The sequence below is a fragment of the Chamaea fasciata genome, unplaced genomic scaffold (genome assembly GCF_029207755.1).
Source record: "Chamaea fasciata isolate MVZ Bird 193981 ecotype frontalis unplaced genomic scaffold, bChaFas1.0.hap1 SCAF_18, whole genome shotgun sequence".
NCBI lineage: Eukaryota > Metazoa > Chordata > Aves > Passeriformes > Sylviidae > Chamaea > Chamaea fasciata.
This window is the reverse complement of record NW_027094103.1, coordinates 3,404,130-3,686,267: the sequence shown is the minus strand read 5'-3', so window position 1 is coordinate 3,686,267 and position 282,138 is coordinate 3,404,130. Positions and strand designations below refer to the sequence as shown.

Below are 282,138 nucleotides of genomic sequence, written 5' to 3'. Positions count from 1 at the left end.
TACTCTAAACAAAAAGGGATGATCCCTTGCAGTGCCTGTTATCTGAGTGCTGCCCTCACAGCTGAGGTGAAGGTATTGATTGAAGCACTTGGACATTTATTGGATTTGCGGCTTTTCTGATGTGTGAAAAATGCTTTGTCCTGCTCAACTCATACAGTCCTACATGCTCCAGCATTTTTTGGTGTAACCACCAAAGGTCCAGACCCTCTGCCACTCTTCCTTTGAACAGACCAGCCAGTGCAACAACCCTGCAAGGCAGAATACAGATTTCAAAGCATCAGATTTAACCATATACTTGACACTGGGCTTGAAGAGCCTGCATAGCTTAGAGTTTACCTCTCCTTGACCTTCTGGGAAGGACAATACCCATTGCTGTAGCCACAGCTTAAGCTGGATTGCCTGTTTCAGTATCTTGCTCTTTTAGGAACCTGTTTAGGAGGGGGAATTTGCACTGGCAGGTTGCCCTGGATGAGGCAAATTCTCCAACCCTCCCCATGGTTTATTTACTGGATTCAGTACTTGTGGGATGGGGAAAAGCAAGAGGGGAAAAATTACTTAGAGGCAAGGTCAGTGCCATCCTTTTGCCCTATAAGAATAGAACCTTTTGCTTTCTAGTTTATACAGACCTGCAATATTTTGATCTGAGCAAGGAAAGAATGATTGACCCTCTTACTAAGACTCTTACACCACTCTCTTATCCCTATGCTTTATTTTCACCCTTATTTGTTAATATCACAAAGAAAGCCTTCATATGTCCTGGACAAGGTGACATTTCTGTGTCCTTTGATGACATCACTGGCATCAGTCACTTGCTCTTGGTTCTCTGTGTGCTTGAGTCAGTCTGGCCTTTTTGCATTTTCAGAAAGGGCCATCCCTGGAGTGATTTCCAGGCTGAAAGATCATTTGTTCTGTACACACAGAAACCTTCTGTGTTGCAAGAGCATCAGCTCTTGAAATGCCTGATCTAAATCTCCACAAGAACTACTCAGTATTGCAATACCTGAGGAGTGAAGTCTCACATCAGGCTTCAGCAGTGCAATTGCAACAAAACCACCTCATGTTTGACTTGTTTCCAATACCTAATTCTTCTGTTTTCTGGGCTGAGATTCTCCAAAGGACATAACCAAGCTGAATCAGGGCAAGAAGAGCAGAAATGGGAGTTGGGTGTCCATTTATGGGCAGCAAGTGTCCCAGCTCTCAGCTGAAATACATTTTAGGATCCTAACAGATAATGCCGCCATTTCACTGTAAAGAAACTCTATTGCTATATTCTTAACAGTTTTTCATAGGTATTTAATTGGGATGACACATACAAAATAAAATACTAATAAAGTAGCATACAAAGGAGTTTTAGAAGCAGTAACATAACATATTTCTAAAAAGCCAAACCAACAATTAAATTCACAGGACAATTGATTTTTTAATTTATTTTCTTTTAAGTGGAAGTCAATAATATGTTGTGCTACAAACAAAGCTTTAATCCAGGGTTACTCCAGATAACACAGATCTGCTTTGCTGTCAATAGTCCCCAAAAGAACATTAAGCTTGTATGGATGCCTGACTAAGATGGTGGCATATTTACAATACATTTCACTGATTTATATGTGCTTTTTCCTCTCCATCCAAGCAATAGCTTTTCTTCATCCCTATCCCAACAGCTGCAGCAATGGGGTTTGTTTCAGGCTTTGTTTGGGAGATTAAAACCATCTCAGTATAATCTCTTTTTGTTTTATACACTGAAGGAAGCATTAGAGATGAAAATTAATGCCACAATGGATTTCATTAATCACACCAGGAGGCTTGGTTTGCTGTAGTAGGCACTTCCAGCAGAAGGTGCTCACAATCAGTTTAAATATTAAACGCCCTCCTGTGTTTAAACAACGATGATCAAATCTGTGCAATCACAGCTCCTGTTGGGACAGGGGTTCTTTTAAAAGGGTCAGTATTGTCCAAACCATCTCACCTTATGGTCAATCCCTCTTTCCAGTAATGTAAGCGTCTGTGGAACTGCAAGGACAAAAGGACTGCAAAAGTCAGTCCCTGGGGGAATTGCTCTGAGATAAAGGAGGTGTCACCTCTGGGTCACCACCGCAAAAGAAATCATAACAGTCATAAGGGCCAATAGTTACTGTGGTGGGACAGGTGCTGGCAGCACAAGGCACCAGTCTCTGCCCAGTCCTTGGAGAGTAGGTGCTCACATTACAGAAAGCAGCACTGCTGTTAACTGATGCTGCCAGGAAAAAGGCCAAGGATCAACAGGTCCCCCAAGCTGGGCTGTTGGGGCGTATCCCCACAAAAGGCCAAGTCCCAGTGGCAGATGGCCAGAGGGAAGTTTGCATTCCCACAATTCATGTTCTAACTGTTACGAATAATCTGCAGCTCTCCAGGGCCCTGGGTCTGACACAAGGCAGGAACCAGCCCTGCTTTGGAAACTGCATCAGCCACCAACTGTCCCAGCCAAAAACATCCTTGGACTGATGTGTTGAGGCTGTTGCATACAGATGAACATGGTCTAAGTGAAGCAGAAGAAAGCAAGCCCCCAAAAAAGCAGCGTACAAAGAAAAAAGCTGTAAAACTCGTAATTCCTTTCTGCAGAATCTAGGAATCAAAAGCACAAGTTTCCTTTAAAGTGTTTTTGTGCAATCACTATTAAAGCCTTGCTTGAAATTAAAGTATAATCAGAAATTGAAGGAAAGGGGTCTTAGCAAATGTGAAAATATACAGGTTTATGCTGCTGTATTCTATCTCAGCCTCCTTCCTGTACTGGGATCTAAGGAGTTAGAAAATCAACAAAACCAAAACTGAAACCCCTACCAGTCCTGCCCCTAATAGAGGGAATAGTGCTAGGAGCTGAACTGACTACAATTCCCAACGTTCACTGAGGGTACCTTTAGGACAAACGTTAGCCGAGAACATCCCAAACAATCTGAAATTGAAAGCAAGCCCCGGTGGCTGTTGGAAGCTGTAGTCAGCTCTCCGGAGTGAACTACTGAGCACAAAGATCCCGAGAGCTGTTCTGGCAGCCAAAAGAGCCCCGCTAGAGCTCTGGGGGAGCGGACGGCGAGCGGGGAGAACGCACTGTGCCCCTCGGGGGAGCCAGGTTCCCTCCTTGGGCTTCCCCGATGTTTTGGGGAGATTTTTGGCCTGGGCCTGCGGCAGAAGGAGCGAGACCTTCCCGCGGCAGCCGGGACCAGCAGGACCCGGTCTCCCCCGCGCCACCCGGTGCCGGTGCCGGCAGCGGCGGTGGCCGTGGCGGTGGCCGTGGCCGTGGCCATGCGCTGCCGGGGCCCGGCGCCGGGGGGCGGGGGCCGGGGGCGGCGGCGCTCCCCGCCCAGCCGCCGCAGCCGCGGGCCGGGCGCGGGGGGCGCAGCGGAGCGGCGGCGGCGCGCAGGGCCATGTCGGCGCCGTGCCTGCGCCTGCCCGCCGCCGGGTCAGCACCGGCGGAGGCGGACAGCGCCGGCGGCATGGAGCCGCCCGGGGCCGCCGCCCTGGAGCTGGCCCTGGAGGAGGAGCTGGCGCTGCTGGCCGCCGCCGGGGAGCCGCCGGAGCCGCCGCCCGCCGCCGCCGCCCGCGACCCCGAGCTGCTCTCGCTGATCCGGCAGAAGGAGAAGGACCTGGTGCTGGCGGCGCGGCTGGGCAAGGCGCTGCTGGAGCGCAACCAGGACATGAGCCGGCAGTACGAGAGGATGCACAAGGAGCTCACCGACAAGCTGGAGGTGAGGCCGCGCCGCGCTCCGCCCGCCCGGCCCCGGCCCTGGCCCCGGCCCGCGGGTTCTCCCCGCGCAACGCGGCCCCTTCCCCGGCGAGCGCCGGGGGCGGGTGGCGGGCGCGGGCCCTGCCGAGCAGCCCACGGGACTCGCTGTGGCCGTGACGGGGAAGAACGGGTCTGAGCAATGCCGCCGAGGCCTGGGGGAGGCAAAGCTGCCGTTCTCCCCCGCTCCCCCCTGCCGAGAGCCGGCGTGTGGGGCCGGGGCCGGGCTGCAGCACCGCGCTCCGGAGGCTCCTGGGGGGCTGTTCTGCCCCAGGACCACCTGGGAGGGATGTGCGCGGCTCATCTCGTCACAGAAATACCTCGGAAGTTAAATTTGCACAGCAGGTACTGGTCTACAGAGCGTATGTGACCCTTATGCTTAAGCTGTTGCAGCTAAGGCTTTAGGCATGGCAGGAGATAAGCCCTAATGATACATCGCTGTTAGCTGTTTGCTCTGGAAAATGCCCACAGGTATCTGGAGAAAGCCGTTTGCCAGGGACTCGGGGGATTGAGCTATTTATTGATTTTTAAAGATAAAATAGAGCTATTACAAAGAAAAAGACTTGTGCAGGCAGCTTTTTTGGGAACAACTCTCTTGCACAATTGTGAGAGAGCCACTATTATTCACTCTTCCTCAGGGGTACTTTTGAAATTGTATTTCTTCCAATAAGTAATACTGCTTAGAAGGCTGAGAAAAGCCTCTCTAACCTTTCTGGAGAGAGTTTGAACAGTGCTGGATTAACATTCACATTTCAAGTCACAGCCCTAGACCAGTCCTTTTTGCACAGTCCTGCATATTCCTGTATTCCTTCCTCACAGACTTAACATTTCTCAAGTTCAAGAGGATTTGTGACATTACTGTATGCCCTTTGTTCTCCTGACAGAAATTCCTCTCTCTTATTAAACTTGCCATTTTACCCCAGCTGATCCCTTCCTCTTTGCAGGGGAATCTCTCTGCCTTTGCTATTCTAACAGAAAAATAGTGAAGGTGACATTTGCTCAAATTGTTGCTTTGTGGCTCTGTTTATCAGATTAGAATTTCCCAGAGTATTAAAATTTGCCAGAGTGAATGTTTCCACGTTGATCTTCAAGCAATAACAGACATATGTGGTGTTGTGCTGACACGGTTTTCCTTAGGAGCTGGAGTAGAACCTTTCCTACCATTAAAGGAAAAATGCACAAGTTTAGGTACCCACCAGGCTGCCTCCTAGGGAGTTCAGGAGCCTCAAATACCACTCACTGTTTGCAAAATGTAGAGGTGAAAAGGAGAGGGGAGAAACTATGACCTTATAGTACTTTAAATAACATCCCACAAATGTTTACCTCTGCTTTCACAGGCCCATTCAGAAGGTAAATGAAAAGATGGTAAACACAGCCGTTTACCTATTTTCATCCCATTACTATCACCCTAACTTCCCAGGGGAATAACAGATTGGTATTTTCCAGGCTACTCATTTGAGAGGAGTTTGTGTTATCTACTTAAGGGTCAGGTTTTTTCCACTGAGTTTGGCAAATTTAACCCAGTGCTGCTTCACACAAAAAAACCCAAATTTCAACATTAATCTTCTAAAACACAAGCTTGATAATCCCAACCTCTGCAGATTAAATCTCGGCCTCCTCCTGTTGCCACTGAAGTGAATAAAATTTCACAATAAGCTTTTCAATTTCAGAGGAGCAGAGAGGAAGGACCCACAGCTGTTCCCTCCTTCCCTAGGCTGAGAACTTTCTGACAGTGACAAGAAGCAAAGTCTCAGATGAGATCCTTGGTGACAACCTGACATAATGATGTTTAAGTAGCACTTAGAAGGAGATATTTTCTCCCAGTTCACAGTTCAGAATTGGTTACAAGAGCTCAGTGAAGTCTCTCCATTTCACAACAGCCAAGGTACTGATCTGCTTGTTAGGTGCTTTGCTTCAAGATTAAATACGTTCTAGTTTTGTGGGTTCATTGCTGAGAGACACCATTCCTGCCCTACACCTACTCTGGCAAACATTTCACTTCACAGCCTGAATTTAAATTAATTTCTAATCATGAAATTGAAGTTCTGTAATAAATTCTGAAATGTGATCCTAGACAGTTTTATCCTCTGTAAGGGATTAAAACAGTTAATACTGCTGTTCCTCTGCCACAGAGGAGCCTGCTGTGTCCAGGCGCTTTACAGTATGAACCATCTTTATCAGCTGGGAAACTCCCCTTTGCTTTCATCTCTTTAGATGAGGACCAGCCCAGCTCAGTTAAGTTGAAGAGAGGCTGTTTTCAGAAGAAAACATCTTCTAGAAATCAGTTCTGTTTAAAAATCAATGAGCAGCTGGTGAATGGAGAGACAAGAAACTCAGGAAACAAGAAACTTCCCTACTGAGGCCAGCAGTTTGCCCTATCAGCACTACGTGCAGAAATCCCCTCTCCACATCTGCAGCCCTGCAGGTGCTGGGGTGAGGGCAGGCCAGGGGAGATGGCTGCTGGCAGAAGCAGGAGGGACCAGTCAACACATCTCATCTGGGCTATCCTCCTCTTGGCAACAGCCTCTCCATGCCCCACTGCTCTGTTCTGGTTTCTCTGTCACAACAGAAAAAACCTCGATATTCTTCACCTCCTTCTAACACCAGCCTTTGTGGATGGCTTTGGACTGGGGCTGTGTGTAGTGGAGATTTTCTTTTGCAGTGAAGGACTAAAGTGCTTTTTAAATGATTGACAAGGCTTATCAGTGGTTTCTAAATCACATTTGGGTGTCTGGGGCACTTCAGCTGCAGTGCTGCTTCTCAGCAGGCTGAAGTTCCACTTTCCATTTAGAGAAGGCCCTGGATCTTTCTAAACGTTGCCTAGCAGTGAAAGAGGCAGAGCTATAAAAGACAGAATTTTCAGTGTGCTGCTGAAAGTGAAATTAGTGGCTACTCCAGCCACACTTGAACTACAAACAAGATTTCTTTGCAATGGTTGTCATGAGCCAGGTGCTGGGATCTCATGCCTACCTATTGCATTAAAATATTTATATTACTGCATAGCTCTCATTTGCAAGGATGCTCACTCTTTAAGTGTCTGAAACATGGGGAAATCCCCTGCTATGGGCCACTTTTTAATCAACTTTCCCTCATATTTAAGGGGTTTTCATGAAAGTCTGGAATTTGCAGAAAGATTTGGAAGGGCACAAGCAACGTGCTGCTACACTGAGCTGGAAGAAGCATAAGAAAGGATTTGGGGATCAGGTGAAGAAAGAGAAAACATGGCATCTGCATGGCAGAGCAAAAAAAGGTGGAAGATTAGCAATACACCGGCCAGAGGGCTGGAGACGAACTGGAGGCTTTTGACATTCAGACCTGCTTGGGATGGTGACAGGGACCCTGCCAGGGAGGCTGTGTGTCATCAGCAATAGGCACTCAGGGGAAACAGCCCCCTCACAGCCTGTGTTTCTAACAAGCGGTAAAAAGCCACTTCACATAAATGCAGTGCAATTTTCTTTTCCGCCTAGCAGGTTTATTTTCCCCTCCTATCAGAAGTGCCATGGGAATTGTTCACCAGGGAACAATTCACCTGGGAGAAATAGGCAAGTGTTACCAGTGTTTGGCCCAGTGGGTTTCTGTTCTTTTCTAAGACACGTTCCTTGAAGACTGTGGAATCTGATAGACAGTAGCAGGAAATTATTCTGGGGATCAGAGGACAACCAACAAGGCGAGGACTCCCATTTTTCAGGTTTCCCTGCTAATCCTGGGACATGCCCATGTCCCCAATCTGTGACTGTTCTGAAAGTAAATGTGTGTCTTCAGTCACCAGGGGAAATTCAAGCTCAGAGTTTTGGAGCAGGGATTCTTTCAAATGGGCACAACATAAATCTGCTTTGACCTGATTTGCAGCTCTGTTTCAGTCAAGCCCTCATTTAACTGAGCCTGTAAAACATGCAAAAGTTTCACCAGATTTGTGCTGTCCCTCATTTTCCAGCCAATCCAAAGCGAAGCAGAGTCTCCAGAACTAAGAGTGGTTTCTAAGAAACCTGAACCCAGAACATGCACGTACATAATGTCTATAGCAACCAGTTCATTGCATCCATTGCCATTCCAGAGCAGACTGCATCAAACAATGGAGTTACTGTGCACTATCAAACTCTCAGACAACTAATTAGGTCAGGAATAGAAGGAGCAAATGGATAGATGATTCAACTGTTGTTCATGAGACCCATATGACAACAAGGATGCCTCATCCACATTCCTCACGAATAGTGAGGGTATACAGTTTGTGTATTTTGACTATAAAGGCAATTTTAAAAGAATTATGCCACTGACCGCTGAAATATTGCTTTAGAGTTAAGCTGGGTTCTGCTAAATCAATTGTTCTGTCTGACCTATATATTCTGCCTATTGACATGCAGCCTACTTTACTCTTTTGGCAGTTATTTCAGTAAAAATTCAATGTGCTGAACTCCAGTGGCCAAGGACAGGCCAATTGCTGGAAATGGAAAATGGCTGTAGTGCCAGTGACCTGCCCTGATGTGGAATTGACATCTCCCAGGCATTGTCACGCTCAAGCACCCTCCTCTTTCCTGCACAAGGTTTTAGCCTAGCACAGATGAAGAGAAGGAGACATTCACCTTTTTTCCTCTCCCTTCCTAACCTCTTCCCCTCATCTTTTAGCACCTGGAACAAGAGAAGCACGAATTGCGGCGGCGATTTGAGAACAAGGAGGGAGAGTGGGAAGGAAGGGTGTCTGAACTGGAGAGCGACGTGAAGCAGCTGCAGGACGAGCTGGAGAAGCAGCAGGTTCACCTGCGCGAAGCCGACCGGGAGAAGACGCGCGCTGTCCAGGAACTCTCCGAGCAGAACCAAAGACTCCTGGACCAGCTCAGCAGGGTGAGTCAGCTGGGGGGCACAGGACAGGGTCACAGCTCTGCTGTCACCCCCTTCTTGGGCAAAGGAGTGGGAAAACTCCCACTTCCATGGAAACAAACCATTCTGCCTCTAGTCATGTTACACAGGTGCCCTGCTAAGACATGCTGCCTTTAAACTGATTTTACACCTCTAAGGAGTGATGCATTTCTTTGGCAAAACAATTGTGTTTCTGGGTTGAGTGCTCATTTACTACATAGTTATCTCTCTCAACTGTTTTTGTATCTAGAACTGATGTGGAAAATCTGTTTCTAATTTACTAATAGGCTGAACAAATGCAGCATGCAAGAAGAAGGCTAATCTGCAACAGTGGGCTGAAAGGCTTTTTGCAGGCCTCCCTTTTTTGAGATACACTGGCTGCAATGTTGTAGAATTGTACATACCATGTCAGTCTCAGATGGTTTGTCACTACAGATAACTTTGCCATGGTTGGATGTGTGAGAACCTACTGAAATTCCTTGGAATGCCATGTTTCATCAAAGAGCTTAACTTGCCTCTGAATGAAAGAGGATTTATAGTGAGGCTGCTACAAATCAGCCTAATTGACTGAATACTTGGAGCATGAGTTTCTTTCTGACAGCAAAAGACTTAACAGTTTCTGCCTCCTTCCCCCAGAAGTTAACCTGTCTTCTGGAATTAAGAACCTTGATTTTTTTCCTCCCCACTGGACGGTTAGTACAAACCATAATTTTAATGCTTGAGAACACAGTTACTCCAGCAGACTAAAGCATTTGCTTGTTATCAGTTGCTTATTCCCAAAATAGCACAGAACAAAATACACACACAGATTCATGCTGAAGAGGCCCATGCCACACTATGAGAACATCTCTCAGACTAGATTCTGCCAGAGCTGATTCTCTGGGGCTGCCACAGGGATTTTGCCTGTGGGAGGGTGGACACCTCAACCACAACACTAGGATCAGAGGACTCGGAAGAGGGCCAGATGTACAAGTCTTCACTCAAGCTGTGTATGCAGTTGTACCTCTGGAGGTGAGAAGAGCAAGTCTAGGGTATGACACTCTACACTGACACTTGAAGAAATTATTCCTCATTCCACTGTAGATTTTCTTGTCAAGGATTAAAAAAGTCACTTAGTCCAGTTTGGTTAACTGGCTTTAAAAAACAACAACAACAACAACCAAACAAACTAAAAAGACCCCATCTTCCTTACCTCAGGAATGTTGCTAAGTTTATCCATGTTTTTAAAGCAATATGTCCCAAGTGAGCTACAGATCTTTCACCTTTTCTCTGGACAGAGCATATTCCACATACACCATAGATTAGAGCTTCCACCCAAGATTGCACAAACCCTGTGTTGACTCAGGTTTCTTATCCAGGGTTAAGAACTTGGCTCCCATCAGATCTGGTGACTCTCAATGATTTTTTGTGCATGTTTGATTTCTGTCACTGTCTGGGGAATGTAAGATTCGTTATGGTCCCAGCATAGATATAAACTGGAAGAACAGACTAGAAGGTAGGAGGGGCAAACCAGGCAGCTTGGTTTGGGCTTTTAAACCACGTGGGATTATTCTCACTTGTGCTACAGGAACCTCTCACAACCAGATGCTCAGAGAGCCACTCCACAAAGCCTTGTCAGAGGAATCACCAAGTTAAGTCTGCTAACATGTGGTGTCCAAGTATGGGTTTTGTACCCTTAACTCCCTATTAGTTCAGGCCAGAAGGGCAGGAATGGTCTTCATTGACCCACTTCAGAACTGCCACATTCAAAAATGCTGAGTGTTGGTGCTGCCCTTCCCATTCCAGCCCAGCCCAGCTCCCAGCCTGGAGGACAGTTTTTCTTCAATGCAGATAAGCACTGATAGAGACAGAGCTGATGTTTGCTGAGGCACGATCCAGTGCTCATTGAGTTTGTCACCCGGCCAAAACTTGCCAGTAACTCAAATACAGCAGTGGGTATAGCAAGGGTGTAAACAGTCTTCCTACAGTCAGGAAAAAAGTGGACAAATTGAAAGAGAGTGGGAACAATCTGTTGTCATTTTCAGGGCTTTAGCTGAGGCTTTTAGAATCCCAGCATTATATTAGCACTTGATTCCTGGCTGCTTAAAATTCCATATTTGCTACTCCATAGTGTATTTGCAGTCTCATGTGTCTGGTCTCTTACTCTGAAGAGGTTACACGTGTAATCCCTGAGGCAGTGGCATTGCCTTAACCCTGCACCCATGTAGTTCTGGCTCCTGTTACCACTTAAGCTGAGGGGATGTGCTTGCCCACAGCCATTCCTGCCACAGGCTGGAGTCTCACCCAGGATCATGAACTGAGCACTGGGAGAGGAAAAGTCCTACAAAGAGGTGGTGTTACAGCTTCTGTGACCTTTAAGGTGTTGCTGGTTATCTTCCTTGTGTTCCTGGTTCTGCATTTGTGTCACCGTGGGCTTTTTGGGAGCAAAGGATTTTGAGAAGTCTGGGATAAGGTGATGAAAGCCTTATTGCGAGCCTCAAGTCTGCCCATCCAACACTCTCTATCCTGCTTCACTCACAGAACACAAAGACAGGCTTCTCTCTGGTAGAGTCATTCTACACTAGTAGGTACTGGCTCCTTAAATTTGAATTTCTACAGTTTTTAGCAATTAACACCTCGTGGCCCCATTTAATAACACTTTATCATCTCTCTCCTGGAGAAGGTACCTCTTGGCACTAGGCTCTGTGTGAATGACAGTCAGCCTCAGGAGCTGCCAGCCCACATGGTCCACTTGTTTCTTCTGGATTCCCTGGGCCTCAGCCTCCTTTACCTCCAAGCAGGGCAGCAGCCACCATCTCCTTCATCCTGCCCCTCCTCCTTCCTGCTGCTGCCATACTTTCACCAACTAATTAGTCTTCAGAACATTTTTTTTAACCCTGCCTTCCCCAGAGACGGAAAGCCAACACAAAATCACTTTGTCTAAACCTGGCACAAATGCCAACCAACCAAGCACACACACCCACACAAGGACAGCAAGGGGACCTGGAAAGCTCTGTCTTGCAATTAATGTCTGGGACTGAAAAAATCCATCCTCAGTTCTAGCCAAGACTGATAAGGAAAACTCAAGGATAGGAATTTTAAGTCTGTTCCAGTATCTAAAAATTAGCCTCTTGCCTCTGTCACCAAGAGGCTAAAATAAGGTCCTTAAAATGGTTTGAGGTCTTCCAATGAGGTGGTGATATAGGAGAACTTTAAATATCTAATAATAGTAAGTAGGCTATAAGGAACTTTGCCTCCTCTTGAAATACAGCCTTTGGTTCTCTGCTTTTAGCAGAACAAAGATACTGCCTGAGGTTAGAACAGCATTAAACCATGGGGAAAATTTGGTTGGCTGGACTGGGAGCACATAGTGAAAGACGTGATTGAAATGCCAAAGAGCAAGTTTAAGACCTCCACAGTATTTTTTAATTTGCTACATGATGATTAAAATCCCTTCTGCTCACTGCTTTGATTTCCCTCCCCCTGCCTCAGCACAGCAAAGGGTGCAGGAGCTCTCAGCAGTGTCCACACCAAGCTAAATGTCGAGTTTACCAAGGAGAACTGTGGAGCTCCTCATGAGCAGTGTGCCAGGGTACAAACCACTCACCAGAACTGCTCAGAGCTGAAGTATAGGAGTCAACAGTTCTGCTGAGAAAGTCGAGGCTTGGGAATTATTACATGTTCTGTTTCCAGCTCCTTCAGTCTCTCCCATCTGTTTCAGTTCCCCACTAGGATAAAAAAAGAAAAAGAAAAAAGAAAGAAACACAAAAAACACAATCCTGTGCTTTCTGTCCTTATATGGGGGAGTGTGTATAGGGAAAGATCTCCTCTTACATGTGCCCACAGCAGGTAACACAGTCCTGTCCCCACCTTTGGGCTTCTGGGAGTTACTAATGCAAATAATAATAACAAGCAGTCATCTTCCTATAATGAGGCAACATATTACTACTTGGTCAGGAAGTGAATGAAAAAAGACTTCCATGCTGTTTCTGAATGCCTTCACCAGATGGCTTTCCCACACATTTCCTGCTCCCCAGCTCTGGCTCCTGGAGCTGTTTCCTTCGTGTAGCTTGGGCGAGGCTCATCCTTCCCTGTTCAGCTGGGCTTCTTTTATGGTACATGGAGCACAGGGGAGCGATTTCACAATGTCAGGCTCAGGTAGTTTTTGCAATGCAAATCTGTTTCCCGGGGCACTGGAAGAGTGTCGTCTTGCACTGCTGAAACAGCTCCTTGTGTTTAGAGAGGAGCGCTGGGCTGCTGTGGCATCTCTCAGAGGGGCCCTCAATCACCACTCCTTAGATTCAATCAGCATCCAGAGCCAGCATGCTGCTACAAAGACTGAGGTGTTTCAGTCAATCCCTCTGCTACAGCAAGAATAGGAGCAGCCAGCCCACAATTCTCCAAAGGAAGTATTATTTACTAACCACAAAACTCTCAGTAATATTTCAGCTGAAGTTTCTCACTTCATGCTCTAACATGCAGCCTGTTAGAGAACTGGCAGGCACTGTCTGGCTTTGTTTCGAAAGAAACAGGTTTGTATTTAAGAACAAGGTGACCATCATGTATTCTCCTTTCTGAATTACTTGTTTTTTAAATACATCCTTTTATGATCAAGAATACACAAGAGTGGCAGGTCTGTTTTCATTTATTTATTGAAGAGATTTTTCTGAATGTTTGGTTGATGGGTCTATCAGCATAGGAGCAATGTTGGTTTTAAGAAATTCAGATTATTCACTGAAAAAGAAAGTTACTGGAAGAAGTGTGCTGGGCAAGATGCACTGCTTTTGCCATGTCAGCCATTTGTAGCAATTACTGTCAGGTTAGGTCTCCTCACCCGAGCTTAAAGATGGTAAAAAGTCCTTTTTTCCCTCTGAAAGCCCTGAGCCAGGTCACAAGAAAGAAGCGGAGTCCTCAAGGTCTTGTTCTCTTGATATTTCATGTTGTTTATTGTTTCATATCTTAAAATGTTCTCCATGCCCAGCCGAGATCTGAACAGCAGCTAGGACACGAGGCAACTCCCCCCACAGTGGGACGTCGCAGTCCCTTCATACAGAAAGTTACCTATCACCTGTTTATACTTATATTCCAATATCTATCACCTATACTAAAATGGTCAACTTTACTCTAATCCAATCTCCTTAAACTACTTCGTGCCACCGTCACCAAAAATGGAGGCCAGGGGAGAAGAAGGAAGAACTAAGGGCAACACCCTAAATCCTCCATCTTGACCCCCATGTACCTATATTCTAAAAACTCAAAACTACATCATTTTTCATCCTATACCAAACTAAACTACTTTTTTCACATCTCTGTGCTTTGTAATTCTTCCCTCAATGTTGGAAGCCGTTCCCATGGACTGAAGTCAAAGGCAGTGTCCACCTGAGCTCCGTGCCAGGGTCTCCAACCCCCCTGTACAGATCCAAAACCCTCCTGTACAGATCTCAAACCCTCTTGCTCAGGTCTGTGGCCTCCCAGGGCATCCAGAGGAATGCCCTGAACTCTGACAATTACACTATGAATTATGTCTTTCATTCCTTATTTTATCTGTACAGGTGCTTAATGCAAGCCTCCGTATGTTTCTTGCTTATTAAGCTGCCTCCAATAGCCCAGCAGGGGCTATTGGAGGCTCCATCCTTAGCACAGAGTAAGTCAGGCTGAATTTAAGTTCTGCTTCAGGGCATTTATTTTTAACCAGACAAAGATCCTGAGTGAACCTGGGCAAAAGAAGAGTTGCCTTGACTATCCCTACATTTCAAGATGCAGATCAGACACTCAAAGTGTTTACTGGACCTATTCAGTGAGTAGCTTGTTGTAAGGAACTCTACGCTGAGCTCCTCAAGCACTGAGTCCTGCATAGCAAATCTTCACCTGCATCACCACTGAGCAGTCTAAATTCAGTGGAAGGGGAGATTGCAGGAGAAAAGGCAGCACTGCTTCCTGTTGAAGGGGTTGAAGTGCCTGCTTGTCATGGCAGCTTTGGGGGGCTGCTTGTTCCCTGGGGAAAGAAAAGCCCTTGAGCACTGTTTTGTGCCTGGCATAAGGCTCATTCGTATCACACATGCTGAGGTGAGAGGAAACAGACGCCAGCACTAGACAGAGCCAAACACTGATTCCAGCAAACCTCCCAGTAACCTCATTCCCCAGCTCCCCACCCCTCTGGAGCATCAGCAGATCCTCACGCCACATAGCCAGATCCCTGATCACCCAGGGAATACTAATGAGAAAGGCTCCTTCTCTCCAGTTGCTTCTCCTCTAGCAGAGAGCACTTGTTAATAATTCAGCTTCATGCCACATCAGGCCTGGAGTGCTGAGGCTTTCCATGCTAAAGCTGTAAATATAGGACGTGACTGCAGCTGCGTGTTCTCACCTGCAGAGTCCTTCAATGAAATGATTCAGTGCCCTAGAAGGTCATGGAGAAACACCTTGAGGTCACTGCTGAGTGCCACTTACCCACCATCCCTCTGGGAGAACAAGGAGAAAGGCTCAACCCTCTGCTGAGAGTCAGTCCAAGCCTGCAGCATCCATTAACCCCATTTTAGGACACACAGAGCTTTGGGACCCAACAGGAGCAGGGGCATCCAGACATCAAGGAATAAATACAGGAGGTGCCAAAGAAGTAATTTCAGCAAACATGACAGGGACCACCCCTACAGAATTTGCCCAAGGATTTCGCACACACTCATTTCATGAAAGATTTTTACCCTTGAGTCCTTTGGTTTTGAGTGCTGATGAGCACTTAGGGAATGGGCAGAAAGAGAATGGGCTGTAATGATAGGACAAGGGGGAATGGGGATAAATTAAAAGAAGGGAAATTTAGGTTAAGTATTAGAAAGAAATTCTCTCCTGTGAGGGTGCTGAGACACTGGAGCAGGTTGCCCAGGGAGGTTGTGGCTGTCCCAACCCTGGCAATGCTCAAAACCAGGTTGGACAGGGTTTGGAACAGGCTCGTCTAGTGGGAGGATTCCCTGCCTGTGGCAGGGGGAGTTGGGACTAGGTGATCGGTGAGGTCCATTCCAATCCCTTAACATTTCATGCTTCTGTGAAATGGAATAAAACAGGGGCTAATTAATATCAAAGCCCTTCCCAGGAAAAGGATTAAACTACTACTAACGTTAGGGAAAAAAAAAATGTGACTTAAGGCAGTGGAACTACACAAATCGCTGCTCCTGAGCAAAAAGATTTTTTGCCGGGCATGCCTGGGTCCCAGGGGCTGGGTGGGACCCTCATCCTCCTCTGGGGCAGCGGAGCATCCCCTCCATCCCCGGGGACCCCTCGCTGGTTGCTGGATGACAGCACAGCGTGTCCCAGCTGGTGATGTTGCTGTGGCAACCGGGTGTGATTTCTCTGCTTGTAATGCCACGCCAGTCAGGGACACGCAGGGAGACGCACTTGTGACGTCCGAGACGGGCGGGCGGTGGCCGCGGCCCGTCTGCCACCCCCGTGGGCTCGGCTCGCTGCCAGGACGTGTTCCCGCGTCGCTCCTGCATCCCCCGCAGGCCCCTTCCCACCTTTCCTCCTCTGCTCACGGCAGTTTCACCCCCAGAATCGTGCTGGAGCTGTACCGGCCCCAGGCAGCCTGTTGTCTGTAGCATCCACAATGAGCTCCCGAGCCTGCTGGGGCACAGGTAAACATTTTATATCTGGGGTGAAAAAAGCCCCTTGTGAACAGATCAGTGAGGCCACGCAGGGTGACCCCACCAGGGCTTGGCACAGAGCATCTCCCGGGAGTCCAGCTCAGGACATGGCACCAGGGAAATGATTGTCTGCCCGAGCCACTGAGGCTCCAGGCTGTGCACGGCTCATCTCCCACCCTGAGAGGCTCGTGGTGCCTGGATGGAGCAGCAGAGGCTGCCCCGGGAGACATCACAGAGCCACACTCCCCGTCCCACCACCAATCCCTTTCACTGGGCAGCACATCTGCAGGAATGAGCGTCCAGAGCACTCCCTTGGACAAATACACATAAGTGTAGAGCCCCTGGTAGTCAGGCATACACTGTTCTTCCTGCACTTCAGCTGAGCCCAGCTCAGAGCCCAGCTTTCTTCTCCCACAAGTGGTCCTAGAAGGGATTTGAAAAGTTCATGCAAGGATTCTGTCTTGACACATCAGCAGCACCACTAATCTGTGAACATCTGAAAGCCAGAATCCAACATAAAACTGAAGCTGAACTTGTCCTGGAGTAAGAAGATAAAATTCTGAATGAGTCCTTTCCTCCCCTCTTGCACTGCACTAAAAATTTCAAGTGGCTATTCTGTTTACGTCCATGTTGTTTATTGGAATTGTTTTATTATGCAGTAGCTCAGAGGTAGGAGCACGTGGGCAGAAGAAAATTTTTCGAAATATTTCTGCTTATTCACACTTGCTGTAAACACTTCCTCCAGGAGATTCTAGAAAGTAGGACACAGAAGGTGTTTGTATCCAGCCACTGCATTACTAGCTAGAACCAGAGACAAACATGATTGAAAACTTTGCAAATAGCTACATGAGAAAAAAGCAATTAAAAGCATTTGATCTTTAAAGACCCATTCTAGGCTATAAAGTTTGCACACCTTATAATGAAAGTCTTTAAATTCCTTCTTTTTTCAAGCAGGCTTGCTTTTTCTAAATGCAAATTAGTAGACAATACCTCAAGAGGGAAGTCTCTTCTACACTGAAGGGATTTTGCCAGCTGTATTGGGTGCTCTGATTACCCATGAAATTAGAGGCCTCTTGCAAAACAGCCTAGAGCTTAACCAACGTTTTGTTTAGAATGGCATTTAGCAGAACCCAGTTTATTTTGAGCAGAGATACAGGATCAGCAAGACACACTTGTTGATTTCTGGTGGCCACAATGCAATACAGAGCTGGCTCGTGCTTGGCAGCACCACCACAGGGGATAGGAAATGCCACCTCAGATAGGGACACCACCGTATCCAGAGGCAAGGGTACAACAGGAAACAACTGACAGATGAGGACCTAAGTCAAGGGATCTGCATGTCAGAGCAACTGGAGTAAAAAGCTGCTCATATGCAGCCCGAGAGAGCAGTTAATTTGGAGGACATACAGGCTGGCCTCACAATCTCAGTAGTTATCCTTCTGCAGAGGATATCTTTTGGAGATACCAAGACCTGCAACAGATTTCCATCATGGATGGGATCCCTGTCAGTGTTTGAGGGGGGACTGCTGAGGTCAGAAGTGTTGGGAACAAGTCCATTAACTGTTCTTGCTCTCTCCTAACTATTCTTCCCTGGAAGGTTCTAATGTTAAAGCGTGGAAAGAACATTTTTAAAAGGAAGGACTGCCTGGATAGTTTCAGCTGGGTTATGACAGTACCAAGATTAGTACAGTAATGCAGATGTGTCATAGATGCAGAGCTTTCACAGAGCAGTTACAAGACCTGCAGATGTTTGGGTAACTAAAACATCCAGCTCATTGGATTTGCCCTTTGCACTTCAGTGCACCAAGATAACGAAATTTAACCTTGTGATTGCTTTGCTCTCTACATCCTTTAAAGTCTGTTCCTGAATCCACTCCCAGACTTGGCACAGTGTTGTAGTGACAGGGGTGCTCTTAGAAAGCTGTTCCATTTGGCAGCTCTTTAGCCTGAGCTGTTTCTGGTTACTTGTTGAACAAAGCACCATTGTACTTGGCTGTCTACAGGCTCAGATCCAGGAAAATGGAAGTCTTCTACAATTCAGGGGTAGACCAGCAGATTTGTCACTCACACCAGGAGCATTAGTCAGGTACAAACCCTAAGGCTTGCTGGAGGGAAAGGTCTGTATTTATAGAAAAGATCCATAGTCCCAATTGCTTTTGCAGGTGTTTCAGGACAAAAACACCCACAAATTTCAAGAGAAGGGCCCCTTTGGAGAAGTACCTAAAGAGTTCTCCATTGTTTCTCTACTTGGTGAGCAAGTAATTGGCATAGATTTTATTGGAACACCAGGAAACTGAGGCACTGACAGACTAGGCAGTAATTGTCAGTGTAAACCAATAAACAAGACCCTAGTGAACAAAAAAATCTCCTCTCCACTCAGGCAGAGTACACAAGAGTTTGGGCTTTTCTCCTGATCTTATAGAATGAGAATGAATTGGGTGTGTGTGGGGGGGGGCTTTTTGTTTGTTTTTAAGGTGTGGAATAGGAATGTAGTGCTCCGTGTCCCACACTGACAGCGTGACAGGGTAAATCTAGTGCTCAGACAATATTCCATGACCGAGTATAAGCTTTATTCTTCATGCCCCTTACATAAACAGCAGTGTGTATAAATTACAGGATAAGAATTAGACTGATATTAAAAAAAAAAAAAAAAAACAACTCGAAGTTTGGCTGAGTAGAGGAGATGGCCCAAAGACTCTACCAGGTCTCCATCATGGGAAACTTTTGGGAAGTGGCCAAGTAGACATCAGTCAGAGAGGACTGGCCAATTCTTGCACTGATATGAGAAGAACTAGGCTAAGTTAGGTCTGAAAGAGACCTTCTGAGGTTTCCCTTTTATGCAGGCAAGAGTTTGACTAACATCAGGTCGTGTCTTCTTGCTATTTATGAATACTAAAGAATGAGGCAGAGAAGCCTGAGGGAATACTCACAAGGAGCGACTGATCTCAAAGGCTTTGGAACTGACTTGCATTTTAATTTTGTGTAGACATAAAGTAATGAAAGGGTGAAAACAAATGTAAACAGGGCATTATTCAAAATGGTTGAATAGACTCAGATTTTGTGGGAGTCATACTTTTCAACAGATTTATGTTTAGAAGCCAAATGAGAAAGCCTGGAATGACCATGTTTGTTCAAAAGAGATCGTTGGTAGAATGTAAGTGTGATATTTGTCTAAATAACATCTATTGATCGGCTATGAAGTTGCACAGGGATTTGCCAACTCAAATTATTCCTGTAGGTTTGCCTCTATTCCAGAGAGATTTATTTCTCTAGGCTTTACTGCATGTTGTACTTCACTTTGTGCACATTTGTGCACAAATTCTCCCTAAATGTTGTGCTACTTAGCCTTTATTTCCCTCTCCACCTTAGCATGAGGGACCAGACTCTTAGAGACATCTCACTCATAAATATTTAAAGCTTTAAGGGCTCCAGGCAAATGCTTATGAAATTGATGATTTCATTAATGCCACCTCTTCTGGGGCCTTCCTGTGCCTGAGGCACTGCTGCCATGGGCACAGGCCCTCACCCTGCAGAGCTGCAGACAAGGAGGGGTCTCCTAGGCTTGGGCTGCTTTATCAGCAGAAACTGCAATAAACCAGTTCAGGCATTATCCAATCCAGCAGCTCAGTTAATCTCTGCTTACCCAGATTAACTCTGGCATCACGAGACACAGCCCATCAGCTGCAGGCTGGCTCTCAGCATCTCACTCTTTTCAAAGGAGTTATTTGCATCAGGCATTCAAAACTTAGGAAATTCCTTCTGTCTTCCCATCCTTCTTAATCCTCCATCAAGAGACAGTATCAGAGAGTAAGAAGGTCAGACTGGGGGAGAGGGGAGGAGACAGGCAGCTTTCTCCCTCATTGCACATCACTGCCTTACCTCGGCACAGGAAAGGAAGGTTTGCCCAGTGTGGGGCTGCTCTAGATCACACAACTTTAGTGCTCCCGGTCCCAGACACAGGCCTCCTCCAACAATCTCTGACCCTTCTCATAGCCAGGGAACACCCTGCCAAGAAAATATTTTGCTGTGTGAAACCAACAGTGCAGAAGCCTTTCCAAGCATGAACTTGTTCAAATGAAGATATTAACTCTCTGGTTTCTTTTAATCTCCCTAAGCAGAGCTATAAGCCACCCCAGGTCAGGGAAAGTGGCATAATTGACCAAAATGCCTGTCTAGACCCACATACCAAGTGGGCTGTGGTGCTAACCCTGCCCACAGCTCAGTGAACGTGATACAAGCACCCAGAGCCAGGTGTCTGTGGTGCAGCTGGGCTCACCTGCAGGGTGAAGGAATGAGCTGGTTGTCTGTAAAGCCATTGACAAAGCACACACACCTCCGTGCCTGTGAGCACCTCTACACCACCACCTCCACTCTTCCCCCCCCCCCACACCACTTGGCGTCCAAGACCTTTGCATGAGGCACCTGTGAGTATTTCAAGGAGGTGAAGTAGACAGTTTTCATTAAGCTTCTGTCAGACTGAAATGGCTTCTTCACACTGTTTATCCTTGTGGATGCTCTGCTCATGCCACAGAGTGCAGGTGGCTGGACAGGGAACTCACAGCGCTGCAAAAGCCTTGTCTGCCCCTCCCCATGATGCCTTGAAGTGGCTCCCTAGAACAGAGGCTGGACAAGATTAAGAAAATAAGAGTACGTATTTATTAAGGGCCTTCAATAGATACACCTTGGGCAGTCAGAAGCCACCCAGAGGCTACACCCAAGATGGACAGTGGTCATGAGTTTTTCAGACAGAAATAAGTTCGGTCCATTTGCATATCAGGGGTTAATGCTCCAATTACAGCTTCAGGTAATAAAGTCATATTCCCCCAGTTTGCTTCCCTCCAATTCACTTTTGTTTATACTTTTTGGTGCCTGAGGCTGTAGGGTGTCCTTGAGTTTTACATCTAAAGGAATTGTTTTGTCTGACCAAGATGTGAAGACAGTAGTTAACACCTTGTATGGAGTTTGGAATTATGCACTAATGCAGTACAGGATTTGAAAAATATAAAGGCTGAAATCTTAAGGCATCACCCATAGCACTGGATGAGGCCACCCCAGGATAAAAGGAAAAAAACAAGGCCAAGCTGTTGCTGCTTTAATTTCACAGGGACATTTTTTGCATGTGTACCAGTCCTCCATATTCATCACAGAAGAGGTAGTACTTCAAAGGCACTCAAATAATCACTTCTTGGTGCATTCCACCAGCATCGTTAGGCAAATGTCCATAAATACCCTTCTCACATATCTTGTTTCACTCAGATTATCCTTGTCTCCTTGGCAACTGTCAGATGATGTATAATGCTAGCAGGGATTAGCCCCAATGAGCCTTTTAACCCTCGTGTAAATTCTGACTCTGTGAAGGGACCTGGCCAAAGCACTCCCTTCCTGGTAATGTTTAATTGTTACCATCAACAATATTAAATCCTAGACCCTTTCAGCAAACCTGAGTAAGGGTGAAAACCAAGAGAGAGATTTTTAACTAGTAGTATTTGTCTTGTCCTCCAAATAAATAAGTTTGAAACGTGATATACTTGGTGTTTCACAGCTTGACATGTAAAGCTGTATTTCGAATCAGTACTTGAGAGAAGGCTTGTGCTGAAAACTTGGCTCTAATATCTTTATCTCCTTTGTCCCTTGTTGTCAGTGGGCTCACACTGGGAAATTCCAAATCCCTGCAAGAGCTTAACAAAATTATGCTACACTTTAACCTATTAATTTCTGAAAATTATCCAGGGTTCAGGTCATCACTTGGTGCGTACACACAGTCTGACATGAGTTGTACTGACTTTCTGCCTCTGAGCAAGCAGCTCTGGGTTGCACCCTCGTGCCCCACTGCTCAGGCACACATGACCAAAGCATCAAGTCAAGGACCTTCAACACATGCTCCTCTTGCATAAAGCTGGTCTCTACTCCACATGATGGGTCTGCTGAGGAAGAAGTTGGTTGTCTCATGTGGAATCCTGGGCACCCAAAGCCAGCTTTTGCCATGTGTGGCACTGACATGAGAGCTGTCTCCACATAGGAGATGCAGAGAGTGCCAGTGCATGGAGCTGAGCAGCTCTGCATTACATACAAGTGTTAAGAGTTGAAGATCTGAGTGATAAAAGCCTACCTGTGATAAAAGCTAAAAGTTAAAAGATAAAAGTTCTTTGTAACTTTCCAAACTGGGGATATTCAACAGAACAACAAAAAATATCTTTAAGCCGAGCCAAGGAAAGGATGCTGAAATCAGCACCAGCCTCAGGAACAAAACCAAATCCGGACATGCTACAGCAGAAATAACAGTATTTCTGTAATTAAGCAAACAAATCTCTGGCACAGTATTATGTCTAAAAATGAATTCAACAATGTGCCATGGCTGATATCTCTTGGACTAATCAACTGTAGAGAGCTGAGAGAGGAGGGGAAAAAACATTCCAGGAGGTAGGTCACCAAACAGCCAAGCCAAGGGGTGATGGGGAAGCCAGTGTGGGCAGGGCAGTGACAGGCAGAAGAATACCCAAGTCCTGGCACAAGCTGGTTAGCAGTGATGCAAGCTGATTTTTTTGCATGCTTGTGCGGACCTGTTTGCACCCCAGCCATCTGCCAGCTCCAGCACACACCTCACCACATGCAAGACTTGCAAGGAGGGGAAATAGAGATCAGTGGCTTAAGGCAGGTGATTTTTAGCACAGATAGGATAAAAGCCCTCCTAACTCACTCACATGTCGATGTACTGGCAGAAGCTCTAAGCAGCACCATTTTAGACACTCCAGCACACAGCAGGCGCTCGGGAGATTTAGTGCTGCTACCACTGGCTTGTGCACATAGAGAAATTCAGCTACAGCAGCAGGAGTAATAAAAACTGCTGAGAGCTGAATACCACAGTCTCTTCTGTCACTGGTCACATTACTCTTGATTTCAGGCAGCAAGAGGAAGAGAAAGTTAATCATTTATGTGCAGCAAAGCTAGGGAAGATCCCAGTTTAAAATCCTACTGTAGTAGCAGAAGAAATGGAATAGATCAGCCCACGATCAAGTGCAGGAGAATCCACACACACTCAGGCAAGGCAGCCCTCTCTGCTGAAGACAAAGTGATAAATGAACATACCTGGAAAGCAACAAAGGTTGCCACAGGTAAAGTGTGAGCATGCTCAAACAGGGCTTTGAAAATGAAGCTCATTCCCAACAGTAGTTGGTCAGGGAGTCTTTGAAGCTGAAGAACAGCCACTGCCACACCACTTTTGTTGTGTCTTTCTTGTTGCACTTTACAGCTGGTCTCCTGTTCCCTTCTTTGGCCCTAGGTAGGGCCAAAAGGCACGTGCAGAGGGTACATGCCATTGCTACTGACTTCTGCTTAAAATCACTGGAGCCAAAAGCAACAATATTTTCCCTGTAGGTTTTTACAAACTCTGCCCCTCCGAGACAAATCACTGAGGGTGAACAGGGAGCTTTGGTGAAGGAGGGAAGTATACTTTTTCCCAGTCAAGGCCTGTGGAACCTTCACAGAGAAAAGAGATTTTTTTTCTCAACATCAAACGCAGGATAGGCTGCTAATGCTGTCTGTGCAGTGTTTCCCAGTCTAAGACCTTGAGCAGTGCTTACAGGTGCTGGTTTGCAGGCAGCCCCACACCAGGCCTGTGGGTCAGTCCTAGACCTGCCTGGCACCTGCTCCAGCTCAGCCCAGGCTTGCTGAGAGCTGGCTGTGTCTGCATGGAGTCAGCTGTCAGAAAGCAACAGCCTCCATGCCAAAAAAAACACAGCTTGAGTGGCTCTTATCCCTCTAAGCAGCATCTTAGACAGTGGGGGAAAGGGCTTCCAGTTGAATGACACCTGACCTGGATTTGCAAAACCTTGGCTACGGGTACAAGCCTGAGCCTAACATGTTTGTGCCAAACTGGCTGCCCACAGCCAAGCACAGCTTTTATAACATTTTCAGTGGATTCTCTCCCAGGCAGTTACTCTCACAGAGCTGCTGGTATGTTGCTACAGCAAGTTTTTCTTCCTCTGATAGCACTGCACTTCTTTTCCATCAGAAAAATCGCTGAATACATGAAGGGTTTGTGACTGAGACATCTTCCCCCATACAGGACCATCCATACTTTACCTTTAGTGATATTCAGATACACTAAAGCCTGAAACTCATAGAGAGGGGCTCTTTCCAGTCCCTGATAATGATTTCCCTGCATGTGTATGATTTGGCAGAGCATAGTACATTTTATATGCCATCCCACAGCATGTGCTGCACCCACCTCATTTTTCAGCTACGTTTCCTCTCCACATCTACTTGCTTTATTTTTTATTTTCCAAGCACAGCTTTTTGTAGGACTTAAAGTACCAAAATGCCAGTAAGTTTGCCAAAAGCTGTTATTTAAGTAAAATTCATGCAAGAGCTTTTTAAAAGCAAGATTGTAGGAGGACAAAGCCACAAGGAGAGATCCGTATTTTCAGACCCTCCTTTCCTCCAGACACTGGCCACAGCTACAGCCGTGCAGTCTCTCCAGGAGCACCTCACCTGCCAGGCTGGCACATGCATAAGATCTGGCCACTTGCAGAGGTACTCAGGAGCTTCCCAAAAGCTGGGTTACAGGTGTTGTTTGAAAAATTTATCTTCAGCTTTGAATCCACCTGCTGTGAATTTAGGCTCGCACTAGAAATTACTATTGCATTTTTGTCCCTACGTACAGCTGGGGAGGTGAGATTGCTTTGAAGGCCAAGCCCTGCCCTGAGGATCTGAGAGCTAAAGACTTAATCCCCTCAGTGTTTACATCTGTGCACTGCACAGAAGGTAAACATGCTGTGTTCCAGCATGTGCTGCACCTGTGTCCACAGGCTCAACCTGGGTGGAAACAGAGCAAAGCTGGGTTAAAAGGAGACAGAATTCCTGTACTTATTATCCATGTTAATGCACTAAGTATAGATTCGGCTTCAGCAGATCAAAGTGCTCAGATGTTATTACTAACACAGTGTAATTATCTTTTGTCAGCAATCACCAAGAGCAAGGTCTGCCTTGTGCTCAAAGTCTGCTCCGAAGACCTTATGCTCTAAACAGATCCTTTCATGCTGCCAAGAGGGAGAACAATTCAGATATAGCTGGAGGCTGCCAAAGTAGAGGAAGAAGCACTGCTAAGTTAAATGGTATCTCTTTAGACATTTTGTCTGCAGGTATTCAGAACAGTTCTTTTGTGTTTAGAAGGACAGATCAAATACTAGCTGACCAAGAAATATTTTCAAGTAAAATGTCACTTAACAGTTCTAGAACAATCCTTTAAGAACATAGATTTGTACCTTTTTATTTAAGTGTTGGAATGTGACATGCTGCCATAGGAGTGTCATGGCTTGGGTTTTTTCCAAAACTTTGTGATGGACTTGCTCATTTTTATGGCATTCACTTTCCATTTATGACCCTATTGCACCTGTCTGTGGTTAAAACATTTAGTAAAAAGGAAACTTTATGGAATAGTTTGAAGCTGTAGCTTTCATCCTGCCAATATTCACCATAGGGTTTGAGTTTCCTTATTTTTCCACAGAAAGCAGCCACAAGTTATACTGTGTTGGCTATGAGAAATCAGCCTTCTGCACAAAACACTTTCACATCTTGCTTTAGTCAAGCCAAGCTCCAAAAACCACTTCTTAGCTCTTCTTCCTCTCACTTTTGCAATAAATTTGTCAAGTTTTATAGGAAATGAGCAAACACACATGAGCACCGTTTTTAAGAAAAAGCCTGATGGAAGTTATTTAAAATTAAACTTTGCAGGGATTTAAAAGCTAATAAAACATCTCCAGGTCAATCTACCATAAAATTTAAACGTACATTTGAGAAAATGTTTTCACTCTTCCTGTCTGAAGGTTTCCTGGGAGAGTTTAATGTATTTTAAACCAGCTCCTTGAATTTTGTCCCGTCTTTTTTGGCAGTCATTCATTTCACATATATGGGAGTGGACACCATTATTTTCACGCACTCAAATGTGTTTGTACCTGCAGGTTTGAGCATCAAGTCTACACATACTGGAAAACTTTTAGCTTGTATTTACAACTAATAAATCCTAAAGCAGTATATTGTGAGCTTAACAGGGTGTAGACACCAAGATTTCAAAAGCAGACAGAGCAGCTAGGTTGCCATCACATATTAGATATCCCCAATGGAACTCAGTTAATTTGCCTTGAAATAAAGGGGAGTGAGTGCTTAAAACCAGAGCAAGAGACTGTAAGAAGCTTAATTATTGTCTCTTTCTTCCAGGCACAACCATTTGAGTTTGAACACCTCCAGGTTTAAGGACTTAAGACTAAAATTATTTCATAAAAAAATAAATTCAAGAATGGAGATTGGCTGTCCTGACTTCAGGCTACCATGGCAAGACAGCAAAGCCTCTCAGAGCAAGTGGAAATGTTACATTTCTTTATCTCCACCATTGTAACCTTAGTTTCTCAAAAGGTTTTAATGACCAGGTTCAATATTCATGTTTCCAGTTCAGTTATTTCCACACTGGTCAGGCATTTTACATTTCATTATCCTCTCATCTGACCCACACTTCTGGCTCACTAGAAAGTTACTGGAAGAAATATTTTTCAGCCTTTAGCTCATGTAGCAAAGACAGACTGAGCTCCAGCAAGTCTGGATTAAAAACACACATCAAAGGTAATGGCTAAAATGGTCTATTAAGATAAAATATGCCTTTTTCAGGGAAAAAACTCCAAACTTACTAGTGGAAATTAAATATTAGAAATGCATTATTTCTAATATTAACAGACTGTTCTGTTATCTAGAACAGACCACAGAGCTTATTGATGCAAAACATGAACAGTCCAGCTTCCAAAGTGTACCATTCCCTTTGCTAGTCCAATACAAAACTTCAGGCACAGGAGGAATGACAAACTTTTTAACCTGAAGGTCCCAGACTGCCTTGCAACAAGGGCCAGGCTGTGCTGCAGTGAATTAACGTGGTGGTTCCTCTCAGCTCCACCAGACTTGATTATTGCAGCCTCTCTGCTTCCATGTGCAAATAGGTAACAAATGCTTCACTACAGGTGACGTGCAGCATCCCCACAGAACCAGACGAGCCTGCTGATGTTACATGTTATTACCCTAATCCTCTCACCATCCAGGAGCCAAACAGCTACCAACAAGCCCATGTTCAGCTCTCTGTGCAGAGCCCCACAACAGACTCAGTGCAGAGCTGTCTCTTCTCCCACACTTCTTCTGCAAAGCAGGATTTGCACTCTGAGAGCAAGAGCCACTTCGTGCGCTACTTAGCATGGCGTGTCCTCCAGGCACACTTTGTCCTCTGAATTATCTCCAGTGCTAATTTATTGCAGCATTCAAAGCATCGTGCCTCCTGCAGTCCCTCCCACAGGAAGCTGGCTGACTCATTTCTCCACACACTCTATTTTCCTCTCCACAAGAGCCAAATGTTTAGGTCAAGAATAAACCACCAAAAAAAAAGGGAGGCTCGTGTTTAAGCACCTCCTAAACCAGCCCACAGGCACTTGTGAAGCTCTTTCTTTCATTCAGACAACCCACCTGGAGGTGTTACACACAGGTAAAGTTACCCCCCCATACGGCACCCAACTGCCCTTGCTTCTGTTCTGAACAGCAGTTCCTAATCCTGTAAATTGATTTAGCCCAAGCTAATGGTTTTTGGCCTCAATCAAACAGTTATCTGAGCACTTACTAATAAGACAAGATGAAGACCACCATTTTGCATTCATCCCCCTAAGCTCTTTCCCAAAGCATTCATATGTTTGCCTTGCACACTGGTTATGATGTATCACCTAACCTTACAGGAAAGGAAAAAAAAGAACAACTACCGTGCCAGGAAAGCCCTTTCTACTTTTTCACACTTTGCTTAGTGATGCAGCAAAAGTCCACTGTCTTTGTTGAAAGGACTTTTCAAGGACACTTGAAAATAAAAAAAAAGCAGCAGTAGCTTTTCTCCATCTCTAGCCACACTTACAGTCCTCCAGTCACAAGAAATATAGGAAGCAACCAGAGTCAGACAGTGCAAACACTTTTCCTTCCAAAAATAGGAAATCCAGCTTCAGCCTGAGAAGAGCTAGGGCTTGTAGATGTTTCTACCAAGAAAGGAAATATCTCCATTCTTAATTCCACCTCAAGAAGCAGGTGCCAGACCACCCCATCCCAAAACACAAAGGCCCAGGTGTTCCGTGCTCTCTTTCCAGCCAGGTGGGCCTCTGCCTCTCAGGTGTGAGGCATCAGAGTTGATTTGCATTAACCCATTGCTACCCACTGCACAACTAGGACTTTTTGAGAGGAAACACATTCTTGGGGTTTTTGATGGTAAAAATCAGGTAAATAGGAGTGAGGTCAAAAGACACACTATGCATTTCCCACTCGTCCTACAGACAGGAAAGGGAACAAATCTGTAGCAAATTTTTGTCACTTTCATGCTGGCAATAAAAGCTCGTATTCTTGTATTTCCAAAATGTCAGAACTGTGGAAGTAGTGCAGAGCTTAGCATAAGCTTCCACTGCTGCCCTTTGTCTCATAGAATCCTCTCAGAACAGGTTTAATGCTGCAGCCATGAGGCTTTTCCCATCACTAATGTATCCCCAGCATCAGGCATATAAAACAGTCATAATAGTGCCTTTCCTCCATTACTCAGTCTCCTTGCTTTGGCAATCCTTTGGATCAAGATCTCTGATTTCCTTTTTTCTTGACAGATCCATTTTGTGCAAAAATAACCTTCTTTTGTTTCCAGTTTTGTCCCCCTGCCCTGTTGCCAGTGTAGGGCCCCCCACCCAGTGGAGCTGGTCTGTGGCAGCCTGTTTCCTGCCAAAGGGAAAGCTCTCCAGCCTTGAAACCCCCATGGCTGGGCAGAAGCAGAGTGAAGGATGAGGCGGGGAGGAGGACTCAGCCCCTCCCCATCATTTGGCAGGGCTGGGGGCAGTGCTGGCTCTCAGCAGCAATTCCCAGCTCTAATGTCCTGTGCTGCACTGGGGAGAAGCGGGAAGAGGTCTCTGGAGAAGGCCTAGCCAAATCTCCTCCTACTCCTCCTTCAACTACGAGGCTGTTTCACACAGTTTTTACCTCAGCTGTCACTGGCAGGTGTTTTGTCCTTTCCTGAGTGCATTTTTCCAGCAGCAGTGAATGACAGGCTCAGCCCTACCCTGCAGAGGGGCTGGGGTGGAACTCACCATGTCCATCCTGGGCCAGCCCCAGCCCCAGCCCAGAGGGTCTCTCAGCCCCCCCAGCAAATAAATTCCACCCCTTGCCTCAGCAGAAGGCTCATTTCATAATGGTCATTAAAATATTCATTCATTACAGAACCTTCAGAGTTCCACTGATGACATCAGCCCCAAAAAGTCCTTATGCCACAAGGGAAGCAGCACCATCACAACCCCACCAGGGTGGGCAATATTCACCCTGAGTACAGTTCCATTCTCTCCCTCACCACAAAAATCCCCATTGCTAATCCAGTGCCAGGCAGTGGCCAGTGTGAGCTTTGCTTTTTACTTTACTGGTCACTGTTTTAACTTCAAATTCCCCTAATAGTGTGTAATCTCCCTGTCTTTGTCTCAACCCACGAGCTTTTAAATTTTATTTTCTCCCCCATTGTTGAGGAGGCAGGGTGAAAGCAGCTGGGTGGGCGTCTGGGCAGCCCACCAGGGTGCCACTGCTCTTCCCCACAGAGAATTCCACAGGGAATCCCTCTGGGCACGTAAATCAGCAAATAAAAGCTGAATGCCTCAAGAGGTGGTGAATGCAAACACCTCTATTATGTAAGAACTTCCCTGCATAGGCTTATGCTTCAAATAACAATTTGAAGTTGACCTGCATTAAAAGCTTTGCTAAAAATCTCTCAAAGATTCCCAAACTTAACAACCTCCAGGTGTGCTAAATACTGATGGCTTATGGTGCCAATGTGCCAAGGTTTGGGAAACAGCCAATTTATTGGCATGGATCAAGTAACCCAGAAAACCGGGCTTCTTCCAGCACCAGGGTGCTGGCTGCAGTGGCAAGACAGCAATCCCAGTCCTCTGGGACTTCCCTCAGAAGCCAGATTAACAAATTTTTTGTAAATTATTAATCTAAAGCCATTTGTTGTTGTTGATGTTTCCTCCTCTGGTTATGTTTTAGTAGCCAAATATGTTTTTCTTCCAGAGAAGAGCTGGGAATCCAGGAACCTGCAGCCAGGGGAGGCAGCAATTAGTGGTTTGAAGTGTTAATGGGACCACAGTGGGAGCAGGAAGTCCCTTGAACTCAACTATTTGCAAATTAATAAAAGGGGTAACGCTCTCCTGAGTGTTACAAATTTAGCACTAATTAGGACTTCTCTTTCTTAGCTATTTTAGGCAAGAAAACCTTCATTATCCTTTGTTAAATCTTAATCATCTTGTTTGCAGAAGTAAATCATATGGAAACATTGGTTTCTTCACCCAGCTACAGTCTATTAAACTTTTTCCATTCTCTTTTTCTTTCTGACATGACTTATAGCTAGATGTTTTGTATACAGTTGGCTTTATGTATCAAATCTTACCCCAGAGGAAGGTTTCCTTTGAATAACACTAACCTACAGGCCATTAATTTGTCACAGTCCATCCCTAACTTATCAAAGATCTCCCCTTCACAGGAACATCAGTGGTCCGATTTATTTATATTTGTTTTATGTTTTACATTGATTGCTCATATATTCCAGATGTTAAACCTCATGGAGTTCTTGTAACTGGCAAGCATCTCTTTCTGCCAAAAATCTACACTGTTTTGTGTATTTTAGCACTTGGGAATTAATCACGAGAGAAACTTAATCAAGTTTGCAATGATGAAAAGCCCTTAATTAGAGCAGGAGCCAAAATGTCCTGCTGCTCTTCCTGTCTTCTTGCACTGCCTAAATCTCATCGAAACCTTGCCTGAAGACCAGAAAACAAATCTCACAGTTGATTGGATATATCTAATTGTGAATTGATGTCTATGCTTTTGCAGATATGTTTCAGATTTTGCCTGGTGGCTGTGTTGGCCAATTTGCCCATACTGAGGAAATTAATTCATTTTTAACTACAGAGCAAAGCTGGGATGTTGGGCAATAGATGTCTGCCTTTCTGCAAAGAATATTACTTGTCTCTAGCAAAATCAGTGTATTGCTAAATGATTGACAGAACCACAAAAGATTTAGCTTTTAATGTGTAGGAAATACTGATGGAGAAGAGAAAGCCCTACAGGCTGGCTGAGGCAGAAGACACTCACTTCCATTCAGCAAAAGTCATACTAAGCATTAAAGAGAAAATGTAGATGGAAGGTTACTTCTTCACTGGTGGCACTAAGTAAAAAGAGCTAGTTAGAAGTAATCAGTGGTGAGCTCATGGTTTAAAACACACATGTACAGGTGCACATCAACAGCAGTGCTGAGAACTGAAGCAGACACTGAACATACACCATAAAGCCTGAGAAATACTGGACACTGTCAAGGTGGCTTTCATAAATTAATGCAAGCTGATGTTAAAATCTCTGCGTTATAATCAATTAGAAAGGGTTTGGCAGCAGGATTAATAACCTCTGAAACAAATGTAGCATGAAAAGGAAGATTCCATGACCAGAGCTCAGCTCAGAAGACTGTTTCATGTCTGGAAAAACTGCATGAAGACTGTTCCTGGTTAGCCTGTGGAGGGAAACACAAAATACAGTCATTTCTGTTTACTTCTGCTAAACAGCTGGTCAGAGAGTATTTTCTGCACTGTTTGAAGCTAAAATAAGTGTTATTTTTACTTTACTGCATGAGGTAGGATGCAAATGGTGTTCACTGAGGTGACACTGTGGCATCCTGTCTGCCTTTAGGGTTCTAAGTACTAACAGTAACTGAGTCCTTTTTCCCTTCCATGTGGGTTGTAACTGTGGGAATAAGATGTGTGAGCCTGTGAGCTGGGCAGCACAGAGATAAATTCCAGATGATGATTTAATGCTGTTGAATACAAGTCTTATAGTCCTGCAAGCAGCCTGGTACTGGAGAGGACCTTTGAGGTCAATTCATTTCCCTTCTGTCACAGGCAGCCCTCTGAAAGAAGCTGCATGATAAAGTGACCCAGCTCCATTACAAAGGTAATTTTTTTTGCCACCATTTCTACTACTGTAATGGTGCAGGAAGAGGAATCCTACAGCAGGTCCTCGGAAATGTAGAAATCTTCCTATTGCCAGCCTTAATATACTCTTATCCGGTTTATTCACATCTTTCTTTTCTGCCAAAATTGTGCTTCTGCTTAAATAGCACTTCTCCCTTCTGTGTGCTCATCCGTGATGTATTTATAGGGAGTCCTCTCTCAGCATTCACTGCATGAGATAAAACCATCCTTTTTTTAGACTCCTTTCGTATAACAGACTTTCCACAATCTGAATCATCCTTGCAGCTCATCCCTTCACCTGCTCCAGTCTGGGCATGGAGAGCAGAACAAGCAAGTGCAGCTCTATATTCTCTTACCAGGGATTTTTACAATGCCATTAATACTGCCTTGTTTCCTTACTGCTCTATTGTACATTTATACTCTCTGTACGTAGAATTCTTCAAGCACATAAATTATGTTACACAGTGAACCATCAAATACTGGTGTGTCATCTCCTCTGGTGCCACTTGTGCTCCTTGGGAGTGTGGTCAGCATCTTGCAGGCAAAATCCTTCAGTGCTTTTCATCTGGTGCTTTTTCATCCTTGATAGCTCCTGCAGTGTTTCAGCATGGAGATGTTTCAGCAATCATTACAAAAGCAAGTGAATCATTCAAAAAATGCACAATCCATCCATCTTCTTTAGTGTCACCAATTAATAGCTGCTCAGGATGCTTTGCAACGTATAGTTGCTTAAGGGAAGAAAAATAACCAGCCCCTTCCTTTAGTGCTGTGCTGTCATTATATTTTGTGTATTCTGCCCAAGCAAGGAAGCTTTATTAAATAAATTAGACAATATGCAAAGGGTTGTGATCTGGGGCTTTAAAGAAGAGTGAAAAAACAGTATAAGAAGGGAACTAAAAAATAATTGGTAGACAGGATTATTTCTTACTATTGGAACTCGTTTCTCTTTTCAGAAGCCAGTAGTCAGAGTCTGATTTGGTGGCCACACTTCTGTCTGCTGCTGCCCCTCCAAGAAAACAGTGATGAGGCCACCAGTTTCCTCCACTTGATGGAGCTGGAACAGCCTTTTACTTCATGCTTCTGATTTGGAATATTTTGCTGCAGACTGTGCAAGATAAGGGACCATTTTTAAAAGGGAGCAGTGTTGCCTTTATGGACATCTCAGGCTGGGTCTATGAGCTCATTGCTCCAGTCACAAGCTGCTAGAGCAGAGTCATTGCACCCTTTGGTGAAGCTCTGCCTTGGGCACTGTCAGAGCACCCAGAGGAAATCCGGACCCACGTTTGCCAGGCCTAAAGAAGCATTCCCCAACTTGCCCACAGCTGCTGACTCCAGTCCCTCCCTCCCATTCTCGCCTCCCTGTCTAAAGCACTGTGGCTTTTGCCACTGGACACACCCCAAGCAGGACAGCAATGCCGCCTCTTGAGGGAAATCAACTCAATTCCAGCCCATGTGGCATAGTTGGAGGTCTGTGCCTAAGTGTAGTGGAACCTGATGGAAGCTAATTAAAAAGAAAATCATCCATTTTGCTGTCTCGTTAGAGTTTCGTCATAAAAACCTTGTTGTCTTACAAGCCTAAACAAGTGTGTTCACATGTAAAAATCTGCCATAAAGCTTCCTGGAGAGTAATTAACATGGCTAAGCTGTCGTTTGTAAGGGCTGCCTCGGGCCTGGATCCTGCAGGTAGGAATGGCCTTTCTGCTGTCCTCAAACCACCCTGCATAAGTGGGGCATCCCTGCTTCAAAATGGGAAAGAGGGACAAGCCCAGGGATCCTGCACTGACAGTCGTGTGGAGTGGATGTTTCTCCATCTGGCCTTGACAGGAGCTGGGAATCAGAGGCAAAGAGTACTTGTTATATGAGAGCTGTGCCAAAGATGTTCAGAGGTTAAGAGAGTAAATCTAACAGGAGTGTTTCCTGGTCTTCTCCTCAACCCCAGCCGGGCTACAATTTTTAAGGCAAAGTGAATTTCCTCTAGGACACAGGAATCATCATGGTTTTTTACAGTGAAAAAAAAAATTATGGGCTGTGTCCCCTTGGCTGCCCCAAGGGAAAAATCAATGTGGTTTAAATGGCAGCTCTCCCCAATACCTGTTCAGGATGCGATTTTCACTCATCCAAACTGTGCAGAATTCAGAGTTTCTGCTGAAACTCGGCTCGTGCAGAAGTTGTATCTGGGCAGGTGTCCCTGGGCAAGAGGAAAAGCTGCTTTGCATCTGTGAGGTAACTCGAGCTGGTGTCTCCTTGCAGGCGTCGGAGGTGGAGCGGCAGCTCTCCCTGCAGGTCCACACCCTCCGGGAGGACTTTCGGGAGAAGAATTCCTCCAGCAGCCAGCACATCGTGCGGCTGGAGAGCCTCCAGGCTGAGGTGAGTCACCTGCCTCCCTCCTGCAGAATGCAGCCAGGGCTGTTGGAGCTTGTGTAATGACCCTCTCTGAGCTGAGCAAACACAGTCAGCCGGTGGAGCCAACAGAGGGATGGCAGCACTGGGGCAAAGGACTGTCCCAGCAAGGATTGCTCCATGGTGTTCTGGCTGGGCTGGCTCAGGGCATCTTTCAGTGCTGCCTCAGCCACAGCATTTCTGCAAAATGAACGGATGAGAAGGTTCTTTCGGGAGCCAAACCATGGCTGTGCTTCCGCAGGGCTGCTGCCCAGTACAGATTAAACTGTGGCAGGCATGGTGGGAAGGCCTGCAAGGGTTTTTTTCCCTCTGTTCCTCATGCTTGCAAAGAAAGCAGCAATGTTCTTCTGCCTCTGAGCCATGCACTTGGGAAAGCAAGAACCCCCTGCCTGTTTTAACTCAGGTCCATTTGCAGGAATGATACAACTTCCTTCCTTTTCCCTTCCCTGAAAGGGTCACTGGGGATCACATAGGCAGGAACTAGATGGGTCGAAGATGTCCAGCTCTACTACCCGATGACTTCTTTTATTTAAAAGCTGTCTGGAAAAGCTTTTCCTAAAATCTCTCAATTTCTTTTCTCCTGCTCCTACCTGCTCCTTGCTGGTCCCTTGCCTTTTCTTCCCCTCCCCTTGGTGTGGAGCAGCAGGTCCTTGAAGTAAGTATGGAGGCATGGAAAGGGTTTGCCTGCACGTATATCGCTGTTACCATGCATGCCTGTCACCATGCATGCCGCTCCTTGTCTCCTCACCTCCTTCCTGTCTCTTGCTTTCCAAACCCTTTCCCCCTGTGCCTTTCCCATGGTCAAGGGCTCATGGCAGAGCGACGTTTTTTCTGTTGTATGGTTATTTACAGCATGTTTGTTACTGGTCTGCCCACCAAATATGAAACCTTGATACAATCTCTCCATTAAACCTCTTAGTTTTCTTTCTCCAGCCCATGCAAATCATGATGGTGGTGGGCAGAGACATCTCAGAAACCATTAGTCACCTCAGAGCGGCTTTCCAATACCTCCAGCAGCCTTTACTCTGCAGAAATAGCAAGTCCACATACTTGGCTGATATTCCTTTGTGCAGCCAAATCTTTCCAGCAGCCTGGAAAGCAGCAGAGACAAGGTCCAAAAAGGCCAAGAAAACAGTGGGAATTTGCTGAATTGGTCTACGCTCCATGAAGTGAAAGGAGGCCATAGGGAATGTTTAGGGGTTATACTGGACTGGTGGATGGCTGGCATAGCAGACCCCAGAGATCCTGGGTGTACTAATGTGGGAAAAAGCTCCTTCTTCTTGGTTAAACAAGAAGTGACCTTGGCTAGTGCTGATTCATGCCTTGCACTGTTCCCAGCTAACTGAGTCATGGAGGGTTTGTTTGGCACACTGTCCCTCGCCTGAAATCACTGCCCTTGACAATTAAAAGAAATGAACCAATTTTAAAGGCAACCGATCACTGGGAGGCTAAAAATAAGCATGGCACAGAAAGGAGTCTTCACAAGTGAAAAGACAGAAAAATCCCTGGTGAGGACCTGATGAACACACAGCAATTAAGATCAGCTATGGGCAGTGCTGTGGCACAGCCCTGCAGGGAGCAGGATCCCACAGGCTCACCCTGGATCCTGCTGGCTCACCCTGTGGTCTCCAGCACCCACACCGGAGAAAGTGCCACCATCAGGACCAGCCAGGAAAAGTAACAAATTTTTCCCAGTCTTTCAAAGGCTAAGGTGCAAGGGGTGGGCAGGGCTGGTCCCCACTTAATACCTTTGAATATTTCTGCCTGGTCCCTGACCTGCCAGCACACACCCAGCCCCTTTGGAGCTGCCCTTGCAGCCTGTGGAAGGAGTTGTTTCCTTTCAGAGCTTTGCTAAGCTTTAAACCACACACAGAGGTAGTTTCTCTCATACAGGTACAGAACATCTGTGTACATCCTTCTGCTTTTTGCTGTTTCATTTCTCTCTTGGGAATGTGGTGTCTCTCCTCTCTGGTCCCTGCAAAGTCTGACAGGGCCTCTCTTTGCCCTGCAGATCAAAATGCTGACGGACAGGAAGAGGGAGCTGGAGCATCGCCTCAGTGCCATGATGGAGGAGAACGACCTGCTCCAGGGAACCGTGGAGGAGCTGCAGGACCGAGTCCTCATCCTGGAGAGACAAAGCCATGACAAGGACCTGCAGGTGAGGAGGCAGCAGTGAGACAGGGAGGGGATGGGGAGATGCAGTAAAAGTCACGATTTGGGGTAAAATTGGCCATGAACTGGGAAACAGAACAACTGGGAGAATGAAATGGCTCATGTGAGGATGGCAGTAAGCAAGGTCCTGGGTGTTCCCCATGAAGACAGGTAACAAGAATATCAACGAGGCATCTTGACAGCATAGAGCAGCTTAGGAGGGAGATCTGAGCAAAGAAGTGGGGCAGGGTGCTGGGGAAATGAAGTAAATGCAAAAAGAATCAGAGGACTCTGATTGCAGTTCATTTTATTTAATTTTTTAATGGTAGAATTTGCTTTAAAAGGGGCTTCTCTAGATGCTTCTATTCCAGAGGGCACTCTCTGGAACTGGCCTCTTAGATCCCAGAGCTCAGGTGGTTTCCCAACAATCTCCCTGGTGTTCACAGCCATGAATCACCAAATGTCACTCCCCAGAAAACCAGCTTGGCATCTCTGGGGCTTAGGGCAGAGCAAGGTTTTTCCATTTCACTTCTGTGGGTTACCAAGCACTGGATCCTCAGGTCTGCAAAACAACCCTGAGTATTTTTTCCTTTTTTTAATATATATTTGTGTATATTTTTAAAAAACATGTAGATAGCACTTTCTTTTTTGATTCACTTCCTGCTGTGTTGTTTTCAACAAATTTCTTTACTTGAGTCCCAACTTCTTCACAATGTTCCTCATTTTAGTGCTGATTAACCTGCTATTTTTATCTTTCTGGATATTCTGGATTCTAAACAGTGTCTAATGACACTTGGAGATTATTAAGCTCCAATAAACAGCAATACCAGCCAAGAGTACTTTCCTCCTGGCTGGGAACCCTGTTTTGTGTCACTCATTCCTCCCTCCCAGCTCCCTCACAAACCAAGAGATTGATCCAGTCCATAACGCCTCCATTAATATTTTTCTCATTCCTTGCCTTTCTTCCCAAGCTGCACCAAAGCCAGCTGGAGCTCCAGGAGGTGAGGCTGTCCTACCGGCAGCTGCAGGGCAAGGTGGAGGAGCTCAGTGAGGAGAAGAGTCTCCAAAACCTCAACACAACCAGCACATCCCTGCTCTCTGAGATAGAGCAGAGCATGGAGGCGGAGGAGCTGGAGCAAGAACGAGAACAGGTATTTGCCCTCCAGCCTCTGGGAAAGCTCATGGGCCTCTGTGACCAGTCCCAGAGCAAAAGGGAGTTTAATGCATTTGATCTGGAGCTGAACCAAAGGCCAGAAAATTGGGATTGGGGCCTGGCATCAACACCCATATGACCATATGAAAGTAAACCTCTGCATCCATTTCCTATGGCAAATATTTGTGAGGGCTGGCAATCACACGCTTCACTTGCCCATGGAAGGAGGATCTCCGTGGCCCTGACAGCCCGGGCTAATCCAGGCTCTCTCGTTCCAGCTGAGGCTGCAGCTGTGGGAGGCGTACTGCCAGGTGCGGTACCTCTGCTCCCACCTGCGGGGCAACGACAGCGCCGACTCAGCCGTGTCCACTGACTCCTCCATGGACGAGTCCTCGGAAACCTCATCAGCCAAAGACGTCCCAGCCGGGAGCCTGCGGGCAGCTCTCAGTGAGCTCAAGAGACTGATACAGAATGTGCTGGACGGGGCAGACTCCACGGTAAGTTGGTGGCACGGAGAGGTCTTGGCTTGTGCACGTCCCCTGGTCCAGAGCTTGCTGCAGGTGCTTCTGGATCCTGAAGGCCCTGATCTCCCAGAAAACCTCTGTGGCTCACAGAGATGGGCAGTCACAAAGCACAGCCTTGTGTCTCAAATGGTCAGCCAAAAGCAAAGCACGTGGGGTTTCAGCCTGCAGTGCTCACATCACCTAAAGTTACAAGCTCATACAACTGTCATAGGCCTAGGAGTTATTCTGGAAAATTAATAAAAGTAGGCTTACTTTGAGATTTTCAGTAAGATAGACTTTCAGCATGGAGATATTGCAGATTGCCTTACACGTCACAGTTCAGTTATTTCATTTGGGATTTTCCTAACCTTGCTTTATTAGCAATAGTATCACAAAATCATCATAACCCCTGTGTCAGGAGGTTCTGTCTCTGTGAATTGTCATTGGTAGAAATGTCTTGGCAGGAGCTGCCAAACTCAAATCTGTGGCAGGTGAAGGATTTTGCTGGCACAAGATGATGTCTGTAGGATGTGGTCCCCAGGCTGCTGAGCAGGAGGGGGTGGCAGAAAGGGACCACTCAGCATCCACATAAGTGCAGAATTACAACAAAACACCTCACTTTTGTTGTGGCTGAAATCAGGCCTGTTCCCATTCCCTATAAGCTGGTTGTATTGCCATTATGACTTATTTGGGGTGCTGTGGTGAGGAAAACAGGGCAGCCCCTGCAGGGGGCTGTGAGGGAGTACTCACCCTCCTCATTTTAGTACTCAATAGGCTGAGTATAGAGATGAAGTTGCATTTGTTAAATAAAACGTAGAGAGTCCACAAACAGAGACTGTAGCCACATGGGCTGCCAAATGGGCAGTAGGTCTCTAAATTTGGTTTATGCCAAGGTCTGCATGCTCTTCACATCATGTGTGGAAGAACACCCTTGGTTGAGTGCCCTTGGTTGTGGAAATGGATGGGAACAAAAAACTGGTACCAAATTAATACAACTGCCTTTTTTAAAGTGACATCTGAGCAAGAGATTTCTCTCCCGCTCTCAGAGTTCCCGGCGAAGCGACGATGACACCTTAGAGGAGCAGATCAGGAGAACAAGTGAGGATTCACGAGCCCTGAGGGAATTAATGGAGGGAGAACGGGGGAAACTGAGGCAGAGTTTGGAGGAGCTGCAGCGACTGCACAGCCAGGTTAGCAACTCCCACACTTTACATGTGGTCTTGTAACAGCAGTGTTCATCCTCCAAGACATGCCTTCTATCAAAGAGACCAACATGATAAATAACCCAGGAGGATTTAGGCCAAAATGGTTGGTTGAGGGAGATTTGTTAAACTTAATGCAGAGGATTTAAGCATTTAGGATGGAAGTTTCTGTCAAATTGTCTGGGGCCCATCCAAGGCATCATCTCAAGCAGCCAAACTTTCTTTAAGCTTTTCTCCCAATCAGCTTTTTAGCCCATCTCTGTTACTTAAATTATTCTCAGCAGAAGACCTCAAAGTACAAAGCTGCTTGATATGGGGTGTTGGAAACCCAAAGGTATCCAGGCTGACCTGGATTGCTGCACTGAGGCCTTGTGAGGGGTGTGTGTGCACCCTTTCCATGGATTTAACAGTGCTGCTCTGCTGTACATGGAGCAGGGCTTGACCTCTTCCACAGCAGCATCACCAAACCCTCAGAAAAGCACTCCCAGAGAATCCTAATTGTGGCCAGGCGTGCACCAGGCAGCACCCCAGGGACCAGCTGAGGCAACCTCAGCAGCAAGGAATGGTCCAGCCCCAACACCAACTGCACGCCCAAAGCACAGACTCCCACTGCATCCACACCCAGCACAGACACATCAGCTGTGTCTGAGGCCCTGTGCCAAGAGCAGGAAATGGACACAGGCCACCAAAGAGGTGCTTGGCAGTCCTTGTCTCTGTGGGGGATCTTGGGGCTGCAGCAGAAGCAGCAGCAACTGCACAGGAGCAGGGAATGGGCTTAATGTCCTTGGCCAGTCTTCCCAGCAGTGCTGTATCACCCTTCGGAGAATAAATAGGAAAAATCATTAAATACCCTGGCAGTGGTGGCTGCACATGTGCAAGGGTGGGAAATGTCCTGCTTCCACAGCAGCTGATCAGGGCAGAGTGTGGGAGGGGAGCAGCCCCGGAGCCCGTCCTTCCCCTAGGTCTGCTCCCCTCAGCAGTGTGGCCACCACAAGGGACACTTTTGAAGGTCCAGACTTCTGCCCCCAGTGAGACACGAGCCCAGACACTGCCCTGGCCATGCTGCTGCAGTCCTGTGCACCACACACGAGCCCCTCTTGCCCTTAAACACACCTGAAAAGGAGGAGACAAGGGCTCGATCTCTGCAACCTGGCAGTGCTGACAGAGACCTTGAGAAACTTACTCACAGATTTTAGGCTTGTCTGATCTCCTCAAACTCTCCAGCCAGGAAGGACCAGAAGACCAGCTCTGTATTGCAAGTCTGGAACCCTGGGTCTGCTTTTTGGGGTCCCCAACTATCAAAGCTCTGAATATTTAGTAAGCAGAGGGAGGACTGCAGTTCTGTTTCCTTCTCACACCTCTGTGTGATGTGGAGAAAGATGGGGCATAGCTACAAAAGCAGCAGCCATTACTCTCAGAGAGGAACTCCAGCCTCCCACAGCAAGTACACATCTCCCACAGCTTTTGCCTGTTATCCAGCCTCACACTTGCTCCAGGTTTAATTATTATTCTCACCTCCGATTGAAGAGGCAGCATCGTCTTCTGTTCAGTGCTACAGAAAATTGATGCATGTGGAAATCTGGTCCACCTGGGGGAAGCAGTGCTCTGCTGCCTCCTCATCTCTCCGTTCTGGCATTGGTATTGATACAATCAAAGGGGAGCTTCTTCTAAATGGTTTTTAGGATCTTGTGGCATCACACACATTCACTGCTCCTTCCCAAAGAGCACGGTGAGCAGGTGGAGACAGGAGGCACCCCCTTCTTTGTCTACACTGAGAAGCTATTTCACACCTCCTGCCTGTTTGTTTCCTGCCTGTTTGTTTCCTCCCATTCTTACCTGAAGCACAGACAGAAACAATTAAAATTCCAAACCTATCCCCAAACACCATGTTTTGGGTCTCTGCATCCTCTGTCCCCTGGGATTTCTGTAAAAGTGCTCAGCACCTTTCACATCACCCCATCACCGCTGCTGTCTGTCTCATCATTGCTCTGAGGCGCTCCCCATGTAGGGCTGAGGGAGGGCACAGCGCCCCAATTCCCTGGCAGCCCTGGCACAGCTCCCCGGTTCCCTGGCAGCCCTAGCACAGCTCCCCAGTCCCGTGGGGAGTTTCTGCACAGACAGGGTGCATTCACACCCTCCTCCCCCCGGCCCAGCCGTGCCTCACTAACGGCAGATCCTCCCACGCCCTGGATGTGATGAGCCCTTTTTGACTGTCTGCCCTCTATTTAAAGATTTCTTTGAAGATTCAAGCACTGCTAAGCTGCATTTAGAGGCAGGAGGTGGGTCAAACGCTGGAAGGATTTCCAGGTGGTGGAGTAGCGTAACGGAGCATGTGTGTGCCCTAGACAAAGAAATTAAATGTGTATGAAATATTATGAAGCTGTGCTAATGCAATCCTTGCATGATTTCACACCCTATTAACTCACTCTGCACAGGACCAAAACGATAGATCATTTCTCAGACTATTTAAGACTCCAGACATATTTCAAAGTCTAATTAAAACTGTAAGATGTGCCAGTAACACCTTCCATGGCATGAAAGAGAATTTTCACATCCTTTGTCTACAGCTTCATATTACTTCAGGAGACTTAATGGTCCCTTCAAAAAATATTATTTGCTTGTAAATTATGTTGGCAGTAATTTAACCCTGTAAAGATCAGAATTATAACCGTCAGACTCAGAGCACGTGTGCAAACTGCAAGACAAAGTGCTCGGAGAGGGGCAACATTTTAGCGCCGATGCCATAGTGTCAGCGAAGTCACAGGTGGGTCCTGCCCTGCACAGCTTTCTGTGCTGTTTTTGCCCGTTACTGAGGCCATCCTGGTGGCACATCTTGCTCGGGTCAGCATCCCAGGGCCGGCCAGCACATTTCATGGTGGGTGACACCAGCACTAACAGCCCCACACGGCAGACACAGCTCTTTTTTACGACCTGGGTATCTCTTCACCTGCAGGTTGGCCCGTGTGGCTTTTTCCCCGCGCACAACGCTTGCGGTGCATTTCCCTGAGCAGCCCTGGGCTTCACAGCCTCCCTCTGCCCACAGGTGACGCTGCTGAGTGTGGAGATGACGACGCTGAAGGAGGAGCGGGACCGGCTGCGCGGCGCCGCCGAGGACAAGGAGGCGAGCGAACGGCTCCTGCAGGCCATCAGGGACCGCGACGAGGCCATCGCCAAGTGAGTGGCACCAACAGCCAGGGCCGGCCTGGGGCGGCACTTGTGGAGTGTCCTGGCAGGAGATGCCTCTGGAGTGGCTTTCTCTTACTCTGCACTGCAGCTGTGACAAAGGGATGTCTTGGCTTTGCTGGCGTTGGGAAATGCTGCCAGGAGCTTGGGAGCAGGGCAGGAGATGCTAAAGGCAGAGCTGCCCCACGGCTGGATTGGGGGCATTTAGGAGCATTCTGTGAACCACGTTTGTGCCGTTCCTGGTGCTGGTGTGAGTCACAGCAAGGAGGAGAGGACTTCAGGGAGCCAAATGGAAACACTAGGTCTGCCCTATTTGTCACATTTTTCTTCCTGTGCTATTCCAGACACACAGCCCTGCTTTCCTGACCATCCCCATTGTGGCCTGCCTGGGCTTCTTCCCTAAACCGTCACTCCCTCTCCTTTCCTGTTCCAAGGTCTTTTTTGCATCTCCAGTCCTGTTGACCTTTTGTGATTCTCTCACTGGTTTGGCTCTTTATTTTGCCCATCCTCCTTAAAGTTCTGTGCAGTTCTGCTCCCCCTTACCCCAAATCACGCTTCCCCAGCTCTGCCCTTGGGCTTGCCAAAACGCCCTGAGCGCTCCTTGCCCAGAGGAGAGGGACAGACACCTTTAACCCCTGTGTGCTCTGCTGTGAAGGATTCATCTGATAATCCCTTCAACAAGCAGGTGGGCCAGGACACCACCAGTCAAATTTCTTAGGGAAAAGCCCTGGACAAGAGGAGGGGCAGGAGAGGGTTGCACCTCTGAGGGTGCAGGAGCTAAATCAGCCCACACCATCCCTTTTCATGAGTGGCTCGATCGCCCGTGCTGCCCTTGCTGGGCTAGCTGGCTACCAAATTCCCGTCGCTGTCCTCTGTAACACCTCCATCTGTTGGCAAGGAGCAGGAGCGTCCCAGCTGTCTGCCGGGCTCAGGGAGGTAGTTCTGACATTCCCGGTGCGTGTGGGTTGCTGGCTCTGCCGTGGCTATGGCAACCCTGCCGCTGCCATCAATCCCCTGGAGACATCCAACCAGCAGCGGGGAAGCCTCGCAACAGAAGGCTGTTTCAGGTGTCCAAACCACAGCCGGGAGTGGGAGGGCACAGCTTCTCCAGTCCCCTGCCACCCTGCTGGACAAAGCACCCGTGTTTGGGGCTGGCTGTCCTGCAGTGCAGGAGCCCTGGGAATGGGGCACGGGCGAGGGGGATCAAGGAGCAGAAAGTGGCAGCAAGTGAAAGCAGTCAAGAGCATCCTGTCACTGAAGTGAAAACATCCCTCCCAGACCCAGTGGGCTGGTTGCTGCCTGGAGAGGCTCGTGATTTTCTTCCCACCTCACACCCCAAGGGTTAAGTTGCTTTTGTTGAACCCATCCCCCCAAAAATCCCTAGCTCTGAACAGAAATAAAATCACTGCCCGAGGCAGACATCTGGTGTGGAAAATTTTTGCTTGAAGCTGAAGTTTGGCAACATGGGAAGCAATAGGAAAACAGGATCCTTTCAGAGGAAGCGTTAAGCAACCAGTACCTGGAATATGAACACAAATTCCTAAATTGCTCTTCTGCAGGGGAGCATAAGGTGCTATTAGGAGACAAGGAATTAGCTACAGTTAATAAGATGCAATTATTTCTCTCAAAAATGTTTGCAAGGAAAGATGGTTCCCAGCAAGTCATGTTACAGTTTCCCATCACGCAGCAGTTAATTGAAAACTTAAGCTTTGTGCTCACCTGTGTGCTCCCAGCATGGTGAGCAGCATTTCCCGGCTTGTGCAGCTTAGGAAATTCCTCCATCCTAAAGTACAACTCCTTTCCACAAGCAAGGAACAGCTGGAACATCTCAGCCACTGAGCACCTGGAGCACTTTGGGTGACCTTGTCCATGGCATGACATGCCCAATGGCCACCAGATGTCTGGAAGAAATGCAGCAGAGGTGTTCCCAAGGGCTGGGACAACTCCGCTGAAACTGGGAGCTTTCCTTAAAGCCTAACATTTAATTCAAACTATTATAACAGTTTGTCATTCTTAAAAAGTATATGCCATGACAAGCTCTCTTCTTTCATTTCTTCCTTCAGTCCAAGTCCCAAGTGAAAGCAGAATTGTACACTTTAAGAGGTTTTTTATTTGTTTGTTATATATTGCAATTTATTGATCAAGCAATCAGACACAGGTCATTTGATTTTTAGCACATGCCATTTGTTCTCTATGCATGTAAACAGAAGAGAAAATGTTTGTATATAGATTCTGCCTAGTTCTAGATCTCCATTTTATTGGCAGATCTTGCACATTATCCAGGCACACTATTATCTTACACAGCAGTGTATCTAATTTTCTTTCAGTATTCCTCACAGTGTGCTTATCAGAAATCTGCTGGTTTTAAAGTAATGATGTCAAAAGTTCTGTCCCACTCTTCAGATTAATAGATTGTCCAGAATACAACAGAGATGAACACCTTAGGATGTGGGGACTTTCCAGTGAAAGGCATAAATTGTAGACTTGTTTAGATATGCTTAACTCTTCATTTAAAAAGTAAAAGGTGCCATGCCCCGATATCTGTCCCTGCAGGAAGAACGCGGTGGAGGTGGAGCTGACCAAGTGCAAGATCGACATGATGTCCCTCAACAGCCAACTCCTGGACGCCATCCAGCAGAAAGTGAACCTCTCGCAGCAGCTGGAGGCCTGGCAGGTGAGCTCCCCGGCAGGGCAGGGGCTGCGGGACACATGACCCCAGGGCCACCCTGCCTGTAGGTGTGTCCTGTTCTCCGCCTGAGCATCCATGGATTGCGCATTTGGGGACGTGGGAGGAGCTGCCCCTCCCTGCTCCGAGCCTTTTGGCTGTGAGCTGTTAGTTCTACAGCTCTAAACACTCATTTAAAGTGGAGAAGCAGACTGTGCCTCCTGGCGCAAAAAGAAATGTGCACGTTGCTCTGTCCTGGGGAGGGGAGGGGTCCGTGCGGGAGATGTCCCTAGGCAGGCACACCTTGGGTCTGCGTGGGCACAGCATGTCTGTGCATTTCCATGATGGAGCAGAAAGGTGGGGGAACGAGGCTGTGCCGATTGTTGCTGCACTGTTTTCATCAACTCTGAAGATCCGTCAAGAAGGAGAAGCTAAAATTCCAGTTCTTCACCAAGGTAAAAAAACAAAGTCATGGCAGCTCCACAGCTGCCCTGGAGATGCTGTGCTTGGGGTCAGTGGGGAAAACTCTTGTGAAGGCAGAGAGCCCTTGAGAGCAGACAAAGCTGCCTCCTCCCAGAACCAGCACCAAGGGAGGGCTACTTCAACAGAAAATAAAGCAGACTCGAGAGAAAAGGTCTGTGCCATTTATACTGATTTGTTGCAGACCTTGCAGGACCCCAGCTCTACTAACAACCAACCTGACCAGTAGAAACCTTTCCCGTACAACCTCGCTCCTGTTTCAACTCCACTGTGTTTTCGTTTCTCTCTCTCTCTCTCTCTTTTTTTTTTTTTCTCCTTTTTCTTTTCTTCTTTCTTTTATTTTTCCTGCTTACAGTTTGCTTCCTCAGGGCTTTTTACTATCTGGCTCCTTTGGTTTCTGATCTAGTGGCCTTTCTCAGTTCCTGTACCAACAGCTTTAGTCGTACACCCCTCCTGCCTTTGAGGTGAGCTCCCCATACCCACCATCCTGTCTCCATCTGCTGCCATCATCACCCACATCCTTCTCTGCCCTCACCATCATCTGGCAGTAGGGGCCAGTGGGGGTCTCCATCACCCACCAATATTCCACCCTCACCCCCATCCCAGCACCAGCCAGGGGCAGCATCCTGCACCCCATGGTGAGGCTTTACCAGGGCACCACGGGGAAAGCCAGGCTGAGGTGCACATGTTATTAACCCTCTGCACATATTTAGTATCTGGAAAGCTTCTTGAAAGACAGACTGGGATTTTACTTCTCAACCTCATTGTCCAGTAAGGGACACATCAGTGCTCTGCATAGGAGCTGTTTGGATCCCAGTTCAGTCTGGATGGGTGGTATAAAGTGAGGCCTACTTAGTGCTAGAATAAACCCAGCTTAGGGGTTAAGAACAGGTCCAGACCTGCTCCCATCAGCTCTCTGAGCTGAGGCCCAGGCCCACTTCATGGCAGTAAGTTGTCTCCAACATACTGACCTGAGGTGTCACTACACAGCAGCAAAATAGTTTCCAACTACCTCATGTGCCCTCAACAGCAGCTCAGCCACAGAGGCACAAAACAAGTCAGGTGATCTATGTATTTTGGGGACTATTTTGCAAAGGGGTTTGCAGAAATTTTCTGATAAAATAGGATAAAAGTCTTTGCTTTAGCTGGGCGTAATTGGATGCTTTAATCTGGTAACATTTTGCTCTTGCACACTTCTAGTCTGCATTTCACCAAGGGCTGTCAACAAGATTACAGTGTTCTCTAAGGACATAATCATACAGGCTATAAAATAGGACTCAAGGAAAAAAATCCCCCCATCCAAGTATTTTGCTCTCTGACTCACTCATCTGACAGACAGGGACTCAATGCAGTGAACTCTCAATAGTGCATACTGTATTTTTTTATATATATGCTATTGTTATCTGTATATATATAAAAATATACATATAAATCATTCTCATCCTTTGTTGTATGGTCAGTCAAGGACACAGATCTGCCATGCAGGAGCCTGGGTACCTACTTCATTTAGCAGAAGAGGTGCCTTCAAAATCCAAGTGCTGTACATTTTCACGTGGCAGCTTCAGTTCTGGAAACCTGTCTCACTGATATTTCATACTGATGTTCACCTCAACCTCTTCAACTCTCCCTCTGCCTTTCCTCTCTCCAGCCCTTCTCTAGAAAGAAGCTTCCCCAGTCTGTGTAGCTCTGCACCCTTCTGCTCCCACAGGTGAAGTCCCCATACTAAATTCAGGTCCAAGTCATGGCTATCAATCCTTTTCCCTGCAGAAAATGCTGCAACAATAGATTATCCATTAAGCTTCCCATCCCAGCTGGCTGATCTGATTCCAATCCAGAGCCGCTAGGGCACCTTCTGGGCAATGGCAGCACCTTCCCTTCAGTCCTGGGGCTGCCCTGATGGGCTACCCCTCACCAGGTACTGAATGAACAGAACTTCCACCACTCCAGCCCACCCTTGCTCTCACCAGAGTATCCTTGCTCTCACCAGGCAGTGTCTTCAGCCCTAATCAGGGACCAGACCTCTGGAGAGCAGTTGATTCCTCCTGTGGGGCTAGTTTGTATACACACATTTTCACTAAGCTGTAGCTTAAGTATTCAATTGGAGGAGAAGCAATGGATCTGAAAGTTTAAAATCTGTAAAATTTATAGCCAGGTTTTCAAGAAACATGTTAGCACAACGTTAATGGCAACCGGTCTGGGTAATTATTTTGTATAAAGCAGCTTCACTGTGGTGCAAACATGGACAGTATCAGAGCATTTCTGGTACATCTGAAAAGCCACAGTTCATGTCGAGCTGTCAGCCAGAGCTCCCACTGTTGTGCTGGCTGTAGGGGAAGGAGAGGGTCTAAGGGACGAGCTCAGTTCTGTTTGGTGAGTCTGGTGCAAAGCCCAGGAGGGATCTGGTGGCCCCACACCTGCCCCAGCCCCCTCAGCACCTTCCCTAAAGAAGCCGCAGTGACAGTGGCCATGCAGCCGCTCTGCCACCCCTGCCTGTGCACTTGGTGTGCACACAGACCTGCTCAGCACAGACCTCCGTCCTTCTGGCCTTTGCTTTCAGCTGCCTATGTCCTTATTTATTTCTCCCCCAAAGAGGACATCTGCAAGCTGCAGCCAGCAGAGAAACACAGCTTAGGGGTGGCACAGAGTCCCAAGCAGGCACAGAGCTCCTGTGTGAGACCACCTGAGCAATTTATCCCTCAGATTTGTGTGATGGATCTTCCTCACTCCCTGAAAAGCCTCACGGCAGCAGGCACAGCTGAGCCTGCTGTCGGGTGGGGACACGGGTCTGTCCCTGCTCCCGTCATCCCTGCTCCATCTCATCACTGCACGTTTCACACCCATTTTAGCCGCCCCGCGCGAGCTCCCCTTGAGCATCAGCTGCCACTAAGGCCTCTGTCCTTTCCCTCTGCTGCAGGATGACATGCACAGGGTCATTGACCAGCAGCTGATGGACAAACACCCGAAGGAATGGAGCCAGCTTGCTTATTCCTTCTCCAGTGGCTCCGGCGCCAAGCGGAGTGCCAGGCCCTCCCCCGCCTTCAGGCCGGAGCAGCAGGGGGATGAGCCCGTCGGGGCCGAAGGAAACCGTCTCTTCTCCTTTTTCAAGAAAAATTAATATGGAAAAGAGAAAACTCTCCAACAATTCCTGCTTCAAGATGGGGAATGGGGCAGCTGCCCAGCTTGCTGATGGACCCAAGTCTGATCCACTGAGTAAAAAAGAAGGGGGCAAAGGAGTTAACCCTTGAGACTCTGCACTATTTACACCGCACCTGGTCTGAACCAAATGTTTACATGAATTGGAGATTTGCAAATTGACAATGTGATTCTAGTAGAAAGAAACTTTTCTTATTCTATAAGTGAAGTGATAAACTTCAGGGTATATTTTAGCGCTTTGACACAGTCCAGTTTCTGCTGTGAAGAATACTCTGATTGTCTTAAAAGCAATCTTATGCTGGAGAAGGAAATAAGCAGCCCCAAGACAGAGCAGTGCAGGGGATTGAGAACTGCTGTCACAGCGAGCACGGGGGGAAGAAGAGGGCTGAATGCAAGAGGACAGAGGGGAGCCATTTGTACCACCCTGGCAGCTGTGACATCCTTCATCCATCCCACTGAGACCGCAGTCACTCTGGCCCCAGCATTACCATGTTTTGACAAATGTAGCTTTCTCCGTGGTGGAAGTTGAGCCCTCGCTGCAGATCCTGCCTGGGCACCATCTCCCCTGGAGCTCTGTGTGGCTGTTCACCCTCGCTGGGATCCAGGCTCCTCGCAGCTCAGAGGACAGATAGGCGGTGTCACTGTCCTCTCCAGCTCCCTCCTGTTACAGAGGTAAGAGTTGTAGGCTGTAGCTACACAGATTTTTCCCCAGGAGACTGACCATCTACAACAGATTACAGACTGGATAAAAGTTGTGCATGTTCAGTCCTGGGGCACCTGCTGTTCTTCCAATGGCCAAAAGTAGTTTGGGAGCTTTAGCAAGTCACACACCTCTCCCCAAAGCCATACACATCTCCCAGAGTAAGAAAACTCTCATTTTAACCAGATAGGCCCCCAAAAGCCTAACTAATAATTCACTGAAAGCCTACTCCCAGTGATGTCAGTCAGTCTTTGACACTGGGTTGGCAGACTCGGTTCTCAGAAAGCACACTGGCATCTGCCTTCACTGAAGCCAAAGGCTATCAGGGTGTCTAACAAAGCTCTGGAAAACCTGCAGGTTACTCTGCCCTATGCAGTAACATTGGTTATGGTCTGACAGAAAGGAGTATTTGTCCCTGCCTGTGGGTCAGTTGCTACTCAGCCCTTTGGTGAGCAGGTAGCCAAAGGTCCTTTTGATCAAAGATGACCAGAGCCTGCTTTGCACGACTTGATCAACAAGAAGGAACGTGGCTTTTTTGGTGTATGCACACAGCAGTGCTGGAAATCCTGCAATACTCAAGTAGGGACCTTCCCTCTGCACTGGATGGGCACTTTACAGCTCTTCTCCTTTATCAGTCTACCATCACAAGCCAGTGAGGAGCACCAGGCTCAGTTCAGAGATGTCCTGCTGCTGTCATGCAATTTTCACACATTCTCCCAGCTCATGATACCCATGGGCCCCAGTGTGTTTCCTGCTGCTATAAAGAGGCCACCACCTACACTGTCCCACAGCAGACAGAGCTGGGTGCACCTTCAGCTCTGCCCTGCTCAGCAACTTCGGTGCTAACACACCATCCCACAGGGAGCTGCTATCTCTGCTCACCACTTACAGGAACAAGCTTTCTGCTAGAATAGGTACCAAACACCTCCTAAGCAGCAGGTAAGAGGCTGGTGGCTTGTGTTTTAGTATTATTCAGCTTACCTGTGGGATAGATCATCCATAATACCTCAGTACAAATATCCTTTCTGCCTATGAAGATATGAGCATTCCTGTATTTCCTTATTAGCATGAAACCACCACACTGGTATGAAATCACCTTGCACTAAGGCAGCTCTGGGCTGCAAGAAGCAGAGTGCTCTGAGATTGGCAATGATAGTAAAGAGCTGAGTGGTAAAACCCATCTACGTGAAAGCAATGAACCCTGGAGTGCAGAGTCTGCTTCAGGAAATACCTGGGCAAAGCCCCACCAATACAGCTTGATGCTTATGGGGAAAGGAATCAAGAGCCTCACGGGCAGGGAAGGAAACCGAACCTTGGCCTCTCCTCTCTAGGCAATGCTCAGCTGTTGAGTATCTGCTTGTAGTCACTTGTGCAAGTGAGGGGAAGGGCTGCAGCGCAGTGCCACGTGCTCTCAGTCCTCATCCTCCCATGTACTGTGACTGTACTGTGACTCTGGATAGGGCAGGGACACGAGGCACATGCTCAGCACCTCCTGCTGTCAGGACTGTCACACCCACACACCCACATGCATTACCCCAACCACTGGTACCTGCAAAACGAGGCGTGGCTGCGTGGATGCCTGTGACACCTGTGACAGTGACACCTGCAAACACTGAAAGCGATGCTCCTTCGCAGGAGAGCCACGTGAACATCTCGGTCCTCAGGGACCTTTCTTCTGCTGTCAGTTGTCATTTCCCAGACCCCACCAACTCTACTCAAGCCACATGCCCAGCAGTTGTGTGAGACTCTACCCCAGTGAGGATGGATGGATGGATGGATGGATGGATGGATGGATGGATGGATGGATGGATGGATGGATGCAATCCTAAGGCAAGGGACTCAAGTTATCCTATGAAGATGCAGTAGTGAGATGAAGAAAGGTGCCTTCTGCTACGTTTGCTGAGAAAGTGACTCCATCAGCTGCAGGGGTAGGCGCAGCGCATCTCTTCATTTAAGAAGAATCCTTAATTCCATTGCAATTTCATTTATTTAACAAGAGTGACAGAAGAGATTGCAAGAGGAAAGTCAGCATGTTCTAAGGTGCCAGTTGGGTATGGTTTCTTCAAACAAGCCCCTTCACCCTAAAGACTTAGTTGCACTACTAAACCCAGAGATACAAGAGAACTGGGTGTAATGAACTGGACAACACACCAAAGGAGACCTCCTTGTGCTGAGCTGCTACTCTACAGGAACAGAAACTGCCTTAAACACAGCAGCTAGGTTTTGTCTTCTGTCTTGAAAAACCTCACTTGTGCAGCCCTTCACCCCTGTTTGTCACATTGTGTTTTAACAAGGTCCCGACTACTTCACCCTGTGCTGTCATTAACACACTCACCTGTATCCTGTCATGGCCAGGAGCCCGGAATCAGCCTTGCAGTGCTGGTTAGAAGACACTTCACTTGTGGTACTTGACTCTTCCAGGGCACACACAGCGGCTCCGGGGGATGAGATGGAGGAAGCACATTAATCCAGCAGGTACTCAGCATCCCAAAGGAGATTTAAGGAGTGGGATCAGCAGCTCTGAACACAACCCTCAGCCTTGCTTTTGAGATAATGGTAAATAAAACAGTAGTGCTGCACAGTCACTGTTCAAATATTGCACAGAGAAGAGATGCCTGCTGAGATTAAGGTTACAAAGGACTTTCCCACAGCTGAGTACCAGGTGACTGGGCAAATGTTTGTTATGCCAGCCTGAGGGAAAAGGGATCAGTCTCCCCTTCCTAAACTCTGCAAGGGAAGCAACTGTAAACAAGGAACAAATGTAAATGAAAGGCAAGTCACTAGCACTTTATCTTCATACAAACTTAGATCAGCAACTTGCCGTGGAGATGAACAGTAAATCAAAAAGTCACTGACAACAGAGTCATTTTGCACAGAGAGCAGGAAGTGAGGCTGCAGACAGGGCCACATGCACTTGTCCTACTTAGAATGGTGAATTCCAGATATGCCTCTCCATCAGGCAAACTCTCTACTCCCCACTCGGCTATAAAAAGCAAGATTGTTTGAACCAAAAAGCCAAGAAAGGAAGTGTCTGGGTGCTGCAGCAATGATTCCCTTGGATTGAGAGGGAAAAAGCACACAGCAGGGACAAGCAGAAAGAATGTACCTATAGATATGTACATATACCACAGTGCTGTAATTTTTGTATGTAGCAGTCATGTAAATAAATGTATGGTTTTTATAAGATACATATTATAAAAATCTATAAAGGCATATTTTTAGTAAAAACAATGCTCTACTTCTTTTGTAAATAGTTCTCTTCAGAATAAAACAGATCATTTATACGATACTGTCTCAGCTCTCACCACTTTACTGTGCCCAGCTGTAAAACAAGCTCATTTTTTGAACTGTCGTTTAACACCCAACAGCATCTTCAGTGCTGCATCATCCCGTCAGCCAGGTAAAGCCCCTGTGTGTGCTTAGGAGAGAAGGGGCCAGGGCAAAAACATTTGAAACATTCGTATCTCTTGGTGCACAGGAAAACAGAAAGGTGGGTAAATCTTCCCACCTTCCAGCCATTTGTGTCCTTTACTGGCCCTGCTGCGGAGGCAGACTCGAGGTGGAAGTAGTTCAGACAACCAGACACAGACAGTGACACACCCACAGCTGGCAGCAGCTGCAGCTCAGACCATCCCCAGGAGTTCCCACCTACTCCTCCCAGAAGGGCACAAACGGAGCAAAAGCACCTTCCCAGAGCAGGTTTTTTCCATCGCACTCCCCAGGAGCAGCCTGGGCAGGGCAAGGGGATGCTGAGGGCACAGCCACGGCTGCAGTTCCTGCACAGATTAATTAAACACACGTTAATTTCCTGGGAAAGTGAGGAGAGACTCCAGATGCTTTTTAGTCACCTCGGGAGGAGGAGCTTTCAAAGCTCACTCAATACCTTTTGTTGAGCAGAAAGACAAAAGATTCCAGCACAATCACAGGCATCTCACTTCACACAGAAATAAGTTACCAGCTCCACCTTGCTCTTTCATTCAAACTAAAACAGCAACTAAACATTTGAAAGCATTAATTATGGTTTTTAATATCACCTCTCAGGAAATAACCCTTTACACTCAGCAGCAGAGCTCACTCCTGGCTTGCCACCCTCCACCTCCAGGTGCTGGACAGCAGAGGAAACAGAGCCTCAAAAAAAAAAAGATTTGGCAGCTTGTAACCTTTATTTTTAGTTTTTTAAAATTATTTAAAAAGCATAATTAGAAACTTTCATTACAGAAATAATCCTAGCAAACCAGTTAGACATTCCATTGCTCAACATTTAGGAAACTTCACATCAGCACCACTAGAGACACGGTCCCCACCCCTTCCAATTGAACAGTGATGGCAAGAGCAGAGGTAACTGCTACCCTGCAGCCAGCTCTGGGAAAGAAAAAAAACAAAAACAAAAACACGTAATTCCCACTTTAAGCCAGGAAGCTGGACCTGGATTGATAGAATTCCAACCAACCACAGCCACAAAAACCTGGACTCAAAGAAGACCAATTTTTCCATATAAGAGAACACTCCAGGCTTGGGTGCACCATTTCCTCATTTTATTGCATCATTTCCAGTAAATTCAGACATGTTCTTTACTTCTCCCTATTTGAAGTTACTCCCTCCTAGATCTGCACACAGCTACCAACAAGATTCCCAAAGTAACACAGCTGGGCCCCCCAGTCTGCAGGGGGAAGCCCCAGCACAGCTCCAGGGGCTGGCCCAGCACACACCACATTCCACACTGGAGAGCAGACAGGATGGACTGGTGTGACCTAAGCCACCACTTCCCACAGCCACTCAAGTCTTACAGTGACCAGAGCTCACTCCAGCAGCATCATCCCAGCTCACTGCAATTCTTGGGTTACCAATGCAAGATATGTGAAGAAAAGAGATGGGTGAAGGCAGCTGGATACGTATCCCCAGCACCTGAACCGATTAAAAACCCACGTGTTACACATTCATTGTTTGCACTTCGGAAAAAAACTCTTGAAAGTGATTGACTGTGATGTGATTGTATCATCAGGGCTCTTACCACAACCTGAAAAATCTAAAAAAATGCAGGTAAAATAAGTGACTAAAATGTAGCCTCTCCTGGGGAAGGGGTGAGGGAGGGAGAGAAGTGGGCTGATTCCAAGCTCATGGACATGAGTGAATCACATCCTACCAAACTAAGGCCAGAAATTCCATAGGGCCACTTCCTGGCACATGGAGTATGTCCACCTTCAAGGCCTTAAAGGAAGTCATACCCTCCACGCCTTTTAAGGTACAATTACTTTTTAATATCAATTAGGCAATAATTCAGGTGCTGAGCATGTCCTTTCAGCCCAGACATTTGATATTTTAGTTACACACACATACACTCTCCAGCTTTAACTACATCTATTCAGGCTGAGGAAGTGAGCCCTTGTTTTCCCAGAAAGGCTGACGAGGGCCAGGAAGATGTTGCTGAGCACAGCAAGCCCAGTTTGTTTCCAAGTGTGATCCTCCACCACCACATAACCCAAGCAAGCAAGCTTTCCATTTCTTTGCATTAAACAGCAGTCCTCCTTCCTAACAGAAGAATCCTGGGAATGATTCTGCAGCTTTCATATTCAGACATCAGTAAGAAGAGCTGGATTTTATCTCATGCCTTTTCTCTCTTAAAAACAAAAGCTTTGCCACCAAAATTCACATTCAAGTTCAGATTGCCTATTTGTGGACAGGGCAACAAGGAGAAGTTTGGGGTTTTTGGCAGAATCACGTGATTTTTGTTCTTCTCAAAAGAAATGGACCCTCACTTAGGACACTGGCAGAACCAGAAGCAGAGGTCAAAGTTGTTAAACTTTGCTTTAAAAAAACAACAACAACAAAAAAGTTTCATCCAAACAAATCCCACTTCTGCAGGTCAGTTTGTTTTCCAGTATCTTGATACAAACTACAGGAGAGCACAGGTACAGCTGGGCTGCAGCGCAAAGAGGTGAAACCCAAGGATCCAGCCACAAATCTGGATGACGGCAAGCTGAAATTCCAGGCCCCAGCAGCAGCTCCAGCTGCCAGCCCAGGGGCCGGTGAAATGAAACCCCAGGCTCCAGCAGCGACACCTGCAATCCTGGTACCTAGAAAAACACAGCCTGAGCCCCAGGAAAAGCCTGGGACTCCAGGAGAAGCCAGGGGCCCCAGGGGCACCAGTTGCCAGCCTGGAGCCCAACAGAAATGCAGCTGGAGGCCCCAGGAAGCAGCCACTGCCAACCTGGGGCCAACTCAAATTTTAAGAACTTTTAAACTTTTTCTTTAAAAAGATGAACTCTGCAGTCCATGATTGGTTGACATTAAGAAGGCAGAAGAAGCCAAAGCGACAACAGGGAGGCGAGGCTGGTTAAAGCAATATACATTATATACAAACTCTTGGGTTAATTAGTCCACTTGGTAGGCAACGTCCTTCTTGTCTACAAGGCGCACTGGAATGAGCAGGGGAGGAGAGGGGGGCAAGATTCCATCCCATACCTTCTTGGCACTGCAGTGGTAAGGTGCCAGCGCCTCTTGATAGAAAACATGGAGAAAAAATAATCTTTAAATAACGGCACAAAACTGAGAAAGTCCTCCCAAAGCCTGCCCCAGTGGAATTGCCCGAGTCTAGCTGGAGGGGCTGATCTGTCTGAGAGCAGAGTCTCTGCAGCAGGGAAGGGGCATTAGCAGCACCTCTTCTTCCTTTTACTGTTCTTCGTTAGCTTCACCACATCGTTCTGTTGCTGCTGTTGCTGCTTTGCTAAGTTTTCTTTCTTTGCTCGCAGGACAAGCTCTGTAATGCAATTAAACATCTGCAAGAGAAACAAGCACACTCAGACCACCCCAGAATTCGGGCCGGCTCCTGTGGGGTGCTGCTCCTTGGAAGCCATTCCCCTTTTCTGTGTGTTTCAATAATGCTTCAGAGACATCCCCCAACCCACTATGGCCTGAGTGGAAATCCAATACCTTTTCCCAACCCACTCCCAAACTAAACAGACCCATTATCCCTTTTTAAAAACTTGGGCAGTTTGTCAACTGAGGCCAGGAGTGAAGCCTGGGCAGTCCTACCTCCTACAAGCATTCTCAAGTCTTTCTTGCCTAATACGTGAGCACTGTAAAGCTACTGAAAATGCAGTGTGGGCTCCTTCATTTTGCTTCCCCAGTTCTTCCAAAAACAGCTGAATGTCTCTTTTTGACATTTTACCTACTACTTGCAACTCATACGAGCTTACTTTTTCTTTCTCAATGGGAAGAATGGAATTTTTATTTCTTCCCACACCATTATCCCCAAATCATTTTATCTCTACTCTTCTGAATATTATATTACCTCTTCCACATTAATATTTTCTTTGGCGCTGGTCTCAAACAATTGGATCTCCATCTGCCCAGCAAATTTATAGGCATCTTCTGTTTCTACCACTTTTCGGTCTGGGTCGTCATTCTTATTGCCCACTAAAAAAGGAAAGAGAATAAAAGTCAGTTTGGTATTTCAGCAGGCCAGCCCACTAAACAAGATGCTGTAACTCCCTGGTTACCTACCTAGTATCCTGCAGACATCATCACAATTTTGATTAATTTCATGCAACCACCGTTTTACATTCACAAAAGATTCTGCGCTCGTTACGTCGTAGACAACGATGACCCCGTGTGTCCCTCTGTAATACCTGTGGGGCACAAAAGGACAGCAAATGTTAACCCAAGGGATCACCTTCTCTTCCACTGAGCTTCTACAGGATTCACAACAAATCCTCAAGCTATGGTAATCAAATGGCCTCATTTTCTTTCCACTGAGACTCACGTCGGTCTTCTGTAACAGCTTGATCCCAAGCTATTCCTCCCAAACTGCAGAGCTCCCTGCTCATTCACACTACACAAATATGTTTCCAAGTCCAAAGACTTCTAAAATCTTCCTTGTCCAGGTTGTCAAGACCTTCAAAGATGAATGTTGCCTTCCAGCCACAGGACCAAAGGCAATGGTACCCACAGCACATCCTCAGAACTGGCTGTGATGTGAACCTTGGGGCTGTATAAACCACAGCAAGTTTTTGCAGTAATTCTGTTATCTGTGAAGGATCATTTACAGACTGAAATTTCAGCAGATCTCCAAATATACTCAACCTTCAACCACAGTTCTCGCAAGCTCTCAAAAATTTCTGTCTTGTTGAGCGACTGTGTTCTGATCACACCTTCCTACTCAACAGATCGACTCCATATGTGCCTTCAATACACTCTGCTACCTTTAGCCATTAAAAATAAGCTTTTTTTCAGTTTATTCCCATTAGTCTTGGGCAACTGGCACCTTTAAAAGATGATGCACAAGTCTGATACGCAAGAAAAATATCTGAATTCAGGTTCCAACATTGTCACCTGCATGAAGCTACCAAAGACAGACAGCATGTGCACCATGAAAATGCTAAATAAAAAACCAGCAGGCTCTACCTTCTCAGTTTTCAGCCACAATCACAAGGCTATCAGGTACATTCCCTATTGCAAATTAAGCAGCTGTGACCCAAAAAATAAAAAGGAATTGAAACAGGAAACAATCAATAGTGAGGTCTTCATCAGGATCCATTTTTTATATTATGTGTAGCTTCATTCTTTCCCTTTCATCCTCTTTCTTTTGATCAATATTAATTTTTTTAATAAAACAAACTCAAGAAACCAGCACACAAAATTGAGGATTTTCCCTTAAATTGTGACACCATTCCTAGACCTTGCTGCCTTATCACAAGCACCTCTTGTAATCCATCCACTGGACTTCAGAAATGCCTGCTGTGACCATTCTGCTCCTCTTTGATTTTTCCAACTCAGCAAACACACCTTTGAACTTCAAAGCCTTTGAACCTAACCCAAACACACCTTTGAGAAGATCTCAAAGTTTCAGCTCACTTTGCTACTGAAGTGCTTAAGCAAGTCACTGTCTCTTCCCACCTCCAGCCTCGCCATCCTTCTACAAGAGAAGCCACCTGCCTTTAAACACCATCACAGAGACTTGCAGAGAGGCACAGATCACCCCCAGAGTCACACACCTTCCTCTGCTGATCCCCCTGCAGCAGGCCCTGGGGCAGCAGTGCTGCTCCATGATGTTCTGCAGCAGGAGAACAGTCTGCTCCTACTGCCCATCTGGGCACTTGCAGAAGACACTCAAATACTTCTCCCATGCCACGTTTTACCAGTGACTTATGTCGTACAGTCACTTCCCTTTGCAAGAACTAACTCCGGCAGGAATGACTTATTCCCAGCCCAGGAGAAATCCTGCACTTTCAAATGTTCTAGTCCATTTGCAGTCAGTTCTTCCAACAGCTTCAAAACTTGCTACAGCACTGCATTTGTGCTTTACTTGATTACAACTCAACTTTATTCATAACTTGGATCCTTTAGAGGGAGAAGTACTCCGTGGCCTGAATCCACATGTTGCAAAAATAAAACCCATCCTCTCCTGACACTAGCATGCCCTGCACACTGGTTTTGATGAATACTGTTTTGTGTGACAACAGCAGAAAGGGAAAGATCCCCAATCCTACCAACACGCTGTATTTCTGCACAGCTGAACAATAAACCAATTACCTTCGAGCTCTCCTGTATCATCACCTAACAGTCTTTTAATTCAGCACCCTCAGGCTGACCTACCACTTCCTCAACAGCACTGAGCATTGCATTTGCCAAGACAACACTGAGCCCTCAGAGAAGCGCAGTGGTTCAGCTGTGCCTACGCGGAGCTGCTTCGTTCTGCTGTGCACACCGAGCCCGGCCTGGCATCCCTGCCAGCCCAGCCAGGGGCCCAACAGAGCATCCTGCTGCTCCTACCTTGCCCACACACCTACGTTTTCTTCTGAGCAAAGCAGCTGATGGTGGGGAGCGGAGAGCCAGCAGGCAGCCTGCATGCACCGATCCCACTCCTGACACATCGTCAGCACCATAGGATTTTGCTCCTGGGATGAGGGCTGTGGGCTGGGCCCTGCAGCAGAGACCACCACGGCAAAATGGGAACCCTGCTTGGAGCTCCTGCCGCTGATGTTGCCAACCACCTGAACAGAAATAGCTTCCTTTGTACAAGACAGCAACCCCTGACTCCTGCTGAGCGCCTACCAGCACATACTGCTTCTATTTTTGGAAGGGAAGATTGTCTGGCACATCGTTCTAGAAAGGTTGCCAACCCCTCATCTACACTCAAATGTCATTTTCTCTATTGGCTGTCATTACCAAGAGAGATAAGCCTGAGAGATAAGACCATGACTACCTGTTATTCTCTAACTCTTAAATCCCACAGCACACATTTTTTTCTCAAAAAGCTGGTCATGCTGTTTTCTATCAGTTGTTAGATATGGCTCTGCATCCTCGGTAACATTTTAGGCTTAACAAGTACAGTGAAGCTTCTCCAACCCCAAATGCAGGACAGTACTAGAAAACAAAATCTGATTTATCGTATCCCATACTTCAACTTCCAGAATGATGCAGTGCAGAATTGCTTTTATAACAGGTTGTGGGCTTTGGCGAGTAGAGAACAGATGGGGCTTTTGGCATTCAAGGAGGAGTAGGTGTAAATTTTGTGCTTTTGGCAACCAAGAGGTAGTTGAGACTTTGACACAAGGGAAAGAATGTCTTATCTCCTTCCCATCCACATTTTTGGAGAAATGGAGACCACAGGAATGAGAGCAGAAGAGACCTGAAGCCCTCAATCTGAGCCTCTCAGTCACAGAGTGATGCTGGCTGTCCTCTGTGTGGTGGGTGTGCTCTGCCATGCACTCTGCAAACACCCAAAGCCAGCATCTGCTGGTGGAAATATCTTCATAACATACAGAAAAAAATGTTCTACATCAGTTATTTACATTAGGAGTATCCATGAAAGTATCCTCCTGAGGTGAAAGACAACCAAACCTGACCTGTGTATGCCCTTGGATGCTTGGTAGCAGCCAACTATCTCCCATATAGCTGGAAGAGTTCCCTAGACCAAGAGGCCTCACATTTAGCTTAGTGTAGAAAAGGCTTTAAGAAGCAAACATTTAAGCTGAAATAAACATCTTATTGTTTGTTCTACCACTAGAATTAAATTGGGGGTTACCCAAACCTTGTCCTTCAGCCACCTGCATTCCCCCTCATGTCCCTTGGGAAACACAAGGGAACATTTGCCACTGATTGGGGCATTCCCTACTGCAAGAAACCAGTAAGAAAGTTCTCACATTTCCTCTAGCAATTGCTTCTCAATATTAACATCTGGAGTTATAACAACCAGTTTCACGGAGCACAGCAGTACCTAAGTCAGATTTAAAAGAGACACTGCGTCAGTCCAGTAGGACCCATATGTTGGTTTTTTTTCAGGAAAACATGTAACTTCCAAATGTGAAAGACAGGTCACTGGTTTAATCCAGCTTCCCTGTTTGTATTTCGCTACTTTGTAGCACACATTTCCTTCATTTTTTTCACTCATCTAGAATTCTAACCATTTCCAGAGACTTCTAATAATCTGGTTTCATACTCGTCTTTCTTTCAAGTTCTTGGAAGCACATCTATTGTCAGTCAGACCAGTCTTTTAACTACTAGCCTTTTAGTCGTATCTGCTTTACAAGACACAGCAATTCTGTCATCTCAAAGATCTTAGCCCTCTCTCAAGCATGTCCTTCCACAGGAAACCATGGCAGAAAGTCCCTCTGCTATCACTATTCATCCTGAGCTGGCATCTGACAACTATTATATAAAGCCTGAATCCTAAACCCACAGTCCTGAATCAGGACAAAGTAGTCCTGTCTACAAGAGGAAATCAAGTACAGGGACTGGCTGTTTGTGCATTTTAAGTATTCCTGCTAATACAGCTGCGTCCTGGCATGCTTAAATCCCTGGTGAATTTAAATCAAATTTAATTTGGATGACATTCCATGGCAACCAAGTTCACACAGATCAGCCTCTCCTCCCAGAAGGCACCAGCTATCCCAGTATTTCCACATTTAACAGACAATAAAACCAGCTGCCTTTAGACTTCCTAGTGTGAAATTCTGATCTAGTTTCATTTTCTTGAGCTTCTGTAAAATACTCCAGACCAACTTGATTTCTGTTCCGTAACAGTTTTATTCTGCTTTTCAGCTTTTGACTGTAGCTACAGTCAAGTGAAATCAAACTAGTACAACCTTTTAATGTTTCCCAATTTTCCACTATTAACTTCCCACCACCTCTACCATTTTGCAGTTCTAAGTCCACACAGCAGCACTACCAACCTATTACTGTAATTACCAGATGGGCTCTAATTTCAGGCTTGCTTGCCAGGCTTGGCTCAACATCAATCTGAACTCTGCCTTTCACTGTAAAGGGACTCCCTGACGTACTGTAATACTGAAGGAACACCTTTTATATTCTTAACTTCAGGCTAAACCTCAATCTAGTCAAAGACTAGGCAGACTACTACATTCTGTTGACAGGGCACTCACACTCCACCCATGATTTGGTAGCCAAGCCTTTTTGTAAGAACAAGCAAGGTTACTTGATTTGTCAGTCAGTTTAGGATAAATAAATCAGTTACAGTGCTACTTTGCCAATAAATGAAAAAAAAAAATAACCAAGCCAGCCAGAACCATTTCTAAAATGTAACTCTTATCACCTGGTTTTATAGGCGATATGATTAGGAACAGTAGACAAGCACAGCCAACCAACCTAGCAAGAGATGCCCTCATCCACTATAACCAGCATTCCCAAAGCGTTTTCCTCAACACTTCAAATACACTTGAACTTCTTGGCAGAGAATTGCAAAAAATGCAGATCTTTGCCCCTGACCACAGCTGAAATGCAGGAGTCTGTAACTACCAGAGCTAAGGCAGAAACCCCAAAATGTTAGCTGCCCCCAAAGTAAAATATGCCTCACTTGGGTAAAAAGCAATGCAAAAGGAAGTAGCAGCAAGCTCCAACAGGCACAAATGCCCCAAACCATTTCAGCTGATCTATTTTAGATGTTAATCAAGAAAAGAATTTCCATAAAACACTGCACAAAGTCCGATCCGCAGCTATTCCCCTTGACAGAAGGAATCCTCCTTTGCTGCTATTCCCTGCTCAGAGCTGGACACACCGTGGCTCTTCTCAGCCAGCTGGTATTCCCTGCTCAGAGCTGGACACACCGTGGCTCTCTCAGCTAGCTGGTATTCCCTGCTCAGAGCTGGACACACCGTGGCTCTCTCAGCCAGCTGGTATTCCCTGCTCAGAGCTGGACACACCGTGGCTCTCTCAGCTAGCTGGTATTCCCTGCTCAGAGCTGGACACACCGTGGCTCACTCAGCTAGCTGGTATTCCCTGCTCAGAGCTGGACACACCGTGGCTCTCTCAGCCAGCTGGTATTCCCTGCCCAGTGCTGGACACACCGTGGCTCTCTCAGCCAGCTGGTATTCCCTGCTCAGAGCTGGACACACCGTGGCTCTCTCAGCCAGCTGGTATTCCCTGCCCAGTGCTGGACACACCGTGGCTCTCTCAGCCAGCTGGTATTCCCTGCTCAGAGCTGGACACACCGTGGCTCTCTCAGCTAGCTGCTATTCCCTGCTCAGAGCTGGACACACCGTGGCTCTCTCAGCCAGCTGGTATTCCCTGCCCGGTGCTGGACACACCGTGGCTCTCTGAGCTAGCTGGCATCAGCCCCACGACCCAAGGCTCATTAGCGAGCCCCGGGCCGTCGGGAATCTGCAAACAGGAAGGCCCTTTGCTGACTCAGCAGTAACCGGGGCTGGCCTGTCACAGCTGACAGGGCCGCAGCACTGCACGGTGCCTCCCCCTCACCACTTCCTTCCCAAAGCTGCCTGCAGCGCTCAAACAAGAAGTGATGTCACACATGCAGGAACCCTACAAGAGGCAACCGAGCTTTTTCAAGCTAAACACTTAAGAAACAATGGGAGCAACCCAGTAATATCCGTATGGGAGTGCGGAGGAAAGGGGCGGTGCACACATCACGTTCAACTTTGGCATTTCTAGTGCTTTAGACATAACACAGATGTAACCAATCTCATTATTTTCAGGTCTGAGTAAATTAATCAGTTCATCAGCTGAAAATGATCCTCCTCTCAAATAAGAGCCAAAGGAGAAGTGAGTCATGAAAGACCAAGTGAAACACATGGATCTTTCAAGAATTATTTTGGTTAAAACCCAAGAAAACAAAAGTTCCATTTCCAAGTGCACTTTCCCCTCTTCCCCCGTGAGGAGTCCACCTTTACTGCAATCAGTTTACAAACACATTTTATTCTTAGCTCCCACCACCGCAGCTCTAGGTGTGGTTTCTTCAGGAACAGGAAAAGCTCTGCACACGCTGTTCAAAAGGACAATGAGTTCGAATCTGAATTCCAACCAAGGAAAAGGTTAATATCATGTGGGCGTCTGCTTCAGCAGAACTCCACACAAAGATAGCTGCTAAAGCATTTGTCCAAAAGGAAAACCAGGGATCAGAAATCCTACTCTTCCATCTCCAAGCTGTTCATTAGTTATATGACACTGACAGAGGGTTTGCACTCCGCTTCTGCAGTGCCTTCAATCACAGGGCGAACTTGTACAGGCACAGAGGCAAGTTGTCTACTATATGCAGTCTAATAACTCCAGTTCTACCATGTGGAAACCAGCAGCACAGGAATAAGACAAAGCCACCACAGAAATGCATAGAAGGGTGAGGAATTCTGAAATCCCAGTTCCAGACCTTGCCAAAACATCCATCACCATGGCTGATTCTGACAGAGCTGAGAGAAGCCTCACTGTACAGACCACACAGCCATCATTAGGTAATCAACTGCAACACTTGAATATTTAAACCCCAACTCTGGACTACGATATCCAGACCCAAAGCTACACAGCACAGAGGCTTTACTCACGTTGATGTAATAGTCCGGAAGCGTTCCTGGCCAGCTGTGTCCCAGATCTGGAGCTTCACCTTCTCCCCATTGATCTCAACTGTCCGGATTTTAAAATCCACTCCAATGGTGGTAATGTAGCTGCCTGGAGGGAAAGTGTGGGTAAGTGAGAACTCAGGTCTTGTTTATTTTGGATGTCCCAAAGCACACTTCTTGAACACTACTTGGCAGCAGCTTTCAGACTGAACAAGAGAACAAAGTTCCCCATATCTGCTTACTGTTTAAAATGGCTTATATCATGCTGATCTGCATATTTTTATCTGTAGCTAACAGCCTTTTTTCCCAGCCATAAAACCATACCACCTTTAAAATTAAAAGCTCAGTGTTACAAAATAAAATTATTCTTTTTCTATCCTATTGATCAAGAGTATGTACCCAAGTATCTCAAGAAATAGTAACTATGAGAGCATTTCACCTGTGAAAATTTTGAGACAACACTTTGCTTTAAATGCTTGTGCAAACACTTATTTTGAATACAGTCTATTCTAAGAGTTTCCTCCCAATAAATTGGTTATATCACAAATGTAAGTGGTTTACCACAATAGTCAATCAATCTAAATCCCAAATGGCTGATAGGAAATCTGCAGAGAGTACAGCATAACCTAAACCACCTAAGCTGTTTCTGGAGCCACCTCAGTATTTCAATACTCAGGGACTTCCAGCTGCAAGTGAAGATCAGACAGGATGGCCTGTACAGGCTCATACCAAGAGATGCCAAGTTAAAAGCATGATGTATTTCCAACACAGTTATCAGTGGACAAACACAGATTCCTTACCAACCAGCAGCACTGGAGCAAACCTAGAGCATTGCACTTACTGAAGGAAATAAACCACTCACCTGAGAAGGTGTTATCTGCAAAACGCAACAGCAAACTGCTCTTGCCCACACCTACAACAAACAAACACAGCAAATCTTTCAACACAGTCGTCCTGGGGGTCAGGGAACATAACCAGTGTTTTACCCATCCACTGCATAGAAATCAGCACATCATTTAGTACCACCCACCTTGACTGCTCATCTCCACACTCTCCTTGGAGATTTGACCAAGCACAGTCACCCCAAGAGTCAGGATGCTTCTGGAAGCAGTGCAGGGAGGGGGGACCTGTGCCCTCCCTCCTCCAGCCCTTACCAAACCCTCCAAGAACAGCTTCTGAACTGTGGTCAGTTCAAGAGGTCAGAGAAGAATAATAACTAAATGTAAATTTACAATCAGTAGGTTTACATCTGCAAGGGAAAGAGCCAAAGCTGAGCATGTCCTGTGAATTAACGAGGGCTCGGAACACTGCTCTGAATTCAGCACTCTATTGATTTCCACTTGCACATCACGTGTGACACCAGGTACACCACTGCCTACCTCGCACTCTGTGTGGAATTTGGACTGCTCTGACAATCACACCAGGGCTCAGTACTACAAAGCTCACATTAGCATGGCCACAGTATAACAGAACCCTAAACCAAACAGGGTTTGGGAATCAGTCCTGTATTGCCATCCCAAACAGCCTTGTTCCACATCTAACAGGAAGGGCACACACCTTTCTGAGGCTGTACCTGTTGCCAAAATGTTCCATGCAACGTCTCTCTAAATGCTTTGAGCAGCATTTCATCCAGGTTTTCCATAACTGATTGTTTGCACCCCGATAACACCGGGTTGCAGGGAAGCATTTTTCACGGTGCTTCAGACAAGAACTGTAAGAAACTCATTCCTGCACACCCACCTAAGGGAATCTGGGTATCCAAATGCCTCCACATTGTTATCTCTACATAACATCTCTGCTGTTAATGACCCTTCCTCCCCAAAATAAATCTGCTATGGCATGAATAGGAAATTCAACTTCACCAGGGTAATTATCTATTAAATCTGTTCAGGTAGAAGTTATTCAAGGTAATTATTTTGATGATGTATAAATTTTAAGTTCTTCTTAACAGAAGACCTATGCAAGGCTATGCAGAACTCCAGCAGATCTCAGCTGCTGGCATGTGACAACAGCTACCAACAAAAAATAAAAACCAACCTAAAAATCTGCATGATTACACTAAGCCAGGTCTCATTTGCAAAGAGTTCAAATCACCAGCCATCTGGAGAAGCCATGCTCGTTTCTCATTGCTACCAAGCTAAGGAAGAAAAGAGGCAAGGAACTAAAAAACACAAAGTTGCAGCATGCATATAATCAATACCTCTGAGCTCAAAAAAGGTAGCAGAACAGTTCCTGTATTTTAACAGAGGACTGGTTATTTAGCAATAGTTAAAGCTCTGCAAACACCGGTCAACAAAGAAAAAAAAAAAAAGAAACTAAGAGAAAACAAGAGTGTTTCATTCAGCAGCAAGTGCTGTGCCTCTTGACCAGGCAGCCTTGGCCTTCAGCTCAGTGAAAGGCAGGAAGGTGCCAGAACCTGCAGACTTGTCAGACTGACCACAGCACCACCGCCGAGCTGGGCCAGCCCTGGGCGATGCTGCAGAGCTGCACATGACACTGCTCTGTCACACTGCCCTCCACTGCACAAGCTGCACTGCTCCCAGCACGCTGGCAGCTTCCAGAGAGAAGAAACCTCCCGAACTCAGGAAGTTCTATGTGCTCCCAGTGACAGTGATCTCACTAAACAAACACTGCCTCTGACCCACACTCTTCACGCGGAGAGAAACCACACTCTTGGTGACCCCACACTTCCCACACAGAGCTGTTTGACAAGATCTGAAGAGAAGGCTCGCAGGGCCCGCAGCTTGTTGAAGACAGCAAAATAAAACAAAACAAAACAAAAAAAAAAGGCCTATTGACTTTGCACAATTTAAGTTAGAAGGAAATTTCAGTGTCAGACGAGATTCCAAGACCCATATCTTACTGAACGGTAGAGTGAATTAAAGAAGCAGATGCAAAGCACAGATCATCTGTATTATTTTTAAATATCTGGCACAGCTGAAATCACCAGCAGCTTTTCAAGATGACCTGTTCTAAAAACACACAAACCTACTACCCTCTTGACAGATTTGCTTACAGGGGAAAGCAGATGAGACAGAACTATCCTATCCAGTAACAGTCCACTTCCGATTGCAGGGAATAAAATGTCAATAAACAAGACAAGCAGTTTCGTGAAAGCAGGGACAAAGCCTTCCTGTTGGGGTGAGCAAAAACAAAACCAAAGAAAAATCAATAGTCAAACTACATGGTGAGATTTAATTACAGCAGAGAACCACAGGCAGCCTGGCAATTCTCACAACACTCCTTTCACTGGATACACCATAGGGATTTTGCTCAAGAAGACCGAGCTGAGAAAATTTATTTAATTGTTTAAAATGAGAAGTCTTCCTCAGAGTTTTCACCATCCTGTTTATCTTGCCTGAACAGTTTTGGAACTCATCAGCAAGCTACAGAGTTACTACTCAATGCAGAATGCAGCATTTGGTTGTAATAATCCACAGGCTCCCAGAAGTGCCTGGGGTTTAAGCTGCTCTGAAGCTGTTGTCTTGTCTCCCTCCTTAGATCCCTTCCTGCAGACACAGTTTAGTGTAGAATGAAACAGTTTTTACATGAAGCTTCTGAGGGTGACAACTGCCAAGATCGTGCAACATTACCCTTTCATCCAAGAGCTGTGCCTCGCTGCATGCCAGGACCTGCCGCCCCACGGACCACACCTCTGCTAAAAGAAGAGGGTGGATGCACCCTTCTCCAGTTTATGGAAATTCAACTCTAAGCTGCTGGAGTCCTACCAAGCCCGAGCGGCACCGAGGGCAGGAATCTTCCCAGTCCCAATTCCTGTGTACCCAGACCAAAGCCCCAGACACTGGCACAGTTCACACGCTCAGCCCTCCAGAAGTTTCTGAGGTTGCTGCAGAAGTATTTAAAGGTCTGTTTTCAAAAAACCTCAAACTACGCCTTTATCTCCTGTTTTTAGGTATTTGCATCCTATACTACAACGAGAAGTATGCAAAGCTACCACCTCTTCCATGATTTATTAATTAAAAAAAAAAAAAAAAAGGAAGTCTGGAACTGAGACTTCAGGCTGAAGCGCAGAAGAAGGTTTAAGGAATAATTAAGGTAATAATGGCTGTTAAAACGTACTAGCTGCCACACTGGAAACAATAGTCCTCAGGGCAGCCAGCCCTTCCCATCGATCCCTAAACTGCCTGTCACAGGGGAAGGGAATTCCCTCCTCATCCCAGCAACAGATCAGTGGGCGCCGTCAAAACACGCGCTCGCCAAGGTTGATGCCGGCAGCACTGCCGCTGCTGTCCTGACTTCTACGTGTCTAATCTGCCTTTTCCCAAACGCAGCCAAGCTATTTACCATAATATCCCGCGGTAGCCAGTTCCGCAGGTTTATCAGATAAAACCTCCCGGAGCCCAAGCGAACGCGCCCCGCCATTCACACACAGCGCGGGGTCCCGGCTCAGCCCCGCGCCGCGGCACCGGCGGCAAAACCCCGCGGGAGCCCCGGGCGGAGGAGGCCGCCCGGCCCCGGTTCCCCCGCGCCGCCCGCCCCGGCCCCGCCGCCGCACCCCGGCCCCTCACGGCCCGAGGGGCGGCCACCCCGCCAGCGGCCTACCCACGCCCCCGGGCCGTGCCGCCCGCGCTCACCGCTGTCGCCGATGATGAGCAGCTTGAAGAGGTGGTCGTAGTCCCGGGCCATGGCCGGGGCGCGGCCGCGGGCGGCGGAGCGGGCGGGGGGAGGGGGGGCGGGGGGCGGCGGCGGCTCCGGCCGGAGCCACTTCCCGGACAAACAGCCGGAACTGACAGCGGGGCCGCCGCCGCGCATGCGCGGGGCCGCCGCCAGGGTCCGCCGGCCGCGCCTCCGCGCCTGCGCCGGCCCCGCCCCGCGGCTGCGCGGGAAAACGGCCGCGCCCTCGCGCGCCCCGCGCGGCCGCGCCTGCGCCTGAGGGGCGGCGGGTGGGGCGGGTGGCGCGCGCCGGCGGCCATGGCGGCAGCGTGAGGGACCCGCCGCCCTCCGCGTCCCCCTCCGCGGGAACCTTGTCCTCCCCCCGTACCCAGCCGCCGGGAGACCTCCGTCAGCTGCCACTGTGTCCCCCCCTAGTCCCCGTAGGTGCTTCTGTGAGGGCGCGGCAGAAGGCAACGCTGCCCCGCAGGAAAGCGCCAAAGGCGTGAAGGAGAGCCAGCACTCCCGGCTCTGCTCCGAAGGAGCGATTTTGTGTAGGTACAGGAACAGTTCCCAGCGCAAGCCGCAGGTGAGGAGCCCCACAGCAGTGATATGAAATGCTCAGGTGTGTGTCACAGGCTTGGCGAGTCAGGCCAGTTTAAAATTAAATTCCTGGGGTTTTTAATCCAGAGATGTGCCTGTGTATGGCTCAGGAAGGCCCTTGACCTCACGCCCACCAGCAGCTTGCCTGATTTTATCAGTTGCACAGACACCGACTACACAAATTCTGCAAGACTATGGTCACTTTTTAGGTGATCGCCACTTCTAAGCAGAGACATGGCACAAGAAAAATGCTGAGCTTTTCTCTGATTAATTTTTCTAAAAAACACATTTTCACTGGTACTTGAACTCCTGAGATCAAGTTGAATTATTTAATGAAACCTGTCTTAGTAACATGCATTGTCATGCAGGTGGGAAGAGGTATATTAGCACTAAAGATCTTGGATTGTTAGAGATTATAAATGAGTCTGTATTAGGAAGGAATTGTTCCCTGCAGGCCCTGGCCCATGGTGCCCAGAGAAGCTGTGGCTGCCCCTGGATCCCTGGATGTGTCCAAGGCCAGGCTGGGTGGGGACTGGGGCAGCCGGGGACAGTGGGTGGTGTTCCACTTAATTATAAACCTTTCTTAATCTTGACCTTCAGAAACACGTTACAGTTTTCAAAGTTCACCCCGTCAAGGTCCTCACATCCTGGAATCCAGTTGTGACCTTCAGCTCACATTCACTCTGCAACTCATGCATTTTAAACACCACACACACACACATATATATATATATATATCGCAATCATTCACCCCAGACAAGCACTGGGGCAGCCCATCATGCAACCCAGCACCACCAGAGTAACTGAGGACACTGTAGCTGCAGGGAAATCCTTGAATCCAGCACACAAACCACCAGCTCAAACCCAAAATGACAGTGACTCCTATTACCTGTATTTTTAAGCTCATGGAACCTCATCATGTGAAAAGCGTGAGGCGTCATGACGTTACCAAATAAAAGGGACAGTAAAAACTGTGACTAATCAAAAAAATCAAAATATTTGAATGTTTTATGCTTTTACATTTGTCTCTCTTCCACTGTAATTTTTAGCACCTTCTAAGTTAAAACCTCTCTCATAAATTATTTTTTGATCTTCTTGAAATACACACTGTTCAGCTGTCACTCAGAGACAGTTGCTTGACAGTTCAAAGATGTTATTACCATCAGTTGTAGGGAAAAATTATCTTTTACTGACAGCTGGTATTTTTAAGACATTTGAAATGAGAAAAAAAAAATTAATTCCTTAGTCTCCAAGTTGGCACAATCAATTTATCAGATCTCATGTTGTGGCAAAAATTATGGGTATTTTATCTCTGATATATTATACTGCAGTGTATAAATAGTTCAGCAAAAAGTAGCTATCAAAATCCAAATCTGGTGTTTCATTGTGACTGAAAAATCAGCATATTCTCCACAAGTGCAAGTGAGCTCCTGCCTCTTACTCCTCCCTCTCAGGAACAACTCAGCTCAGTGCAGAAATTCAGGTGCTGTTTGGGAGGATGAATGAGTTTTTCCACTTGCTGCTACCTAAGTTGAAAATACAAATCATCAAAATAACAGAAGATCTTACTGGCTAAAATGAACAAGTTAATAATAAAGGCTTCATTTACATATAATTTTCTTTCCCATGTTTATGTGAAACATCAATTGGAATCAGAACAGGCAAGCCAAAGTGCCCATGATCAAGAGCTGAAAGAGACATTCTTCACCAAAACTTACCATTTTTTCATTCCTTCCTGGCTGCAGTGATGGAGTGAGTGATTCCAGTACAATCACTGAGCTTTTTGACACCTACTTAGTAGGTTTTGAATGGCATCAAATTTCATACGTGTTTCAGGGCAAAGGTTTTTGCAATGCATGGTTTAACTGCTGTTCCTGTGATCCCAAAACACAGCTAATTCATCAGATGTGAAACTCATTCCAGTGCCCCAAGGTGCCAGATCTTTAAGAGCATTTAGTTGAGTTTTCACTCTTGAGTATTACTAATTCAGTGCAAAATATGTAGCTTAAAGATAATTTCAGATTCACAAGTATTTTGAAAGACAAAAATGAGAATGACAACCCACCTTCAGAATGCAGCTAAATGTGATGAAATAGGACACAGCTTCCATCAGACCAACTGGGAAGCGCTGCAGTGTTGTAGAAATGCATCCAGTGCATAAATACAAGATTAGAGATAATTAACTAAAGAGTAATTTTGTAGCTTGGCTTCATAGCTGATCACAAACTAAACGTGTCAACGCCATGGTGGTGTTGCAACAAAGGAACACCCAGACCTTGTGTTGGGGTGGACAATTGTGTTTGTTGTGTGGGGCTTGCAAAACAACTCCAGCAGTGGACACCTCGAGACAAAGAGGAGTCAGAAGGAAACAAACATGAGGGGCAGCAGTGGAAGTTTAGAAAACATGGAATTCTCTAAGAAAATACACAGAAAATCTAAATTTGTTTCATCCAGGGCTGAGGACACTGGAGTGACAGTGCAGTTGCTGCAAAAATGAACTGTGTTCAGTGTCTGTGGGAACAGGACAAGCAGCAATGGACTCAAGTAGCAGCAAGGAAAACTCTTTTTCTTCAGATATGAGGTAAGTTCTGACAGTCTGATAAGTTCATATGACAAAATAGATGGCATAGAGAGGTTATGGAATCTCCATCCTGGAATGGTATATAAACAACTGTGTGGCAACCAGCTAGGAATGGTTTTGCAGGAGCTGAGCCTATCTTAGGTACAGGGTAAAACAGCTGATTTCCCAAGTTCCTTCCACTAACTCCTACAGCAAATCTGTTGTCAGGACACTACACCACAGGCTAGGAACTGACAGCACCAAGAACCTTTTGCTGGATTCTTGGACTTCTGACCAGAACAAATCACAGCACTCCCAAATACCTGCTCACGGTTCTATCTTGCAGTTTGAGGCATTAGGATGATAAAAACATTCTTGAGTTTACTGCCATAACAATCAGAAAATTGCTTCTAGCAGAACACGTGTTCCCATGGGGTTCAACTTCGTGCTCTGAAATTTTATGATGTGTACTGTTGTGTTCTCCCATCATCATGGTTTGAGCCATCCAGTGTTACAACCAAGGAAGATTACACACACACATACGCACCCCACCCACATGAAATAACAAATCTTAGTGCTCTGGCTTTGCAGGTGCAACCAGCTTCTGTGAGTTTCATAAAAATAGATAAGGCTCACTTAACCATTGCTCTACATGAAATGTAAAGCTCATTTTGCCTTCCTAAAATTGGTATTCTGCAACAAGATTCTCGCTATTTCTATCAAGTGACATAAAACGTACTAGTGAGTTAATTATTTTTTTAAGAGAGATATATGTGGCCAAGTAAAATAAAATCCTTTCTTGGAGCAGCACAACTCATTGACCAAAAAACCTAATGCCAAGTATCTTGTGAAGCCTTTGAAGACGTAAATACAAAGGACTTTTTGCAAGTTGGGTAACTAAAAAGCTGTCTGTAGTCAAGAATACTTTGGAAATTAACAGGAGTAACTACTTACAAATTTCATTAAATGTCAGTTCTAGCTTGGCTTTAAACCCTGTCTTGCCTCAGTTCTGCAAAAGGTTTTCACAGATCACAGCACTGTCCACTCTACAAACAGGTCTGAAATGTAAATCACAGTATAAGTTTGTTGACAAATGAATTTGTAAAAAGAACAGTTTACATCAGAAAGATCAAAGTCGGAGCCTTTATTAAATGTTCCTTCTCTAAACAGACTGCATTTAATCCCCCTTTCGCATCTGTGATTCTAAGGCTATTTAAATACTTGGTTTTACAGGGATTTTCAGTCTTCAGAACCGTCACAAGCAGTAAGTTAGCAGTACACAGAAACAATACAACTGAACTTTCACTGGGTTCTATTCCTGCCTCCCAGGGTGCGTGGAAAAACCAACAATACCTCCAGTACTGGAGTTTTTGCACGGACCCTGGAAAGGAAATACTTGTCACCAGAGTTTAAGCCTGATGTGCTCTAGCCACATCTCACAATTGGCCACAGCTGACCAGTACTGGTTAGTATGACTGTCTCTTGCACATTATCTGTTTCAAAAAGGGGACCAAATTTTTAATTTTCATCTAGTGTGGGTCTAATTAAGGCTATTCTGGTATATTTGATACTAAAATACTCTCCGGGAGTCCTTTTCATGAAATCCCATCAGAATTAACATTTTCAAAAATGAAAACATTTCTAATAGGTGTTGGAGTTGAAATGCTGATGCAGCGGTTGGTTCAGTGTTTCCTGGTCTTGGGGAGCTGTATCACGTCAGGATTGTGTCGTCGATCTGTTCCTCGGAGTCAGCCTGCCCAGCCAGCTTCCGCAGGGACCTCCTGCAGCTTTCATTGAGAAGCTCCAGGCTGGCAGCATCCAGAATCTTGGAAACTGACTGTGGAAGGGAGACAGCACCAATTACCAACTCCTTACAACACACCGTTCCAAATCAGAGTCGGTGTAAGTACCTTACGCGCTGTTATCAACTAAAATCTTTCAAACATCCCAAAAGTCTTCACCTTGTTTTACAATTCCCAATGTGGGAACTATCCAAAAACAGGTCAGACTTAGAAAACAGGTCTGGAAATGGATGCATGTAGTAGTCCATTCTAAATACTCCCTAGCACCACTGTGATCATCCAAGCAACCAAAGCAATGAATTATCAGTGCCAGCTGAGGGAACTCAGCACAGGCAAGGCTTAAGGGGGGGTGTTAAATGCCTCAGTTCTATTAATACTGCACTGTAAGGTTGTCCAGAGCAGGTGTTGCTGATTTCTTCAGAGCATGAGAATGCTGCTGAAGATCTAAATGAAAATGGGAATGTCCACTTCATCTATTTCATAAGAGATTTCCAGCACATTCTGAGGCTGCAGGCACCACACAGACAAAAGCAGGAGGAGGTGACACAGCCTTGCTACCAACAATTACAGTTTATTTATTTGTCTCATACCTCAAGCACTTCTTCACCCGCTCTCATCTTCAAAAGGTTGACAATAGCCTGATCACTGTAGGCTCTCACACTGGTGTTTTTGTCTTTTGTGTTGTCCAGAAGTGCTTTGAGAATTGGTTTAATTGTCTGAGTATCCAGTGGGGGAAGATGGCTTTTATTTGCCCACCAAATCATCTTTTCTGCAACTAACTTTATGTCACTGGATGAGTTCTGAAGACACTGAAGGAGACAAAGATACACTTACATTCAGATATACCAAGGACACGTATTTAAAGCAGTTAATTTTTTTCTAATCTAAGTATTTAAAAACATGCTAAGAAAAGCAAACAGTTTTCAACTCACAGGTACACAAGATACACACTTGTTACCTATTAAGTCTGACTAAACTGTGTAGGAGAAGGTCAAACTTTGAAAACAAGACAACTTTTCAGTAGAAAATTTCTAAATATGTAGTTGATGACAGTGTCACATGTTCATCTCAACTGTCTCAGGAAATGACCATGACCACGAAGTGCAGAAAAGCTGATAGTGTCAGCACCTCTACAAACACACTCAGCAACAACAGCCAAGCCAGTCTCTGGTTGGAATATTGGTTGCATTTTAACAGTGAATTTCACTTCAATATTCAAGGAATGAGAGTTTTGTATTTTATCTTAACCATTTAAAACATGAAAGCTAGTATCTGAATGTCAAGTGCATAATTAATATGGTGATAAAGGTTTTGTGGCAAGTGTGATGTTTTATATTTTAACATAATACTATTACATTAATATAGAAAAGTCGGATTTCAAACAAAAAGTCTGCTTTGAAGAATGTTGGTCTGTATCACGTCAACTTGGCATGTTTGGTAGTTTTTCATGTAAATTGCAAAGAAATGTAAACTCTGAAAATGTAACATGCTGCAGCATCACCTCTCTATCTATCCTTGTCTACCAATAGGGATGGCTCAGCTGTGTGGTGGGGTTTGGGGAGGGCAGACAACTAAAGAAACCAAAAAAACCCAGCCACACACCAAATGAAACAAACAAATAAAAGAATTCTGAAGAAAACGATTTAAATTAAAATGAACTGAAAAAGATGATAACTTCAGTGTTCTCAGGTCACGTGAGTTTTGGTATTTGAAACATTTCTAGCAAAGGTTGTTTGACCTTTAGCAATCTTAAAAGCCTGACAGCTTCCTCACACTCTTCTCTGCCTCTGCCTGCTGTTTGCTACTGCAAAGGAACAATGCATTTTTGAGAATCGGACTTGGGAATCAGCACAGAAAGCTCAAAAGCAGATTTCCGTGTTAGAGCAGGGATGGCAGTGTTGTATTCACAGTTTCAAAGCAGCCTGATACAGTGCTTCTATCTGCACTCTGCCTCAAAAAGAAATACCTAGATTTTCAGGGACTGGATAGACCCACCCATGAGTTAGGTCAAACAGAGATTCAGATCACACAAGAACACCAGCAGGTAGTTAACATGAAAATTCTTACCTTAATAAAGAGGCTGGAAAGTTTGGGAGGCAAGTTGCCTCCCTCTTCCATGTGGTATTTCATGAGAAAGCCCATCCCTCTGATGCCACTAACTGCAATGGGGATCTTCAACATAAAGACAAGAATTGGTATTACTGCAGCAGAATTCAACAACAGCCTTTAAAACCAAACTCATGGTCTGTCAGCTTTTGTGGAAGGCTAAAGCTGTCTTTCAAAAGAACAGCAGCATCGAAGCAGGAAAACACTGAGTTAATGGTATTGAGTAATATGATGAAATAATCCCAATGCAACCATGAGCCAGAAGAAATAAGGCAGCAGTCCCCACCAATTCCACAAAATTCCTACCACAAACTACTCATTCAACACCAGATTTAAAATCTTCCTCCTAAAATGAGTAATTTCCACTTCTTGCAAACTTGGTCTGTGAATGAGAACTCTCCAGGGAAACAGGAGTGTAATTTACTCCAAATGAAAGCTACTCTGCAGTTAAAGATTATTTAATCTTCATCTCCCCAGGGATCAGAACTCAAAGAACCAGAACAGTTGTGTAATTTCACCATAAAAACTGAATCTAGCCAAGGGAGAATCTTCAGATGGCACTTGGGCTTTTTTGTTCTGATTGGTGACACACAAACCTGTTCACACACCTTCAAAACTGCCCCCAACAAGTGCTTGCAACAGCACCTCGCCAGCTGTCAGGCAGGACTCACCCTGTCGGCCGTGGCATTGCTGATGATCATCTCCTGGACACTGTTGTAGTACTTTGGGGAACACAGCCTGCCAGGAGCCACGTTCACAGCCACAGAGAGAGCCAGGCTCCGGCCGTGCCTCACCATCCAGTCGATGCCAGAGACATCTGCTGCAGAGGAAAACACAACAATGGTAGGGCTCCTGCCATCTAGTCCTCTTCATCTAAGAGGCTTTTGGCAGTTTGTCAATTCACTGCCATAAAATGAAATAATGAGCAGCATCTAAAGCAATGCTCTGCTTCTTCCATTTCTCCCAAGAAGACACACAGACAGAGCTAAAATGCAACACCTTTTCCAGGCAGAAACACCACCTGGGCAGGCAGGGAAGCAGACACAAACAAGGGACTCTCTTATTCAACTCAGATACTTCTGATGGTTCAAAATTAGACAAACCTTGACTCCAATATATTTGTAGGTCATCTATAATTTGACCAGCCAATAGACTTCCTTTTTAATCCTACAGGGGAGAGTAATCCATAACACTCTCAAACACTGGGGTCCTATAAAACTCATGTTTTTTTCTAACTTAGAGGCAAATTAGTTAATTCTCCAAAAGCATGTGAAGCCATCAGATGTGGCCTGCAATTAGCATCAGCCAACCTAAGATCACAGTGCTCTCCCAAAAGGTGGGATGGCCCTCCTGTCCGCCTTGCCTTGAATATCCTGTCATGTTCAACTGTCCTTGTGTCAGCAACAGCAATTACTCAGCCAAGCCAGTACTTTTATCAAATCATCAGATAACACATCCAGAGAATAAAGTCTGGGCAACCCCAACTGATAACCAGTTGCCTGTGCTCTTTTATGTACCAGAGAGCACAAATTAAGAGCCATGAGCAAAGAAAAGCACAAGAAAATACAGAGCAGAGATTCAGTCACAAAGTTAGCCTGAATCAATGGCTGAGAAGGAATCTTCCCTGCTTTCAGGATCTGTTCCAGTCCTATAAACAGCTTCACCTACCCAGTAAGTGCTGGTGGAGAACAGTGCTGAGCTCATCATCGGACAGAAAGGCGCACAGCTCTGCCAGGCAGCCGGCCGAGGCCATGCGGGTGGCATCCTGACAGGGGATGGGAGAACAGAGAACATGGCTTGAGCTCAACACACCCCAGAGACAGGCAGCAAGGAAAACAAGTGTCAGAAGATGACAGGAAATAAAGAGGAGGAGAAAATAAATAGTATTTCACTCCTACTCCCTGTGGATTTCTTTCAGTTCACATGGTTTCTTGTACATAATGGAACTTAAAACCAAATCTAAGGTCAAAAAAGCCAACAAAGACTGAAGAATTGCAGATCTTATCTAAGTTCTGATTTGTTAAATGGAGAAGTCATAAAGATGAATTTCAATGTTTTAAAAGATGAGTTCACAAGAGATAAGTTTAGATTCACTTACTCTAAGTGTTATTTCTAGCCATTTCTGGATGAGCTAGTCTCTACTACTTTTCATTTAACACTTCCAAGCTTCACTTGGAAGCTATTTTGGCTTCCTTATGTGACCATCCCATTACTGTCCACTTCTCCCCCAGATTTACAACCCAGCAGGAGTGTTTCAATTTTCCTATTTCTGGCATGTCACCAGTTGCATGTCTGTCACAGAGACTGACATAAAAAAGAAATTATTAGATGATTAATTTAATCTCACTCATGTTACTGTTGCTGTCTGCTATATACCGAAGACCCTATATTAAATGTGGAGAGCTCTTCTCATTGGAGAAAAATCTGCCATTATCTGAAAAATTTCTCACATGGAATGATAAAAACCTCACCTGAGAGGCTACAAACACATCTGTGTTTATAGTGAAGGTACCACTGGCTTTCTCCAAGATAAAAAAGCAAATCCTGACTGCAGAGCTAACTGAAACCTGTTAGTGAGGAGCTACAGGTCAAACCCACATATGCAGTTGCCAAGGAAACATTAAACTGGAGGCTTCTCAGAGTTACCAGGGGCTGGTCAGGAATCTCCAATTCTTCACTGTGACTACATCATTAGCAATTTTCCCAGAAGTTACTTTAGATAGCAATTCTGTTAGTTCAGATTTTAAATGTAAGAACAGAACTGTCTGCAGCAGGGGACCTCTGCAGCTGGCTGAAGCAGTACCTCATCGTGTCCCAGCATCCCCAGCAGCACTGTGCTAATATTCTTCCTAATTGCAGCATCTACTTTTGCACCAGCTCCTCGTGTGACAAACCGCAGCGCTTGCAGCATCGTATCCCTGGAAGAGATCACATTCTACAGTCAGACACTGCCTCTCCTGCACCCTCCAGGAGAAATTTTGCTCTGCATAACTGTAGATCCTTGCACAGCAATTACACTGAGATGCCTTACAGTTTGGGAGAGTGATCCCCTCTCTGCACTGCTGGAAACTCCATGCTAGCCAGTAGTTCCATGTTTTCTGTCTAACGCACACAGATATTTTCTGATTGTTCAAACATTAAAAAAATTATCATGTCAGGAAGTGCATATCTTAGGGATCTGTGCCTTTAGGATACAAGAACAGCTGCTTTACTTCAGAGGTCAGACTGACAGTCAATACTGCCTTTTATCTGGAAGTGGGCTGCTTGGGGATGTGCAGGAGAGGAGAACTGGGCAGACCCCAAGCACTCTTTCTCCTAAATACTCTCACAGCCCAAGTTCTGACACAGGAAGGTCCCATCATCTCCAATCTTGGTTTACAGTCCACTGCTTTCATTAATAGACACCTCTTATTCTAATTGAGGGTTATGTTCATTCATCCCAGCTCTTTCTTTCACCCTCAGTAAGCAGGAAGGTCTGAGCTGTCAGCTGCAGCTTACCTGATGGCAGAGTCATCGCTGGAACGAATTCCATTCAGGAGCTCTGTGAAGAGAGGATCCACTTTGACATGGATGACAATGAGCTTCCCAAGAGCATCAGCAGCTTTAAGGCGAACGGCGCGGTTTGAGTCTTGCAGAGCTTTGGTGAACGTTGTTTGCAACTGGGGCAAAAACGGTTTCAGAGCAATCTCAACCTATTCCAGAGTGGAAGAAGGGAAAGTGGTGGGGTCAAGGATTAAAGAGCAGCTAGAGATCAAAGCGTGAAAACAGCATGACCTCTTCTACAGCAGTTTGTTATCAGAGAGCCCTCGTTAAATCTAACGCACTACTGAAATAGGAAAAACGTGAAACAACAATTTACCACAAAACCTTTGACCTTTTCCAGTCTAATCATCTTTTTTTTCATACTGAAATACAGGGATAGCCTGAAGAAATTTTACACTATCATGAACAGCCTTTTGAACACAGAGCACTGAATAAAAGCTCAGCTCTGTTCAAAGATACATAAGATCCTTGCACTTAACAATACATAAAAATAATGGATAGAGGAGAGATTAATTACATGGTGGATTTTAATAACTTGAAAGTGGGATAAGGGTTTATCAATATTTCTGAGAAGCCTAGTGGTTCAGTGTGCAGTGGGGGCTTTTTTTGTAGGCCAGAAGCTGCTGGAAGAATGCAATCCAGTTACAGTGCTATTTCTACATATCAAATCCACAGCAGCAGGCATCCCAGCTGTATTTACATGAACAGCAACAGATATTTCTGAAGGTTGCCATGGAAAATGTTCACAAACCACAGTCCAATACTTTGAATCTTACCTTAGCTAAAAGAAGGCTTAGTGTTTCAAGCAGAGCCACCTTGACATTCCAGCTGAACCGATCTCCCAAGATTCGAATGAGTGGCCCAGTGATGCTCACCACAGATGGTTTGAGAGCTTCAGCAGAAGTCAGCTTTATAACCAGCCCTAAGGCCTTTGCTGCCTCCTCCTTCTGTTCTGGATTACCAGTTAAAACACCTTCCCGCAGCACCACAAGTATGGAAGTCACTCCCTGTCACGAAAATCGGATAAGAAAGCTTAGAAGCTAAGATGCAAGAAATATGTATCTTATTTTTGCTCCTATTATACACCAGATGCACAAACTTGGAGAGTTTCTCTCAATTTCCTGTTGACCTTCAGCTGCCTGATTCCACACTGACAGAGCTACTTTTATTTGGTTTGATTTCATGCCTCTCCGCCTTACTAAGCCAGTTGCTATGAGAAAAGTGGTGGCAGCTCAGGGAATTTTTAAACCAGAGAAATTTGGCACAGAAGTCCAGTGTTACTCCCCCACAAAAAGCAGCCAGCAACCATAAATTACGTGCATAACAGAATTGTCAGAGACCTCACTGCAAGACAGGTCTTCTGTAGGGTTACTCAAGAGCTCTAATCTACAAAAAGTCCTCCAATATACAGGTTTGGAATGCCTAAATAGTCACTGCTTCTAATAGCTGTAATATATCAATCAGCTCTCCCCAAAGGTGGGCTATTGTGGCTGTGATGAATCCGCGTTCATTCTGATTTTTACCTTCTTAGGAATACAGAATCCTGGCACGTGCTCGCCCTTGGCCTCATTCCCTACAATCCGGATATCCCTGTGCAGGTCCTCAATGAGGGCAAGCTGGTTCCCAGCATCTAACTTCTGCAGAAGAGAGGGGTAAACAAAGATCAGGCAACATCCAGATATCTTTTGGGAAGTCTTCTCAGGTCAGGCATTACTCCTGTAACCTTTTTAAGCTGCCTCTCACCTTGGTGATGGAATTAAGTGCATCCCAACTTTCATTCAGAACTACAGGGTTGGTGTCATTAAACAGTCGAATCAAGCCTGAAACCAAGCTCCTGAGATGTCCAGTGTAGTCTGCTTTTGTCTTGGAGCAGTAGATATTCAGCATGACAGCTGCTGCCTGTCTCATGCCCAGCTCAGGGCTGCGGGTAGCTTCTAGCAAATCTTCAGTTATAATTCTTTGTCCAACATCATCTTCCACAGACAGGATCACAGACTGGCAGTTTGCCATCTCCTGAAGAGTCCAAATTAACTTTACATTAGCTCTCAAACAGAACAAAGCCAAATTTAGCCCCAGGTTTCTCCGCGTTATCCCCAGCACTGTCTCTAGATGAATACTACAACACACTCCACTTGCTAATTGTTTCTCATTAAAGAGCTGGTCACATAACCATTAAAGGCTTGACTCAGTCCTGGTGCAGACACAGGTATGACCAATTCTTAAAATTTAACAAGTGACCAAACTCTGCTGAACTGATTGCTGCAGCAGATGCAGGAGGGCTAATTTACAAAAATTAGAGTAGCTCAGTCTCCCCCATCTTACTCACCCATGAGAGACTGTGAGTCTTGTCAGATAACATTCTTCTGATTTAGGTAGTTTAATGCTGTGCGTCACAGCACTAATTACAAGCACGTCTGTGGGTACATTAGAGATCTCCAGGCAGACTTGGGGCTAGAAGCTGATCTAATGGGTATCCACAGCAGAAAGACAAGAGGACTCTGTCACTCATTCCTAATTCACCAACTGATTATGAAAATGTCTGTCCACAGTCACAACTCCAGGATGTTCTCTGGAGTCCAAACACCAGATGTTTTGGAAAGCAGTACCGGAGGAGTGCAGCATGCAAAGTAGGAGATTTCCTCCCTGCAGCCCTTTAATCTCTCAGTCTTCTACACCAAGAATAAATACAAAGTTAACTAGACTTTCTGGCAGTTCTCCAGGAATAAGTAAACTGAGAATTGTATCTTGTAGCAGGCCAAGGAGACTTTTAAATGGATACAAATAGATTTGCAAAGCATAGGTTTTTTGACTCACAATATGCCACCAGGCAAAAAGACTCATCCTGGAGAAGCTAATGGACTGAATTAAACATCCAATCTGTGAGTCTAGAGAACACAGATTCTGGGCTGGGAAGTAAACCCGGTACACTATCTTCAGGCAGCCTGTCACAACAAAGAGCTGAGCTGTGCTACTTGCCAATTGCTCTTCACTGGTGCCCAGCTTCTCTTTGAGCGCAGACATCATGGCAGGCAGGATGACACTCAAGTGCCGTGTCAGAGCATCCCCTGCCACTGAGGAGAGGAAAGCCAGCACCCTGGTGTTCACTGGTGGGGTAGTCAGCTACAAAAATAAAAACACCAAAAATTTAAGACAAGCAGAAAGTTTTTTCAGGAGGAGTCTCTCTACAACATGAAATATTTATGCATCACAAGCCAAGTAACAATGTTTTGAGCACAAAATCAGAAGAAAATTTCAGACTATGCTCTTCCTTTTGCCATACTGGTCCAAAGAAAACTGTCAGCAAGCAGAGGAAACAGCACAGATATAAAGTTTAAAATTTGTTTTCCATTGTACCTTTGGCACCAAATAAGGCAGCACCACACGGCTCTTGACAGCCATAACTTGTTTAAGACCATCCACAGCAAAGTCAGCTGTCTCCTCATTATCCTACAGGGAAAGAGAAAGAGACAAACCTGAGAAATGATCTGTGACACAACAAGCTAAGCCCTGTTTCAAGGGACAATTTTCCATGTGATCATAAAAACAAAACCAAGTCCTTCTATTCAAAAATGTTCTCATATTCTCATAGTACCTAGCAAAACCCAAACCTAGCTCTTCTGTCACATCAAAAAGATTTTCCATTTCAAGCATAGCGGCCAAGCAACTTCATCAGGTGACAATGGCAATTCCATCACAGAGCCAGGTGCAGCAATTCTTAGGCCCAGGCTTAAGCCACAAGATCTTCCCTACCACTGGCTAGGGTGACTCCAGGAGGAGACAAAATACTGCTGCCGTTCTCTGGAAGGTCTGCCACTACATTCCTCCTCCTCTTTTAAGTTAATTATTCAAAACTTGTCCCACAACATCATTAATCAAGTTGTTGACTAATCCTGAGCAATGCTCACCAGCTGCTTCAGCAAGAAAGGCAGGATGTCTTCAAGAGCCTGATGGCCAATTGTTGAGTGCAGCTGTTCAAATGTTTTGGCTGCAGCCTCTCGAACTTCTTCCAGAGGGTCACACAGTGCTTTTCTCACTGTAGGAACCAGGGACTCTGAGAAAAGCAGTACCTGTAGATGAAGAGATAAAATTACAGAACATCTAAAGCACAACAGACACGCATATCGCAGTAAAGTAGCGAAGAACTCAGAATTTGCACAACTGAAACTAAACTGCAGCGTGCTTAGAATAATATCGGAAGAAAAGCAGGATCCATCAGCACAAATAGCTGCAGTGCTCTAAGGCTACCTAGTGGAAGATTTCTAGTACTATATCTCATAAAAGGCAATGTTTAAATTTACCGACTGATACAAATTCATACAATTTGCCTGAGCAGCAACTCGGTGTTAGTTACAAGTGCTGACTTCAGACCACAGAACAAGTCCAGCACTGGCTGTAGTTTTGTTTGCAGTGCAATACCTGCAGCATAACATCAATACCTGGGAAAATGGGAATTTCACCCGGCACATGTGACTCACCGCATCTCTGCTGGTTGATTTCATGATCTCACTCAAACCAATGCAGACTCCTTGCCTCTCATCACTCTTGTCTGATCTCAGTCCATCTTCCAGGATAGGAATGATTTCAGGAAGAATCTTCTCCCCTAACTTTCGCACAAGGTCTCCTAATGTCCGTGCTGCAACCTGTCCCCAAAAACATATTAATTATTTTTCTTTTTTATAAAACTTTAAAAGGTGAACTGTGAGCAAATGTTCACTTTTGACCATATGCTACAGTTCACAGTGCAGGCAGAGCAGTAGGAATGGAAACAGTATTACAGATAACCATCAAAAACCAGTTTTACTGTCATCACAATCACAGCTGCCTTCAGCAAACAGAGAATTCAGACATGCTCATGCTCAGAACAGTTAAATTGATGATAGCTTTGGAGAAGAATTATCCTGTGTTCCTCAGGAGTTATCTTCTACAGTCACCTGCAGGATCAGGAAGGCACAACTTAATTCCTTACCGTTCGCTTATCTGCACAAGTACTGGCCAGGAATTTCAGCAGAAGCCCAAAGAGTGTTGGCAGGATTTCCCGCAGCGTGCGAGGAGTGTTGGAGACAACGATTTTCCAGACATGTAAGGAGGCCTGGCGCACCACCAGCTGCGTGTCCGAGCGGCCCATGTACAGCCCCGCCAGCACCCTGTTCCTCCTCTCCACTCCCAGAGCATTAATGATAGCCTGGAAAGAAATAGCACAGAATTGTATTATCTGCCCCTGAAATCTATAAAAAGAACAGAATATGTGATTATTCAGTATGTCTTTCCAGCAGGCTGTCCATGCTGATTAAAAATAGGAGAATTTGAAAAAAATAAAGGCACAACAGGCAAGAATGGCTTTACCTTGTTTGACTGGGCTGTTCCAAAGTTGTCATCCTCTGAGGCAGTTTCTGTGGTCATTTTTCCAGTGACTCCTGAGATATGGAATAGAAGGTCTCCAAGGAGCTGAACTGAGCTAAACCTGGCAACAGGAGCAAGTCAAGTGTTACAAACAGGGCACTCAGGCAGTACCTGTCCAGTTCTGACAAGACAGACTGGAGCTACAGACCAGAGCCAGATGTAAAGCACAGCTGGGTCTGCACTGAAATGCTGCATGGGCTGATGTGCAACATCAGTCTGCCAACATGGCTCAAAGCAGCATGATAAAGGGAAGGAGTGAATTCCAAACTGAAGGGCTGAGAGAATTTTCAAATCAAAACAATGAATCTGAGAATAGCCTTGACTCTAAAAAGGAACAAGACATTGCTCCCATCTGTGTAACCCAAACGACATTCACCTGGGGTAAAGAGTACTTAGCAGCACTCAGCTGGCACAAATCATTTAGTGCAGCTAATTTTTGAGCAACTGCTATTGGCTGTGAGTGCTCCACTGCACATTTTCATAAACAGGAGAACAATAACTTGCTCAGCATTTGGAGAAATGGAAAACAGTACACAAGGGCTAAATATTGCCACATCAACTGCCTTGGAAGTGCATTTCAGAGTCACCGCCAAAATTAATAATCCAGCATGAATGCTCTGGAGGTAGTAGGAAACCTGATCCAACCTGGCAGGCCTTTGCAGATTCAAGTGCTGTAAGGCATCATAGTCAAATCAACAAGCAAAAAGAGACACTTGTTTTTGCCTCACAGGTCTCTGCATTTTTTTGAGAAGCGACACAGAGCCTAAATCACACCAGTTTTTCAAGCGTGGAAGGGAAATGTTTGCGGCTAAGCTGGTTCTGCCTTACCTTATCCTCCACAAGTCATCAAAGAGCCCATCCTCGAGCTGTGGCAGGAGCAGAGCAATGGCAGTCTCGGCGTACATGCTGATGATTCGCTGCCCCGCGCGCAGCGCCGTGTCCCGCACAAACTCGTTCTCGTCTGCCAGGGCCTGCACACGGGCACAAAAGGGGCTCTGAAAACTCGGCCTTTCAATACACACATGCAACAGGAGGGAAACAAACCAATGTTTTCTCTCTCCATGAAAACCAAGTGAACTATGGAGTTGTCAATGCACAAAGACGACTTCAAAAACTGACTAGTGATCACAAGTAAAAGACAGCAAGCCAATAACTTAGAAGAAACAGTTTATAATTTAAATACACTTTCTTTTTTTTAAATAGTCCAGCCAAGTTGGACAAGTCTCTGCACATGCCACATTTATTGAAAATGATACTTTAAATATTCTAGAGGCTTCTTTTTATTCTCTGATAACTAAAAGATTTCAGTTTTGCTACATACCTTAAGGATACAAGGAATGATGGGACCAACATAGGGAGTGAACTTGTCTCCAAAGGTTATTGGCAGGTAGTTGAACATCATGATATAACCATCTCGTACATGTGGAGCAATATCCACTTTACTGGCAGTCGCTACAATCTCTGGCATAAGTTTCTCCAGCTTTTCTACCCCCAAACCAGCCATAACTTCAGCCAGACCTAGGGAAAATGAGCAGGGAACAGAGCTGATACACACAAGAAACAAGCAGCTAATCTGATTTAATATGAGAAAACCTGAGCTCTGTGCTCACACACAGCTGTCCCCACCTTGAGCAGCACCAGAGCGATCCACTGAGCTCTGCTCATATGTCAGTGTCTCCATCAGCCACGGCAACAAATCCTCAAAGCAGGACTCTCCCATACCCTTCACCATGGCCCCCAGGGCCTTTGCAGACACTGTGCGCACCTAACAGACAACAGAAACAGGGATCTGCAAAATGTCCAGTCAAAGGTGCTACAGATGTGGCAGACAGATTAGGACAATGTTTAACCTACTGCACTGAAAGACAAACTGTGTTTGTACAAAAGACTTACTTCAGGTACAGGATCCAACAGAGAGGCCTTCAATCCAGGGGTCACACTGGGTAGGTACGGAGCCAGATCCTAAAACAAAGAGCCCAGAAAGTCAGAACCAGATTCAAATGAGAGAAAACATAGTCACCTTCATGTAAAGGACATTCACCCCTTATAATCAGCAAACATCTTTAACATCCTGAGAGTTTAACTAGTTGCTCTCACAATACTAAAGACAAACATAGTGAATTATTCTGCAAGTCCAAGAAACCCCAGTTCTGTGCAGATCACTCAAAACCTTTTTAATGCTCATTCACAACCCAGCAGTTTGTGTCTTAGGAAAATCCAACACTCTTAACATTTACACAAGGTTTAAATGTAGAGATTATCAGGACAAAAATTAAACAAAGATCTTTAGCCTACAGTCAGGTCCTACAAATACTTTTCAAACAAGCGCTGGATCCATTTGTTAGCAGCTGATCTGTGTTTCATTTGTTTGTTTGTTAGGGCATTTCTTATATAGTAAAAATTATAAGACCTTTTTGCAGGGATAAACTGATAATAACTAGATGCTCAAAGCTGACAGTCCCAAGGACCTGAGAACTGTCACTATCCTTATAGTCATCTGCTCATTTACATACATTTAATTAAGAAGCTGCATGAATGCTACTATTTTCTACCTTAACAGCAAAATCTCCAAGCCAAATAAATTTGCTCTAGTGCTTGTCATAGTAATCAGTTGGAGGGCATTTCTGTACCTTCTGGTCAGTCAGGGAGTACATGTTCCCAATGATCTGGGCAGCCATTTTCCTGGTGTCTGTGGAACGATCCTGGAAAGCTCTCTGAACAATTGGCATGATCAGTGCTAAGGATGGAGCATCAATGAAATGGACAAATTTGGTATCCAGCAGAGTCTGCAAACACTTCTGAGTCTTCCTGGAGGGGTCAGTGAGAGCATCCAACAGAACTGGAGCAATTGCTGAGTATTTTTTAAAAGGAGAGAAGAGATTTTATTTGTACATAAACCAAAAACATGTCATGGATGAGCTGGTTTGTTCTCATGGCATGTTTCAGGTCCTTCTAAAGCAACACACAGCACAAGGACAGGGGAAACTATTAACATCAGCTGAAAAAATGGACAGGAACATTTAAAAAGCCTGAAAGCACACAGCTGCTGTTAAGCTTTCATGTTATACTTCTGTAGGATTAGTTCCATTTCTATACAAATTTCCATTTAATCCTAAATACTGTGAAAACCTTGCTGTCATAAACCACAGTCACATCAGGACACTGGAGATGCACAGACAGGTCTTACCCAGGATCTCTGGATTCCTGATGACAGATCCAATCTGCCTGAGAGCCTGCTGCCCTGCATTCTGCACCTTCACATGGGAATCTGTCAGCACTTCAGTGAGTTTGGGCACGATGTTGGGTAAACAGGAAGAGAGTTGTTTGGGAGCACAGTATGCCATAGCCCCCAGCAATTCCACTGACCCTGTGAACAAAGTACGCCAAGAAAAAAAAGAGAAAAGACAAAACACAGTATTAAGAACTGACATGAGATGATGATCACATTTACTTCAAACTCAAATCCAGCAGTCAGAGAGCACAAAGAAAGGCTGAAATGCATTGTCACTCTATGCTACCTAAAGACACAAAAAAATACTTCTCTTTTGTACAAGGGAAAAGGAATGTGTTAAGAAAATTCCAGGTTCTGAAGTATCACTATAGAGACAGGATACAAACCGTCCCTTGAATATGCCAGGGAAAAAAGGGTTACTCAAATGTGTCAGGGAACTCAGCTGTAAAAAGCTGGAGAAGTTCCACAGTCCCTTATAAGACAATAAACCATCGTGGCCATCTGAAGGGATGAAGGAATACACAAAGGGGACGACAACAAATGGAACTGTGGGTCACTCTCAATCATGTCAGGCGCATATCGGTCCATACCAGCTTTAGTTCTCCAAGATTCCTCTTCTAATGCCGCAAGAAGTGATGGCAAAACCAGCTTCACTCCGTGAGTACTCAGATTGCTCATTACAGCTTTGGCACAGTCATCTGCAGCCTCCAAGGAGAAGAGAACACTTACAAACTGTGACACAACACTGTTTTCCTTCCTCTGAGACTCTCTGGGAACAAAGCCTTCATGTAACTAGTGTCTCAGCACAATGGCGCAGCTGGCTAAGTAGCTCCCAATTAATGGTCAATGAAATCAGATGCTTCCAGTTACTAAGAAGATCAAATTGTTATTAGTGGTATCTCAAGGGACAGGTCATCTTCTCTATTTGCCTTATTACAAACAGGATTCACATCCATATCCATTCCATCTGGGTTTTTTAATGCTCTGCAATAGCAGGAATTTAAGGCACCTTACCTCTCGCACATACTGGTTCCCATCTCCAAAACAAAGCAGCAGGTGAGGCAGCACGTGAACCACATAGGGCTCAAATAGCTTCCCGAGCATGCTGCAGAGCATCTCAAAGGCAAACAGAGCCCCTAAAAACCCAAAAAAGACAGTCAGAGCAAAATAAAACTTCATTTAAGGAGGATGGGAAAAGAAGATACAATTTGCCAAATATTGTTCCAAAAGCACTCAAATCTCACAACAGGAAGTCTCTTGCTATCTTGCCCTTGTGGCTCATGCTGTAGTAGGGATTTGTGGCCTCAGAAAAGAAGCTTTCCCCCAGCAACACCTGCCTTTGGAAACAGGAGAGGGGGGCACATCCATATGGTCCAGGACTAGAAATCCTTCTTCCACCACAATGTGAATCGAGCAATTTTGGGACATTATACACAACCAACGGCCTCACAAGAGATATTTCCCATTTCTTTCTTGCCAAACTTAAGGAAAATAAATGCAGCTAAACCAAACACAGGGGTGCAGGATCTTCACCTGACCACAATGGTAGTAGGCACAAAAGAAATGCTAAGTATCTGGAGGGAAAAGCTGTCTCTTACCCTCCCGCCGGCGGAAGTTCTTCTTGTCCTGGATAGCATCGGTCAGCGTGGTCATCATCTCCTGCTGCTTGAGAGAGAGGATGCCCAGGCCTTTCACCAGGCCTGCCAGACCATAGGCTGCACCTTTGCGCTCAGCATACTTATCAGACTCCAACAGCAGCTGCATCAGCTTCTGGATCATTCCTCCTGCATCCTCCTTAATTGCAGGCACTAGAGGTGGTAAACAGCTTGCCACTGACTCTTGAACCTGTAAAACAATCCACCAGCCACCAGATGACAAAACAGTCATTACTAACAGAAATTCCTGCTAGAATGCACTCCAAGTGAAACCTTTCTGTCACCATTTTTCACCTCTCTGCCATTCCTAACAGTATCCTGGTGTTAACCTGCCTCTCTGTGGAACCTGGCAACTCCTCCCAAAGGCACCTACCTGCTGAGATGGGGTGGACAAGGCTGCTATCAGTTTGCCAACAATTGGTTTCACTTTAGGGTCACTCTTGTCCAGATGTTTTGCCAGTGACCCCATCAGAATGACCACGCTTTGCCTGACAGCATCATAACTGGCATCATTAGGAGCATTTTTCAGGAATTCTTCAAACACTGGCAAGAGAGAGTTAACATTGTCCTGAAAAACAAAACCACAGAACTTGCCACTAGAGTCCACTCAGAATGAGATTTGCTATGCTCAGTGGACTTGTTTGTTCTTCTCTGAGCCAACAACTGAACAATCACACTGTATTTACAGTTCATTTCATGTGTCACATCACGTAAAGCCTTGTACCATCCCGACAGGCAACAAATATTTCCTGCTAGAGAGAAATTAGCTCTTCAAAATTAGAATCCCCAAGCCTGCCAGCATGATGTTCTGCCAGAAGCATTGCAGGCTCCCAGGCCTGAACATCAGTACCTGCTCCTCTGCTTGCCCCATTTGCCAACGGAGAGCAGAAACATCAAATGAACTTCACACTGTTTTTCTAAGAAACACAATGAAAGAATGAATAATATGAAAATACCCCAATTGTCTTGGACCAAACTAAAGAATACAGGCATCTGTTCAGAGGTGACTGGCACATATGAGGAAATCAGAAGCTGAGCAATTCACATCCTGCATACCTTCCCCAGCTGACCCTGCTGGGGAAGAGCTGGCAGGGAGAAGAATGGTCCTCAGTTCCTCAATGTTTTAAGTTTAATTAAACCAACAATCAGCAGGCTTTCATGTTTTTCTTTGCATGAAGCCTGAAAAGGAATTCTCATCTTCACAGGATTAAAAGACCTATGGTCTGATTTTATTTTCATTACTTTAGTTTTATACCATTTTAACTCCAATTGATCCAGGGATATTATACTTTATAGCAATGACAGGGATGAACCACACTTAGTCAACACTACACACTAACAGAACAACTCTGAACACAAAAATTCCTAAATGAAAGTTTTCAACTGTTACAAGTAACAGCAACCTCTAAGTTTATAATATTTTTTTTTTTAAAATCTATGGGCTCCAACACAGTATCTACACATCCATTACATCTTTTTTCCACTGATAGAAACATTCAGACTTACTTTGCCATGAGTGTTGAGTGTTGAAAGAGCTGCATCCAACATGCACTTCCTGACCTCAGGACTCCGATCATTCAGAGCATCTGGCACAAAAAACTGAAAGAGGGGCTTCACCTGAGAACTGTCCAGATGTTCTGAGAGCTTGTTAAGGGCCAGTGCTATGCCACACCTGTGAAGAAGGTGATGAGCCCGTGAGCTTACTGACTTATCACAGAATTGAGAGCTCCCAATCACATTTGCTATCAGCAGCAATTACAGAAACTGAGAGCAAGAACCATTATGGAAACAAAATGCCTCAGAGTGTCCAACCTCTGTGCATTTCATTACATAACTCCATGCTGCAGTCTCCCACAAGGACAACAACCCCTCAGCCATATAATAGCTTTTATCTCAATTAAGCTTTGGGGATACTTGAGCCAACTTAGACACCAAGATCACTTCAACTACTGCTGAAATGCAGCAGCTTTACAACAAGGTACATCAGCATTAAAGGATAGATTAGCTCAAGACAAGTAGCAAACAAGATGATCTCCAATTAAACCTGTACAGCACATACAAGTAAACAGAAAGTAATTATCCAAACTGGAATTTGGCCAGTTCATTAAGGCTTGCACTGCTGCTCTTGAAACAATCAATGGCCCATACAGAGGTGGGAACACAGTAAGCTAAGACAAAAATCAGACAGTCTGAGAGGGAAAGACTGTTTTTATCAGGACATAGAGATGACAGTATCCAATATTTTGATGGAGTTCTGCCTGGCCCTAGTTTGCTTGAAGGGCACAAATATTCTCTACCAGAAGGACACATGAAAACAGCAAGTCAATACAATTGCATGTTATTTGTTCTTCTAAATAAAAAAATCAAAAACATTTCATTTGGATGTACAGGAAAAGATGAGATCAATCTGAATATGACTGTACCTTGCTTCCCACTGGTCAGGCGGTGATTCAGATATCACTCGTCCCAAAGCATCCAAAACTGGAGGTGGCCTCTGGAAGGAGAAAAGATTTCATTAAAATGCCTTTTCTAAGTATAGGCACGCAGAGAATTTGTCAACCATACCTGCAATGCCATTTGATAATACTGCACAGAGTAATGATACCACTAGCAGAAGAGCAAGGTGAAAAAACAAGCAGAAAGCAAGTCTGGGGTCAAAATTACTTCAACTGACACTGCCCTAGCACAGCCTTTCTGTATTATCTAAGGCACCCCTCCCACCTGTCCAATGGTGCCATCAGTGGCTGATAACATGAAGTTCAAGACATTGAAGTCTGTGCTAAGCTCAAACAGGACAACAGTAGATTCAATGCACATCTTCAGGACAGACAAAAGGATAAGTGACTAACAGAAAATAAAGCAGCAGCTCATGCCTGTCAACCCCTTAGGGCAAGAGTACTTACATAGAGCTTCTCCTGGTAGATCTCTGTGAGCTTGCTCATGACCTCTGCTGCTTGCTTTCGGTACTGAGCTACAGCTCTGGAAAGAGCCTCAGCTCCTGCCTGTCGCACTGCCTCTTCGTGGTGGATGACATCTTTGATCAGCAGGGAACACAGGTCAGGCTGCAGCTCCAAACCCATGGACTCCCACAGCCTGCAGCACACACACAGAGGTGATGGGTCACCCTTCAGCAAAGAAGCCACTACCACATGTACAGTTGGAGTGACCTACAGGTGCCCTCCAGCTATGGGGCAAGGCCCTTGAGTGCAGCTCCATGCCACGGGCAGAGAAGAGGTCCCTCTAAAACCCAATCAACAAAGAAGAACCCTTACCTCTCTGCCAGCTTCTGAATCTCATCTTCAACGTCAAACTTTACTACCCAGAGGCGACGCAACAGGTTCAGTCCATTCTTCTCATCACTGTCTGGGGTTGGTAGAACCATTTGTAGCTCCATCAGTCCCTGAATTAGTTAACAGGAAAATCAGTGCAAGGACCTGATTTTTAGAAATAAACACTTTAAAACACTTACAACTTTTGGCAAGTCAAGCTCTCAGTGGTTGGAAGTGTCAAAATTCATGTTTGCTTGTGCCTCACACTGCCCATGATGGTCAAGGACTTCCTGTTACTAGTAGGTGAGATGGTGGGACTCAAGAACAGTGCTCCCCACAGGCAGGCTGCTGAGAGGCTCTGGTGACTAGAGTCTATTCTGCTTCTAAGTACAGACAAGACAGCTCAGGTGGCCTAAGCTGGAATTTGTTTCATGGCAAAGAACACCAAGTACTTCAGGTTTTTCTTTCTGTGTTCTCAGAAGTGACTAAGCCTGAAGCTTTCCAATAACAAGGCCTAGTATAAACATGAATTTTTTGACAGCTTCTCTCTTTAAGACTAAGCTCTATCCAATTGTAAACAGAAGGTGTTAAGTAGTCCTAATTATACCTCTTTTAAGGAAACAAAGGTGTGGATAAACCCAGAGTACTCCTTTGTGCAGATAAATGCAGCACAAAGAGCATGACTTGGAGCGTTATTGTTCAGACTGCCTCTGAACCACTGCCCAAAGCCTGGCATCACAGCTGAAGCCTCTCTGCATCTAGGTGAAAGAAGATTCACCTCCCAAAAACTGATTTCCACCTACCCTGAGAGCTGCATCTCGAACGTTCATGCAAGGAGACTGCAGGGCCTGCAGGAGCACATCGATCTCCTCCTGCTCGGCGTAGGCACAGCCGTCCTCACCGCTGCTGCTCGCGCACAGCGCCGTCAGCGCCTCCGAGGCCAGCACCTATAACAGCACCAGCAAGTGTCACAGACTCCACTGCACCTTGAGCTGCAGTCAGAGCAAGCGCTGAGTGTTGTCACAGTGGAACAAAGTCCCAAAGAACAGTGACAAAACCGAGACGTGACAAGTTCAGCCCAACTCTTTGCTTTTTATTGATCTTTCTGTCCTTCTCATCCCTTACAACAAACACTCAGAGGAGAGACTACTGAGCCTATCTGGCAGAGCAAGGCCTTAGAGAATGAAAAAATGTCACCTCTGGAAAACTGAAGAATATATTTGGTGCAATAAAACCCACAGAAAAGATATGCAGACATTTTAATCCAAGAATACCATAAACACAGAAGATAATTGGGAATGTATCAACCAGCAGTATGAGAGACTTACACCAAAGGGTACATTTCCCTCATTCAGATGCTGATGAAACTTAGGGAGAATCCTGATGTGGTTATGAAGCTGAGCACTCACCTGTAATCGTGGAGAACCCGTTCCTATCACCCGGGTCAGCAGAACCAGCATGTCCCTGCGGGGCAACAACTCTGGGCCATTCTGAAAGGTTGAGGGGAGAAAAGGGCAGGGGGGAAGGAAAAAGGCTTTTATCTTGTGATTTCAAAGTGCCTTGCCTATGTATGACACTCCTTAAAAAATCCCAGTCAAAACCTAGGGCTAGACAGGTACCAAAACCCATGGCAATCCCTTACATTTAACTCTAACTTGGAGAATTCATCTGCTTTGTCCAGTTTATACATCAGCTGTTTTATCCCATGGCACATCTGATGGAGGTCATCTGACCCCACAGCCCTCACCTCATCCACCAACAAAGACTGGCCATTTCCTGATGATCTCAGCTGAGCGTGGACTGTAAGAATCTGCAGAATCTTGACCAGAAACTCCTCCTTGTCTTCGATGTTATGGGGTGTCTCAGTCATAACCATCTTCAGGAGAGGAAAGACTAAGGAAAATGCTGGAGCTGATAATGGGGCAGCACCTGTAAAAAGGAAAAATCATCCTGTGAACACACAGCTGATCCTCCCATGACTTGGTTGATAATACTGACTGGTATAAAATGTACACTTGAGTAGCTCGTAAGAGATATGGCCAAGCTTCAGCCTTATGCACAAAGATGCTGAGTAAACCTAAGTATTTGCCACTTAATAGCAGCAACAGTGTAGCCCCAACAGTGACTCTTGGCATTTCAGTGTTAGGTTAAGGGTAGGATTTGCTGATCTTAAGGGTCTTTTCCAACCTAAATGATTCTATGATTCTACCTGGCTTCAATTAAAGTCACATTAGGATTCCAAATTAGTACCAACGCCTCAAGAGTATAGAAATACATACTGTAAATAGAATTGAAACAATTCAATGAATTAGACAGTCACTTATAAAGTTCATTTGTCCCAAAGCAAGGCCCTGTTTGTCAGCTGCACTTCCTACCAACTTAGCTAACCCGTCATTCCAACCTTCAGCTGGATCCTTGAGCATTAGGTCCTTCTAATTCTGGTGCAAGCTTCCACTCATCTCCTTGAAAAATTAAAGTTTTCGGATTGGTTGCTAAAAGATTTTGCTCCTTCCTTTTCTACAGGCCCTTGGCTATAGCATATAAAAATGCTCCTTCCAGTCCTTCATTAGTCCAGGTGCCTACAGAAAACATTTCCTTTCTGTATCTTATCTGTGCTGACAGAGAATGCCCAAGTTAAAATTTCTAAATGCAGATGAAGAGCATTGCAGATACAATACTGCAGTATTAGTCAGCTTATGTAGGGCAAAAATACTGCAAAAGTAGTTCAAGGGAGAAATATTAAATCCCAAACACATTCTGAGCTCCTATTTAACATGAACAGCTTCAGTAAAACCCTCTCTATTTCTCATGTGGGATTTTTCTCTCTGTTTGCTCAGTATCTGTTTGCTTTTACATTTTACTTTTCTTTTTTAAAAACTGGCCAGATATTTTTAGCCTCAAACCACTGTCCCTCTACACACAACACGAGAAAGAAAGCTTTATTGGAGAAGAAAAATGTTCTACTTACACAGTAACTGGTATTGACCAACACAAGAAAGATTATAGGATGTATCTTAGCATTTCAGCAAGGAATGATAAACTCTATCATCCACATTACAAGGAGGTATGGTGTCTCCTAGGACCCACAGTAACCTAAGAAATTAATCTCTACTAAACCATATCACACATATTCCAAAGAACTTCAAAAATGAGGAAAAATCCTTTGGGAATATAGTATGAGTTGTCCAACAAAGTGCTGTGGAAACTACTGCCCTTGTCTTGCAAAAGTGGAAAAAAATGATTAGATATTAATTTAATAAAACAATATAGGAAATCTTGAAGGACTAAAAATACTTCCACTATTTTCTGGAAAAGGATTCAAATGAACGTGCACTTACTACAGCAATAAATAGCACAGCAGAGACACCAAATTATCACTGAGATGTTCCGCACTGAAGTGGTGATCAACATGGCCAATGGCCACTGGTCAGCTGTGACAGTGACGTGCCACAGTCACACCACTGAACAGCAAGAGAACTGAACTATGGGGCTACGGGACCAAACTGAATCCCACATTTACCTTAAAAATATACACCATCTCCCACAGCAGCTTTTGATTGGGTTATTTGATCAACAGCTCCAAAGCCTGGCTGAAGTGAATCACCTCTATCCCAGGAGTACATCCTGAGACAGCCAAAGCCATCCCAGCCCTCAAAGGACACACACCAACCCTCCTCTTCTATACTCTTATCTTCAGTGAAGTGGCACAAGTACTTGTGCACTCCACTGTGAAGATTCTGGAAGCAACCTAAATTAAAATTAACTCCAGGAAATAAAATTTAAAAAAAAAACAAAACAAAAAAACAAGAAAAAAGCTTTACTTTTACTCAAATCATTGCCTTGCACTGTAAAAATATCGGTGGCAGCCTTCACATTACAGAGTGGAGAGAACTGCTCTTTATACCATCATGCCAGTATAAAATATTCATGAACTGCAGCACCACACGGCAAACAAGCAGAGGCCATGGGCACTTCACTGCTGTGATCACAGATAACAAGCAATTATTTCGTCTCTCCACTTAGTCTGACTGAATCCCTTATGCTAAGTGGTGTTGAAAGGTAGGAGCTGTCCTTGGCAAAGATGAGCCTTAATTTCACTCTTGTTATTTCAGTATGAACCATTTTAAGAAAAAATACTGTTATTTTATTTCTACACTTAATTATAGTTGCAACATCACTTCTACTACTACCAGCAGGAAAAAACCCTTAAAGTTTTTCCTATCTATGAACAGCTATCCAGTTAAAAAAGAAGTGAAGTTTCGCTTGCAAAATATAATACAAACACTGAAAACTAAATCAGTTCATAGTTATTGGAGGTGGGGGCAGCGTCAGCAGGATGTACCATATCTACCATACTTCATACCTGGCTCTCCCTTGCTGGTTCGGCTGGGAATGGTGTGGGCATGCAGCAAACTGACCACTCTGTTCAGAGCAACAGGCAGCTCTTCCTGACACCAGGATTCATCTAATTCACACTCTGGTTTCATCAGGCGCAAGGTCACGTGGCTTACTAGAGTACCTGGAATGGAAGAATAAAGAATCCATGAGAGGGCTAAACCAAAATACTTCTCGAGAGAAAAAGCCCCAGGAACACAGACCCAAGAATTGTAACAAAGCTCTAGGCAAGAGCCCAGGCTGCAAAGAGGCTCAGAGCAGGAAGCCGAGCCCAGGGCTGTCAGGGGACAGATTTCTTCCCATGTGTGAGTTACACTCACACCCTCCAAACTCTGCACAGGGAAGATGGTCCCACAGTGACCAGCTGCTCCTCAGAGCTGGTCACTGATCAGACAAGTCTTTGTCTTTGGTGCCAGTCCTACCCAGCAGTAGGATCTCTGAGAAATCAGTCATCTCCCTAAACACTGTTCCAGGTGATTTTTTCCTCCTGGCTTTCTGTGGTACATGGTCATGATCCACCATCTGTAAGGGCAAGAACTTTCACCACCGTCAAAATGACACACCCTGCCCTTAAACAGCAACTGCAAATACTCACCAAAGGTTTTCAGTCGAGCAGGCATGACACAGGAAGCTAAGGAAAGAAAAGGCTTCTTAATCCTTGGAGCAGCCAAAGGAGATCGAAAAAGTGGCAAGAAGGAACTGATGAGGCCAGGGATGTACTGAGTGAGACCGGGAGGCTTTTTCTTCATAACAGTGTCCAGGAGTCCTAGAGCTGTTTCCAGCTCATTATCAAGCTGTAAGAGAAACAGTTCAAGAGATTACCCTAAAAAAAAGCTCCACTGGGAAAAAAAATCACATTATTAAATCTCATTTCTAATAACAGAAACAAAGAGGTGATTGCTACACCATTTTCTCTCTATCAGTGATTTGGGTCATGCTGGCTTCAGAGGTGGCAAAAAATACAACCAAAACTCACTTCCTTCAGCCGTTTCCTTATCTGAGCCTCTCTTTCCAGCTGGGCGTGCATCAGCTCCTTCTGCTTGCTCGTCAGCTGCACCTCATCCTTTATTCCCTTCTTCTTCTTTATCTCCTGCAACAGAGAGCCATGGTCATCATTATCTGGCAGCTACAAACACCTTCCCTTCAATTAGTCAGAGAAGCAAGTTGGAAATGGGGTTTTTTGCAATTTCTTTTTAAAACAGTATGAAAATATCCTTCCAAGTATATCCCTCTTGAGTAAAGACACAAAATGAAAACCAGCAGGTTAACAACACTTAGGAGGACCTTTTGCAGGGTAACCTAAGTTTCTCCGCATTGCTCACAGATTATTTGGTATAAAAAAGTGCTGTCCAGTTCTTTACAGGGGATGATGGTATGTCACCCACTCCAGAAATAAGAGAGGTCAACCTTTGTTTAAAAAATGGGATACATACAGATAGAAGTATTCCAAGTAGTTCAGAGAATCTTTCCCACCAGCACACACACATACGCCATGGAACGAGACACAACTTGCAGTGAAGATTCTGACCAGCCTGGCATTCCTTTTTCCATCAACTCACCTCCTTCAGCTCCAGCTCAATGATTTGTTCCTTGAAGGAATAAGCTTTGTTCTCCCTTTTCATGTTAGCCTTTTTCATACTATCCTGTTGAGCACTGAGAAGGAAAAGTGGAGAAAGAATCAGCACTGCTCTGGAGCAAGGACCAGGCATAAAACTCCAGGAACTTCTGTGCAGAAAGAGCATCTGACACACCCAGTCACCCACTGGCAAGAATATCAGCAGTGATCAATCCCCAGATGCACAAAGAAATTATGAAGACTTACCTCTGTATTATAGATTTGTCATACAGTTCTCCCTCGGGTGTTTTCATGATGGCAAATTCCTCTCGAGTAACCTGGCACAGAGCTGGATTCTCCATTGATGCTGAGATAGTGCTGATGAGCTGTGGGAGCACTCTGCCAGGTGAAAGCAGGGAGAGAGACCCCACTGCATTCATAGATGACTGTCAGGAAAATGAAGGAAAAAACAAAATCAGTCTTGCTTCAAATTGTCTCCAAGCAGTATGGCCTGCTGAGGCAGCCCCACTACTTTCCAATCCCCAATTCATTGTCCAGTGGGTACTTGGATCTTATCTAAAATTCTACTCAGTTGCTTGTACATTCTTTTCCTCTTAAATCCCAGCTCCTTTTCCCCAGAGATATTCCCTTTTAACCTCCCTCTTCCCCACCTTTTAGACAGCTTTCCTTCCTTTTAGACCAGTCAGTACCGAACTCTTCCAAGATTTCTCCCAAAACTAACACAAGGAAAGCCGTTTATCACCTGATTCTCTGGAGTGTAGGTGGTGATCCTGGGAAAGATGTCATTCAGGTGTTTGGTAATGAAGTCTTTAGGATCTATCTTCATCTTGATGAGGAGGGCTGGCCAAAGTCCTGGCTGCACTGCCACTAGCAAGAAGAATAAATGAGCATAATAAACATGAAGCAGGTTGCTGGCACAAAAAACCAAAAAGGTACAATAAAACCTCATACACTGGCCATGAGAGTCTTATCCCTGCACTTACCTACAGATGGATGATGGCTCACCAGCAGCATCTCCAGGGCCAGCTTCTCTGGCTCAAAGGAGTCCACATCCAGCCCTGCCACACTGGAGATGACACAGAGGGCCTCATGCAGCACACGAGGGGGAATGTACGTCCTTCCCAGCTCCGACAGCTCTCCTGCCTCTGTCACCAGCACCTCATGAGGCAGAACCTGAATGGACAACACCAAACCTTCCTGAGACCTGAGCACACTTCCCCACAGTAGCACAGGCTGAATGCCATCTCCCTGTCAATACCAAAAACCTGAGGTTTTCAAAGGAAAGAACGGGATACAGGATAACAGCAAAACCAAAGCACAGGGATGACAGTGACAAGAAGATTAAGAATGGAGGACTATACAGGATTTGGCAAGCTGGGGTAAAATAAAACTAAAATGATCACTTCTGGCAAGGACTCTGGAAAAGGCTGAGCCAGCTGGCGAGGAACAGTATGCCCAACTTCTGCAGTCTATAAGCCAGGGCCAAAGAACCAGGATACAAAAAAAAAAAAAAAAAAAAAAAGGGAATTAAGCACTTGGTCTTTCAGAGATTAAATTTGCATTAAAATAATAAAAATACATGGAAAACTACAGCTTCCTTCCCAAAACATTTTGAATATGTCTTTTCCATGTATGAAGGGAAGACTAGACATTCTCCAGACACTGACAGTGTACTATGCAGTAATCCAGTAACAAGTGGCATTCCAGGAGATCATCTGGAGCTGAATCCTGTTCACATGAGGCTGTATGTCAATGCTAACAGCAAACCTAGGGCAGGGAGGTGACTGGCACCACTCAAACATCTGTCTGAGCAGACACTGGCTGGCTGCTCACCTTATGAGAACTGAGAACCGCTTTGAGCTCCTCCAAAAGCCCATAGGCCAGCTTGTACCCTCCCAGAGAGGACAAGAGCTTCTTCACTGTTTGGTGGGCCTGCCTGCGGACGTGCCAGGTGCGGCTCAGCAGCACGGCCACCAGGGCACGGTGGTACTGCCTGCAAACACAGACACACGGGGTTAGCCAGGGAGGCAGCTCTGCAACCAAGGGGACACAAAGGACCAGGAGTTCTACATTCTGCAAAGCCCCAGGCCCACCCCCCCAGTGCCCACAGCAGCACTCTGGGGTCAGACAGGGACTGGGGACAGCAAGTCACCGTACGTACTGAACTTTGCTTTCAGGCAGCCGCTGTGCATGATCCAAGAGCAGGCGCTCTGTCAGCTGCAGCACTGTACACATGGCTGGGGGAAAAGACAAATATTTAAAACAGCATGAGTCTTGGTAAGGAAACAGATTTTTTTTTACCTGAAAACAAATGAACAGCAAGCAGGACACATTAAAATAGCTCCCCAAACTGAGCCTCTACATAATCTTCTCATTGAAACTAGAAACAAATCCAACTCAGATCTGCCAAGACTGGGAACTGAACCATGATTTCATTGAAATGATGTTAGCTGGATCCCAGGACAATTTTCCTGACCATTGTGTGTGACCTATTTTGGTCTAAGTTGACAGAGCAAAGCAAATTATAAACACCATGCTCCGTGCTTCAGTTCTGTTAATTCCTGAGCTCTGCCAAAATGGCTTCAGTGGCAATGAAATGGGTACTGAGTGTCAGCTGTCTCAAGGCCCTTCCATTTCTTTACCATTTGGAATGATAAATAAGTGATAACTCAGGTTCATGAAGAAATAAATTAATTCATTTTCAAGGTTAGACTACAGTTAATGTAGATGCACTTCTGAAGAGTACACAGCTCATTTTAATCTGAAACTGTATCCTCCAAGGATCACAGAACGGGGCTAACAACATTAGTTCTTGACAAGTACTAAGAAACAGAGTTAAATAGCAACTGGATATACAGTAACTGCCAACTTACCTTCCTCTGACGCAGATTGCAAAAACTTCTCAGATGTAAAAATTTGTTTTTTCTCATCCAAAATCAGCTGCCAGAAACCACTCAGCTTAGACTCTGACAGGAAAAGAACAGATGTCCATCAAGGATGTTTCAAAATAAGTCAGAATTCATCAGTGCACATAAAATACAGTAGAATTCTCTCTCCTGAAATCCCTCGAGTTACTTCTAACCTTACTTGTCTTCAATTCTAAAGCTTCTCATTTCTCTCACTCAGAACTATAAACACGCCCAAAAAACACCAGCTGACAAATACCTTTCTCTGACTTATATGTGCGAAATGTAAAGTCTGATTCACCTTAATCTTTCAAAGGGTAAATCTTTCTAGAAGTAAAGGAGGGAAGTAGTGTCCATTTGGTACAACACACCTAAATTTTATATCCCGACAGACGTATGAACTCAGAGAGCTCTTGTTATATCCTCTGATGGGAGACAGAATTCCAGTCCCTATGCCTTCCCAAGGTTTGTAAAAACACTACCCAAATAACAATCAATTAATACTTCCAATGCATCAGTTAAATCCAACTATGTAAGGTGAGGGTGAACAACTCCTGTCAGGATAAAGAGGAATATCACCCTATGTGAATGGAAGCTGGAATTTGCAAAGCCATGGAAGAGTAAGAATTCTTCACTGACATAAATTTTAAAAAAAAATTAAAAATTAATCTTTCCTTGGTTTATAGAATACCAACTATTCTCTATGTAGAAACTATACACAGATTAAGAAAGAGTATCTTCCTGTCAAGAAGTGTTTACCCTCACAACCTGTTGGTATTGGATTCTGGCAGCTGTTTTGTGACCTTACCAGTTTGTCCCTCAATTACAGACATCCTGCAGATCAATAAAGCTGCAGCAACTCCTTCAGTTACCATGGGAACCTGAGTACTTTGAGATGCTGCTTTTTCTACTATCTGGATCAGCATGGGCAGCAAGTCCATTCCCTGCAATAATGTGTCACCTGAGGGGACAAAAGAGACACATGACAAAACAGCATGGTCCTCACTTTACAACCCAGCTATCTGCCAGGAGATGAGGAAAGGAATCAGACACACACTGGGAAGGCTGAATCGCCCAAAGTATTTGCCAATGACTATCACTAAATTGCAACTCCAAAAAGCTCAATGGCAACCCCTTCAATCCTTTCCTCACAGACAGAACAGTCCCATCTCAATAGATTAAGTTTCTGTTCATGGGATGCAAAAAAAAAAGGCTAATTCAGTAACATTAAAGGAATTACTTCAAGTCACAGGAAGTCTGACTTCAAAGATTAATGTTTCCCTGAGAGAGGGAAAGCAAATTCCTGGCAAGTCATGACCATCTGTTTCACTTTAAACATTCAGAAGTTAAGGAATCCCAGAGGTCTACAAATGTGGATGAAATGCTGCAGTCAAAGGGGGCAGGACCAACAGATGTAAATCTCTAGAGGATCACCAAAAGGAATAATTCCTCAAGTTTTAAATTTCAAATCCAGTTTTGTTTGGTTTATTTTTAATTTCCAAGAGTCACAGCCAGAAACCAAGATCCCACTGTGCTGGGTGCTATATAAAACAAAAGTATGACCCCCGAGTTAGAAACCTTACAATTCAGGTGCAAGACAAAAATAAAGTAAACAAAAATTACTTTGAGATCTATGAAAGACAGCATTATGGGCAGTGATTTTAGTTATACAAAACAAACCCCCTTTATAAACTTGAAGGCAAAGGAGAGTTACAGGAGAAATATGAAGGAGGACAGTAAACAGACACTGCCTTACAAAATCTTTCCTAATCTGCACGGCTCTCTATATCAGGAAGTACAAAGATTGGTAACTCTCTTCCTAAGCCCCACAGCCAAGAGTTACTAACAGCTGCCCGGTTTTACCTTTGAAGGAGGCCAGCATGCACTGCAGGTAGGCATGTCTCACCGCTGAAGTTGAGGTTTTAAGGCTGAAGGCTTTCTTTAGCCATTCTACCAGCTTTTTAGGAACTTCCGTGGTGAACCGAACACACCAAAGAGCCAGGACAGAGACTGCATGAACCAGTGTGCCTTCATGGACTGGAGGGAATCACAGAGCTCACATCAGTTCAGCAATTGCAAAAAGGACAGAACATAAAACAGAAAGCAGCTAACATCATCAGGATGCAGGAAAAGAACATGTGCCCCTAACAGGCACAGCAGTCTCTATGGGGTTGCTCATCAAAACAGGGCAACAGATTCTGTAACACAGCAGGGAACAATGAAGATTTATCCTGAATAACCATGTGAAAATCCTGCTTAAGATGAAAGCAGCTTAGCAAACCCAGAGCAAAGACGAGAGGTCTCACCTTCTTGTTGCAGGAAAGGGATGAAAAGCTCAGCCACAGTTGCACTCAGAGCTTGGCTGGAGGGTCCAGAAACCACGTGGTGACTAAGGCTACCAATCCCTGAAAGGACAGAATTCTCTCAGTAGTTCCCCAACTACCAGCAAAATATCTAAAACCTATCAAGAACAACCCTTCACACTTCAATCCTTGCACAGACATGTCTTTTTCTTGTCACTACAGCTGGATATCACATCCACCACGTACCACACAGCCAGACCTCTATCTTCATTTTCACTCTGAGTGCAAGTTATCTCCATTGAACAAAATTTTTGGCCTACCAGCCAATTATTTGCTTTGACTACAAAGTCAGGAACTGGTATGTATCCAGCACCCTTTATGGCTTCCAACTACAACAAATTTAGAGTGACAGGCAGGAAATCCTAAAGGCTGAGGTAGAGATCCCTCCCATTCAGCCTTCTGCTCAATTTCTTCCACCAGAGAAGCAGCTTTTTTCTAAGATCCTCACCTGAAAGGACACTCATCTTCTGAGCAACAACTGTCAGCTTCCCCTCTGAGCCTGCCAACAAAAAAACACAAAGGTGACAGGTGATTACAGGCAACAGCTCTGTGTTACATCAAGAATCTCCTCCAAAACACAAAAGCTTGCCCCATTATCCCTGATCCAGGCTGAGCCACCTCTTCCATAGAGGCAGTAAAGAGAACAGAAAATACAATACACAAAACTCATTGAGGCTGTCAAACCTTGATTCATCTCCACTGCTTATCCTACAATTTACTCACCCCCTAAGATGGCAAAAAGGTGCCTGGCCAGTGACTCCACAGCTGAGGGATCACTGCACTGCCGAGCCAAGTTCTTTAATGCCACAACTGCTTCATCCATCAGCTGCACACTGTTGGATTTCAGATGACCTAGAAAATAATGCACGAGCTAAGGGATCCTTACAACAAACTGCATAAAATCAGCAAGTAAAAATTATCTTTACATGTGGCTTAATACAGCTTCTGGAACCATCATGTGAACTATTCCAGTTCCAATTTACAGCATCATCCTCCCTCCCACCAGAACAACCTTTACACCAGCAATCAAGCTGTTGCAGGTACAGCCAGAAAGTTGCAGAAAGCTTTATTCTGAATTTATAATTCCCTCCAGAAGTGGGAGTACTTACTGGCCAGTCCTTTCACAATGTCTAGAGCATACTGGCTAAGATCCAGGTTCACAGATACGAGCAAGCAAGAGATTGCTGACAATATAATAGATAAAAACAGTTACTTAACAAAATGTGATATGCCACTGGCATTTTAATACACTCCTCCCCACAGTTCACATCAACAGCAGACAGGGCAGTAAGGAGTAGAAATAAAAAAAAAAAAAAAACCTACTGAAATTGATGCCAAATGAACAGAATAATTCAGAATTATTCTTAGCACTCAGTTGTGAAATCCTGTCCTCAGTGCAAACAGTAGCTATCACATACCCTGGCACTTGGGATTACACCACAAATGTTACTTCTCCACATCTAACCCTTGGATGCCAGACAATCCTGCCTGCACTCAGGGACCAAAAGCATGGCCCGGAGTGACACTGCCCCAACAGCTCCAGAGCACTAAGGATTTAGGCTCTTTGACAGAGCAATGCAGAGATGACAGACTCACTCTCAATGACGTTCTCAGGACTCCGCAGCAGGGACTTCTGCAGAGTTGGCAAAACAGAGTCCTTGAACTCGGCGTGGGACATGTAGCGAAGCAGCGGAGAACAGCTGTCCTGCAAAGGGGACAGGGCACTCAGCACAGGGCAGCGCTGCCTGTGGGACAACATCACAAGCAGCTCTAAACACTGTCTCACCAGGACATGCTTCTGAGGCTTTGTCTTGCTCATAAGGATGGTCTTCAAGTAGAAATCCAGGAGAGCACTCTGAACAAGCAGAAACACCAGATTACAGCCACATCTCAACCTGTACACAGCTCCCTGCACACCATCAGGTGCCAAGCTGGACACCCCACCTCCTCCTCCTCCTCCTCTTAAAGATTTCCTTCCACCCTCACATGAGCCAGTCAAGCAGAGACCAATGCTCCCTGCTCTACCCTGAGCCCAACACTCAAATCACACCGAGAGCTACACACTGCCTTTCATTCCCACAACAGGGACAAGGCAGGAAGCTGTATGTTGGACATCCACAGAAACGCACAGGCAACACCAAACAGCCATGGATCTGGCACCTCCTCTCTAAATACACCCCAGCTGTTTCAGTCAGAAGTGCAGGACTACTGAATTACTGAATCTGCCTACTGACATAGTGAAACTAGGGCAGACGCAAAGTGCCAGCTTCACTACGACATCTACTCAGTCCCATCTTCATGATAACAAGTGATGCTTCTTATTCCTCCCCCCAAGAAGCTGTATAATATATTTACCTTGTATCGTTTGATAATATCCATCTCCTTCTGGGCTGTGCAAAACTGCACCACAAGTCCCAGCATTGCAGCATAACTCTGGTTTGGTTCAAGCCCAAGAATGACGGATAGGTACTGATCCACCAGATCCTGGTTCTTAAGAGAAAAGCAAGGCACATTAATACCACAGAACAGAACAGCTGTAGAACATGGCACATAATGTATACATCACCTCTTTCCACAGCCTGTTCAATTTCTTCACAGCCCCATCCACCGCCTGCTTGTGAGAGCCTCCAAGGACTTCCAAAAGGAGCAAACACTGAACCTCCACCTGCCAAAGGCAACAGCCAAAAAAACCTTTATGCATCTGCTTCTCAGAGAGTTCGTATCAAACAAGACATGCCAAATGTCAATGATTGTCAAAGATTAGCTGAATCTGCTTAAGTCTTCAGATCATCTAAATTCTTCCAACAAGCTGCCTTTGATTTCATCAAATACCTCTGAGCAGAACCATGCCTAACAGTTTTGGAAACACTGAAAACAGATTACATCTCTTCTTAAAATCTGCTCCAACTATACCCCAGTGCGCTAAGAGCACAGTCACACATTTGTCCAAAGGAAGTGAAAGGAAGGGAAAAGCTACTTGACACTGTATGACAGAGATGTATATACAGAGATATTTCAAGGGAGGCATGAGGACTTCATGCCACACTGCAGATGCCCCTCAGAGGCGCCAGTAGCCATCTCTGTATGCAGAGCAACTGCATAGGTGCAAGACTGCCCCACTTATCCTTTACACACCTCCTGCTTTCTCCAGGGGAACAGGGGAGATCACAATACACCAAATCCCCCTCTAAACCTGGATTCTAACTTCGTGTTTTCAGTTACATTCAGAATTGTTTGCAACACTGCAGCAACTTAAACACACTAGAAATATTTAAGTCTATATTTGTGATGGGATATTTCTGCAAACCTTAAAGAACCTACCAGTTTTTTCCATGTTTCTCCTTGCCTCTTGTCAGATGTTGGAAAGACTGTGCGTACAAGCAGGCATGTCCAGGAGAGTGCCAGCAGAGCTGCAGATCCACTGCTCTTACTGCCGTACAAACAGGAGAGGGAGGTAAATCTACACTTCCCAGGACATAATTTACACCTACTAGACCATTACAGACCCATTTTGCCCAAGTTAGAAACAGCACCTGATGGACAGGCAATTTTATCACACAAAAATGCAGCTAAAGCCTTGGTATGAAAAGGAAATAATCAACCCTCAGAAGGCGTTTGTTTCAGCTCTGGTTTGACACTCAAAGCTTCCAAATGGCAGAAGAGGCAGCAGAACATTTGACAGTTGATGAAATTCCCTTTCCTAATAATTTCGGAGACTGTTTCTTGAAAGAGTTTATTCCTCATGTCCCCAGACCTGAAGTTTAACAAAGGCTAAACTATAACTCAGCCCCAGTCCACCAGCAGTTATATCAGGGTATTCCCTCTGCTTTCCCAAATGACACGGAAGAAGTAAAGAGAGAAATATCTGAATGGCATTAACAGCTCTGTCTCTAAAGACTTTTAACACCCCTGCAGGCAGCAGCAGAAGGCTCACTCTGAACAGGAGGAAGTACCAGCAACTCAGACCTGCTTCCACTCAAAGAGACTCACCTGGGCACCCCAGCCTTGCCGCCGATCCCTGAGGACTGGAGTGAGTGCAGCAGGTTTTTCGCCGTGGCCTCGGGCTGGGACTCTGCGAGCTGCTGAAGGGCCAACTGCAGGGCTCTGCGGGATGCCGCATCCCTGGGACAAACAGGGGCCATGAGCATCCTAAACCTGCCACACTGCACCGCTACCTCCCTGCACCACACTAAGGGCTCTCTCATTTCAGCAGTCAAGCTAATAACTGTTTCATCCTTGCTGTTCTGCAAAGTGGAGAAGTTTCTGTCAGAAACCTCCATGCCCTTCCTCAAGTGACAGCAGTCATGTGGAGGCCCTCCGGCAGACTGTAGAAGAAAATGGGTTCTGAACAGCTCCTCTACAACAGACCACAATTTAATCCCACCTAAAACTGTCTAAAAGGCATCTGAAAGACACCCCAGTCTTGCTTCACAAGGACATGGGTGTTCATTCTTGCAAACTGTACCCCAGGATTAAAGTTTTAATTTCAAAATTATTAGTGAAATGCAAGGCAAATATCGTAAAACTTTTTAATGCCAATCCTCCCCTGAGAATGTAATTACAAGATGACACTCTTAGGTGTCCTATACATCTCTGCAACACTGCATGCTGACATTTCCAGATGACCCAGACCAATTTAACTACTAAATATTGATAGATTACATAATACAGCCTTTCCACAACAATTTACTCACCGGTATCGATGCAGAGTAAGGCAGAAGAGTTTGCAAAGGCCTTTCACTGCACCTTCTGGGAGATCTGTAACAATGTATTTCAAAATACTTCTTCATAAATCACTGAGCTCTTAATTTTTAACACAAATACAATTCACTTCATGACTGAAATCAGTAAACTCCTCGTACCTATGAAACTGCTTGCAAGAATCACAGTAAAAGTTTGCTAGTTTTACACATTTTATGCATATTTTTAAAAATAATGGTAAAAATGGAACACATGAAACATGGTCATCTTCAGAAAATGAGAGAAATAAGATTAAAAAATTTGCTTCAGCTGTTTTATTAAGACCATCTGTAATCTTCCACGCTCCCCATTTCTATACATGTGTGTATCCAAATATTCCATGAGTACTAAAAGAACAAGACAGGAGTAATGAAAGAAACTCATCTGATACACTAATGAAGAATTAATATACACAATGTTCCAACTATTGACTGGAAAAAGCAGATGTGCCAAAAGCTGGGGTTCTGTGCTACCCACAAACCTCACGCTTGGAATTAACCCTGTGATGGAGCACTGGCTCAAAACGCTGCCTCCTCCCTCAAACAAATACCCCTCACACAGCCCTTTGAAACAAAACATTTTAACACTCTCCTCCACCCAGGTAAGCAGAACAGTGCCCCCAAGCTTTTACCTTTCCCAGAAATGCATTTTCCCAGCTCACTGAGGATCTCTCTCCGCTCCTTCACGCTAGCTGTAGTAACTTTCACCGCAAACCGCTTCAGTGTGTCAGAAATCTAAAACCACAAAGCAGAAAAAACATCAGACTGCCCTGGATATCAACCCACAGAACACAAACCAGGGCAGGCAGAACATGTCGCTTGCTGTCACACGACCTCTTAGTGCCCAAATGTGAGCATCCACCATCTCACCCACCGAGGAAGGGTCACTGTGTTTCACACACTGTGAAACTCTTTCCCCAGGGCTGAGGGACAACTGCTCTCCAATTATCTGTGCTCTCCTGCTCTGTAAGGCACACTTATCTCTCTAGAAGTAACACAGAGTAAGAGCTGGGACCCATAATCTGGAGTATAGGACCTTTCAAAGCAAAAAAGGGTAACTTCCAGAATTCAAAGGAGCTTCTCCGTGTGTTATCTCCTAATGTCCTGGTAGTCCTGAAGGGGCACTCGAACTGCAGACAACCCAGGGAGACCTACACGCCCAGGTTTTCTGCATTTACATAAACCAAAGCACAGCTCTCCAGGAAAGGCTTCTGAAATTCAGCTCTTAAACTGAGCAGCTTTATATCATTTTTCCAAAAGGCAGCGAATGACCATGTTTTTAAAAACCTGTTCCTTCCCTTTGCAATCTTTTTCAAAGAGCTCTTCAAAGCTGCTTTCAGTGAAGCTTTTTGCTGACATGCTGGAAGGCTAATCCTGCACAGCAGCTTCCTGGCCTTTAAAGTCCATCTACACTTCCCTGAGACTTGTGACCATTTCACAACCACAGGTCTCCTTAAAAACTACCTGGAAGCAGTGCTGCACCTCTGAACAGTAAGGCTGGGTTGAGTTGCAAAGGATGACCAACAATATCACTGACACCAGAACCAAAAGAACCAGCTGCTGTTATGGACCTGCTCTTCTCTCAAAGCTTTCAATTGCATGAGTTCATCATATGCAAACTCAAACCAAGCTGCACTTACTCATGCTGCTTAATGACAAGCAGGGAGGGAGGTGTGCAGACATGAAAAACGTGTTAAGATTATCCTAAGTCTAGAAATGAAAAACAAATTATGTATAACACTACAGCACCTCACCAGCATCTCACTGACATACACAAACTGCAAAATCTCGACTACCCACCGAGTCTCCACAGAAAAGCCACTGAGACAGGCTTCACCAGTTGCTTTTCTTTTATTTTTTAGGATGTTTATGCACACATTACACAGCCACCATACCAGCAATGCTTCCGCAAACAAGTACAGAGAACAAAGGCAGTATTTGTACAAGACCTGCTGCTGAGCAGACCGGGATTTGCTCTGGGAACAACCCAAGCCCCTCGAGAGGAAGCCGGCGGTCCCAGGCAGCCCGGGCACAGAGCGGTCACACCGCGGCCGGACGGTGCGAACCGGGAACAGCCGCACGCGGCGCCGCAGCCGCGCTGGTGCCGGGCCCCGATCGGGCCGGGCCCCGCCGCCCCCGCTCCGCCCGGGCTCGCCGGCGGCCCCTTCCCGCGGGCCGGGCACGGCGCGGCGCGGGCGGCTCGGCGGGGCCCGCCCCGGCTGCCACGTCCCCGGGCGGCTTCGGGCGCGGGCCGGGCCCCGCTGCCGGGCCGAGGGCGCAGCGGGGCGGGAACGGGACGAGGCGCGGCCCCGGGCGCGGCCCCCGCCAGTCTCCCCTGCCCGGGCCGGACCCTGCGCGGCCCGTCCCGTACTCACCTGCGTGTCGGCCGCCATCGCTCCGCCGCGACCCCGGAACCGGTAGCGGCTTCCGGGGCGGGCCCGGCGCCACGGCGACGGGCGCTGCCCCTGTCCCGGGAGCCCCGGCTCCGCCGTGCTGGGAAACGGAACGGGACGGACGGGCGGCGGCTGCACCGCCCAGACCGGCTGCGGGCAAGGCCCGTGCTCGGCCCGGCCGGGGAGAGCTGAGCTGCGGCCCCGAGAACAACCGCTCCCCTGCAGCACCCAGGACCGGGGCACAACCGCTTCCCTGCCCCTGCCCGAGAGCAACCATTGCCCTGGAGCACAGGGCCCCTCGGGTTACACCTTTCCCACACCCCAGCTGATATGGAGACTACACCATCGATGCAGGCACACGTGAAGGTGTAAAACAGTTTTTTATTTCTCCCACTGGGCCAGCTCTGACAGAGGCAGAGGATGGCTGCTCTTAGTCAAAGAGACCAAATCCCATGTCCTCGTCAGACTCCTCCGACTCCTCCTTGGCTGCCTCCTTCGCTGGAGCAGCGGCAGCGGCAGCAGCAGGTGCAGCTGCTTCAGCAACCACAGGCATGGCTGCCACAAAAGCTGAGGGGTCTGCCAGGAAAGCCTTCACCTGCAAATGTGAGGGAAAAAATGTAAACTCACAGTGAACAAAACATTTTGCAGGACTGAACCTTTGCAATAACAAAGGCAGCACTTGAGGCTTGCCCGAATCCAAACAGGTCAACTCATCACTGGCAGATATGAAGAACCAAAGACATTTCAGCTATGTTGAGTGTAACAGCCCCAAAGAAGAAACACCAGGTAAATTAGCTTTCTCCTGCCATTTGTACACAACATATGGAAGCAAGTGCTCCTTCTCCAGACACATCCCGCACACAGGCGTGTCCCAGTCCTCTCAAACCAGGGGACATGCTGTGAATGTGCCTGCCTGCACTTCCAACTCCCCTCTGTGCAGAGCTCAGAGCCAGCCATTACCTTTTCAGCCAGTGGGAAGGTGTAGTCGGTCTCCACAGCCACAGCCAGGACACGCTTGTATCCATTGATGATGGAGTGGGGCACGGACGCGATGGTCGGGTACCCAATTTGCAGACAGATGCTGGCAACATTACGAACACCCTGCAAAGAGACAGACTCACGTTCCTGTGGTCTGAGAAATAACCTGGACTAGAAATCACAGTAGAGGATGGCCAGATGACAACTTTTACACTCCCAACACAAGGGAAAGCATGCAATGAAAACAGGTAAAAGCTCCAGTGAAATCAAGGCATCCAGATTTAAATGTCACTGATCTCTGCTCTCTGGTGACCAGTGACAGGACCCGAGAGAAAAGCATGAAGCTGTGTCAGAAGAGTTTTAAGTGGAATAATAAGAAAAGGTTCTTCCCCCAGAGGGTGGTCACACACTGACCAGACTCCCCATGGAATGGTCACAGCCCCAAGGCTGCCAGAGCTCGGGAAGCATTTGGACAATGCTCTCGGGCACAGGGTAGGACTGCTGGGGTGTCCCGTGTAGGGCCAGGAGTTGGACTCAATGATCCCTGTGGGGCCTTTCCAGCTCAGGATATTCCATGATTTTAACTGGCCTTAAAAGATTTCTGCAGTAGCTTCAGACAAAGAATCCTACAGGAAAGTACTCCCTGACACAGTTTCCCTAAGGAACCAGGGAGAGCTCCAGGTGCAGCAGGACCTCATGGAACATACCAGACAGGACACTTTGTTCTGGGGCAGTGCTGGCTCCCAGAGCAGCAAGGTAGAACACGAGGGACAGGGCTGTGGCGCTCACCTCCAGGAAGCGTTTGTGCAAGGTCTCCTCGGTGATGTCCAGCACTTCAGGGTTGTAAATGCTGCCATTGTCAAAGACCTGCTGGATCACCAACCCGAAGGAGAACGGGGAGATGTTCAGCATGTTGAGCAGGGTGGCTTCGCTGGCACCCACTTTGTCTCCAGTCTTGATAAGCTGCACATCGCTCTGAGGAGATCAGGGAAAAGGAAGAGTGAATACACACCAAGAAATTCCAGCACATCAAAGCAGTGGGATACAAACACAGACGGTGGAACTGGAGGAACATACGAGCACAACCAACACGCTCCACATTCAGCCGCATAAGCAGAGAAAGCCCCAGACCCCAGAAACAGGTTCATGTCGGCCAGGAGAAATGCAGCACCTTTCCTGCATTACCTACAGGTTGTTCACCTGCACGTTCCTCTGACAGAGCCTACCCTGGAAATTTGAAGGAGAACTTCAATCCCCCCACGCCACACACTGGAGCCAAGCCAGACACCCTCCCTCCCAGATCCTAAAGTGCAATAATCACACTGCTCATACAGTATCTTGGCACTTATGAGAGCTTTGGCTTTCGCAGTTCCCTCAGCTGCAACTATCAAGGCCTCCAAGTCAAGGAACAGCACGAACAACTGCAGCTCACTAACCAGAATTTCAATAGTCCCTCTGGAAATCTTCGTGGTGATGCCCAAGGCCTGGAAAAAGGAGGTCTTCTCGGGTCCAAGGCCCGTGTTCTGGGCTGGCACAGTCACATCACAAGGAGCGATAGCACCGGCACGGGCAGCAGCTGGCACCTGAGAGGGGAGAGACGAGAAGTTGCAAGAATGCTCACCTCAGATCTTGTGGGATCACCTCCTCCCTGACATGCTCCTCCAGGCACACACAGGTGAGGCAGCTGAACTTAAGCAGTTTGGCTAAGGATGCAGGGGCCGATTTCCAACCCTTGAAGACTCTGACTAAGCAGGTGTCCACTGTGAAGGTTGTTTTATTTTGCATTCCAACTCACTGTAAAAATGCAGTGAGGGCTGATCTCTCTTACCTTGTTAGCCAGCAGCATGTCCCGGATCTCAGTCAGATCCTCCTTAGTGAAGACAAAGCCTACGTTCCCACGGATATGAGGAAGCAGCCTGAAGGGAAGATGACAGCCTTCAGTTTTACTCCTTAGACAACCCCTCCTCCTCCAAGACAGAGGACCCAGAGCTGCCCTCAGGCAGCATTACCCACTTTTCTAGAGCAGGGTTATTCTCCAGATGACCACGAATAGCTTTGCGCATCATCGTGTTCTTCCCCATCAGCACAACAGCTTTTCCACGCAGGGACATACGGATCTGCTGCATCTGCTTGGATCCCACGTTGTCCGCTCCCACAATGAAACATTTTGGGTAATCATCCAGGAGTTGCTATAACAAAAGAAACACTGTAAGTATGCAAAGAAATTCGAAGCAGGGCATAGAGCATCATTAAAACATAAAAAAAAGTCTGTCATAAGTTTGACAATGATGAGCTCCAAGTGAGGCTGGGTGTGCCATAGGCTGTATCTTTCACTCAGCCATCGAGTCACATCCCTGAACAAGTCTGCAGGCGCCACTGCAAATTCTCAGGAGGCCTGATCTGAACTATCTCACTTCTCTTCCTACTGCGAGGAACTCATTCAGACACTCCACAGCACTCACCTATCTCTCTAAAAAGCCTCCCCAGCCCGGCCCTCCCGGCCCCTGCTGCTCCGAGCCTGCCCCAGCAGCGCCCCACGAGAGCCCCGAGTCGACACTCACGATGATTTTCATAAAATAGTTGGACTTCCACGTAGCCCTGTCTTCCCTGGGCATCTCGGCGGTGCTCCAAGGATCGCCCGGTGGGTTTAAAGACGAGCTGAGACCTGCCAGGAAGAAGAGCGGCTCAGGCGGGTCCCCACCCTTCCCTTCCCTCCGCCCTGAGGCCCAGCGCTCCCAACCCCACAGCCCGGCCGCGGCCCAGGACCCCGTTCCTGGTCCCGCTCCGCTCCCCTCAGCGCGGCCGCCCGGCCCCAGCCCCATTCCCGCCCGGGCCCCGGAGCGGCCGCGCCGCGCCCGCACCTCCACGAGGGCTCCGGGAAAGAAGGGCCTCAGGGCGGACCCGTCTCCTTTTATACCGCGGGTTCACGACCAATCGCAGGGCGCCGCGGGCCTGCCTCCCCTCAGCTCATTGGCTATCGCTGGCGTCAATTATCCGCCGCTCCGTGGGCCGCGCGTGACGCCAGCGGAAGGCGCGAACGGCGGAGGAAAGCGCGGCCCGCCGGGCGCGCATCGCCCCCTGGCGGCCGGAGGAGCGCACTGCCCCCCTCCCTCCCCCCTGAGGGGGCCGGTCCCTCACAAGCTCGGGGGCGGGAAACAACAGCGACACACGCGTGACTATAATGGTAAAAATTTTATTGGCGTAACTGCAAGAATTTTAAATGGAGAGGAAAAAAAAAAAACAACCCCAAACAAACAAAAAAGCGGAGTTAGAAGTTTACAAGGGAGGGAAGAATCTAATAATTGTCGACCCAGCGGAGCTTTCCCCAGCCCAGCCCGGACATGATGTGAAAGGCCTTTCCCAGGGGCAGCGCCTGGCCCGGGGGTGCACCTCCATCCTCATCCCACACCCTAAAACCGCGTCTGCACTGACCGAACGGGCCTTTTAGACACCCACAGCGGCGGCAGCCACCACCAGGCAGTATTTGGCAGAGTAGCACCGGCGTGGCATCCCAACAGATCAGACACCAGATGAAGGCAGAAGGTGAGTGTGACATCATCTCGGTTAAGCACTAAGGCCAGAGGAGCCTCCTCTCAGCACCACACACCCCACACAGCACCCTGCACTCGGGTGTGTGCCACAAGTGTCACTAACAAAGCCTCAGCTAGCAGTGAGGTAGGTTAAAGACTCCCCAGACAGGGAAACTGAGGCACAGGATTACACAGTTGGCAGGTGTCACACAAAGTGGCCGTGCCAGAAACACCTGACCCCTCTTCCAGCACTTGCACACAACAGCTGTGTGTCCCCTCAGCGGCACCAAGGAAGCCGACCTTTCCAGCGAGATAAACACAGGCAGCTAAGGAACATCCATTTTAAGTCAAATACACTTACAAGATGAAAAGGCAAATGCATAAGGACTCTTGCCTCAAGAATTTCCCAGAGCTGTGCTCAGCCCAGCTGACACAGCTCCAGCGCTCCCACAGCTCCCTCTGGCCTCACACCCACACGCTGAGGTTTGTTTGTCGGGGAACTCAGTGGGGCAGTTTCAGTGACCTGAGCAGGGCAGTGCAGCACCGGGACGAGGTTACATGGGACAGTGACCCATGGCTTTCAGGGCTGGTGTCTGGCACAGCCGCCCTGGACCCCTACAATGCACCTGCTGAGCTGCAGAACACACCAGGATGCCAATGGTGACAGAGCTGCAGCTCTCTGGAGCAGTAATTCCCAATGCCGCTCCCAGGGCTGGTACCACAGAACGCCACTGGGAATTTGAGCACAGTATTTCCCTCTCCATAGCACCCTCCAGCCAGAGACCTAACATGAACTAGGCCTCACAATAACCTCACAAATCCAGGCTAAACTGCCCCCATTTTACAGATGGGGAAACTGAGGCACGGTAAGGTTTAGTGACTGGCCCAAAGCTGCACAGCTAGTCAGGAACAGACTCTGTCTCCCAGTTTCTTCTCCTCAGTCACAAGACCTTTCTTCCACAGAAATAAAGGAGCCCCTTCCCCAATTAACCCTGTCCTGGTTTCAGGCAGCTGAAGAGGAGAAACCAAGGGCAAAGATCTGAGCTCCTTCTCCCATAGCATCATATTAAGACTCACTTTTAACATCCTGGAAGCTGGGCTTTGGGAGAATGGCAGGTGATTCAAATACAGCAGTTTACAGATTACAATAAAAACCAAAATTACACTTTTAGGTGACCCAGAGGAGGGAAAAAAAAAAAAACAAAAAAAAAACAAAAAAACAAAACCCAAACCTATTCACAGTTCACCTGCCTGTGCTAGGGAAAAAAAAATACAAGTCATGTTCCCTTGCCCATAGATTCCAGCCCCTCCCAACCCGCAACAAAAAGGAAATATTTAATGTTAGTTAGGCTTAATAAAGCATTGAGATTACAGATGCAGCAAGCCAGCACAACTGGCACACTGCCTAGAACAGCACAGCCTGATATAAAAGTTGCTTTCTTAAAATCACTTCAAAACCAATTTCTGTATAAGAGGATTAAAAGTAAATTAGATATGAATTCAAAATCAGTGTAGAAATCTACAGTTCTTATCAAAGACAGGATACAGTATTCACTTTGATAGTAAAACTCCAAGTGTGTCATGCACACCTGACCCCCAGGACTCGTTATACCAGTAACAGTCAATATAAAAGGTTATTGCTGTAGCATCTCCCAGTAGAACATGTTTAACAAGGGCACAGAAAAGGGAAACACCAAGGGGCTGATAGGTCTCATTAGCAAACTGGAAGAAGAAAGGATATAAATTTAGCATTTTTTTTTCCTGGCTTCTTAAGCCCTTCCTTCCCCCATTCTTGTGACAGATTCAGGCCCTGATAGATGGGAGAGTTTCAGGCCAGATAAACACACACACGTCACACTCGCTCATGACAGGGATGGATGAAAAAGGCTGCTCTAACCTCTCTGCACCTGTGTCTAAAGAGATGCCTGTTCCTCTCTCCCAGGAGCAGCAGGTGAGGAGAGCAGATTCCCTGAGCCGGCCTGGGTGCCTATGGAGCTGCCTGGCACGGCATGTCCCCACAGGAGAGCACAACAGTGCTGAGGGATGGTCGGGGCTTACCCCACCTCCTGCTCCAGTGTGCTGAGAAAAGGCATTGAGAAAAGGAATAACAAACTAGGAAAAAAGAAATCCACCCCACACAGAAACATCTTGATTCTTCTTAATTAAAAAAAGAGTAAGTGGTATTATCTCCTTACAGTGTAATGGAACTGGAGAGACCCTTGCAGGGTCTTGGCTGCCTGTGCTGATGCTCTAGTCTCAGCAAGTCACACACACCATGTAACTGTGAGCAGAGCCAGGGTGGCACTGAGGTCACAGGGTGGCCTAGCTGTGCAGGCAAAAGCCTGAGAATGAGGTGTCAAAGCAGAGGGTTGTGATGTCTGCAAGTGTCACCATAAGCTCAGAGAGCTGACACAGGCTGAAATGTACTGGCAAAGCCTCCTGCTGCCAGGAGGGGGAAATCTCCCTGTTAGAGCCCTCGAGCTAAGCTCAGCTGTCAGTCACACACACAGACACACACACACCATCATGAGGGATCTCAGCCTCTCTCTTCTGAGACTCAGCAAGGGCGTTTCCAGTTTAATGGTCCATCTCATCTCTGGCTGGATCTACTGCCTCTCCATAGGAGCACTTCCCACCCCCCACCCCCCTCCTCCCCTGCCTGGTAAGGTTCCCAAATCACAGTAATGTTCAGAGAGACAGAACTGCCAAGGGGGTGGCAGAAAGATGCTTTAGCGCCCATCTATGGTGCCTCTAACAGAAGAGCTTGAGGAAGCAGTTCTGGCAGTAAGGCTTGTCGTTCTGCTCTTTGAAGGTTCCTTTGTTGAGCTGCTTGAGGCAGAAGGCACAGACGAAGTGTTCCGGGTGGAATTTCTTGCCCATAGCAGTGATGCAGCGTCCTGTGATGGGCTTCTGGCAGCCGGAGCAGAGCGAGCCGCGGCGCTCGTGGTAATGCACCTCGCAGTAGGGCTGCCCGTCGTGCTCGAAGAAGCTGCCGTTGACAAACGGGGTGAAACACTCCTGCAGCAGGACAAAGCAAAGGGGACGGGTTGTAGGAGAAGCTGGCATGGTGGGGAGGGGCAGCTCTACGAGCATCCTCTGCTCTATGGCACAGTCCAGCTGTGCTGTGGGCAGGTGAACTGCTGCCTTGCAGCACTGTCCTGTTATCCAGAGCCAAACTCTGTCCATCACGAAGAGTTTCCAAAAAAAGACTGAGAAATGGACAAATACAGACACAAGCAAGGGAATTAACCAGCTCCTTTGCCCAGCTGGCTTCACATCTACCAAGAAAATACTATGGATGAGCTACCAGACGTGTCCAGCCAGGAAAAAAGAGAACATTCCTGCCCTGAGATGGGAAACACTGCAGCACCTTTCCCTGGTGTTTTGGTTTTTTTTTTTCCACTACAGCTTCCTCACAAGGGCAAGCAGAAGAAAGGACCAACACAGACTTTCATGCAGCAGAATCCTGATGAGCATGGGACTGGTTCCAGCTAAGAAAATCAGGCACAATTAATCTTTATGAGTGACCTCTCCAGAATGGCTGGCATTAGGCAGGTACACTCTGCAAAGGGTTGTCCAGCCCGAAACATTTCCACCAGTTACATGTGGGTCACTGCTGGGACAAACTGCTTGCCCTATAGTGCTAATGATGTTGAATAGATAACGGGAAGAGGATACACCAGCTATGTGCTATTAAGTGTCCAGAGCTGCTCCCTCCCCCTCAGGGTCAGGCAGCTGAGGACACTCCACTGCAGAACTTGCAACAGAAGCACCCACCATCCCCACCAGACTGGGGAGACTCCTGTCCTGGTTAAAGTGGGAAACTGAGGCAGCAGACTAAGGAAGAGTTGAGGGCCCTGCCAGATTTACCAAATATAGCAGCAGCAAGACCCAGAGGAGCCAGTTTCCTGAACCCTGGATCCTCTTCCCCAGGGAGGACACAGGATCACACACAGCTGGCTCCCAGTGTGTGCACAGGAGTCCAGCAAACAGCATGCAGAGCCATGGGCAGCTGAACACTTGCAGGACCAAGAGAATGCAGTTTTCCTGCACCAAGCCCAAGACTTTACCAATTCTGACAATTACTTCAGTAAAGTCTCTTCTCTCAGTCAGCAGGACAGCTGAAAAATTTGCTCGGCTTTTGCAGAAACAGGAAGAGAATCACATCTTGTAGCCTGGAAGAAATCTGTGCTGGCCTCACTAATTCAGGCCGCAGCAGAGGGAAAGGAAAACAGAACTGCTTGATAAAGTCTCAATTTCTGCATGAGAAGGCATAGTCCCTCCTGCATCAGTCAGGCACAGCTTCTGCCTCACTCTACACACCACTGCAGGAGCCACAGACAGTCCCAACAGGCTGGTGACCGTCTGCTCTGAGCATCACAACAGCAATCAGCAGCTTGTGGTTCTCACTGCTTGATCTGGTTTCTGCCTTCTCTCCCTCCCACTCTTGGAAACAGTGGCTGATTTGGCTCATCTCTTGGGGACAGTAAGAGTTAATACTTGTAATGCACTCTGAAAGAGTGCCAAGCATTTAATCTGCAGTATTCCTGTTTATTATGCCTGTTGTATGGAGCCTGCCACTATTTCACTGACTTGCATGTTTGTCTGAACAAGGTCACTCTCATCAGTTTACACTGTCACATGGAGAACGGGAGGAAGATCCTCAAAAATCTGATTGCTGAGGCAAGTGCTCAGAGAGAAGCTTAGCTTATAATTACTTAAAGGTCACAGAAAAGATCTCTCTTTATCCGTGAGCTGCTGCAGAAGCTCATAACTGCAGCTGGGAACAGAAAGAGCAAAGCAACTCAAAAGTTTAATATAAACAGACAGAGAACAAGAAGGTGTTTGGTTGCTGACATGTTTTTATGTTGTGGGGCTGGCTGCCCTTCACTACCCCACAGACACTTTTCCCTGATATGTGACCAGATGCCTCAGGGTGGAAACAAGAGGGGTCATAGAGCAGCAGCAAAGGACCTTGCATTTCTTACCCGACAGACAAAGCACTCGGGGTGCCACAGGGTGTTCAAGGCAGAGATGTAGTTTTCCAGGATAGCCCGGGCACAGCCTCCACACTTGGGAGCAAACATATCAAAGTAGTCCTTGCGGCAATAGGCTTTGCCATCCTTCTCGTGAAATCCTGCCAAAGGAGAGGAGAGGCAAAGGGATCAGCTCCCCTTCTTCACCTGTGGCCACACCACCTGTGCAGGGTAACCCATCCTTCCCCCTGCTCACACACACAGCAGCTAGAGCTGTTCCTTGTTCTGTTCCCTCCCCATCCCAGCAGAGGCATGTTCTTACTCCCCAGGGGGAAGCCATGGTTACTGGCATCATCCTTCCCCCATAAACAGCTCCCTTGGAACTACAGTAGTTCCCCTGTGATGCCTCAGGCTGCACCCCAGCAGCAGTTCTGCCTCACTCCCTTGTCTCCAGCTCAGGGGGGAGATTGCTTTCCCCTTGCAAAAACCAGCAATACCTTCAGGTCCAAAGAAAGCTCCACATTGAGCACAGAAAAAGTGTTCAGGGTGCCATGTCCTGTCCAAAGCCGTCACCACTTTCTGTTCAGAAGAAAACACAAAGTGCAGGACATGTAAATGATGGCTTCAACTTAGAGGTGAGTAAGGGGGGACTGGAGAGAGGGGAGAACATATGAATGTTGGTGCTGACAAGAGCAAGCATTAAAAGAGACTGTCCTTTAGAGAGCAGAGTCAATTCGCCCCTGCCTCTGGCTCGTTCAGACTTTCCCACTGCACACTTTTTTACCCTAAAAGGATCTTAGGCACTGCTTCCTCCCTTACACAGGGCCCCATCCAGTCCTCAGGACCAGCACTGGTGCCTGTTACCACAGGCTACCAACAACAACAGCTGAGGAATCACTACCAGAATGATGGAGCAACGTGGGGTTCTGAAGGAACTTCAGCAAAGGTAAGAGGGACCAACTCCACTCACTAGCGTAAGAATTTGACTGTGCCAAGTTGTTTCCCTTTCAAAGCAAGGACACAACAAATACAGAAATCCCTGAACAAAATATTCCACCCAGGATACATGGGTGAAGTGGAATTTTAACACCTAGGCCTGCAGCAACCTGCCAGCACCGTGACCCCCCCAGGGAACTCACATCAAGGATGGGCCCGTTGCAGTAGTAGCAGCGAGGAGAGAAGAGGTTGTGATAGTCCTTCTCGCAGTAGGGCTGCCCATCCCGCTCAAAGAAGTTCCGAGACCCGATCTCCTCCTGGCAGTGGGTGCAGACGAAGTGCTCAGGGTGCCAGGTTTTCCCCATGGCTGTAACTACCTGTTGGGAAGACAGATTATGGAGAACAACTCTATCTCTCCCTCCCCTAGACCACATGACAAGATACCAGCTGGAGGTCAGCAAGAATGACAAGTTCTACTACTCAAGTGAGCCCTGGACTGGGGTAGCATGAAAACTGAATTACCTATCATCTCAGGAGAGGGCAGTCCCTCAGGGGCAGGGTAGAGGTCACTGGAGGAGCTTACAGCGTACCTAGCCAGTGGATAAATAGAGTACTTCAGTTTCTCCAGCATCTCCAGTCTCTCCAGCCTCACGAAACAGCCCTCCCCGTTACTCCCAGCTGCAGCCCAAGGTTCAGCAATGAGGCAGCACCTTCAACTCACCTGCCCAGCAATAGGCTTCTTGCAGGCTCCACAGACACCTTTGGCAACCGTAGCTACACCCAGTTTATTCAGGTCAGACTGAAGACTTCCCAGCATGGTATCCAGCTGACTGCCAGGCTTGGAGGCTGTGGATGGAGGGGAGCTGCTCCCGGCTTTTCCCTGTGCCATGAACTGCAGGTGAGAGAAAACAAATCCTGTAAGGTGAATGCTGCTACGCTTATCAGATAAATGCCTGCTGTTGCTGCCAGTGATTCCTCTGCAGAGACAGACAGGAGTCAGCTACGCTCTCTGAAGAAGCTGGTAAGAGCCAGGATCAAGTACACACACATATTCTGCCCATGCAGAGACATGCAGAGAACTGAGATATGTAACAGCAGAGCTGTGAACTGAGGATTTGATTTTCCTTCACTGCACATACAGCAGAAGTCACCAGCACATCCCAGGCACTCAGTACAGTCTCTAAGCCTCTGCCAAAAATCTCCCTTTACCTCATCAGTTCCTGGCCAGCTGACAAAGCAGACACCATCCAGAGGGCCCCTTCTCCTTGACCTCTCTCCATTCCTATGCTCTTGCTCTCAGTTGTCTCTCCTCTCTGACAGAGATGCTCTTCTCTCCCTCATCTCACCTCCCTTTCAGCTAAAAAATCTTCTCCTTTTGCTCCTTTTGCACCACCTTCTGTACATCTGTTTGCCAAGTCTCTCTCTCACACTCAGGTGGTTGCCACCCTCTGCCTGAGCTAAGCCACTGGAAGCAGGAAGGAAGTAACTCCCTCCCAGCTGGCTGCTGTTTACCTACAGAGAGGGCAGTGCATCCCCAGCACACAGGGCTGCCACGTGTATTGTAGTTGGAAATGCACCGGTGGGGGGAAGGGGATTTGGATACTTGTCTCAGAGGCCGTTTGTGAAACTCACACCACCACAGCACACACGGCTTGGAAAGGCTTCCCAGAGGAGGGGAGAAATGTTTTACTGAGGTTTGTAACTTATAAACAAAGCATATGTTCTCCTTGGCCACCACAGCCCTCTTTGCAGACAAACCCCAGCAAGGAAACAGAGATTATTTTGGCTGACTTGGCACTGCCATAGCTACTGTCAGGTTTAGGGACACCCAAATAAGTTGGGTTTAGAGCACGTTTTCTTTTACTAAGAGAGTAAATTAAAACAGAAAAAAATCTATGCCTATGAACAACCCACCAGCCTGCTGCCAGCGAAGCTGAAGGGGCAGGGACATGCTGAAGTGCTCCATGCCTTGGCAGAACCTGCACCCTCCCAGCCACGGGAAGAGCTCTATTCCCTGTCCTGCAGCTGCTTGTCCTTGCAGTTGACCAGTTTACTCAATGACAAATCCTGGCTTTTACTCGTTTGTATAAACATTCTCATGACATATGTGAATTTAGCTGCTTTGAAACACACGTCCACGCACTCCCCAGCCTTGCCTCACATGCAGCGTGACTCCCAATGGATCCTAACACAGCTTCTCCCCTCCTCTCTCCTCTCCTAACTTGCAACCTCTCCTAGTCCAGCAGCATAGAGCAGCCTCATTACACCCCAGCGTCCTCAGCCTAAAACAAACCCTTCACTACACAACGCACATTTGCTACCAAAAACTGTTACAGTGACTGTCTCCAAGGAACACACGCAACTTCAAGGATACTCTCACAGAGAGAGGTGACAGGTCATTGGAGACAAGGCTTGTCCAGAGCCCCAGGACAAAGCCCAGGCTTCCTGCACGGTGCAGCAGGAAGAAAAGGGCTGTACCGTGTGGAAAGAGTCACAGCTTCTCTTGCTCCAGCCAGGGGTTATGGCCACACAGGGCAGGCACAGATGCCACACACAGGTGATAAATACCATCCAGGGAGAAAGGAGATGAGATGAATTCAACATGTAGCAACAGAGCACTTCACCCTTGTAGTGACCTGGAGGGGCCACACACTCCTGCCAGTCATGGCTGACCCCAGAGCAGGCACAAATACCTGTGCACACCTCCATTTCTAGCTGGCCTGGCCATCCAGCCCTCCTGACAGCTCACAAAAGAGCCCCCACCTGGAAGAGGTGTGTTTCCACCTCCTGTACATAATGCATGCTGTTCTAGGGGACACTCAGCACACCATCCTCATAAACTGATCATGCAAAGGCCCTCCACACTCCCACCCTTCATCCATGAGATCTGCCATCACTCAAGTCCAGAAAGGAGCTCTTTTGAGTAGCAAACCATGCAATGCAGGATATTATCCACATTAACTGTGCTGGGAGCTCCAGGAGCAGATTCCAGCACACTCATCAACCAGAAGAGCACACACCATGCTGAGGAAACACAAAGGGGATCCTGCCTTGTCAGGGGCTGCGGGGCCCTGGGGTGCAGGAGCAGCCAACAGACTGGCACTGCGGACGAGGGGAGGAGCAGAGGTCACCTGGAAAGCACAACAGGTCAAGATGCAGAGGTGTTTCCTTGCTCACTGCTTGAGAGCTGCCTGTACACTAACACTGCACTGCACATACACGTTAAGACTCCCCGCCACCCTGGAGCTACAGCCCTTCCCTGGAAGGAGGTGCAGAACTCAGGTCTTCATCACACCGTCTCCTCCCCCAATCCACTCATACAGTGGGCACCTGCCTAAAAGGGCAAACATAGGAAGGATTGCTGAGCTGCTCCTTCCCGTAGGCATGTTCTGCCATCTTCTACTCCCCACACTTCAGAGAGATTGTGGCAGGGAGAGCTGCAGGCTGTGTTTCAGTTACCTTCTCTAATCTCAGAGGAAAACAGGAGTGCCTGCTGCACAAAGTGACTGTCAAGACACACAGGACCCAGCATGTTTTTGCACAGACATGTACTGTGCAGTGCTACAGCTGGGATCAGATATTGTGCATGAGTCCTCTCTCCCATTCAGCAGTTCATACCAGCCTTTACCTGAACACTCTATCTATTGAGCTGCCAAATTACAAGTAGTAGTTGCACTGGAAAATACTGATAAAAACACAAACCAGAACAGAGGAGCCTGCCTGCATTTCTGGGAAAAAAGCTTCGTCTTCAGTCTGACAGCCAACAGAGACAACTGCCTTGGTGCTAGGGGTCCAGGTCTGGGGAGAACAGCAATGTTTGGGATCTTCATTAGGAGGGGTGCCCACAACAGAAACCTCGTGATAATCATTATCAGAAGCTTCCCACTGGAAGAGACGCTGGGGAGCCAAGCTGAAGGAAGAGACTGGACTAGGAACTGGGGTAGATGACACATGGGAAGGCTGAGGTGGGAGTGAGAGAAGAGGTGCAGGGCCAGAGGGAGGAGAAGGAGGAGCATTAGCAGGGAGTATCTTTGCAGCTTCTTTGAAAGGCTGGAGCTGGGAAGAGGCTGGAACAGAGATCGTCCTCCTGGGGAGGAGTGGGGATTCTGGAGGAAAAACCACCTAGAAAGACACAGAGGAAGAAGAAAGGTGAATAAATCCAAAGAGGAACCAACAAGCACTTCCTTTAACAGGAAGGCTGTCTGCTACCAGTATGTTTATCTAAGAGGAAAAAGCAGCAAGAAAGAGAAGGGCACTAGAAAAGGTGCTGCTCACTGTAGCTTTAAGGAAGAGCGCCATCTTATTCATCCCCAGAAATCCCTGCACAGATACAGCACTGGACAAAACAAAGCATGCCTCTATGTCAGGCTTTCCAGTGCAGTTTTAAAAATAATCCCCACATGGACATTTGAGATGGGATAGCAGTAGACTGTATCAACAGATACCATCAGCAGCTCCCTCAGATCCCACTCCAGTTCTTAAACATCCAGAACTAGGACCCCGTGCTGCCTTCCCTCTCAGGCCAGACAAGGGTGAATAGGAAGAGTTAGTTCTTCGTTTTGTGTCATTCTGGATGCTCAGAAACTCAATCTTCCACACAATGCTATCTGGACAGAGGGACATGCTGTAATTTCCCAGTGCGTCTGACCCTGCTTTCTACCTTCTCTACTTGCTGTTCACCACTCTGCTCTTCCCCCCGGGGCCTGGCAGTGACAATGACCCCCTGTGTCAGCCAGGCATCCTGGCTTTGCCATTCCTCCTGCTCCTGTTGGTTATCCATGCCCAGTCTGTCCTGAAGCTCCTCAATCATGCGATCTTGGGGCTCAGTCTTGTGGAATATGGCAGGACCTAGTTTACGCCTTGGAGAGAGCTCCCGAGACATTGGATGCACATTCGAAGTCTCTTTTGTCCTCTTGATTAAAGATTTAATCTAAATGACAAAGGCAACAGTATCAGCAGAGAAGAGCAATGACAGAGCAAGCCCCAAGATGCAACAGCACAAACTCAAAGACATTAGTGACAATTGTGAGCTGGAAGAGTGATGGCATTTATTCCACAATGCCAAAATTCCTCTTGGCACAGCCCAGAACAGTGACTCAGTGCAAGGAAAAACCCTGTAAGGATAATCACAGCAGCCAAAAATAACTGTCTAGAAAAGGAAGGGAAAGATTAACCAGCGGGAAGCCAAGATAGGAGGTGCAGCATGAGCACTCCACTGAGCATTACAAAAACCTCAGCATCACAAGGGCACAGAGCTGCCTCTCTGAGTTTGCCCTTGACAGGCACAAGGCTCTTGGTCAGAGATGTCTGCTGCACAAAGTGTACTTCCAGCATGGAAAGGAACACTAACAGCTTCAGTAATGAGACCTAAAAAGGTAAGCAGAGCAGAGGAGCTGCCATCTCAATCAGTAGCATGAAACAGCCCTTAAAGGTTTTTGTAGGTCTCTGTGAACTGTGCCTTACCCCAGTTAGGGAATGAAAGTCCATTTCACAAGGCAGTCCCTACAAGCAGCCACGTTCTGTGCTGCTGAACCACATGCAGGAGAGACCACGAGATAAAGCCGGGGGTTGTGAAGCCCCGTGACACGCGGCTGTCAGTGACACTGCTCAGGGCTCGTGCTGTTAGTGGGGTGAGCCCGGGCACACTCACTTCACACACACACTGTTAGTGTGCTGGCAGAACAGTCCTGGCTAGGACTCGCCCTACTCCTACATTCACTCAGTGCCTGCCTGGCCTGATGCAGAAATCCTCTCAATGGGTGGTTTGGAGACACATGGCAGATCCCATTCGGCCTTCCCAAAGTTTTCAGGAGATTCCGGAGTGACTGCGGAGTTTCTGAACTGCTCGTTTTCCTGGTTTCCTCTGGCCTTGTTCATGTTGGCAGTACCTGCCTTCCTAAGAGTTCTGTCTCTGCCCTGCCTCTCCTTGCCCAGATCAGGACAGTGCTGTACCTTGGTTTCATGTGGCACTTCAGCTTTTAGCTCCTGTCCTTGCTCCACTGCAAAGCCTAACTGGTTTTTAGTGTCTGGGCAGACATCCCACCGATCCAGGGCAACAACAGAAGGTTCATTAATAGAATCCAAAATGTTGTCATTCTTTGCATGCACGTCTGGCTCATATGCGGGCAGCTCCAGGGCCCACAGCTCATCTAAAGCTGTTTCCACACTTCTGCCCTGGGAGGAAAGAGCGGAGTTGTCCCTGAGTGCTCCCTGCTGATGCAGCTCTTTGGGCATCTGCCCCTTCAAAGCACTTGAAATGGGTACACTTGAGATTCTGGGATCAGTTCTCTGCTCCTTCTCAGTCTCTTTTGCCACATCATACCCTAATCCCCGTGCCTCCACATTAGCAGATCTACAGAGAAGCTCTGCACTGGAAGCAGGTGCAGCCTGGGAAGTATTTCTGGAAGAGTCAGGCTTTCTGTTCAGCTGAACTAAGTTTGCAGAGGCCACCTGCTCCCCACGAGTAACATAACCAGAGGAGCTCCGTGGTGGGGGCACAGGGACAGTTTGTGCTGAAGGGGGCACAGGTGGAGGGGCAGCAGGATGCCCTGACAAAGGCAGAACTGCAATGTCACTGCCTTCCTCAATGCAGGGGTCTGCTGAGGGGACAGATGTTGGCACTGTCGAGTCCCCACTGTGACTTGCAGAAGGGTGTTTGGAATGGGACAGCTCTGGTAAACTGTGAGGAGTGTTGCCGGAGTCTGCATTGGCTGAACTGGGAAGCAGTTCTAGGGAAGAGTCAGAAATCAGAGACATAGTGGAACTAGTCTGCAAAAAAAGAGATAGAAGGAATAAGGAGAGAAAAAGATAATGACAGGGATAAGGAGAAAGAAAGAAAGGCACAGAATTAAGCATTATAAGAATCATGACTTCCAAATCAAAAAGCCATGTCGACCCAAATCCTTACTTCCCAGAGTAAGGAAGAACAGAATTAGTATGACATTGTACCAATCTTCACGAGTTCTGCAGCCACTGGGATCCTTTTTCTGGGCCCTCCTCCTCAGTGACAGCTCAGGGTTCACCTGCAGCTGTGATGGGGGCATGGCACAGCCACTGCGGGGAGGCCAGCCCCAAACCCAGGAGTGTCTCGACTGTGAATAAAGGTCACGTTAACTTACTCACAGTCGGACATGTAAATTTTATATTCTAAAGCTGCAAAAAATTCAATCAATGAATAGAACAAAGCATGACATTTTCCTCTTGATACACTAATAAAATGCTCCAGCTGGCTGAGTTCATGGCAGTGAAAACAAAGCTTCAGGGCATTCACAGCAAGAGCAGATGACATGGGCTTTGTTCTATTCACATCACTAATCTCACCTTGGAAGTGACACACACTGAATCTATACGAGCCTGTCAGTCATTCCATGCCCTTGTGAGCATTGCTTAGGTGGCAGATTAGCCTCTTCCCCTTAGGCCAAACACTCCACATTGACATTGTAATAAAATCAGTATTAATTTTGATCCAAGAAACATTCTAAAAAGAGCAACTAATACAGAGGTTTTGGTTTTTCTTAACTTATAGGGTCTTTGGAAAACAAAAGATCATGGACCCTTCTTTCCCCACTTCCAGTGGTCCCTACCTGAACTCTAGGGGACAAAGTGGTACCACTCCTTTTTCTTAGAAAGGGAGACTCAGAACAGCGACTTGGACAAGCTCATACAGGTGGTCAACCTATGACCAAGACTGTGTCTTCTCAGTTTTAAAAATGCATCCACAAAGGATTTACAAATCCAAGAGCTAGCTCTGGATCTCAAGACCTGCTCTGACTCTCAGTTATATATTCCAGAGAAGCCTAAAGAAGTCAGATGCTTATGCTCTGAGGTGGAGGAGCACATAACTTCCTCAGCCCCATGTATGCTACCTCAGTCTCCACTTACCTTTCTGAGACACTTATCTTGGAAAAAAAATTATATAATTAACCAGAACATGTACAAATCCTGTCAGTAAACAGAATAAGAACCTTCAGCTGATCTGAGCTCCTACCATGAGGAGGGGCCAGGAGCTGGCACACCCACACATGCTTGAAAAGTCACAACAGTAGTGCTACAAGGAGACTGTTCTCAGAAAGGAAAGGGCAATAAATTGACGCAATTTCATTACAGACTGCTCTTCCCCTCAGGTAGCACAGCCAGGCTACTGTGACCACAGTTACAGCTGGGAGGAAAATGACTAGTAAGTATATTAAAATGAGGGAATTTCCCAGGAGTGCCCTCTCCCTGTATTTTGCCTAAGCTGGGTACATATGTAAAAGTAACCTGGTTTGATGCTGTGCTTCTCACTTGGTTTCCGGACTTCCTAAAATGAAGTCAGTCATTTTCAAGGCAAGAGTAACGTTTTGCTCAAACATCAGTATTTTCAACATTGAAACCATACTAATTCCATAATAAAAGCAATGGGTGAGCACTCAACAGTAACAGAACAGTTAACTACAAGCATCCAGCTATGCAGTAAGCAGGCATCCCATTACACAGAAATGGCAGAGGGTAAAAAAAACAAGTGCATTAGGTAATCTCAGTGCCTGATGACTGATGAACCAGATAACCAAAATCAAATGGATTCTGTAAGCAAAAAGAAGGGGCAACAAATTAGGGTGAGCAAAATACGACAAAAGGGTAATGTATTTTACCACCTTTTACTCCGGGGTACAAGGCAAATCAAGCACCAGTGCCCTCAACTCTTCCCACCCCATCAACTGCAACTTCTACCAACTCCAACTAATTACACATGATATTTGGGTTTTTTATTCTATTTCCTGCAGTCACCCACAGGTCTGATACTCAAACAGCAGCCTTTCATATTCCACCTTCGCAAGGACTCCCCTTGTCTCCCTTATATTCTGACAGCAGTACAGACTAGAATACATTTTTACAGCCAAGTTAACACTCTCAGCTGGCACAAACAGAAGAGGTATAACCAAACAAAAAGGACTGAAGGGAAAAAGGAAAGTAACTTAAAAACAGTCAATGACATCATTAACAAAAGGGAAATGATCACAGAAGCCATGTTCCTTGGGCTCCAGGACAGAATGTTTAGGCACAGATGAGCTCAATGCCTCACAGAAATATCAGTGCTGTGCTTAATAAAGACCAAATCTTAAAATCTTGCTGCATTTCAATTTGGTCTCTGAGGTCAACTGAAAACTAAGCCAGGAAGGCAGGTGGTGCATTGTCACCGCAGGTCATCTCTGTCCCCCAGGTTTTACTGGAGATTCTAAAGCTGCTTCTCAAGGGTGCAAAGTACTGGAACACCCACACTTAAAAACGTCCACTCCCTGTATCTTGACAAAGACACCTGTGCTGGGCAAGGTCATTCTCAGTTGCCAGGAGCTCACCTGGGAGCAAAGGCTGGGCCACACCCTGAGCTTGTTTCCCGATAAAAGCAGAAAGGGCACAAGGCCATAGTGCTCAGCTCCCACAGCACACGGAAGCGGCAGGGAATGCCAGAAGCACAAGTGGGAACATCTCCAGCTTCACAACACTGCAGTGTTTCAGCCAGGCTGAACAGAGCTTGTGAGGATCCTGCACTACACCCTGGGACCTCAGAAGGTGAAAAACGGCAACACTAAGGTGTCAATATTTGCAACTGACTAAACACACACGACAGTAACTCTAAAGAAAACACTGAGGAATTCCCAGATTGTCACAAATTTAGGTGCATGTGCCAGGAATGGCAGACTGAATTCCATTCCAGCAAGCACAAGACAAGTGAAGCTTCTCAGAAAACGTGTGCTCAGTGCTGGGTTCTGAACTCACACACTTGTCACAACTCTGGGTATTGTACTGATCTCCGTGGGACCCAGCAGGCGCAGAAAGAACAGCAAACAGCAAAGCTGTCACTGCATGTTCTGTACCTCTCCTCACTAAACATTGCTCAGCTCTGGCTGCCCCACCTAACACCACCTAGGAGGGTATGGAGTTCAGCACAGACAAGAAATCTCAAGCATTCAGCAGAATCTTCCACACAGGGATAAAACAGAGAGTTAGGAATTAGAGTTTAGGATTAGAAAGCAGATATGTATGTAAAAAAGGCAAACCTAACAATGAGATTATCCAGTATATTTGCTTTCTCCACCTCTCAGGATAAATCCAAGTCAATAGTTCAATAAGACTGTAAGAAAAGCAGCTGAAAGTAGAAAGTGAGAAAATATTTTTCACTTTGCTACGACTACGGGTAAATGAAATCTCATGAAAACCACCTCCACAGTTCATCACCTAGTGCAGGAACGGTAACATACCCACATGAATAAAGAAAAAGTTATTCAAGTTCATATGCCAACACTGAATAGTATTTGCCGTCCTTTGCCCCCACAAGAAGCTCAAACTTTAATCCCATTTTGAGGTGAATAAGAGATTTTGTTTTAAGATAAAACCTTTGAAATCTCCTTCTGTCTGATGTAAAGGCTTCAGTGCTCACACCACATGCCTGGAATATCCATTGTCCTCAGGGAAAGCACATCAGGGTAAAGACACACTCCAGAGAGGAGAGTCATCCCACAGAACAGAAGGGCCTGGTCTCTGTCAGTAAGCAGAGTGGTGTCCCATGCCTCTCTCCTTCTCATTAAGTTGTAGCACAGCAAAATAATTCACTCTGTACTGAGCAGTAACAAAGCTCATTATCTTTGGCAAAGAGACAAACTGCAGAACTGAAGGAAAAACAGATCCCAGACCTGCCTTACCCTGCCAGTGATGAGAATTTATAGCAGTCAAGGACACCTTCAGCACCACTCAGAAAGCACAAATACACCACAGGAAGTTGGTCAGAGCAAATGTGAGAGGTAAAGGAGGCATTCTGGAGACCAACCAAGGTCAGCAAACGTGGTTAACAGGCAAGAGAGACTGGGGTGGGTAGGGACAAGAGGAAGCATTGGGCTGTCATGACAGGGTACCTTGAAGTCAGAGAGAGATGCCATCAGCTCATCCAGTTCTCGTGTAGCTGAAGAAGCAGAAATTCGGGTCTGCTGCTGACTGGCGGTGACACGCTGGGGGCTGCTCACCTCGCCCTGGCTCACTGTGATTGCAGGCCTGGCCAGGGGGAAAAAATAAAATAAAATTTTTAAAAAGAGTGTGTTTAAACCTGAAGTCCCACTGCTCCCCCAAGTCAGCAGAGCATGAGGAACTCATCAGCACAGCCCAACCTGGCCCAGCTTCCCCAGCACGTGCAGACCCTGCCTTACATGTGCACACACATCCCATCCGCTAAGAAACAGATGAAGCCTGAACATTCACTTTGTCATACGGGGGTGTTTGTGGTCAGCTCTAAACCTGAGCTGGAACAGTCCACCTCTTACGGATGACTTAGGCACTTTTCCATCCAGAAGCAGGTTAATAAGCACCAGCATCTTCATGCACTCGCCTGACTTCTGACCCTTCAGACAAAGCCCATCTTCCATCCGTCACTGTCCTGCAGCAGCTGCCCCTACACTACAGTCACCATTCCCCCAGGAGCCCATCCCACTCCACCCAAGTCTGCAACCACCAAAACGTTACTCACACTGGGCTTGGCACGGAGCTCTCCAGCTCATCCAGCAGGCTCTCCACACTGGGACGCACATCCTCGATCCCACGAGCACCATTTCGCTTTGGCTTTTCTTTTGTTGGGGGTGCAGCCTTCCCTCCCCCTGAGCTGCTGTTCTCTGGGACAACATAGTGAGGGGCAGCCACGCTGGGCAGTGATGGGCTTCTGCCAGCCTCATCTGAAGAAAAGGGAGCAGAAAAAAGACACTCAGAGCCCCATTCCAAGCACACACATGCTAATCACAGGCAAGTACAAAATACTGTCCAGAAATCTTCTGGAACATCCATCTTCGAGGATATTAAAAACTTAACAGTGCGAGGGCCTGAGCAACCTAAACTAACTTCAGAACTTTAGTTAGAGGCAGTTTTGAAGTTGGCCTTGCTTTGAGCAGGGTGCTGCAGCTCAGATCTCAAGAGATCCCACCCTTACTAAATGAATCTTCGATTAAGGGCTGAAGGAGTCTCCTTCATTAAGGATGTTGGAAAGAAAAAGCAAGCTCCTATTCTGAGAATCAAATTATCCACTCATACCAAATGTCTTACTATTCCTTACCTGCTGTGAAGCCACTGGCAGGAGTATGTTGAACAGCATTCAGTTCCAGAAGGAGTCTGTCCAGTTCTGAGAGGTTGCTGCCCAGGGAGGAGCTGGTCATTGTAGGAGATGGTTCCGCAGACTTCTGCTTGTTCGGGAAACTGAAGACAAAAGGGAAATGTAAAGCTTCTGCAACAAGATACAGCACAGGTATGGAGGGAAACTCATTTGGTTCCCAAAGTTTACACATGTGCGGCCAATGCTTTTAGCTCTGAGGGTAAAGAAGACACATGCTTTGTGACACGACTGAACACAGCCACTGCTATTCTTGTAAATTACAAAAATAGCACTGATGGACAGGGCCTCTGAATTTAGGACTACGTGCTGCCCAGCCCTGTAGGAAAGGGTTAACTGTCTGTAGATCCAAAATGCACAGAACAGCAGCAGAACCATTAGCTCACTTATGGGAAAATGACTTGTTTCTGCTGACACCACACCAAGCAGCAAAAGCCTCCTCCCTGAGCAAGGGAATGCAGGGCTAGCACAGACTGGAGAGAGAGGCAAAGCACAAACCTCAGGTTAGTAGCAGAAACTGAGAAGCAGTAGGATATGTCATAGCCTCTTGCAACACTCAAGGTCTCCCCAGGTCCTCACACCTTTAATTTGGGGAACTCTAATCAATTTATAAGAAAGTAACTTGATATCATTTTTCTACTGTGTTAAATACACAGGACCGCATTGTGGTCAAAAAGTTAGTATCTAGTAGGTTAAGGACTCTGACACCAGCAACACCAGTGACAATTATAAATTCCATAAGGGAAGTTATCCCTATCGTCAGGTAGAAAAACAAAATCCACAACTGCAATCTCTGAGAACATGCTTCACACTGAACCCAAACACCAGCTACAATTCACACCAGAACCAAGCCACACCAGACCCTTGTTCAAGAGGACTTACGGCTGTAATTCCCTTCATTTCATACTAATTGCATGCAGTCATCTGAAAAAATTGCAATTACTGTCTCCACTGGGCCATCTCTGGCTAGGCTGCCCAGAGAGGAGCTGAGCTCTACCCAGAATTAGTTCTGGTTGGAAGCAGCTTCCTGTTCAGCAGAAAGAGCTGGCCCAGTTAGATTATGATTCCAAAAGAAACACCAGTCTCCAAAGCGTAAAGAGGTGCCTAGGATGAATTTCTGACAGCCTCTGCATCACTTATCCCTATGTCAGCAGAGAGGTCTGTCCTACTGTGCAGGCTACTCCTCCAACCTCCCAGAATGAGAGCAGTTGCCTTTGGAAATGTAAATAGGTATCTATCAATCACCTGCTGAGATGGAAGTTTTAAGAAGTTTGAATTTACCTGAAAGCTCAAGTCTCTGCACATCCCTCCAGGCCACAAGTACTGAGTTCCCAGGGAAAAACAACCCAAAGGCCATCCACCTCCTGTAGAACTTTTGTGCTGTTTAACAGGGGGGTGGATTTGTCACTTGTGTCTGGATCATATCCTTCACAACACAATCCAGATCCTGCTGTGTCTGATGGATCCTTAACCTCCTGCAGCTGAGCAAGCCGAAGGGCCAGGTCAAAGTTTGAAGTGAGCGTCAAAGTTACAGTGGCTTGTTAAAAAGAGGCAATCAAAACTGACACAAAGCAATGTAACACACATGGGGAGCAGTGTTTGTTTCCACTTATAGAAGGCAGCTTGACCCTCAGCAGGCTCAAGTTGTGAGTCAGACTTATCTCTTAAAAGAAACAGGATACCTGTAGACGTGTTCCTCTTCACTGGCACGGGGAGTAGGAGAGCTGAGCCCGTCTCTAGGAACGGAGGCACTGGAGCTTTTGGCACTAGAGCTGTATATAGGAGACTGGGACTGAGGCTGTGGAAACAAGATTTGCATTGGAAACAGTGAATACAAAACAAATATGTACACTACTGCATTACAAACCCATGCATTGACAGGGCAGAACAAAGCCCAGCAGAACAAAAAAAATATCTGCTCTTTAGTCAAGCCAATCCCGATCAGGTGAGCTACACCAGGAATAACAGTTTTCCCCTTACTCCGGACCTGCCTATGAGTCACAGCTTTGCACTGGAAACCCCCAGTCTGCTTTCCACAGGCTCAAGACAGATGACTAACACTAATCTCATCACACCACCATTTTGTCAGCACAATGACGATGGCTTTCAAATTCTTTTCTGCCATTTGCTCCAATCAGTTAATTCTAATAAAAACTCCATTCATAGCCAAAATCATCCTCACTTCTTCCTACTCTGTCGTCCTTACTGTCCTGAGAGATCCTACACCCACAAAACAAGCACCCTCCACCCGCACACCTCCACTCACCTGCTGGTGGCCGTATCTGGGTGTGTTGGGCTGCCACTGGTCTAGGGGGTCGATGACGGTGCCATTCAGGGCCTCATTGGAAGGTGGCGGGGGCACCGGGGGGGGCACAGCAATCTCCTGGTACGTGTGGTTTCCAGTTGGGTAGGAGTAAGGAGTTTCCTCCGAGAGAAATACTGGTCTTTTGGAGATATGTGAGGTGGTGGATTCCAGGTCCGCCAGTAAGGCGTCTGCAGGAAAGCAAAAAAAACCCCCAACAATATGGTAAAAGCCTGGATTACAGCGTGGTCTCTTTCTTCTCATTCAATGTATCTGTATCAAAAGTTTTTTGGGAGGACTTTTCATCCAGGGTAATCTACCAAATGCCCTGAAAAACACTACTGCTGCTTCAGGAATGAACGAGTTAATTAAACTTCTACTACAAAGAAAACACCAAGATGTAACAAAGCAGCCAGGAAAGCTGTGTCAGTCTCAGATTTTTGCCTTAACTGGAAAAACACACAAGAGGAACCCGGAGTCCTACTGCACTCAGCAGAAGTGCAACCTAGGCAAGCCTGTCCAGAGGTCTACTCCAACAGGATATTGACACAGACTAATTACAGGCCCCACATCATCACAGAGTCATTTACTGTGGCCGCAGGCACTGCTTTCTGCAGGAAACAAGATCTCAAGGAGGTGTTTTCTCCAGAGTCCAAGGTAGTGGAAGAAGCATGAAATGTTCACATCAGTCCATCAGTGCAGCAGGAGGATCTATTTCAGTTCTCCTATCAAAAATCCCTCTCAGTACACCACACAAACAGTTAACAAGTTCCCAGAGGCTGCCAGGTAAACGCCATTTCTTCTGGAAACAATTCTGAACTAGATGGGTGGAGACTGCTCACAAATTCCTCAAGAGAAGGAAAATGTCCACCAGCTAGAAACACTGTCACTCATGCCAGGCAGAGGACCCACATCACACAGCACTTCACAAATACAGTCCTGTCAAACATCAGGCATAAAAAGGCATTCCCAGCTTTCTAGATTCCTCTCTGCCAATGTATCCTCTGCCCATTGCCAAGCCTGCACTCCTCTGGGGCGACTCAAAGGCAAATCCTGACCTGTTGGGCCTTCCAGCCTGTGCGCCCACCCTGCAGAGCCCACTGCGGCCCCTGCGGGGGAACTCCAGTGAGGGCCTGCAGGTCTTCAGAGGCTCAGCAGCCCCTTCTGGTGCACACAGCAGGCACCTGACACCCAGCTTTGGGGCACAGGGGCTCAGCCGGAGCGTGGCCACCCTGCAGTGTCCCCCACCGGGTCACAAGGAGCTGGAGCTGCCTGGTGGCACCAGAATAGCAACCAAGCAACTGCTTACACTAATGGCTGCCCACAGCTCCCTGGGCAGCACCTGCCAGCCCTGAGCCACTTCCTGAGCTCAGCACTCCACAGCAGCCAATGCACTTAGCATGCCTTCAAGAAAATGTATTGGAAGAGGACAGTATTATTGTATTACAAGATGAGGAAGGTGCCGCTTTTATATTCACTCTTTTCAAAAAACGGAAGCATCATAAAAGAAAAAATAAGCAGTCCTGCACTCAGAGAGCAGACTACAGCCATTAGCAAATTAAACACTTGGTAAATTATTTCTATACGCCTTTCATTTAGTTAAAAAGATGCTCCAAACCATTAAAGTCACAGGATATAGCTTCCTAAAGAGACCAAAATATCCCAGAAGCAGATTCTCTGAAGGGAGACAAGTATGCCGCAGCTGGGGAAAAATGAACTTGTTCTTTTCAAGCAAAAGAACAGCTGGTGGATTCCAGAGTGAAAGGCACATACCTCCAGGGAACTGCCGCTGAACCGCAATTCCTACAGTCAGGCAGGTCCTATGACTGGAGGTTTCACGCACACAACCTCCCGGAGAAGCGCTCGCCGAGGAGGAGTGGTTTCTGCTTCTCCCCTCCAATGACAAAGGCAAATCAAACTCCACCAGGAAGTGAAAATCCCGTGAGGGTGCTGGGCTCCTCCGGCCCTGCAGAGGGGACGCAAACCATTTTTCCACCCTCCAGCTCCAGCCGTCAGTGCAGGACGGGCAGCGGTAACCATCTCGCCACAGAAACTCGCCTGCTCGGCTCCTCTCTGTGCTGATGATCCCTGGGACGGACACGCAGTGCCTTTTGCTGATGACACAGACTGAGCTCGCCTATACGCACCCATTTACTTTTACAGGTCTGCGGAAGAAGGGAGGTCTGCCAACACCAGGAGCACTGAGCACCACGGCTGTGAAGGAGTTAAGATTAATGATTAACCTTCCCCATACCCTCCCCCTTCCTGACTTGAGCAAACAAGGCAGAGCCGAAGAACGGAAAGCGGAGGGAGGAGAAAAGGCCGGAGAGGAATCCCTCGGTTACTCAAACTAAACTCCAACTTTACAACTGATATGGAAGCAGCTGCACGAAGGTACCACCCCGAGCCAGCGGGACAGGAAAGGCGCACACACACCGGTTCCCGATGCGAGAGGACTTTTTGTGCTTTCTCGCTCCCAAACCCTGCAATCCCGTGTCCTCCCTTCCCTGCGCCCCCGCCGCTCCAAGCTCACAGCCACACGACAGAGGGAAGGTCTTCCCCATTCCCGTCCCTCCCCGTTGCTGTTCCCGGATCCAATCCCATCAGCAACCACAGCTCCCTGAAACTCCGCTGAAACGGGAAACTACGCCCGTTTAAAGGGCGTCCCCGGCGAGGGCAGGGTGAGAGTGGCACCGTCCCACCACAGGGACATCACCCTGCCAGAGGGAAGCGACTCCCCAGCCCACAGGCACGGGCTGCCCGTCGCTCCCCTGGAGGTCAGCCCAAGGAGTTCTACAGTCCAGAACATGACTTGAGGCGATTATTCAAAACCCAACCAAAAATTAACCAAAGGGATTAACATTTTGTTTTCCTTTAAGTCCTTCACCCCAAGAGGTCCCAAAGCACCGTGCATTCATTTAGGATTTGTGCAACTACCAGAAGACAATGTGAGATAAGAGATGAGGAGAAAGAAGGGAGATTTATTAATGGAAAAAGATGCACTGCTCTCTCTTCTGTGAAAGGGACCAGCAGCTGTAACCTGATGAACTGTGACAGAGATGCTGTGCCTTGTGCAGCGCTGCACCTCCCGTCACAGCACTGAGTTCACTACAGTGGCCGCTCCTTAAATGGAATATTAAATGCTTAAATAGAAATATTAAAGTCTCGATCGATTTACTGGGTAATGAAGTGTTCCTGCCCAAGGTGACTCCTGAGGGACACTGCTGCAGGACGTGTGAATCAGGCAGTCAGTCCCCACGACCCGTGGGAAGCAGCGGACTGGGCCAGGCAGTGACTGGGGCCAGCGCCCACCGGCACCATCCATCAGAGGGCACCACCAACACCCTCGCAGGGACACAGCCGCCAAACCCCGGCAGTGCCCCCTCGGCAGTGCCTTCACCTCACCTGCTGAGCCCCGCAGGAGCCGGGAACCTGTGCCTGCTTCGGGCACACTGAAACTCGCGGCGGTGCCACGTGTGCTGCACCTCCCCACGGAGACGCGCATCTCCACAGCGGCTACCGCCCAGTACTCCGGAAAGAACCACACACGCTGACCTCACCACAGCCTTACCGCTGCCCCAAATACTCCCTGGAACAACACAGACACAGCTCTAGGAGGCAGAACCTCCCAAGGATAAGGACCGTAGGTTTAGAGAACAGATTTAACCATTTTGTAGCAGCAAAGTAGCCCAGAGAGAGTTATAATGGACCTTCAAACCATGTCTTCTCCCCAGGATCACCCCTCTCTCCACTCTCACCACTACAACAAGCCCCTAACACAACCCACAGACAAAACCTCAAGTCACAGACATGTGCGTGGAGCAGAATCACTCCAGTTTCCAAAGACTCGGCAGAGCTCGGCTCTGCATATAGAAATCTGTATTTTCCACTCCATCAGCAGGGTGCTGCTCTAGGAGGGTGCAAAAGGGATACCTGCTAAAACACCACCAACCTGGACACTCCTGCTTATCACGGCTACTCTGGGGCAGTTACGCAGCCAATAAAACCCTAACTCACTGTGCACTGCAGCACAGAGCACCTCAGCATGCGCACGGCTGGTCCTCCACGGGCTCACGTAACCTGGCCAACCACCTGGCAAAGCTGTGTGGAAACATGAAACAGAAGGACAGAGTCTTCCTCCCCTCCGCTGGACAACCCAAAAATTACACACTCCATAGAAATCGTGTTTAGGGCTGAGGGCTACTCAAACCACATCCTCCCCAGTATGGGAGGACATTGCTGTTTGTGGGTGGGTTTTCTACGCCCGTTTTCCTGTGGAGGAGGGACAGTTAAAGAATGATACCACATTTGACACCTTTACCACCACAAAGCACTCCAAGATACCTGGAGGTGCAGGAACATTAGTTTGCTCCTCTCTCCCTTTCCTCACTTTGGCCAAAGATGATTATTAACTATGTCCTTAGGATTCTGGTCTACAAATCCTCCACACCACTCTGCACGTTAGATATGTACAAATGGCCCTTTAATACCAACTGCGTTGCTTCAAGGTAATTCCCAGCAAAAGCAAAAGCTCTGCTGGTGATTTCAACAGCTCAGGACAAGAACTCTCACGCTGACGGCCAATGCATTGAACCACTCAGAAAATACCCCTTCTACCACCAAAGCAGCAAGATGGACGAGCAAGACAAATGCTTAGGCTAAGCCCCATTTAGCAGTTCAAGCCGCGCTGAAAAGAGCAAGTTGTATGGTGCACATTCCTGTGCTATCTCCCCAGCCCGCAGCTCCGTGGGCCGGGAACAGCTCAGGCATTCCAGGGGCTCCAAGGCAGGCTCCTTGGGCATCGCTGCGTGTCAGCACTCGCTGGCCTGCAGATCAGCATCCTGCAGCAGCAACGGCCTCAGTGCAGCCAGGGGCACATTCTTCAGCTTCCCACAGCCCGGCTCTGTCTGACACAGAGCAGGAACACCAGCCCAGGGATCACAGCACTGCTCTACAGTCTGCAACAGCAATGGGTTACACCGGGGCCCCTTTGTACTGATGCACACATCAATACTCCTTTCTAGGAATTTGAGCTGCACTCAGCCCCCTTAAATAGGTAGAGTGAAGTTACTAAAAAGAATATATATTTACATATATTTAGATGCATCTTCCCATGCATATCAAAGCATACTTTGTTCACTTCCCCTTTCCTGTGCATCTCAAAAATGCTCTTGGATTAAGGTGATACAGCAAAGCAGAACACATCATGGACTAGTTCTGAAAAAGCCTACATGACAAGGCATTAGCAAATTCTCATTTGCCAACTGACATTAAGCAGCTTTTCAATGCTAATTTTCCCTCAAGCAGTAAATAATTTTCCGCTATTCATAAGCTTAGAATTTATCTTTTTCTTTTAAGTGAGGTGATTTAGAGAAATCTAAATTTGCTTTCCTCTGGAGAAAGGATTTCCATATGCAGTTCATTTCTTTCAACAACTGAGGATTATTAAGCCATGCTGACACAGCAGATCACAGCATTATCAATATAGTGAGTAGATCAAAAGGATGGTGGTCAATTTTCTTCCACATCTCATCTACTGTAGCGGAGGAAATGGAAGCATAACTGAAGCAAGATACTTCAAATGCCTCGGATATCAGCCTTTCATTTTCAACAGCTGAAAGCCACATCTGCACATGTATTAAACCACACATTGCTGCAGCTCTGCGTCTTGCCTGGGACATCTGGAAAGTGAGTAGCACTGGAGACAGGATTCCTCATGCAGCCAGCACACAGAGCAAATGCATTCAAGCCACAGAGTCCCACCTCCCCCAGCATCTCCGGTGCCACATGTCCCTGACAGCCCAGACACAGCACACTCGGGAATCAGGAGGAGATGTCTGAGCACAAACTACAGAATTTCCTCTGCTGCAGCTGCACAGAACAGGTATCTGCACCTACCCTATTTTTCCCATGCCTCTATTTACCCGACTAAGTAGAACTGCTGCAAGTTTTCCTGGTTTAGGCAGCAGAAGATTCCTAGAGGACTGGCAAATAGAAATAAAAATCAAGATACCCCTAAAGGCAGCTCTCAATGAGGACATGAACTTTACATGCTAATCATGTCTCACTCAGCATCAGATGAACTGCAGACCTCTCACTGGCAGGATCACCATTCTCCTGCTCTTTTTTTTCTTAATACCTGCAGGATGCTGAATACAAACCCTTGATTTTTGCTGTCCCCTAAGAGAATGAGGGGAAGGGAATTGCATCTCGAAAACTGACATTTGAGCTTGCAGCCTCATCTGAGCTGCCTCTCTGCAAAATCCCTGAATGCAAACTTTAAAAATCTCATTAGGTTCAAATAAGTCTTCTCCCCCCCACCTCCGGGAGTAAATGCAGCTCCAGCTCACATATAGGGAGACAGCTCAAGGCAGTAACCCAATCCCTGGCATGACAGTTTTATGTTGTGAGTAACTGCAGAGGAATGGGGAGCCTGGGTATATTTGTCCTATTAAATAGCCTTTCAAAAGAAATATTTGCAGTGCTGTACAAGATCTGCATCAAGAAGACTTGCTGGAGCCTTGCTAGGACTTCTCACTGCCCTGGAGTTTGACTGCAGAAGGTGTGGGGAGCCCCAAACACCAATGGCAAGAATTCCCATTGGATTTTTCTCAGCAAAATGGAAGAGCTTTATCAGAAATAGGAAAACCATGAACAGGTAAAGGCAGGCATTGACTTCCAGGTAAAAGACATGGTCCTTAAGGCATTATATTCTAATCAATGTTTTTAAATGCAAAAATATCTGAGACTACAAAAGCAATAAAATACAAAGACTACATTCAAAATGAGACCTTAAAAACTCAAAGTGCAATTACATTCTCTCAAAATCCTCCAGTTCTCCAGTCCACATATATAGAAAGCACGTAAAATAGCTTGGCTTACTGTGTAAAACATTTTGAGGAGACGACATTTAAGTTTTCCAAAATTTAACCAATATGTCAGGAAGGTGGTTAAAACGCAGGACACATAAAAGCTCTCAGCTTTCTTGCGAAGCGGGGGCAGATTGTTATTTAAGATACACAAAAAGTCAAGGCACAAAAGGTAAGTCATTTTCCAGATCTAACAACTGCTGGAGTATCAGCACAGAGCAGTCACTGGGATTTTACTTCACACTGCTCAGACCTGCATAGAGAAAGTTCAGATTGCATGGTCAGTAAAATCATTCAGCTCTTTCTTTAATGTACTAATGTTTAAAGCCTTGTGCTTTCTCACTATCAAGGTATTGGTGCAAGTCATGCCTTGTGTCACTGCTTAACACTGAAAGAATGTCCAAACTAATATCAATATGTGGTATGGTAAATTACAGTAAAGACAAACGCCATTAAAACTTCGAAGCTTATCTCTACTTTCATACCAAAATTGCCCCTTAAAATTGGCAAAACTTTGCATTTGTAGCGCCAATTTATAAACTTGTGTGGGTGCCCCCAAAAAGCTTAACAGCAAAGGCAACCTCCCAGCAGCAGTAATGCCTGGGCAGCCCAGGCTGCAGAGACAGACTGAGCAAGGATTCATCCTGTGACAGCCAGAACTGTCAGAACCAGGTGGTGGCAGCCCCCGTGAATCCTTTCTGTGCCATAAGTGGAGAACTGACAGCCAAACCAGTGAGCCTTGCCCAGTACAGCAGCCCATGCACCCAGCTCTGACCACTGTCAGCAAACGTCCAAACAAAGACAAGACACTGCAGGGAGAGATGTGGTCTGCATGAGCAGCTGCAGCAATGACTGTGGCTTCTTTTCCCAACCACTGACACCCAAGCTGGAGAGTGTGTTGCAGAGCTTGTGGTCAACTAACTGGTCACAACTAACATGCACTACTACCACCCCAAGCCTGGGCTTGTAAAAGAGTGTGCAAACACAGCCTTTGCGAAGTAATTTCAGGAACTGCTTATCAGTAACTACTCACTGCACATTTGGGGATGAACTGCAAACCCCTGGAGTGCTCTGGCTGCAGTTCCAGCAGAGCTGACACCATCACACACTCCTAGTGTAAGGGAAAGGCCCAGGGATCCCCCCTTCCCCAACATGCAAACCGAGGCTGTTCCTGGAACTTGCCTTGCTGATCACCAGACACTTTCTAAACCAATTCAACTTACTAATCCAATAAAAGTTTGCTGAGGTGTTGGTTTCAGTCTTTTTAGATAAGCTCATTAGGTTTCTTGAAAGCACAGCTCCAACCACTCCACAACTTAGGTAGCTTTTAGAAAATGTATTTAAAAGACCGATGCCAGAATTGAGCCCTTGTTCAAGTAAGCGAATAAAATTTCTGCTTTAAATGGAAATGCTCTTCTTTCACCTTCAAAACTGAGGCCAGAACACAAATTGTAAACCCAGCCCTTCCTGCTATTAGTTGAAAGAAATCACCTACCCTCCTGTCAGATTCCCGTAATTCATCTGCAGCTCAGATGCAGACCAGAAGAAAAGCCTGAAAAGATGCAGCCAGCAGCCAGCTCAAACTGAAATGCTCCTTATTCTGGAGACACCCTCACCATTACTTGCCACTTCCACCTGAGCCTACACTGTCATTTTATTTTGGCTTTCCAGCCCCAGAATTGTGACGTGGCTCAGTCCCTAGGGCTGTACGCACTGTGTACCCACTGATGCTCTCACTTGTGCTGCTGAGCTGAAGAGTGAGCTTTTGACAGAGGCTTCTGACCATAAAACTGAAGGTAAGCCAACTCTGTATGCAACAAAAACCCAACAGAAGCCATCAGGTGAGCTCAGACCTTCCACCAGATCCCTCTGACGAGCAGGAGGGTTATTTGTGTGTGCGTGTGCTGAAAAACTATTAACGTAACAACTCGATCCTTCCTGGATCTGCCCTCACCATTTCCTTGTAAACGAATCCATTGCTGTGACACCCAGAGCTGCAGTGGAGTTTCTGTCTGCAGGGTGAGGGTGCTGGGCAGCACCACGTGGAGCCAGCAGGTTCCTGTGCAGCCCAGCAGCTGCAGGGCCCTCAAGGGCACAAGGACACTGTAGGAAAACCAGCTCACCAGCCTGCAGCTTGACACCAGCAGTCCCTGGGAGTTACAGCCCCATTCCTTGCGGGAGCACCTCAGACTCACCTCGTGTCATCTTGGATGCAACAGGCTGGGAAATCCTTCGGCTGCCGGCTTCGTTCACATCACCAATCTGGCAGGGAGGTAACCTAATCTTAACTAGTTCCACAGGGCATGGGATCACCAGCTCAGCGTGCTGGCTGAGACACACCACAAGTGCTTTAAAGATTGAGTCAGCACAGTTTCCTGGATGAAACAATTCAAATCCACAGCACTCCCTGGCCTGCAATCCGAGTTGTGAGAAGGAACCACAAATGATTTTCCCATAGGACCAGAATTTTTCCACTTAGCTCTTTGAACACTAAACTAGACTCCAACTTAAACTGGGTGAGAGAAATGAACCACCACCTACAAAAGAAAAACACATAGTTATTCTGCCTTTCTCCAACTTCCTGGACAAAACTTTCATCCCCTTTCCACTGTCTCAGAACAGTTCATTAGATGGCTGAGATAATGGAAGTCCCACAAAGGTACATAACTGCTTTTGTGGTCAGAGATAAATATTCCTCAATATGTCACAAGTGTGCTGAGCATCCTCACACTGAAAGTGATTCATGTTTTAAGTCTCTTCTCCTATCAAAAGGGAAAATGCTCCAGAGAAACAAAATACGGTTTGAATATGGTTTTTTTTGGTTTTCAGACAAAAAGCTGCTAAAACCAAGTGTAACCTTTTGAAGTTCTTCAAATTAACCTCAGCTGTCACTCCACTGCCTTGCCTAACACATTCAAAACCTGGCAACAGAAACACCAGGAAGAACAAACCCTTACTGGCACTGAAGATCTAAGGGCAGCATAGAGGAGAGCAAGGATGGCTGTTGTACTCTGCACCTACTGCCTCCAAGAGGAGTACTTGAAATGAGCAGCAGCACTGTGACAGCTACTTTCAGAGGCTGCTCCCTCCCAAAGGTGTGTCCTCCTATTTGTTTCTCATTTCCAGAAGGGCTGGGTTATTTCCTGCCACATACAGCATCTTCTTTTTTATAGCATGGCTTTCTCCACACTTGAAGTGAAAAGAGACATCTTATATTTACCTCCCTCTGTTTATAGTCCTGAGCAGCAAACAGCTCATGCCAAGAAAAAACACCCTATGCTAAGACTGGCTGCCTAAAACTGAATTCATGTTCCAGCTTACTAGACAAAAATGTTTTCAGTTTCACAGCTCCCAAAGGCTCCTGAGAATGCCAGATCCAGCTACACAAGACTTGAATGCCTGCAGAGATTTACTCATGGTTGTGTGAGGCTGAAACAGAAAATAATCCTTTCTGTGGTTCCTTTCTACCTAGATTCACTGGACTGTCGGAGTTCTGAGTAACCGGAAACCATTTCCAAAGATGGATAAGCGCAGTCAAAAAATTCTTCCTCTGCTCCATGAACAATCTTCAGGAGAATGAGGAAAAGCTTGTCAGGGGTTTGTACATCACAGCTGCAGCACATCCTGTGACACAGCGTGTGCAAAAGCTGAACTGACCTCAACGTTTGCACAATGCTGAAGAGCACAAAGCTGGGCTCTGCTTCACTGGACAGAGAAGTTGGAGATTGCACAAGAGAAGGATCACAAGGTGATCTGAAGTAAGCAGCATTACTCAGTACTCCAGCTCCTGACCTCCAGGGATTCAGACCACTAATTTAAATACCACTGTCCTCACATGATGATCCCACCCATAAGTTACAGCACTTATCACATGGAAGCCTTTTTCAGTCACAGCTGTCACGCCTCCACACCCTAAACCTAAATCTCCACGTATTCCATTTTGTATTGATAGAACTGGCTGTGGCCTGCAGCAGCTGCAGGCAGTAAAGTCTGCAGCCACTGCACCTGAATCCCAATGAGGCTCACAAATCAGAATCCTCATCCTAACATTCACACTTCCTTGACAGCACAAAAGAAATGTACCTTTCAGAAATGGAGAACTGAGATGCAGCCCTGAACAGCCCAACGTAACATGGCAAGTCCATATTATATCAGAAGAGAAAGCAATCCTGACTCTCAGACCTGCACTAAAAACATCTAAGTTGGAATTTCTCAGCCTGAATCTGCAGTCTGCTATGAGCTCTACCTGCCAACAAGTCTTTTGTCAGAATCCTCTCCTTCTGGAAGCAAATCGACTGGTGTACAACAGGCTAGCTAGCCCTGTAAAAGATCACAAGTAACAACTATCTGCACAAATCAGAGTCTCCATTTCTCTCCCTGTGTGTCAGCTGTGAAATTGGACGCAGCTTTGGGCTCCAAGGAGGGTAAGGTAAGTACAGCCGCTGACAGTCTTCTCCTGGAGTGGCTCTTGTTATGCAAGTTCTATTTCTGATCTCTGCCTGACAGCAAACACATTCTCAGGCATTTCCAGGAAGTCCCAGACAAAGGCAGTAGCAAATGGCCAATCCTGACCCAACTGTCCCTGGGAGGGAGGTGAGCTGGCTCAGACTCAAGCGAGGGACATTGCTCTGGACAAACAGGAATGAAATGGCATCCTGGCCAGTTTGGTGGGAGGAACAGACTGGAGCAAGTGTAAACATTTTACACAAACAACTAAACAGTTAACACCTCATTACTGACCTGGGCTGGATTTTAGCCTACATTCTAGATGGGAAAAAATGTAATAAACCCAAAACCACTAGTAACCAATACACTGCCTTTTTCAGTCCTTTATTTATCCTTATGCATGCAAAATATTAAGTTAACCCTTCTCATGCACGTCATAAGAATTTTTATTTGCTGATGGCTTCCCTCTGAAAGCTTCTAGGAGTCCAATAGGAGCGGCTCTCCTCTGACAAAACAAAACAAAAAAATATTCACAAACACCAAACAAGCAGCCACTGAATCGACCCCTCAGGGAAAATTTCCAGGGCCAAGGCCGCTGGACAAAACACCAACTCCCTTGTATTCGTACAGGAAGAGGGGCTCAGCCAAGCCATCTATCTGAGGAACCAGACCCTTCCTGCTACACCAGCGTGCAGCTGCTCCACAAGCACTAGGTCAAAACACAGTGCTGCCATTCTACAAACATCTGACAAATCTGGTACAAAGGAGATCTCCCCTAGACAAAAGAGTCCAAAGATGGGAATAGCAGCAGCAGGAAACAAGACACTGGATTTTAAACCACAGCTCTGGTAACAGAAGCTCAAGGCTTGAGTGCAGAGGTGTGCAGCACACCTACAACAAGCAACCCTCTACATGCCCACTGTAAAGAGGGTAGACAAGGGCATTTTTAAAGCCCGGCATTGGTATTTGGTTGAGATTTGTACAACTGAAAGTTGTCATGAACAGCGCTGAGGTTACAGCACGTGCTGATCCAGGACTGGATCCCTCTTCCAAGCAGCAGCTTAGTGTGAAATCAACAGTGGCAAATCAGAACACTGTGAACACACAGCAGTGCTCTCCAAATCTCTGGGCAGCAGCAACCCCGGCGTGCTCGTGCTCCAGAGTGCTCAGGTGGAAATGAGAAGGGCGTGGGTTTGACCTCTCAAGGGGTCTCCTCACAACAGCTGTAGAGCACTGGTCGGCTTGGAGATCGTAACTTGGTAAGTGCTGATTCTATCTCATCTAGGGAGGGAAAACATGTCACATCAGGGTACACAGTGCAACAGAGCACAGGAATTCCACTGGACAGGGAGCACCCTGGAGTGAAGGATATGGTTTCATAAGATGCAGAAAGGCAAATTAACAGCTCACCACTGCCAAAAATGGAGAGGTTTTACTCCCTCTTCCAGACATGTGCTGCTGCCACTTACTTGCGCAGGCTCTGGCTCTCACAAGACCCCTCTGTGAACCAGTCCAACAGAACGCACACCCAGCGGAAAAAAGCTGACTGTCTCCTTTTGGGTCAGGGAAGAGATGAGCACAGCAGTCAGCAGGAAGGGCTATGTCCAAACAGCACAGACAGAGAAAGGATAAGTAAAAGTAAAGGCATCTCTCCCTTCAGCAGCAGCTGCAAGCCCTTGGCTCAAACAGCAGTAGGACCACCACCTCAGACAGCCCAGCAGCACACAGGTAACCACACAGTCAGTAATCCTGCTAAGGATCCCTGTGATCCTCTCCATCTGCTCATGTAAAAATGGGTTTGGACACAGGCACGGACAAAATACTGTCAGGGCTTGCACATTCCAAGTTAATTATCTGCCTCTTTCAAAGTAACAGAAACAGGAAAGCATGTGGACCCTATTACCAATAAAGGGAAGAGTAGGATTTGCATGGTTATGCAATAATAGACATGGAACTTGAGGGGAAAAAAAAATAGCATCTTTTAAGCTGTGGAAATCCTATCCAAGCAGCATAAACAGATCTGAATATAGACCCATCTAGGCAAAGTGCCAGTTACAAAATTTGAGACACACATAAAGATGATGAAATAAAGGACTGAAATACTAGTGTAAATTCTGAATTCATTAAAAGAATTCTGAATTCATTAAAAGCATTAGAAGCACAAATTCTGCCAATGAGAAGCAGAGTGCCCTGGCTACCAGCAAGAGGAGAATTCCAGTAATAAAGAATGGGGACACTAAGGAGACTCTGTAATCATACCCATATTTAGTACAGTCTTATTGAGGCATTCCTATCCTGAAGGCTCTTAGATGGGATATCAGAATGCAGACTTGACAGATTTTAGTCCTTGAAACATACACTTTTCATTAGTTTCAGCAACTTCCCATTCAGTAAGTAACAAGCATAGCTCCCAAGAGCATAAATGCAAAGAACATTCAACAAATGCAAAGCTACCCGTAAAAAAACAAGGCATCTCAAGTTTTAAAAGCCTTTGTCAATAAGGAGATGGAGTCCCAGCAAACCTCACCCAGATAAAAAATTAGTATATTGAGATATAAATAAAGACTTGCTGGCTTGACCTGCCAACCACTCTGAAGTGGGTTGTTTCTCTTTTTTAAAAATGGGAACTTGTGTCAAAGGTTTAACCGGCTTGTTAAAAATCTAATTACTAAGGAAGTACTCTCAAAATGGTGGATGTTTCTTTTAAGAAGTTTTCATTTCTGCAAGGCTTCTCTGCAACAGGGTGGGAGCAGACTTGGAAGCAAAACCAAACCCTTTGTAAGCCAAAAAGTGTAAGTCATCATCAACAACCGACTTTACACAAAGCGCTGCCAAAAGCACAATGTAAACTCAGAGAACAGGGCAGGGGGAAATGACAACAAAATATTTCACATTCTTCAGTCGTGTGGATCTTGGTACTACTTATAACTATAATAGGTAGAAAGTTTTAAAATGAAGCTTTCAGTCTGATGAGCACTGCACTGTAACTTAAAAATAACCCAAGTTATTGCAGATAGTGGGCAAGCAACAGCTTTGAAAGACAACAGACTACAAGGGGCCAAGAAGCACTTGGTTAAAAATGCAGTTAAAGCAGCTTCTTTTCACTTTAAAAGCAGCTTCTGGGAATGAAAGGAGGACAGTGTTTCAGAAATTAATGTGGGAACTGGTCCACTTTGGGAGATGTGGGTGGCAATTCGATGGAGACTGCTGATGGCTCTCCAGCTGCAGAGCTCTGACTTAGTTTATTTTCTTTTTTTAGTATTGGCAGAAGAATGTAGTTCAAGAGTTTCAAAATTTCATTACATTGGCCCACTGCAAGAAAGGAAACTGTTACATCTAGACAGAAAACTAACATTTTTAGAACTGGAGTATATTGGAGCCAGTGATGGAGAAGAGCTGGAGAATGTTTGAGGTTTTCTTATCTCTTCCTACATGAGAAGGTAGATGACCCATCATTGTACCTGTCATCTGGCAGCATGACACAAGCACCAGTCACAGGTCTCTTGCTTGTTTCAGCAGCAGCAAGAGAAACAGTGAGGATATTTTACCAAGAGCAGTATTAATAAAGCAATTAAACGCATGACAGCTTCTTCATCTCAGTGCCCTGAACACAAGTTGCTGTTGTTATTTGATAAAGAAAAAATTTACTCTATCAACCAAAGGCTGATACTCACAAGAGAACTCTTGACCACAGAAAAGAACAACTGAGAAAAAAAAAAAATTACAAAGACCAAAGAGAAAGTAGATTTTTGAGAGGTAGGGATGAGTAAGAGAGACTGATCTCCAGCACTGACCAAAAATGGAAATGGCAGCAATACTGAAATAGAAGCAGCATGAGAATAAACTTCCCTTTCAGAGGTACACGAAATAAATCCTCCTTCAAATTACTTTCTAAAAAAGGGTTTTCAGCATGATCTCTGATTGTCCCTCCACCAATCCTTTGATAAAAGTCACCAGTCTTCTGAGATAACTGGAGAGACTATTCTGCACTAGTCTAGAGAAGTCAAGATTCCCAGTTTCTGCTTTGCTGAAAATTAAGTTGACTTCTTTGTCTCAGCTCATCATGTTCTTCCCTGCTATGACCTGAACTAGGGCACAGAGGAAAAGAGATGGATTTTCCTGTTGAGTACCTGGATGCTCGCATATTTTATATGGACATGTACTCACATCATTTTCATCCTGTTACTGTTGGGTAACAAAAAATAACCTGCTCCACCTCAAACCCCACTGGCATTCACAGCCCTCAGGGAAACCCAGGGACCAGGCTCTGCCATTTACACACCCAGTGTACAAAGACAATATCCCACACATGCACAGCAGTGCAACTGCCCCCTCACCAAGAACAATATTCCGCTTCTGTCTTCGTGACAAATCCAAGCCTAGAGCGTTTAAAGGAGCTGGAAAATAGAGAAACTCCAACTCCTTTCCCCCCTCCAAGACAGAAAACAACAACAACAAAAAAAATAGCTGTTTCTGCCAAGCAAGTACTGAATACACTGCATTCCATTTCATTAAAACAATTATTCAAAAGCCAGCCAAGAATTACATAAAGCTTCCTCCCTGCACCACCACCCCAGCCCCTTCCTTCAACCCCTCCTCCCCAGCAAACAGCCTCCCAACCCTGCAAGGGGAGGACCAGACCAGGGAGACAATGCTCCGAACGCCTCACATCCCACTGGCTCTCCCATCCCACATACAGAATTTTCCAGACCCAAGCAATACAGTCAGGGGGCTGCGGCAGATCCAGACAGCCCAGGTGGGCTCAGAGTTTCACATCACCACAGCCACACCACGGCGATCTGCTTCGAGATTTCTCCCTCGCATTTGATGGCAAAGTAGCATCCAACAAATGAAGCCCTTAACCAACCCTTAGAGGAAAATTAATGATAACCTAACTGATTTTCTCTCTAACTCACACCCAGGCTCTTAAGCACGACCCCAAGACAGAAGGTGCTGGAGGCACTGGATTTAAGCAGTTAAGAAGTAGAGGAGCAGCATGCCAGAGCAGCTGAGAGGCACTGCCCAAGCAAACAGCTCAGGACAGCCAAGCAGCGAATCTCAGATTAAGCACAAGCAGGATAGACTGAAAACTACAAGCTTAGGGTTATAAGAACTTGACTGACAAATTCATCTCGAACACCACACAGCCACTCCACAGCTCTCAGCCTGACTGACAGTGCTGAGCTCCTCATCTTTCACAGGAGAAATAAAAGGCAGCTTCTTCAGGCCAATGCAGCTCACCCACTCACAACACTGAGTTGGCCACTGATAAGAGATTTCATGACGTGGATGAAATGGCATTTCATTCCCTCCCCCAGTGCTCCAGCTCTCTGCAGGGATCCTGTCTAACTGCTGGAGCTGCTCACAGCCAGGCAGAATAGTTCCAGCTGTGTGTCACACTGCCTGACCAGGCCTACACGGCCCAAAAAAAGTTTCCCATGTAAAACCATAATGAACAGGAGCTTCAAACCAGAAGTACTACTCTAGGCATCTTACACTTGGGGATCATCTCTGCCCAAAAGGGGTCATTTGCTGGCAGCAAAAAACAAAGCGAAACAAAACAACTCAAACCTAATCCCCAGGCAGCTGCTGGTGCTGAGAAACAGGGAGCAACGGATGCAACTAATGGTGACACAAGATGAGCAGCAGAGACCAGCCAAGCCACCATCTTACTCCAGCTCATGGGGCACCAGTAACCTCAAGTGACATGCAGAAAGCCTTAGGGTTTTTGTCTGACCCAGCTGAAATTAGTGGCTTCAACCCAAAAGAAATCTTTTCTCAGAGAAGCCCTGAATTTGTTTAGAGGATAAAACAAGGGATTACTAAACCCCTAATCCACAGCAAATAATTTACAGCCCTCTTGCCCATGACCTTTTCTACCTCTGGCTTCTTTTATCACCTCCTGCTCTTATTAAAACTCAGCCTAACCACAGTCCCTGAACCACCACAAACTTCCCCCTAGCACAAAGTGAAATTTTCTGTTCACCTTCCTCTTCAGCAATGGAAATAAAGCAAGATCCTGTGAGGCATCTAGACAGACACAGGATTAATTTTGTCTGCCAGCTCAGTTCTGTGACAAAAACATGAGCCTGGTTTATTCCTGGAGCCCCCATACAGTCTGATTTATAGCTGAGCCATTTAAAGCACAATTCCCCATGCAGAGTGTTATTCAGAAGGTTTATTCCCTGGAGCGCCATTTAGTTTTTTTGATGTTCTTCAAATTATTTGCAAAATGCTAGAGGTTCAAACACGTGCAATAAACAGTAAAAAACCACAAGAAATCAAGTTACACTCCACTGCATGCTGCCAGCCACACACTCAGCACCTCACCCAGCAGAGCCATGTAAGCACATGTGCACATGGGAATAAGAACACTGTGAGAAGTGGCACGACAAGCTGCATTGGACAACTTCAGACTATCTCATCATCATTTGAATAACTTGAACCGAACTTGTTCACAGTGCAGAGACAGTCCAGCTCAGGGAAAAAGGAGCCAAGCACTAACAATGCAGGCTGCCTCCCCCGTGGCCTGCCATAAGTTCTCTTGGCTCCTCAGTTTACAGTTGTCTCAAACTGCTTAGATAAATTTCCCATGTAAATTCAGAATAGTTACTGCCTGCTAAAAGAAAAAGCTGCATTTGTGCGAGCAGAAAAAGAGTTTACCAGAGTCCTAAACAGCACAAAAACGCATAACCTCAGGGACTCCAACACCAAACTTGCTCCACAGCACTCCAGTTGCCATTTCAACTTGTTTGCTTCACTGGGATTTAAAAACACACATGCACAGAAGAGAAAGCACGGATTTTAACACCCATCAGCCAAGGACTGTCCCCAGCTAGCTGGTTGCTGCTGGGGCCATTTGCAAAAAGAATGAGCATGAATGGGAAAAACAGCTAAAACTGACATGAGAAAGTCATCACCCACCTACTATTTTTATAGTATATCTTTAGCACACAACATTCTTTGAATGACTTCATGATGCTCTGTGGTAAAGGGAAAGACTAGGGTAGAACTACTGCGGGGAACTTGGAATGGAAAGGAAATCTTTTCTCCCTACTCACAGCCTGTCATAACGGGGGGTGAAGAAAGGATGAGCAATCAGAAGGGCAGAGAGGGAACATTCAACAGGGCTGAGAAAGGAAGAAAAACTTGTAAATCTAATTCAAACTTGCCACTGTAAACTTTTCCAGCAGTGGTGACCAGAAAAGCTTGAAAGCAGCTTTTCAGCTGGAAGCTATTTCAGAAACACAAAGATCTCAACCAACATAACCACACTTTGCAGGTAAGGAGTAATTACCCCTGTTTCACAGACAGACTAACAACATGCCTTAAGTTAGGGTGCATTTTTGAGGCTGTGGATAGATGGTTACCTTATGCTATATTAAACATCACCCACAGCTGAAAGAGGTGGCTTCACTTCCCAGTCCACCATCCATGTAAAAAAATGACTTTGAGAAGAATCAGCTTGCTGACCCAATTAACTGTCCAACAGTTATTGTGGACACAAAGGGAGATGGCCACAGGAAACACCTCAGCAGACAGCAGTCAAATCAAGTGAAACCAGTTTGAGATCATTTTGAGATCACAGCTTATTCTCTAACCCATCCAACTTCAACCGAAGTGGAAAGTAATGGTGCCACTTCTTGTTTCTACCCTGCACTACTAGATGTAGTAATCCTGCCACAAATGAGACAGTTCCCTCCCTGCTTACCGTTTTAAAATGCAATATCCTAAGAGTCATGATAACGTGGGTTTGTTACTAAACCTCAGTTAGCTAGGACAGACCTGAAGTGAGCAAGGAACTCACTCCCTAAACCTCCTCATCTAATCACAGCGTGAGAAAGCTTCCCACAGACAATGTCTCACTTTCAGGCAGCTGGAACAGAAGAGCATCTTCATTAACAGCTTCCGCATGGGACAAAAAGGGACACACAGGATCAGTACACAAAGAGACCAGAGCAGGAAACTGGGACCAGAGATCCTATTCACTCCCTCTGATTTTCCACTAGCACACACAACTGCATTCAGAATCTGCTCTGGCTGTCTCCAAAGCTGCATCAGATTCTGGATATCACAACTAACACATTAGTTCGATTCAAACAGATTTGTTTTGTAGCCACGGACAGGCTTTTCCCCCCATCTAGTTACAGAGTTTTAATGTAAGGGATTTATCTGTCTGTCTGAGCAGCAGATCAAAAAACCAACTCTGATCTAAATAGAAGTGCATTATTAGTCCTTGTTCTGCTGCCAGACTTTAAAATTTTAGCTGTCATTTCTACAGTTTCACAACTTGTTTCATATAATAGATAGACTTCAAAGGGCAAGAAATGAGGAAAAAGAGGTCCAGACAAACTAAAGTATTGGGATTCCCTACAAAAGAAAGAAAAAGGAGAGGGAGAGAGAGAGAGAGAGTTGAAGATGTATGAGAAGTTTCCCATTTGCTTCTCTAGTGGCAGAGATGGAGTCAGAGGATCAGTTTTAACCAGGAGGGCAGCTGAACACTTGGGACAAGTTGACCTCTCCCAGCGAGGGACAAAGGAGCTAAAGACAGCACAGAGTCCAGCCTTTCCGTGGAAATAGAGCAACAAGAAAAGAAGCCTCTCTCTGCATCACACACTGCTCGAGGCAGAGGACTCCCTGTCTGAGTTGCTCAGGACAATGAAGTCCCTGTTTTACGAGGGGTCGCCACAGCTAAGGAGCTGAAACAAGTCAGAACCCCATTGTGCAGAGCATTAGTTCTGTTTACAGCCTTCTCGCCCAGCGGCAGGAAGGACTCAGAAATCCGAGCCAGCAGAAAGCCAAGGCACCAAATTACTTTACCAGTGCTCCCCCAATACCATTTCCTGGGCGTAGCTGACCATGAGCAATTTCACAGAAAACTTTTAGTCAAGGGAGCCCAAAACCCACAGCATATGACTCCCAAACTAAAGGAACTGAGTCAGACACAAGCAAGCATCCCCCTCCGGAGAGGGACAGACAGCACCGCCCTGCAGAGCACAGCAATCTTCCAAATGTTAGGACCGATGACAGATGGAAACACATGCACCTCCCTCCACGCTCCCATGAAGAATCAATGGCAAGATTGCTCCCTTTAAAGTCAATCTTGAGAGGATTAAGCACTGAAGAGAGGGTGGATTAGAGTTCCTAAAACAGAGGAAAACAGCCAATAAAGCAAAATCTCTTGTGCCCCTGAACTATGCACCCAGAATTTTGCAGTCAAATTGCTAGACAAACCATACACAAAAGAAAAATCCTTCTAGAAGTGAGAAAGCATACCTAGAAAAAGCAGCTCACAATCCAGTTGACACAGACAGCCAAAACACTGCCATAAATACGTCCCCATTAAACAGATATAACTTCTTTGTAAAACACCTTTTACAAGCTCCAGTGAATGCTGTTTTGTTTTTGATTGCAAAATCCAGTCTAAAAATATCCGAAGCCTTTGAAAACAAAAAATTAAAAAAAAATAATAGCAGTAGAGAAGTGAGAATTTCAGCAAATGAAAGCTCCTAAAAGCCACACCATTTCTGTCTGGAGTTACCAAAAGGTTTCCCAGTGGTATTTGCAAACAACCCCTTTCAGAAAAAGGCTATAAAAAACTTGTACAGTCAAAATCAAACAGTATCTGACTAAAGCAAATATAAAGTTTCTCTTTACTTATTCCCCTCACCATAAATACCTGACACATTACACAAATTAGGTTTCTTCCTCTGCAACAAGCAGATGCTACTGGATCTGTTCCCTCATACTACTTAGACAAGGCAGCACCACAGAACCAGTAACTCAACATCTCATTCAGCGTCTGAAGCAAGTATGCGTGGATGGCCACTCGTGTGCTCTAAGCACAGGCTGTGCTTTGGCAGTCCCCTGAAAGGGGCAAGAGCCCCAAGTCAGGATTCTCACTCTTTAGGACAAAGCTATACTTTCTGTGCCAATTTCTGCACTGCAGAACGGCAAACTCATTCAGCAAACTTCCTGTCAAACTCCAAGCACATCCGCAAAATGCGCTTCCTTAGAGAGTTTGGAGGGAGACAATCTGGACAAGCCTGGCCGGCTGCTCTCCTCCCTCTTCCCACCACAGGCTGGTCCAGTTTACATCCAACCCCAGCACTGTGTGTCCTGTGCCACAGAGCCTCCCCCAGAACAACAAGGTGCACAGCTCCAGCCTGCAGGAAGTTTCTTGTGTGAGCTTCTTTAATACTAGGAGAGGGGGTAAAAAGGGAACGAAGATGTTTTTCAACTCCAAATGAATCCTCAAAGCAAGACAAATCCATTCTCTCCAGTCCAGGCACAAAACTGAGATACTTCTGGACCTCCATTTTACAGTGGACACGCACACACTGATCAAATCCTCCAGTTCTAGGAAGAGGGAGGAGGTTTTTGATAAAGGCAGAGAGTTAAGAACAAACACACCAATGGTCTCTGTGTGGGGTTCCCTGATGCCCAGCAAGGCCCTTCACTCACTGCTCATTTCTGCACCACACAGATTCAGAAGCGAGGTGGGGAAGTGTCTGAGCTGATTTTACTCGACATCAACTCTCAACCTGAAAGTCCAAGCTCAATACCAAACTCCTTTTGGGCCAAAACTGTCCTTGGAAGCAGAGCAGCTTTGTCCACATGGCACTCTGCCTGAACCAACAAGTCCTGCCTAACCAGCTTGACTCTGGACAGAGCCAGTGCAGACGTCTGTATCCATGGCACAGTTAATCCACAACTCAGATAATCCACCCATAGATAATGAGGAAAGAAAAATAAACAACTCTCACTTGAGTTCGAAAGTCTGACTTATTTCAGGGGAGCTGTATCAGCACAGCACTGTTCCACTATGTGTGCATCCCAAGGTGAATGGCTTTAGAGCAGTGAGTGAGCCATTTTGGAGCTAACAATGATTCGCAGAGGGAAAACAGCTGGTGTGCTTTTCCGTGGTGAATTCTGTATGCCACAGAAAAGCTTAGAGAGAGAAAGGGTCACACTTTTTTTGTTCAGCTGCTTACTGTTAATTAGATCTTGTCCAGTCTGAAAGGCTGCACAAAAATTGAGACAGACGCAGTGTAATTAAGACTCAATGAAATCAACTTGCTCAGACTAAAAGTTCTACTTTTCAAGTCAGATCACAGCTTTAACTTTTGGTTGTCCCAATACACTTTAGAGGTCAGAAGAACAAACTAGGCACAATTTCAGATCTTTTCCACAATTTCTTTGCAGTTCACCTCTAATTGTCCTACAGAGGAAAGAAAAAACGTTAAGGGACTGCAGTAGCCAATTCCATCAACTGGGAAGTCACACTGCTACAGTTCAGGAATGCAACCGTTGCAGTGGGCATAGCACAGCTCCCCCGGCTTACTAAAGAGCACCTTGGTGAGACACTAAACTGGCCCTACACAGACCTCTGTGCTCACCTTGAAGGGCCACTCAGCAAGTCAACACAGAGACTGGGGGAATCCTGCTCTGACTAGCAGTGCATTCCTGAACATGCTAGGAACTTGCACCGAATCTCCAAGAGATAACCAGAATGAGGGATATGAGGAAAGGTAAACAGAGCTGTCTCTTCTTAAAGGAACAATAACCATGAGAAGCTGCAGCAGATTACTTCTGTTTCCACCAACAGCTACTTCACTCAAGCAGAGGGTAAGCTTTCACTCCCCAAGGATGAATCCTTCGTGGGCACACCTTTCACCAGAAAGCCACGCAGCAGATAGACTCCTTGCCCTGGAAGTTTTATCATTAGCCCAATTCAAAGTCTGTTTCCTGAAGGTGTGACCACCAGCTTTATGCCAGCACCGTAATGTGAGCTCCCAAGTCCAGGAATAAACCTGCAATTTTCTTGGACTATATGTCAACCGAACGTCTGGTTTCTATTAAAGGTAGGATGGAAGTAACGGATCACAGCCCCTCCCCAGTGTCTGATTTAATCAGTTTCATAAGCGGAACTCAGTCGCCCTAATGCCTCCCAGAGCACAAGGGATTTTGGCAGATCCACACCCTTTCCGGCTTGGTACCAAAGGAACTCAAATTCTCTAGATGTTTCCCTTGAGACCAGTTGCCTGACATTTCTCCATTACACGGTTTTGGGAAACAGTGCACTGCAGCACACCTGGGAGAAGCAGAGGGAGGACAAGGATGAGCTCCGAGCCCGCCTGGCTCCGTTTACCCCCGAGGGCTTCCCACTCCATACCCGCGCAAAGTTCAGATCTCGCCCAAGAACAGGCTGGAAAGGCTGCGGCGGGGCAGGGGAGGAGGTGTTTGCTGAAACCCGAGTACGCTCCACGCCGCTCCGGGCACAGGGGCGCAGGGTGCCCTTCCCGGCCGGGAGAGCGACCGCCTGCCCTGGCTGCGGGCGGGCGGGCGGCGGCGGCCCCGGGACAGCCCAGCTGAGGGGCCCGGCTGCGGGCGGCGGCGCGGGGAGCCGGGCGGGCCGGCGCGGTGCGCGGGGAGCGACACGTCCCCGGACGCCGCCAGGCGCGGCCCGAGGGGCGCAGCGTGGCCGGGCGGGCCGCGGCCGCCGCCGCCCGGGGCGCGGCGGGGCGGCGGCCCCCGCGGCGGAGAGCCCGCGCAGCTCGGAACTCACCTAAGTCGTCCATGGTGCCGCCGTGCCCGGTGCCGGTGCCGCCGTGCCCGGTGCCGGTGCCGCCGTGCCCGGTGCCGGTGCCGCGCCCGGAGCCGCTCCCGCCCCGCCGGTGCCGCCGCCGCCCCAGCGCCCGCAACTTTCCCGGCCCGCCCCCGCGCGCGCCCGCCCGCCCGCGCGCCCCCGCCGCGCGCGCCCCGCGCCGCCCCCTGCCGGCCGCGGCGGGGAGCGCAGCGGGGTCGGTGCCCGGTGCCCGGTGCCCGGTGTCCGGCCCCGTTCCGGCCCCGCCGCGCGGCCCCGGGCGGGGAAAGTGCCCCGGGGAATGCCCGGCAGCGCCCAGAGCCGCCACCCGCCCGCCCCGGGGCGAGGCCTGTCCTGCCGCAGAGGAGCCGCCCCGCTCGCCTGCGGCCCCACGCGCGTCCAGGACTGAGCAGGAACGCGACACGAACCCTGCGCTGTTCGCTGGAGGAGCAGGACCCTTTCCTCCCAGGGAATGTCCCCCCAGGGCAGTGATGCAGCCGCACTGGGCTTGTTGGGTGCTGCGGTAGGGCTGTGCCCCAAAATCTGCAAGCAAACATTTCAGAGCCTCAGCTGATTTACCCCATCCCAGGGAAGATGGGCAGCAGAAACCATTCCTGAACAATTTTCCACCAGCTGTGGCCACCATGAAGGAAAGTCACCAGCCACTTCTCCTTTGCTGCTTTCTAAGACCATAACAGCCCACCTAAATTTCTCATGTGATGATCTTGAGCCACCATTTCCCACGTGCTTTTCCTTTCAAACCTCTATAAAACAACACTCCAAGGCAGCAAAGTCCTCTCTTTGTCCAAGCCACAGCACTGCTCAACCCTCATCAGGGCTACAGTTTCCCACTGTGCTCCAGCCAAGTTGACATGGCAGTAAACGCAGTTGCTCAGTCCAAATGTTCACCTCTTAATCTGATGAGAGATACACTAAAAAAAAACCAGTGTGGGAACTGCTGAGGATCCAGGAAACATGACTCTTGTAGCTCTTTTCCTTACAAAATTACTACCAAGTCAGAGAATGTTCCCAGAACTGAACAGCACGTGTCCTGTTGTTGAGCTGAGATTACAGAATTGCATTTCCATAAAACACAGACCATGAGGTCAGCTGTGAGCAATCTCCAGTGCTGTATTTTTCACTCTCTATGCATAAACATGCCCAGTTTCCCCTGCTAGCACAAGTCAGACATCATTATTTCCTGTGTTAAATCATGCTTTAATGGGAATTATCACTAGGGGGGCAGGGAAATAGCTCCTCCCTCATCCCAGCCAATGCTTACGAATAGTTAACAACCTCGAAGGAATTCATTCAAACTTTTACTCCAAATCCAGGACTTGTCAGAAAATAATATCCTTACTGAGATTTAAGTACAACACAAATATAAGCAAAGACTTTCATTGCTTGGTTCACCATTCAAAGATCTCACCTGACATCCCCCTTGCTGGTCTCCCTCAGTAAAATGTAAAGCATAATTTGGAGGGAGTGTTTTTTCTCAAAATCCATCACTGGCTGTACAATGACAACTTCAGGATGCATGTCCCCAGGTGGAGCAACACAAACCACTAGCACTGACTGGTCACAAAGCAGACCTAAGGTCGTTAGAGACATGTCCTTTCCTGGGGTCTGTATGTTTCCTCCAGCAACATGTGACAAACATGTGCCTCAACTTGGGTTGTATTTTTACCTCTGCATAAATAAAGTACCTACTGTGCTCTGTTCATATGGTAGCCTGGTATGCAGTTTTTATTTTCAGCTTCCTACGGTGTCCTTCGGGAGTCTAGAAGTGAATGTAAATCAAGAAAGCAGTTTCTATTGTGTCTCAGGGCTGAAATTAAGTTGTCATAGTACCAGTTAGGGTTGCACCCACAAGAAATGGGTTGTGTCCAAGCTGCTCAGTGTTAAAAACAGAAAAATAAAGTCATTGCTTCTAAAGCTTTGCCTATGGCTTCAGCACTGCTTTAAAGGGTTGGGGTGGGAAGGCAGGGCTGTCCCATGAGTGACACTATGTTCTAGGCACACTGCTTTTAAAACCAACCTGCTCATAGCCAGGTACTGTGCACAACTGAATTCTTCACACACTGACATTTCTTACTTCAAATTGCCAGTCCCTAGCCCTCCCGTGAGAGCTGAAGGACTAGGGGCAAGTTAAAACCTCAGTTGCCAAGACAACTTCTCAGTGGTGTGGGCTCAAACTAAACTCACCCAAGCACTGCTCACCCTGTCCTTCCTAATGCCTTGAACTCCTGTTTCCTCGTCATCTACCTGCTCTCTGCCTCAGACTCTCCCTGACTCATGAACACCTGCTTGCTGCTAGAAATACACAGGCCTTCCTCTTATGCTGTGGCTGGGACATATTATGATTTACCCTTGTCTTTCACAGAAGGTGTAACAAGAAGTTACCACCCCAATTTGCAGATAGCAAACAGGGTTGGGAGCTGGAAATGAAGTTAGACAGTGACTCAAAATCAACAAAGGGTTGGACTTTAGGGCTTCCTGACTCCACACAGTCTGTGTCCAGAGTACTTGCTCAAGGCATCTTTCCCTCTTGAGGAAGAGTCAGTTACCAGTGTTTAGAACTTACCCGTGCACTTTCCAGAGAGTGACTTGAAACTGCAGAGCAATGTCAACGCCTTCATTGGACCGTGTGCCCTCTGTGCTGTGCCACATGAACATCGTGCTAGGGGTTTTAGCTCTTTCTTCAGGTGAATGCAAGGAAAAAATTCAATCAGAGCTTTAGGCTTCAGGCAATAGCAGTAAATCACAACATGCAACTCGAGGTCCAACTTCATGCTTGTTGAAAGGATCTATTAGAGCAAAATGAACAAACTTGGTTTCTGACATAAGATGTAGGACATGACTTTGCAATGCAGCTTGAAAACATCGCACCACGGAATCATCACTGACATTTCTGGCAGCAAAGATGAGAAACAACCAAGTAACAAAACCCAATAGTTATCAACACAGTTTATAAGAATCAAGAAGTTACCTGAAGCGTATGACTCGCTGCAAACTACATAAATAGCCTTTGCTATTTATCAGTGTGGCTTATTCTGCCAAAGGGTAACGGCATCCCTATTCTTCAGGGTTTGATTTCAATTGGTGTTGCTGGCAATAGGAGCAAATGAGGGGATGAAAGCAATCTATGATGTTTCACTGTCACTCTTGGTCACTGTTGTGTATCATACTCCACCATGACTGAATGTTATTTTTAAAAAGTATTTAAAAAATTTATTAAGAGGAAACACTGATGTTCACTACCAAGTTTTCTACTCTACCAAAGTTTCAAGTAGCTGCCCAGCTCCGGGTCTAAGCGGCAGGGCAGGAGCATCCAGATGGCACACGTGGTTCTGATTCTCTGCCCATACACAGAATGTCAGAGGCAAGCTGGCAGCAGCAGAAGGTACATCTCACTCATACAGAGTGACAGAGGGCAGCTGCTTCCAGCTGCAACAGAGCAGGTGTGCAGTGGTCATTAGTCTCCATCCACAGGGTCTGCTTAGCTATTAAATTGCTGCAAATTAGGAAAGGATGGGGTTTACTTATATAGTAGGAGTTGACATCAGTAGCTGCTTTTTCCAGAGTAAAGGTTTGTGATTTCTTTGGCAATGAGGAGCCTTTTTCTGTTGTGATGGGGTTTTTTGTGGATTTGGTTTTTTTGTTTCTTTGTTTGTTTGTTTGGGGGGTTTTGTTGTTGTTTTTTGGTGGTTTGTTGGTTGGGGGTTTTTTTCCTTTTTCTTAAAGCAAGTGATGTCAATAAAGAAATGCACACAAAATGGAGTTTACAGTACTTTACACTAAGTGTTCTCTAATAGGTTTTCTGGACTTTTGCAGCTAGAGAAGCACCGTTCAGACTTTCATTCCCCCCAGATTCCTCCCTGCCTGTTGAGAGGCTGAGCTCTCCTAAAGGATCCTGCTCAGCAAGAGCTACACCAGAAACCTCTGCAGCACCTAAGCTCCTCCACTTCTACTTTCACTGACCGGTTCCTTTTTTCAGCAGCTTAAGAGAGGAAAAGAACGCTTTTTATGTAAAAGCGTTCTCATTATATAAAGCCGAGCTTCTAGCTACAGCTAACGACGGCAGCGCTGAACGAACAAAGCCGTAACATCACTCATACCAAACCACCGCAATCTAGGACCAACACTCCACCTAAAACCTACTACAAACACTCCGCAGGGTTTATTAATCTATTTTTAACCAGAATATTCAGTCTCCGTAGAGACTGTCAAAAATTGCCAATGCCGACTATATTTCAAGTCGTCATGGCGGGGTATTGGGAAAAGTTTTCAATTAGCAATAATCGCGCCTCGGATTAACCTCATTGGCTACGATACTGCCACTGCGCAAAGCTGACTTGGCTTTCTCGCCGCCGCCCCCACTGGCCCCGGGGCTGCCTCCAAGCTCGGGGCGAGTCCCCCCTCCCGCCCGTTTCTCCCTGTACCCCCGCAGCACTGCCCCCCGCCCGCTCCCCACCCGCCCGCACTCCGCCGGGACCGGGGCGCTCCGTTCTGCTCTCCGTTCTGGGCCCCCGTTACAGCCGCGAAGGCTGCTGGGAGAGAATATGCAAAGTAAGCGTGACGTCACCGCGGCCAGCCCCGCGCGGTGTGAGCGGGCCGTTCCGCCTCCGCGCACCCTCCGCGCGTCGCCGCCGGCCCGAGCCCCGGCACCGCGGCCCGTGAGCCCCAGCCGGCCCCGAGCGGCCCCCGCGCCGCTGAGCCCCATCCCAGCACGGGCCCTTCCCCGCCATCCCCGCCAGCGGCTCCAGTAAATGACAGGGTTTAATAAACTGAGCGCGCCTTTAGAGAAAGAGTTCGGTTCCTGCCTTTTTCTTTCAAAGGTGCTGAACGAGGAACAGTTCAGGAAAATTTGAAGTGGAGGCACCCAGACGCTGCATCGACGCGGCTTGTGGGGTCAAACTCCTAAGAATGGCAGTTTTCTAATTTTTCAGTTTGTCTATCATTTCAACACGAACAAATCCGCCTCCGAAGAGGCTCTCAAAAATTGCCAATGCCGACTATATTTCAAGTCGTCATGGCGGGGTATTGGGAAAAGTTTTCAATTAGCAATAATCGCGCCTCGGAACAACCTCATCGGCTACGATACTGCCACTGCGCAAGGCTGCCGAGCTCTGGCGCCCTCCCGGCCCCGGGGCCGCCGCGCCCCCGCCGGGCTCAGAGCGGGTGCGGCTGGTCCCGCTGCCCCCCGCCCGCGGCCCCCGCCCCGCTACAGCGGCCGGGGATGGACCGGGGGCTACGGCGGGATGGACCGGGAGGGCACCGAGGGATGCACCGGCGGCTCCGCCGGGACCCGCGGAGGTTGCCGGGAGGGCACTATGGTAATGAGCGTCCGGGAGGGCGCTGCTCGAGACGGGGGCATTGGCCAAAAGTCGCTGTTTTCCATGCCGGGAGGGGGCGCGCGGAACGGGGCGGGGGACGCTCTCGAGGAGCACCGGGGAGAAACAAAGTCATCACCCAACAGTTTAAAACACCTTTAAACTCCTAAAGTAAAAATCAGTGAAAGTCATTTAGACTCACGACGCTGCCGAAAGAGGGTTCCACTCCACACCAAAGCCCAGGGGCAGAGGGACAGGCAGGGTGGCACCGCACACCGGGCGAGCAGGATGCGCTTCTTCCTTGTGATCACGAAATTACATTCTGCTACACAGATGCTCAGGCTCACCTGGTCTTTGAAACAACAGAAAGAGACAGAAAAAAAAAAATTAAAACTTTCTGCAATGTTTCGAACCGTTTAGCAAGAGCTCTTTGGCGAATGCATTTGAAAAGCAGTCCAAATCTTCAGAAAGAGCCCATTGTTTGTAAGACTGCTGGGCATCCAGTGCAGCAGTCTGGCCTTCCTCATATTATTTGTTCCTCAGAAAAATAAGCCTCATTTGAAGAAAAACAAAACAAAGCAAAGCAAACAACGCAAACTCCTTATTGCCAGGCAAAATGTACAAATTATCAGGTGATTATTGAGACTGAAACCTGCACCAAGCAGAAAGGCACGATGAATTCCTGCCACGGTGCACAGGGTCAGCAGCAGACAGGTTGGCACTGCCCTAGTTCCCAAGCTAGAAGAGATGTCTTTAACAGCCCTCAGTGGATTTTTCTACCATTATTTATTTAGTCACCTTTTAAGCCTAAAGATGTTTGTATCGGTTAAAAGAAAATACATCTTTTATTGGGACAAGCATCTACAATGCATTTTACCAAATCTGTCACATGCATTTGTATCAAATGAATTCGGATTTTAACCTGAAACGTTTCCTTGAGGGCTGCTATGAAGCTCTCAGCGTTTTCAATCTGTCCCAGGTGTCAGGGCGTTGGGAACACCTTTCGCCCCCCCTCTGCCCCCCTGTGACACATGGGAGTTGTAGTCTTTGTGCTTGGGGCTTTTTGGTCTTCCCCGTGAACTACATTTCCCAGCGGGCTCCCGTTCCGGCAGGCCGGCGCTGTCCTTCCGCGGCCGGGCGCCTTCCGGCAGCACCATGACAGGTGAGTGTTCCGCCTTATTCTCCGTGTTTCTCTCATTTCATTACACGGGTTCGGTTCGGCTGGCACGCCGCCCCCGCCTTTATCACAGCACGGGAGACACCTGGGCGTCCAAATGCTGCGGGAGGCCCTTTGGATTTCTAGCCTGTAGCCGTTTGTAGGATCCTGGTTTTCTTCTCCCTTAACCTTGCCTGATCTTTTCCTGTGGAGCACCCTTGGGTGTGTGCTAAAAACAAACTCTCAGATCTCCGTAGGTACGTTTCAGGAGTTTCACTTGTTATGTAAAGTAGTTATATTTTTTTGAATCTGAGCACTTTCATTTTAAAAGCAGCTTTGTGTTCGACAAGAAATGTTCCATCCTTTAACTTTTTCTCTTCCATAGTCCTTACCTGGTTCAAAGCAGCTTTCAAATGCATCTGTAATTTTTGCTTTCTCTCTCTTGTGGGCCAAGCCTTATTACATTTCTATTTCATTTCGCCTCTGAACATTTCCTTCGGAGAGATCTTTTGATGATAAGGGGCAGGAATGAAGAGTTTTCATCAGTTAAAGCAATTTAATTACCATCAAACTGGCTTAACAGCCTTTGGGGAGCATCATGACACAAATTACTCTCAAAGCAAATCAGTTTATGGGGAGACTTTGTCCCTTCTAATTAATTCATATGGGAAATTAAACCTCTTCAGAGGGAATGCCCAACACGACTCCTGCTAAACAGCAAAACAAAGCAAAAATCATTGCAAACAGAATCACTGCTTAGATACAAAAAGCAATTCAGACTATGGAGTCTGTCCAGTCTTCCCTTCATTTCAACTGATGATGACAAAAAGCCTTGAGAACTGAAGACTAACTGAGCCAAATCTAGTCTTTGCCACTAGCATTTAGTATCACAATGCTTGGAGCTGAATACCTAAACTTCAGATGTATCTAAGCCCTCAGTTGCCTGCCAGTACTAGATTTTACAGTAAATGGAGCAATATTTAAATACATCTGAAGTTTAGGTGTTCAGGAGACCATCCCCTTTTATCAGTAAATAAAGTTCTTCTTCCATCTTCCACATCTTGTACAAGCCTCCCTGCTTAGGGAGATTTAAGGAGGCAGAAATTCCAGACCCTCAATTCTCAGGACTGTTGCTTTCAAAGCTTTTTGTACTTTGTTTTCAAAACTGTAGAGAGACCCAGAAAAAATAGTCTTAAAACAGTGAAATGGAGAAAGAACTGCAGACTGCTGGAAAGCCCAAACAAAATCAAAGTCCAAACGCATCCACTAGCGCCTCAACAGGTCCTGCACATAATTCCAGGCTAGTTATTCAGCAAAGCCCTCCATCCTGCCTGCCCCAGCAGGGCATGACATTCCTCCCTTAAAGCAGGGTGTCCCTCCCATTCCTACCTGCTAGGCAGTTCCTTCTGCCTCACGCATTTTGGATGATCCCTTCTCTGGCAGAAAGCCCCTGTGTCTGCTGGAGCAGCAAAGCAGTGCCCCTCCAGCTCCCCACTGGCTCTGGAGAGGTGGCACCCACGAAAGAGGTGGTGGCAGAGGCATTTAGACAGTGCCCTAATCATCTTCAGTCCCATTTCAAGGCCTGTTCTGCACCAGGCCTCTGTAAAAAAAGGAAAAAAAAAAAAAAAAAAAAAGAGAAGAAAACAACCAAAACACACCCACAGGAGCAGCTCCAGTCAAGGCCTTTGTCAGGAAAAAAACAACATTTCAAGGTTATTTTTCTCTCCCTTCCTACAACATATGTAAAGGATCGGGTAAATATAAAAGATTTGGAGCAGGCAGAATGTTAAGAATGCAAAACAAGGGTCTCTTCTGGGGAGGAATCAGCCAGTGCCTCTGGGGTGAGGTGCTTGGCCTTCCTGCCATTTCCTCTCTGGCCTGCTGCACATACCTGGGAAAGACTTTGCATACACAGGTCTTTGTGGGCTCTTTTCAAGTCCTCTTAGGCAGCCTTACACCAGGGTAGAACAGCGGGAACCCTGCAAGTCAGGGCTGTTGACTTTGTGCTCAGTGTTCCCCTCTTCCAAAAGAACTTACTGTCCTTGGATGGTGGGCTTTAGTTAATGTTTCCAAAATCATTTATTTCTTTACTAAAAAGAGAGCAAAGAATACTTTAAAGCATAATTTTCCAGAGAATCACAAGCAAATGGCATTAAGGATATGCTTTTTGCTTTCTTTTACCTGCTGTGTGTTCTGTTCTTGCCTTTTAGCTGAACATGTTCTCTACCAGGAAGTGCTCTGGAGTTTTCAGAGCCGTCAGTCTGCATCATTTCAGATCCCATTCTGTATCCAGAGCCTCTCCAAACTTGACTTTCGTGCCAGCCTGCCTTCCCCCAGATCCCGTGGAAGTGGAGGAGCTGCAGCACTTTGTTTCTAACTCCAAGAGGCTGTTTGTAATGACTGGAGCTGGAATCTCCACGGAGTCAGGGATCCCCGATTACCGCTCCGAGGGCGTCGGGCTCTACGCCAGGACAGACAGACGGCCGGTCCAGCACGCCGAGTTCGTCCGCAGCGCCAGTGCCCGGCAGCGCTACTGGGCAAGGAACTTCGTGGGCTGGCCCCAGTTCTCCTCCCACCAGCCAAACACGGCACACCTGGTGCTGAGAGACTGGGAGAAGCTGGGCAAGCTGCACTGGCTGGTGACCCAGAACGTGGATGCCCTTCACACCAAAGCCGGGAGCCAGCGCATGACGGAGCTACACGGCTGCACACACAGGTACAGCTGCTGGCACGGGGCGGGTGTCAGGGGGTGACTGCGGTGGCAGCTGCTGAGAAAGGAGGCAGAATGTCCATGCTGCATTCCTGGAGATGACAGGCACAAAGGTGGTATTGGGCTGGGGTGGAGAAAAAGATCACAACCCGGTGCTGTTCACAGCTTGGTATTTAAGAAACATGATCAGCACCCCATTTTTTTTGGAGCATTAACTGGATCACTTTCCTTGAAACCTACATCCATTTCCCCTTTCCTTTGTACAGCAGATGTCCTCTTAGTAAAGAGAACAAGGGGATGAGAATGCAAGGATTATTCACCTTAAGCAGAGTGGATAGTGCCAGAATTGCATGGGATGTGTGGACTGGAGAAAGGCCATCAGAGCCTAGCTGGGATCACCCAAAATTTCTAGATGAAGCAGCACAGCCTGAACTGGGAGAGAGGATGTATGGCAGGGTTGAAAGCACTTCCTCTAGAGCATTCCTACAAAGCAGTGGAGTAGAAAGGCTTCTCCTTGACCTGCATATTTGGTAAATAAATGTGGGAAATCATGACAAGCTTCCTAAGGAACAAGTTAGAGTCTCCAGATCTTCAGCTGACATGAAACTCTCCATTAAGACTTTTGTCTGAATTTCAGGGTTTTCTGCTTGGCCTGTGGAGACCAAATCTTGCGTTCTGAGCTCCAGGAGCACTTTGAAGCGCTGAACCCCACGTGGAAAGCTGAAGCATTTGGTGTGGCTCCGGATGGGGATGTCTTCCTGACGGACGAGCAGGTGCGCAATTTCCAAGTCCCAGCCTGCCGTAAATGTGGTGGAATCCTGAAGCCTGATGTGACTTTCTTTGGAGACACAGTGAGCCAGGAAAAAGTCACTTTTGTACACCAACGCCTGGCAGAGTCAGACTCCATGCTGGTAGCAGGATCCTCTATGCAGGTAAGTAGGTCTGCCTCCCAAACTGCATTCCTACTTCTCTGCTGCTCTGCCTGCAATGATCCTTGGTCCCACAGCTTAGCACTACAAATGGCTTGTGGGTCAGATCAGCCTTTGCAGAGCTTCTTTATGTTTTATTTTTACTGTGGTTGGAATCTGGCTTTATGAGTGACCTGTCTAGGCTTCCCTGTCACTCTCTTGCCAGTCTACTTCACACTGCTGTGAATACCTCCATTCAGACCTCTCTCTGCTGCCTCCTCCACCAGGTCCCAATTGTCCATAAAGGCAAGATACCTGACACAATTCATTCCTCACATTTTTTTAACCTGAAATTTTTAGCCTTTGGTAGCTTTTTAGGCCTCATGGCACACTGTGTAAAATACTAGGTTTTAGGACCTCTCATTCCTTACTAAATTCTCAGTAAGAGAGCTGAAATATCTCTGCTGTTTGGGATTGTCCTTTGTACCACAATGTGTTTTCTCCACTAGTCTCTTATCTATAAGGTAAGGTAGCTAAACGACACAGGTTTCTAAACCCATAGAAGTTTTGGTAATGATGTTTGTGTAAGATAAATTCTTCCAGGAACAAGTTATATTAAGTTAAAAAAACCTTACTCTAACACCTCCCAGAAGGAGATAAAACCAAGGCTGCCTGATTGTGATTCTCTTGAGTTCAGGATACTGGATACAAATTCCTTGAGCTTGTACTTCTTAAGCTTATAATCCTCTGTACAGGAATGACTGAAACGCCTTAGGTTTGTTCTTGTCTTACCTAAGGTGGGCCATGCAAGAACCATCAAAGTGCAGCATTTAATTATGTGTGATAACTAATAAAAACTGCTGCAGAGATTTACTAAAAGACAAGGACATTTCCCTTCAATCTGCTCTGAAGTTTCAATTTCTATGAAATTGCAAATCCTTCACTGACAGAGGTTAAAACTTGTTCTACTCTGTGCACCCCTGAACAAAGACATTTCCTACCTGAGCTCAGTGCAGCTGCCAAGCATAGCATGTGTGTACAGCCCTTTTCCCATTGCCAACAGCAACTGTTTTATTCCTTTCTGTAGCTCTTCTTTTGCCTAAGCTGCCAGTAATGTTATCTTCTGGTACTGCTGCAGGTGTACTCTGGTTACAGGTTTGCTCTGGCTGCTCGGGAGAAGAAGCTGCCAATTGCAGTCCTTAACATTGGGCCCACCCGGTTAGATCACTTTGCATCCTTAAAGCTGAATTCCCGCTGTGGAGAGCTGCTGCCTTTGATTGTCTGCACATGACCCAGCCAGCTGAGCTTCAGTAGCTGTCAGGATTAAAGTTATTTTTACAAGGTGAGTACCTTCCCCGGTCAGTCACCTTACAGCGTAAGAATATGGGTTCCTGGCAAATGCTGAGACTGAGATGTGCTGACTGACAAAATGTTCCCTCACTGCACCAAAAGGTGGCTGTAAATTTTAATCTGTAATTGGTCTGCTCTGATGGGCCATGATACTGTTTGCCATGATCATAAAAAAAACACCCTACTAAGTACTAGCATTCCCAGAAAATTGGGTAGGAGTATGCAGAACACTCAGTAGTGTAGAAATCCAATCCATTTGTTACTATCAGGAAACTACAGGAGATCACCTGTACTTCCAAAGAACCCGATTACAACCGTTGCCTTTGCAACTGACAATTCAAAAGCTGTTCCCGATTGAATTGGTCCAGCTAATCCTAATCAAACACAGCTGTTTAAAATAATCAATTCAGTCGATAAAGCAGCTTCTTTCTTCCTCTCCTGCAGGATTCGTCTCAAAAAGGGGAAAGCTCCAGTCCACCCCAGCTGTGAGATCCAGTGCACGGCCGCTGAGGGCACCAGGAGAGGGCAGCAAGGCTCACACGTGTCAGCCTCACCAGTTCTCTCCATTGAAAGCATCTCCACCAGCGGGACACAGAATGATGATGAAAAAAAAGTACTTTTCTGCTTTACCTTACCGTTGTAAACAGTGCCTTTTCATTGACTGGGACAGGATAATTGGACTACCGCCTCTGAGGACAAAATACCTTTCTTACAATTGTCCCCGGCGGAGAAGGTGGGGCAGGGGTTTTGACCAGGGAATTTGAGGCTGTAGCACAGGAGGGCGCTGTGGGAAACCAGGACACTGCTGGGGGATCCAGGGTCACTGCTGGGATACTGGAGAGTGTGCAAAAAGGAAAAGGAGGCAGAAGGAACTGCAGTTGTCACTTAAAAGAAAAAAGGTTCAAAATAGAAGCTGAACAAGAACACTGCTCTTGTAACAGATTATTTGGAAGCACAGGCTGTAAGGCTGACGTCTTCCAGCAAGGAGGGGAAGTCAGCATTTCTCTCAACTGTCAGTTGACAAGCTAAACTGCTTCCTATCCAACCCCTTTAAAAATTAAATATAGTTGAGGTGCCAGAGGAGTTACTTTAAGCTAATCTGACCAGCACTACTTTCAGTGAGGCCACTACATTTTCTAGAATGCATTTTTTGAAGATGTTAATTAATTAATAGCTAAGGAATCAATTAAAATTGTTTAGAAGATTGAGACTATTTGCATTGTAATTTTCTCTCCCTCCTGTGATTTATTTAAGTACATTCTCAGTAGCCAGTTTAGATTCATTTTTTTCCATTGCAAAAATGCAGGTTGTAATTACTAGCAGCTGATGTATTAAGAGAGGAACACAATGAAATCTTTACAATAGGTCTCCCCCCTCAGGAGGTAATCTCTGTTGAAAGGACAATTTCCACACTCCTAACAGGAGATCCATCTCTACTGGATAGTGACTTTTGTTGATCCTTAGATGGTATTGTAAGCTCTATCAGACTGTTCACAGAGTAAAATGCATAACCTGGCACAAACTCGAACACTAAATTTTTGACCTGACCCTCTTCATGAAACTACCACTCCCCCCTTCTAGCTCTGAGGGATTTAATTGTTTTCCAAGGGTTTTCCAAGTGCCCCCACCTACTCCAAGTAACATGTTGTGGACTAATATTTTGACAAGAACTGTGACAAGCAGTTGGAAACAAGGATGCTGGAGTCATCTGCTAAAAGGTCAAGTAGCAAAGTAAGGACAACTGACCACAGGATGCAAAGTTCATTTTTGCTTTGTTTTCGATTCAAATCCATGCCAGGAAGGAGCAAATAAAGCACAGAATCTAAGGGATACATAAGGTATCCAATTTCTGCAGAAGGTAGAGGGCATTAAGATGCTTAACACATTCCAGGATTTGGCTGAATGGGGTTAGAGGAGAGACAGCTTCACTTTGAAGCCAAACAAGAACAGTTCAGGACTCCCACCTGCATTCTGCTCTCATTGAATGGTGACTGCACTTGCCAAGGACTCAGGTGTCTGCTGCTTGGCAGTGGGCAAAGCTCACAGATCCCTCTCCATCTTTAGCTGTCCTGTCCACAGTACAGCTACCCCACCAACCAAAGCTATTGCAGAAATCATGCCTGAAGCACAGCAGAGTCTCCACATAACCATGTTTTCATGTAGGGCTTTCCCTGTAAGAAGAGACACTGATGCCTCCTTAGCGGAGGAGCTGGGGCTGAGTTTCTCACTCTCCACATCATCTCCCCTTCCTTGAAACTTGCATGACATTGGTGTGTCAAAACCAGAGGCTGCAGGCAGAGCAGCCAGCATTTGGAGAAGGTGTGGGAGCATTGCCAGGCAGTCTAAAACAGGTCTTGGAATGAGTTCTGTGACAGGTAACTAAACCTCCCACATCTACCCCTGCCTCCTCTCCAGCTCTGCAGCTGGGTCTGTGGGAGAGGAGTCAGGGTGTCTCTTCAGCATCACTCTCAGAGAAGTCATTGCCCCAACTCTCCACGGATTATACTTTTAAGCCACCAGGACAATGACTTACAAGAAATGAACATTACAGTAAATTTCCTGTGCATGGTTTTTTCCTGTATGTTAATGAGCATATCTACAACAACTTTACAAGGCTGAGATGAAGAAGTTCCTTCTTTCGTAAGTTGACCCAGCACTACTAAAATTGACTTCTTTTAGAAAAGGATCAGAGCACTTCACTTCTTTACATGTTCCCTAATATACCAGTAAGAAGTTTGCTCATATGAGAAATGCCTCAGAGTGCCTAAAATTCCTACCAAAAGCCACGACGTGAAATTAGCTGAATCAACAGCTTTTGCTCTTTTTCTTACAGCTGTTCCTCCTGAAGCTGGGAGGGCCTTATAATGGATTTTTCTTCTGCTCCTCTGAAAGTGGGTTTGGAGTTACTCAAAGCAAATAAAAGTTACTTCCTATTTGGCAAATCTTGTCTTTGCTTCTAGGCAGATTCTCAGAGCAAACTGTAATTGAGTCCAGCAGCCTGAGGAAGGTGTTTCACATACTGAGCTCCAGTGAGGGCAGCACAGAGTGCAGATGGCCCAGAGGGTTTGGTGCCTGTGGTGTAAGTGCAGCCTCACACATCTTACAGTCAGATTGCTCCTACTGACACACCTGCTTGTTCATTACTTCTGGAAAATGACCCAGAAGCCTGGTCATGGAGAACTTGGGAGGTTCAGTGGAGTGAAGGTGACTAAATCTACCACCTAGAGTGTGCTTCTTCTCCAGTGACTGCCTTGGATGTCACCCTTTCCCAGCCCTTGCAGCAAGCAGGGAAACAGCAGAGTCAAGCCAGATGGGCTTTAAAACCACTGTTCCAGACTGTTCTTGCAATTCTGTGAGCAGCTCCCTGTCATCTCCCTTCCCACTAAGGAAAGATACCCCAGTATCTGTACTTCTTCCCTTCTGCATCACTAACTAGACAATGGCGGAGAAAAAGAGAAGCTGAGTCTGAAGAGGATCAGCAACGGCACCAGTGCCTCGAATTGGTCTCCAGGCCCAAATTTAAACTGACACAGGATCATTACCATCAGCAGAATTGTTTGCTCTCTGCATGTCTCACCTCAGCTGGAGCACCCTTTTTCATCTGTGCAATGCCCACGTAGTTAAGAGTAATCTTAAACTCACTCTCCCTGCAGAGAGTGAAAAATCTTGGCATAGAAAACAACAATAGAGAAAAGATACTGAGGCTTCACTCCTGCAGTGAGCCCAGGGAAGCGCTCTCCCTCCAGCATCCTGTGCAGCAGCTGTGGTGCTGTGTAGGGTCTCAGCGCTCCCCCTTGCTGAGCACAGGGATAGCCTGCCTTCCAGGCAATCCCTTTCTGCCCTGGAACAGAAGCACAGGCCAGCATGGCAGAAGACCTTCACACGCTCCTGGTATTCCCCCACACTGGCAGTTCAAGCAGTCACTAGCCCTGCTCTTACTCTTCCCACAAAGTTCCTCAAAGCTCTAATGAGCAGCTTTGCACAACCCCTTCAGCCTCCCCACCTGTGCCGTTCATTAGGGCCTGACATTCCGCATTCTGTGGGAAGGCTCCCTGTGGCTGGGGGATGTTTGCATTTAATGGTAGGTCTTTCACACCATCAAAGCAGCATGGAAATGAGAAGTGTGATCAAGGGGCCAAACGTAAGTGCAGGCTTATAAAATCTGTATGGAGTAAGACAGATATGGAATCAATCTGAGCCTTCGTCTACCTGCGGGGTTTATCTACAGAATGCTAGTGTGCTCTAAATGCTGAATGCCAGGAGTAGATATACTGCTCACCTCAAATCTAGAGTTCCTGTTACAGGCAAAATTCATTCATACTAACAGTTTCTGAAATGCTTCCAATGCACGCCAGCAATCTCCCCTACTTGTGATAATACAGCTTGAAAGTGCAGTATTCCTTCCAGAGAGTGATGATATTTTACTTTTTTCACTACAATGAGGTTTATCCCAAGGGGATTTTAGTAACATTTACTTAGGAGCTTTACTGTTCTACAAACAATAATTTCAGAGTATCTAGGCTAGTGAGTGAGTACAAGAGACCTCATTTTGCTCTTCCAGCCCTAAGAATGATTCATTTTGGCCATATGACAGGATCACATCCAGGATCCTCAAGATTTCTGTGGAGGACTCCAAGTACTCAATGTTTCCAGAAAATTCACATACACAAATACCCAAGGAAAAATAAGCAATGAATCCTGGTACAAAACTAGGACTCAATCTGCCATAAAATGGAATGTCTGGCTGTGACACAATCCCTTCCCCTTTTCAAGGAAAAAAAAAGAACTGAATGTAATTCACTCTCCTTTCTCATTATCATTCTAATGCCCTCAAAGATACATTTACTTTCAGTAGGAAGGCATTGCAAGTACCTTCCAAAAACATACCAAGCCAGCTTCTTCCTTCTCCATTTGTTTCACATTTCCCAGAGCACTCTCAGATCCTTGGGGTCTGCTCCATGTTTGGGAACAGCTCATTCTGATGATGAGCCGGGGCCCTCCTCATGCCCTGCCCGCAAGCAGGGGATGTGTGCAGACCCTGCCCAGGAGCTCACCCACACCTCCAAAAACCTCTGCCAGCAAAACCGGTACCAAAGGGGGCAGCTTTGGCACAGGACCGTGGCAGGGCTGGGAAAGCGGGGCAGATGCTGTCCCTCAGAGGGGCTCCCTGCCTTCCAGGCCAACATTACCTCATCCCCTGCAGCTCCTGACTGGGAACAGCGCCGGCCAGGGGAAGAGCTCCCCAGGGTAAGCACACGGGAGACCCTCAGGAGAAAGGAGCACCAAATGGCTCAAGACCCCCAGGCAGCGATGCCCCGGAGAAGAGGGACAGCGGTGTTGTGGCTAACGCGTGGGCAGCCCGCGGCGAGGGAGGCTGAGGGAAGGCGTGAAGGGCGCCCTGAGGAGACCCGGGAGACTGAGGGCGGCCGTGAGGGTGAGGGCGGTAGAAGGGATACCCTGAGGGGTCTCGGAAGGATGAAGGCGGGCAGGAAAGGCGCCCTGAAGAACCCCGGGCGGGCGGGCGAGCGGGCGGACGGGAGGGGAGCGCTGAGTAACCTCGGGAGGATAAGGGAGAGAGGGTCGCCCTGAGGAGCCTCGGGAGGGTGAGGGCAGGAGGGACGGTGGCCCTGAGGAGCCTCGGGACGGTGAGGGCAGGAGGGACGGTGGCCCTGAGGAGCCTCGGGACGGTGAGGGCCGGAGGGACGGTGGCCCTGAGGAGCCTCGGGACGGTGAGGGCCGGAGGGACGGTGGCCCTGAGGAGCCTCGGGACGGTGAGGGCCGGAGGGACGGTGAGGGCAGGAGGGACGGTGGCCCTGAGGAGCCTCGGGACGGTGAGGGCCGGAGGGACGGTGAGGGCGGGAGGGACGGTGGCCCTGAGGGGCCTCGGGACGGTGAGGGCGGGAAGACGCAGCCCCACCCGCGGGTACCTGCGAGGCGGGGCGGGGCACGCGAGGCCGCGAGCAGGTGCGCCCCGCCCCCGCCGCCTCCAAGGGCCAATCAGCGAACGCGGGGGCGCCCCACGCGCCACGCAGGGCCGTGGGCAGAGGGGGCGGAGCTTCTCTCCCTCCCCTCACATCCCGCCCGCCGCCCCGTCCCCTCAGCGCGGCGGACGACAGCGGCCAGGAGTGTCCGTTTACTTATTTATTTGGTCCTGCGGCCGCCCTGAGGCACATGAGAGCGTTTATTTGCAGTATTTGTCGGTGTCCAGGTTCTTGTGGTCGGAGTTGTAGGGTGCCTTGGCGAAGCAATTGGCAGCGGTGCGGTCGCAGTTGCAGATGAACGCGGCGCACTCGTCGTTCTTGCCTGGAGGGGAGAGAGGAGCGGTCAGAGCCCGCGGCTCCTTCGCCAGGCGCTGCAGTGTCTCGGGCTTGCATTTCTGCTGTCACGGTGTACCCGTTTCACTGCTGCCGTCGTTTTGGGGGTGCACAGGCTTCTGCCTGCTAACCCACTGCCCCCAAAGCTGTGTGTTCCAGCCAAGCCATCTCTCTCCTTGCCCCTTCCTCTCTTTCCTGCCGCCCTGTTTTCCGGCCTCTCTGCTCTTTACCTCTGTTCCAGAGCCCTGTAAAGGCTCCACTATTCATCCGAACGGCAGAAACTGTGTAACAATGCCAAGTTAACGTGCTGATCTCTTGGATACTGCCATTAGAAGGCCTCCCAGAAAAGTACTCAATCCCCTGAAGACTAGACAGGCTTCTCGACACCCTGCTGTACCATGTATCTTCATAAGCTTTAAATTGTGGGCCATATAGAGAATACTCATTCCAGTGCCTATGTGAGGTGCGCTCTTTCTAACAACCAAGTCCCTTGGCAAGAATTTGCACTGTGCCTTCCTGCCACAGAGGTGTGAGTGCAACACAGCCCTGTTCCTTCCTGAGAGGCTGGAGAACATCTGGAGTGAAGTGGAAATGGACCTACTGCTACATGTGATCTGTCCGTCAGAGCAGCTGAAGCGGTAGTAGTCAGTGTAGGGGTTGTCCAGGATGAATCTGCAGGATTCCAGTTCCATTGCCTGTGAGTAGCAGTTATCATGTACTTGGCAGCACCTGGGAAGCAAGGAGAAAAAGGTTAGAAAATACCAGAATCGCAGGCTCAACTGACCTGTAAGACACACAAATATGCTAGATTTGATTTGACAAGGCTCTTGATAATAAAAAAGAAAAGATACTCAGCGATAGGAGGGCAGACACAAAGGACCTCAAAGGGGTACAGCTGTGCCAGCTCATGGTCCAAGAGGTGTCTGGTACATATGTACTTACGGGAGCATCTTCACACTTGTCTATTAGGCACAGGGAAAGCAAAAGTCAGTGTTTACCCTACACTCCCCCTCAGTGCCTGGTACCCAGCAAGCTCTCAGTCGACACAATCCAAGACTTGGCTGCCAGATTTGTGTGTCTCTAAATTACCCATGCCATCTCCTAGCATTTCGCAGCCCAGCCATGTATGTACTGATGATCAAGCACCAGGCAGAGTGTGCAGTGCTGCATCCAGGCTGCTGGCCCAGCACTGCTGCAAAAAAATTGCTGGACTGAGCACACGGTACTGCTGTAGAAGAGCTACTGTAATTGTATTTTATCTTAGTAATAAGACATCAAGGTGTGATAGCGAACATCCTTTTCCCCCTGAATCCATCTGTGAAAGAAAGCGTTGTTCACAGCAGCCAGAGAGTTTTGTAAACGTTCACAGGCAGGGCCAGCTGAGATGGAGCTGAAGCAGGAAAGCACAAGCAAGGAAAGAGGCTTGTAAAAGCAGAGTCTTACAAACCTGTCGAGCTCGTCCACGGGAGTGCCGCTGCCCCCCAGGCCGCAGTAGCAGCCGTAGTCGGCGAAGTCCAGCATGGGGTGGCTACTGGGCAGGGTGCACTTGATCATTTTGCGGAACAGCCACACGGCCCGGGGAGAGACCTCGGCGCTGGCTGCGCCCACTGGGGAGAGACACACGGGGTGGTTAGAGTCAGGCTCAGGGTGACCAGTGCGAGGATGAGGGCACCGACTCACCTGACAGCAGGAAAAGCAGGGCCAGGAACTTCATTCTTGCAGCACTTGACAGAGAGGGAGACCGGTCCTAAGAGAAATGAGTCTTTATACAACAGGCTCACCTTGACATGGGTCAAGGAGATAAAACAGCCAATATTTATGTTACTAAATGCAGCCTTCTTCCATCAGAAGACTGTGGGCAGCAGGTTGTGGCGTGACCAGTTGAAGGCCAATTGAGTTAAATCCATAAAAATGGAAAGGCAAATATTTGTTCTTTAGATTTTGACTATTAAATTCTTATAGTGCTACTACTAGAAGTCAGCCTGAAAAAATCTGGGTATTTTTAAAGGCTCTCTACTAAAAAGAATAATAGCAGTGTGGTAGTTAAGTTGGAAGTTTCTGGCACGCTAATAACCATCTGCCACTAATACTTGCATCTTCTTTTTATGGTACCCCACTTATCATTAATCCTGTATTTCTCCATGGGTTCTTCTGGCATAATTCAGCTTATAAGGTACAGGTTGTTCACTCACATCAAATGACCATTTGGCATGAGCTCAACTGAAAAAAAAAATCAAGCTGTTCTTTAAGACCAGAGAGGAGAAGGAGATACTACTAGGCAAGAAACAGGAGCCAAGTGCCCTGGAAAACCTTTCTATGTGGCTTAAATAAGGAGTAATATCTGGTTTTATGTGACCTTAAGCAATCTACACTGGAAATGAACTGGGCTTAGAAGTTTCAACATACACAGCAGACTTCAGTAACTTAGAGCAGTTTGTCTTTCTCCAACACCAACGCAGAACACAGTTAAGAACCTTTGGTTCTCTATGCCAAGGAATGAGGGGAGTTGGGAACCTTGAAAGAATTTGAAAAAATGGGTAAGAAAAATCTTCCTGGAATCAGTCAGGGATAAGTAAAAACACTGCACTCATTTTTAGATCCCAGAGGCTCTGGCATTTTCAAGGCTAGAGGTTTTACATTTTTACACACTCAATATATAGTTCCTACACATGGTTCTCAAGTCTGCATTGATTTCCAAAACACCAAACCAACCCTCCCCTTTTAGGAGGTGTAAAGGCCACCTTTCTGCAGCAGCCCAGGACACCAGAGTGCTCATTCAGGAAGCTTTGGGCTCACCACCCACTAGTAGGTTCCAAAAGGGGTGATGAAGACATCTTCCTCCTCACAGGGTGTGAAACTACATCAGGGTACCCAGAGTACCCACTGGATGTTGACATATCCATGGGACATCTAGGTAAAGCTAAACATGGTGCTGAACAACCAGATCCCTTGTGACTTTTCAGATCCATTTCTGGTCTCTTCAAGCACTCCCATTCTGGGGCTCTCCACTCATGGGTTACCTAGAGCCAAACAGACACTGAGTTGCAGATTAAAGATTCTCAGAGTTCTAACAGAGCACTAAACAAAGGCTGACGTAAAGGACAGTTACTTAGTTCAGAAAACCACAGTTAGTTCAGAAAAAATAACTTTGTCCTTTGCCCACAGATCAATCTGCTGACTTCCCCTTCAATATCAATTTAAGAGTTCTCTGGCTTCTCTGCTTTTACAATTTAAAAAAAAAAATTGTTTTCTTATCTATGAAACTCAGGAGTTTGGTTCCTTTTTCCTGTTCTCAGTATCTGATGCATTAGTGATGCTTTCTAGAAAATTTCCAGTCAACTGGCCTTTTAAAAATCATAAATCAACGATTCCCTACATTTTTAGTTCAACAAAAAGATCACCAAGTGTGGGAAAGCAAGCACATGAGTATTACAAGACTGACTCATGAGAAAAATCCCAGCAGGGTAAAGATTTTTCCAGCAATGCTATTTTTGGTTTCCTCCAACCTGTGCTGTGTACAAAGCCACTTTTTTATAAGCCCCATTGCAAGAGTTCCCTACTATTCCACACTGTTAAAATTCTCCTTTCTCTCTTTTGTCTGTTATGGACTTTACTTCCCATCTCCACATTTACTTCCTTACATCTAGCTTCCTTGGTCCACCACAATTCAGGGTATGAGCCAAACCTGTAAGCAGCGCATTGTCTCCTTTTCTGAACCTACATATACTTACATGAAACCTCTGTAATGCAGAGAAGAGACACGATCTCTACTAAAACCTGATCTGCCTCTTATTATAAACTGGGCCACTGCCAAAGTGTGGGAGCAGAACATCGAGTCAGAGATCCGCCTGGGGCTTTTATCCTTAAGGCAGGATGCAACTCCCGCCAGGCCCTGAAATCTCCCCCACTGGAAAACCTCGTACCCCCAAATAACGACAGAGAAGGACAGTTTTCAAATAATTTATTAGGAATTTAAAACTGAAATCTGGAAAAAGGGTTACAGGTGTGGAGAGAACAAACACTGGAGTGTAATAACTTACTGGCTTAAAAACACAGCTTTATTTCTTTTAAAAAAAATGCCCACCCTGAAACCAGAGCCCCAGCCTCCAGGCAGTGGCCAGAGAGTGACTCACAGCCCAGCAGCAGCACAGCTGGCCCGGGATGTCTGGAGGGGGCACGGAAGCAGCTCAGCGCATACACCAAGAGGAAGGAAAGCGCTGTCCGCAGACCCAAATTTGAAGTATATAGAATAAAAATAAACCCAATAAAATGCAGCTCTTCTTTAATTAGGAAATATTTAAAAAAACAGACATACAGACTCTTGTCTCAGTAACAAAAATTATTGCTTTGTGTTTTCAGTACTGATCTGTTAAGTACCTTCTTACCTAAACAGAACTCTCCAAACGCATCGCCCAGGTCAGGACAAGTTCCAGCAAATGGGGGAGAGATAGAAGAGAAAAAGGGCCCTGTGGGCACTGTGGCCCTCCCAGTCCTTTTCTAAATGCCCATCTCCTTTACAGGGGCTCAGTTTGGGGGAAGAGAGGGAATGATTTTTAAAATTTAAGATGAAGCTGTTATTTCCCTGGGAAAAGAGTTTGGCTGCATCTTAATAAAAGGCTTAATCACCCCCCTTAACAAGGTCTTTGGTTCACTGAAATCCAGACCCAAACCTGCCCCGTGTATTCCTGCTGGAGGCCTCCCCTGGCAGAGTGCTGGTTAGCAGGGGCCTGGACCATACCAGGGGAAGCCCCAGCAGGTTCTGGAGAAGGGACCAGATCACCCCGCACAGGACAACGGACAAATTCCCACAGTCTTCAGAACACAGAGTAAAGCAAACGGGAAGCTGCAATTCTATAATTCATATAATCCCTGAGAAGCCCTTAACCCGCCCCCAAATCACCACCCTAATGCTTTTCTCCCCTGTTAATGAATCCCCATCCCAGAGCCCTGCCCTTCAGAGAACGACTACCCAAATCTCCCCCTGGCTGACACCCCTTCTGATACCCTTGCCCCTGGAGGAGGATCCCCTTTCCCAGGAAATCTTGACACAAGCGATAAAGTTTGGAGAGTGAATTCCTTTCAAAGTAACCAAGACAAGCAACGGCGGCGAAGCCCTTTCCCTAAGCCAGCCCAGAGCCGGCGCTACGGAGCCCAGGGATGGAGTCTGTACATCAAGCAATTGGAAGCAGCTTTAACCCGCTCAGCAAAACAGCCGATGGCTGGTACGTTTCACCCCGCCCACCCCCCCACCCCCCTTTCATCTCATCTCATCAGAGGTCTTAAAATCTTACAGTAAAAGGTGTACAAAAAAAGAACAAAGTCCTGTCAGGATTCTGCTGGAGAGTATTGCTCACGCTGCGGCACCAAGTCCAGGACCTGGAGCTGCTCCTTGGAGCCAGGCTGCAGGCAGCAGCCAGGTTCAGCTCACGATATTTACATATTATACAGGAGGAAAAAGAAAACCCCACATAAAACTAAATCTAGGAAAAAAAAAATCTTTCAGCTGTAAGGATAGTGTTTTTCACTTAGCAAAATATACATTTGTTTTGTTCCATAGCGATGTCCAACGTTTTCGGATCCTTGGAGTTTCACACTTTTCAAAGCCTCACATTTACAAAACAGAAACAATTAAAAACAGTTTCTTTAAAAAAAATAGAAATACAGCAGTTCCTCTCAGCCTTTGCTCTCTCTCTGTCTCTTTCTTCCCTTCAGAACTGCATTCTTGTTACATACCGTGCTTTAAAAACACTGACGACAACAACAACAGAGTTGAAAATATTCAAAACAGTTTCAAAGCCAAATAAAAATACTCCTCAATGAAAACTACCTAACACAATCACAAAGCCAATTCATAAAATATGTCTACTAGCTCGGGAAAGAGCAAACAACAAAAAGAAGGGGCAGCCCCCAAAAAAGATAAAAAAATAAAATAAAAAAATAAAACTAACAGCTAATAAAATAAATAAAAGAAGAATCAGTGGGCTGGGGGCAGGGAGGGGGAAGCGTAAACCGTCGGTGGTTAGTAGGAAAGCGAGATGATCTCCTCGGGTTCAGTCCAGTGTGGTCTGGTCAAAGGGAGAGATCGGGCAGGGCGGCAGGAGCCTGGCAGCCAGCCGGCAGTGTGCAGTTTGATTCAAGAGAAGGTAACCTTGGCTCATCCCCCGAGGCTCACCAGATCCTCCAGCCACTCGCTGTCCTCGGTCAGGTCACTGGGGAATCTGTGCGACACAGCAGGGGAGGGAAGGGACACGATCTAGAACCACCACAGCTTTCTTTCTGGCCTTTTCTTCCGGTGTGATCTGACAGAAACACTCAATACCCAAACTTTGCCCCAACACAGTCTTGCTCTGCACATTGCTGGCATAGGGACAGGGCACAGCAGAGATGTTTCTGTCTTCAATGGCAACGTGCAGGCCTGGGAAGCAAGGTCCCACACACCACGTGGCCTGGCCCCTGCCAGGGCTGGGACATAGCAGAGTCCAGCCATTTTCCCAGCACTCAGCTCTGTCCAGCCCTGCCAGGCTGCCGTGGGCACCACTCCCTCCAGGTTTTTCTCTCCTTTTTGAAAAGCTGGTTGTTGACTTTTTTCTTTTTAATTAATTTTAAGCCAGCTAACTTCAGGCACATTTGCAAAGCAAACAGACTATCCACCAGTCCTCTCTCAGCCCATCCAAGGATCAAAACCAGAACAGATCAAAAACCAAAACAGATTTTCCTTCTGCCTTTCTCCCAGGAAAGAGATGAAAAAACCTCACTTCCCAGAGACTGGTGTCAGCAGCAGTGAGAACAATCAGCTGCATGGTGGAGGCTTCCCCAGTCACACAGAAGAGCCAAGCTTGTCTCTCAGGATCACCACTGGGTTGTGACTCTGGCCAACCCTGCAGATGTTTTCTCTTTTTGTGAGTGCTTCGTTTTCTTCCTCTTTGTGCCAGACACTAAGACACTCTCCACTCCCCGCCTGGGGAATGTTTGGTAGGAACCCAACCTGCTAAGCCTTTGGTGCAGGAGAGAGCCCCAGGCTGGCCACAGGACTCCTCCCACAGGCTGGGCCAGGCTACGGAGCCTCACAGCAATATCCACAGCTTCAGCTGAGCCTGGGCACAGGGACCAGCACAGAACCTCACTCCTCTCTCATTACCTGCTCCTGTTCAAAGCTCTCTTACCTCCTGCCTCCTTGGTCCCCAGCTTCAGTGATACCCATTGGTAAAAGCTGTTGCAATCAAGGGACCCTGTGAAGAAAGAGTTAAAACCCCACTTTTAAACAAAAGAACAGCAAAGAAGAATTACCAACACAACAAATTCAGTCATGGCCCAGATGACAGAGTAACTGTTTTCAGTTGGAGGCGCCAGCTCTAAAGAGCATGTCACCCTGTGTGTCAGGGACACATCACAGGATACTGTCTCAAGGCCAAGACAGGCTCTTGGAAAGCCTGAGCTACATCAGGGAAAGGACTGGAGATCAGGACTTTGAGTGGTGATCAGGGAAAGCCAGCAGAAACCAGGGATGTGGGCTCCAATTGAGCTGCTCCACTCTGCACCGTCCATCCCGGTTTGGGGCTCAGCAGTGGCACAGCCAACGCTGCAGTGGGTGGTATTTCATAACCGGACAACAGACTGTGGGCTGAGGGGGCTGCCCGCTGCTGCTCACCTCCCTCACCACATGGAGACACAGCCGCCTGCCCACATCCCTCCCTCCACAGAGGGCAGAGGGAGCACTCACCCCTAGGCTGTGTCCAAAGCCGGTGCTCGGGGCTGGGCTGGCAGCGCTGATGTAACTGCTGACCCCTGAGTCCTGGTTGGCGGCTCCGTAAAGCTCTGCCATCGGCCCGGGACTGGTGGTGCCCAGGAACCCACCGGTACGACTGGGGGTGGAACCTACAGCAGGCAGCAGAACTACAGAGTGAAGATCCCAAAAATGCAACCCCGTCCCACCCCCCTCCCGCAGCCCCTTGGCAAAGCTCTGTGACAGGACCCCGGGCTGGGGAGGAAAGTGGAGTTACCTGTCCCTCGCACCACGGCCGCTGCAGCTGCTGCTGCTGCCATCGGTCCATACGCAGTGAGGGGGATTGCTGGAAAAGAAGGAACAGGCATCTCAGAGCACTGTGGCTACACGGGAAACTCCTTGAAGGGAGCCTTCACTTCCTACTGCAAAATACTGGGCTCATACATACATATTGGCTTAGTGCACCACAGGGGACATAAAAGGATGACAACTGGGAAGTGCATGGCGCTGAATTTATCAGTGTTCTTTTGCACAGCCAATGTCCAGGGGAACGCACGAGCCATGCTCTGTCAAGCCCACACCCCAGAGCAGCCAAAGGCACAGTGTGGAAGAGCTGAATGAGAAGCAGGCAATTTCAAATGTATCCTGTCACTACTAAGCTTGCAAGATGCAGTTAATCTGAAGCTACAGATCCAGATTTTGGCAGTAAATGTGGAGAATCGCAACAGCTCAGGGACAGCAGCTGAAGCTTAACATCCTGAGGCTCAGCCCCTCCTCTGTCTCTTGGTAATTTTCTTGAATAATAGTTTAATAGCCTCTTTCTCCCTATTTCTTTGCTCAAGACATACCATTCTCCCCACACTGAGTTTTGCTCCTGAATTGCTCAAAACCTCTTTGTTCATTGTAGAAAAGCAGAAATCATATACCTAGGGAGCAGGAACTAGAAATGGCTTAATTAAAACAGTAAGTCTTAATTTATATGTAGCAGTTCTAATTCCCAACTCTACTGCCACAGGCATTCAGCCCTCGGGGCAGGAGGCATCTAGCCAGTATGTTTCTCTTTGCCCTTAAAATGACTGGGTCAGCATTTCATGCTTGAATGTGAAATTCACTGTGATTCTGTTTAGAGCACCATAAAAAGAGGTCAGAACAAATCAATCGCGTTAAGGCTGAAACCCAGACTAGCTTAGGAGGGAATATTTAGTAGCAGGCACCAGCCTGTTTCAAGCAAACGTCATAGGAGGCTTCTATCTGGGTTAGCCGCTCATTACAGGCCCTGGGCCAATGCAGGCATGTTGCTGCTTCACATCACCCCCAAAGATGCTGTTCTGGGAAAGAAAGGCTGCTGGCACCCACCCTCCTGCCCCATTCCTCCTGCAAGTCCCTAACACAGGAGCGAATGTAGTTTTACTGAGAAAGGAGGCGAGGTCATCTCAAAAGCTCCAGTTCTTCTTCCAAGAAAAATCCTTCTTGCCTTTGCAGTTTTATCTGCTGAGACACCAGGTTTGTGTTGCGGTGACAGAGCACCTGTGCGTGCATCCCTGCCCGTGCCATCCCCTCCTCTTGGCTCCCCTCAGCAGCCCGCGTGTGCTGCAGCCACTCGAAGGCACAAGGGCCCTCGAGCACACACAGCTCTCCGGGCCTGCTCTCCGCAGGGCCAACTCCAGCCTATACAAGGGAGCGGCGGGCCAGCCAAGCGGCTGCGCTGGGGCTGCTTAACAGGAGGTAAGCGGATCGGGGAGGGAAGAATGCCACGATCCCCAGCTGCTACTTCAGTGAGACACTCAGGACTGTAAGCTAACGTGGCACCCAGCCAGGACAGCAGCATTAATAACTTCTTGTTGTGCGGAGCCCTGGTGCACCCCGGCCACCAGTGACAGGCAGGCCCTGGGTGAGTCACCTCTGCTAGGAAACGGCACAAGACAGCCGGGGGTGGACATGAAGAGAAAAACACTTCTACCAAGTCACCAGCGTTCCTCTACAAATGTGATGGGTTTTGCAAAAAAACACACATGTAAGTAAACAACTGGACCCACATCTGCTCTGCTTGCCAACCAGAAGGCTCAAAGGTGCTTATGCAGCTGCATACATGGTGTCAGGGAAGGGTTTTGTTATGAGGGAAACAGGATTTAGTTTTCCCCAACCTCCCTCAGGGAAATTTGTTCATTGGTGGCTGCCAATCTCAGAATCCTCACAAACAGAGGGTCCCTGAGGATTAGCATAGTTTAGTGCCACAGAAACTCCCTTTCAAGCCTGTTTGTACTGCTAATTCCAGAAGAGCTTCCCAGGAAGGTTTTCCACATACCCCTTTGCAGAGAGATTCAAACCCTGAAACAGGTGGGGGCAAGGAAGCACTGGGAAAGAGGAACACCATGGAAATGAAATGGCCCACGGGGAGCAGGGTGCTACACAAAATTGCTTTTCTAAGACAAAAACTATGGACAGGACAGAGCTGGGGAAAACATGGCCATGGGAGGGAAAATAGACAGAAGGAACATCATGTAGGGAGAACACACTGCACACACCGCAGGGGCTGAGGATCCAGAGGGGATTTGCACTTTGAGGACACTGAGAACAATCCTCTGCTCCCATTTTGTTCCACAGCTCCCTACAAGCACTGCAGGACTTTGCAAGGTCCCACCACACTCACTCCTACCTGGGAAGCCTGTGTGGGAGTGGCTAGGGAGCTACCACCCAGAGCAGGGAAAGCAGCCCCTCCTGCCCAGGGAAATGGGATTAGAGTAACCAGGAGTGCATCCGTGCCCTCTCCCTCCTCCCGGCACTCCTTGCAAATTTCATCCTTGCAGCAGCTCAGGTTAAAGCCATTTGTAGACCTGTGGAAGTCACCCTGCTCTCTGCAGTTTCCGTATCTGGTTTACATACAGCCTGGGGCAAGGAGCTAAAAATGAAGCAAGCAGCAGGAAAGGACCTGCATGGCCCTCTTCAGAGGCAATACACATGGCTCTGATTGCCTCTCCATCTTTCCACGCCCAGCTTTGGATGGAGCTTATCCAGATGAAAGGAAATAAGGCACATTTCCAGTCTAACTGCACCAGGCTGTGGAGCAGCAACACCACTGAAACAGCCCAAAGCCCCCTTCTCCCCTTCCAGGTTGTGAGTTTAGGAAATGAGTGGGACTGACCTGTGAGCTCAGGGAGGACGGGGGCACTCGGGAGAGGGGTCCGCTCTACACGGAACTCTAAAAACGAAATGCAAGACAGCTTAGGAACTCATCAAACGGCCCGAGGGAGAGCCCCAGAGACACAGCAGCCAGGGTCTGCTGGGGGAGCGGTCTGCAACCAGACTGCAACCAGGCCAGTGTCTTCTTTAAACTGACTTATAACTGGTGCTGAAAGGTGCTGGACTCCTGCCCCGAAGGCTGAAAGGATCCATTTATCCTTGGAATAAATGTGGCCAGGGCAGGGCGAGTTCAAGCATCACAGTGTAGCCTCAGGTCTGCCCTGGAGCACTGCCCTGTGACCCGGCCAATCTGACCTCTCAGCGCCAAGGCCAGTGGATGCTCAGCACGTGCCACACTCAGCCTGGCACAGGTTTACAATGAGGAACTTGAAGCCACTACAGCTAGATTCATGGAGAGCTTCCAGTCAGCCAGGAGGCAACAGCAACTTTCAGCCAGTCAGCCTGGGCTCACCTCAGATGAAGAGGAAACTTCCCATTCCCAGCCCTTAATATCAAAACTTCATATATCAACCATCACACTGAGGGATGGAGTAAGGAAGGGATGCTCAGAATTGCCACAACTCTAGAAAATAGCAATAGCAATAGCACAGTGTGTCCCTGAAGCATGCTCTGCCTCATTCCCTGGCCTGGCAGAGAGCAGGAGGGGAGGCCCCACAGCTTTGAGCAGCTGTGGCACAGCAGGTTCCAGCCATTGATTGCTGAATCCATGTTCTGAGCACGTGGCAGTGTTGGAAGCTTGAAACCACCCAGTTTGCAGGGGAACTGCAGCTCCCTGGCCCAGCAGATGCTTTGTGACGGCTGAGTGGTCCAGACACTGTTCAGAACACAACTGCACTGCTGCAGGCACCTGCCTTTTGCCCAGTGCCCAGAAGTTCCCTGGCACATGGGGTTTAACATTCTGTGCTACTTTCAGAGTGGTGGCAGCTCTGGTAAAGAGAGACAGACACACACAAAGGCAGTGAGACAGGCAGAGCTGCAGGGCCCTTCTGTGTCACAGCAGCAGCCCTGCAGAGGAGGCCAGCAGAAAGGATGTCAGAGCAGCCTTGGGCTTTTCCTGCTACTGCAGTGTGAGGATAATCCTAATGAAGGACAAGCTGTTCCCACCTATTCCAGGGCTTCTCCAATCCCCCTTCCACATCCATCTCCAATTTAAAGAAAGACCAAACAGAGGAAAGGGTGAAAGGGGCAGAGCCTGGGTTATAGACCATGCCAGGGACTCCCATAACCTGAAGACAGACCAGAAAACACAGCAGGGAGCTCCACTCACCAGGGAACTGGTAAGTGTAACCAGGTGCAATGCCAGTGTAACTTCGACTCGCATAGGTGGCAGCTTGGAAGCCTGGATAACCTGGGGAAGAGAAAAGGACTCCGTTACTGCAAGCTGGCAAGGTCTGGGTGCTCATGAGCAGCATGAGCATCCTTTGGCATTAGACAGCAGAAAGGAGGGTGACAGCAGAAGCCCCAGGAGAGCGTTGGGCAGAGCACACAATGTGCGCGAGCCTGCAGAGCAGTTCTAGCGGCCCATTGAATTTTTCCTTGCTCCAAACACGTAAGGACATGGAGATTTCCTTCTCAGACTCACAGCTCTGCAGACTAAGGCTTTCTGATGCATCAGCTGGATTTACAAACAAGAGATCAGGGACGAAGGGGCATTTGAACGGCTGAAGCTTTGAGTCACTTTTGCACTAGAAGGGCTGGTGAATGCAGGTACAAAGAACATTTCTTCCTGTCACAGGCAGGAGCACAACTCCTGATGTTCCCCGGGAAGCTGACCGCCTATAGGAACAAGCCTGTGAGAATGCAGGGCATTGACTCACAAATGAATATTTGATTTGAGATCTCCCAAGACAAGAGTCCATAGATTTCCCAGTGACTCAGTTTGAGTCTTGCTGCTTCAAAATTCAGATGGCTAAGAAAAGGCAAAACCCAAAACCACAGGCTGGAGATTTATTTTCCTTCAATAAGTCAAGTGAAAACATTGGTGGAAAAATGCCCTTTTGGGGGTTTTGTTCAGTGACTAACTGCTACTCAGCAGGCTTAGCACTGAGAGCCAGGCTGAGTACACCCTGCCCAGCAACATTAACAATGATCCTGAGCAAACAGTGCTCTTGGGTCTGCTCAGTCCTGGCTCCAATGAAAGTGAGAGGAGAGAGAAGCCAGGACCAGCATCCACACTAGAAGGATCATACTGACTCTCAGATCCAGGCAAGAGGTTTGTGGACCTGGAACATAGGGCTACAAATTACTTATTATTTTTTCATTTTTAATTTTTTATCTGAATGCTCTTGCCTTGGGAGCATCGACAGACATGAAACCCAGCCTGCTTGTCACCAGCTTCTCCTTACAAGACAGTCCCATGATAGATGTATAATTTTCCCTGCAATACCAGATATTTGCTGTACCTGAGAGGGAGGGAATAGAGTGAGACAACACTCAACAAGAATTTTAAGGCTATTTTAACAGTCTTTAAATGGCAGTGGGGACATTTACACAGACCGCTGTTTCAAGTGGTAGCTTAGGGGCTCTTTAATCAACTAATTCATCAGAAAGTGTGTAGAAGTGTGAGAGGAAGCGGCCTGGGTACAGATTACTCCACAGTCAGCTCTGCAGTTACATCCTACTCCACACGAAGGAATTGCTGTCCATGTGCCACGGCACTGCAGGACCATGGAGGAGCTGCCGAGGGGCAGAGCCGCCCCGCAGGGGCTGTGGCCAGGCGGCCCGGCTGCCGCAGGAGCGGCCCGGCTGCCGCAGGAGCGGCCCGGCTGCCGCAGGGCAGCGGCGGCACGTTTGCAGTTTTTCCAGGTGCCACCAGAGGGCAAGTTGCGATCGCGAACAGGTCCCGGCGGCCCCGCGCGGGGAGCGCTGCTGCCCTTGGCCGCCCCGCCGCTCCCGGAATAAACCTCTAAGCTGCCGCCTGGCACGGCCGGGAGCGGGGGGAGCGCGGCAGAGCTGACCGGGGGCTTACCCAGCATGCCGATCCCCAGCATGAAGGCATCCATCCCGTAAGGCATTACTCGGGACCGCCCTCGTGCAGAGCCCGTTGGGGACATCACCTCCTTCGGCTGAGCTTTTTTACACTCCACCTGCCACAAGAAAGTAAGGATCAGGCTCGCCCGTCACAGGCTGGCTCACAGGCTGTCACAGGACAGGGCCACAGAGCACAGACAGGCCAGGCAGGGCTGCCTGCGTGACAGCACGTCCCAGCTCCAGCCATCTCCGCTGCCCTTCCCTGGCATCACTGTCCCCAGCCCACTTGGTGCCAGCCTTTCCTCTTGCTCTGCAGCCACCACAGGCAATGAGGAGCTCAAACATTGCTTTTTGCCTCCTGTTGTTGCCCTTGATGTTCTACCTGACCCTGCACCAGAGCCTCAAAGCCTAATTTTCCTCATTTCTGAATAAAGGTAAAACCTGCCCCCTCCCAGGCCACTACAAGGTTTTGTGTAACTTCAAAACCTCCAAGCACAGCACAATTTCTTGTTTAGTTAGCTCTCCTCTTTGAGAACTCAGTATTATGCTTGTTCACCTCCATACAGTGAGTTTCTTCCCCAGACTGACTGCTGTGATTTTTGGGAAAAAACTCAGTCTGATTCCCCATTGCAGAGAAGATGCATCAGGACCCAAATGCCTCACATCCCACCTCTGTGCCACTGCCCTGCTCTCTCCCACACCTCTGTCCCTGCTCCCCCAGGTTCTGCCCCACACACTCACCATTTTGTTGTTGATCTCATGGAAGTGGATTTCACACACTTTTTCCACAATGTCTTCACTTTCAAATGTGACAAACCCAAATCCTGAAGAAAAAGCAAAACTCCCTGATCAGGTCAGACCTCTCACAGTTTGAATCCTCTACTCAAAGCCTTTTATTGGCAAGAGAAAAGGACAGTACAATCAGCCCTTTCGAAAACAGCTGTCACTCATCTTCTCTCTCCAGCAAATTCTACTTTTCTGCACAAGAACAGGACTGTCCTCTTATAATTCTCCTCTCCTACTCATCCCATACTTCCCACCCACTCTGAACCGAATTGATCTCAAACCCAGGTTTGTTTGGGGTTTTTTTAAACTTTGCTATTTGCAAGGCAGACCACATGGCTGGTAACACTGGGGAGGATCTGGGCAGATGCTCACACAAAGAATCGGTGGGGAAACCAACATCTGCTTGCCAGGACATCACCACCCTCGCTAAACACACCCCACCAGCAGGAACACCCTGCAGTTCCCTCGCAGGCATTTGCCATAAAGCCTCATGTGAGCAGGCACAGATCAGCAGTGCAGCTGCACACAGCGAGGCAGATACAGGCACAGTGATTTGCAAAGTTTCACCAAAGTAAGGTTTGTATCTGGGGTAAGACAGGACAGCGTGTTCCTGGCCCCTGGCCCACGCTCACACCTCCTTTCTCTCACCAACCCCTTTGCTGACAGTTTTGGCAAAGCCCAGCTCGGGTGGGCAGACTGAACTCCTCTAAGCTGGCTGCAACTGTTTCCGGAGAACTGAGGCAGGTGGGAGGATGTCTTAAAGCTTGCTGTGCAAGCAAGCTGGGATTAAGCAGAACTTTCCGCTTTCCAGAGCTGGCCAATTCCATGGTGCTGTAAAATAACATTTAAAAGCAGATGGGAGTCCACTGCCCAGAACACCAACTTTTCTCCACACAGCTAGAAACATCTCTCTATAAACTCCTCCATCTGTCTGTTCCCAGGTAGACTCACACTACTCACCTCAACACCCACGAGCAGAGGAGCTCAGGAATTCGGCAGAAAAACCCTGATGTCAAAAGCAGTCCTGAGCCCCATCAGAGCCCAGGCCTGCTATGCCCTGGGCTGAGCCCCTCACTGCTGACACAGTGGCGGACAGCTCTCCCTGCTGCCTCCCAAAATGCCCAACACCTCTAACTGGACCAGTGACTGGAAGGCACCCATGGAGGAACAGGGGTTAATGCTTCTTGCCTCTGAAGACGAAGCTGGAACAACATCCTAGGACTGCCGAAGCCTGGCAGTCAGAGCAATTTAATAGCTTTAGAAAAAAATAAAAATCTGAAGGGCACAGAGTGTAGCAAGAACAGAAGGGAGAGTTCCCTCGCTGCTCTGGGGGCAGGAGTGCTTGGAAGTGCTTCAAACAACACACAGGACAGCAGCCAGCACAGGGCTGTGACTGACCCTGACTGGGAAGAGGCTGAAGCTAAGTTTGCAGGTCAAGTTGCTGCCATTAAATCTCCGAGTTGGATGCAAGTGTCAAGCCCTGCCACATCACCAGGCAGTTGGTCTGAGGACTCTCAAGGAAGGCAGGGACACCCATGGATGGGCTGGATCAGTATAGCACAAACAGCACAGCCTTGCTCCCATCCTGTAACCAGACTCCACCAGCAGGCCTCGGGTAAGAAAAGGTGACCTGGGAGCACAAGTGGGCTCCAGGCCGAGGAAGGGGCGAGAAGCAGGCACTCTTCAGGCTATCGTGTCAGCTTTCCCAGAGCTCAGATTACTCGGGACAAGGTAAGACACACACTGCAGGCTGGAGCCACGGAGGTGAGCACGCCGAGGAGGGGCCGTCTCCTCTCACATATCTGCAACTCGCCGAGTTCACAGCACAGGAAGCGCACTGGACAAAAGCTCTCTGTGCTGCGAGGGCCACTGCTAAAGGATGCAGATGCAAAAGAATGGGGCGACTGGAGGCAAGATAAAGAGCAGCTGTGACCTGCATCCCCTGCTGCTGGGATACTGACCCCTCCCTAGGCAAGGCAGGAGGCAAACCCTCTGCAGTAACCTCTCCTAGGGCCAGAAGACAGCTCTCACCTCGGTGTCTGTTGGTTGTCTTGTCGAACATCAGCATCGCATCATCCACCTGCAGAGAGAATGGCTGCAGTCAGATTATTACTGCTGTAATGAGCATCCTCCAACACAATTGTTCAGAGCTTCCCTGGCCTCCCCAAACCTGAGGGGATCAAGATGAGACATCCTGTCCCCAAGAAGTAAACAGGGTGTGCACACATAAGCTATCACACCAGGCACTTCCCCACACCACAACCAGCACGGTCCTGGTCCCCCCAGCAGCCTGGGGCAGGTGCTGCTGAGCCGAGCCCCCTCGGCCCAGCCCCTGGCAGCAAGCGACCCCGATTGTTTGCCTGCAGCTCCAGCCGGGGGCCAAGGAGCAGGGAGGGCATTGTTCCCAAATCCCAGCCTCAAAGGAGAGTAGAATCAAAGGGGGCAGAGAAGCAAAGCTGGAGAGGGGAGAGGAATAAGGGGCCTCCCAGCGGCAGGGGAAGCGGAGGCCTCAGACAACAGAGCCTGCCTGGGAAAGCTGGGAAGCGCCCCCACCCCCACCCCAGAGGAGCCTTTCCTCTAAGTGAGGTTTCCCACTGCTGGAGGCTGTAATTAGAGCAAATTTACTGCAAGGCCTGAACAGGGCTGCCTTCCCGGGGGGAGGGGCGGCCGGATCCCATCCCCCAGCCGGCCTGGGGCTGATCTCCTCCCCGGCACATCACTGCCTGGTGCCACTTTTTCCCCCCATCTTCCCGCGGGTGTCGCCTTGAGGAGCCGCATCCGCTCCGCAGGTCAGCCCGAGCAGGGTTAAAAAATACACTTCAATCTCCTCCGTGTAAGCCTCAGTGTAAACCTGTCCCACTGACCCATCCCTCCTCTAATACCACTGCCTTAATCCGATTATGAAACTGGACGTGCAAGTGCTCAGGGGAGGTGGCAGCAGTCTCCGGCCAGCAGCTGCCCTGGCCCTCCTCCTCCTCCATGTGAGAGAGCCGCTCCCTGAGCGCCAGGCCCTGCACGCCCCCCAACTCTACAGGATTACTCCCTTGCCTCGCCCCGGGAAGAATCTGCATTGCTGCCTCCTCCTGAACAGCACTGGAGAGGGCAGAGCGCTGCCCATGGCCTGGCAGAGGCAACCACGGGCTTTGCCCACGGACACCCCACAACCTCAGTCAGAAAAGGGACAGGCTCCTACCCTCAGGTCCCCAGGACAACACAGGACACCCAGTCCCACTTCAGGGCCAGGTGGAGGGAAGGAGCTCTTGCTGACATTTCCAGTACCATCAGAGGCAGACAGAGATCATATCCGATGCCCTTGGCCTTGTCGAACACATCCACTCCAGGTGACAACAGACAACCTGGCTCCTGCTCATCTCACACACTTACCATACTGGCTCAGCCTCCCTCAGCCAAGTAAACAAACACCTGATGAACATGCCAAGCATCCAGCCTGGAGACACAGGGGACATAAGCCTTGACACAGACCCGAAGCAACTCCTCAGCAGCTTCCAGGACACACAATTAGGGAGATGGGTGCTGAGGGCAGCTCCTCACACTGTCACTCCCCATCGCCACTTGTTCCCACATCTGCACCATTTCCCTTCATGGCACAGCACAACTGGGATGTGCGGGAGGGAAATCCGATGTAGCTTAAAAATAGTTCAACAGGTTCTATGATCTAGTTTTGCTCATTTTAAAATCTAGATCTATCTAGATCCCCCATCCAGTTCACAAGAAGGCTGGAGAAATAGCTGTTCTCCTGCCCAGTAAACAGTGGGAGAAAGCTGTGTCAAAGGCACTCTGAGACAGTGGCACTCCCAGCTCAGGTAACTGGAGGCTACAAACCCATGACACTGAGAGATGGGCACAAAAAACCCCCAACAAACTAGTGTCAGTGAGCACAGGCCCGCTGCTGACTTAACTCTGCCTGACCAGCCCTCCTCTCGGCAGAGCCTGGGAAGCAGGAGCAGCTGCAAGTGGCAGAGCCCAGTGCACTTCCACACAAACTCCTGGCACAGCAATATCCCAGGCAATGGCTGGGCACTGCCACAGCACTCAAGCACTCAGAGACAGAAGATGTGCAACCACTTCATCCCAAACCACGCTGTATGCTGTGAGGAGAGCTGCTGTGAGGAGCCTTCCACCTTCTGCACTTTTTCTGATGGCTCTGCTTTGAGGTGTCTACCCAGCACCCCAAAATGTACTTGCCTTGCAAAAACGTATTTATTGTAGCACACGTACTCTATTTGACAGCTGTTTCCTGCGAAAAACTAATTCTTATCCAGGCCGTAAGTGTGTATATATATGCAGGTGTACACGCACACAACTCCAGGGCCTCACCTCTGTGTATGGCTATAATGTATATTATTGCCATTAAAACCTACACGTGACCACCTCTATGTCTCCTTTCAAGGCAGCCTGTGAGCTGAGCTGGGCGCTCTCAACACACACCTGTGAGGCGAAGCAGGGCTCCGATCCCCTCTAACCCTTGCTGCAGGGGCTCCATCTCCTACCACACCCTACTCGGGCAGACCCTCGCACCGAGGCACCACACCCAGCACCCACCAAAGCCGTGCCTGCACCGACTCTCCGACCGCCAGCAGCCGTACCCGGGCAGCTATTGTGGCGGTTCACCGCCAGCCCCCCACCGCCGCTCTTCCCTCCCCGCCCGCCCCCGCCACGTTGGGCCTTTCCCGGCTGGGCCGCGCCGGGCCCCAACAAAGGCGGCCGCCGGCGGGGCCGTCGCGATGGCAACGCGGCCGCCATGGCAGCTGGGGCCCGGATTAGCGGCTCACAAAGCCGCCCCGCAGCGCTCCGCGCCCGCGGCCTGCGATGGGCTGCGGGAGGGCACCCAACGGGGGCCTCGGCACCCCAGCACGGCCCGATCGGCATTCCCCAGGGATCCGGCACCTCGGTCCAACCCCTTCCAAAGGCTGCTGCAAGCCCCGTCCGACCCGGCCTTGAACGTGCCCCTCGACGGGGCAGCCGCAGGTTGTCTGGGCAGCCCGTGCCACGGCCTCGACAACCGAACAGGGAAGAACTTTATCCCAACATCCAATCTAAACCTACTCTCTCTCTTTCCGTTTGAAGCCATTCCCCCTTGTCCTGTCACTACGCACTCGTGTAAATGATCTCCCCCAGGAACCTGGTGCCTTGAGCTAGGGGAATAAGATAGGATGACTTGGTGCTCCCTGCTTCCTAGGTCCCAAGCGTTCCTATGCCTCCCCTAAATAAGAAGGAAAAAAAGAGGAGTGATTTTTTTTGCATGCTTTTTGCCTGGGATAAAATGTATTTTTCAAAAGCATCTATCCTAATTTAAAGTGGTGGCAAATCTAAGACACACTCAGGCCTGAGGGTTACGTACAAAACTACATGCAAAAGCCATCCAGCAGCCTGGACTCCCCTGTCCTCAGAAGCAGAGCATAATCTCCCCCTGAAGCCAAGATCCCCCTGAGCTTGCCACTGGATTCTCAACAATTGACTAAAAATCACTGCTGGGAATGTGGCGCCTTGAGCTTGAGGAATCTGCTGTCTTCTCTGCAGGTCCTAAGTGTTCCCATGCCTTTCCTGGACAGGCAGGAGCAAAGAGGAGCAATTCTTCTCCTGCCAGGTACTAAAAGCTGTGAGGCCACTTGGAAGAAGAATAAGCAGAGTTCACTCAAAGAAAGTCCTTTCTTCAGAGGGTAAGTGCCCTAAAGAAATGTTTTAAAAGGGCATCCTCAACAGTTGCTTTCCACACAGTCCCAGTGCAATTCCAGAAGTAGTATTAGACCCAAATTACGTGGAAAAAATCTGTCTGAAAAAACATTTTCTGAGGTGAGGATACCACAACTGAAACTTCAGCACCTCTCACTTAAACGTACCACAATCATAAATGATTCATCCAGCCTTGGCCAAAATACCTGGGGGTTTTCAGAGGTTTAATCCCTCTCTAATCTTCCAATTTTCCCGTTTCATTCCTAGTTATCTGCTATGGGGAAGCCAATGACATCCTCATGCAGATTTTAAAAAATAATAATTTCCAATATCAGTTTGATAGGAAACGTTGGATGCACTTTCACAGAGGTAGATTTTGAAAGTTGTAAATACTCAAGCAAAGGGTTTGTGGAGATGGACATCCTCCACCTGAACTGCAAATAAAAATGTCTCAGCTGGTCCTAGAAGGAATCATGGCAGCATATTTGTAGCAGTCAGGCAGAAAAATACTAACTGTTGAGACAGCTTCCATATGGAAACTAGAACCCAAACTATCTAGAAACCAGTCAACCACCCTGTCAAGAGACAGAACAGCATTAACAACCCTGTGAGGTTCTCCCAGCTGCACAAACAGGACAGGCCAATTCCAGGGAGGAGGATGCACGGACAGAGAGCCTGGCTCCAGGGAGCAGGTGTGCTGTGCCATTAACACCCTTCTTACCCTGCTCTGCAGAGCCACTCTCAGAGCTCTGGGAATGAGACTTGGCCAAGGGGACAGAGCCTGCTCCATGCCCCAGGAGAGCAGAACAGCCTGTCCAGGTGTCCTCACCCGCTCTCACACGGGCACCTGGCAAATATCAGATGAACCCCAGAAGACCTGAATGACCATTACTGCTAGAGTGTTTTTGGCTATGTGCCTACCAGATGCGGAGCACAGAGAACCCTTTGTTCCAGAGGCATTGTTACCACAGGCCAAACTGCCTACTGCCACAAGAGAGGTGATCAGATTCCCCTTCTCCTCCCCTCCCCATCTGTTCATGGCAACCATGTTATGTGTGAGAATTTACATAAATTGCCCTCTGATCTGTGGAAGAAAATCCAAAATCCAGTTTGGAAATCCACAGCAGGTTGACAAGTAGCTTTGATCCCTGAAATTTCCAGAGAGCGGCAGATTAAGGATTAATTAATTAACATTCTCTCAATCCAAAGTGAGGAAAATCATGGCCACTGTAAGCACAGAAACAAGTCCTCATTTAAAGACATTTGCCATCCGTATCTGAAGGTTCTCCCATTAGTCAGCAAGGAAAACTCATTTCATACACCCAAGTCAACCACCCCATTCTTCTGGCAGGAGTACATGAATATGCATTTGTGACAGACCTACAAACCCTCATCAGATCCAGCACCTCAGATATTATGATCTTCCCTCATCGCAACAGTATCACCCCAGTGAGACCTCAGGATCTCTCAGGTCCAGAATTTGGATGGAGTATTAGATGGCAGCCTAAAGGTCAGAACCCCCTTAAGACCTCAGATCCTTTTTCTTGTTTGCTTCCAGGGTATTTTTAGAGAGGAGATCTCTCTCTCTGGGCAAGAGAGGCCGAGTTTTCATGACCGACTCATCCACGCACAATTACCTCAGACCCAGTGAGAGATGCAGACTGGTTTTAAGCACTTTCCAAGCACCCTTGGTGCTGCAACTGATTAGTGAGTCATGCAAAGACGTCATTGTGAATGTATTTCCTGCACTGCTGCTTCACCAAATGCAAAAGCACACAAGCAAAACCGTGAATTCAAAAACCTGATTCGGGTGCAGGCCCCCATTTCTTCCAGGACCTCTGCACTTCCAGTTTCTGCTAAGATCAGCTTCCCCCCTGATGACAACCAAAAGACCAGCTGCATCAAATCAGAGCAGAGCTCTGCCTTGCCCAAACCTCCCAAGCTATCAACCAACAGACAACTTTGGATGAACACAAAGATAAGGCAAAGATATTACCACGGAGCCCAGAACACTACATCCTCATCCAAGCTATTTGTGATTGGGAGATTTTCTGAATTCAACGGGGTGCCTGAGTATTTTAAAAAGACCTTCCATGAATTTGCCCAATCATTTTGGAGCCTATGTAAATTTTAGCAACATCCTTCAGCAAAGATTTGACAATTTAGACATGCTCCATGATAACTTTATTTGTTCTAAGCCTCCTTCTATCTTGCAATCTGTATGACTTTCTCTACCACAAAACTTCATCAGACCAACTCTTGCATCAGAAAGATGATCTGAGTTTTTTCACTTTTGATTTGACACAAATAACCTTGCTTACAAGATCAGAGACCCAACAGTCCAAAGAAATTATTCTGATGGACAACCCCTTTTCCTCCCCCAAAATACAGAACATATTCCCACAGGTCCAAGTAAAAAAGGAGGAAGCTGCAACTTGAGCTCCTCTGGCATTCTCATACATGTTGAACTGGACAGAGGACTAGCTGTGCCTGAGGTGGAAGACACCTTCCTCCTCTCTTTCTGTTGCAGGTTTCAGTGAGGGTGGTAGCCTGAATCTAGAGAAGCTGTTGAAATAATTCCTTGCGCTGTCTAAAGATCTTCAGCACCATCCAACTTAAGCCAAACTACTTGGCTACACATACTGTGAATGAAAAGTCTTTCCAGGACTTCTGTCCTACAGTAGAAAAAATAATCTCCTTTAGAAAGCATGTGCATGGCCTGAGCTTGGATCTCAGAGAGATTCCAGTTTTGGAACCAGAGGAGTGTTTCCTAGAGATCCCACTATGCTCAGAAGCCCTCGCAGCTGCACCTGACAAACCACAGCCAGAGCTTGAGATCACTTCTCAGTCTCTCTTTCTGTACTAAAAAAAAACCCTTTGTATTTTCTTTCTCAGGAAAACAGCAGCCCTTATATTTTAGTCAGAGTTTTGGAAGGGAAAAAACCCCAAAGTGATTCTTCTTTGAAGCAGAGACATTCACACTGTATTTGGGATCCTCTTTGAAGCTGCATCTTTCGTGCCTGTTAAAACCAAGTATTTTGATATGAAGAACTGGGGTGCCAGCCTCTCCCTCTCTTCCTTTATTGCTAAGTAATACTCTTGGATTTCCTTTTCACACATTTTCACCTTTCTCTATTCTTGTGCTGCTTCCATTTTACACAGGTGAGAGAAGCAAGGAAAGAAAACAACAAAACAAAAATAGGAGAATAAGCAGAAACGCCAAAATGGAAAAAATCACATTTGGGAATTTTGTTTAATGAAATAGAAAACCATTTCCTTTGCAGCCCAACTAAACTTCCATTTTTTTTCGGCTAATGGACGTAGGAGGTGTGCTGCCTCTGACCTGAGATGCACCGACACGAACCACCTTGGTAGACTTGTGAGCTGCAGTTCACGGATTTGAACTGGAGAGAACATTATGATAATCTAATTTGACCTCATCTGTTCTGCAGGCCATAGCACTTCCTCTTGTAATTCCTTCAGCATGTACATGCTTTCTGTCTGGGCTAAAATGTATTTTTCAAAAGCATCTATCCTAATTTAAAGACCTTAAGTGGTGGCAAATCTAAGACACACTCAGGCTTGTGGCCCGAGGGTTATATACAAACCTTCATGCAAAAGCTGCACTCCCCTGTCCTCAGAAGCAGAGCATGATCTCCCCCTGAAGCCAAGATGCAAACTGATCTTGCCACTGAATTCTCAACAATTGACTAAAAATCACTGCTGGGACCCTGGCACTTTGAGCTTGAGGAATCAAGGCAGGATGACTTGGTGCTCTTGGCTCTCTCCTCTCCAGGTCCTAAGTGTTCCCATGCCTTCCCTGGACAGGCAGGAGGAAAGAGGAGCAATTTTTCTCCTGCCATGTCCTAGGTAACTGTGGGGCCACTTCAAAGAAAAGGGAATAGCTACAAAGCTCTTTCCTAAGAGGGTAAGTCCTCTAAAGAAATGTTTTCAAAGAGCATCCTTAACAGCTCCTTTTTGCACCCTCCTGATACAATTCCAGAAGCATTACTGGACCCAAGTGACTTGGAGAGTCTGAATGAAAAGACATTTTCTGAGATAAGGATACCATAACTGAAGCTTCAGCACCTCTCACTTAAAGATGCCATAAATCAAAGAGATGAAGACTGCTTGTGGTGTCTGGGACACCCGTAGAGACAGGATTCTAGGAGACCTCCAAAACCTGGGAGGCACCAGCACATCATAAAGAGCCACCAAAAGATCCTGTGTATCAAAATCATGTTTTCCATGAGTCACAGCTAAAATCGAAGGCAGCAGGCTCTGCTCGGCCTTACAGACCATACAACAGCACATTCAGAGCTCAGAACTCCAGAGCTGAAGGCCACAAGACTTTCCTCTGAAATGCACTTTCCCACTGATCCTGCCCATCAGCCATACCAAGCTAACTACTGTAGAGAATCTCTCAGGAAACCATTCTCCTGGCCATGGGTGAATTATTTGAGGCTTAGTCTGGAAGATGGTTACAGACCAGGAACGATGCTTTATACCAGAGCTCTGAGGAGTCTGTCATCAGAAGTGAACAGATGAGTCAGAAATCTCCCTGAAAATGGCAAGTCAATCTGACCAGCCCTAATGTCTCCCCATGGAAACTCCCTAGAGCCAAGGGGACAACTGCTCCGGCCTCATGCAGATTTGGAGCACTGGATGTTGTCTGGGACACTGGTTCTTCAGAAATGAATCACACTGAGCTAAGCAGAACTGTCCCTCCTGCCCACTCCAGAAAACAGTCTCACATGACCAGTCAGTGCCAGTTGCCAGATATCAGGACACTTCTCAGCACACAACCATTAAACAAAAGAAATATAACAGCACCCCGAAAGAGCTGGAAAGGCCTGCTCAGACTAGAGCTACTGTAACTGCCTGTCACTGAGGCTCTGTGACATGCCTCTTCTTTGAATTAGCAGGGATACAGTCAAGGTTAAAAGGGGATTATGCCAAAGACAATTTGTTTTCCTATCCAACACATCCATCAGCAGCACAGGAGAACTTGCAAGTCAAACAGCCTTCGGACTGCACAGACACATGGCACCACCACCTTTAGTGGTGGCACCCCCCTTTAGGATACCATGTAAAAGCTCTTGGGGACACGACAGAGTTTGCCTGTTTCTTATAGAAAAGAAACCAGACAGAGCTACCAACTGGCAAACACAAGGATATCCAACCACCTTCTCTTAGGAGGGAACAGAATCCTACTATGCACACCAGGACATGCAAATTTGGCTTCAGAAGCTGAACAAAGGTTCCAAGTAGATACTTGTCCCAAACTTTCTGGCCAAAAGTTTCAGCAATATGGCAAACCTGGTCACAAAACTCCCTTTCCTTTCACTAATTAGTGTGCCTTAACATAGTATCACCCTTTTGCAGGAAATTTCAAAAGAAAATTAATGCCAAGCCCTTCATCCCCACATTGCAGTTCCCATGGTACTTCCCTCCGTGACCATGATTCTATCAGCAACGCTCTGGCTGGGTCACTACCCACCAAACCATCTTCTTCCCCCTAACTGGGCAGAACGGTTCCAAGAGCTGCAGAATCCAATACTGCCTGCCCCAAAGAGCAAACCTATGCATAACACCACTGAACAACAGTGAAACAGTCACAACGTCCTGCCACAGAGGTGACCACACTCAGCACTTGGGTACGATGATCACCTTCAGTTCCTAATCCCATTAAAAATCTTGGGATCCTTCAGTCTAATCCTGCTGATATCACTCCTGGGGATGCTGACAACCTCCTCAGCTGAAAGGTCACAACTGAGATCCCTTCAATCCTTAGATTCGGTCCAATCTCACAATTCACACACCTGGCTGTCATGGACCACGGCACAAGCCACTTCCAGCCACAGTGGCCCACCCTTCCCTGAGTCACCACTGGCCACAGAAGAGCCAGACCAACAGCCTTAGTGCCAAACCTTCTTCAATTATACAAAACTTACACCACCACTTGCCCAAGACTCAGCAGGAGAAGTTTCAGGACTGAAAGACTTATTTTTAATAAAGGATTATTGTAAAATAAATCACAAGGTTTTGAGTTAGAAACAGGCCAAAATCAGAGGTTTGATAAAGCAGCCACTCTGTTAGGAGTGTCTACAACCCTTCCTCCAGCATTTGAACAAACTGCAAACCCGTGAGCCACAAGAGGCTTCTGGATAGGGAAAAATTGGAAAACCATTTCCCATAGCTGAGGTCCTAGCAACTCTGGGAACAAGGATAAACTCTGTTTCAAATCACCACAGGGCAGGAGTCACTGGCTGTAGCCCCTACAAGGACATTACAGCCAGCCAGCATCTGCAACTGACCTTTAATCTACTTAACCCTTGCAAAAGACACAAGCTTCTAATCCCGCCCCCACAAAAGTTCAGAAAACTCCTTTTGCCCCAGAAGCAACAGCTTTGATCCAACATCACTCAAGAGACTTACCTTCCCGAACTGCTCGAAATATTGTTTCACATCCTCCACAGTAGTGTTCACAGACAGACCACCCACAAATATCTTCTTCGTTCGGGTCACCATCTGGAAAAGGGAAGGACAGGAATTCACCAAATAAACCCAGAGTGAGCAGAGAACGAGACTCAAAAGGCCACTAACTCCCCTCTGCTGCTGGGAAGCGCTTTTTCCCTTTGCTGCAGCTGAGCTTCCAAGTTCTTGAAGCCCTCTGGCCAAACACAGCTGGCAGATCTGTCCCGCACCAGATTGCTGCTCTTGCCTTCGCAGACCCCATCACACGTGTCAGCACCCAGCCACCACCTCCTCGTCAGACAATTACCAGCCTCTCCCCTCACCAACCTGCCACTGCTCCCTTGGCACTGACACCACCCCAAATGTGTGGGGCACAGCTGTGCCTTCCCCAGCCCTGCCACCTTGCACAGCCAGCCTCCTCCAGGCAACCCCAGAGGTACCTGCTCCGCTCCCAGGGTGGCAGGAGGCCTGCCAGCACAGGCAGGTTCCCCAGGCTTTGCCCTCCCACCCCACAAATTGCACAGCATTCCAGTCTGAAATGGAATAAGCCTCATTGCACTACCATTCCCCAGTCACTTAAATGGAGCCCAGACAACACCCAGTTAAATTGCTTTTGCTTCTGCAAGAAGGTAAAGACAAGATCCCTCTGCCACTTGTCACTAATACAGCTGGGACAAGGAAGAAAACTAACTACCCTGAGAGGGGCCATGGCTGCCAGGCTGAGGCACACCGACATCCTTTGAACCAGCTCTCCAGCTGCATCCTCCCCTTAGCTGCTTGGCTACACCCCTGCTCTCAGAGGAACACATGGTCCTAATTACCCCAAGGAGCACAGGGCTAATCCGCAGCAATTCCCTGGCTTGGAGAGCAGCCCGTTCTAACACTAAAGCACCTTCTGTCACCAAACTGCTTAATGGAATTAACCCAATTCCTACCATGTGCTTCCTGGCTCCAGTTACTTGGGATACCTGCTCACCAATTGTTCTCAGTGCCTGAACCCCCTACTTCCCTCCCAGCACCAGTCTCCTCTTTCCTCTCTGCTTCTCAACACAGCTTCTCCCCAGATCTTTCAATCCTAACAGCACTTGGAATACAGACTCTAAACTTTAAAACTCACATCCAAGATTCAAGTTAAAGGAAGACCCAAAGTCTAAAGGCAGTCTCCAGAGTGCTGCTGCTAGGTCCTCAGCTAAGAGTTTCTAGCTGCACACCTGGAAAAAGTTCCTGCCACTGTGCATTTTAATGCCAGAGCCTCCTGTAGGTAAGATCCAACACCAAACTCCTTTTGCCTTTTCCAGTGCTGAAAAACACAAGGGCATTTCACAAAGTGAAATCCTTTTCCCCTTCCCTGCCATACACCTATTCATCATACACAGGTGCAAACACACAACAATCTTCCACCTGTGTCACATCACAGCATGGAGCTGTTCCATATCTCCTAAGGCACGGAACTTCCAATCATTGTCTGTAACCTCGGAAGGACTTAGTTCACCCTGAGCATTATTTAATTCACCAGCTCTATCTAGTGCATCCTGAAGTACAACCAAGGGGCCTCCTGGTTCCTTCAGTGCCATGCAAACTCCCAGCACTGCACTCCAGCAGAATCCTGAACAAACCCCAGCGAGCAGCTCTGTTGCATGCACTGGCCACCTTGCACAGAAGGACAAGGTTCACCACCACAAATTTTGCCCTTTGTGGCACAAGGGCTGCCCACAGTGCTTACCTTGGGCTGTGCTCGGCGAGGGAACGCTACCTTCGGGTCAATCTGAAAGAGATGTGGGGAAGAACAGGTGAACACACTTTTCCTGCCTATTTACAGACACAGGGTTTCCTCCATGTGTGCAGCAGTCTCTGCCCATGTGGCACCTTGCTAAAATCCCAAGTAATCTACCTGAGGTGCATAAAATGAAGCTGGCTGCAGACATCTTTCCCTCTTGGTAAGGTGTAATCCCGGGAGACTACAAGTCCCAGCATGCAGTGGTCCATCTCCAGCTGAGCACTGGGCAGATGCACTGAGAGCCCATCACATGCTGGGATTAACCGGCTGGGCTGCACCCTCCCGCTTGGCCGGCCCCTGGGTGCCTTGCATCACCAGCCTCATATTAAAAGTGGTTTCTTTTGCCTTTTCTGCTCTCACCCTTCACTCTGCCCACAATTACAGAGTTCATCTGGGTAGTAACAAGACAGAAAAGAGGCAGCGCACAAACCCCCAAACATTTCATCCCTTCAAACACGGACTGAAGAGCAGACAAAAAGAAGCAATAAAAGAGCAGACAGGATGGCACAAATTAACCCGAGGAGCCCAGGCCCCCGGCTGTGGAGGCTGCGGCCGCAGGGATCGTGCTGCCCCTCTCCCCAGGCCGCGCTGCACACAAAGCAGCGATGCCTCCCTCCCTCCCTCCGCGGGCTGAGCCTCCATTGTGCCTGTTCAGCTTCCCTATAAACCTGCTGCTGGCCGGAGCAGCCGGGCCCCGCGCCGCCATCCAGGTGCCGCGTGCTCTGCCGGGCTCAGCACAGATGAGCGTGTGCCTACACTGGCCTCACACCACCACCGGCACCGCCACAAAAGCTGCGACGACACTAATGCAGCTGCAAGCCAAACACCCACAAAGCCTTCTCTCCTCCTCAGCCACCACCTCTTTCTTTATAGCCTATTTTTACAGCAACTCCTGTAAAGTTACATCACATCGGGGATGATCCAGACCTACAAATCAGCTTACAAAGACCTGTGGTAAAGGCAGGTTTGGCTCATCCCTGCACTTGGACAGGCTGCAGCTGGGAGGGCAGCCTGGAGCGTTGTCCCATCAGCCCAGCAGCTCCAACAGCCCAAAAGGAAGCTGTGTTTCTCCAGCGCCTCTCACTGCTTTGTTCAGCTTTCCAGCCTGGCTGCCCTCCCGTCCCGCATCCTCTTACTTGTCTCACAGCCCCGGAGTTTGGCCCCCCTGTGCCCTTCCACCAGCTCCTCTCCCTGCCTTCCCCACCTCCATACTGACTCACAGCTTACAACATAAATAAACTCAGCACGTAGGTAAACACAGGCAAAACTGAAGAGCACAAATAAATTCAAAAATAAACCTCGCTCCCCAAGCTCCAAGTGCCAGCAGATTAGCATACCCTCCAGTGCCTCCCTGGGGCATCGGAACCATCCAGGCCCTCCCCTCCCCAGACACACATCCCCCCTCAACTGCTTCCTGGCCTAGTGCAGACACCCACAGCGAATTCTGAGGACAGGGGACGGCAGGAGACCAGGAGGTTGATGGCAGATAATAAGCAAAAACAATAATCTACTGTCTTTTACTTCTCAGCCAGTGTCATTCAGCTCCTGCCAATAAGATGCTTTCATACTCAGCAATGCTAAGCTCAGCCTCATTTTCTCATTACCCTGAGTGTGATCAACTGGGCAGAGATAACGTGTCCTCCTGGCTGGAGAGAGCAGGCAGTCATTTCACAAATTCTTCTGCACAACCAGCTATTGTTGCAGGTAGAGGGAGGCTGGGGTGACCGACTGCAGGCACAGCCCTGGGAACACGCAGAGGGGAGCGAGTTCGGTGCCGGACTCAAGTTACTCAAACTGGACTGCTCCTTGGTGGCTGGAGTCTTTCCTAATTAAAGCAAAGGCACCGGTACCTTATTCCCTCATTTCTGGTGTTAAAACAAATAGCCCTGGAGGAGTTGTGTTTCAGTGTCACCCACTGACGTAATGGATCCTTTTTACAAACCCAGATAGAAATCTGCTAAGAGCATTCAGAACTGCTCAGATTGTAGCCAAAAAACAAAACCCCAGATCAGGCTGCAGTGAATGGAAGTCACCGGAGCTCAAACTGCTTCCAGTTCACCCCACAAGGCTTTGGGGATGAAGATTCTCACTGAAGTTGCAGGTGTACCAACAGGCCAGCCAGGTCCTCAGTAATGCTCTTCAGGCCACCAACAGCCCCATTTCATAGCTCAGGTACGTAACTCCTGTGTTAGCCTAGCTGGTATCAGTGTCCCAAAGCACGGGGAGGGCTGGGAAGGACTTGCAAGATGTCAGGTCCGGGTTTATTCTTTCGTTGTACCCCTTTTACTACCTCCACCCTGCTGGTCTGCACTGCCTGGGAGATACAGATCACTCCCTCCACCACAAAAGACAAACCCAGCAAAAACTCAACAACGGCAACAAAGAAACAACGAGATAACCCAGCACTGGCAAGTGCTCTTCCCAGAGCGCGTAAAGAAGCAGCTCAAGGCAGCGGCTGGCTGCAGCTTTACAAAGTCACACAAATCTTTTACCTTGAGACTGTAAGGCAAATTCTCATATCAAGTATTTTCAAAAATAACCCTGTAGTCTGCTGCTATCTAGCTTACAAACAAAGAGGAGTCTGAAAAGAACAAGGCTGCCTGGAAGAATCAGGCCAACCGCCTTCATTAGGGTAGGAAGAATCAGAAAACAATGAAGCAACAAGTTGAGCAGACACTGTCTATCAAAAGCTGTTTGCCAGGAGACACCAAGCCCCATGAGAAGGCTGTCCTTACAGGACACCAGGCCTTTTCCTGCAAAGTTTCATAAAACTCTAAATTAAGATTCAGATGAGTTTGTGTATTTAACCCATGAGTCACGGCAGAGGCTTTCACCTCAGCAGGGAAAAGGCATATAGAGGTTCCATGTGCTCCCACAAGACCAACCCCTCAGGAGGCAAAACACCCCAAAACATCTGACCCAGATGAAAAGTGCACTAAACAAAAAATAAGAAGGGAGAGGGAAGAGGATCAAAGTTCCTAACAAAGAAGGCCCTGGCGAAAGTGTCCCCATTCTCCGTGCCGTGCCGGCGGGGCGAGCGCAGCAGATGCAGCAGGGAATTTCAATGGCTGGCCGGTCCCCACGAGCCACGAGGCTCCTCTGTCCTCCTGCAGCGCCCACGGTCCCTCCCTGCCCCCCTGGGCTGCACCCTGGGCTGCACAGCGCCTTCGCACAGCCCGCAGCCACGGCTTGGGGAGAAGAATGGACAGCGTGGATTTCACTCCTAGCCCTGAAACACTTCCAGGATTAGTGCTACAACAGACATCCATCACTTGCCTTTTCAGGAGGGGTCTATGCCAGCCCACAGACTCATGACAGGACTAGCTGATCAGACACTGTGTTTACACAGGCTAGTAAAAAAAAAAAAAAAAAAGAAAAAAAAAAAGAGAGAGAAAAAAGAAAACCCTGGGCCCTCCTCAGGACAAAATTCACTTTACATCACTCCTGGAAGCAGGAGGGCTGGGAGTCCTGGGGGACCCAGCCTCAGCCAGGAAGGCTGGGGTGGGTTTAAGCAGGAGCTCCCGTGGGGAGGAAGGACCTGTGCACATCAAAGGGAGCGATCCAGGCAGTTAAACAGGAACAGACATAAATCTTGCTGCAACTCATGCCGTAAACCCTAAGAAAGAGGGTCTCGCTCTCCCGCCCTCTCCTTCTGCCAAGATAAAGACTAGGACGCCTGGGCCACGCGCTGCAAGAAATAAAACTCTGCATTTGGACTCCTCAGCAGCCCTTGCCTGGAGCCAGAACATACTCCCTCACCATGCCATCCCCTTGCAGCCCCCGCCACTCCCCCATCCCTACCCTCACCTTCACCCCAGGGCAGCAATAAGGAAAAGGAATTCAGGGGAAGGCAAGTCACTAAAACTGAAGAGAAGGGACCTCCCACTCAGACATCTCACCCCCACCCCTCAAAACTGTCTACACATCTCCTGAGCACCACAGATTCGCAAGGCAGGACCCACCACATTACACCACTAGTCCAGTGAGCCACCAAATCTTTCTGCTGGCCGAGCTGGGGCTCCTCATCACCCAAACTTGCAGAGGGAGGGCTGGAGCCAGAGCCGCTCCAAGAGGCCGGTGGTGGCCCACATGGGCAGGCACTGGCCACACTCAAAGACAATAAAGTCCTGAACCACCATGACCATTACAAAAACTTCACCTGGGGAAACCACAAGAGAGTCTCTGGGGTACGCAGAATGAGGGCTCTCTGCCGGGAAGGGGGGGGCACAGGCCAGCACGGCCAGGGAAGCAGGGCCTGGGCGCTGGGGAACAGCACCCCTGAGGAGAGATCAGTGCTCAGCAGCACACAGCACGAAAGGGCGGCTTCCCTCTCTCCAAACCCAGCCACATCTTATTTCCCGGGGCAAATCCTCATTTCAAACGTGCTCAGGTGTCCCAGCTTCGAGAGGGCTACAGTCACTGCCCGGATGGGCCTTACAACCAAAGGGTGAGATAAAAACCATCACCAGGATCCACAGACCCACACCAGGAATCGGCACACGGCGAGCCCGGTGCTTGGGCGGCAACTAGGCTACCCGACGGCAAGTGGGACAGAGAAGGGAACAATCGATCCGTATTAGGAATCAATAGCTTACAACCTCTAACTGGAAATCAAACACTACAATCGACGGCTGCTCCGAGCACGGCCGTTGTGCCGGCAAATGCACCCCTAAGATGAGAGAAGTCATCTCACCGTCTTGGAGTCCAGTTCATGTCTGGATTGGGCCAGGACCTTGTCGACGCCAGCCTGGTCCATGAACGTGACGAACCCGAAGCCCCTGAGCCCCGCAGCCCGGGCAGAAGAGGGGATGCGGAGAGAAGAGAGAAAGTTGGTTAAAGTGGCGGTCGGGCCGCGGCGGGGGCGAAGGGAGGCGCGGGCCCGGCCTCTCACCTGGATCTCTTTGTCAGCGGGTCCCGCATCACCAGGCACTCCTTCACCTCGCCGAACTGGCTGAAGTACTCCCGCAAGCCCTCTGCAAGCACAGGGCCCATCGTTGGTGTCCCGTCCCGGTCCGACCCGGGCCCGCCGCCCCCCCCCCCCCCGGCTCAGCCCCAGCTCCGCCACCCCCGGCCCCGGCGGCAGGTGCGGGGCCCCGCGGCGCTCACCTTGCGTGGTCTGCCAGCTCAGTCCCCCGATGAACATTTTGCTGCGGGAGGAAGGGGAGAGCGGTGAGCGGGGCCGCGCCGGGGGGCCGCGGCACCCCGCGGGGGTGGCGGCGGCGGCAGCGGCGGGGCCGCGCGGGGAGGGGAGGGCGCGGATCGGCCATGTTGGCAGCGGCACCGCCGCCGCCGCCGCCGCCGCCGCCGCCGCCGCCGCCGCGCCTGCCCGGGCCGGGCGGCCAGGGCCGGGGGAGGGGGCGGCCGCGGCCGGACCGGGGGGGGCGGTGGGGGCGGCCGGCGGCGGCCGCCGCGGAGGTACCAGGGGTCGTGCGGGGAGTCCGGGGAGGCGAGGCCAGGCTGGCTGCCGTCTGTCTCCATTCGGACCTCTTCTCCCTGCGAGGAGCGGCGCCGCACTCCCGGGGCAGATGAGCGCTGGAAAAGGGGCCGGACGGACAGGCCATGCTGCCCCCTCCCCCGACCCCTCTCCGCCGGGCGGGGAGGGAGCGAGGGAGGAGGGCCCGGCGGGCACAACCTGCCCGGCTCCTCCCACCCCCGCCGGCCCGCCGGCCGCCCTGCGCATAAAACCCGCCGGCGGTACCGGGGCTGAGTGCTGGGAGCCGCGCCCGCACCGCGCTGGGGGAGAGCGCCCGACCCCGGGCACGGCGGCGGCGGGAGCAGCCCGGGAGCCCGCAGCCGCTTTGTCCCCGGCCGCGCCGCCCGCACCTGCCCCGGGGCGGTGGACAAAGGGCGACGGAGCCAGGCCCGGCCCGGTGCGCTCGGGCTCGCTGCGGCGGACCCCGGAGACCCCGGCCCCGTTCCTCCCGGTGTTTCGCCGCCGCCGAGGGCGCTTCCAGGTCGGGACCAGGACTGCCCTGCTTACCCCGGGACCCCGAGCGGGCAGCGGGGAGCCGAGGCGCCTTCCCGGAGCCCTGGTACCTCTGTGCTCCCTGGCAGCCCACGGGGACCCTGCAGGGGTCAGGGGCTTCCCGGCCTCGCCGCTTGCTGCCCCGCACGGCAGTGCCCAGGCTGCAGGACCCGGGGCAGAGCTGCTGCCGGGCACCGCGGAGCCCGTAGAGCCCCGCAGCACCAGGTATGCACAGCCCAGCCGCTCTCCTCTGCCCGCGGCTCACTGGGAAGGGGGTAGGCTGGTCCCCAAGGCACCGCGCCGTTTCTTGCTCATTCAGGCTGACAGACTTGTGCTTAGCTCCATTCGAGTTCCACTGCCACACAAGTTCATTCACATGCTGCTTCTCGAGCAGGTCTGTGCACTCCGCCTCTGCTCTTGGGCAACCAGCCCGGGTGGCTGGAAGAGCTCAGCGAGGAACAAATGAAATACCTGTAAAGTTGGAGTCAAGAGGAGACCTGAAACCTTGCCTGACTGCACCAAGCATCTCTCTGGGAGAAGGCACTTGTTTGCATCTGTGGCATATCAGAACAGAGCAGTGCTCAAAACCTCTGGTAACAGTGCGGTGACCCCTTCTCCTGGCACGAGGGTATCACTGGATTCCAGACATGTGCTACTGTGCTGCCAAATACCCCCCACATGCATCCCTGGCTCTGCTCCTTCCAGCATGGGTTCCCCCCGTGCCCTCTCACTGCCTAAAGCAAGGTATTGACAGCTCAGGTCAGTGCCATCCTCATTTGACCTTTCTTCCCCTTCTCTCATGATTGTTTTTCTACGTCCCAATACACATCCTCTCCTTCCTGGAGAGGAACCACTACTCCTTTGTTTTAACAATATTTTGCAGTAGTATCTTTTGTTACATGGGCTGCAACTCTGAGATAAATTCATCCTCTGCCCATTAGCTCTGCCAAACCACCACTCACCCACCCTATTTCCTGAGCTGGTTCAGGATCCTATCCTGTGTCCCCGCCCTCTGCTTGGGCACAGCAGCACCAGAGACTTGGTAGCTGCCCCTGGGAACTGAGCAATGCAGCATCCCAGCTCATGCTGCCACTGGTCCAGGCTGAGCTGCTTCTTCAGAATAACCCACTCTTCATTCCACAGGGCTGAAGTCATCACTTTGGGTGGAGGTGCCCTGAGAGGCAGCAGGGTTCGTGCAGCAGGGAAATATAAATAATGACATGCAGAGGTGGTACTGCAGCTGGCAGTGACATGCAGGAGTGCAGAACCGGTGGAAGCAGTGGTGCTGAGGCAGCATCCCAGCCATCTCCCCTTGCATGTCCTGAGAAACCTGGACAAAGCTGGGCTACCAGAGCCACCACAGCTGCCTGCCACACTGCCCAAACTCACTGATGTTTTGCTCCTTCCCAGCACCTGCTCTCTCCCATTTGGAGGGCAAATACTTTAAAGGGGGAACTAACTAACAATTTAAAGTCACCTGGCACAGGTTTTATGTTCCATAATTGCCCAACCTAAGCACACTACTAATGCTAATTAAAAACAAGAAAGAAGAAAGAAAAAAAGAAACAAGAGCTCAGCTTTGTACTCGCTAAAGAATGACATCTCTTGGTTTGCTACCAGTGCATTACTATAATTTTAAACGTGTTATTTTTAAGACAGTACAAGTTGAGCACTCTGATGGACAGTGTTAAAATGCTTCATTGTGTCTTTTTAAAAATGTTTATTATTTTATTCACTTTTTCTCTACCAAAATAATATTGGAGAGGGGAGAACAGGATCAGTGTGAGTTAACATCTGTGAAGATCAGAGGAAAAAAAATTGTGCCTACAGGAAGATTTGGATGGAGGATGTGGTTGGACTTGCATCATTGGCAATGACATAGTAACCTACCATGTAACTTATTCTGAGGTTGTTTCCAAAACATACACGTGATATTCTGTATTTCCACCTTAGGACCCTGAAGTGCTTTGTAAGTATCAATTCATTTATCTCTGTAATGCACAGGACAGTGGTTCTTGAAAAATCTGCTGATTAGTGACAGTGGGAAGCTTTCCTCACAGAGAAGTAAATATATAAAACATTCCAGACCTTATGATTGGAAAGATGATCTGGTGAATATAAAATAATGCAGCATTGTATTCCTGGGGCTGCAGACAGACAGCTGTAGTGCCTCTGTGGCTGCTGCTGAGAGGTTGCCAAACACCACCGAGATTAACAAAACTGCTCAGTTTTCTTGCTGCTATTCAGTGTCTCATGTGTGGTAGAGTGACACTATCAAAATCATGTCCACTTCCTGCTGAGGAGGATGATTGGCAAAGCTCTGCCCAGCACCAGTGGCAGACACTGGAGTTATTCATGGTGAGAGGGAGGATCCAAAACTTGGAGGTTAGGGGAGGGTCAGGCAGAGCAGCCGCCTCTTTTCCTCCCTCATCATATAAAGCTTAAGGAGAGATTGTCTTAGAGACCTGTCTCTAGCTGGGAGGTTCGGGCAGTCAGGAACTATGAAAAGTTTCACTTTTCATTTAGTTTGTACAGTTAATAAACAAATTTGAACTGCAACTCAAGTAATTTTTGTAGCACTCGCATTATGATGCTGAAGATGCAAACCTGGAAGGTATTAACTGTGGCTCCACAGGCAGCCTGGGGGCATTGCCTGGCTCTGGCAGTGGCTTCTGGTGGTTCTCATGCCTGCTTTAGGAATGATGCTGACCCTCTGGAAAGGCTGATGGCAAAACCCTGCTAGCCCATGCATGAGGCAGCCAGGGGTGTCTACCTCGAAGGGAACCCACTGCTCCAGCAACCACCTGCCTGCCAGGAGCTGACCTGGGGCAAGAGTCAGGCACACAGGCAGAGAGGAGCAATTTAGGGAAATTAAATTATTTAGATTCCACTCAGGGTGGGGGGCGGGCGGGGAGGTACAGAGTCAGCAATATGAAGAGACGAATGACTGCAAATGCACCAAGGATTTCTTTACTTCATATAAGAAACCTCGGGGAGCAAGATTCATGGGGGAGAAAACTGTTTACGTGGTGTAGAGCACTGAAGAACAGGATGGGTGGGAATACAGAAGAGGAACAGGGTGGCATGCAAGAGACATAGGTGTTAATAAAAAGCTGGAGAAAGGGAATAGGAAAAGTAAATAGAGACAACTGGGATAACTGGAAAAGGAATGAGAGAGGAAAGAGGAAGAGACCACCCCAGTTACCACAAGGCAGCAAGAGGGATTGGAGCCTCACAGGGAAAAAAGGGAAAGAAGTCTGCCGGGGATGAAAAATAAAGCATCAAGAGAAGTTGCAGCGTAGTAAATTCAGTGTAGGGATTCAGCATAAAACAGCAAAACCAGAGAGGTCTCTGAAGGACAGTAGGAGACTGCAGGCTTCCACCCGCTGTCCTGGAAATGATGGCTAAGGGAAAAATCAGAGAGCTCTGCCTGCTATTCTCCCTCTCTACAAGCTCTGAAAACTACTACGTGGCGTCTAGTCTCCATGATCCTATCTAAATCAGTCCAGCAAACGAGGGAGGAAGCCCAGGCCGCTGAGCTCTAACACAGGAGCTGTTCCATGCATAGAGTGTGCCCAGCACCAGCCCAGCCCAAGTGCCACCTCTCTGCAGCAGCCTCCACAGGATTTCCCCTCCCCAAAGAGGAGCTGGAAACATTTTCATTTCCCATTGATTTTCTTTTTTAATACTCCAAAGATTGCATATAAAGTGACAGAAAGCAACAACAGATTTGAAAAAAAATCTCTCCTCAAAAGTGCCCTGAGCTCCACCTTCCCTCTGACCTCTTAGTTACCATCTGTCCCAGCCTTCTATCAGTCACTGCTTTCGGCTCCATCCTTTCTCCTACCTAACCCCTGGCCAGTCTTCACTTCCTATGGAAAGGGGACCTTTCTTAGAGCATCCACTGTTAAGAGGCTCTTCCCCAGATGAGAAGCAGAGCATTGCCTCCCGATCTTCCCCTCCTCACCTGGAAGCTCAGAGCTTCCCATGGAGGGATACAGAGGGACTCATTTCCCCACCATTAGAAAAGAGAAATGAGGATGGATGCAACCAAAAATCTACCAGATATGCTGTACTCTTTTAAAGAAGATTGATTAAATTGTTTCTTGTGCTCACTGAAGGTAAGGCAATAAGTTTAGTTGACACAGAAAGAGATAAATAGATATCAGGAGAAACTAGCAACTATAAGAATGGCTAAAGATGGGAGAGGGGAGCCAGGAAGGCCAGGGAATTCCCATTCATGAACATTTTTAAGAATGAATTTTAAAAATGTCAGTTTGGTGATTACATCCTGTTTTGTTCTTGCACATTACATGCATAGATGGAGCCTAGAGAAAAGGAATAACAGAGACATTTAAAGGCTTTTGTCCATGGGTTCATATCAGGGCAAGAAACATTGCAGCATGGGGCCAGGCTGACCAAATACCACCAGGACTGAGAAGACGTCTTGGAAAGAGCTGGGTGAAGAGGGGTAACAGAAAAAGTTCTGGGTCAGCTTTGAGAGCTGCCAGACACCTTATACAAAAGGGATTTCTGTATTAACATTTTTTGAAAGTATTAAAGTTCTGAATTTAAAATAAAATCCTGTATCCCAGTGGAACAGGTGCAGGGTGAGCCCCAAACACACCAGCACAGCCAACACAGCGTTTCCAATGTCCCCCTGCAGTGACACTGCTGGTGCCTGGCTACCCAGTGTGCTGGGCCTCCAGCACCAGCTCCTCAGGCAGTGATGCTGCACTATCTGTGGACCTGCACATCCTCTGCAGGTCTGATGCATGTATGAATTATTAATCTGGGGATGAAGTCAGCACCATGTCAAGGACCTCTAAAATCTGCCTTTAAGAAGGTAGAGTCCAAAAGCATAGAGGGACAAGGGAAGAACAGGACTCAGGGGAAGGACTGGATTTCCTGCTGAGATGCTCGCAGGAGGCAGAAATCTGGGTCCTGGCACTGTCCCAGAGCAGCACCAGAAGGAAGCACTCAGAGAAGCAAACAGAGAACTTTTGGCTCAACACATGAACAGGAGCTGAGAAAGCAGAAGCTGTTTCTTCGCCCCCTCTCTTTCAGGACATAATCAATTTCCTACCTCTGCTATAGCACTTGCATTGGCTTTCAACTCTTCCATTTCTTCAAGACTTATTTTCTAATCTAAGATGATGGGACCTCTGCTCCACAAATCCCAACAGCACTTCTCAGAGGACAACATTATAGCGTTCAGGTAGTATGACGGTGTAAAGTAACTGAGGCTAAGTAACTGTTAAACTCAACAGCACAACATTGAGAAGGTTTGCAGACTATTTGGAGGAAAGAATAGAAAAGAGTATCTTTAAAATCCAGGGTGCATGCTGGACCTCCTCAGATGAGAAAGGCTCAGACCAAGGCAAGTATACAGGACAGAAATACACACTGTAAATCTTCCTAAGCAGCTCAGCCTGTCCTGGTTCCTCAAGGTTTTGCCAAGGTATTTTGTTTGTACTTGTCACATGACTTACATCAGGCATCACATCCTAATGAAGACGGACACCAGTGTCTTCCCAGGCAAAGCTCCCACCTCAGATTGCAGGAGAAGCTTAGCTGCTCTGTACACGTCACTGCTGCCTGAGCCTCCTCCCTGCAAGGGGAAAGGAGGCAAGAGGCTGCCAGGGTCCAGGTGCACTTGTGGTCAGTCATCTCTGGTCATTCTCCTGTTTGCTGGAGAACAGGCTACTGCAAGGCACAAACTCACCCAGGGTGTGTTATACTCAGAACTGTTTTTCTACAGCAATGCACCCAGCACAGATGCTCTGGAGCAGGAGTGGTGTCCACCAGAGAGGGAGTGCTTCCCTCACCCCAGGGCACATCTTCACTCAGGCTTACAGGCTCCCAGTTCTTCCAGGATAGGGAATGTGAAATGAGATGGCTGTTACTAAATACTCTAATTTCAGCAACCTTCACCAGCTTTTAAATGTGTTTGAAACTAGAAAAGGCTCAAGATCTGTTCTTTGGTCCCAAGACACAGCAATTCCCCTGCCCACACACCCTGTGAGCTGACCTCTAACTGAAGAGAGGCTCTCATTTTGCACTGCTCAAAGTCTAGTGGGAAATACTTTGCTCATGCTGCTACTTGTCCATTCTTGCCCATCTTTTTCTCACTTTTCACAGCCTTTAAGCATTTATCTTTTCACGCCTTTGCCTGCTGTGGATTTCCCTCAAGGCTGATTTTGCTACCTTAGGGTCCTTATGCCACTTTCTTTTATTTGATTTTTGGGATTGTTGTTGGGGTTTTTTTGTTGGCGGTTTTTTTGTTTGTTTGTTTGTTTGGGTTTTTTTGGTTTTTTTTGGTTGTTCCAGGCAGAGATTTCCCCACCTACCTCATGCCCATGCAATTCCAAGAGCTATAGTAAACTGAGTCACTGAACCTTTTCCCACCAGGAGTAAGTAGTGATTCACAGACTCTGTTCCTCAGAGCTCCCAACTGGCTGGCTGGTGGCCAAGGCACCGCAACAGCCAAGGACCAGCTCCCTATAAAGCACCTGGCCAAGGCATTATTTAGCACGAGGCAGACAGACAACACGGAGATACTCCTTTAACAGCAGGGACACAGAGGAGTAGCAGGAAATCTCTCTCACAGTGGAGGCGTGAAATGTATATTGAAACCATCTCTTTACTAAAAGTATGAATGAAACAGTAACTTCTACAATTCAAAGTTTCTGTCGGATACATAAACCAAAATGAGGAATAGTAACATTAAACATTGAAGTAATATTAGTATAGTAACATTAAAAAACGCTTAAGGCTCAGACAAAAATGTGCTTTTTAGTTTCATGTCCCTGCCATCTTCTCAATTATTCAATGAGCAATTCTGCATTCCTTTTTGCAGGAATGATCAGTGCCTTTTTAGAGACATCAGAAGAAAGGACTCTGATGAGTTACACGTGAAATAGAGGGATCATACTCTGGTTTAAGACATCCTGACTCACTGGACTTGTAATCTGATTATACGGGTGTTTTTGGAATCCCTGTGCAGTATGTCCTGCCCTGCTCCAGCCTTTTTCCCTTCTGGAGGTAACCAGGTTTACTGCTCCACAGACACCCTTGGGGTTTGGAAACTGCCCACTTGTGATGGATGGAAATAGTGAGGCATCTTCCAAAACTGCCCACTGATTTTAAATGTTTGAGTCAAGGAGCTGGAAGTGAGTAAACATTCCTCTTCCAAAGAAGGCCTGGGAAAGCTCTCAGCACAGAGCATTTTCTGCAAAACAAGCTCGTGGTGTCCCATGGTGCACACACAAGGTCTGGGTTTGTCAGTGGCACAGGTGATCAGGTCAAAAGCATAAGGCTCAGTAATTTATACTTCTCTATGTTTTTAGCTGCAATGCCTGGCCTCTGTTTACTGGCACTCTGCTGGACACCCAGGAAACCAGTAGGAGTGTGCTGCTCTCTCAAATATTACAATGTTCCTGTAACAGAAAGTGTATTTAAATCACATTTTTAAAGGTGAATCTAAAAGGGCCTCTCTGGTGTTTGAAGAAACCTGGGAATAGAACGGTCAGCTGCTAGTGAGCAGCTCTGGAGTCAAAGAAGTTTTTGGAGTAGGAGTAGTAGCTGCTCTTACACACTCCTGCTGTCAGGCAAAGCATGCTCAAGTGCATTGGTCATTCTGGAGCCTTGAAAGCAATGCAGTGCCCGGTAAGTTCACTCCCAGATGCCAGGAGAACAAGGGATTGTGGGAGACAGTGTAACACGGGGAGGGATTTACACAGAAAAATCAAATCAATGAAAGTTTGTTCAGCCTTACTTTCCTTCTGGTCTGTTTTTAGTGAGGCTGCAGGAAAAAGAAAAGTTTTAAGATATTATGCTTGTGTTGCTTTAAGGACAGGAATGCTGGAAACAGAGGTATTTGATACCTTTGCTGCTAATTACAGTGCAAGCTCCCAGTGTCCTGACAATGCCCTTGTCCCTGACCTGGAGGGGCCTCACTGTCTCAGGGTCAGCTGTAATTTAGTTTCAGGTCAGACCTGGGACTCTCCTGCCAAACTAACTGCACTTTGTTTTGAAGTAGAGACCATTTGCTAGTAAGTCTGAGACCATCAAACTCATTTCACTAACAAGAAACAGGAACAAAGTGCAGAGCCCCTGAGACGAAGGTCAGTGCTCGACACAGGGAGAGTTCAGCTGCATCGTGAAGGAAGGGGCTGTTCTGCCCACGGAGCCTCACAACCACAGAAGTTCAGATCTTCTGCTCACTTCAGTTAAGCAAGTTCATTAGAGACCAGCCTAGGGACCAACTAAGCCCTGCCAGGCCCGGAGCAGGCAACAGCACCGTCAGGCCCCACCTTAGAGCTCTGCTACACAGTTGCTCCATTTCACAGGAGGCTCCACAGCAGTGAGCTCTTCGGTAAAGTCCTAAGTTGTTTGTGAGGCTCCTACCTCTTTCTCACAAATTGGCCGGGTGATCTGGGCCAAGAAAATTCTTTTACTACTTAAAAACCAAAGGGTTTTCTCCCTATCTCAAAAAAAAAAAACAAAACCAAACCATAAACCCCCCCCCAAAAAAAACAAACAAACAAAAAAAAAACCCCTACCAACCAAACCAAACAAAAAACAACAACAAACAAACAAAAGCCCAACCAAAAAAAAAGTTAACAGATCTTCATGGGGAACATGTTGCAGAAAAAAACCTCAAAGTTGTATAGCAAAATACTTTTTATCTTCCCCAAATAATTAGCCCTCTCTAACTCAAGAGAAAGTAGTATTTTTTTGACAGAAAACCAGATTTTGATTCTGGTCTTCTTCCCCTTCACCATACTGATGGGCAGAGATTCTACTGCCATGATACCACATGGCATTACCTGAAATTCACTTGTCATTTAATGAACAGTTCTTTACAATTTATGCGTTAGTCTGAGCACCCCAGACATTTTGCAACTTGTCAGAGTCCCTGTTCTTTTTGCATTTATGTAGACGTAGGACTGGGTTTGCCAAGGGAAAATCCATCCACAGCAGTTCTGGTGTTTTTTTTTTTAAACTCCGCACATCACTGCAACAAGGGGCCAACTTAAAGAAAAAAAATCTGGATGAAAAATTGGTGCCAATTTACAAATAGTAAGAGGTTTTAGACATCAAAGGAAGGTTCCATGTCCAAATCTATAAACACACAAGTGAGACAGACAAGTATAGACCCAAACATACTTTTTGGGAACGGTAAAATAAATTCACCTCTAGCTGATGGCCAGAGTTGGGGTTGTTGGGAAGATGTGAGAGATCACAGCTATAGTAAGGAAAAGAACCTCTAAGGGATGTTCAAATCTTTCTTTCATAAAGGTTGACTAGAAGACTGCAACACACTCTGAGGGGTGTTAACACTTGTTCCCTGCCATGCTGGACAGCTGCAAAGCAATGTGGCAGGAAAAATTACCAGCACCACAAACTACAGATGAGTTCAAAATGCACTATTCCTGTTGTCAGACATCACAGTTCCCTAACTGCCTGTACACCCAAACCACTCCTCTAAGCATTGGCGTCTCTAGAAATATGAAACCAGCTTCCAAGAGCTCATCTCAATTGCCAGAGCTCTTTGTGGGACAGGTCCCGGCTACCCAAGAGCTGGGTATCTCCTTCATGACTCCCTGAGAAAACCACGTGTTTCAGGAGCAATAGAATAGCCATACACCAGAACACGGCTCTGGAGCAGAGCAGATAGCTTCCTTGGCAGCTAGCCCACAATGTTGGAGCTCACTCCCAGGAGAGATTAGAGGGAGTAAAAACCTCATTGCGATCACAGCAAAGCGCTCAACCTGTTTCTACCAGAGATTTCTCACAAGAGAAAAAAAAAAAAAAAAAAAAAAAAAAAAAAAAATCCAGAAGTATCTGAACAAATAGGAGGCTGCAGGAACAGAGAAAAGATAACCCAGTTAATGTCATGCACACAGCTTTGCTACCAGCTCAGGCAACACTGATCAGTGGAGGACAGGCAGAAGCTCTGAGCAGAGCCTGTTTTACACCTGGAAGATTACCTGACTAACATCTGGACAAAGAACTGTCTCCCTACTTAAAAGTCACCCAAGCTCCAGATCTGCAGCTGCAAAGCCTTCGAGTGAGGTTTTTAAATTTGGAAGTTGAATAGCATGAAATGTATTTTATCCCCCAGATGACTTTATCCAAGCTCATTTTCAGGGCACAATAAGGGACAGAAATTACCCTCAGGTTCCCAGGTAGTGCTATTTATCCTCTGAGGAAGATGAAAGTACAAACTACTTGGACTCACTCAGACTTTGTGTGTTTTGGACTCTCCTGCTACTTCAGGTGTCACTACATCTGCATGACCCCTACAGTGACAGGAAAAGGAGAGGGGTTTCACTGATTTCAAGGAACGTTGATCTCTGCTCACAGACAAGGTAATTTTCTGTCTACACACAGAGGACTGCACACAGGAACTGTCTCCCAAGAGATTCTTTCGAGACAGCTCCCAGGGCTGGAGCTCTTGCAGGGCACCACGTGCACTCATCCTCAGCCTAGGAGGCTCTTGGGAACAGGGACACAGCGAGCATGGACTGCCCAGTTAACCACATGGAGGTCACCTCCCGTCCTCTGCTTCACTGCCACCGAAGCAGGACTCTGCAAGGTGGAGCACGAAGCTCTGGGCAGGGCTGTGCGGGTGGCAGCCCAGCCTGGGAACTCAGGAGCAGCAAGGAAGGAGAGGATGCTGGAGTGGAAGTGATTTGAATTAGAACAAACTGGCTGCTGAATAGAAGCTTTTATTCCAGCATGGAGAAGGCTTTGTTAGTCAAGCACATGTGATGCACAAAAGCCTCCACTTGAATTCATTGAGTTTTAATTGGTTCTCAGGTGGGGGAGGAGATGGGTGTAAGGAATTAGGGATTCCTTAAAGAGGCAATATCATTAAATCTTAACGCCTCTTCCCTCTCACCCCCAGCTTCGGCTTAGGAGTCTGGCCTCATTCAATTGTCTCATGTTAGAGAATCAGAAAAACTGAGGGAGAGAAAGGGTGGGAGGGAGAGTCACTAATAAAGCCTAAAGGGAGATCAATGAATGAGGAGGGTGAGGGGGAGGAGGAAGACTGAAAAAAGAAAGAGCCTGGTTGGAAGAGGAGGGAGGTCACACGCAGGCAGTGAAGACAGGAGAACCTCAAAGGAAAGAGAATGATGCCATTCGAGTCGGTGCTTGCTTTTCTCCCTGCATTCCTTCTTTTATTGAACACTTAAAACTTCCCTTGGAGATCCTCTGTCTTGGCTCTGTAAGCCTGTGCTCCAAAATAACAGAGTCAATCACCAGAAGGAAGCAAGCAAATCCTGGGATGGGTATGGGGTGCATGGTGCATGTGCAAGGGGAATGACAGTAGTGAGAGAAGCCTGCTTGGAAGGATTTTGCAAGAGCTGCTGCTTGTTTTGCCAGACATAGCACTTTTCAAACAGAACTTTTGTTACTAAGAGCCTGCCACGGACATAACTGACTCAAGGTCCTTGGGAGTGAAAACGAAAGGGAGTAATCAGGAGCTGAGGAGATTGCACAGCCAGTGTTGCAGGAAGTTCAGCACACTGCCGAGTGTACAGAAGGGACCCCTGGGTACCTGCGAGCCAGACCCTGGCAGACAACAGCTGTGCTGGGATGTGGAACACACATCTCACAAATGTGTAATGATTTCCATCAGTCCAATACATCATAGGAGAATGAATACATGTTTATTTAACTACTACACTTAGAATTTAGATAGGTAAGTGAATGACAAACCAAATGCACTGCCAGCAAACACCAACTCAAATGCATTTTCTTCTACAGTTCCTGACAGAAGAACACTGTTTCTATATTTAAGCCAGACAGTTTATCCTGTACAAAGCCACACGAGATATTTTTTGCAGAAAGCACTGCCTACTGTTTTATTATAATTCTTCATTACAAAATTAGACTGCACGATCTCTGCTTGCAGACACCATGGCACTAAAACAGTGGGACTGCAACCAATTACTATACAAACTCAAATAAGAGATTTCTGACTCCTGTTTGAGGATGGTGTGAGATGCTGGAAACAGCATTCCCACGGTGGCTTCTCTCTGAGAGACTGTCTGATCCAAGTCACTTACTGTGTTGTGAAATCTGAAGAAAACACAAGGTCCTCCACTGACATAGCTGAGGTACAGGGTGGCTCTCATACACTTATAGGTTATTCATGTATTTCAGAGCTCAGGGGAATAAAAGAGAGATTGGTGAATTCCCCCATTGAATGTGTCATAGGATTCAATTTTCTAAACCTCCTACCTGAAAGAGGAGCCTAAGTATCCTTTAGAAGCGACACGGAAAACAAAGTCTCATTTGGTCCTTAACTCCAGCTAAAAGCAGCCGTGGTCTCCACCTGGCAAAGGCATTTGTGAGCAGTGGGCCGCGACAGTGCCTGGCACCAGCTACACAGAAAGCATTTAACCACACATGGAGAAGAGCTAACACCACTTGCCTTGATTTTTAATACTCCAAAGTCTACATGCAGACTCTGCCAAGCTGCCTACTGTCACCACTTGACCAGTGACAACCCACAAGAGCCCTGCCCTTCAGCAGCAGCAGGGCTTTCCTCCAACAGGGAAGTCTCCTCTGGACAGCTCACATAGGAAAATACAAACAAACAAAAAAATTCTATTAGAGAGACACTATTTTTCCTTTTCAATAAATGTTTCCTGTGTGCTTCAGCTTGTCTCTTCTCAGAGTGCACCTTCATTATGGGTAACAGATTTATTTCAGTTTTTATCTTAAGGGTTTTAAATACTCAATATAACTCCAGGCATAATTTCAGATTATATCTGACTCACTTGAAGCAACCAGCTGCTCTCCATCAACAACAATAACATGGGAGAGTCCATCTTACTGTGCATAGTTCTAGACATTATCCCTGCCCTGTTGGAAAGCCACATCACTCTACACAGGACTAAGCAATTGTACTGTTTTCCTACAACCCTGCATTCCACACCAGAGATAGAACAATTCTTGTTACTATCTTCCCAGCAGCAAAATGTAGGAAAAGCCAGTTGTAGTAAGAATGGGCTAAGTCATGCCTCCAAGACTGTTCTGTATGTTTATCCTAGACTTGTTGCCCTGGATGCATTTGCCCTCCTCCCAGCAGTTTGCTAGTAACAGCCTTTCCTGTAATTGTTTTCTTCTCTTTCAGATATGTTTAGTTTATACATTAGTGCTACAGTATTAGTTTTCATGATTTCACCTGGTTTCTCCAGAATCCTCTGTTTTGTAGCTTTCAACAGAATCAGATGATTTATACCTTTGGAAAGAAAAATAACAAGGAAAAAAAAATCTCCCAGTACTCTCAAATATCTCATTGCTCTCCTATGGCTTCCAGTAGATGCCTTTGGTAGTTGGGATCCTCTTGCAACATATTTCCTAGCAAGTACCATTTCCACAACCTCTTGGTATGCGACAGCAGGCACTTCTGAACTGCTTCACTACACAAGCCACAGATTTGTCTGTCACAAACAGTGTCAGTTATCACAGCATCAAATTTGCTGTGTGCAGCAGGTCTCCAAGACTGCCATGAATTGAAAATTGTTTTGCTACCTCTTCTCGATGCCTGACGGGACAGGTATCTCAGCAATCAGCAGTGGCTTTGGGGCAAGGTGTGACTGACACATCTGTATCAGCTATCCAGTTAATTTTATTCCTGGCCCGTTTCGTTACGTTAAGCCTCACGATGCTCACCATATTTCCTCCTTTCCAAGCAGGAGAGATAGCAAAACCATCCTTTCAGCTCCAGAAGCAGTTTAGCTACGGCTGCTCCACCGATTAGACTGGCTTCACCTCACAAGTCCTCCTGCAACCAGGAGATTGCCTCTTTCTTTTTCAGTACTAAAATCACAAAATGAAGCCAATCCTAACCAAAACTTAGCCTTAACAAGGTATCACTGACAATTTCAACAGAACCTCAACAGGAATATCCTGTGCCAAGCTACTGGTGAGGCACAAACTTTTACATTCTGTTATCCTCTGGGAAGGGGCCGATTTGTGTGGCTCAGACATAGTTTCAAGAATATGAAGGCCACCTACACCACAGGTATTTACAAAACTGGTCAGAATATTCAAACAGAAACAAGCCCTGCCATCCTTAGAAATCACTTGTTTCTGCTCCAATGGACAAGCCCTTGGAAGGACGTTGGGAGCACCCATCCTTTGCTCTGTCAACAGCCACATCAGGATCCTGTGCTGAGCCCAGGGGTTTCCTGCAGATTGCAGCTTTTCATGCTGCTTCATTTGAAGCTCCAGCCTCCAGGCAGGCTCCACACACTGGCTCCTGCTCCAGCCCATGCCAGGGCTGTAGTATCTGCAGGACCAACCACCAGAGCACTCACAGCTTCTCTGGGCCCACAGGCCACATCCAAGTTTGTGCAGGAGGAGGCCAGAGCTGCACTGGAGCCAGGCACTCTGTGTTACAGACAGAATGAGGCTAGGATGACTAATGAGAGAAGCCAGCACTGCAGAAGCTTTCCAGCCCAGTGCCCTCACAGGTTTCTGTGTGAGATGATAGCATTTGCACATTTATCAGTGTAACAGTGCACACTTACTCTTCTTTAAATTTGAACAAACCTTCACCTCCATTGCTCTGCTGGTCAGCGGACCTTGCTTGGAAAGAGCTTTACAAATGCACATCACTACTGCTAACAATACACAGGTTCCCACTGGGAACTTCAGGGAAGAGCTCTGCACTTTGGTACATTCACTCATTCTATCTAAACATGTTATTTCCTGAATGATACCAGCGCTCTGTCTCCTGTGTTTTGACAGGTAAGTAGATGAGGGGCACTGTGACTTTAAGAAGGTCATTTCCACTGTCCTGCCGCTGTAATTAGCCTGCTAAAGAAAGGGCAGAGGCTGGAAATTGGATTGAGCAAACCAGGCTTTAGCCGCAGGATGAAGGCAGAGCTCCGGGATTGTTATGTTAATCACCTGAGCTCAGCAGGCCCTGCCCTTCAAACAAGCACAAACCCGGTGCAAACCCAGGACCCCTCTGCAAAGCAGAGCCTGGCTCAGGCTTCAGCCGCCCCAGGAGATCTCCCTCACCTCCTGGGATGCAGGGGCTACCCCTGTGGACAGGCCTGGAGAGGACCCGGTGCCTGGCCACAGCCTCAACCCGCGGTCATACAGCTCCTCTGATCCAGAGCGCCGGGACACAACTGCCAGCGGCGGCAACACTAAATGGGGGTCACAGGTGATGCTGTGAGCTCATGGGCCAGGGTTGCTTTACGGCATCAGAGGACCCAGCCCCAGCCACGCTGAGTCAAAAGCACGTCTGAAAGCACAGGTTGCTTACTGCTATTTCACCGATGAAAAATAGCATTGAGAACAATAGGCCAGATTGGTATTCAGTGCAATAATGGCTGTAGGCAACGGGACTGCAGCAGGGTGTGAGCCCCTCTGCAACAACAGCACAAGTCCCTCATGTCCCTGGGCCACTGGCTAGTGCTCCAGTCCAGTGTCTTCAGCACCAGAACTACTCCAAGTTAACCCCAGGAGGAAGACCTGGGGGTACAGCCCCAGCCTGCCCCTGAACTCTCTCCAGGAATACAGCCACACTGTGTGCCAGGGCTGTCACCTGCACCAGACAGTGGTGTCACCTCAACAAGAGGTGCTGCACAAGCCAGCAGCAGTGGCGAGCTTGGCCCAAGGTGCCCTGTGTGCTGTGAGGACATGCTTGTGGCACAGCCAGTGAGAGTTGGCCTTGAATTGCTCTCAGCCGGCTGCCTGCTGCCTCCTGTTTTGTCCTCTCCACCTCTCCCCACCACGGGAAACAAGGCTGGGGTTTACCTCACTGCGCTTTGCTAGCTTGTATCCCTGGGAAACGTACCATTTTGTCTCCTCTCTCCTCAAAAACTTTGGGCTAACAGCCCTCACCACCACCACCCACCTTCTTTTTAAGGCAGCAACCCAGGCTGGCCATTGTCCCCTCCTTTTGGCCTTATTTTCTTAGGGCAAGCTTGTGCTTCTCCCCGCCTCGGGACAGCTGGGGCTCCGCGATACCTCCCTTGTTCTTTGGCACATTTTCTCACTGCACCCCTGCGCTGCTGGGGAGGGGGAGGGAGGCGAGGAGGATCGGAGGGCAGTGTCTGGCTCCGCATCCAGCGCGCCGGATGGCATGGTTTTGGAGAGGCCTGGCTTAGTGAAGTTATTCAAGCCAACGGCAGCCTGGCAACCGGGCGGCCACAATGGGAGTGCAGGAGGAGGAATGTTTCCACATGCCTGATCAATGGGAGCAAGGGAGACAGCAAAGCAAACAGAAGCTGGGAAAGAGACACAAAGAGAAAGCAGCCTTTTCTCTGCTCAGTTCCTTTCATTTGTCACAGCTCTTTGTGTGGCTGATGACAACGGAGGCCCTTCGGAGGCTAGTTTTAGGGAGTTTGGTTTTTCTAATTAAATAAAATGCCGTGTCCTTCTTACTCACTTGTCACCTTCCCGCTCGCCAAAAAGCCCCCAAGAGCAGCCCCATCAGCACTTCAGCCTCCGCTCCATGTACCTCCCAGGAGCCCCCCGCATCACTTTCTCCCTGGGAAGGCAGAAAGGCACAACCACCCCCTCACCCAGCCAAGAGCAGCTCCGTGCTGGACGCGCTGCCCTGCCCAAGCGCCGCCAGGGCCCTGCTCCGGGGCTGCAGCACAGGCCACCCGTGGCCCCCTGCCTGCTCATTACGGGAATAAAGAGTCCAGCAAAGGACAACTTCTCTGGAGGTGACGTGCTCCTGCAGCAGCTGCTGACGAGACTAATGGGCAACTTTCTATGGGAACGTTCAAAACAGGGTGAGGGGACAGTTGCCTTGGAAACTGGGGCCATTTCTGCTGCAGAGCTACAATTTCCCTCGAAATGTCCCAGACAGGATTTACCTAGGAGCTGACTGTGGGACAGAAACTCCTACAATCTGCAAAGCAGATGCCTAGAGAGGGCATGGAGGCAAAGCGTGCTGGTGCTGGGTTGTGTGGTGACAAACAATCCAGCCCTGTTGCATAACCAGTGGTGGGAGCCCAAAGTTGTTTCCTCTAATTACTATGCAAGAGTTCACAGCGACAGGCCTCCTCTTGTGCAGGAGTTTACAGGAAAGGTCCTCCTGGTTCAAAGGCATCACCAAGCAAAGTAACAGGAAAGAGAGTTTGGGGGTAAGCATTCCTGCATTGAGGGCAGAGGAGAGGTTATTCGGTCTCTTTTTTAAAAAGAAGTCTAGCTGAATGTATGTAGCCCTGAAGAACAGAGAAACCTCCTGGTTGCTGAGGAACACGAGGCAGGACATCTGCCTCCTCCATGCCTCCACCAAAACACACGCTTCCCCCTCCTGTAAACAACTCCATCCCCAAGCAGACAGGGCTGCAGCAGCTCAGCTCCAGCCCCATGAGCCTCAAGAGTGCAGGAGAAGGATGAGGGATTCTGCATGTGTCTTAGGAGGAGGAAACTTCTTTAATGATCATGGCAACATCTGGGATCTCACCAGGGTTTTGCTCAGAGTTAGTGTCAAACTGCAACCAAACCATGAAAAGGAACTCCAGCAGTGTAAGTCAGTGAATGGCAGCATGAGCTCAAGGAAATAGAATAAACCTTGGTCCTAATCATGGATGTAGCCTTGGTTCAACAGCACAGGAAAATTCCTGCCCACTTTCAACATCTGAAGACACAAATAGCTAAATACAGGCTTCTCAGCCCTCATGGACGGGTGTTCCAGACTGTCCAGGAGGACAACAAGTTCTTCTGTCAACACCTCTTTCTATTCCCAGGATTTACACTGAGCTCAGGACCTCTTGGGTCCTCAGTAGTCTTGTGTCTCAGTCAATCAGTGGGACCAATATTGGACCAGACATTTTGGCAGGCAGGATCTGGAGTGATTAAGGATAGGATGTGTAGCCTTATCCACTTCCAACATCACTCCACCTGAATTGCACTTCACACTCTGCTTCTCTACCCAGCTCTCTCCTTTGGGGGTTCAGGCACATCTGTGTAGGCAGGTTAAAGAGGATCCCACAAATCATTTTTCACAAAAGCTGAATTTTAGCAGTGTTAGTCATTCTGGAGGCATCGAGGGGGTGTTATGCCTCAGTTTCACTGTTTTCCCCACCTTCTCACAGCATCACATGTGATGCTTTGATGGCTGATAATGTTCATGATGTGTTCATTTAACAATGTAATTGCCTCTTAATAATAATAATTACTATTAGTAAAAAAGAGGATTCTACCCTGCCCCTTAACACCGAGTTGTTTGCTGCCATATAATCAGCAAACTTGCTTTTGGGAAGCATCTCAATTTCCGCATCGACTATGTCACTGTTGTCCCAGTCCTGCCTGGCTCTTCCACTGCCCCCAGACATGTGCTAAGTGCCAATATGCAGCTGAATGAACAGGATTCTCCCCTCCCCAATTTCAGAGAGAAAACTAACTCGACAGACATTACCTACCCCTTCAAACTTATTTTGGCGTTCCTTGAGCATTTTTGTAAGGAAGGAGAAATCCACCTTCACTCCTGCTCAAAGGACTGCTTTCATTAAGGCCTCTGTAGATTTGCAATGGCAAGTATTTCACCTGCTTCAAAAATATTCATGAGACTCACATGTATTCAGTAAGTGCAGACAAGCAAAATCCTCAGCTCATGTTCTCCTGAGGTCTCAGGGTGCTGATGGCAACATACATCCTAATTACAATATATAATAAATAGAGAACGAGACCTTGTCAGCTCTAGTGATGCTTTCTTTGAGTCAAAGAATCTGGAAGTGATTGTGATTATTTCTCAGTAGATCAGAAAAAAGCCTAACCACATGCAAATATTTTAACGTAATTGCCCTTTTCCCTGGTCTCAGTCAAGTTTTCAAGACAGGCTACAGGTAACATTTGAACTGTACAAGAAAACTCAGACAAGTCCAGAACTGGGGTTGTGGAGAACAGCAAAATGGGCTGCTCCTATGCAGAAAAAAAACATCCACAGGTATGCAGACTGCCAAGACAGTCCATTAAGGCATTCATTAAGCTCTGAAGCAGAGATTGCTCTTCTTTACACACAGTGTATGGGATAATGTTGCATGGACAAAACAAGCAGGAAAAGCAGCATTCATTCCCCACAGAATCCCAAGCAGTTACTGCAGACTTCCAGAAATATTGCAAAGCAGTGCAAAACACAAAGCAAGTGGTCCCTTGTGAGGAGGAAAAGCAAAGTGTACTCCCTCTTAACACGATCACTGCAAGGCAGAGCAGTTCTCGCAGAGCTGGTGCTGCTCCTTCACTCCTGCACCTGCTGTGAAGACACCATCCCAATGAGTAGCAGCACTCTACAGCTCCCTGCTCTGCCTCTCTCAACAAGATCCTTCTGTGCTGCCTATGGATTCATCTCAAGATAACATTCTTTGGTAGAAGGACAACCTGCTGATGGACACATGCAATTAGTAGCCTGCTGACAGGAGCCCTTTCAGCCTGTCTGTGGCCCTTTTTACTCAGGTAAAGCTGGCACAGTGATCCAGCCACTCATCCTTTGTTACAGCTCTATAAAGCGGAGGAAATAATTCAAAAAGTCTTAAAGGGAACCTCAGGGTGGAAAGAGAAAACCTGACAGGTATTCCATAACTGAGGGAGAGGCACCATTTTATTATCGCTGTTGAAACAGCTCCCACTACTAAATCAATAAGTGTTTGAGCTTTTTATGATCCTCCTTAGCAAAGGTAATACCACAACAAGGCAAAGAGCTACCTCCTGCAACCGTATAAACAAGTGAACCTCAGACAGGAGAAGGGGTGGGATGGAAACAGAGCATTTCTCTCACAAAATACTGTGCTCATCCCAACTGAAAGGGGAATACTTCCTCTAACAGCCTTTCTTTCAGTTTTGTGACAATGTGACCCTGATGCCGACAGCACACAGGTGATGGAGAGAGCACACAAAAGACACCTGGGATGGTGGTACTGCCCCACCAACCTGCTGGCCTCCTGCAAGTTACAGAGTACACACCATTCCCAGTGACCAGATCTCTCAGCAGCCTAATTACACAACCTTGCCACAGGTGTCAACCCCCAGGAAAGGAAATTCCTTCGGGCATATCACATCAGATCCTCTTGAGATCCTTCCCACTTACTTAAGTCTCAGTTCCACTGGCACATTTGTGCCACAGCCTTGCATAGTTGTTTTCTGAACAAAACTGGAAGCAAAATTATTCCAACTCATTTTGATATGGAGCAAGAAAAACAACTTCACATGGCTACAGGACAAACTGCAAATGTTTACTATAACACCCTCTTCCACCCACAGCCCCACATCCTGATGAAAATCAGAGAAACCCATGCCTTGGGTACAGCCTGTTCTTGGCCTCAGCACATGTGGGTGCCAGAGACAAAGCACAGGCCAGATCCAGCCCTGTTTACTTCACCACTTGAGACCCTGACCTTGATCATTCACTTGGCACAGGTTGTATGTGGTGTTCAGAGGTTGCTCTCTGCGGTGTTCAGGCTTTTCTCTTTGTTCACAAATATGTTACACAAAACACAGCTCAAAGTTACCACAGGTTGTCATAGCTGTGAAAACCAGACATCCTCTCTATGAAAATCCACCAGTTTCCCTTTAGCCTACCACAGCCCCTCAGACATTCCTACAAACCCAAGGAAAGTGGCTTTTAACCTGTTCTCATTTGCAGACTCTTACAGGATTTCCACTGGAAATCTGGACCTATACACAGTGACCTCCAGCCTGCTGCAAATACACCACATTTCTGTTGTCAAGCATGTAGCAAGAATCCTTACAAGCTGGAGAAGCAGATATTAAGCTGGGTCAAGCAGGACAACAAGAAAAGATTATAAGTCATCATCTTTACCTAGGGAAGGAATGTTCCTTAGTTCCAGTAAAAAAAAGCTGAGTTGCAGAGAGCTTAGGCACACTGATGTGTGCAGCCCATCCCTCATTTTGCAGTCATCAGCCAGGCTGTACAGTGCAAGGGAGAAATCTCTTCTGGCTTGCTCTCTGTCTTAGAACAGGGGACCAAAGCGCTATCCATATGTGAGTGCTGTATATAAACGCCACTGAAATTAAAAAGCCATTCATACAAAGCCATCAGTAACCTCCTATACCCTGCCAAGGTCTATGACCAGGCACAGAAGTGCCCTCCTAATGGCTCTGCAAATTCCCTTTCAGAGAGGCTCTGACAGCTGATCTCTGTTACAGCACTTAGCACCTGATGAGCAGCAACCCGGAAGGGGATGCTTTCAGGTGCCACCGTCATGTGCATCTCAATACTGGGGCCCTGCCAGAGGCAAAGTCCTGCACAGATCTGGGGGAAGCGGATTTCGTTACTCTGAAACTGTGTCAGTGCAGGTCAGCCCTCTTCTGCATTGTCGCTCCGTCCAGTTGTTTACAGACAGTTGGCTTGAACTCCAGGAGCAGCAAAAGCCACTGTCTCATTTCCTCTGTCATTTGTGTTGTCTTAGCTCTAAAAGCCATATGAACCCACCGAGATAAATCCATCCACCTCTGCAATTCCAGAAGTGTTTGCATCCTTCTATCATACTAAAACTGCCACACTAATGGTGCCTAGCAGCAGTTCCCCATCCTGCCTCTTGGCCAATGTTAAAATAGGTCTGTCATGCTAGAAGAGTTTGTCAGCTTGTCTCACACCCAGTTCTGGGGATTCTGGTGTATGCAAAAGGCATCTCTCAACAGCCTATCATAAAAACAACCACAGGGCTCGGTACTGAAACTGGCCATGGGACATCTGCCCAAAGCTCCAAGGAGCTAATTTGAACCAGGCCAAGCTGTATGGACTCAATAATTAAGAAAGAATGTACATGAAGTCAGTATATTAAGGGGTGAGAATGCATTTCAGGTCTAGAGAATTAAACCATTGTAATCAGAGAAGAAAAAAATATGAAGTAGAATCCTTGCATAGACCTTGACTATTCCCTCGGCAGGACAGACCTGATGACTAGTTGTTGTTTACAACGATAAGGTCAGAGGAAAGGCCATTTCCTCTCAACAATTGTCAGAAAGGATTAAAACCTGCATTCAGGCTCGCTTTGAACTAGCAGGTACTCCATTCCCCGATGGTATCAGGATCCATTCAGCGAGGTCTCCGGCAGCCTCCGGGGCATGTTTCCATAATGCCCCCATTGTGGAAGTATGCACAGCACCGCTTCCTGCAGTCACTCCATCTTTATGAAGCTTCACCCTTGTGGTCTGATACCCAGGGCAGGAAGCAATCCTGCAATCACTGTTTAATTAGTCATTTCCCAAGTCTGCCTCACTTGAGAGCTGCTGCTGCTTGTCAGCTTCTAGAGAGGGAGGCTGGGAGTCAGAACCATCGCTACCAGACTGTGTAAGAAAGGTTGCTCGCAGGGTTTGAGGCGCATTATGCTGCAGCTCAACAGGCCACATTCTCCATTTCCACTTTTTTTTTTTTTTTAAGTAGAAGGATTCGAGCAGATGAAGGGGCCATTGCACCTTCTGCAAGTCAAGACAAAAGGTGATTCATAACAAAAGTGGCTTTACTTTTCTTGATTTGTTGTTATGAGTTGGGCTTTGGTTGGCTTGGGTTTTGTTTTGGTTTATTTTTTCCTTGAGAAATAGCGTCTTTGATACACAGCATATACTTCAAGAGAGGTCTGTTCCAGGAATTCCAGTTGCATACTTTCCTTTGTGGAAGTCAGTACTGAGCCTGAGAGGTTGGATACATGAAAAGCAGCCTCGGCTTTTCCAAGCGAGATCACTGGAAGAGGTAATTCTTACCACACAGTCACCAAATTGAAAAGAATGAGAGTTACAGGGTATTGAAATATTTGTCTAGATAATGAGTGTTTGTGTGTGGATGAATGCTAAAGGAAAAAATATGTTTGATGAAGCCCAACTGTTTTGAAAAACTTTATGATTTCTCTGTTTAACAAAATTAACAAGGTATTTAAATAATGTCAAAATGGCCTATTTTCACATTTCTTTATGTACTGCACATAGTTGAGAAAAGCTTTCCAAAATAAAAAAGTATATAAAATCATATAAAAAGTTAGATGAAGCTATATAAAATAACTTTTTTTTTCCAGTTTAAAGACACTGAAATCAGAGGAACTGCTCTGATCAAAAGAACACAATGTTTTCAGAGATAATTTTGTAAGAAAGCTTGATCTAAAATATGATACACTCTGGAATGGTTTTGAAATCTCGAAATTTCCCAGTAAAATGAGAACTTCTCTTTTTCTCTAGTCCCAGTTTCCTTTGCTGCAATGAAATAACTGGAAAAGTTGTGTATGCAAAAAAATTCCTTGTGACAGTAGGACAACCCTGCTTTTGATAAGTGTGTTGTAAAGCAGGAAAAAGAAAATCAGAAGAAAAACCCCAGATCAGTGATCCCACTGAGAAATTTACATAAATTTCAAGAAACTGGAATTCTCAGAAGACACTGGAAACTGATTTCAGTGGGGAGTAGAACTGGTGAGGGAATTATGTATTATTGTTGTTATCATATGAAAAGTTCCCAGTCTCTCTGCAGATCTAGCATGTAACTTTTTATAACCTTGTTCAAATCACATCCTGTAATAGGCTGGATCAGTGTCTATACAGGGCTAATGGACACAGCTTCCAGCAGCTTGGAGTGCTGGCAAAAAAAATATCTATTTGCTACAAAAAATGGTGCAAGTATGTCCTCTGAAGGGTTTTTCCCCCCTTCTTTTCCCCACTAAGGCTATACTAACCTTGGCAACAAAATCAAGAAGATATGGGGATGAGACAATTTCACACGAGCATCCTCTCTCCTCAGCCACTCAAGGAGACAAATGGCATCTTCTCCATGCTCCTTTCCTCTGATTCCATGACAGTTTCCCTTTCTGCAGTGATGTTTCTGGGACTACACTGTGCTCCTCTGTAATGTGATCTCCCTCTTAAGCTGAGGTTTCTTGCAAAGTGCCAAAGCACAATAAGAAAAATTATTGTTAAGACTGACAAGGATGAGAGAAGGGTGCACAAGAGCTGTGAGAGAGTTCAGGAACACCTGGGAGGTTTTGGGCTCCATCCCCTCACCTGGGGGAACAAAGGCTCGGCATCCCGCATTGCGTAGCAACAGCAGCCATCAATAAATTGCTCTTCTAAGAAAAGAACAGATGTGACAAAGATTGTTCCAGGGGCTGTAGCAGACCACAGCCAAAGCAGAAGAGTCTAAATGTGCTGGGCTGGGATGGTAAGGGAAGTCACAACTGGGTTCAATCTAGGAGGAATTATTCTTACACTCAATTCATCAATTTATGGGCAAGCAATTCCAGAGGCAACGTTGACTTGATTAAACAGACCCATAATGACAGTGAGTGTAGGGAAGCATCCAGCCAAGTATGCAAACTAGCCTTCTCAGCCTAGAATAAAAGCTTTCCAACCAATAATTTCATGCTTTTATCTATACGATCATTAATACAGATACCAAACAATGCCAGCTCAACGTGGTGTCAAAGGCTCTGACAACCTCTAATTGATAATAAATAATTCAATTTCTGTCCCAGTCCAAAACTGCTGAATCTTGGGACACGTTCCAAATAAATGATTAAAAAGAACTTTGAATGTAATTATATCTAACACAATTGGGGATATTGCCCAGATGAAATTTACAGCAACTATTCAGAGCTACAAAATTTCAATGACACTGACAACTCCTCATGCCCACTAGAAAATGAAATGTTCTTTAGCCAGGCAATGGCACAGAGTGCAATTTTTATCAACAGCTTTATGCCAACAACTCACCCAGGCCAACAGTGCTTCCCCCACAGCAGTGCAGTCTTTCCCAAAAACACCAGAGAAAATTTGGGAACAGGGTTTTGACACAGCCAAATCGTCATCGTTCTGTACAAGCAGAACTAGATCTTTCTGATACAGCTGAGCCTTCCCCTCTCCCCAGACTGCTTATGTTACAATTAGCAAAAGTTTCTTAAGAAATTAACACTCTTAGTTCCTGGAAGGAAACTAGGGCAAGGTGTTTCAGCAAGAAAAGTGACTATTAGCACAGTCCTGAAGGGATGAATGCAGCATCTCAGAGCCACATCGATTGTTCTCAGCAAGTCCCAAACCAGAAGGATGTCAGGACACTTACTGAAAAGACAGGACACATACTTACAGAAACATCCTTATATAATATTTGACTCCTATTTTTCTCTCATATGTATAAATCCTTGCTGAAATTTTACTTTCTGAACCTGTAAACAAGGGATGATATTCATTTTGAATTATCTGGATGCAAATTTTTTTGAATGCTGATTTTTAATTTTCTTAGGAGAAGGGTGTAACTGACCTGAAGAAGTAGCGGCTCCTAAGAACTTTGTAGGTTCTTCATAGATTATAAGTTTTGTAAAGTAAATTATATAGAAGCGCATATATATATATATACACACACATATATACACATATGAAAGATACAAAAAGGAGAGTGACTAACAGAATATTAAAATATCAGAAAAAACAAGGATACTTTCCTTAAGCAATCTCAGTTGCACACATGAACTAGACAAAGATCTCACCTGTCTTCAGAGCCTTGGTGAGGTGGTTGTTATTTTCTAAGAATACTGTAATGTCAGAAATCACTCTGGAAGTTGCTGAGAGAACTGGATTGAGCTCTGTGACCCTGTAAGATTTTCACTGCCAAGTCACAGGTACAGAATGTTTGTTCACAAAGTAATTTTTAATACTTTGTGGTTAAGCTATCTATCTATAGGAAATGTGTTCCTAGCACTTTGTTATGCAAAGTTCATTACAAGGGAGTTTGCAGCAGTTCAATCAGAAATTCCACATGGTCAAGTCCTTTTTGAAAGACCAGAAGCCAGTGGCAATAACAGAGGATTCAGATTAATATTCTAATTTCTTGTTGCACACCTGCAGGTTGGAAAGGGCATGGGATGTTACAACAGCTGTGTGCTTCCCCTCTAGAAAACCAGGCAACACATCCCTGCTGGCAGCTTTTCTGCTGAACAGAAGGGACAGCACAGGAAGACTTGATCTAACATCTCTAATGTTTAAAGAATTTCTCTACTAAAAAGCCCATAAAAACAAAACAAGAAGGAAAAGCATTTCAGAGCTCCAAAAGGGGCCAGAAATGGGATAAGGAAGAAGTAGAAATACAGATGATGTATTAAAAAGATGTCATCACCTCTTCAATGTGTTTTGTCTTGTCAGCTGTTAACATCCATAGCTGCTCCATTTGCAGTGGTACAGGAGATGGGGAAAGGCTGAGCTTGGAGCAGCAGCTGTACTCTGAGGGCTGGGTAACTGGATCCAGCCTTCTCAAGCAGACACAGGGCGAGTGCTGCTGAGGTGAACTCAGTTTAATAGGTTGCTGCTTACAGGCTTAGACCGATTTACAGGTGTTTGCCCTGAAATATGACCATCCATGTCACCACTGCTAATCCTCTGCCCTTCTGAAATACTCCCACTTCAACAGGTAGCTGTTTTTGGAGGAGAAAACCCACATACATACCAAAAAGCAGCAGTGCTCTCTAAATCTCCTCCCTCAGGCAGGGCAGCCTGACTATCACACAGGAGACAAGTTGTCTTTGGTGTAGAGCACAACACCAAACCCTCGGCTGCCTGTGTCAGGGCGGGTGTCAGCCACCTGCAAGTGACAGGGATGTCACAGGGAGAGCACACACAGGCCTCACATCCTCCTCCCTGGCAGCCTGGTGCAAAACCTCCCGTTGGCAATGCACAGCCTGGGAAGCATAGCTGGCTGCTCCCACTGTGTCCAGGGGAACAGTGTTTTCTTCTTTCTCTGCTGAACACTTCCCTTTTGCCTGCTCTCTAAGGCTTCTGACCTCTTTTCTGCAACTGAGTTTCCATCCAGCCTGCAGCCCAGTTTTGGATCCTGACTCACTCCTGGAGACAAACTCTGAGAGATTCAATGGCCAGGGCACTGTGATGCTCTGAACTTGGTGAATCAGTTCCTATTCCCTGCACACACTGCTCCAGCACTGTGGTAATGATTTGCAGACAAACATGAGAACAGAGTTCACAGTCTAAGTATACTAAACAAAAAATTATCTTGGGATTGAATGTAAATTTACATAAGTAGATAACCTTTTTTTCCTTAAGTAATATATCACATAGGTACTGACTGTGTTGCATACATCTGTCTCTTAGCTAAGCTTAGAGACTGCTGGGTACAGTTTCTAGGAATCTACCACTCACAGCAAAATGCAGCTTCTAGGAGCTCAAGGCCATGCCAAGTCTCACATACTGAGCATAAGATCCGATATCCTTGCTGCTGTTCTCTGCTCCATACCCACAGAACTTGCATTTTAGCTATTTCGAAGCATACCAACTCTCCCTCTCTGTCACTTTGGAATATTTATGTGGCAGATATTTTGGTTTTGCAGGGCATGCTGTGGGAGAGGTGCCTCGCAAGCACCACAGGTGAACCACAACCAAAACTGCTGCCAGAAGGAATAGCCTGGTGTTGGGGACCCCCTTGCCCGTCATGTGGCCCAACACAGCTGCCAAGTGGGAGATACACAAACCTATCTCAGAGCCCAAAATATGCCAATCAGAATCTCAGTCAACTCAGTGTATTCCACAACTTAAAGAATCAGATGCACAGGCACAGGAGCCCAACTTTTTACCCTGAAAAAAATGTCCAGAAAGCCGCTAGAAATTTTTGCAGACTTTCTAAGCAGAAACCAAGCAGGAAGCCAAAACGTACGAGTTAGATACAGGGCTAAAACTGGCTGAAAGTCCACAGTGAACATGAGTGTCATATCTAAACTAGCAGGGAAAATTTATCTCTGTGCTGCTGTAAAACAGTCACACTGGAGCTCCCAGCACTGCAGGAACCATTCTGTTTGGGATTCCCCACTTCTTTTCAGTACTACAGAACTAATACCTCCAGCAAAAGCTGAGGGTGACTATAATTGATGAGGGTGCAGCGATCCCTTTCCTTGCAACAGGGACCCCTCACATGCTTCACCTCCATCTCTCCTATTCTTAGCCCTAAAAGTACCATAATATTTTGAGGTATCTAAGTGTGTGCCAAGAGACTGACATTGCCCTTCTGTTTCTGTAGATGCCACCGCTCTCCAAAAATTTTCCTTGGGATAGACAATTGCATATGTGCATTTCTACCCCTTCAGTTTTCCCAATGGCTTCCTCTTTCCATTCCAATACAGCTTTTTCCAATACATTCTGCTTCCGTTGTTCCTCTGCTATGTAAGCAGTTCTCTGTCTATTCTTGCTTTTTTATTTCTCTAGCTCTGCACAGCAGCTACTTGCTAGTTACACAGAATCCCAATAATTTAGGTCAAAAAGCCCAGTGAATCTGATGTGGTTTGTTTCACATAAAAAGAGTGAAATTGAAAACCACCTTATTCTTCTCAACTGAAATGCTGCATCCCTATTAATTCAGGTGTATAAATAACACTCTCTAATGCTGCATCAAGGGCTCTGCTGTGTGATTAAACCCGCCTCCCTGACCTGTAATTAGAAACTTTGGTTTTGAAAGGCAGTTTGCAGAGAGAAAAGGAGAAGGAAAGAAAGAAAGGAACCAGCTCTCAGACCCAACAATTTTGTTCTTAATAAATTATTCAGAGTTTTTGAAAGTTGAGCTGGATTTCCATCTGCTAGCATTAAAGACCCAAAGGGAAGAACTGGCGGATTCTCACAGCAGAACACAACAGTGCAGAGAATGAGGCTGGAAACCAAAACCCAACTGAGAAGTTCACCATGTCCTCTGCCTGTCGCTGCCCAGTTCAGCTGCCTGGACTTCCAGCAGGTCTCAGAGTAATGCACAGTGACCCTCCACCAGAGTGCCACTGAGCTAGTCATCTGCTTCGGACATAACACTAGAAGAAAAGCCCCAAATTTCATTAATGTTTTACAAATGTCAGTGGAATCAGGCAACAAACACACAAAATAGTGACGGTCATGAGTACAGAAACGACACAGAGACCAGATTGCATGGTTGTACACCAGTAATACAGAGCCTTTTCAAGACAAGTAATTTAAAGATAAATTATAAATGACTGAACTGATTTTTCGCTCCAGGGGCAGTCAGACAGTACAGACCATTGTACTATTAGAGATGCTAATCACTGTGAGTTGCAACCCCAAGGTACACCTGCTGTTACAAGGTGAACTTCTCACTTGGAAGTGGGAAGATAGTAAATAGCTTTCTCTCCTGTCGTCATAGTAAAAAAAAATTACTATTTCTTCCATCAAATGTTGACTCACTTTAACATTTAAAAAAAACAACAAACCAAAAACAAAACCAAAAAACCCACCAAGCACAACCCACAGATAAAACATTCAAATTTTTGCAAAGGATGTCAGTAAGCTTTCCTTTTTCCACAAACTGGGGCTAGAACAAGCTTTTGAGCACTGGATAACACAGGTGATGAACCAGCCCTGGGATGAGAGGTCTCTGGCCTTGGGTACTTGGCAGCTGTTTCCAGAGCTCTGCTTGACTTCAGATCAGAGAGATTTTGTGATGAATTCCTCCTCTGGTTACACCTATAATCTTTGTATTGAGGGTGTGACTGACATCAGTTTCAGTCTTTTATGTTTTCAGGCTCAAGTTTGCAAGGCCTCACACCAGGGGAATCAAGAGTCTGATAATTTTCTGCATAACTGTTTTTCTCTAGGAACTTTACCAGGTTGATCCAAAGTTTCAGGGCAGCCTTATGAATTGAGACATCAGGTTTAAAGACACTTAAGTGAGAGCAGGAAAATCTGAGTTTCACATCTCAAAGACCCTTTGGTCAAAATACCAGACCTCACTGAAATATCCAATACTTTATATCTTCTAGTGTGTTTTTTTTTACATGCACAATTTTAACAAAAAGAACAAGCTGAATCTACCAAAAAAATAAATTGTCACTGGTGGAAATGTCTTCATTCCAGTCTGCCTAAATTTGTAAATGTAAAAGGTACAGAGCCATTGGGGACCACAGACTTGGTACGAGGGTGTGGATCCGTGAAACAAAAGAGTCCTTCAAATTCAATAACAACAAGTTTAAGTAATCTTTTGTGTTTGCAGTGTGGTAGAGTCCAAGTTTATCACAGAGCTGCCAGAACATAAATCTGATACAAACTACTTTGGATTAGATAGCACAGCAAAAAGAGCTTTACTAGGGTACTGTGACAAGTTTTATGAACTTTTTAAAGAAACAGGACCTGGAAATACTAGCACTGTTTGTTATTGTCTTGAGGGCTTGAATACTCAGCACCACAAAGGGAAGAAGAAAAAAAGCTAACAAATTCAGAAAAAAAGAGCAATACTTGAAACTCATATTAAGACACACTTGTTTTTTTAACTGGAATTTTATGTCAGTTGTACTTAAAGCTGAGTCCTGTGAATCCAGCATGCTCTGCCTTCCTTGGATGCAATGGGGGTCTCTTCCCCCCATTTTTACAAATCCTCAGTGAGTACCCTCTACGCTTGCCTCTGAGGGTCTCTCTCATCTCTTAACATTGGTATGCAAGTACATAAGCCAAAAGAGCTAAAAAGAACTAGGAATACATCAACTTCCAGGGTGCACCTGTCTCTGCTGGGTACCCTGAGGCACAGGGAGCCCTTGAGATGCACCACATCTGCACCAGCACAGAGGGGAGCAGCCAGGCAGCAGTTCCAGCTCTCTGCAGGGACCACGTTCAGGGTGAGTGACTTATGTGGCTCTCCTTGGAGCTCTGTCCAGCCCTGGACTCCACTCTGGTCTGCTTGAGTTACTAACCAGTTTCTCTGGTTTTCAGAAAGTCACCCACGGCCAGAACCAGTCCACATGGCTTGAAACCTCCTTTCCCATCCGCTGCCATGGCCCCCCTCACTCTCCACAGCCATCAGCAGAGTTGCTCAGGGTGAGGTGGCTGCATGCCCTCTATTCCTCATTTCGTGGGGGCAGTTCACTATCTACAGCCATTCCTTTGAAGACTTTGCTCTCCCATACAGGGATTTGTTCCATAAGCCTCACACCCCCCTGCACAAATGCCTCATATGCCACCTTCCCAAGCTTCTCAGCTCCCCTGGCAATGTCTGGGGCACGTGCATGCCCTCAAGCAGGCTGTTTATGTGTTGCTGTGATCGCAGCATTTTCCTCTTCAGGAATCCCTTATTCTCTCTTACAATAGCATTTTAATGCCCCATCTACCTCCATTCCCTGAGTAAATGGGTTCTCTAAATGTCACCGTCAGGGTTCCTGTGCATGCTTACACTACTGCTCTAGCAGGGCACTCTCAACTCCCCCACTTCAGGCTTTCTTTTTCCTTCTGTCTTCGGATCTCAATTCTCCTCCAGTTCTGCAGAGGTTGAGTACAAGCCCTGCATTTATCTGGTGACAGATCTTTCTGTGAGCTCACATAACTTTTCTAGAGCAATAGACAGAGACGAGATAAAGGTATTGGTATGCGAGAGCTATCGCCCAGTCGCTTCACACCTTCAAGTGCAGGGGTATCTAAATCACTGCTGCTTCACAATTCCTTCTTTTTGATTTCCTAGTATTCCCACAAATTAGTGGTGTTCTCTCTCACAGTAATAATAGAAAGTCGCTGAAATTTTTGTAGTTGATCAGATGAAGCATTTAGAAGTCATCCTATCCCATGAAGTCAGAGAGAAACGATGACCAGATGAGCACACAGCCTCACAAGTTTAGCTTTAGACATAGTGAAAATCAAAGTGAAACTTTCATCATTCAAACATTGAGCTGAATCACAGTGGAATAACGTTCGGTTGGTCTTGGGAAAAAGAGGGTTTATGTGAGGTTTTCTTGGTGACATCCCAAGTGATTTCCAAATCTCAGAATAAAAGGAAAGATGGATCCGATGGTTTGTATCATTCCCAACCTCCAGGCCAAAATAGGGTACTACACTGAAAAATAACTCCCCAAAATCCCCAAACCCAACCAAACTAAACCAAACAAAAGCAACAAACAAACCAAACCAAACCAAAACAGGAGGAATTGTTCAGTGACTCTGAAGAACACCTTCCCTGTTCCTCAGTACAAACGTTTTTCTAGCGTTCAGAATGCAGAGACAGTTCTAAAAATCAAGCTGGGTTTCTGAGCATCAACAGAGATGCCACTTCTACACTGGAGCTTTGAAAATATGATTAAATCCTGAAGCACAATGCTGTGCTCCATGGGACATATCTGACCCACACGCTGCCTTTTCAACTCTCTGCTTTTTCTAAGTCATGTACATTATGAGTGAATAGGAAGAAAACGTGTAAACAAGAACAGAAAAGGTCATTGCGAGTTCATTAATTCTGATCACTTAATAAGCTGTAAATTGAAGTGCATGAATTCCATTCTCTTGAACACCAGGATAAATTTGAAGAATCTCTATTGACTTAATTTACACTGATATGCATTAGAATAGTTTCTGGCACATTCAGAATCAAAATAATTATTACAGTAACATTCAGGACCAGAAAGCACCCAGTTCCCATTTAGTAACTAAATGAGGGACAGACTTACAAAAGTAAAGAATTCACCAATAAAATAAAACAACCCTTCATTGTTTTTAAAGGTGGTGCAGAGGCACGACCCTGCGGGTTGTGAAATTTTGGGCTGCAGGACTGGCCCTAAGAAGCAGAGTGACACTTTTGCACCTAACTAATGAGAACGCTGTGTTGTGCAAAAGAGCTAGTACTGTCCTCTGTGCTCTCCTCTCACAGAAGACAAAGGTGAACTGTATACAAGGAGACAACTGTTTGAATAACTTTGTCAAGCCAATAATCAGAGTGGTACTGATACATTTCAGAGCTTTTTGCTTGCAGGTCCCCTCAGAGGTCATGAGGACTCCAGGAGGATATCTTCCTATGCTAAGACAAACATTGTTTTGGAATTCTTTACTCCGTGGTTAGGATGCTGTCCAAGAAATCTTACACTAGCTTTCTTGGAAAATAAAGCACTTGGCCACTTCTAGGGACTAAAAGGCATCCTCAGTACCTTCCTGAATACCTTAAGTATCTAAAATAATGACAGATAAAAGCATCGTAGTGGGAGAAACAAACTGAGAAAAGTCTAAAAAAAAAAAGTTTAAAATAAATCTCTGGGGCTGTTCGGTTGCAATACCACGAAGTTTCCTCTGTCTTCTGCTGCTGGTGGTTTGTGAGCAAGAAAGTCCCAAGAAGGCAGATCTAAAGCGATGCCCTTGAAACACGCGTCCGTGACTGCCTGGGAATGATCCAGCGACGTGTCCAGCGAGCTCCTCCTGCCGGCTGCTCTCCCGGCGTCGGGGCTCCTGCCGATAGACCGCAATTTTGCTTCGGCTTTTCAGGGAGATGAAGGGAGGCAAAGCCAATGCCACATCTTCCTTATTGTCGTAACAATGATGTCTCTGGTATCACTGCCCACCCCCTCCAGGAGTCTCAGACGCTGTGCTGTGGTCAATGCCAGGAGCTGGGCAGAGCAGCAGCTGCAGAGGACCTTGGGGAGCCTGAGGAGCAAAGGTGAGCAGGGCTGGCAGCGAGCACAGCGGGGACCTCGGGTAAAGGGACACACAGACACAGTGACCAAGCAAGAAGAGCAGAGCAGGTCTGGTGACAGTGACCACACATAGCCAGGAGATCAGTGAGCCCACAGGGATGTGCCAGGAAGTCAAGCCAGGATCAGCCACAGCCAGGTCCACAGTCAGGCACAAACACCCTTACAGCCCACCCCAACTGAGGACTGAGGACAAGGGCAGCTCTGTGCCATGGCTCCCAATGGAACTGGGGAGGCCCCAGCTGGCTTCTCCCAGCTCTTCAGCAGACAGCTCTTCTCACAGCACTCTGATCCCAGATTACATTCCACTGTATCATGACAGACCTCAAACACAGGCAGCCAAACCTGAAGGACAGGGGTAGGAGGCTGCAGAATCAGCTGGTGTACTCTGGGCCCTGTCAACACACTGCCCTGCACAGCCAGGGGAGAACATAAAAATTATTCCAAATGCTGACAAAGGAACCTGGGTACAAATGTGCCACAAAGGTTAGCAGTGTGCAAGGCTGACAATCTGTACTTCAGCTGTTTCAGGATCTGGTGAGGAATTACCTTTGCAGGTCACTGTGTGTGCTCGTGTTTTGCCAGCCTGTTGGGAAATCCTTCTTTCTTGGCCAAAATAAAGGAAACTGCCACTGAGATGTAATGACAAAGCCTTTCCACATTTTTAGCTTATAGCTTAAACCAGAAAAAATGCAAATGTAAAGTAATCCTGGCTTCCCACAAAAAAAGCCACCCACACCATACATTGCTCTGTGACATTTCAGTTGCTCAGCTCTTTGGTCAAACCATGTCCCAAAAGAAGAACACTGACAAGACATACTGGTACCCCATTTCTTACCTCGTCACAGGCGACATCTGCCATGGCTCTGCACTGGCAGGTCTGGTCTGCATCAGTCCAAGCTCCCAACCTTGCCTGCATGGAGAGGTGAAACTTCCTGAGGCCACAAAACCCAAGTGGCAGATAACAACAGTCTTCAAAAAAGGAACTTGCTGAATCAATAAGGGAAGACTAACCCTTTGGAAAAGGGTGTCCGTGATTATCTTATTGAGTTACACCAGGAAAAATCAAAGACGGAGAGGGGAAGGGAAAAAACATGAGGTGAGCATCCCAAAAGTGTTCCCAGCTGCACTGACACTGGTACACTGCTCAGATAAAGCCAGTCTGCCCTGCAGAGTTTATGTGGATACAGTAGAGAGCAATGGTTTACTGAAAAAAGAACATATTTTATCAATATTGATATTAAAACCCTCCAAATTATGTAAAATATTTTTGAAAAAAGCCACATTTATGAAGAGGAACCCATAATTTTGGTGAGGTGGCCAGGGATATATTGTGTCTCCTTCCATATAGAGCACTGAAAGTATACAGGACTGTTACTAAATGTGGCATCTCTGCCAAGTAATTGTACTCTTGTACTTTATATTTCCAGTGCGAAAACTCTGATGAAACATTTTAAACCAAAGCCGTTTCCTTGGAGCTGCCTTTGACCTTCTTTTCCTTCCCTCTCAGCCAAATCTCCCTGCCAGGATGAATTCAGACCTAATGTCTGCTCCTCCCACCAGGCTTTTGGATATGTGACAATATCCTAGTCACTGGGAGCTGTGCCTGCTGGTGTCCATTGTCTTGTGTCCAGTTTGGGAGAGGGCTTTTAAGGAAAAGCCCAGAATTAAATTTATGAAGAGTCCAAAGATTTACAGGAATGACCAACCCTGTAGCTACATCTACCAAAACCTTGTGAGTCCTTAGTAACTAACTCCCAAGGCTCCAGTATAGGAATGGTTCAGGGCCCAAGAAAAAGCTTTTGAAAGTTTAAAAACCAAAACAAATAAACAAAAACCAACTTGAAATGAGGGTCCAGTCTAAAAATACTACAAGCCTGTGCATCAGCTAGAGGTGTGGTAGTGGGACTGCCTAGCAAGCTGCTGTGCAGAGCCTGTTACATTCCCCCCAGGCACCAAAAGGGGTTACACACAGCCCAGACAGAGCTGCTGGCTGTGCCCTGTGGAATGCATCTGTCCCAGCTGTTTGGTGACAGGCACAGCACAGATGTGCAGCCTGAGCCCAGCCAAGGCACTGCACCATGACACTGGGGCTCCAGGACAGTGACAGGACATCCTGAAGGGTGCCAGAAAGGTGCTGCAGGGAATGGAAATGCCAGGTGCCTCGCCCAGGCAAAAGAGGAGTGTGTAGCAAAGTGCAGCTGATGCAAGGCCCTGGATAATTCACCAATGCTGCTGATGGTATGGTCAGATACTACCAGAAGGAAATCACATTATGTGCCTTATTTACAATCCAAATCTGTAAAAACATTATGTGTATCATGTGTCTCACTTTGTGTGCTGTCATCTATACTGCCTGCCCTATATAGTTTTGGTACATGAAGAAATCCATGCTTTGGGAGAAAGTAAAACTGCTTTCTCTGTTAAATGTCCTGCAATCACACCACAAACCAAAAAACCTTTGCAGATATCTATCCAATTCCCACATTGAATCAGTATGTTGCTTGACAAACGTTTCCATTTAAAGACCAAGTACCTGCTACGAATTCAAAACTAGGCTTGAGCCCTTTGTCTACAAACTCTTAACTTTTCTTCTTCAGCCCCCTGTCCCCCCTTCCATCAGTGTTCTGCAATTTGCCAGCCTCCTTTATGTCTCAGTTATGTCTGCACAATGTGAGGCAGGCAGAGCCATGTGCCCACAAACAGAAAAGCTCCTCCAGCTCACAATAACTCAGCAGGCTCCTGCGATTTTCAGAGCCTGCACTACTGTGTGCCCATATCTGCTGTCAAATTACTGCCTGGACACAGGCTCCACAGCTAACCTCAGCCTTACCCCAAACACGAAATCATTTCTGAGCCCTCAGGAACATTCATCTTGTCCTGCAGCTCTTCCTATACAAAGTGGGGTAAACCTGGCTCCTAGGAAATAAAGAACAAGCTTACCCCTCCAAAGATGTGTTATGATTTTATGGCCCCTTTCTGCAACCTACTGAGAGTGGATGTGTTCCATATCATGCATTTAAAACACATCAACACAGATTTGAAGGGTGTACAGTTCTCCTGAGGTTTCTAAAGGAAAATAAAGATGAAAGCCATAAAAAACAACCCTTCACACACAGCAGAGGTTGAGAAGTAAAATTTAAACATAAGTTCATATTTCCCTTTAGTGTAAGTTCTGGCAGTCCCAAGACTGTTCTAACTTTTATCTGCTTGTCATGGCTGTAACATCACAGCAGTGAGGGAAAGCCCTGAGTACATTTACTCCAACCTTAGCTGCCTCCCCTTAAAACCCTTACTTTGCCCTGTTCTGTCTGAGGCTGTGAAAAGACAACGATAATAACAGGAAGCTGCTCCTAGAGCTCCTACAAAGAAGACAGTTATTTTCATGTCCTGCCTCATTGCAAATACCTGTACACAGGAAAGATGACATGCACAGATCACACACAAACCTGTAATCGAGGCAAGTCGGGACGTTATTGACAGTAATTGCTGTTGTCTGTCTCGACCTTCTCCTCGAGGTGTCTTCACCTCCCATTACAATGTCACAACTGAAGGAGTTCCCCGGTGGTCTGCAAAGAAGCAAAACAGCAAATGGCAACAGAGAGCTGACATTGTTTATGTAACATTAAAATTAATTCTAGATCAACAATTCAGAGAAAGTAACATTGCATAAAAGTAGACTAAAAGAGATTTCACTGACAGAGAGTGCTAACAGTGCTTTTTGTATATATAAAGCATTCTGTACCCCAAATCCTCAAGATGCTACAGAAAAAGAGAAATCACTACCTTTCTTCAGTGCTTTGCAGAAAAAGTGAGGCATAGGCATTCATAGGGCTTTGCAGAGGAACTGAAAATTTACCACCAGAATGAAGAACAGAATCCAGGCCTTTTAATCCATTAGTCACTTATGTGCGTTATTTTAAAGCAGCTCTTGGATTTACTCATTTTAGTGTAGGTTGGGTAAAAAGCAGTACTAAAGCAGAAATATACATGTGTTCTACATCTTAAACCAAGACTTTCCTCCTGGAATGGCAATAAGGATACCCTGCAGGCCAAGTTTTTCTATGCAGCCATAGAACCTTCATCCTCTTGAGTGTGCTGGTAGCCAGGATAACCCCCAATCCATATTCTACACCCTGTGCATGCTGCAGGAGGGAAAGACAACAAAGGCTGTGACAGAACTCCATCAGGGAAGTCCTTTTGGGCTCCATTTCCTTCAGCTCATAAAAGGAACAGCCTGGACCCACATGCTGGGCTCTGCTAAGGCTGCTCCAAGCTGCAGCTCTTCATTTGCAAAAGAAATGACCCATTAATTTCCCTCTGACCTCGGCAGATACTTCAGACTGCTGACCTCATCTGCCGATGGCTCCCCCCACTATGAGGCAGCATCCTCAAACAGGTGCTCCCAGACAAACCCCTCCACCTTCCTAGGCAAGCTGAACTAGGAGCTCCAAGAATCCTCAATCAAGGCTCCCAGGAGGCTATTTGTGCATGGGCTGGGAATGTTCAGCCCTCAATGCATTGATTTCCTGTTCAGAAAAGCAGAGGCCATATATGAAAAGAAGGAGGAGATACAGATGAGAAGGTGTAAATTTTGTCAAGTGGAGTTAAAACACGTAAATGCACACTCTCATGCTTGTATGAGTATGCACTTGACAACACAGATTTCTTCCCTGCAACTACTGACAGCTATGCCTCTGTCAGTGTGGTGGCTGCAGCAGGTCCTGAAGTCCCTCTAGACAACTCAGTGACTTGTGACTGGGAGTTCCCACCTCTGCAGTAGATTTCCAGACTCAGCTTTCTGACCAGAGATGAAAGGTGACAATGTTACTTCAGCAGAGGAATCCCTGTGCTTGTATTGCAACCCAGGAAAAAGACACATCTCTTCAGACTCACCCATTTACCTTGGCATTCACAGCCTTATTACCAAGAGTATCACAATACATACTGACTTTTGTTCCTAACAGCCCCATTCCAGAGAGATTACTCCATTCCACAGCTAAGGATACAAAGGCATTCGGTGGCTGAACCGGGAATTCAGTGCTCGTTTCAAGTTCAAATTCAGAGTCCCGCTCACTGGACTAATCTCTGGACACCGTTTTTCTGCTTGGCAGAGAAGTGTGAGTTTTCAGGTCTGAAAGAATACCGAGGTCCTCAGATGAGGTCACAGATATATGCATCACAGACGACTATCTTTGTCAATAAAAGTAGCATAAAAACCAAGCAAGATAGGTCAGCTCTTCCGCTGGCCTCCAAAGAACACCCAATTATTGGTGAGCATAACCATCTTTAATAAGTAAGCTGTTTTGGAAGCTGAACTGTTTGTTCCGAGTGCCACACAGACAGCTCTTGCTACTGGCAGAAGAGGCCTGTGAATCAGAGCCCGAAGTCTGATGCAAGAGAAATTTGGGCGTCTCAGGCTGATTTCCCCAGCAGAGAACAACCCTATTAGTTTGAGAAAGTCCCCTGCCTGCTTTCTCTCTGAGTAATTAAGAGTGAAATCCTCCTCTCAGTGACCCCAATGCTCTCAGCCTAGGCTGATTTACACATGAAAGGAACCCTCGGAGGGGCTTTCTCTCTTTCACATTCAGAACCAGGCAGGACCTATAAATAAAACCTTTCTGAAAACAGGAGCTTTCAAAAAGGTCTGTGTATGTGCACAAACGTGTATGAGAGAAAGGGAATGGCTGTGCGCACTCGAGGATGTGTGTTTGCATGCGTATGTGAGGCGTGGGTGAGAAGAAAATGCATTCACACAGCAGCCCTCATGCAAACCAGTGCGCTCAGAACAGCATCTGCAGGGACGCGGGAGCGTGCACAGGTGCTGGGGGCACTTACAGCAGCCAGAGGGCACGTCCAGGCTGGTTTCCAGCTCGCACAATTCCGGGGGGTCACCCCAGTCAGCTGAGTCATTCTAGAGTTACACGTGGAAAACGAGAGCGGATTCAGACCCAATTGTGCGTATGAGGCCAAGCTGCACTTTCCCTCCACAAAGCAGGAAAGTACTTGCAGGACAAACACCACTGGTTTACACTGCTCGGGCTTTAACGTGGGAGGTGACACAGAATCAGGGCTCAGGGCGTCTGTTCCTGCGGTTTTGACAGAAGATGAGATTTTTAAACGGTCACATCTTCTCAGCTGTCCGGGAGTGAGTAATGTTGCATTTTCCAGGGCTGTCATTGCTCAAAAGTAAATTTTAGTTTTCTGGAACATTAAACCCCTCCAAGTTTGAAAAACAAACAGCGAGACAGATGACCTGAAAATGAATGTAAGGAAATCCAAAGGACTGTACCTTTACAGTAGTTATAAACCCAAAAAAGCCCAGATATGCATCTGAACTGTCCCTCCCCCACTGTCCTGTTCATCCATGTGGCTACGAAGTCAGGCCATGATACCTCCCCTTCCATGAGACCTACGGAGGACCCCACATAACTTCCAGGAAACTTGGCAGTTAGTGTGACCCTGCCCTAATACAAAACAGGTGACACGCAGCTCGGAGCCAAGCCAGGACACACCACAGCGTTTCACAAAGCAGGTTCTGCTCTGTGGGTCTCTGCCCCTGTAAGAGGTGGCTTCTTACAACCTGGCTACAACGTGATAATTTCAGAACTGCAAAATATCCTAATCCACTACTCCTGACCAGCTGAATCATTTGCTTTACTGAATCTGTGCCTGTGCCATATGCCAATGCCAGCAATCGGGATGTAGGTGTGTTAGAACCACTGCAGCTGCTCCAGTGCTTGGGGGAGACTCCAGGGTGTGAGAGGGGCAGGAGGTGCTGCACCCTGCGCCCTTCTGACTCCGTCACTGCTAATCGCAGCTCTTGGATCTCTCCCCCCTGCCCCCAATTCTTATGCGAACATTTAGAAGAAGCAGGCAGAAAAAACAGGCACAAAACAGGAGACATAAAGAGTGCAAAGCCTCACAGGAGCGCACAAAGCACAAAATGTCTCTTCTGCTCGTTCAAAAGACTCTTCCCAGCTCCTTGCACTAGGCAGAAGTGTGTGAGCAGGGATTCAGAGCTCCCCTCCCACTGAGCTCGCAGCTAAAGCCCTCCCCCAGTTCCCAGGGTCTTCAAATGAAGATTTGCATAGCAGTTCCAGATCATTCCCGAGAGAAGGGACAATGGCTCTCTCAACGCCCTCTTCCCCCCATCCCTCCCTCCCAAAGCTGATAAAGCCCTGGTGAAAAGGGGAACAAAGGATTTACAGATGTCAGAATATTGATTTCTGCCGTTCCAGGACTACAGGGAGAAGATGAAGAAAACTTTTGCCCACGGAAACTCTGTGAAGTTTGAGACACAGACGCTATCTCTGCAGCACCAACTCCGCGTTTGTTAAGGCAGTATCTGATAGAGGCAATATTGCTATTCGAGAGGGATGAGCAGGGGCCTGAAAACGCGAAAAAACGCACGGGGATGAGATTACAGCCTGCAATCCCCGAGAAGGCATTTGTTGTTCGCAGAGCTGGTGAGCGCAGAGGCAGCTCCAGCGAAAGCAGTTTGCCACCCGGCGGGCCGGGCCGGCATTGCTCCGGGCGCCGGCCGTGCCTCCCTGCCGCTCCCCGCGCCTCTCGCTGCGGCCCTGCCCTCTCCCTGCCACCCGCCCCTGCGGCCGCCTGAAGGAACACAAAGGAAGGTGAAAGACGAGTCTTTGGCCAGTGGCCTTTGATTCAGAAATCAGAGCGGAATGGAGGTTCTCAAAACTCACTAAATTTAGGGCAGTTACCTGAAAGCCAAAGCTTTCTGCTCCCACAGTGCACAGTCCGTGTAACCCCGAACTTGCTTTTGCACTACCAACATCCCTTTTCACTGTGGTGCATCAACTCTCCTGAACTCCGGGTGTACCGGCTCGCTGCAATCGGTCAAATGGTGCTGAACAGAGCAGCGACACGATCCAAAGTGTCACATGTCACTGCTGCAGCCCAGCAGGAGCCTGGAGCTGGGCAGCCAAGTGAGGTTACAGGAGTTGTGACCTCCCCCTGTCCCACCACCCTGAAACAGCGTCACTTTCTCTCAGTGACTGGCTACTACCACTTTACAGACATACATAGATATATATTTCCTTTCCCCTCCCTTTTCAGAGCTAACACTGTAGCATTTCTGCACTCAGAAAGTTCCTGGGATGCTGGATCTTCTGTAAAAATGTACCTGTGAAAGTCCTCAAAATGCTGGATTTAGGTCTGGATTTTTAAAGGTGATACGGTATTTTCTAAATCAAGCTCTAGGCCTTCAGATAGGTCAGCTGGGGGAAAACCCACCTGAAACCCTTTCTGCAAGGCACAGCAGTGAGTACAAGAGGGGGTTCCCATGCCATGGGCCAATAATTCAGGCAGAGCTGCAGAGCCAGAGCTGACTGTTCCCTCATTTTCCACACACCTCTGTAAAAACACGTGTTGTCAGGAGGACTGCGATCATCACAGTGATAACAACCATCACATATTGTAGAGTTAAACACATTTCATACAACCACATCAAAACATTATTCACAATACCCTTAAATATCTAGGTTTCTTTCGATAGCTGCCTGTCTTCCCTCAGCTAAAATAAATTATTCTTATGGAACCTTTTGTGTCTCCCACAGCAGCCACTCCTAATTTACATCTGAAGATGTGAATCAGACACTAGACTCCTGATGGAGTCTGTGATGATCATACAGAGATTAATCACAGCTCTAGGGATGATGAAGACTAAGACAGACCCATTTCAAATCAGTGTAACTCAGGTTCACGACAGACTCAAACCCCATTTTCAGTTGCTCTCCACAAGCCCTTTGGAGGCACGTGGGTGAGACAAGGTGCACTTGGGGCAGCTGTGCCAAGACCTGCCACTACTGCCTCCTCCAAAGAGCATTTTCCAGACTCAGAGGAGCAAAGGTGGCAGGGAGAACTCGGGAGGAGCAAACCTTGGCTGCTCTCACCTCCTGCTGAGCACTTGCATGTTGTTTTTTGAGGCTGCAGCAGCACAGCTCACAAATCTGTTTTATTTTTGAGAGAATTTTTCCCCATCCTAGACAGATGTTTGCTTGTTTTACTGGTTCTTTGTTTCCTCTCATTCATAAACATTAGTGTCTGTGGCTTACTTAAATTCCTTTTTGCTACAAACAAGAGTAGTTTTGTTTATGTAGCTCCTGCTACAAATTTGCTTTAGGATACAGAACTTAATCCTAGTTTCATCACTGAAATATTGTACCAAACAATTCTCAGATCTTCTGGTTTTCCCCCAGACAAACCACATGCAAATTCATTTTAAATTAAAACTCTGTTAGACATCTCATAAGCCTGAATCCAAAGAATGAAGGTGTAGAAAGGCAAAATCGACTTCCAAAGTGGATTTAGGTGTGTGCACGTGGCGAGCCCCAGTGGTTTGAGGGGTGTTCTGTACAAAATACATCATGTCCATGATGGCAGAACACTTCTGCAGGTACACACTGCACCACCTGGGAATAACTTCTCTCGGTGTGGAAGCAAAGCTGTCCTTAAAATTATTTATTAAATAAAATAATACAAAAGCAAAATACTGGAAGAGGTATTTGTAATTTAAAAAAAAATAAGAGAAGAACAAAGAAACCAAAGCACTTTTAACAGTGTACAGAGCCCAGATAAAGTAAATAACTGAGCAATATTTTTATGCCAAGGCTCTGGTTATCTCACCATTCCTTTATGCTACACAGTAAATTGGACACAAGCCCTGCTCCAAGTGAAAATGGGGAAAGGAATCCTGCTCCCCAGCAGCAAAGACATCTCCCCACCACCTCACAGCCATGCCACACTGCATGCCTTGGTCTTGGCAACAGAGAACTGATCAATTCCGTGGGACCAAGGAAACAAACCTCCTCCTTCCAGGAACAACCTCGTTTGGCATAAAACACAATTCCTTCATGTCATTCCTCTCAGACCAGCCCCTACCACCGTCCTTCCCAAAAGTTCAGTGTCTTTGCTTTTTTACTATTACAGTTTCTACATGCACCACGGGAATCCTCTCATTTTGCTGTGGGGTTTTAAGTGCTGAAAAATGTGCTGTCCACCTACACAGCTTCTGCCAAAAGTCAAACAGTCAGCCACCAGGCTCCAATAAAGAACTAAAAGAGAACCTTGATACTTGTAATTTTTTTTTTTTTCTGGAGATCTTTTGTTCATTCAAGTGATGTTAGTATTTCAGTAGAATCATCCCAGGAATCCATGTAATTAAAAACACATTAGTGGTAACAGAACTGCACCATTTGAAGGGCCCTTTGATCCCCTCATGCCTGGGACATCCCCAGCACTCTCCTTGACCCCACAGCCCCAGGACTTTTCACTCTCTTAACTACTTATCACTCTCTACCTGACAGGAGGTTGTAGGCAGGTGAGGATCGGCCTCTTCTCCCAGGCCATAGCAACAAGACAAGAGGAAATGGCCTCCAGCTGCACCAGGGGAGGTAAAGGTTGGACATCAGGAGTAACTTCTCCACAGAAAGTGTGATCAGACATTGCAATGGGAGGATCAGACACTGGAATTCCACCTGCTCAGGGAGGTGGCGGAATCACCGGCCCTGGAAGCGTTTAAGGAAAGAGTGGGCACGGCACTGAGTGCCATGGTCTGGTTGACACGGTAATGTTCGCAGGATGGGCACGATGCTCTCCGAGGTCACCTGCAACCCGAGCGAGCGTGTGTCCCTGTGACCCTGTGACCCTGTGACTGTCACCGCCCCCGGGCCGAGCACTCCCCGCCCGCAGCACAAGATGGCGCCGGGCCGCCCCTCAGGCGGTGACGTCACCGCCCCGCCCCTCCGCTCAGGGCGCGTGCGCGCGGGCGCCGCTCAAGGTCAGCGCGGCCGCCGCCACCGCCGGTCCCGCTCGGCGCGTTCCGGTTCCGGTTCCGGTGCGGACAGGAGGACATGGCGGCGCTCGGACGGCTGTCCCGCCTGCTGCTCGGCGCCGCCGCCCCGCGCTCCCCGCGGGCGCGCGGCATGGCGGCGGCCGCGGCACACCAGGAGGGCGGAGGTAACGGGGCTCTGCGGGGCTCGGGCGGGGCCGGCGCGGCGCTGCCCTTGACGGCCGGTGCCCTTCGCGGCGGGAACGGGGCATGGCGGGCGCTCGGTGCGGGCCCCCGCCGGGGCAGCGGGGCTCGGGCCGTGAGCCCGATCCCCGTTACAGACGGGGAGGGGATCCGACACGGGGTTCATTAGCGCCTCGCTGATGTCGGGTCAGTAAGGCTAATGAGAGTGCTGCTGTTCTGATGGCTGTCGGCCGCCCCGCAGCCCGCACCTGGAAGATGCTGACGTTCGTGGTGGCGCTGCCCGGCGTGGCCGTGTGCATGCTCAACTGCTACCTGAAGGCAAAGCACGAGCACGAGCGGCCCGAGTTCGTGCCCTACCCGCACCTCCGCATCAGGACCAAGGTACCCCTGCCCGCGCTGCTCACCGGCCCCCTCTCCTCCTCCATGGCTGCAGCGCTTCCCCCGGGATTGCCGCAGCGTCTTTTCCTTTCTCGACTGCCACGTGAGATGGTTGTGATACCTGTTTCTGAGGCCCTAAGAGTTTGTCACAGCTCTGATGAAGTAACCGTGATACTCGCAGGCCTTCCCACCCCAGAGTGATCCTCCTGATGTCTTGCTGAAAAATGTTGCAGCCCTAGAGCTGCTGTACTTAAACTAAAACAGATCTAAAAGGTACCAGTGGAGATCCCAAACAGTCAAAATTGGGGTCCTCATAATGCAGCACAGTGGATGTTTAAGTAAGAGCAAAGATTGTGCTGTCTATAGAGACTGTGGCTCCCAGCTAAGGGAGAGTTTTCCAGCTCCTGCTTCCTACGTCCTGGGAGCAGCTTGTTTAATTTACCAGCCTGTCCAGCTGTCTGATCACAGAATCACTTAGGTTGGAAAAGTCTTGTGAGATGGAGTCCAACCTTTGACTCATCTCCACCCTGTAAACCAGATCATGGCACTAATACATCCAGTCTATACCTAAACACCTCCAGGGATGGTGACCCCAGCAGCCTGGGCAATGGATCCCAATGTTTAGCAACCCTTTTTGTTACGAAATTCTTCCTGATGTCCAGCCCGAACCTTCCCTGGCACAGCTTGAAGCTGTTTTCTCTTGTCCTGTTACTAATTGCCTGGGAGAACTAATGTTTGAGTCTGTACTGTTCTTGGTTTCAGGTACTTGTAGGGATTGTTCAGGAGCTGCCACTGGCTGATTTTCTTTTTTCTTTCAACAGCCTTTCCCGTGGGGTGATGGGAATAAGACTCTGTTTCACAACCCTCACGTTAACGCTCTCCCAACTGGTTATGAAGATTAAAACCAAGATCCTGACCGCAGCCAGAACTTTGGCTCTCCCCACCTTGAGCCAGAATGTTGAGTGGGAACCTTCGTTTCTGGGGTCACAGTTTCAGAAACTGTTTCTTCTGCAATGAAGCTGAGTGGTGTTGTGGCCCCCGTGTGTGCTTGTGATGGGGTCCTTTAAATAAACAACTCTGAACCTGAATTTGGGGTTTGACTTGTTTACCTCCATCCTTAGGAGGTTTTTAGTTTAGTGTTTGCACAAAGCATTAAGGCTTCCCACAGGACAGAGTGCAGGAGCAAAGGGGTTTGCCTGCCTGAATGTTCTGTGACTGATAACACAACAGGAATGCATTTGGCATAGGATACAAATCAGTTTCACATTCTTCAGGTCTGGTTTAACTGATGACTCTGAACTCACAGCCAGAAGAACAGATGTGTAGATTAAAATTCAATATACACTGAAGCACGTTCTCCATTATCAGCTTTTGCAATATTTATTAACAGTCATGAAGGTGATTTTCTCTTGGTCCCTTCTGGCACAGGGAGTGGCAGCAAAGATGTTGAGCTAAGCTCTGCCTTCACAGTGTTCACCTTCAGCTCTCAAATTTTCAGGTACATCAGCACAGACCTTGCTCACGACTCTGCTTTCCATAAAGCTGCAGTCTGTACAAAGCCTCTCACACAGGATTTGCTGAAGAAAACAATTTTAGCTCTACTGCTTACGTCTGTATAATGTGTCATGCAGAAGCTGCTTGAAGTAGAAAGGATCAGTGAGCCAACAGCCTGAGCCAGTACAAGCTTCATTTTCAAGTTTTTGCTGACTACAAATCAACCATTTTCCAGTTCTTACTATAACTTCTGTATTTTTTGCACAATGTGAAACTGACCTCTATCTCAGCACATAATGTGGTTTTTCCCAAAAGGTAGAACACAGCAGCTGCTTTGGCATCTTGCTGTTGAAAGGAGTGATGGATGGCAAGAGAGAATCTCAGAGTGGGGACTGCAGGATGCCCTTCCCTGTATTTCCACGTGATTTTTGTCTGCTCATCAGTAGAAGATTGCTGAGACAAGTTTTCCTGTGTTGAAATTACAAGGCACTGATGGGCACAGTTGTTTTAAAGCTGACCAAGTCACTAAATTCAGCCCTACATGAAGATGATAGAAAAGCAAACTAGTTTTGCATGTTACTCCTTAAAACAGAAAAGCTACATAATCGTCTCCAAAATGCTATTTCTAGAGCCTTCCCTTAGACCTGTTTTTATTTATACCTGAGTGACACAGCCCTTTGCCAACAGCCTGGTTTTTCAGTGCTCTGTTTAACCCCTGTGCTGACACTGTGGGAGCTCTCTGCACCTGAGAACAGGAGTGTGGCTCACCTGGGTATGTGACAGGAACAACAGCCTCAGGCTGCAGCAGCTCCTGACCCTTGGCACAAGCCCCACAGGACTTGGTGTCTGGAGCCTGAGGGGCTGTGGTGTGGACAAGCAGCTGTAATGTTTGAGAACTACACTTTTTAAGGTTGTTTTTGGCTTTTTTTAAAGTAAAACCTTTAAATAATTAGTAGCAGTTAAAAGCAGAGAGTGAAGCTGGTTTTTTTCCTCCCTGTAATTCTAGAACTGTGAAGTTATCTTTTGTCCCCAGGCCATAATCTCTCTTACTCTTTCACCTGTGTTGGTGTAAGGAGAGGGGCAAGCTTTGCCTCATCCCTGTGTGAGGATCAAACCACACAAATGTGTAATGCTAAAGGAGAGAGAATTCAAGTTAGGCGTGTGTTGGTACCTCAGAAAAGGTTGAAGTAATCTCTGCATTAAAGGTCTTCAGCTGCTGAGCAGGCCACTTCCATCCCTCCGAGGGGTCCCAATCAGACTCTACTGCACAGTTACCTACTTGAACAAAATATAACCTGGTTATATTTATTTCAGCCAAGCTGTTGCAGGTCCACTAGTGCTTTGAAACCACCTCTGTAGCTGACACAAAACAGTCCTTAAGCCCTTCAGCATTCAGGATGACAGGAAACTAACTTCTTCACCAAAATTCAGCAGCATAGAGATGATAGAAAGTACACCAACCCCCTTCATATTCTTTTTAAACACTTCCAAGTGTTATATAAATCAGCCAAAGAAATCAGTCACAAAGAAACCATCTCAGCCCACTCCAAGCAGCATTCCCCCATTACAGAGTACATTCAGTGGGAAGTTAGTTCACATGGATTTTAAGCTGTTACATGCTGAACCACCACCAACTTTCACTGGAGAGGAGGCAGCAGTTACCACATGATCCAGTCTTTTTTTTTTTTTTTTTTTTGCTTTTAGCCGTTTGTTTTCACAAGCAGAGAACATTTGTCCCTTCCCAGAAAGCAGGTAACAAAGGTCTGATCCAGGTGGCAGCTGTGGTACACCTGGAGACAGTGCTTAGTCCAAAGGTGGCTATCAGTGACTCCACCCATACAGCCGTCATCAAGAGGAGTTCTCAGTTTTTCCTTTACTTGGGCCCATGAACTCCAGGCCCTCAATGGGTATGTCCTTCTCCTTGATTGCTTTCTGAAAAGAAGAAAAAGAAAACCAAAGAATTAAACTCGGCCCTTCTTTATAAGGCTACATGATGTTATCTTTGGTGCAAAACACAGAACCATGGAATCAGTCAGGTTGTAATACACCTCTGAGATCATCCAGTCCAACCTGTGACCCAACAGCACCATGGCCGTGGCCAGGCTCTCCTTGAACACTGACAGCACCTCCCTGGGCAGCCCATTCCAACGTCTGATCACCCTTTGTGTGAAAAAATTCCTCCGAATGTCCAACCCAAACCTCCCTGCTGCAGCTTAAGTCTGTAACCTCTTGTCCTGTCACTTGTTGCATGAATAGAAATCATCTAAAAACAAAAAAGTGATCTAGAAAAAGCAGTCTTAAAGGCTGGTTTGAATAAAGCTTCGACGTTCGAGTTGCTGAAGGACGTACAAAAAACTCACTGAATTGCCGTCCGTCCAACAGAAACGGGCGGCAGCCTTAACAAGTCACGTACAATAAAAACAGGAGACACCTGTAAAATATTCCACGTAATGACCGCCAGACGCAGAGCGAGATCAACCCGGAGCCGCGTGTCGGGGTCCCCGGGGAGGCCTGCGGCTGCCCCGGGGCACCGGGAGGGTCAGCGCGGGCAAAGGGAGCGAAGGGGCCCCGGGGCCGGACGCACCTGCACGCAGAGCTGGTAGCGCTTGAAGAGCTGCCCGCAGGGATCGCCAGCGCTGTCGCCCTTGAGGAACTTCTCTGCGAACCAGCGGTTGAAGCACTGGTCGTACTCGCGCTTCAGCTCCGTGCACGCCTCGCCCACGCTGTTCATCGCGGCGGCCGCGCCGGGACGGAACGCCGCCCAGTGACGCGCATCCGGCGCGCGGGTGACGTCACGCGCGGGGCTGTGACGTCAGGCGGCGGCGGGGCGCGCGATGCGCGCGCTGTCCCTCGTGAGGTGGGTCCGCGCCGGGCGGGGCCCCCCGCGGGGACCGGGGAGCCGGTACACCGGGAACGGCGGGCACCGCGGGTACACCGGGCACAGCGAGAACCGGCACAGCGAGCACCGGCCGCAGGACCCGCCGCAGGTACGGCCCGCAGCCGCTCCAACACGTGCTTCAGTCTACATTGAATTTCAATCCACGTATCTGTTCTTCTGGCGGGGAGTTCAGAGTCATCAGTTAAACCAGACATGAAGAATGTGACACTGGTTTGTGTCCTATGCCAAACGCTTTCCTGTTGTTTGTGTTATCCCGTTGTCCCTCGCGAGGCGGGACAGCGGGAACACGATAAAACACCAGTTCACTTCCCAAGCAGGTCACGACAATCAGCACGTCCCCACCAGCTTGGCTTGGATTTGATGACCTTAAAGGTCGTTTCCAGCCTTAACGGTTTTAGGATTCTTCGTAAACTCCGGGTTTGACGTGTAACAAGTTTCTGATTAAAAGAAAGTAGAGCTGTTAAACTTGTTAATTTTTGGCTCTTTTTTGTCCGTGTTGATGCTCGTGTGCAGCAGAAAGTGTCGGTGGAAGTGCTGCAGCACCTGGAGCAGCTGGCCCTGGTGGATTTCCGGGACCGGGAGGGCGTGGAGCGGCTGCAGAAAGCGATCCAGTTCGCTGATCAGCTTCAGGAAGTGAACACCGAGGGCGTGGAGCCGATGGATTCAGTGCTGGAGGACAGGTGGTGAATCACAGCAGCCTCCTTTACCTGTTAGTGCATCGAACTGTTGGCTCCTGTGAGCTTTCTTCCCTGGGAATCACAATGCATGTGGCCCCTTTGCTCAAAATGTCCTCCTGTGGTTTTGTGTGGGAGAAAGTTGTCATTGGCACGTGTAATTTCTGTGTGTGAGCAAAGCAAAGGTGAACCTCAGTTCTTTAATCTGTCTTAATTGTCACGCTGCTCCCCAAAATCCCTGCCAGTGGCATTCTTGGGTGCTTCAAAACATTCCAGTACTTCTCTGAGTGTTTATTTAAGAGACTAAAACAAGATTTAGAGATAAACCACCCTTCCTACTTCACATTCACAGAATAGCTTAAAGACCATCAGTAATCTTTGTCCTTCAGGTGTCTGTACCTCAGAGAAGATGATGTGACAGAAGGCAACTGCACCAAAGAGCTGCTGGAAAATGCCAGAGAGAAGCTAGAGGAGTATTTTGTAGCTCCACCAGGTATTGACTTGCTTACAAAAATCTCTTAATCTCGCCTGAATTAACCTGAAGAAAATAACCTGCTATAGCTGCATTTACTTTCAGAAATACTAGTCAATAATAGGGAGTACTGAAAGAAATGACTGTAGCCATCTGTGCAAAACAGTGTGCAATTCATTGGTCCAGAAGCGGTACAGAGGCTGCTCTGACTCTGAAGCTATGCACAGGTTGAGAAATTCCCTACAGGAAGTCAGACAGGACTGACTTTCCTGACTTTCTCAGGATATTTAGGCAGCCTGTACATGGAGTAAACTGGAGAAACATTTCCATGCCAGGGTGTCCTGCCCACAAGGTAACTTACAGCTGGTCTCACACAACTTGGTTTTTGTTTTCTCTCAGGTAACATCCCTTTACCAAAGCTGGAAGAACGAGAGACTTTTTTGCAGGGCTCTTAGTGACAGCCCAGAGCCCAGATGCCCTTACAGTGTTTTATTTGGGGAAAACAAAGCTTTGTGCAGTCACAGCTGAAACACCCTGGCATGTACTTTGGTCAAGAGAAGAGCACTTGCGAGACAGAAGAAAGAAGGTGTAAAAGTTTAGTAGTGCTGCTGAAATATTGAATGTCTCTGAAGCTGGACAGCAGCAGGGCAGGTGACCTTGGTGCTTTGGTTTGGCAAAGTGAATTTGCTGTCTGGAGGTGAGAGCAAACCCCTGCCCCACTCTTAATTGTGCAATGACTTCATTACTTGTTTAAGCATTCATAATATACTCATATAGATGCATAAAACATGTAATTACCATGATACTTGAATTCTTTCAGGTGTATTGAAATAAAGCCTGTATTTAACACCACTAATCCAATCCTCTGCAAAGCTGGAACGCTGTATTATTGCTTTAGTCTCAGACTTGTCAAGATTCAGGCCCTGCAAATGCTCAAGTTTTACAAATATACAAGTTTGGCCTATGAAGTAATTTATGATGTGTATATAAGTCATAACAAGGAAAGACTTCAAATTATCAATCAATCAATATGATTAATACCACAATCATAATATCAGGTAGTTCCCACTTTGCGAAGTGCCCCCTTGATCTATCCATTTTGGCCTCCTCCTTTGACCATCAGAGAGAATGGGGACAATATTATTTATACAGAAGAAGGAAGAGGAATTTGAGAAGGAACTGCATGGCTGCAGGAGCTTTTAATCCAAAATAGCATCAAGTAACTATTTAAAGGCAACAACTAAACCAACAATTTGGACAAGATGATCCCACATTCCCAATGCAGCACAGGCTAAACTTAAAACTGCCAGTTCAGTGCTGCTCCCACACACTCCAGTGAGAGAACAGACTGCCTGATGCTTGTTCCCTGCAGCCCAAACTGCATTTAAAGTGGAAAACACACAACTCCCTAATGAAGGGGTTTGATGCAACTTCACCACAAATAAGGGAATTACAACCTTGGCTCAGACACCTGCAACCAGCAAAAAGAAAAGCTCAGAGAGGGCAGATGAGGTGCCTGTGGGGCAGGGCATGTCAGTGCCTCAGTGGGTCCAACACTGGCGGTGCTGAGCCCCACAGGGCCCTGGCTGCCCTTTGACAGAGGGAGAGACCCCTCATGTGCTGGTTCACCTGCATTCACTGCAGGACTCAGGAAATGGATCCAGATTCTCTGGAGACCCTGGAGATAATCTCACTTAGACTTGCTGATGTTTCTCCACCACCACAGACCTTTAGATATAAAATTGGATTGGAATTGGATATAAACCCCAGGTTTGCAGGGAAAACTTCTGTGTTGAGATTTCTTCACTTTCACAGAAAGAAAAAAAATTGGGAGTTGTTTTATTGCTAATAATGATCATTTTATGTTTTGGTATTAACTAGGAGCCCCAGGAAAAATCTCTATTAATACAGTGATACATTGTGCAACACAGAATAAAAAAGCACCTCATGGAAAGTGCTTACAGCCTGAGCTCCATCTGGGAGAGAAATCTCATGGGATGCCTTATCCATTACCCAGTTTTCTTCAGCACCTCCTCTACCCCAGCTATTATCTCCTGTGTTTATTTGTTCTGCCTTCCCCTGCAGCTCTGTCTTGAGGGAAAATGTTTTTTTATATTCTTGATTAACAAGTAGGACTCTAACGTATCTCAGGCTTTAATGTTTCTCATTAGTGACGTGTATCTCACCCACACTGACATTTCCTGCAGTCGTCATCACAATTGTTCCTTCAGCAAACCATTTCTTCATAAATGCAGAGAAATTTGCCCGCAGCTACCAAACACAGCCACCTCCTCAGAGATTCATGGGTGTCGTTGAAGATTGTTAAATGGTTCCGTTCTGTCAGCACAAAACTGTCCAGTACTCAAAGAACTACTGCCAGTGCTGCAGATACTGAACACAGTTCTGGAAATTAATTACTGTGGCCCCAAGACCACTCAAAACTTCTTCATGTTTCTAGCACACAAGCAAAGTTGTGAACTGTATCTCCATTTGGAATGCTAAAACCTGGAGTTATTTCTGAGATATTCTAGAGAGACAAAACCACTACATTATGCAGTTTCAGTATTTCTGGGGGCAGTATATTCTTCTGAGGTTGCCTTAGAGTTTGCAAAAGCAAAGAGTTGCTTGCAGTTACACTGCTTTTGCTCTGAATGACACTGAGCAGGTAACTACACTGTATGAATAAGCAAAATATTTACATTTCAAGTGAGGTGAATGACTCCTCTTGAGGTGGGCTTTTTTTAAAATTTCAACAAGGAAATGGGAGTCCTACCAACCAGTATTTAAAAACCTCTTTTAAGTCATCCTGTGCTGTTTGTTGTAGACATGGTTCAGAGTCCTGTTATTAACAGATCACCAGCTGCGGAAGACTCAGCAGCAGTTTTCTATCTGCTGACAAGAGTGTAAGCAGAAAGTGCCCCAGGGAGAGTGAAACTAAGAAAACAGAGCACTGAGGATCTACCAAAACATCTTGCTTCATTTAAACAAAAAAAACCCCAAACAAAACCAACCCAACTTAACCAACCAAAATAACCCCCAAACCAAACACAAACAAAAAAAAAGGCAAGAGTTGCAGAAATAGTGAGGTCTGCAAAAGATGGCATAAAATTTTGATAGATTTGATTCACTAAAGGAACAAAGTTTGCAGCTGACTTGATCATACCCAGTAAACATGGGTCAGAGATTTCTATCAGAGGTCACTTGGTGTGACTTGAAAAGACACGACTGAAAACAGACAAGTGAACAGGACGAGTGATCAAGTGCCATTCACAAGCTGTGGAACTCCTTCCTTTGACATGGGTGGGCTTCACTCCCAGTAAAGGGCATATTACTGACACAGCTGCCCCAGATAATATCCCAGTATTCTTCAGTAATATCACATACTATTGAAAGGGCTATTCCCAACAAGAGCTTGTTCCACAGAGAAACAGGCTGTTGCAGAGATTATTGGTTAAACTGGAGTATCTATGTAATCCAGGCCAGGGCAAGTAATAAAATGGCTTTCGGGGCCCTCATATCAACTATGGAGAGGTATTTTACAGAAGCTGGTGGACACATTACAATGCCTTGGAGACTGAGCATATTTTAAGGAACAGCTCTTTACCCGGGATCACCTGATAAATGCCACGCAGAATCACAGATTTAGATTGGAAAAGACCTCTGAGATCATCGAGGCCAATCGGTGACCGAACCACCAGCATGACACGGCACTGTGTCATGTCCAGTCTTTCCGTAAACACCTCCAGGGACATTGACACCACCACCTCCCTGCGCAGCCTCTTCCAATCTCTAATCACCCTGTGACAAAATTCCTCCTCATGTCCAACTCAAAGCTCCCCTGCAGAGGAGCAGCAGAGCAGTAACACGGCAGTCATGGCTGGAAGCTTTCCCTGCACAGCCAAATCTCCGTGCTCATGCCCAAACCTGCGCCCGGCTCTCCCGTTACCGCCCCGCAGCCCCACGGTCGCCATGGGAACGGACGCGGCGCGGGGCATCCCGGGCCGCAACACAACGCCGCAGTAAAACCCTGCCGGACGCCACGCCGCAGCCAATGGGCGCTCGGAGATCGGCGGCACTGACCAATGGGCGCCCGGGAGGCGGTGCCCGTGGCCAATGGGGGGTGGCCGGCGCGCAGGGGGCGGAGCTGAGGCGCTGCGAGGCGCGCACGGACCGGAACGCAGCGCTGTCCGCTCTGCACCGCGCCGGTCCCGCAGCGCCCGAACGGTGAGCGACGGGGCGCGGGCGGCTCCGGGAGGGACTCGGCCATCCCGGTATCCGGGGACCCTCCGTGTCCCACCGGCTCCCCCGTGCCTGGACTCTTCCCCGGCCGCCGCCTCCGGTTTTCCCGCATCCCCGACAGCTGCCGGCGGCACCTGTAGCCGGGCGGGGCTCCGAGCCCTCGGCCGCGCGTGCAGAGGGCAGGGCGGTCGGGCCGGGCCGTGGAGCGGCCGCGCTCTCCGGCGGAGCTCCCGGGCGGCGGCGGGGCCGGAGCGGGGCCGGGGAGGGCCGGGAGGGCGGCGGTGCCGGTGCGGCTGCCGGCGGGGCGGAGAGCGGGTGCGGAACGGGAGCGGCGTTTGAGCCGCCGCCGCTCGGGCTGTGCCCGGGGCCGTGCCCGGCCGGGGCGGGGGCACCGCGCGGCGCCCGGGAGCGCGCCGGGAACGGCGATACCTGTGCGGCCGCTCGGCAGCAGGTGGGTCCGCCAGGTGCTCCTGCTACTCTGAATTTCCTTGTTTTTTTTTTTCTCCAAGCAGGCAATCATGAGTGATCGAAAGGCAGTGATCAAAAATGCGGACATGTCAGAAGAGATGCAGCAGGACTCGGTGGAATGTGCAACTCAAGCTCTGGAGAAGTACAACATTGAGAAGGACATCGCTGCTCACATAAAGAAGGTAGATGTTGGCTTGTAATGTGCTCATGAAAAATCAATTGGGGAGAATCCTGCTAGGCACGTAGCTCTAGAGAAACGAGTTCTAGAGGCACTAGATTATCAAGTTAGACTTTCTCTCTTTCTGTTCCTTTCCCCACCCTTTATGTGGACCTTTCTCGGTCGTTCTGCTTTTCTCTCATAGTGTCTTACACCTTTTCTGCCAGTGTCACATTGTCCATGTGAGGATAGAGTGGCAGCTGACTGTCCCTGTGACTGACGAGCTGGTACAGGACATGGGCTCTGTGCAGCCTATTTAAAGAGTGGTGGTTTGCCATGTAATAAGTGGGTTTGGTTTTTTCCCTTTCCCACCTCATGTAAGACAAGCTGTTCATGCTAATGCTGCATGAACAGATGGTTCATAGCTTACAGTTCGTCACATTTTCTTTCTTGACTCCTACTGGGAGTCTGACTGAGCTGCAGGGAGCTGAAGGGTTTGGTTGAGCAGAACAGAAACTTCCATGTCCTCAGAAAAATCTCTTCAGCTGACAGCTGTTAGGTGCTGCAGTACAAATCCACTGATTGCATGGGTGTGCTCACTGTGGACCTGCACACGGGAGTTTATTTGTAGCAGGCTCCTGTAGCAGCGTGTCACAACATCATCTCATGATCAGGTGTCAGGGATGTGGCAGAGAATTTTCCATCAAGTGTCCTTTCAGCATCCTTATTGCAAAAAAAACAAACAAAAAAAAACACCTAATGAAGTCAAAACAGCAGTTTCTTTGGAGATTCAGAACAAGCAGACAAATTCTTAGAAGTTACAGTTTGAGATCATGACTTTAGGGGAGAAGTCACCTCTACAAACGTTTTAAGCTTATTCCTGCCCTGCTTGGAAGCTTTTTTTTTTTTTTGTATGACTAAGCAGCAGATGAGTTATAAAGTGACAGATGATCCTTGTGCTTAAGAGCATATGCTGCTCCTTAATTGCCTTCTTCCAAAAGTGATACTTGTTAACAAGTGACAAATCATTGCCAAAAAAACCTCCCCAACTGTTAGACAATATTAGTATAATTACCATGAAAATGCTGACTTTCTAATTCCCTGTTCTGTAGGAATTTGACAAGAAATACAATCCCACGTGGCACTGCATTGTGGGAAGGAATTTTGGCAGCTACGTGACTCATGAGACCAAGCACTTCATCTACTTCTACCTCGGCCAAGTCGCTATTCTTCTTTTCAAATCTGGTTAGAACCTTGAACTGTTACTGAAACTTGCACCTGGGTACAGGACTGCACAGATTCCCACCTTCAGCCTTCCTGGGGAAACACATCTTGATCTTCAGGTCTTTTGTTGTGTTGTTAATGGTCAGGGATTTCGCTGTAGCGGCTGGTATTTTCATTGTGGCTATATAGAAAAGCAAAAATGTCTTCCTTGTATTTATTTTCTTTCAAAAGATGGCTTCTTTGCTAATAAAACTGTTGGAACAAGTTTATCCCTTTGCACTCTTGCATTACCCTCTTTATTGCCATGTAAATGAAGGATGAACATCCCCACCTCTACTCCCATACCCCAAGTCCATCCTTCCTTAGGAAACCTTCTTACAAGACTGATTTAAGTGGAAAAAAGTTGATGCAGAGCCCTTTTATTTCATAAGCCTTCCATCTGCCTTTGAAAGAAGTAAAGCAGTCATGGGAAAAAATCCTTAAACTCCACATGACAAAGATAATAACAGCTTCATTAAAGTCCATAGTTACGTCAAAAATCCAAGTTACTTCTCACAAGTTAACATCCTTCTTAAGGCTTAGTAAAAAGAAAGGCATCTTATTTGAAGCCTAATCAGTCTGTTTCTGTATCCACACCCACTGCCAACTTGCTCCAGTTGTTAGCGTTGCTCAGTTTTTGGCCATATCCTTTCCACTGCACTTGAAGGGAAATGCAGGTGTAAGAAACACCACTGGAGTCACTCCTCAGGTTTCCTGGTGTGGAGAGTAACTTCGTGTTCTTCTGAGTCTGGCTGCTGAGCAAGTATCTGCTGCACAAGTTCTTGGAACTCCTCTTGATACTGTCAAAATTCCACAGCTTCCATATTCCTCATGAAAATTATATTTTTGGTGTTTTGCTACACAGACTCACAGTTTGAAACCTGAGTGAATGGCAACAATGCCAAAGTTTAAATTGTCATAATCCACTTTGAAAAAGCCTGCATCTTCTATCATTGCCTTCAGCTCCTCCTGAAAAATAAGTGCCATAATTATTAACAACCTGAAGGCCCATAAGCCAGCTGGCCACAAGATTGTGTTGGAATTGTGTTTTGTGTGCTAATGAATTTTGGGAAATCCTGCCTTACCTGAGGGGGGAACTGTCGGATGCTCTCCACAAGATACTGGTAAGACCTCCAGTCACCAGCAATAACCTCCCCCAGAACAGGGATAACCTGGAAACTGTAGAGATCATAGAGCCTGCACAGAGAGACAGAAAACACAGATTAACAAATTTAAACCCTCTCCAACACGAGCTGGTCTCTGCGCCACTATGCTATGCAGTCTGCAGCTGACTGTAAAAGTGCACCAAGATATGGTCTCAAAGTGTCTCCCCCTCTTACTCTGTCTGAATACAAACAAGAGAGCTTTGTGACATGGCATAAATGAACATGTCACCATGTCCCTACCTGGAAAGCAGAGGGTTGCTGACATGACTAAATTCAAGGCAGAGAAATCTTCCTCCTGGTTTCAGCACACGATAGGCCTCCTGAAGTGCCTGAGACAAAGTAGATGTGATAAGTTTGATTCTGTAGAACAGCACCTGCCTATTATCATGCCATGTGGTATTACCATGCAACTCTGATGAACTGAAGGGAATGAAGATTATTCTGACTGGCCATCTGCACTATTTACTGGAGAGAAGCATCCCAAGACAAGTAAAAAAAAACCAAAACCAACTGTGCCACAAACCCAAACCACAAATACTCTTGCTGTTACACAAATAGATTTTTACAAGGCTTTGTGTCAAAACTGTGATGTCGGGTTTGCAATTTTCTTCTGTTTTCCTACTCACAGTGAAAGTTTGTTGGCAGAGCTCTTGTAATTACAGACTAAACACAAAAGGGAGAAGGTGACTCAGCTACAAGAAACTGAAAATCAAAAACGAGCATGATAATTTTTTTTTAATCAAAAGAAAAGATTTTACTGGGAGGCACACCCAAAGGTTCAAAGAAGGAAGGATACTGGGTTTCGGATGAGCAATGTGTAAGAACAGGAAGGAAAGACAAAGAAGAAGAAAATCTTTGGCTACTTTGAAAATTCTATCCTGCATCAAAATAGAGTACCTAACAAGAATCTAGACAAAATCCTGTTTAAAACTGTATGTTCTTACATACAAGAGCAGAGTTCTATTCCAGAACTTCTGGAGGTTGTACATGTGCTTGACTTCAACTGTCCTGTTCCTATGGGATAAAATATAAACACTACACAGGAGCTCTGCAAAAGAGTTGGCAGCTTGGGTGTGTTTTGTATCAGGTCTCCAGGGAGCTCTGCTACCAGACTGCTGTATGCATGAAGGCAAAGATCCTGTGCTTTGGAAGGGTGCAGACAAAGCACCAGGAAAACCCATGCACATTAAGTTCAAAGACATATGGTTCAAGGTGGTTTGGATCCAAGTGCTTCACCTTCCACAGGAGATCTGCCAAGGTTGTAACACACTCCTCCAAAACAGACAACTAGTGCATCCAGACAGGTGTCACCCCCTCAACAGCCAGTCCTTCTCAAAGGACAGAGATAGTTTAGAACAAAGAGTACTACTTATCCTAATTTAAACCATACTTGTTCTTTATAGGGAGCCCCGCCACCAGCCAGTGTAAAGACCCTCAGCAGGAGTGGGCTGAACGGGCTGGTCTGACAGCAGTGGGCGCAGCACCTCCTCCCCACTCTGCTCCTGCAGTTCTGTTGGCTCAGGCAGGGAAACACAAGGGGACAGGAAGCATTGGACCCACTGTTGGTGGGATATAGATCAGGTGCTGCAGGAAGATTGGAGACATGCAGACAGCCTGCACTGTGCGTGTGTATATCCAGCCATGCCATGGGTCAGGAGAAGGTGGGGAATGACTGTAGCATCCAGCCCTTTGCCTCAGGAAGAGACGGTGTGGCTTGCCAAGCTGGAAAGATTGGGTGCAACTGGTATAAATCTATCGTTTTATGACAAAGGTGGAACACTTAACTGCATTTTTCATTCAAACAAGTTGCATACTATATGTCACTTATTTTAAATGTTTCAGGAGTAGACTAGGATCTTTCTTTATCCAAAGGAGTTCCTACTTTGCTTCCTTTGTAGAACAAAAAATCATAAGGACCCCATGTCAGGTTATGCTATAGTAACTTACCAAATCAATACGAGTCACGTTTCGGATTCCAAAGGCAATTGTGTAAACATCAAACTTATCATCATCAAAGGGCAACTCTTCAGCATTCCCAAGTACCCAGGACAAGCCTGGAGTGAAAGACAAGTCACAGAACTGAACCCAGACTGCTCCAGAAAGGCCAGAACTTACCCATTCTAGAAGGAATTTATTATTTTTAAATGATTTGAAAACAAATGTTTCCATTTTGTGGCCCATACACCTAACGTGTATGTGCCACAAAAATTTTACCCAAAACTTGCATCATGGTGGAAAGCACTGTTGGCTGGCATTTGTTTGTGGCAAAGTTATAAAAAGAGAATCTCTGCTCAAAGTGTAGCTACAGACAATTAACATGCAACAATGGCCAACACAACACATTTTGCTAGAAATGTGTTGCACAAGCTGAGGAACATGAAAAGCTACACTCCCTCCATCAGGACCATCAATATGTGATGCAGTTGCAGCTGTGCTGCTTCCAGGTCCCCAAAGGATCAAGACCAGGTCTATCTGTGGAGCATCGATGTCCAGATTACTGGCAAGCAGATAAAATGCACAATCAGTGACTGTGCAACTCATGTTCCTTTTCCCCATGCACAACTCCCACTCTTGGTGAATGTACACAAGGAAACATCAAAAAACCCTCTGCCCCTCACAATTTCTTGCTATCAGGAACGTTACTGCCATGGTACAATGCATTATTTACCTTCAGAGTAGCCAAGATGCTGTGCTTTCTGCTTCCCAACTTTTAACATTTCTCTGTTGATGTCACAGACCACCACTTGGGAATCCCCTAGTGAGTCAAATTGGTCTTTCTGGTAACTGTCAAAAATTTCCTGCCATGACAAATTCTGATTGTGCTTGAGCTTCCTCTGGAGCTGGCGTTGTCGTACAGAGTGAACGTAATTAATGAACCGAAAGGCAATGTCACCTGCAGTTGTTTAAAAGGAAGGATACACATTTTGGAATGTCTTCTGACTCCAGGAAGTGGAAACATAAGGTTTTGAACATCCAGTTGACTTACTATTTCTTTTCAGTCATATATTTTTATAAAAGCATCCTCTGAGACCCACTGTATGGATACAGAGTGTGTGTGTACATGTATACAGACAAAAAGGGAACTTACTAAAATCAAAGAGTCCATGAAATTCTACAAATTCACACAGTTTTCCATAATGTATCATCTCAGGACTATAACACTTTCAGACCCTTAAAGCAAGATATTACAAAACACGAAGTTATTAGTTACCAACCCTTCTCTTACAAAGTCAAGTAGATGATTCACTAGTTTAAAACACAAGGAGCTAAGAGTGAGGGGAAAAAAAAAAAAACAACGGCAGGCAACGTAATTCTGAGCAGACTCAAATAGCTGAAAAACAGTGTGGCATTGTCACGTGGGACTGACCAAAATGATTTACCTGTTCCCCCAGCAACATCAAGGAGGAGTGTTCCTGGGCAAGGGTTCATTTTATGCACGAGGATATCCTTCCACACCCGATGAATTCCTAGGGTCATTGAATCATTCATTACATCGTATTTCTTGGCCACATTTTCAAAGACCTGGTAAACTGCAAAGAAAGGACACGGGAATGAGATGCAATTTACTTTAAAACGCTTATGTCTAAGTAAAACGTGTCCTTTATTGCCCTGTGGAGGTCTGTCACTATGTGGAGCTGAACAATCACACGAGAACTCATTACAAAAAAAAAAAAAAAAGACCGAACCCTACTGAGCTTGTTGCCCGACAAAGGTTTCTGGAGAAACACAGGTTTCCCGAGCTGAGGGAAGTAACAGCGATATTATTCACCGAGAGTCCTGGCAACGCCTCAGACAAGGGCCCAGCCCCAAACACGTCCCCAGCACGCTGGAGAACCGTCACCGGCTGCCCGGGAGCCCAGCTCGGGCCCAGCCCGCCCTCTCCCGCCGCCGCCGCCCTCACTTTTCTCCCTCCTCTCCTCCTCCGTCACGGTCTGGAAGCCAAAGTGCATCTCCGGCCCCGCGGCCAAACCGCGGCGTGCCCGCAGCGCCCCGGCGGGCCCGGAGAGCAGCGCCCGGCAGCGGCACCGCCACAGCCGCGCGGCCGCCATCTTCGGGCAGCGCACCGGCGGGGCGGGGGCGGCGCGGGGCGGGGGCGGCGCTCCCGGGGCTGCTCACACCGGCACCGGCCCGGGAGCTCCGCCGCCGCCTCTGCTCACACCGGCACCGGCCCGGGAGCTCCGCCGCCGCCTCTGCTCACACCGGCACCGGCCCGGGGGCTCCGCCGGGCTCTCCTCACACCGGGACCGGCCCGGGAGCTCCGCCGGGCTCCGCTCACACCGGCACCGGCCCGGGAGCCGCCCTCCGCCGGGCTCCGCTCACACCGGGACCGGCCCGGGAGCCCCGCCGGGCTCCGCTCACACCGGGACCGGCCCGGGAGCCGCCCTCCGCCGGGCTCCGCTCACACCGGCACCGGCCCGGGAGCCCCGCCGGGCTCCGCTCACACCGGGACCGGCCCGGGAGCCCCGCCGGGCTCCGCTCACACCGGGACCGGCCCGGGAGCCGCGCGTTCTCCGCAGCCCATGCGGACGCCGCTTCTGCCGGACGCGGTCACCGAACCCCCCCGGTGCCACCGCTGCTCCGCGGCGCAACGGCATCTGTGCTACGAGGACAAACATGACCCAAAAACCCAACACAACCCTCACGGTGTACTCGAGTCATTTTGCAAATAGTTTTCTTCAACTTTTCTTTAATTTAACTTTATTTAGTTCTACTTTAGATTTCTAATTTTGTAGTTTTCTTCACTTAAAGTGAAGCCTCGTGGGGAACAGGAAGGAGGGTTTGCAGGTTCTGATGACTTGCAAGGAGGAGTGAAAGGTGCCTTGATTCTGGTCAGGAGCATTAGGACATACTGGAAACCTTTTTATATATATATATATATATATATATATATATATATATATATATATATATATATATATATATTTTTTTTTTTTTTCCCCCCCGGAAACCTGCCCTGCTTATCACATTATTTGAATCATCCAGGAGTTCTGCCAGCTTTGTATATCCAAAGAAATTACTTAACCCATTCTCAGGAGAGATGACTTCACGCTGTTAACATCAGCCCAGGGACTGCATTCCCAGGCCATGAGCTGGGCTCCCTCACCCAGGACCTTCCTGCCATATTGGGACTTTTAGCACCATCATCACACCACACCATGATTTTCTCCAGTTTTTCTCATATAATATTTTTTTTAACTCTACGTTCTTTGCAGCAGGACGCCCTCCAAAGCATCATATTTGGTTTTGTTGGGCATTTTTCTCAGCCTCAACTATAGTCACAGACACTGCACAGACACCAGTGACCACCTGCATTCACAGAGTCACAGAACGGGTCAAGCTGGGACCACTGTGGGTCATTTGGTCCAACCTTCCTGCTCCAGCAGGGTCAGCTCAGAGCACATGGCACAGGATTGTGTCCAAATGGTTCCAGAATATCTCCACTGAGGGAGACTCCACAACCTCTGTGGGCAACCTGTACCAGTGCACAGTTACCCGCACAGTGAAGAAGTTTTTCTTCATGCTCAGGTGGAACTTCCTGTCCATGTTTCTGCCTGTTTTCTGCCTCTTGTCCTATTCCTCAGTACCACCGAGAAGACCCTGGTCCATTCTCTGACACCCAACCTTTAGATATTTATACACGTTAATGAGGTCCCCTGTCATCTTTTCTCGAGGCTGAATGGGCCCAGCTTGCCCAGCCTTCCCTCACAGCAGAGATACTCCGGTCCTTTAACCACCCGTGCTGCCCTCCACGGGACCCGCTCCAGGAGCCCCGTGTCTCCCTTGTCCTGAGGAGCCCCGAACTGGACAAAGCACTCCAGATGTGCCTCACGGGGGCTGAGCAGAGGGGCAGGATCACCTCCCTGACCTGCTGGCAATGCTCTCCCTAATGCTCCCCAGGATTCCATTGGCTTTCTTGGCCCCCAAGGCACACTGCTGGCCCAGGGACAGCTTGTTGTCCACGAGGACCCTAAGTTCCATCTCCGCAGAGCTGCTTTCCGGCCGGTCAGCCCCCAACCTGTACCGGTGTTCGGGGTTATTCCTTCCCCTTCTTCCTTCCCGCGTTCAAGCAGCTCAGCCGTGAAGAAAAAAAACAAAGGGACGGGGAAGGGCTCCGCACGGCCCGAGAGCCAGCAGTCCTGGCCCGGCCGGCGCTGGGGCCCCGGGGCCGCCCCAAGGCCGTGCCCCGCCGCGCATCACCGCGGCCACCGGTCGCCATGGAAACGGCCGCAAGGCATGCCGGGCTGAAAGAAATTGCTGCGGCAAAACCCTGCAAGAGCGCCGGACCGGGGCCAATAAGATCTCGGGGTGATGGTGCCGGTGACCAATGGCTGGCGGCCGGGTCTGAGGGGGCGGGGCTGGGGGCGCTCGGAGGCGCCGGCGGCGCGCGCGGGTCGGTTAAACAGCCGCGGCGGCGGAGCCGAGTGCGTGCCTCAGTCCGCGCCGTCCCGCGCCCTCACCGGCTCCACATCCGCATCGCGCTGACATCGCGGCGCCCGCTCGACGGTGAGCGCAAGGCATTGCCGGCCTTGAGCATTGGGCAGGGACAGCTGCCGAGAGGGGCCGGGTCCGGCTCGGGAAGTCTGGGACTGGGCAGCCCCAGTGATTGGGCTCTTCCCCGGCCGCCGCCTCCGGTTTTCCCGCATCCCCGGCAGCTGCCGGCGGCACCTGTAGCCGGGCGGGGCTCCGAGCCCTCGGCCGCGCGTGCAGAGGGCAGGGCGGTCGGGCCGGGCCGTGGAGCGGCCGCGCTCTCCGGCGGAGCTCCCGGGCGGCGGCGGGGCCGGAGCGGGGCCGGGAGGGCGGCGGTGCCGGTGCGGCTGCCGGCGGAGCGGAGAGCGGGTGCGGAACGGGAGCGGCGTTTGAGCCGCCGCCGCTCGGGCTGTGCCCGGGGCCGGGCCCGGCCGGGGCGGGGGCACCGCGCGGCGCCCGGGAGCGCGCCGGGAACGGCGATACCTGTGCGGCCGCTCGGCCGCAGGTGGGTCCGCCAGGTGCTCCTGCTACTCTGAATTTCCTTGTTTTTTTTTTTCTCCAAGCAGGCAATCATGAGCGATCGAAAGGCAGTGATCAAAAATGCGGACATGTCAGAAGAGATGCAGCAAGACGCTGTGGAATGTGCAACTCAAGCTCTGGAGAAGTACAACATTGAGAAGGACATCGCTGCTCACATAAAGAAGGTAGATGTTGGCTTGTAATGTGTTCATATCTCTATGCACATGAAAAATCAATTGGGGAGAATGTTGCTAGGCAAGTAGTGCTAGAAAAACAAGTCCCAGTGACGCTAGATAATCAAGTTGGATTTTCTCTTATGGCTGATGTCCGTGTATTCCTTTACCCACCCTTTACGTGGACCTTTCTAGGTGTTGCTTTTTTCTTGCGGTACTTTCTGCTTATGGCCTTTTTGTTGTCACTGTCCATGTGAGGATAGAGTGGCAGCTGACTGTCCCTGCGACTGATGAGCTGGTACAAAACACAGGGGCTCTATTGAGCTGTCCTGTGGTTTTCCTCTGAGAGAAACCTTGTTCTTCTCGGTTTCAACTGCATTTAACTTAATCTTAAGGATCTCTTTGCAGTTCTTGCCAGCTGGATCAAAAATAGAAGGGTAAAAGTAATTTTCTGCAATTCTCTGTAATCACACCTCTCCTTATGTAGAGATACAAGCACAAAAGAAAAAGAAAATCCTGGTGGCACTGATTATCTGTTGTTTGCAACATCTGTGTTGTCCTTTATGTAGGATTAACAATACATGAGAAAGATCTAGTTCAGATTTTATTTCCTGCTTCGTCAGCTCGGGAACGGAGAAATCAAAGTGCGTCAGTAGAAGTTCAAGTGATCTGAGGGGAAGAACTGTTGAATTGTTAAGGCCGATTGGACTGAAACTGTCTGGAGTTAACTGCTTGGCATGAGGAGCTAATTTTGATAAAGGTTTAGGCCACAAGCTGTGAATTTTCACATAGATATGTTAACTTTTACCTAGCGCTGTGAAAAAGGGCCTCAGGAGCTAGTTCAAGCTGGAAAATAAGGAAGTTATAGCTGTCAGCAGAAATCACAACATGAGAGATTTAAAAAGACTGTCCAGAGACAATGAAAAGATGCAATAAAGAACAAGAAGTCCCCAGACCCTAATGTTGTTACTGGTCTGAACTGTGAAGGGTAGGGAACGGAGATTGGGAGGGTGTTATTGCCTGGCAATTTCTTTGTTCGGGGTCCTTCTGAAGGCACCCAGCTGGAGTTGTTCTGCCGCTGTACCACTCGGAGCCTGAGGCTTTGCTCTGCCTGGGGTGGAGGTAACTTGAAAATATGGGATACCTGGGGTGGAGAAGCTTCTCTAACGTGAGAAGTAATTGATCCGTGCAGAATGACTGCTTTTGCTAAAGAAATACTAGTTTGCTATGACCAGAATATGGAAAGGTTTTTATTCTCTAGATGCAGAAAGTACCTATGAAAGTTGAAAAGAGAGTTTAGTACTTTTCCTATATCCTTTGTAGCAACTACTGGGAATTAATAGAGGATCTGTTTGAAAATATGTGAAGCACAACTGCTTAGATTTATTGATCATTCTGTTGTTACAGAGCATGTGGCAGAGAATTTTCTGTTTAGCAGCTGTGCTGCTGATAAACAGTGAAGTCTAAATTACATCTTTGTCTCTGTGGGTACAAAACTAATGGTGAATCTTTTACTTGGGAATTGTAGATGCAATCACGTTATGAATTATGGGGGAATAGAAGACTACTTCAACAAAAGTAATGTTTTAAACTTGCTACCGCTCAGTTGGGAAGCGCTGTGGGGTTTTTGTGTGTCTGACTAAGCAGCAGGTGAACAATAAGATGTAAATAAAATAATCCTCATACTTAAGAGCATCTGTTCTTCCTCTGATTGCCTTGCTCAGACAGTGAACACCTATTAGAAGAGTTCTTAATTTGTAGTGATCTGTTTTGCAGGAGTTTGACAAGAAATACAATCCCACTTGGCACTGTATTGTGGGAAGGAATTTTGGCAGCTACGTGACTCATGAGACCAAGCACTTCATCTACTTCTACCTCGGCCAAGTCGCTATTCTTCTTTTCAAGTCTGGTTAGAACCTTGGACTGTTACTGAAACTTGCATCCAGTTACAGGACTCTCTGACTAGTTACTGCAGCCTTCCTGAGGACACAGGCCTTGATTTTCAAGGGCAATGGCAGGGATTATGTTGTAACAGATGACATTACATCGTGGATATAAAAAGGAGAAGTACCAAAAAAGTCTTCCTTGTATTTATTTTTTTTTTCCAGAAGGCTCCTCATTTGCTACTAGAGCTGTTGGAGCAGTTTGCTTTTGCAAGTTTTATAGCCATCTACTGTATTTCCTGATTACTGCTAGTGCTATGCAAGTACTGACAGTGTTTAGTTCTTTATGTTCCAAACTTCTGTTATTCTCCTGATTTTTCTTTTATAAAACAATTTCCCCCCCCTCTTGTTTGCTGGATGTGCTGTCCCAAAACCTGAGCTGTTTCTTTTTTCTGTTATCTCTGGAGCAGTGTGCTGGAGAATAAAAGCCAAGTTCTACCCCAGCCAGGTTGTTATTTCTGGCTGATTTGTGATGTTGTGGTGACAGTGGATGACTCTGGGCAAGCCAAGAGGCGTGCTGCCTGAGGGGGTTTGTGGGGCCCTCGGTGTTCCCGGTAACTGCGGGTCCCATCGTGCCTGGGCTCCATCCAGAGCCGGCCGTGGCTGCGGGTGACTCATGGCCATGATCCCGGCAGCAAAGGGCAGCAGCTGTGCTCTGCCTGGGCTGGTGGGAGCCGCAGGGCACTGAGAGCCTGCTGTGGGTGGTGTCACTCCAGCCAGAGAACGTGTGCTTAGCGTGAGCTGGTGTTTGAGCTGCTGCTCGAGCTGTGCCCCTGCCTGGCACACCCGGCCACTGCTGCCCAGGGACTGTGGGGCACTGAGGGCACGCTGGCAATGACAGTGCCTGTGGGGCTGCTTTGTCGCCATAGGACATGAAATAAAGATGCTTGACTCCAGTCAGAAAGCAGTAGAAATCAGATTATTTACAATTCATTCAGCCCTTTTGTAACACGCTTTGCTAAGAAGGCACGTTATTGGTCCATAGAACTGACACCTCTCCCATTAGCTAAGTAACAGAAATAGCAAACAACACCTGCTGTTATGGGAAACGAATATTGTTTAGCCAAGGTTGTTTTGGGAAAAAGAAAAACTGTTGAAAAGTTTCCCTTGGGAAGAGCTTGCACTTCTCAACCTCAGAAAATATCGGGTCCACACTGCTTGGCAGGTGGGGCTGGCAGGGGGTTGCTCCTGCAACTAAACCCTCTTCACTGCTTAGTACAGACATCCATGTGTGATCAGGCAGCTGTGGTGGAGGATACAGACATGCCCAAAGCAATGCAGTAGCAGCTTCTGCAGGGTCCATTTGGGCCGTGGAGAAATTGGAAGTTGAAAGAAATCATGGTCATTATAAAGAGGATAAATGTTTGATTGTAATGGCCTTTCGTGGAACACTATCCACACCAGACATCAAGGGGGAACACCACCTTGGAATAGTGAAATACTGTGGTCATGTGATTCTTCGGAGTTTTCCTGGGGCCTGGTATCACCTCTTAAAGAAATCCCTTCCAAAATCCGGAATACCTGAATGCTGAGCTTAATCCATAAGTCACCAAGGGGCGCTGTGGTTAGACAAGCCTGTGCTCCGTCAGGGACAAGCAGGAGCTACAGTAGCCCTTGGCCTGGGCCGAAGGCCGTCTGTCTGTCCCACGTCCTCCTCCTGGTGACGTCTTGCAGGGAAGGAAAATACGTGGAGCCTTGAAGATAAGCCCAGTGTCCTCTGTGTTTTTCCAGTAACCACAGCCTCTGCTGATAGCAGCTATCATACTGAGAAAAACCTCAAGATCTTCCCCGTGGGGGCTCAAAGCTCCTTGACCAACTGGAGGTAATGGCCAGCCGGGCCAATAGAACGAACCTAGGCTCTTGCACTTCTAAAGCAAACGGTGCTTTCAGGAGCAGCGGGAGGCTTTTAGCCGAATGCCCTCCCTGTTCATTACAGCGTCCGCAGCATTACAATTGTTTTAGGCGGAGTTAGGCCGCAGCCGCTCTCCCCGGTGTCCCCGGTTTACCGGGACCGCAGCGGCCGCGGAACCGGCGGCGTTCTCGTCGCCATGGAAACGGGAGCGGGCGCGCGGCACGCCGGGTGGGGAACGCCCCGCCCACCATCCCGCGTCTGACCAATGAGCTCGTGGGCAGCTCCCGGCGGTGCGGCGGCGGCGCGCAGGGGGCGTGGCCGGGGCGATGGCGGCCGGGGATGGCGGAGGGGCCGGGCCCGGGATGGCGGAGGCGCCGGGCCGAGGGGAACTGCGGGTCCCTCCGCTGCCCCCGCCCGCCCTGTGCCCGGCACTCCGGCCAACGCTGCCCGGCCACGGCCGTGCCACCGAGCGGCGCCCGAGAGCGCGCTGGAAATGACGATACCTGTGGGGCTGCTCCTGCAACTTGGAATGCTTTTTAGTATTGGTGACCATGTGTGATGTGACGGTTGTGATAAAGGACACGTACCTGTCTGAAGCGATGCTCTCCCGGCTGCTCTCGGTCTCTGGAGGAATGC

General features: G+C 47.4%; 13 protein-coding genes, 2 non-coding genes and 1 pseudogene across 22 annotated transcripts; 6 read left to right on the top strand and 10 right to left on the bottom strand.

The window, feature by feature from the left end:
* Positions 1-3,122: 3,122 nt before the first annotated feature.
* Positions 3,123-53,129, top strand: BICDL1 (BICD family like cargo adaptor 1). Its single transcript, XM_066199469.1, has 10 exons — positions 3,123-3,716; positions 8,375-8,590; positions 34,515-34,631; positions 36,676-36,822; positions 37,787-37,966; positions 38,247-38,465; positions 39,518-39,661; positions 42,717-42,847; positions 45,410-45,530; positions 48,916-53,129. The coding sequence occupies exons 1-10, from the start codon at positions 3,123-3,125 to the stop codon at positions 49,114-49,116; spliced, it is 2,070 nt and encodes a 689-aa protein (XP_066055566.1). The 3' UTR covers positions 49,117-53,129.
* Positions 53,130-54,367: 1,238 nt separating this feature from the next.
* RAB35 (RAB35, member RAS oncogene family) lies at positions 54,368-69,356 on the bottom strand. Its single transcript, XM_066199470.1, has 6 exons — positions 69,254-69,356; positions 65,521-65,571; positions 64,644-64,767; positions 57,358-57,482; positions 57,146-57,270; positions 54,368-56,630 (listed from the first exon to the last, which is right to left on the bottom strand). The coding sequence occupies exons 1-6, from the start codon at positions 69,303-69,305 to the stop codon at positions 56,502-56,504; spliced, it is 606 nt and encodes a 201-aa protein (XP_066055567.1). The 5' UTR covers positions 69,306-69,356; the 3' UTR covers positions 54,368-56,501.
* A 4,190-nt stretch (positions 69,357-73,546) lies between these two features.
* GCN1 (GCN1 activator of EIF2AK4) lies at positions 73,547-111,822 on the bottom strand. The gene is made up of 58 exons (XM_066199379.1): positions 111,794-111,822; positions 110,051-110,153; positions 109,374-109,437; positions 108,670-108,801; positions 108,001-108,109; positions 107,246-107,344; positions 107,035-107,169; positions 106,466-106,534; positions 106,276-106,384; positions 105,789-105,863; positions 105,403-105,531; positions 105,128-105,178; positions 104,623-104,721; positions 104,180-104,353; positions 103,125-103,277; positions 102,284-102,376; positions 101,572-101,647; positions 101,244-101,403; positions 100,394-100,583; positions 100,153-100,277; positions 99,657-99,835; positions 99,394-99,487; positions 98,811-98,924; positions 98,430-98,628; positions 97,803-97,958; positions 95,187-95,368; positions 94,849-94,929; positions 94,243-94,386; positions 93,443-93,570; positions 93,074-93,263; positions 92,594-92,664; positions 91,677-91,842; positions 90,544-90,738; positions 90,114-90,360; positions 89,530-89,651; positions 89,106-89,220; positions 88,471-88,650; positions 87,914-88,134; positions 87,177-87,245; positions 86,910-87,048; positions 86,605-86,801; positions 86,112-86,254; positions 85,227-85,344; positions 84,850-85,065; positions 84,359-84,523; positions 83,789-83,950; positions 83,238-83,330; positions 82,860-83,003; positions 81,627-81,896; positions 81,407-81,520; positions 80,660-80,890; positions 79,839-80,032; positions 79,144-79,258; positions 78,009-78,105; positions 77,012-77,160; positions 76,302-76,406; positions 74,825-75,043; positions 73,547-74,269 (listed from the first exon to the last, which is right to left on the bottom strand). Exons 1-58 carry the CDS (start codon positions 111,809-111,811, stop codon positions 74,144-74,146), a joined length of 8,013 nt encoding a protein of 2,670 aa, XP_066055476.1. The 5' UTR covers positions 111,812-111,822; the 3' UTR covers positions 73,547-74,143.
* Positions 111,823-112,172: 350 nt separating this feature from the next.
* RPLP0 (ribosomal protein lateral stalk subunit P0) lies at positions 112,173-115,722 on the bottom strand. The gene is made up of 8 exons (XM_066199859.1): positions 115,651-115,722; positions 115,351-115,454; positions 114,803-114,978; positions 114,618-114,705; positions 114,226-114,372; positions 113,579-113,764; positions 112,772-112,912; positions 112,173-112,406 (listed from the first exon to the last, which is right to left on the bottom strand). The coding sequence occupies exons 2-8, from the start codon at positions 115,402-115,404 to the stop codon at positions 112,242-112,244; spliced, it is 957 nt and encodes a 318-aa protein (XP_066055956.1). The 5' UTR covers positions 115,405-115,454; positions 115,651-115,722; the 3' UTR covers positions 112,173-112,241.
* A 3,255-nt stretch (positions 115,723-118,977) lies between these two features.
* On the bottom strand, positions 118,978-163,347 carry PXN (paxillin). Of its 3 annotated transcripts, none has more exons than XM_066200132.1 (11): positions 163,143-163,347; positions 136,622-136,848; positions 136,038-136,153; positions 134,302-134,441; positions 133,726-133,927; positions 133,121-133,256; positions 122,953-123,123; positions 122,435-122,608; positions 121,793-121,874; positions 121,308-121,456; positions 118,978-119,337 (listed from the first exon to the last, which is right to left on the bottom strand). In XM_066200132.1, the coding sequence occupies exons 1-11, from the start codon at positions 163,195-163,197 to the stop codon at positions 119,071-119,073; spliced, it is 1,719 nt and encodes a 572-aa protein (XP_066056229.1). In that variant the 5' UTR covers positions 163,198-163,347; the 3' UTR covers positions 118,978-119,070. The 3 variants fall into 3 exon arrangements, with proteins under 3 accessions (XP_066056229.1, XP_066056231.1, XP_066056230.1); XM_066200134.1 differs by lacking the exon at positions 163,143-163,347 and adding an exon at positions 160,541-160,677; XM_066200133.1 differs by lacking the exon at positions 163,143-163,347 and adding an exon at positions 152,310-152,787.
* Positions 163,348-164,769: 1,422 nt separating this feature from the next.
* On the bottom strand, positions 164,770-164,910 carry LOC136298982 (U4 spliceosomal RNA). The gene has a single exon (XR_010723429.1). It is a non-coding gene; the product is annotated as a U4 spliceosomal RNA (small nuclear RNA).
* Positions 164,911-165,538: 628 nt separating this feature from the next.
* On the bottom strand, positions 165,539-165,679 carry LOC136298983 (U4 spliceosomal RNA). The gene has a single exon (XR_010723430.1). It is a non-coding gene; the product is annotated as a U4 spliceosomal RNA (small nuclear RNA).
* Positions 165,680-166,988: 1,309 nt separating this feature from the next.
* SIRT4 (sirtuin 4) lies at positions 166,989-173,225 on the top strand. 2 transcript variants are annotated; one of them, XM_066200136.1, is made up of 5 exons: positions 166,989-167,053; positions 169,258-169,763; positions 170,395-170,689; positions 171,804-172,007; positions 172,460-173,225. In XM_066200136.1, exons 2-4 carry the CDS (start codon positions 169,264-169,266, stop codon positions 171,954-171,956), a joined length of 948 nt encoding a protein of 315 aa, XP_066056233.1. In that variant the 5' UTR covers positions 166,989-167,053; positions 169,258-169,263; the 3' UTR covers positions 171,957-172,007; positions 172,460-173,225. The 2 variants fall into 2 exon arrangements, with proteins under 2 accessions (XP_066056233.1, XP_066056232.1); XM_066200135.1 differs by lacking the exon at positions 166,989-167,053 and adding an exon at positions 167,413-168,759.
* A 4,916-nt stretch (positions 173,226-178,141) lies between these two features.
* On the bottom strand, positions 178,142-180,101 carry PLA2G1B (phospholipase A2 group IB). The gene is made up of 4 exons (XM_066199748.1): positions 180,010-180,101; positions 179,777-179,936; positions 178,931-179,058; positions 178,142-178,318 (listed from the first exon to the last, which is right to left on the bottom strand). The coding sequence occupies exons 1-4, from the start codon at positions 180,041-180,043 to the stop codon at positions 178,197-178,199; spliced, it is 444 nt and encodes a 147-aa protein (XP_066055845.1). The 5' UTR covers positions 180,044-180,101; the 3' UTR covers positions 178,142-178,196.
* Positions 180,102-182,273: 2,172 nt separating this feature from the next.
* On the bottom strand, positions 182,274-256,999 carry MSI1 (musashi RNA binding protein 1). 3 transcript variants are annotated; one of them, XM_066199693.1, is made up of 17 exons: positions 256,663-256,999; positions 249,788-249,907; positions 247,177-247,251; positions 212,064-212,104; positions 211,849-211,930; positions 211,651-211,735; positions 206,904-206,945; positions 205,142-205,234; positions 195,041-195,089; positions 192,965-193,047; positions 192,222-192,339; positions 190,521-190,601; positions 189,195-189,251; positions 186,330-186,398; positions 186,050-186,204; positions 185,493-185,558; positions 182,274-184,547 (listed from the first exon to the last, which is right to left on the bottom strand). In XM_066199693.1, the coding sequence occupies exons 1-16, from the start codon at positions 256,806-256,808 to the stop codon at positions 185,517-185,519; spliced, it is 1,338 nt and encodes a 445-aa protein (XP_066055790.1). In that variant the 5' UTR covers positions 256,809-256,999; the 3' UTR covers positions 182,274-184,547; positions 185,493-185,516. The 3 variants fall into 3 exon arrangements, with proteins under 3 accessions (XP_066055790.1, XP_066055791.1, XP_066055792.1); XM_066199694.1 differs by lacking the exons at positions 247,177-247,251; positions 249,788-249,907; positions 256,663-256,999 and adding an exon at positions 212,377-212,496 and having other exon boundaries at positions 186,050-186,222; XM_066199695.1 differs by lacking the exons at positions 247,177-247,251; positions 249,788-249,907; positions 256,663-256,999 and adding an exon at positions 212,377-212,496.
* A 141-nt stretch (positions 257,000-257,140) lies between these two features.
* COX6A1 (cytochrome c oxidase subunit 6A1) lies at positions 257,141-258,803 on the top strand. The gene is made up of 3 exons (XM_066199473.1): positions 257,141-257,321; positions 257,579-257,718; positions 258,537-258,803. The coding sequence occupies exons 1-3, from the start codon at positions 257,216-257,218 to the stop codon at positions 258,615-258,617; spliced, it is 327 nt and encodes a 108-aa protein (XP_066055570.1). The 5' UTR covers positions 257,141-257,215; the 3' UTR covers positions 258,618-258,803.
* A 1,682-nt stretch (positions 258,804-260,485) lies between these two features.
* Positions 260,486-262,003, bottom strand: TRIAP1 (TP53 regulated inhibitor of apoptosis 1). The gene is made up of 2 exons (XM_066199474.1): positions 261,794-262,003; positions 260,486-261,141 (listed from the first exon to the last, which is right to left on the bottom strand). Exons 1-2 carry the CDS (start codon positions 261,938-261,940, stop codon positions 261,058-261,060), a joined length of 231 nt encoding a protein of 76 aa, XP_066055571.1. The 5' UTR covers positions 261,941-262,003; the 3' UTR covers positions 260,486-261,057.
* On the top strand, positions 262,000-264,110 carry GATC (glutamyl-tRNA amidotransferase subunit C). Of its 2 annotated transcripts, none has more exons than XM_066199472.1 (4): positions 262,000-262,196; positions 262,625-262,788; positions 263,172-263,275; positions 263,654-264,110. In XM_066199472.1, the coding sequence occupies exons 1-4, from the start codon at positions 262,044-262,046 to the stop codon at positions 263,707-263,709; spliced, it is 477 nt and encodes a 158-aa protein (XP_066055569.1). In that variant the 5' UTR covers positions 262,000-262,043; the 3' UTR covers positions 263,710-264,110. The 2 variants fall into 2 exon arrangements, with proteins under 2 accessions (XP_066055569.1, XP_066055568.1); XM_066199471.1 differs by having other exon boundaries at positions 262,001-262,196; positions 262,622-262,788.
* A 3,226-nt stretch (positions 264,111-267,336) lies between these two features.
* Positions 267,337-269,611, top strand: LOC136298785 (dynein light chain 1, cytoplasmic-like; annotated as a pseudogene).
* Positions 269,612-269,692: 81 nt separating this feature from the next.
* COQ5 (coenzyme Q5, methyltransferase) lies at positions 269,693-274,602 on the bottom strand. Its single transcript, XM_066199779.1, has 7 exons — positions 274,449-274,602; positions 273,928-274,077; positions 273,216-273,440; positions 272,495-272,601; positions 270,788-270,876; positions 270,467-270,578; positions 269,693-270,350 (listed from the first exon to the last, which is right to left on the bottom strand). Exons 1-7 carry the CDS (start codon positions 274,594-274,596, stop codon positions 270,249-270,251), a joined length of 933 nt encoding a protein of 310 aa, XP_066055876.1. The 5' UTR covers positions 274,597-274,602; the 3' UTR covers positions 269,693-270,248.
* Positions 274,603-276,893: 2,291 nt separating this feature from the next.
* On the top strand, positions 276,894-280,093 carry LOC136298850 (dynein light chain 1, cytoplasmic). Of its 2 annotated transcripts, none has more exons than XM_066199891.1 (3): positions 276,894-277,051; positions 277,579-277,719; positions 279,484-280,093. In XM_066199891.1, exons 2-3 carry the CDS (start codon positions 277,588-277,590, stop codon positions 279,619-279,621), a joined length of 270 nt encoding a protein of 89 aa, XP_066055988.1. In that variant the 5' UTR covers positions 276,894-277,051; positions 277,579-277,587; the 3' UTR covers positions 279,622-280,093. The 2 variants fall into 2 exon arrangements, with proteins under 2 accessions (XP_066055988.1, XP_066055987.1); XM_066199890.1 differs by having other exon boundaries at positions 276,896-277,051; positions 277,582-277,719.
* Positions 280,094-282,138: the final 2,045 nt, after the last annotated feature.

Coding starts and splice junctions, on each gene's coding strand:
- BICDL1 (XM_066199469.1), top strand. CDS start 3,123: ATGTTTTGGGGAGATTTTTGGCCTGGGCCTGCGGCAGAAGGAGCGAGA. Junction 34,632..36,675: donor TGGAGAGCCTCCAGGCTGAG/GTGAGTCACCTG, acceptor TTTGCCCTGCAG/ATCAAAATGCTGACGGACAG. Junction 45,531..48,915: donor AGCAGCTGGAGGCCTGGCAG/GTGAGCTCCCCG, acceptor CCTCTGCTGCAG/GATGACATGCACAGGGTCAT.
- RAB35 (XM_066199470.1), bottom strand. CDS start 69,305: ATGGCCCGGGACTACGACCACCTCTTCAAGCTGCTCATCATCGGCGAC. Junction 57,271..57,357: donor TGATGTCTGCAGGATACTAG/GTAGGTAACCAG, acceptor TTCCTTTTTTAG/TGGGCAATAAGAATGACGAC. Junction 56,631..57,145: donor AAAATATTAATGTGGAAGAG/GTAATATAATAT, acceptor TTTCTCTTGCAG/ATGTTTAATTGCATTACAGA.
- GCN1 (XM_066199379.1), bottom strand. Junction 94,930..95,186: donor AGTCTTTGTTGGTGGATGAG/GTGAGGGCTGTG, acceptor TCAACCTTTCAG/AATGGCCCAGAGTTGTTGCC. Junction 76,407..77,011: donor GCAATGCCACGGCCGACAGG/GTGAGTCCTGCC, acceptor TTTATGTTGAAG/ATCCCCATTGCAGTTAGTGG.
- RPLP0 (XM_066199859.1), bottom strand. CDS start 115,404: ATGCCCAGGGAAGACAGGGCTACGTGGAAGTCCAACTATTTTATGAAA. Junction 114,373..114,617: donor ACATGCTGCTGGCTAACAAG/GTAAGAGAGATC, acceptor CTCCCCTCTCAG/GTGCCAGCTGCTGCCCGTGC. Junction 112,407..112,771: donor CCTTCCCACTGGCTGAAAAG/GTAATGGCTGGC, acceptor TCACATTTGCAG/GTGAAGGCTTTCCTGGCAGA.
- PXN (XM_066200133.1), bottom strand. CDS start 152,484: ATGAAATGGAATGCAGTGTATTCAGTACTTGCTTGGCAGAAACAGCTA. Junction 123,124..133,120: donor CATCTCTCTCTGACTTCAAG/GTACCCTGTCAT, acceptor TCTCACCTGCAG/TTCATGGCACAGGGAAAAGC. Junction 122,609..122,952: donor AGAAGCCTATTGCTGGGCAG/GTGAGTTGAAGG, acceptor TCTTCCCAACAG/GTAGTTACAGCCATGGGGAA.
- SIRT4 (XM_066200135.1), top strand. CDS start 168,472: ATGATCCCTTCTCTGGCAGAAAGCCCCTGTGTCTGCTGGAGCAGCAAA. Junction 168,760..169,257: donor GAAAAAAACAACATTTCAAG/GTTATTTTTCTC, acceptor CTTGCCTTTTAG/CTGAACATGTTCTCTACCAG. Junction 170,690..171,803: donor TAGCAGGATCCTCTATGCAG/GTAAGTAGGTCT, acceptor GTACTGCTGCAG/GTGTACTCTGGTTACAGGTT.
- PLA2G1B (XM_066199748.1), bottom strand. CDS start 180,043: ATGAAGTTCCTGGCCCTGCTTTTCCTGCTGTCAG. Junction 179,937..180,009: donor CCTGCTTTTCCTGCTGTCAG/GTGAGTCGGTGC, acceptor GTCTCTCCCCAG/TGGGCGCAGCCAGCGCCGAG. Junction 179,059..179,776: donor CCCGTGGACGAGCTCGACAG/GTTTGTAAGACT, acceptor CTTGCTTCCCAG/GTGCTGCCAAGTACATGATA.
- MSI1 (XM_066199693.1), bottom strand. CDS start 256,808: ATGTCTGATCACACTTTCTGTGGAGAAGTTACTCCTGATGTCCAACCT. Junction 193,048..195,040: donor GACAACCAACAGACACCGAG/GTGAGAGCTGTC, acceptor CTTTTTCTTCAG/GATTTGGGTTTGTCACATTT. Junction 189,252..190,520: donor TTACACTTACCAGTTCCCTG/GTGAGTGGAGCT, acceptor TTTCGTTTTTAG/AGTTCCGTGTAGAGCGGACC.
- COX6A1 (XM_066199473.1), top strand. CDS start 257,216: ATGGCGGCGCTCGGACGGCTGTCCCGCCTGCTGCTCGGCGCCGCCGCC. Junction 257,322..257,578: donor GGCACACCAGGAGGGCGGAG/GTAACGGGGCTC, acceptor GCCGCCCCGCAG/CCCGCACCTGGAAGATGCTG. Junction 257,719..258,536: donor ACCTCCGCATCAGGACCAAG/GTACCCCTGCCC, acceptor TTCTTTCAACAG/CCTTTCCCGTGGGGTGATGG.
- TRIAP1 (XM_066199474.1), bottom strand. CDS start 261,940: ATGAACAGCGTGGGCGAGGCGTGCACGGAGCTGAAGCGCGAGTACGAC. Junction 261,142..261,793: donor GCTACCAGCTCTGCGTGCAG/GTGCGTCCGGCC, acceptor TCTTCTTTTCAG/AAAGCAATCAAGGAGAAGGA.
- GATC (XM_066199471.1), top strand. CDS start 262,044: ATGCGCGCGCTGTCCCTCGTGAGGTGGGTCCGCGCCGGGCGGGGCCCC. Junction 262,789..263,171: donor GATTCAGTGCTGGAGGACAG/GTGGTGAATCAC, acceptor TTTGTCCTTCAG/GTGTCTGTACCTCAGAGAAG. Junction 263,276..263,653: donor GTATTTTGTAGCTCCACCAG/GTATTGACTTGC, acceptor GTTTTCTCTCAG/GTAACATCCCTTTACCAAAG.
- COQ5 (XM_066199779.1), bottom strand. CDS start 274,596: ATGGCGGCCGCGCGGCTGTGGCGGTGCCGCTGCCGGGCGCTGCTCTCC. Junction 273,441..273,927: donor TGATGTTGCTGGGGGAACAG/GTAAATCATTTT, acceptor AAACAACTGCAG/GTGACATTGCCTTTCGGTTC. Junction 270,351..270,466: donor TCCGACAGTTCCCCCCTCAG/GTAAGGCAGGAT, acceptor CTTATTTTTCAG/GAGGAGCTGAAGGCAATGAT.
- LOC136298850 (XM_066199891.1), top strand. CDS start 277,588: ATGAGCGATCGAAAGGCAGTGATCAAAAATGCGGACATGTCAGAAGAG. Junction 277,720..279,483: donor TCGCTGCTCACATAAAGAAG/GTAGATGTTGGC, acceptor TCTGTTTTGCAG/GAGTTTGACAAGAAATACAA.